General features: G+C 54.9%; 15 protein-coding genes and 3 long non-coding RNA genes across 51 annotated transcripts; 8 read left to right on the top strand and 10 right to left on the bottom strand.

Moving 5' to 3' along the window:
* Positions 1–4,817: 4,817 nt before the first annotated feature.
* On the bottom strand, positions 4,818–10,944 carry LOC135972592 (uncharacterized). The gene is made up of 2 exons (XR_010589083.1): positions 6,602–10,944; positions 4,818–6,177 (listed from the first exon to the last, which is right to left on the bottom strand). It is a non-coding gene; the product is annotated as an uncharacterized LOC135972592 (long non-coding RNA).
* Positions 10,945–14,205: 3,261 nt separating this feature from the next.
* On the bottom strand, positions 14,206–30,391 carry LOC101942784 (atypical kinase COQ8A, mitochondrial-like). 3 transcript variants are annotated; one of them, XM_065551135.1, is made up of 16 exons: positions 30,230–30,359; positions 28,534–28,596; positions 24,643–24,788; positions 23,226–23,510; positions 22,649–22,715; positions 22,068–22,145; positions 20,728–20,850; positions 20,355–20,440; positions 20,065–20,205; positions 19,492–19,573; positions 19,019–19,112; positions 18,523–18,664; positions 18,095–18,202; positions 17,046–17,111; positions 16,769–16,855; positions 14,206–16,238 (listed from the first exon to the last, which is right to left on the bottom strand). In XM_065551135.1, the coding sequence occupies exons 3-16, from the start codon at positions 24,778–24,780 to the stop codon at positions 15,960–15,962; spliced, it is 1,776 nt and encodes a 591-aa protein (XP_065407207.1). In that variant the 5' UTR covers positions 24,781–24,788; positions 28,534–28,596; positions 30,230–30,359; the 3' UTR covers positions 14,206–15,959. The 3 variants fall into 3 exon arrangements, with proteins under 3 accessions (XP_065407207.1, XP_065407206.1, XP_065407209.1); XM_065551134.1 differs by lacking the exon at positions 28,534–28,596 and having other exon boundaries at positions 30,230–30,391; XM_065551137.1 differs by lacking the exons at positions 16,769–16,855; positions 28,534–28,596 and having other exon boundaries at positions 30,230–30,370.
* A 7,303-nt stretch (positions 30,392–37,694) lies between these two features.
* LOC101942324 (inositol-trisphosphate 3-kinase B-like) lies at positions 37,695–48,826 on the top strand. Of its 2 annotated transcripts, XM_005307911.4 has the most exons (8): positions 37,695–37,823; positions 40,816–41,403; positions 44,674–44,758; positions 45,337–45,550; positions 45,828–46,032; positions 46,459–46,560; positions 46,907–46,978; positions 47,293–48,826. In XM_005307911.4, the coding sequence occupies exons 2-8, from the start codon at positions 40,963–40,965 to the stop codon at positions 47,530–47,532; spliced, it is 1,359 nt and encodes a 452-aa protein (XP_005307968.2). In that variant the 5' UTR covers positions 37,695–37,823; positions 40,816–40,962; the 3' UTR covers positions 47,533–48,826. The 2 variants fall into 2 exon arrangements, with proteins under 2 accessions (XP_005307968.2, XP_005307969.2); XM_005307912.4 differs by lacking the exon at positions 46,459–46,560.
* Positions 48,827–52,136: 3,310 nt separating this feature from the next.
* ATG2A (autophagy related 2A) lies at positions 52,137–94,405 on the bottom strand. Of its 5 annotated transcripts, none has more exons than XR_010589081.1 (42): positions 94,074–94,388; positions 87,587–87,749; positions 86,437–86,580; positions 85,293–85,395; positions 84,727–84,889; positions 84,230–84,376; positions 83,888–83,984; positions 82,532–82,696; positions 81,837–81,979; positions 81,529–81,613; positions 80,312–80,549; positions 79,544–79,703; positions 77,435–77,533; positions 76,213–76,386; positions 75,803–76,055; positions 74,980–75,082; positions 74,497–74,656; positions 73,906–74,048; positions 73,076–73,236; positions 72,572–72,729; positions 71,837–71,987; positions 70,783–70,976; positions 70,211–70,291; positions 65,220–65,326; positions 64,474–64,566; positions 63,558–63,628; positions 62,974–63,050; positions 62,418–62,588; positions 61,080–61,206; positions 60,485–60,708; positions 59,973–60,202; positions 59,749–59,884; positions 59,296–59,490; positions 58,664–58,765; positions 56,862–56,946; positions 56,287–56,473; positions 55,715–55,824; positions 54,585–54,667; positions 54,182–54,303; positions 53,653–53,807; positions 52,971–53,123; positions 52,137–52,753 (listed from the first exon to the last, which is right to left on the bottom strand). XR_010589081.1 is itself a non-coding variant. In XM_005307909.5 (42 exons), exons 1-42 carry the CDS (start codon positions 94,242–94,244, stop codon positions 52,517–52,519), a joined length of 6,084 nt encoding a protein of 2,027 aa, XP_005307966.2. In that variant the 5' UTR covers positions 94,245–94,405; the 3' UTR covers positions 52,137–52,516. The 5 variants fall into 5 exon arrangements, 3 of the variants coding, with proteins under 3 accessions (XP_005307966.2, XP_023956054.2, XP_042705616.2); XR_010589082.1 differs by having other exon boundaries at positions 60,485–60,654; XM_005307909.5 differs by having other exon boundaries at positions 55,715–55,787; positions 94,074–94,405.
* A 5,573-nt stretch (positions 94,406–99,978) lies between these two features.
* On the bottom strand, positions 99,979–108,474 carry LOC101938606 (solute carrier family 22 member 6-B-like). Of its 2 annotated transcripts, XM_005307995.4 has the most exons (10): positions 107,989–108,474; positions 104,901–105,004; positions 104,429–104,583; positions 103,824–103,992; positions 103,375–103,498; positions 103,032–103,150; positions 102,037–102,254; positions 101,454–101,562; positions 100,640–100,843; positions 99,979–100,232 (listed from the first exon to the last, which is right to left on the bottom strand). In XM_005307995.4, the coding sequence occupies exons 1-10, from the start codon at positions 108,355–108,357 to the stop codon at positions 100,160–100,162; spliced, it is 1,644 nt and encodes a 547-aa protein (XP_005308052.1). In that variant the 5' UTR covers positions 108,358–108,474; the 3' UTR covers positions 99,979–100,159. The 2 variants fall into 2 exon arrangements, with proteins under 2 accessions (XP_005308052.1, XP_065407205.1); XM_065551133.1 differs by lacking the exons at positions 103,824–103,992; positions 104,429–104,583 and having other exon boundaries at positions 107,989–108,473.
* Positions 108,475–109,687: 1,213 nt separating this feature from the next.
* Positions 109,688–122,987, bottom strand: LOC101938346 (solute carrier family 22 member 6-like). Its single transcript, XM_024100305.3, has 10 exons — positions 122,460–122,987; positions 122,007–122,110; positions 119,254–119,408; positions 118,485–118,653; positions 118,035–118,158; positions 114,967–115,076; positions 113,912–114,126; positions 113,336–113,444; positions 112,996–113,199; positions 109,688–112,883 (listed from the first exon to the last, which is right to left on the bottom strand). The coding sequence occupies exons 1-10, from the start codon at positions 122,829–122,831 to the stop codon at positions 112,811–112,813; spliced, it is 1,635 nt and encodes a 544-aa protein (XP_023956073.1). The 5' UTR covers positions 122,832–122,987; the 3' UTR covers positions 109,688–112,810.
* Positions 122,988–129,422: 6,435 nt separating this feature from the next.
* On the top strand, positions 129,423–148,909 carry PPP2R5B (protein phosphatase 2 regulatory subunit B'beta). Of its 2 annotated transcripts, none has more exons than XM_024100276.3 (14): positions 129,423–130,281; positions 131,149–131,846; positions 138,391–138,587; positions 138,969–139,070; positions 139,424–139,516; positions 140,193–140,323; positions 141,122–141,181; positions 141,549–141,657; positions 143,356–143,409; positions 143,493–143,543; positions 143,917–144,036; positions 144,460–144,587; positions 144,973–145,074; positions 145,613–148,909. In XM_024100276.3, exons 2-14 carry the CDS (start codon positions 131,648–131,650, stop codon positions 145,758–145,760), a joined length of 1,494 nt encoding a protein of 497 aa, XP_023956044.1. In that variant the 5' UTR covers positions 129,423–130,281; positions 131,149–131,647; the 3' UTR covers positions 145,761–148,909. The 2 variants fall into 2 exon arrangements, with proteins under 2 accessions (XP_023956044.1, XP_065407203.1); XM_065551131.1 differs by having other exon boundaries at positions 129,423–130,299.
* A 2,954-nt stretch (positions 148,910–151,863) lies between these two features.
* Positions 151,864–157,755, bottom strand: GPHA2 (glycoprotein hormone subunit alpha 2). Its single transcript, XM_005307993.4, has 4 exons — positions 157,565–157,755; positions 155,992–156,103; positions 155,286–155,470; positions 151,864–153,152 (listed from the first exon to the last, which is right to left on the bottom strand). Exons 1-4 carry the CDS (start codon positions 157,703–157,705, stop codon positions 153,051–153,053), a joined length of 540 nt encoding a protein of 179 aa, XP_005308050.3. The 5' UTR covers positions 157,706–157,755; the 3' UTR covers positions 151,864–153,050.
* Positions 157,756–181,538: 23,783 nt separating this feature from the next.
* On the bottom strand, positions 181,539–189,126 carry BATF2 (basic leucine zipper ATF-like transcription factor 2). The gene is made up of 3 exons (XM_005307907.5): positions 188,442–189,126; positions 186,245–186,346; positions 181,539–182,642 (listed from the first exon to the last, which is right to left on the bottom strand). Exons 1-3 carry the CDS (start codon positions 188,550–188,552, stop codon positions 182,448–182,450), a joined length of 408 nt encoding a protein of 135 aa, XP_005307964.1. The 5' UTR covers positions 188,553–189,126; the 3' UTR covers positions 181,539–182,447.
* Positions 189,127–197,084: 7,958 nt separating this feature from the next.
* LOC135972590 (uncharacterized) lies at positions 197,085–198,987 on the bottom strand. Its single transcript, XR_010589080.1, has 2 exons — positions 198,190–198,987; positions 197,085–197,683 (listed from the first exon to the last, which is right to left on the bottom strand). It is a non-coding gene; the product is annotated as an uncharacterized LOC135972590 (long non-coding RNA).
* A 4,956-nt stretch (positions 198,988–203,943) lies between these two features.
* Positions 203,944–216,351, top strand: LOC101940869 (RNA-binding protein 4-like). Of its 16 annotated transcripts, XR_010589075.1 has the most exons (7): positions 205,922–206,105; positions 209,020–210,035; positions 211,408–211,539; positions 212,091–212,339; positions 213,053–213,283; positions 214,549–214,685; positions 215,203–216,351. XR_010589075.1 is itself a non-coding variant. In XM_024100253.3 (3 exons), the coding sequence occupies exon 2, from the start codon at positions 209,078–209,080 to the stop codon at positions 210,014–210,016; it is 939 nt and encodes a 312-aa protein (XP_023956021.1). In that variant the 5' UTR covers positions 203,944–204,066; positions 209,020–209,077; the 3' UTR covers positions 210,017–210,035; positions 211,408–216,351. The 16 variants fall into 16 exon arrangements, 3 of the variants coding, with proteins under 3 accessions (XP_023956021.1, XP_023956020.1, XP_065407202.1); XR_010589078.1 differs by lacking the exons at positions 212,091–212,339; positions 213,053–213,283; XR_010589073.1 differs by having other exon boundaries at positions 213,053–216,351.
* Positions 216,352–219,833: 3,482 nt separating this feature from the next.
* ARL2 (ADP ribosylation factor like GTPase 2) lies at positions 219,834–223,337 on the top strand. Its single transcript, XM_005307903.4, has 5 exons — positions 219,834–220,003; positions 220,707–220,817; positions 221,576–221,738; positions 222,237–222,317; positions 222,688–223,337. The coding sequence occupies exons 1-5, from the start codon at positions 219,834–219,836 to the stop codon at positions 222,820–222,822; spliced, it is 660 nt and encodes a 219-aa protein (XP_005307960.2). The 3' UTR covers positions 222,823–223,337.
* Positions 223,338–225,051: 1,714 nt separating this feature from the next.
* On the top strand, positions 225,052–234,098 carry SNX15 (sorting nexin 15). Of its 7 annotated transcripts, none has more exons than XM_005307902.4 (8): positions 225,052–225,276; positions 226,752–226,787; positions 227,283–227,403; positions 227,788–227,903; positions 228,422–228,680; positions 230,933–231,076; positions 231,365–231,643; positions 233,719–234,098. In XM_005307902.4, the coding sequence occupies exons 1-8, from the start codon at positions 225,178–225,180 to the stop codon at positions 233,817–233,819; spliced, it is 1,155 nt and encodes a 384-aa protein (XP_005307959.2). In that variant the 5' UTR covers positions 225,052–225,177; the 3' UTR covers positions 233,820–234,098. The 7 variants fall into 7 exon arrangements, with proteins under 7 accessions (XP_005307959.2, XP_023956083.2, XP_023956081.2 ...); XM_024100313.3 differs by having other exon boundaries at positions 225,165–225,486; XM_024100314.3 differs by having other exon boundaries at positions 225,166–225,276; positions 227,283–227,299.
* A 1,850-nt stretch (positions 234,099–235,948) lies between these two features.
* Positions 235,949–241,294, top strand: SAC3D1 (SAC3 domain containing 1). 2 transcript variants are annotated; one of them, XM_024100335.3, is made up of 3 exons: positions 235,949–236,967; positions 237,315–237,881; positions 238,631–241,294. In XM_024100335.3, exons 1-3 carry the CDS (start codon positions 236,769–236,771, stop codon positions 239,092–239,094), a joined length of 1,230 nt encoding a protein of 409 aa, XP_023956103.2. In that variant the 5' UTR covers positions 235,949–236,768; the 3' UTR covers positions 239,095–241,294. The 2 variants fall into 2 exon arrangements, with proteins under 2 accessions (XP_023956103.2, XP_005308049.3); XM_005307992.4 differs by having other exon boundaries at positions 236,847–237,881.
* On the top strand, positions 239,116–250,973 carry LOC101937511 (prospero homeobox protein 1-like). Of its 3 annotated transcripts, none has more exons than XM_024100333.3 (5): positions 239,116–241,418; positions 245,853–246,864; positions 248,855–248,956; positions 249,461–249,655; positions 249,948–250,973. In XM_024100333.3, the coding sequence occupies exons 1-5, from the start codon at positions 241,405–241,407 to the stop codon at positions 250,131–250,133; spliced, it is 1,509 nt and encodes a 502-aa protein (XP_023956101.2). In that variant the 5' UTR covers positions 239,116–241,404; the 3' UTR covers positions 250,134–250,973. The 3 variants fall into 3 exon arrangements, with proteins under 3 accessions (XP_023956101.2, XP_023956100.2, XP_023956102.2); XM_024100332.3 differs by having other exon boundaries at positions 248,849–248,956; XM_024100334.3 differs by lacking the exon at positions 239,116–241,418 and adding an exon at positions 243,880–244,022 and having other exon boundaries at positions 248,849–248,956.
* A 712-nt stretch (positions 250,974–251,685) lies between these two features.
* On the top strand, positions 251,686–255,029 carry LOC135972589 (uncharacterized). Its single transcript, XR_010589079.1, has 3 exons — positions 251,686–251,946; positions 253,141–253,270; positions 253,872–255,029. It is a non-coding gene; the product is annotated as an uncharacterized LOC135972589 (long non-coding RNA).
* Positions 255,030–255,705: 676 nt separating this feature from the next.
* Positions 255,706–268,364, bottom strand: NAALADL1 (N-acetylated alpha-linked acidic dipeptidase like 1). Its single transcript, XM_024100304.3, has 19 exons — positions 268,003–268,364; positions 267,438–267,610; positions 266,872–266,990; positions 265,651–265,773; positions 264,818–265,007; positions 264,024–264,117; positions 262,437–262,541; positions 261,576–261,661; positions 261,030–261,149; positions 260,754–260,839; positions 260,417–260,480; positions 259,825–259,892; positions 259,644–259,735; positions 259,088–259,178; positions 258,598–258,679; positions 258,320–258,496; positions 257,132–257,222; positions 256,590–256,682; positions 255,706–256,157 (listed from the first exon to the last, which is right to left on the bottom strand). Exons 1-19 carry the CDS (start codon positions 268,224–268,226, stop codon positions 255,989–255,991), a joined length of 2,247 nt encoding a protein of 748 aa, XP_023956072.2. The 5' UTR covers positions 268,227–268,364; the 3' UTR covers positions 255,706–255,988.
* Positions 268,365–269,373: 1,009 nt separating this feature from the next.
* On the bottom strand, positions 269,374–274,552 carry LOC122173692 (tight junction-associated protein 1-like). Its single transcript, XM_042850237.2, has 4 exons — positions 273,263–274,552; positions 272,178–272,244; positions 271,407–271,514; positions 269,374–270,595 (listed from the first exon to the last, which is right to left on the bottom strand). Exons 1-4 carry the CDS (start codon positions 273,571–273,573, stop codon positions 269,675–269,677), a joined length of 1,407 nt encoding a protein of 468 aa, XP_042706171.1. The 5' UTR covers positions 273,574–274,552; the 3' UTR covers positions 269,374–269,674.
* Positions 274,553–274,884: the final 332 nt, after the last annotated feature.

The raw sequence follows: 274,884 nt of genomic DNA, 5'->3' as shown, positions 1-274,884 counted from the left end.
CCTGTGCTGGGGCTCCCCACTCCACTGCCCACCCTGGGGTTACATTTATTACTGTCCCTTGGAATGGAAAGAGAATTGACCTGACTGTTGGCCCATGGGGCCAGCTGCTCCATGCTTGTGCATTAGAGAGTTTTCTTGCACCTTCCCTCAAAGCATCTGATGTGGCTAATGTTGGAGACAGGCTACTGGGGAGGGGGGGTGGGCCCATGGGTTTGATCCAGCCCAGCCTTATCCATGTCTCTAACCGCATTAAAGGGCTAGCTTTGCAAGCAATGCTCTTTGCCATGCCCTACTCCAAAGTGCTCTCATTGCACCAGCCTTTGTCCAGCCGGCTGTGGGAATGGGGGATGCCATTGGGCTGCTTGGGGATTAAATACCGATGGCTAAAAATGCCTCTGAGAACCCAAGCCAAGAAACCAGAACAAAATCAGGCCAGTTGTCCTCCCAAATAAGGGAGAACAGGAGGAGAGAGGCTGCGGATTCCCCTTAAGGGGCCAGCGCCTCATTTTTTCCGCTCTTAAAAGTTTGCTGTCTGGGCTCCCAAGCAAAGGAAAACTGTAGCTCATGGCAGAGCTGGGGAAGGAGGGGAGACGCAGGCAATAAAAAGCAAGGACTCGCAGGGAGAGGATCATGGCATTGATTCCTCAAACCCTGCCCAGCCATGCACCCTCCTGGCTCACATTCCAACCAGCCAAAGAATTCAGGCTTGACCACTCCCTGTTTGTGCTTCTCGCCGACTCCTCAGGGATTGCAAAAGGCTTTTGCAGTTCTCATGCCCTGTCATTCCCCTCTCCCGCCCCCTGAAGGATCCAGCTGAACTTTGTTGGAGGCTGAGATACACCCACCTCTGGCATGGGGCATTGTTTATAAAGGGATCCCAGCCGTGGGGGTGGGGCACTGTGGCTATACAGGGATTCCCTCACCCAGTGAGAGGATGCAGCCACCTTTGGGGTGGGATGTGGGGGCTGTTTACACAGGGGCCCCTCACCTAATGCTGAGATGCAGCAGCCTGTGGGGTGGGGGACAGGGGGCTGCTGCATGCAGCATCAGTTTGAGACGGGAAGTGAAGGATGACCCTGTGCCCAACTGAAGGGAGGCAGCATGGAACTGTGTTAGGATTTGGCTTCGACTTTGGGGTTAACGTCCCCACCTGTGGGGGAAAGTACCAGCTCAGGGGAGACGGAAGACTCCATCTAATTAGAAAATGGCAATGGAGTGAGATTCAGACAATAGGGTCTTAGGCAGAGTCCCGACCCCTACAACATCTGCTCAGAAGCTAGGCTGCTGTAGGCCATATGCACTCAGTAGGGGGTGAGCAGTGTTCTTCCCGACCTGGGACTAGAACTCAGGAGTCCTGACGCTTCCCCCTCCCAGAGCTGAGGGCAGAACTCAGGAATCTAGACTCCCTAACAAGCTCTGAAAACCAGGAAACTTCCCTGCCCGAACAGCAAATGTTCCCCTGATCATGTAACATGCTAATATGCTTCCTCTCTGGGAACGGGGGGGACCCAGCCCTAACCCTCAACGTGATGCTGGCAGAGCCCCAAACTCACAGCTCCTCTCGGAGTTAAATAATCCAGATCCCAGAGAAAGAGGGTGGGGGCTGCAAAGAAAGAAGCTCTTGCATGCCCTCCTCCCCCAGCATGGAGTGCTGTAGCTCCAGAGAAGGGGGCTCTTGCGCCGCAGCAGATGGAGAAAGTGGAGAGCATTGATATGCGAGCAGAGGGACACTACAGTGCATGCAGAGGGGTCTGAGGGGGGTATTAGCACAGAGCAAGGTGCAAGAGCCTTCTCCATTGCAGCACCCATCTCTTCTCAGCTGTTTCACTGGCTCTGCTCCTGCTTCTACTGCCCCCTCTCCCCAGCTGTTGAAATAGCCCATCTGGCTGGTTACACCTTGTAAACAAGGCTGGGAAGTTTGCCCAGCAGAATGGCTGCTTCCTCCATAAAATCCTGGCTCCGGATGATCTCTCAGGACAGCTTTCATCCCATGGTCAGCACCGGCAGAGGACAGTAGCCCTATGCCCAGGCTATTAAAGGATGACCTTGTGGTTATAGTGTTTGACGGGGAGTTAAACAAGCTGGGTTCTAGTCTCACCTCTGTCAAAAACTACCTGTGTGACCTTGGGTCAGACACTGTGCCTCCATTTCCCCAGAGGTAAAATGGGGTGGAATAATCCTGCCTTTGTCTGCTTAGACTGTGAGCTCTTCATGGCAGAGATTGTGTTTCTGGACAGTGCTGGCACAATTGGGGCCCCAATCTTGGTCAGGGCCTCTAGATCAGGGGTCATCAACCTTTCAGAAGTGGTGGGCCGAGTCTTCATTTATTCACTCTGATTTAAGGTTTCGTGTGCCAGTAATACATTTTAACGTTTTTAGAAGGTCTCGTTCTATGAGTCTGTAATATATAACTAAACTATTGTTGTATGTAAAGCAAATAAGGTTTTTAAAATGTTTAAGAAGCTTCATTTAAAATTAAATTAAAATGCAGAGCCCCCTGGACCGGTGGCCAGGACCTGGGCAGTGTGAGTGCCACTGAAAATCAGCTCGCGTGCCGCCTTTGGAACACGGCCATAGGTTGCCTACCCCTGCTCTAGATACTACCATATGTTCTGCTAAATCAAATCTGCCCTGGTCCTGCAAACACTTACACAAATATCTTTACTCACCCCCAGTTCGTCTCGTGGTCATACTCACATGAGCCTAGCAAGAGAACCCTGGAGTCCTGACTAGAGTTGCCAATTTTGATTGGACGTATTCCTGGAGGTTTCATCACATGACATAATCTTTAATTCCTGGAGAGTTGGCAATCCTAGTTTCTAACTCACAGTCTTCCCCCCTCCCCAAACTATTAGACTACACTCCTCCACCAGAGCTGAGGACAGAACCCAGGAGCTCTGACTCTCAGCCCCCCGGCCCTAACCATTAGACCACACTCCTCTTCCAGAGCTGGCAATAGAACCCAAGAGTCCTGACTACCTGCTCTAATCCAGTGATTCTCAACCAGGGGTATGTATACCCCTGGGGTACACAGAGGTCTTCTAGGGAGTACATCAGCTCAGCTAGATCTTTGCCTAGTTTTACAACAGGCTACACAAAAAGCACTAGTGAAGTCAGTGCAAACTAACATTTCATACAGACAATGACTTGTTTATACTGCTCTATATACTACACACTGAAAGGTTAGTACAATATTTATATTCCAATGGATTTATTTTAGAATGATATGGTACAAATGAGAGTGAGCAATTTCTCAGTAACAGCGTGCTGGGACACTTTTGTATTTCGTCTGGGTTTGTAAGCAAGTAGTTTTTAAGTCAGGTGAAACTTGGGGTACGCAAGAGAAATCAGACTCCCAAAAGGGGTACAGTCGTCTGGAAAGGTTGAGAGCCACAGCTCTATCCCACTAGGCCCCACTCCCTAGCATGGCTGGAGTCCAAAGGAGGAAGCCATGTGTATTAGCCTCTGAGCAGCTGCAGCCCCAGCCCCAGCCCCTTCCTCCCATCATATGAAACCCCTCGCCACTCCCATCCCCGGAGCCGTGGCCTGTCATAGCCCAGTGCTGAGCTCACTGCAAAGCAGCTGGCAGAAGAGAGCAGCCAACACCCCATGAGCTCATATCCTTCTCCCCGTGCCTAGCCCAGACAGCCTCCGCTGACCATGGGGAGGGGTGCTGGCCAGGGAACCCTCCCATCCCAGGAAGCACCAGCCACGCCTGGGGGGGCAGCTAAACTCCAGCCTGGGCGGGGGCCACATGTCCCCTTTGTGTCACCTGGGAGGGAGCCTTCCCCACTGCTTACAGCAGGATTCCTGGGTTCTATTCCCAGCTCTGTGAGGGGAGTGGGGTCTAGTGAGTCAGAGCGGGAGAAGGGGCACCTGAGAGTCAGGACTCCTGGCCTGGGTTCTAACCTCAGCTCTTTGTCCAAAAGCGGGTTTAGCGCGCCTCCTGGTGGATACAGTTGGTTACTGCAGGGAGGGCTTTGTGTACTCTATTCACTAGCAGAGGGAACCGGATTATCATGACTGGGGGGGGGGGGGACTGGAAACCCTCCAAGCAGCAGCCTGGCCGGAGGCATAGCTAGCACACACACCCAGCCCGGCCTGACCCAGACCTCCTGGAACACACCCCCTTCCAGCCTGTTCTGACCCAGACCGCATGGCCTGACCCAGACTTCCTGGCACACATCCCCTCCCAGCCTGGCCTGACTCAAAACTCCTGGCACACCCCCCACCCCAGGCCTGGCCTGATCCAGACCTCCTGGCGCACGCACACATACGCCTTGCCTGACCCAGACCTCCTGGCACACACCTCCTTCCAGCCTGGTCTGACCCAGACCGCATGGCCTGACCCAGACCTCCTGGCACCCCCCGCCTCCCAGCCTGGCCTGTCTCAAAACCCCTGGCACACCCCCCACCCCAGGCCTGGCCTGACCCAGACCTCCTGGCACACACCCCTCCCAGGCTTGGCTTCGCCTGTACTTCCTAGCACACACTCCCACCAAGCCTGGCCTGACCCATAGCTCCTGGCACACCCCTCAGCCTGGCACCAGCCCTCAGGATGGAGGGGTTCCAGGCTGGGGCAGGTAGCTGTGGTCCTGGGATGGGTGTTGATGCTTATGTTCCAATATGAGCTCCCCCAGGGGCTCAGAGCTTGGCGCCCGCTCCCCATCCCCCAGAGTGTGCAGCTAATGAGGTAGGGGTCTGGTATCAGGGACTCCTGCTATACCATTAACCTTGTGGTGCCCGGAAGATGCTGGTGAAAAGCTCCTGCCAGCCTCCGCAACCGATTGTAGAGCCAATAAGGAGCCTCACACGTCTTTGCTGGGAATCCAGTTTATTTCCCCTCCTCAGGTCTTCTCCGTCCACCCCATCATCCCCCATCCTTCCCACCCCAGCCTCACGTAACCCCTCGCATCCTGGCACACCCGCCCGTCGCCATGCCGAGGTCATGGAGGTGAACATACCTGTGCCCTACAGAACTGACAGCCAGGGCGCGGCAGAAGGACTGGCTGTCAATTCATAGGTCATAGTCCTGTGCACTGGGTCTTGGGGGGCTGCTCCCTATCTGCCCTTCCCCCATCCGGTCTTAAAGCCACTGTGTCCCAGAGCCGCCTTCCAGCCCTGCTGCAGGTGGGAAACCCGCTCCCTAGCCCCCCTCCTGTCTTTGCTCACCCACCGCCCCACTGGCTAGAACAACACACAAAGGAGAGCTGGCCAGAGCCCTCTGAATCTCCAACTTGACTCCCAGCATGGGACTGGCTGTTGTCAGCCGGTGTTAAGTGTATAACTGAGATTGGGCCTCATTAAAGCTTGTGCATTATTAGCAGTATTACAGTACCATTTGGAGGGGGAACAAAATTATGTCATGCCCACTATTAGTAATATTATGGTAGCTCCTAGAGGCCCCAACTGCGATCGGGGCCCCATTAGGGGGTGCACATTAGTAGTAGTATAAAAGTTGTATCTAGAGGGCCCAATGCCATTGTGAGGTGCACATTATTAGCAGTATTACGGTAACAGCAGGAGGTCCTAACCCACATCAGGGTTCTTCTGGAGTGTACATTATTAGTGGTAGAATGGTAGCATCTAGAGGCCCTGATTGAGATTGGGGCTCTATTATGTGTGCATTATTAATAGTATTATGGTAGCACCCAGAGGCCCCAACTGAGCTCAGGATCCCCATTATGGTGTGTGCATTATTCTGAGTATTACAGTAATACCTAGAGGCTCTAGCTGGTATACATCCTCTGGGGGTGGGGGTGGGGCTTGACCCAGCATCTCCTACCCCCCCCACAAGCACTCTCTAGCTGAAGTTCCCCCCTCCTGCCCCCTGCTCCATGCGACGCTCCTGACAGCCTATCAAAAATAACAGCAGCCCCACTGGAAAAGGGATGAAACCTTCCACATGGAGTTGCTGTTACATCCAATAGGCATCACCTTCCAGCAGGGGGCAGTCTCCCACTAGGCGGTGTGTGTTGCAGGGTCTGTCACTTCCAGCCCCAGGGGATCATGTGCAATGGGGGCTTCCTGCACTCCGGGATCCGAGTTCGAGGGGAAGCATTTCTCCAGGTGATGCTTGACAAGTCCATCGCTGGCAGGAGGTGATAGCTGTGTGCCAGACTCAGGTGGGGATGGAGATAGTCACCTGCCAGGGACAGGGGATCCTGAATTGGGCACCTGAAGGAATAAGGAAACCAGTACCAATTATGAGCATTATTTATTGATTTATCTTCATGTTTATCATGGAAGTGCTTTGGGACCAGCCAGGAATTGCCCCTGACATGCGAGGTGCCATACAAACACAGGAGCAGATACGGCTTTGTCTTTTCTCCTTTCCTGAGTTGTTTCTCCCTCCTTCTGATATTAGCCTAATAATAAATCATACTAATATTTCTAGGGCATCCCAAAGCATACCAGAGCGTGCTCCTCAGCACTGAGATGCAGCCATCTCTGGGCTAAATTACTAGGAGTAAATTAAATCAAGACATTGTGACTTGCTAGTGAGATACACAGCCACAAGCCTTGATCATGTCTGCACTACATATGTACCTACACAGTACTCCAGAATCCTGTCCCAGCAAGCACTGGACTCAATACAAACCCAGGGACTGGTTCACAGTAGGACAGTCTTTTCTTTGGTGGTTTCAAACTTCTGGTCAGAAATCTGGAAGTTGTAACACCAGCTAAATGGAAATTGTTTATTCAGGGAGCCCTTGTACGGTGCTGAGATGTAGCTGTCTGCAGTGGGATGCAAAGGCTGATTACACTGGGATCCCTCACCCGGCGCTGAGATGCAGCTGCACAAACATTTAGGACAGGAAGAGAAGTAGATTTGCTGAAAAATGAATAAAGGATGCAGAATGGAGTTACCCAAATTACAATGTGCCCAGACTGTGTTAAATCAGCACTGACTGTGAGGGGAGAGTGCCCCCTAATGGCCCTCCAACCCATTCACTGCAGCACAGCCACCCCTAGTATGGCATTGGGACATTGAGGGCAGCACTGGCTGCAAGGGGAGAGCGCTCCCTCTGAGCCCCCCACCCTGTTCACTGCCGCAAAGAGCCCCCTAGTGCTGCACTGGGGCATTGGCAGGGAGAGGAGAGATCTCCCCACTGAGCCACCCGGAAACTGGCACAGAGTCACAAGTTCACCATCCATGGGATCGTTAGCCCAGCTCCCCGGCAATAAGGAAGCTGGGGCGATAAGGCATGTGGGGCAATAAAGCAATGAAGCCTGCTTGCTTTATGATCTGCACTGCCTGCAGCACCCAGGCCGGGAGCTGAACTTCGCCCCTTGGCATCTGGGGTGCCAAGTGCTGTTAAAGGCAACTCCTTGATAAGGAGCCATAATAAAAGGACTCTGATCCAGTGGGACCCAAGATCTCTGACAGATTGTGGGCTGGATGCCTAAAGGTCCAGGGTTTCAAGGAAATGTACAGGGGGGGAGGGACTCTGAAAAAGATTTAAGGATTTTATTAATTGCACCAGACCCCAAATGACCTAACTGGATCTCAGCAGGGAGCAAGATAGAAAAAGTTCCTGGTGCTGCAGGGAGCAGGGTGGGGGCACTTTCCCACACAGCCAGTGCCCCAGTGCGGCACTAGGGGGCGCTGTGCTGTAGGGAGTGGTGTGGGGGGCTTCCATACCCAGTTAATCTCTAGGGAGGAGTTCCCAGTGGGTGGGTGGTTTAGCCTTGTTCCCCATGAACCAATAACTCCCGGGCCAGAAGTGTGGAAAGGAGCAAAGAAATAAACCAGACCTTTCTCCTTCATAAACTGTGCCTGGATCCCACACCCTTGGGCGATGGTCGGGACAGGACCCAGCGCCAGGGAGGGGACACAGGGGCACACAGGAACATGGGCCAGGCTGGGTAGGGAAATAGAGGAAGAAACACAGAGATTCTGATAAGACAAATTAATTCACATGGGGGCAGCAGAGAGGGGGCAGCAAATCTCAGGATTCCTGACATTCAACAGCCCCCCCCTGCCGTTCCCCTCAGATTCCCCTCCCAGGGCTGGGATAGAGCCCAGGAGTCCTGACTCCCAGCCTGCCTGCTCTGACCACAAGACCCCACTCCCCTCCCAGAGCTAGGGCTAGAACCAAGGAGTCTTGATGCCCAACAGCCCCTTGACCCCTCTTCTCTCAAATTCAGGGACAGAACCCAGGAGTCCTGACTCCCAGAATGGCAGACTGAAAAGCCATATCTACTTCCTGTTCAGACACCTAGGAGAGTCCTGACTCCAGCTTGGGGCTCTGTCCCTCCCTATTGCTGTGCCACTGGGGGGTTGCAATGACATCACAAGGCCAAGCGGTCCGAAGCCTGTGCAGCTTGTTGAGATCCCAAGCTACTTTGCACTAGGACTTCGTGATGGACACATCCCAGCTGGGCTGATTCCATCCGGCCTTCCTCTATCCCCTATGCCATGTCAATGAGAGACCAGATTCCCCTTCGCTGCCCGTCCCAAACTGTTGTGTGTTGCTGTGTGCTGTTAAACAGCAGCTGTACGCCACCCTAGAGGTGGCTGCATCTCAGCGCCAGGCAAGGGATCCTTGTATGAGCAGCCCCCGCACACTCCGCAGAGGCAGGTGCATCTCACTGCTGAGTAAGGGGCCCCCTGTAGTAAACAGACCTTGCGCCCCAGCCCATAGGTGCCTGCATCTCCCTGCCAGGTAAAGCATTCAGGGACACCTTCCAGGGTGCCACGGAGATGGCCCCTGAGTCCCTCCAAGGGGGTTGGGGAAAAGACATGGCAGGTGAGACTCCTGCCCTGCAGGCACATCAGCCTGTCTGGAGACAAAGGGGTTAAAAGATCAATGCTGGGTTCAGAGAAATGGAGGAGGGTACCAGGTGGATTGAAAAAAAAAAAACCTGGGAAAGGGTCTTACCTCGGCATTTCCCTAGGGTCAGTCTGTCTGTCTGTCTCCCCTTCGCTGTGCTCCCGCCAGCCCGTACCATGCCAGGGCTGGAGGGACTGATGGGCCAGGCGGGGCTGGGCTATCTTTTCACCAAGAGGCCAGGCCCATAAAGCACCAGTAGGTTAATGATTAGTCTGGCTGTAAATATTTGATAAGCACCTCGGGATTCAAAGTACAGCCAGCCACAACCCAGCCCTCCTCCCACACAGCAAGGAGGGGCTGCCCCAACAGCCCCCCCTGGAGGAGTCAAAGGCCAAATTTGGCCTGCCCTGGAAGGACCCCGTCTGGGGGCTAAATGTCAATAGATTAGCTCAGTCCGTGACCTCTTGGTTCTAACCCCAGGCCCCACTCCCCTCTCAGAGCTGGTGCGAGAACCCAGGTGACCTGACTCCCAGCCAATCCCCCTCCAGTTCCCACTCCCCTCTCAGAGCTGGGGTGAGAACCCAGGTGACCTGACTGCCAGCCCCCCTCACTTTCACCTACTAGATCCCCCCTTCCCTCCCAGAGCTGGGGATAGAGCAGGGGTTCTCAAACTGGGGGTCAGGACCCCTCAGGGGGTCACGAGGTTATTACATGGGGGGGTCACGAGCTGTCAGCCTCCATCCCAAACCCCACTTTGCCGCCAGCATTTATAATGGTGTTAAATATATAAAAAAAGTGGTTTTAATTTATAAGGGGGGGGGGGTCGCACTCAGAGACTTGCTGTGTGAAAGTGGTCACCAGGACAAAAGTTTGAGAACCACCAGGATAGAGCCCAGGAGTCCTGGCTCCCAGCGCCCCCAGCTCTAACCCACCCAGCCCCACTCCTGCATTGGCTTTGACCCCTGTAAAACTCCAGGATTACTCGTTATATCCCCATTCCCATCAACCCTCTTATCTGGGGGGTGGGTCAGAGACCCGGGCAAAGGAAGCAAGCTCTGCTCCCTCCCCCACCCATGCTTAGAGGGGCAATTAAGCTCGGAGATAGTGCTTGGCAAAGGTTAAAGATAAACACTCCTGTGCCGGGAGTGGTGAGGGGGGAAGGGACACACCCCAGAAGGAACTAGGACTCCTGGGTTTTATCCCCAGCTCTGGGAAGGGAGTGGGGTCTAGTGATTTGGACAGGTGGGTGGGAGCTGGGAGTCATTCTGAGAATAACATCTGGACCCAAATCCCACCACCCAGAATCATGATTGAAAAGCCCCTCCCCAAGCCCAGGCTGCGTGCAAACCTACTCCCCCTAGAAGGGCTCACACACCCCTGCTGTACACCAGCCTGCAGTGGGCACTACACAGATACTGACTTTTGGCTCCCCTGCCCTGGCACCTGCAGCTCTGACCCTACGCAGGGGAGGTTGGGTCCCCCACCCCATGTCTCTGGAATGTGCCCCAGATAGTGGGGAGGCCCAGGCTGTGAATCCTTCCCCCACCTTATCTCCAGAAAGCAGCCAGGCAGTTCCCTGGCCTGCAGGGCGGGTCCCAGGGGCGCTGGGGAGAGAACTTTCGGTTTGGGTGGCGTGTCAGGGCCAAGGGCAGCGTGGAGGGTGTGTGCGTGTGTGTGTGCATGTGAGCTCCCCACTTCCTGGAGATACAATGGGGCAGGGCGGGGGAAGTGCGTGATGAGCCCATCCCAAAGGGAATCAGTTTCCAGGAATCCCGGCCTATGCCACAAACCTCAGCCCTGCACTGAGAGTCAGGGCATGTTGGAAAGAACCTTGTCCCAGTCAGAGAGAGAGAGAGGGGAGGGCGGAAATGGCTGGCTGTAGGGTATGTGTCTGGCCAGCTGGTGTGGATACAGACCGATAGGTAGATGAGTGGGGGGATGGGTGGAGAGGGAAGTGGACAGCAATGGATGTATGGATGTATAGATGCGCTGGCTTTCCATGTGTCCTCCTTTCCAAATGGTCAGTCACATTCGTCGCTCAGCACTTTGCTCTTAAATGCAGGTCGCTGGAGTGGGCGCAGCTTGGCCTAAGAGAGGGGTATCTCTGCTAGACAAAGGGTTTCTTCCCAATGCCTCCCTAGAAAGAGGAGACCCTCACAGCCAGAGCCCTGGGGATCAGAGCCCTTGGCTGTAGTGGGAGCTATACAGTCCTTTAACCCTCCAGGGCCCTGCCTCAAAGTGAAATTCAGCTCCTGGCCACCTCTTATCATCAATGATCTTGTATGTCATGTGTCCAAAGCAAATGCTAATTCAGGGACACTCCATGCTCCCTCCCTAAATGCCCCCTGCCATTTCAGTGAGATACAGGATTCTTCTGCACTAAGCTATTGGGCAGCATTGTTAAACAATTCCCCACCCCATCCCAGAGGTGGCCGCATCTCAGCCCCAGGGCCAGGGAGAGGTCCTGGTATAAACAGCCCCTGTACTCCATCCCAAAGGCGGTGGCATCTCAGCACTGGGCGAATCAGCCCGAGGGATGAGGGCGCCACTTAGTGGTCAGTTGGCAGAAGTGCAGCTTCTTAACCTTCTCCCCCTTGGAGCCCTGTCCTTGATCTTCCCCATGTGGCTGAGGGGAGGGATTGGGAGTTTATTCCTTGTACCCCAGTGCTCCATCCCCTTCTCCTGCCACCCGGAACAAAGGTGCATGAATGGAAGGGGCTGAGACACTCTCCCCCCACAGGCTAACTGCAAGTAGCGCAACATACAGACATAGCCCCTCAGCTCCATACCCTAGCCCAGCGGTTCTGGCAACAAAATTACTACATGACCCTGGGGGAGGGGGCGGAGACAGAGCCCCACAACTCTGGGTGCGGGTAGAGCTCAGGCTTCAGCTCCATGTCCCCAGCAAGTCTAATGCTGGCCAGGCCCTGGTGACCCTATTAAAATGGGATTGCAACCCTCTTTGGGGTCCCAACCCACAGTTTGACAACTGCTGAGGCCTAACCCATCTTGCCCTCAGGATAGATCCACTGCCCACCTTTGGGGCACAAGTCTGATTCCTCTCCCCTATGCTTGGAATTTACTCCCTTCTGCTATTCATCTTTGGCCAGCAGGGGTCACTCCATCTATAGCTCAGCCCATGCAGCAATTGGTAGCAGAGTAGAAAAGCCTGACCGACCTGCATCTCCCAGACTTGGCTATCAGAAAAGGCCCTGTAATAGCCAAAGCGCATCCTTGAATCCACAGGTCTAATTTCCCCTCCCCATTTCGCAGGGGGAGACATGCCTTTAACCAGTTCAGGGAGCCACTCACACTGGGCTGATGGGCAGGAGCTTTTCTTGACACCACTGTAAAGTCCCATTCATTGCCCCACCCCACCAAAGGCTTTGCCACACACACACACACCAGTTCAGCATTTCATTCTTTTTATTGGGGATACGTTGGTTGCTGCATTTGGATTACAATCCTCAGAGTTGCCTCTTTGGGAAGACGCCAAGACTGCAATGCACAGTGCTGCATTACCTAGAGTTACACCTAGGGGGAGACACACACTGCAATGTGCCTGGACTACAATGCCTGGCTCTGCCCCGAGGGGGAGACATACACACAGTGCAATGTATATGGGCTGCAGTGCCTGGCTCTCCCACTAGGGGGAGATAGCTGTACAGCAATGTACATGGGCTGCAACGTCTGTCTCAGCCCTTACTTGGAAATGCACATGTAACCCCTGTTTGTGTTTTTTTCTGGGGAGCCTTGGAATTTCAGGGTCTTGCGTTGCTCCTTCCCCAAGCCCTGTTGGTGTTTCCCTGAAGCTTCCTAATGGTCTGCTGCAATCTCTGAGATACCCTTGCATGATCTGTCTTGTTTTGGCAGTCCAAGGCACAGTGACCATCTCTTCCACAGTTATAACAGAAACCTTCTTGCTGGCTATCACCCTTCCTGCTACTCTCCCCTCTTGAGGATGGCACAGTATGTCCCTGAGCCTTCATCATGACCACTTCTCGGGTCAAATCTCTCAGTGCTGCTGCCACTGACGGGGCATCTTCCATCTCTCCAAGCACTGTGGTGGTGCGACTCCCTGCCATCTTCGGCTGCACCATTGCATCCACTTGCAACAATCGCTCCTCCTCTTCACGTATCTCTCGAATGAGCTTGTGGAATGGGAGTGGGTTTTGGGCCCGCTCCCTCAGCTGCAGGCGCCACATCAACCTATCTTGTCGGGTGCCCCAAAGGATTTGGTCCAACCTAGCAGAATCAATGCGCTTGGTGGGGATGCCCTCCTTCCGCACTACCTGCTGTAGCAAATCCTCTAGTCTCCTGATGAAATCCAACAATCGTTCGTGGGGCTCCTGATAGGTATGGCAGAAACGATAATACAGGTCTTCACTGCTATCAGTAGTACTGTAGACATTCTCAAGAGCGGTTAAATAGTCTTGCACTGTGGCAGCTGGTTGTGAGTCTTTCAGGGCTCAGATAATTCACATGGCAGGTCCCCTCAGACTCTCAAGCACACGTTTCCGCTTCTCAGCATCAGAGCATTCCCACTCTTGGACAAGTGGCACTGTAAAATCCCTCCAGATCTCGTAATCCTCCTCTCCTGGGGGTACAGGTGACACCCCCGAGAATGAACGTAACCGCTCGTATGGAGCACTTTCATATACCGGCTTCAATGCATTTTTGAGAGCGTTTCCCAGCTCTTTGGCCCATCCCACCAGGCTGGGTGCTGCAGGTGTTGGAGCCCCTCCTAATGCCAAAATTAATTATTCTCTTGTCCGCTTCTCACCCACCATCAGAGCTTGCAATTTCTGCGCTAAAGAATCCACCTCAAGTGACACAGGCACACTAGGAGGGGACTGCTCTGCCCCCAGAATTGTCCAGGGAATACCTTCTACTTGCATCTCTTTGGGCACTTTATCAAGATCTGCTTCCTTGGAGTGAGTACATAGTGCTACCATGCTCTTCACTTTGCGGTTGTAAATATGGGTGTGGACCTTTACCCTCCCCAATATTTCAGCTGCATCTAGGCTCTCCTCAATTTCATTTGGTTCCATCTCTTCTGGGAATCCCGCCACCAGCACAGCTTTGGTTACTGGGATTCGTACCCCTCGGCACAGGTCTTCTAGTAATCCTCTCTCCATTTTTTTTTTTTTAAACTGAGATGAAAGTCACTCAGGAGTTTCTTTGCTCTGTGAAGAAGAGCCCAGGGTGCAAAACGTAGGTGTGTGTGTGTGTGTGTGTGTGTACTGCAAAGTCCCCATACGGGCCACCAAGTGTAACTTTAGCGCCCTCATGGCCAAGATGGAGTCTGCTCTGCAGGCAGCTCTGGCCAAGAGAAGGCGCGCGCAGGAATGCAGCAGGAGAAATCCCTTCCACCCCAGGGAACCTGTTCCAAACCCCGCAGAGTGAACACACACACCCACAGGAAAAGTACAGTGGATACAACAAGGGAAATATTTATTTACAGAGGGATGAGAGGAGAAAAACAACAAGGGGAAATATAAGGGAGAGTAAAACAGGATTGCATCCAAACCAAGGCCCCACAGGCCCAGTGGTAGCACAGTCTGGAAGGACAGACACTGACCAATGTGTCTGCACACAGAGTTCAGGAGTCCTGAGCAAAGTTCCAGTCCAATGGTGAGTCTTGGGTGCTCCTGGTCGTCTTCGGCGCCAGTGAACTTTCCCCAACAAACCCCTCCAGTGCCCTCTTCTGCTGCTCTCTGCAAAGCCACACAGAGTGACCACCTCCCCACTTAACTAGCTAGCAACCTCCCTCCTTGTTCCCAATGCAGAGTCACAAGCCCCAGTACTCACAGCCCCATGCAGCTCTAGGCAGCAGTGAATGTGATACTGGGTCCGGCCTGTCCTTCTCGGGCAATTCTTCCCTGGCACAGTGCTCCTCCTGGCTCCTGTCCTGGGCTGTCCCCGATCCACCCTGTCCGTCTCAGGCCTCGGGAAGGTTCTCTGCTGCTTCACTTTTCCAGGGCCTGCAGGCTGCCTCCACCTCTCCTTGGAGCTCCAGCCCCCGGAGGTTCCCTCCTTTTTTTCTTACTCTTCCCCTCCCCCCAGGAAAAAGATTTAAAGGGGCCATGCTCTCCAAACCCTAAAGGGGTTACACACACATGCACAAACACCCAGCCTGGTGCTGTCCCTAGACAGAGGAAGATATCCATACAGTAAAGTGCATGGACTGTAATGCCTGGCTCAGGTTCTGGGTGAGGACACGCGCGCACACCCTGTAGTGTTCATGGGCTGTAATGCCTGGTGCTGCCCCTAGGGGAAGACAGGCATACACCACAATGCACATGGACTACATTGGCTAGGGAGATACGTGCAGACTGGGAGACAGATGGGGTCGCTCCCCTGCTGTGGGAGGGTCATGACATCAACTCCTTTGCTCTGCCTCTGATGCCAGCTTGAAGTGGAGGGTTCCCCATGGAGCCGCAGGGCCTGTTTCTGGGTGGGGGATCCCAGTTGGGTGCAGAGATGGATGGAGGGCAAGCTCATGGCGGCGGGAGGGGTTACAGTTGGCGACAGGCCTTGGGCTCCCCTGTGTAAAATTCACCAGCATGACCAGGGTGGGAAAGGGGAAGCCCCCCAGCTTTCCTCAAGTCCATGACAATTACCCAATCACCCCCTCCCCGGCTCCCTCTGCTTGGTGTTCACTTTCTTAATGGTTTCCTCAAAAATCTTATCATCCTGTAAGAGCTCCCTCGAAACTCACATAAGACTTCCTAATAAGGGTCCCTTGAAACTCCCACATCCCTGAGGGCTCCCTTGAAACTCCTCTCATTTTATGAGGGCTCCTTCAAAACGCCTCTCATTCTATGAGGGCTCCCTCAAAACTCACCTGAAACCTACCTATAAGGGTCCCTTGAAACTCCCAGTCCCACCCTTCTATGAGGGCCCCTTTGAAATTCTCCAGTCTCTCAGAGCCCCCTTGAAACTGTCACGAACCTGAGGGCTCCGTTGAAATTCCTATCATTCCATGAAGTCTCCGTAAAAAATCCCTTTAGTCCAGCCCAGAAAGGTTCCTTGAAACTCCAATCATTCAAAGGTGCGGGGCTCCCAATGTACTCTCCATGATGGCATCCGTAAGCCCCCAGGATCCCCCTGTGGGTGCCACACCCCGAAATGTCTGCTGGGCCCCCCACCCTACCAGGACACCACCCACATTCTGCAATCTCAGCCCTCCCGGCCCCAGTAGCGGGCATAGGCCTGGCGGAAGATGGGCCGGCAGGGGATGCGGGCACCAAGCCGGGCACAGATGAGGAAGGAGCCGGCCATCTTGCGGTGGAGGGAGTAGGTCTCCTCAGGGGGCGGTGTCAGGCGGTGTTGCAGCATGATGGGCAGGAGGGTGTGGATGCGGTGCGTCGTGTTCTGGGCCCCAAAGTCAAAGGGGCTGTCGGCAGCAAAGGCCTCACCCAGAATCATCACAGCGTCTACGTGGGCATCCTTCATTGCCTGGGGGAGAGGAGCATAGGATAGGCCCAGGGCAGGACGCCTGGGGGCAGGTGGGGCATGGGGGGGTAGGCTGGGAGCTTGGGGGACATGAGGGGTCAGGGTGGTGTGAGAGCACCTGAGGGGCACAGAGAGGGCTGAGTGGGTGGGCAGGGATTGGAGGGAAACATGGTGGACGGGACCGAAGCGGGCATGGAGGGGGTTAGAGTACAGGGTGGGGGGCATAGAGGGGACTGAGGCAGTGAGCAGGGCCTGGGAGACATAGGGTGGGGTCAGGTAGCAGGGGAGACAGAGGGAGCTGAGGGTGCAGAGGTATGGGGAGGTGGGCAGGACCCGGGAGCACAGAGGTTACCGAGGGGAGCACACAGGCAGACAGGAGTAGGTGCAGGGAACTGGCTAGGAGAGCCAGCGAAGTTGGGCAGAGGTTGGAGGCATGGAGATGGCTGGGGGGAGCAGGGTTCTGCCCCCCATCATCTGGGCACTGGTCCCCCCAATCCCCATGCTGTGGCCAGGGAGGGGCCCAAGGGTCTCACCTGAGTCTCATAGCCCGTGAGGAACCGAAGCGCAATGGATCCCTGCAGCACCCCAGCCCGGTCGCCCTCAGCCGCAGCCTTAATGATCTGGAACCATTAGCAGAGCAGCCCAGAGGCCTTGTGAGATGGGCACAGGGCTCAAAACACTCCTGCCCCACTCCCTATAGTACCTTCTGCTGGGAGAGGCCAGGGCTGGAGTAGCCAGGGGCTCCCCCCAACAGCCAGAGCTCCTGCCTTCCTCCCTGCAGCACCCCCTGCTGGACAGCAGTAGTCTCACCTCAATGTACTGATCCGTAAAGGCCTTGTCAAAGCTGCGGGTGGCTCCGAAATCCAGCAGCGCCACCTGATGTCCAACACAGGGAAGAGTGGGTCAGAATCAGCTGAGAAACCCTGGTCTGGGATGGGCTGTGGGGGCTGGGGAGGGATCAGCCCACCCTCCCCCAAAAATCACACTGTTAAGTGCTGGCCGGGGGAGGAGTTGGGCTGCCTGGACCCAAACTGAGTGACACTACTGGGGGAGGGGAGTGCAGCTGCCCGTGGTCAGGGGGAGGCCCCCAAGCTGTGCCCTAGGGACAGTACCGTTGGACGTGTTACATTTGTGGGGCAGGTTGGCACTGAGCATCCAGACCATATCTCCCACATGATTGGAATGGGGTACATGGGCTAGGCACGTGGCGGGGTGGTAGGACATGGTTGAGGGGTTCATAGTGAGGAGTGCAGCTGGGGGAGGGGGAGCTGATGGGAGGGAGGGAGTGGGGGTCTCAGCCATGCAGGGTGGGCCTCAGCCCATTCAGGCACAGTTGGCAGGCTGTGGCATGGGGGGCAGGGGCATAGTGTGGGGACATGTGGGGTGGGGGTAGTAGATCACTGCTTGTAGAAGGGAGACAGGATGCAGGGGAGAATCCCCCCATATTGGGAGGGGGCATGGCTGGCAGACTGTGACATGGAAAGACAGAGGCGCAGTGGGGAGGGGGCAGATGTGTGGGGTGGTGGGTCTCTTTCTATGCTGGGAAGAGGACTGCAGCAACACAGGGGGCAGTAGGGGGCTCCCCCATTCAGGGAAGGGTAGGGTGACCAGACAGCAAGTGTGAAAAATTGTGACGGGGGTGGGGGAGTAATAGGAGCCCCTTTAAAAAAAACTCCAAATAGGGGGGGTCATGGCTGGCTGGTTCTGACATGGGGGGGCTGTAGGGGTTTCCCCATTCAGAGAAGTGGGTCGTGGCTGGCTGGCTCTGACATGGGGGGACTGTAGAGGGTCTCCCCCTTCAGGGAAAGGGCTCGCTGCTGGCTGGCTCTGATATGGAGGGCAACGGGAGGTGTCCGTACCTTGCCGCTGTGTGGATCATAGAAGAAGTTGGACCAGTTGGGGTCGGTCTGCATGTAGCGGAAGTGGAAGAGCTCCCGCACGCACAGATCCAGGATACTGGAGCAGATCTGTGGGGACGAGAGAGAGCCCAGCACTGAACACAATGGCCCCCAGCCCTGCTCTCCCCCTCCCCATGACAGGCCCCCTCCCTCGCTAGGATCAGGCTGGGAACTGCCCCCCTCCGATAGCAGCAGCACTGGCTCCACGTCCCAGAGTTAAGGTGAAAAGGGTCAGGCATGGAACGGGGTCTGCGGGTGCAGGATCCTGAGGCAGGCGTGAGCAGAGGGCATCCAAGAGGGAGATCCCAAGAGGGGGTGAGAGAGAGACTAGGAGTGTGTCCCAGCACGTGGGATCCTGTGTGCATGCAAGTGTCTTTCCCCCCCCTCACCATGTTGCGTGTCTCCTGGTCCAGCCCCTGGGCCTGGTCGAGGGGGAAGCCGGGCACCAACTCCGTGGTCAGTACCCGCTGGGTGCTCAGCTCACTGATCACCGACGGCACATAGAACACCGGGTCACCCTGCAACAGCTGCCTGTGGGGGCAACGTAACAGGAGAGGCTTTGTCAGTGTGGGCTCTGTACCAGCCTAACCCCCCCAACACACACACACACACACTGGGGGACTGTGCCTGGGTGGTCGCCTGTACCATCTCCATGGTGACTGTGCCAGAGCGGCTGCCTGTACCATCCCTTTACCAGGCGGTTGGGCCAGTGTGTACCATCTCCCGGGCAACTGTGCCGGAGTGGCCAACTGTACCACTCTTCCAGGTGATTGTGCCAGTGTGGCTGACAACACCAGCCCCCAGGCAAGTGTGCCAGAATGGCTGACTGTACCATCTCCTGGGCGACTGGGCCAGTGTGGATGTGACACTGACATGGGCACTTACTGAAATCTCGTGGCACAGGCAGCCTCCCGCTTGTAGTCGCACTCCAAGGCCAGCTCACGGCTCATTACCTCGATGGCATGTTCAGGGAAAAGCCCTGCGGGGAAGCGAGCAAGGAAGGAACATCAGTGCCAGCACTCAGCTCAGCCCAGCACGTAGGAGCCCAGAGTGAGTCACACCCTCTGTCACTATCCCCATTCCAGAGACAGGGAAACTGAGGCTCCCAGAGGGGAGGGGACTTGCCCAAAGCCACATATGGTCAAGCTTGAAACCCAGGAGTCCTGGCTCCCAGCCCCGTCCCCACACACACCACGCTCGCAGAATGTCATTAGAAGAGTTGGGATTTGGCCAGGACACCAGGGTCCCAACTCTTGGGGGAAGGCTTAGGAGGGCTTGGGCTCTCTTGGGACCAGGAGGGGGCAAGGCGTGGTAGCACCCAGGGGGGAATGTGGGCCCTTGGGCTTGGGACCTGGTACCTTCAGGCAGCGCGTTGCTCAGACTCAGTAGGGAGATGAGGTTCCGGACATCACTGTTGATGCTCTGGGCAATGCCTGGGTACTGGGGGAAAGGGAAACGGAGTCAGACCCAGGGGCCACAGGGCCTGCCCATGGCACAGATGTCATGAACCAAAGGAGGCACATGGGGGTATCGAGGTCCTCAAAGGAGCCAGAGTGGGAAGTTAAATGTAGCCACTGGCAGGTGGGTGAGGGAAGCTCCTTCAGTCCAAAGCCAAGACCTTTCCCATCAGCCCCTTGGGCAAACAGGCATCAGCCACAGAGGGCCAGACTGGGACATGGCGGCCAATTGGATGGGGTGAAATCACTGCCACCCAGTGCCCCGGGAAACCAGCTTCCAACATGGCCACCAGTGCACCAGGGGAACTGGCCTCCAACATGGCCACCTTTGCCCAGTGCTCCAGGGGAAGCAGCCTCTAACATGGCTGCCACCAGCGACCCAGGAAGACCAGCCTCCACATGGCCGCTGCTCTGCTTGCTGGGAGTTCGGGCTGCCTGCAGGGGGATCTGGGCTCGCCTGAGCCCTGCTGATACCTGGATTTTCATGGCCACATTGCGCCCATCCAGCAGCTGTGCCAGATGCACCTGCCCAATGGAAGCAGCAGCGAAGGGGCGCTCCTCGAACCAGGCCAGCCGCCTGCGCCAGTCTGGGCCCAGTTCGCTGTGCAGCACCCCCTGCATGGAGAAGGGAGAATAGCAGGGTCAGTGCCAACCACCCCCACCTCTTGCCCCCGCACATCTCAGGTTTGCCCCCCCACCTTCCCATGGGCCCCCCCCCCAGTCCTCCCACCTTCCGAGTCTGTCCCCTCCCACACCCCACTCACCATCATTTGCTTAGTGGGCATGAAGTCGGCGCTGTGCCTGACCCTCTCAAAGATCTTCTGGAGCGCAGGGTTAATAAGAGCGTCATCTGGGGGGTACAAAGCAGGGGGGAGCATCAGAGGCTGCGCTGGGGGGGATGTGACATTGGGGATGCCACTCCTCATGACACCAGGCTGCAGGGAAGGAGCAGTGGGGTGACACTGGGCAGAGCGAAGGGGGGTCTGGCTGGGGAACTGTCCCTGCAGCAAGCCCCACACTTGGGGGACGCAGTGGAGTTCAGTGCTAGGGAGCCCTGGCAAATAGGCTGTAGGGAATGATCCTGCCCTGGATTTGGGGGTGTTGGCTGCCCCCCTCCCAATCCTCCCACCTCCTCACCTTGGATGCTCAGCATCTGGCCGAGTTTCAGGGCCGCACCCCGCACCTTGCACAGGGTCCTGACGATCCGCTCTGCATTGGCTTCAGACAGGAGGGCACCTGAGCTCGAGGGTGACGGCTCACCTGGGGGTTGGGGGAGAGCAAAGGAGTGGTCAGGTCAGAGCTAACCCCCCATAACCTCTGGGGAGACCCCCACCAACAGCATGGATCCCTGCCTGTCAACCACAGCATCACAGATCTGGCAGCCAAGTACCCCCTTCCGGGGGGGAGGGAGGGATGTTGTTCACTGGGTGACCCTTTTCACCCCACCTGTTACTTCACTGACAAACGGCAATTCCATGACCCCCAAACCTCTCCCAAAGGCCTGTGGATTTGCCACTTTTTTCGTTTAAAGACATTTTTCAAACCTTCAGCACAATTCAGGAGAAATCACAGGGGCCGGCTGGGCCAGCGCTGAAACAAAATGTTGCAATTTTGCAACTTGAAGCGACTTTTTGATCTAACACGTCCTTCCATTTCCAGTGACAAATCGTTCCCAGAGGCTCTGAAGCCCAAACAAAACGATTTGTTCACCCTCCCCCCCTGCAATGAATACTTTCCAACCAGCCAGCACTAGTACTGCCCCTGCCCCCCACATCACTGGAAAAATCCTGCTGGCAAGGGGCCCAGCCCTGCCTGGTGGCCACATCCAAATCCCCTGCTCCCTCTGGCGCTAGAATCACACCAGCCATTTGGCCCAGCTGGCGCCCTGCCCTCCAGCCCACGCCACGGGTTCAAGCCCTTGGGTTGTGACCTGCTGTTCTCCCCCAATCCACACAGGAGACAATGAGGTCACAGGAAAGATGTGCCCCACTCCCATTGCGCACACACAGGGCAGGGGTCTCCAGGCAGCCTCAGTGCACCATGGAGATGGGTGTCCAATAGTGCAAGACATTGAGCGTGCATGTGAGCCAGGGAGTGTGAGATTCTACGTATGCAGGTGCCCAAGCGTGATTACTTGTGCATTGAGCCCCTCCCCCCAAAGCAGCTTCCAACACTGCTACTGTTAGTGTAAAAGGGCCCCAGGTGTATTCACAAGAGCACATGTGTGTCCACATGTGTACATGTGAATGAGCGTGCAAGGGGGGTTCCAATTGTGTCTGTACCTGACCACAGGAGTGTCTGAGTGTGCGAGAGGGATTTCAGTTATCTCTGTACTTGACCAGGACCATATCTGAATGTGTGAGAAGGATTCTGATTGTGTCCATACCCGACCACCAGTGTGTCTGAGCGTGCAAGGGAGATTCTGATTGTGCCTGTCCAAGTGTGTGAGTGGGCTGCCACCAGTGTCCTTCACTCACCTTTCACAACTGTTTCTGCCCGGAAGGATTTCTTGGCAGCTTCCACCAGGACCCCGATCCCGACACTCACGGCTAAGCCTAGGGGACAGAGTGGAGGAATAACACACCAGGCCAACCAGCCCTACTTCACTGCTCCACTGGGGGAGGGGAGTACCAAGCCACCCGCACACTGACCTCCAGAGCCACCCGCCCCACAAAGCATCCAACAAGTCACCCCTTAAACCCCATGGAGCTGCTGACACGGCCCCTGGGAACACTTTCCTTCCTGATCTACTGTCTCCTGTTCCCCTGGAGACTAGCTTGCCAGCCTCTGTGTGTGTCTGTCCAGACCGGGTGCAGCAGGGCTCGTGCTATACACAACACAGCACCCCGTGCTGAGCTGCCTCTCCTGACCCCACAGGGACCCATCCCCCGCCAACTCAGCCTCCATGACCTGTTCAACGCTGGGCCCCTCTGACAATGAAGATTGAAGCTGGGACCCCCTAGAGGAGAAATGCCCCATGTCCCGTCCCCTGGGTCAGCTGGGGCCCTTGTGCAGGGAAGATTTTCCTTTATCAGGGCATGTGCTGAATGCTTCTTACCCCCAAAGTTGGCCAGCCTGCCGAGCCGAGTTGCAGGGACCTTCCGCTCACAAGATTTGTCACTGAGCTGCAAAACAGAGCAGAGGTGACTCTCCCAGACAGCGCCTGTCTCCCCCCATGGCAGCATGGGAGCAGAAAGCCCTGTGTACTCCTACCCACTGCCTGGTCTCAGACAGAAATAAAACCCAGGAGTCCTGTCTCCCAGCCCCCTTGCTCTAACTCACTAGACCCCACTCTTGGGGGAGGGATAGCTCAATGGTTTGAGCATTGGCCTGCTAAACCCAGGGTTGTGAGTTCAATCCTTGAGGGGGCCACTTGGGGATCTGGGGCAAAACCAGTACTTGGTCCTGCTAGTGAAGGCAGGGGGCTGGACTCGATGACCTTTCAAGGTCCCTTACAGTTCTAGGAGATGGGATATCTCCATTAATTTAAAATTTGTCCCATAGCTGAGGATAGAACCCAGGAGTCCTGACTCCCTGCTCTAACCACTACATTCCTCCCCTCCCTGAATTGAGAATAGAGCCCAGGTACCCTGATTCCCAGACCCCTGCCCTAACCACTAGACCCACCCCCTTACCATATGTCTGTAGGGCCGGATGGGTGGCACCTTGGTGTCTCTGGCCTTTTGCACGTCTTCAGCTGTCAGCCTGCCCACTGCAGGAGAGTTCTGATGGTACAAACGCCAGGGGCCCATGGAGCGGACCAGGAAGAGAGACAGGACATGGTCCAGCTGTGGTGTCCAGAGCAGAGAGCCAGCCCCTTGCCCCAGCACAGAAGACCAGCACCCTGGGCGAGCAGGTCTGGGACTGGCAAAGGATTTTGGGATAACCCCAGGCGTAATGGTCCAGTCAGAGCTGCAAGTCTGGGAAAGGGGAGAAACATCACCCCTTTATGGGTGGGGGCTGGGATACTGTCTGGTACCCCTTGTCCCAGTCTCCTCCCCCCACAAGCCAGCCTGCCCTCCCACCCTATAGCCAGATCAGCAACAGTGTCCCCTAGAGAGGAAAGGCCCCAGGCACCATTCCTAGCCCCCTTGGGTCATCCAGTCCTCCCATCCTGGGACCAGATTGGAGCTGGCATCCCCTAGAGGGGAAAGGCCCCGTATCCCATTCCCAATACACACACTCCCGTCAGAGAATCGGACATGATAACAGACTTCAAATATGTAAAGGGCTGTTATAAAGAGTACGGGGATCAATTGTTCTCTGTGTCCACTGGAGACAGGACACGAAGTAATGGGCTCAGGGCCGGCTCCAGGCACCAGCTGAGCAAGCGGGTGCTTGGGGCGGATTGAACGAGGCGGCATTCCGCCCAATCCTAGGGCAGCCAGGCCGTTTTTTTTTTCTTTTTTTTGTTTCCGCTCCGGCCGCCCTGTAGGGGGCGGCGGCGTGGAGGACGGGAGCGCCCTGCAGCAAGCCAGGCAGGGCAGTCCTCGTCCTTCCCTCCCCGCCGACCGGAGCGGAGCCCTCCCGGCAGGCGGCACGCGGCGCGGCGGGACGGGTCGCGTGGCAGCGCCCTGCTGTAGCCCTGGCCGCCCCCCTTCTCTCTCTCTCCCGCCCGCTCCCTTCCCCCCCACACTAGCCGGTCCCCCTGCACCCGTGCTCCGGCGCACAGATCACTGGTGTTTTTTTGTTTTTTTTTTTGCTTTGCTGTTCTGGCCGCCCCATTTTTTGTTTGTTTTTTTTTTTTGCTTGGGGCTGCCAAAAAGCCAGAGCCGGCCCTGAATGGGCTTAATCTGCAGCAAGGGAGATTTAGTTTAGATATTAAGAAAAACTTTCTAAGGGTAGTTAAGCTCTGGAACAGGCTGCCAGGGGAGGCTGTGGAATCCCAGTCATGGGAGGGTTTTAAGAATAGGTTGGACAAACACCTGTCAGGGATGCTCTGGGTTTACTTGGCCCTGCCTCAGCGCAGGGGGCTGGACTTAATGACCCCTCAAGACTCCTTCCGGCCCTACATTGCTATGATTCTAATCTTCTGGCCAGACCCATTTGTACCTTGTCTCCTCTCCTGAAGCGGTCCAGTTTCCTCTGGCGTCCCCCAGATGCTGACACAAAGCGAAGAGGGGATATTGGGAACTCCCCCAGGGTCCGGCCAGCCAGGGGGAGCCCCTTCTTCATCATGATCTCAGCCATGGAGGGCTCTGCAGAGAGGGAACCACTAAGAGCTCAGGGCAGGGAGCTTGCAGCACAGAGACACACACAGCCCTGGCCGGGGACATGTCCTGAACCCACCAATGGAACACAGACACCCAGCATGTGAAGGAACGACCTGGGGTGGTCCCAGAGTGTACAGGCAGGGTGGGCTAGTGGTTATAGCAGGGGCGCTGGGCATCAGGATTCCGGGGTTCTGTTAATAAATATTACAAAATCTAATATTAAATTATCCAGGATTATTTACAAATCTTCACTGGGTCACCAGCCTAATACACTTTGCCTCAGAGCCACCAAAAGAATCAAGGAGTCCTGACTCCCACTCCCTGCCCAGAACTGGGCATTGAACCCAGGAGTCCTGAATCCCAGCTCCCCCACTCTAATCACTACAGCCCCTCTGAAGTAGCAGGGGTGCAGGAGAGGCCCCTCACCAACTGATCTTGTGTAGCGCTTAAAAGGCTGGACAGTGAGGCTGGCATCCTGCCTCCAGATACCCCACCCCACTCCACCCTGCCCTACAGCCCTCCTCCCACAGACAGCTCTGGGGTTAACCCTGCTGCTAATCCCCTGGGGACCTGCAGAGGAGGCAGCATGGACAGCTGCCAGCCGCTCTTAGCCATTGCGCCCCAGGCTACAGACACTGCTAATCCATTAGCATAAGGCTACGTGTAGGGCGGCCAGTGTACCCCAGCAAAGAGGCCTAGCCCATCTGGGTGCCCCTGGCTGGCTGGCCACTGCCCTGGAAGCAAGCCATGTTAACCCTTAGCCCGCTGACTCCCCTAGTTGACCAACCCCTCCATATGAAGCATTCACGCTGCCGTCCCAGAGCCAGGGCCAGAACTCAGGAATCCTGACACCCAGCTCTGATCACAGGAGACCCCTCTCCTCTCATAGCTGAGGAGAGAACCAGGAGACCTACTCCCAGGCCCTCCCCCCTGTTCTAACCACTAAACAACACCCCCTTCCAGGGCCAGAACCCAAGACTCCTGGCTTCCAGCTCCCCTTACTCTAATCCACTAGCCCCTCTCTCACATAAAAACCCAGGAGTCCTGACTCCCAGTTTCCCTGTGTTTTAACCACTAGACCCCATTTCCCTCCCAGAGTTTGCAACAGAATCCAGGAGCCTAACTCCCAGCTCTAACCACTAGTCCCCACTCCCCTTTCAGAGAATGGGAGTGGAACCCAGAAGTTCTGCCTCTCAGTCCCCCTTGCTCTAACCACTATCTTTTTTCTAGAGCCAGGAGTAGAACCCAGGAGTCCTGGTTCCCAGTCTCCCATGGCCTCACCATTTCTCTTCAACAGAGGCTAAGGACTAACAGGCCAGAGATCGAGTTCCCTTCTACCACCAGAGGGGTTACACCAGAGATCCATTGCTACAGGTAGCATGGTGGCTTTGTGGGGAGGGGCGGCTCTCTCTGCTGCAGCCCCCCGACTCAGAGCACCCCCAGACAGAGCATGTCCCCAGAGGCTGCTAAGTCAGCACCTTTCCTCGGCATTGGAAGACGCAGCTGTGGTCAGGAAAAAGGCGGTGCTGCTCCTCTGAGTCATCCAGTCCCATCAAGCAGGAGCACGTTTGAAACGTGCTGGGGGCCAGGGAATTTGAGATGCACATGCACACCCTGTCTCACCCTGTGACCCTCCACTCATTTGTTCCCTCAGCTCGGGGACACCCACAGAGCACAAGGCATGGAGCAGAGAGGAGGAACAGGCAATGGATGAAGCCAGGAGTCCGGAGTCAGGAATACAACCCAGAAGCAAAGTACAGGGCATCCGGGGTTCCATTCCCCACCGCCCCCACATCCAGTTTTGGAGAAGTCACACAAGCTTGCTATTGAATTTTTCTCCAGGGCATATAGGCAGGAGGCAGGTAACTACTGATCAGAGCAAGGGGGGACTAGAAGTCAGGACTCCTGTGTTCTATTCCTAGCTCTGGGAATGGTGTGGGGTCTAATAGATAGAGAAGGGGTGGCTGGGAGCCAGGACTCTTGAGTTCATCTATTCTCAGCTCAGTCACTGGCATGCTGGGTAACTTTGGGCAAGTCATTTACCTCCCTGTACCTCAGTTTCCCCATCTTCAAAATACAACTAATGATACTGACCTCCTTTGTAAAGTGCTTTGAGAACTAAAGATGAAAAGTGCTATATAAGAGCTAGGTATTATTAACCGCGATGTTGCACAGGGATTGCTCACTTGGCACTGAAATGCGGCCACCTCTGGGGTGGGGCACAGGGGCTATTTAAACAGGGATCTCTCGCCCATTGCTCAGACGCAGCCATCTGTGGGCTGGGATCGCGTCAGCTATTTATACAGGGATCCCCCACCCAGTGCTGAAATGCAGCCACCTCTGGGATGGAACATGGCATGTGTTTAATGGTGCACAACAATACTATACAAAACAGTTTAGGATTTTGTCCATTCTGATTTTATAGCATTTGCTGTAAAGTCAAATTTGGCTCTACACAAAACCTGAGACTAACTGAAAGGGGTTGGGAATTTTTAAAATTCCAGTGGGGATCATTTTTATTTCAAACCAAAGCAAAGCAAAATCTGTTCCCGGCCTTGAGGTATTTGTAATCAAACATTGCAGCACTGAGCTGGGACATGAGACCCCGAGGGAGAAATGGACTAGAAACTGACTCCATAATCAGAAGTGGAAACTGACAGATAGATTTTCAGCGTCTGCGCTAAGAGGAAGGAAAGGTGCCACCTGGCCTTAAAATCTATCAATCTAGGGAAAACACACAGAGCTCCATGTAAATTTGATTTGTAAAATTCTTTCCATTTAAACAATTTTTGAGGTTATCAAGGGAAATTGGGGTGGGGAGGAGGTTCATACAGTCTATTTCCCACCTCACCCCATCCCAGAAGCCTTTAATACTCCAGCACTGGGGCTCCACGGCTAGATTGGAAGCTCTTTGGGGCAGGGACATCTTTTTGTTTCTACAGTGTCTAGCACAAGAAAGCTTCCCTAGCTTACCACCCAAGAAAGAGATCTTGGAGCCACCGTGGATAGTCGTCTGAAAACTTCTGCTCAATGTGCAGCAGCAGTCAAAAAGACTAACAGTATACTAGGAACTATTAGGAAATAAGAAAGAAAATATGATAATGCCATTCTATGGTGCACCCGCACCTTGAATACCCTGTCCGGTTCTGGTTGCCCCATCTCAGAAAGGATACTGTGGAACTGGAAAAGGTTCAGAGAAGGCAACAAAGATGATCAAGGGTACGGAGCAGCTTCATGCCAGGAGAGATTAAAAAGATTAGGGCTGTTCAGCTTAGAAAAGAGATGACTAAGGTCTATAAAATAATGAATGGTGTGGAAAAAGTGACTAGCGAAGTGTTATTGACCCTTTCACACAATACAAAAAAAACAGGGGTCACCCAATTAAATTAATAGGCAGCAAGTTTAATGCAAGCAAGAGGAAGTACTTTTTCAGACAACACACAACTAACCTGTGGAAACTCATTGCCATGGTATGTTGTGATGACCAAAAGTATAATGGGGTTCAAAAAAGAACTGGCTACATTCATGGTCAGCCAATGATTAACCAAGATGGTGAGAGATGTAAACCCATGCTCAGGGAGACCCTAAACCTCTGACTAACAGAAGCCTGGAGTGGAAGACAGGGGTGAATCACACTATAATTGGCCTGTTCTGTACACCCCAACCCCTGAAGCTCTGGTATGGGCCACTGCTGGAGACAGGATACTGAGAAGATGGAGCATGGTCTCACCTAGTATAGCAGCTCTTATGTTCTTACAGTGGGGCTCTGGTCCATGACTGGGGCTCCTAGGGGCTACCACAAATAAACATCTTTGTGAGGCTAGTTACAGGGTTGAGATCTTGCTGTTATGAGATATTTGTTGATTGCTGGTCTAATTAGTCTGGGCATTTGAACGGGTGGCCTAGATCAGTGGTTTTCAAGCTGTGGTCCCCAGGGATCCGTGAACTAAGATTTCCAAAGGGGTCCGCACCTCCATTTGAAATTTGTTAGGGGTCCTCAAGTGAAAAAAGGTTGAGAACCACCAGCTTAGAGGGCAAAGGCCCAGTCAGGGGCTGGATCTGCTGGTGCCTCCTGCAAGGAAAGGCCCTGCATCCCAATGTCATAAATATATGTTATCGCTTATTTCCCTTGCAGTTTACAATAAGCTAAAACTGACACCCTCCTAGCCAGCAATCAGAGGTCACTGCTGCTGCCCCTCACTCCCTAGCCATGGGGTTAGGAGACTTACCAGGCTATGGACATAGGGGTCAGGGCAGTTTAGTCTGGCAGTTTAGTCCCAGGGAACTAGCTTAATTTGGATGCAGCACAGAATTTGGGCACTGGGCTGGATCCCAGAGCTATTGGTTCGGATTCCTTCCCCTCTGTCTTTCCCGCCTCCCTCAGACCCCACTGCTGGGGATCTGTGCATCACAGCGTCGTCCCCCCCCCGCCCTTCCCAGTGCTGCAGCCAACAAGCCCGCTCACTCCCACTAGTCCAGCCCAGCCCAGGCGTTGCAACAGCACAAGCCCGGGGCTTGTGTGCAGGAATGCACGTAGGTTCGCATGGGCAACCACCACGTCCCCTGGCACCCAGCGCCAGCCCCACCAGCGGGGGGAGGAGGGGCGGGGCCATGCCTTAGGAGCATCCCCTGCAAACCCCGCCCCCATCTCAGCCCGGGCGCCCCCGCCGCCAACCCCGATCCTCTCATCCCAGCCGGGGCAACCCCGGCACCGCTCTTCCACCCCCACCCGAGCATCCCCCCTCCAGCCGCGTTCCCCCATCCCCGCCTGAGCATCCCCCCTCCAGCCCCGATCCTCTCACCTCAGCCGGAGCACACACACCCCGCCAGACCAGCTCCCCCCAACCTAGCCTGGGCATCCCCCTCCACCTCCTGCGAGCCCCGCTCCCACCAACCCGCCAGGGCAGCTCCCCTCCAGCCCCGCTCCCCCCATTCCGGACTGGGCATCCCCCTTCAGCCCCGCTCCCCCATCCCTGCCCGGGCATCCCCCCCTCCAGCCCCATCACCGCCCGGGCATCCCCCCTCCAGCCCCATCACCGCCCGGGCATCCCCCCTCCAGCCCCGATCCTCTCACCCCAGCCAGTCCAGAACACACACCTCGCCAGATTCGCTCCCGCCAACCTAACCTGGGCATCCCCCTCCAGTCCCCCGAGAGCCCTGCTCCCCGCTGGAGCATCCCCCCTCCAGCCCCCGTCAGCCCCGATCCTCGCACCCCAACCAGAACACCCCCCGCCAGATTCGCTCCCCCCAACCTAGCCTGCGCATCCCCTTCACTTTCTGCGAGCCTCGCTCCCGCCAACCCGCCCGGGCATCCCCCCTCCAGCCCCGCTCCCCCCATTCCCGCCCGGGCATCCCCCCTCCAGCCCCCCGCGAGCCCCACTCCCCCCATTCCCGCCCCTGTCCGCACCCAGAGGTTGCTTCCTTACCTCCGTGGTCCCCAGAGGGGCGGGGGGGTCTCAGTCTGTCGGATCCTGGGGCGGGAGGAGCTGTACCCGCTGCCCCGGAGTCTGGCCCGGCTGCTGCTCCCCGAGCGCTTTTGTTCCCAGCCTATCTCTGTCCGCCCGCATCGCTCCCCAAGCCCGTGCAATGACGTCTCCGTAGAGCCTGGCCAATGGGAGCTAAGTAGGCGTGTCCCTCACCTAGCGTCCCCCCCCCCCCCATCCCCCTTGCATCCCAGCGTTCCGGCTTGCCCTATGGCACGGGGCTGGCATGGTGCCCACAGAGCGCCCCGAAGCCAGCCACTCGCTGTCCATCATCAACCCTCCGCTGGGTTATTGGTTTGTGTGTGTGTGTGTGTGGGGGGGGGGTAACAGTGTCACCCAAAGGCTCATTGCTCACAAGGAGGGGCCGGCTGGGTCGGCAACCTGTGACTCAAGGTGGCAACAAGCTCCTTGTAGGGGACTCGCTTGCTCCTGAGCCAGAGGGGAGCCTGCAGTGGGATGTCCAGGGGGACATTAGGTTAAATGTCCCCCCAGGGTGCCCAGCTAGCCTCCGTAGTGCAAGTGCGGTGTGTGTGGGGGGGGATGCTGGATGTGCAGGGTGCATGGGGGTTGGAGAAGTTCCTAGCAAGAGAAATAAAAAGCATCAAAAATTGAATCAAAACACAAGACCTGCTTCCTTTTTATTATGGGTATTGTGGTAGCACCTAGGAGCCCCACTCATGGCCCCGGCCCCCATCGTGCTAAGCGCTGTACAGAACGAAAGATGCCCCCGAGAGCTTCCAGAATAAGACAAGAGACAAGAGCCAGACAGGGACAGAGGAGGAAGCCCAAGGAAACAATGAGGCATTATTAGTCAGCATGATAGACAGTGGTTTCTGCACACCAGCAGCCTAACTGTTAAGGTTTTTGTAGGCATCATGACAAAGGAGAGTTTGAAAGAGGGATGAAGATTGTGTGTGTGGAACACAGATTGTGTGTGTGTGAGAGAGAGGCATACTCTGTGTGTGTGTGCATGACACAGGGTATGTGTGAGCGAAAGAGGTTTTGTGTGCATGTATGACAGATAGTACATGTGTTAAAAGATAGTGTGTGTACACAAGAATGTGCATGACAGAATGTGTGTGTGAGATTGTGTGTGTGTATATTAGACAGACTATGTCTGAGAGACACAGTGTGTATGGGACTGTGTTTGAGAGGTGAGTGCATGTGTGTGTGTGAAACAGACTGTGAGAAATACAAAGAGAAATACAAATGTGTGAGTGAGTGATTGTGTATTAGTCACTTTGTGTGTGTAAGAGATTGAATGCTTGTGCAAGACTGGGTGTGTGTGACATACAGTCAGCGACCATGGGCATGTTTACACTACAGAATTGTCAAGCTAATTTATGTCGGCATACAGCCACTGCAGTAATTACACCACTTGTGCATGTCTACACTTTGCTCCTTGTGACATGTCCTTGCCAGGAGCACTTGTACCAATTGAACTCTCAGTGTGGGACATTGTGGGATGGCTTCTGAAAGGCAGCAACAGCAGATGTGAGCACCACAGTGTCTACACCGACACTGCGTCAATCTAACTACATCAACATTGACTCTACACCTCTTGTGGAACTGGAGTTATTAATGCAGCGGAGTGGTCAAGTGATGTTGATGGGAACAACATTTTAGTGTAGACACTTACAGAGTTAGGTCAACGTAAGCTGTTTTATGTCGACCTAACTCTTTAGTTTTCAGAGTGGTAGCCGTGTTAATCTGTATCAGAAAAAAATAACGAGGAATCCTTGTGGCACCTTAGAGACTAACAAATGTATTTGGGCATAAGCTTTCGTGGGCTAAAACCCACTTCATCAGATGCATGGAGTGAAAAATACAGTAAGCAGAGTATATATAACACATGAAAAGATGGGAGTTGCCTTATCAAGTGGGGGGTCAGTGCTAACGAGCTAATACAATTAAGGTTGACAAGTTGACAAGAAGGTGTGAGTATTAGCAGAGGGAAAATTACTTTTTGTAGTGACCCATCCACTCCCGGTCTTTATTCAGGCCTAATTTGATGTGTGTCCACACCTTCTTGTCAACTGTTTTAAATGGGCCACCTTGATTGCATTGGCTGCATTAGCACTATGAAAGTAATTTCCCCTCTCTTGGTATTTTCCCTTTCTTCTTAACTGTTGAGAATAAGTCACTTCCACCTTAATTTAATTCGCTCGTTAGCATTGACCCCCCCACTTGATAAGGCAACTCCCATCTTTTCATGTGCTATAATATATATTCTGCTTACTGTATTTTTCACTCCAAACATCTGATGAAGTGGGTTTTAGCCTATGAAAGCTTATGCCCAAATAAATGTGTTATGCTCCAAGGTGCCACAAGGACTCCTCGTTGTTTTAACTCTTTAGTATATATCACACACACACACACACACACACACACACACACCCACCCACCCACCCACCCCCTCTCCCTCCTGCTGTCTGGAATGTCAAATTCCGGGTGACATTAAACAAGAGAGTATGGGGTAGACCAGAAGATTAACAGTACTTTAGAGAACCGAACTGAGATCAGGCCTCCATTGTGCCAGGTGAGGCGCAGATGCACAGTGAGAGGCGGCCCCTGCCCTGAAGAGCTCCCAGTCTAGATGGATAAAGGAGGGATTATTCTCCCTGTTTGATGGATGGGGAAACTGAGGAGCAGAGGGATTTAATTGTTTGCCCAAGGTCAGGGGTGCTTGTGGCAGAATCCAGACCCCCTGACTCCCAGTCTGGTGCCTTCCCCCCAAGCCACTCTAGCTGAGAGGTCCCCAAGTGGTGAGGACACAATGGGATATGGCTGTGAGGTCGTGGCGGGTTCCGGAGCAGCCCATGTGCCAGGCTGTGGCAACTCTCTGGGGATCGGGCCATGGCTGCCCAGGTGTGGTCTCTGCCCTTCCTGCTGCACTGGGCTGTCCTGAGTGGGACCCTGACCCTTGGCTGGGCCGAGGGGCCCTGTGAGAAGCAATTCCGCATCAGGCAAGAGGGGCCTGGGGCCGAGGGCCGAGCAGGGAGCCCAGTGCAGGTGGTGATGGTGTGTGGGGTGGCTGTGGCTGTGCTGTATGGCCTCATCAAGGCCGTGGCATCGGATCCCGACTGCGAGGAAGAGGAGGAGGCCGAGGAAGCACAGAGTGAGGTGAGGGTGCAGGGATGCCAGCCTGGCAAAGGAGGTGGGGACACCAATCTGACAAAGAGGGCAGAACCCTAGCCAGGAATAGGGGCAGGCACACCAGTTTGGCAAAGGAGGTGGAGCCCCTGGCCTAGCACAGGGTGGGGACAGGGCAACTGGCCTGGCAAAGGGGAGAGGGGGCAGGACCACCAGTCCAGCAAAGGGGATGAGAGCCTACATCAGTCTGCCAAAGAGGACAGGACTAAAGCCTGGAGTACATGTCCCTCGGCTAACAGCTTCTGACATGTGGCTCCAGGCCAGTGCATCACACACCCTCCCATGGTCCCTGTATCCTGGGCTGGGATCCTGCTGACACAGGTGATGGACTCCCTTGGACATCCCAGGCCCAGGCCCTTGCCTTCTGTCTCTGAGATACACTGCTGGCCAGGCATGCAGAGAAACCGCCCCTAGGGTCATCACAGCCGGAGACAGACTGGGGTGAGGAGAGTGGGGGGCACACAACATGAGGCAGCCATACTGCCCTTGGGCTGCCAGGGAGGGTTTGCCATGGGGTCCTTGGAGGAGCCAGGGAGACAGCTACAAACGGCAGGGTGGGGGAGGATGGTGGAATGTGCGGGGCCACTATGTACTTCTATCCATCCATCTTCATACATACCCCTCCATCTATCCATCCCCCCACACCCCTCCATCTCCCATACCTGTTCTTTCATCTATCCCCCCCATGCTCCCCTCCCATCCCCGCATCTAGCCCTATACATACTAATCTATGTATTTATCCACCCGTCAAACCATCCTCATACACATCCCCCTCTATCTATCCATACATCCATCCCTGGTGGTGGGGACTCCCCCAGGGGAGATAAAGTTGGAACTGCCCTGGCCCTGACCCCAACTCTCTCCCCTCGGCCAGGCCAGTGAGGGCTGCAGCACGGTAGGCAGTGAGGTGGGCAGCAAGGCAATGGCTGCGCCCCCACGCCCTGCATGCACACCGAGGAAGGCCAAGGAGAGACACCTACAAAGGCTGAGCCAGATGGAGAGGGCGCTGCAGGGCTTCCTGAATGAGCTGCGGAGGCGCAGGGAGGCGCTGGAAACTCGGGGGCTGCAGGGGACTTGGGGGGCCCAGGGAGAGGAGATTTGCCGGACAGAGTGGAACCTGGACAAGCTGCACGTCACTGTCTATGAGATCTCAGAGGACTCTGACTAAAGGGATAATAAAGGACTGGAAAGCCTGGTCTGTCTGGTGCTGTTGCATTGCGGGGAGATGGCTGGGGAATGGGATGTGGGACTGTGGGAGACACGGGGCAAGAGGATAGGGGGGAATAAGTGGGGAGAGGCAAGGGGCAAGTGATGGGGGATTGGGATGGAGGGTCAATGATGCAGGAATGGGGGAAGAGGGTGGAAGGGGACTGGAGAATCACTGAGGAGTGGATGGGGAAGGTGGAGGGAAGAGTGTATGAAGGAATCTAAGCTTTGAGATACTTCGAGAAGAAATTATGTAAAAAGGGATAGAGAAAAACTGAGATAGTGGGGGGGGGGCATGGAGGGGTCTGAAGTTTATACATCCAGAGAGAGAGAGAGAATGAATAAAAGAAGAAATTAATTAGATAGATTGATAGATGGGTGTGTGGATGCATATAGGGACAGCAGGATGGATATGGAGGTGGAGGGGTGGATGAAGGAGCTTGTATGCGGATGGATGGATGGATGGATGGGTGGAAAGATGGATATGGGGATTGATGGGTGGTGAATGGGGATGGGTAGATGGATGAGTGGCTATGGGGATGGATGGATGAATGTGTGTGTAGGTCTTTATGGGGCTAGCTGGATGGATGTGTATGTGTGGAGATGGGTGGATGGGTATGGAAATGGATGAGTGAGTGTATATGAGGATGCGGGTATGGTCGGATGGATGGGAGTATATGGAGATAGATGGGTGGGTTTATATGGGATGGGTGGATGGACAGATGGATACGGGAATGGATGGATGGATGTATATGGGGCTGGGTGGATGTGTGATGGGTATGGTCGGATGGATGGGAGTATATGGAGATAGATGGGTGGGTTTATATGGGATGGGTGGATGGACAGATGGATACGGGAATGGATGGATGGATGTATATGGGGCTGGGTGGATGTGTGATGGGTTTTGGAAACCCCCTTGGGACCACTACCTGGTGTGCTGAGACTACCTCTGAGCCCGTTTTCCCTGGCAGATTGGGACTTCAATACCCTGTCTTGTTGAGCCAGACGCTAGCCTGCTGCAAACACAGACTCAGGTCTAAACCACGTCCCCCCAAAACTGCAGACTAACTAAAAACAGGTTAAGAAAGTATACCTGTCTCTAGCATCCAGACACCCAGTTCCCAATGGGATCCAAATCCCAAATAAATCTGTTTTACTCTGTATAAAGCTTATGCAGGATAAACTCATAAATTGTTCGCCCTCTATAACACAGATAGAGAGATATGCACAGCTGTTTTCTCCCCCAGGAATTACTTACTTACTCTGGGTTAATTTATAAGCAAAAAGTGATTTTATTAAATATAAAAAGTATGATTGAAGTGGTTCCAAGTAATAACAGACAGAACAAAGTAAATTACCAAGCAAAATAAAACAAAAACACGCAAGTCTAAACCTAATATAGTAAGAAACTGAATACAGATGAAACTTCACCCTCAGAAAGCTTCTTTCACAGACTAGACTCCTTTCTAGCCTGGGCCCAATCCTTTCCTCTTGTACAGTCCTTGTTCCAGCTCAGGTGGTAGCTAGGGGATTTCTCATGCCTGCAGCCCCCTTTGTTCTGTTCCACCCCCTTATATATCTTTGGCACAAAGTGGGAATCCTTTGTCCCCCTCTAGGTTCCCACCCCTCCTTCTAAATGGAAAAGCACCAGGTTAAAGATGGATTCCAGTTCAGGTGACATGATCACATGTCACTGTAAGACTTCATTACCCATTTGTCAGCACACACGTATTCAGGAAGACTTACATGTAAACAGAGCCATTTACAACCAATTGTCCTGGTTAATGGGAACCATCAAGATTCCAAACCACCATTAATGGCCCACACTTTGCATAACTACAATAGGACCTCAAAGTTATATTTTATATTCCTACTTTCAGAAACAAGAATGATACATTCATACAAATAGGATGAACACACTCAGTAGATCATAACCTTTGCAAAGATGTTACATGGCATATCTAACATAAAACATATTCCAGGTATGTCATATTTACATTCATAAGCATATTTCTATAAAGCATTATGGGGTGCAACATCACAGGATGGATGGGTGTATATGGGATGGATGGATGGACAGATGGATATGGGAATGGATGGGTGGGTGTATATGGGATAGGTGGATGGACAGATGGATATGGGAATGGATGGGTGGGTGTATATGGGATAGGTGGATAGCTGGATGGATGGGTGGATATGGAGATAGATAGATGGGTATGGGAATGGATGGGTGGGGGTACATGGGCTGGGTGGATGGACAGATGGATATGGGAATGGATGGGTGGGGGTACATGGGATGGGCGGATCGACAGATGGACATGGGAATGGATGGATGGGTGTATTTGGGGCTGGGTTGATGAATAGGTTTATATGCGGATGGTTGGGTGAATAGATGGATTGATGGGGGGGGGGGTGTTGATGTGTGGCTCTGGGGATGGGTGGGTGTATATGTGGATGGGTGGGTAGATGGATCTATGCCTAGGGTTTGGTGTTCAGCTATAGCAGAATTAAGAAGATAAGAATAGCCCTACTGGATCAGACCAAAGGTCCATCTAGCCCAGTATCCTGTATTCCGATAGTGGCCAGTGCCAGGTGCTTCAGAGAGAATGAACAGAACAGGAAATCATCAAGTGATCCATCCCCTGTTGCCTATTCACAGCTTCTGGCAAACAGAGGTTACAGACACCATCCCTGTCCATCCTAGCTAATAGCCATTGATGGACCCATCCTCCATGAATTTATCTAGTTCTTTTCTGAACCCTGTTATGGTCTTGGCCTTCACAACATCCTCTGGCAAAGAGTTCCACAGGTTGACTGTGCGTTGTTACACTTGAAGCTGGTTCTGGACTTGCTCAGCTCTGATCCATGCCCCGTTGTGGTTTCCTCCCGCGTCTGGACCCCGCCCCCATACACTCCCCCCCCACACACACACACATCACAGCCACCCTCCAGCGCTTCCTCCAAGCGCAGCGTCCCCCACCCCTGCAGCTCCCCCGGGCCTGGACGGAGTCAGTCCCTCGGCTGAGCAGCAGAGGGCAGCGCAGGATTAATTTTATGGGGGCAATTTGTCAGCCATTCTCCCTCCCCCGCCCCCGCCATCCCCGCCCTCTCCCTGCCGCGGCCAGGCTCGCGGCGCGGGGATGCCTGTGTCACACTAGCCCGGACCCCGGCTTGGAAGGTAGGGGACATCGCGCAGCGTGGGTGGGAGGGTCCTCGGGGTGGGGACAGCTGAAATCGGGGGAGGGGAGATGCCCCGTCTGCTCTGCAGCAGGACGCCCCCCCCCCCCTCGGAGCCGGGATGGGGCATGGACGCCGCTCCCCCCCCCCATCCACGCCCACCCTTGACCCGCGGGAATGCCCTGGGGTGAGGGTCACTGCAGCACTTCCTGGTCCACACGGCGGAAAGGACCCCAACCCCTACCCCGGGAACGGGAGGGGAGTGGGGTCTAATCGGTTAGGCTGGAGGGGGGGCTGGGAGCCAGGACTCCTGGATTCTAGTCCCCACATCCGATCATCCTCCTCCTCTCCCCCAAACCCATAGCGTCCCCTTGGGACAATGAACCCCCCGATGGCTGCAGCTGCCCATGGGATTTTCCATGCACACGAATCATTGTGGAAGGGCAGCAGGACACCCCCTCTCCTCATCCCTTTGTGCATCTCTGGGGCAGGGAGAGCTCCCCCCAGCCCCCTTTCTGCACACATACACTCCGCACACACACAGCATCCCCTAACAATATGCCATTCTCTGCCCCACAATGGAGTCTAGTGGGTAGAGCAGGGGGCGCACAGTCTCATGGCTCATAGTGAGCGATCCCAGCCTCCCACCCCCTCCTGTGTCCCCCTTCCTGCCTCCCAGCTATTGCCCTATGGCTACAGGCCAGCAGGCTCCCGTCCCCTGGGCTGGGATTCAGTTTGTTCATCTCTTTCCCAACCCCCTTCTGAAAAGCCTCAGGAGACTCTGCCAGGGAGAGTGCTGGGCCTGGAGCCAGGCTGGAAAACCCTGTTGAGAGGCAGGGCGTGGGGTGATGGTGGTGTTTAACCCACCTTTCCCTGACTTCCCCCACTCTCCAGCATGGCTACTTGTCCCCCTTCTTGGACCCAGGCCAGTGTTGGTCCCTGTGGTCCATTACCCAGGGATCTGTGCGGATCTAGTTTTCAATTAACAAAGAGCTAAGGATCGAAGGCCTTCCCCCAGGTGGACTGTCCCAGTAGATCCCAGTGTGCCACAACAGATCTCGTTCTATCACAACCCATATTGGTAGAGCTCCATAGATCGCAGCAGATCCCAACACATACGAGCAGGTCTCCATAGATCAAAATGGGTCACATCAGAAGATCAGATCATAATAGTTCCCATAAGGGCGTAAGATATCTCTAGCTCATCCAGTCTGCCCTACTGTGTATCAGAGGCCATTAAACTTCTGCCAGGTACCTCTCTGTTAAGCTCAATGACTGAGTTAGACTGAAGCATTTCAGTCCTCACAAGACCAAACTGTTGAGCCCCAGGCAGAGAACAGGACAGAGCCAGGAGTCATCGGTGTCTAAGGCCCCTGTGGTGGCAGGGAATTGGCGAGGTGAGATATAGCCGGATAATCCCAGCAGACACCCCAAAGACACCCCTGCCAATCTGACCTCTGGGGAAATTCCTTCCCAACCCCAAATCTGGCGATCAGTTACACCCTGAGCATGGGAGCAAGACCTGCCAGCCAAGGAGCTAAGAGGAGTCTCTGGACCATCTCAGACTAACTGTCCACCCCATACAGTGTCCCCTCTCCATCTGTGGCTGATCTCTGATGCTCCAGAGGAAGGTGACTCCTTCTGCCCCCGCCCTGAATCCCTCTGTTCGGTTGTGAATTGTGGGGGGGAAATTCCTTCCTGACCCCAGCAGGTAACCCGGCTGAAGCCCTTAAGATGAGGTTGCAACACATCTCATCAGATCTCACTAGATCATAGAAGACCACAATGAGATTACAGCAGATAAAAACAGATCCCGCAGATCTCAGTAAACCCCAGAGCAGAGCACAACCCATCTCAGCTGATCTGTGGGGACATTTCAGCAGGTCACAGTATATGACAGTAATTCTCAATAGATACCAGCAAATCACAATACATGACAACGCATCTCAACAGGTTTCAGAGTGTCAGTGAACTCACAGCACATTTAAGTAGATCACAATCTCATTGGCTCTCAGCAGTTCACAAAGTCCACACCACATAGTAGTGCTTCACAGCAGATCTGAATGGATCACAGGAAAGCTCAGTGGCTATCAGCCAATCAAAATTGTTTCCCACAGGTCCTAACAGAACAAAAGAGTAGATGACAATCAATCCCTATAGAGCTGACCCGACCACAGCAGATCACAGTACAGCCGGAGAGACCAGGCTAGATCCTGAAGTAGATCACACACTGGCTGAACGTTGACTGACATAGATCACAATTGATCATGACAAATCATACTAGATGTACTAGATTACGGATCACAATTGTAGTGGATCACAAGCAATCACACTAGATCATAGTGAATCAAAAGCGACCACCTGAAATTAGGAGTCAGGACTCCTGGGTTCTTTCCCCAGCTCTGGGAGGAGAATGGAGTCTAGTGGGTTAAAGTGGAGAGGAGGCTGGGAGCAGGACTCGAGTTCTGCATCATGGAGACATACCCCCTCACTCTGCTCTGTGCCTCAGTTTCTCTCGTGGCCAAATGGGGAAACGTAGCTTGGTCTGTAACACTGCATCTCCTGGAGAAGGGGGATCTTGGCATCCCCAAGATTAGAGTGACCAAATAGCAAATGTGAAAAATCGGGATGGGGGTAACAGGGCCCGGGGGGGGGGAGGGGCGGTAACAGACAAAAGCCCCTAATATTGGGACGGTTCTGATAATATCAGGATATCTGTTCACCCTACCCAAGATGGGCTGGGCCTCTGGGGGTGCAGAGCTGGTTAGGAAAATTCCCTCACAGCTCTTTTCTGTTCCCTCTCTTCCCCTTTCAGGCTCGTTGTGAAATCACTTTTCTCTGGGCCCCGGGGTGCATGCCAGGCAGAGATCACGGGCCTGGAGCTGGGCTGGCTGGGGGAGTGTAGGGGGAAGGTGCTCCTAAGGGCTGCCACCAAGCATCCCCGCCCAGCATATCAGATTAACCCTCCCATCTCTGTGCTATTTTCTCCGCAGGGCAGACCCCACCCTTTTCCAGCGATGCAGCGCCCCAACCCGCTCTCTGTCGGGCTCCCCAGGGCAAGGAGATGCCACCCGCAGTCAGTCTGAGCTGAACCCCGAATCGGAGTGCCCTGGGGAGACAATCTAGGAACGGGATCAGCCATGGAGGGGCTTAATGGCCTCAAGGCCTGTCAAAAAGGCATCTCCCAGGCCCTGGCTCAGGGAGGGCAGGGCTGCCCTGCTCCCTGTGTGGCAAAGGAGGGTGCCCCAGGGGATCCCGAGTGGAGAGGGGAGCTGGTCCAGGGCCCAGGGCTCCCCACGGATGTGGGGGGAAAGGGGCCGGCCCTGGATGGGGCAAAGGCATCTCCTGAGGATGGCTCTCCAAAAGGCATCCAGGCCCCATCTCTTCATGGGGCCAAGGGGAATGAAGGTCCCCCAGAAGCTCCCAAGCTCCAGCACCTTGCCATGAGGGGGCTTAGCGGTGGCCACGACCGCTCTGTCTCCAGCTCCTCCACCTGCTCCTCCTTCGAGTCCTCGCAGGAGTCCGACGAGGTCTTCAGTGAGGAAGAGGGGAAGCCTGGGCGGAGGAAGATGCTGAGGAAGGTGAGACAAAGGGTGGGGAGGTGAAGCTAAATGCTGCCTTTGGTGTGTGATGGTCTGACCAGGGAACTGGGCTGGTATAGTACGGGGCTACAGATTGGGATTGAGGGGCACCGGCAGAGCTGGTGGGGGAGCCCAGAGCTGGGATAGCAGGGGGCTGCAGGTCGGGATTGAGGGGTACCAGCTTTTGTAGCACCCTTAGGTGACTCTCAGACTCCCTCCCCCCAACACCTCAGGCCTGGCTGGAGCTGGAGAGGCGGGTGGGAAGAGCGGCCCCTTTCCGTTCCCCCCGCATCTCTGCTGCCTCCCACGCCTTCCTGCCCACGGCCATGAGGTTGGCCCTGCTGCAGGCGTGGGCGGGAGGAGGTCCCTGGGCGCATTAGCTTCACCCTGCCTGTGCAATGACACTCCCCTACACACACAGCCATTCCCATGGGGATAGGCCTGTGCAGGTTACTGCAGAGATGTTGTGTGGTGCTGTGTTGTGCATGCTGCACAGAGGAGCTATTGCAGAGGCTGTGTTGGGTAGGGGTTGTGTGGTGTTGTGATTGCGCTGCAGAGGGGTTATATTGTGTTCGGGTTGTGTTGTGCATGCTGCACAGAGGGGCTGTGTTGGATGGGGTTGTGCTGTGCATGCAGGTTGTGTTGTGTGCAGGAGAGGGGCGTGGTGCAGGCCTTTATTGTGTTATGCAGGGGTTGCCTGTCTCTCCCTGCTCAGTCTCTCAGTATCTGCAGGAGGATTCCCCTCTGGGCTCTGACATCACTTCCCTTCCCCGTATGTGGTTTCCTCAGCCCTGGCTGAGCAAATGGCCCCCCCTCCCGTGAGTCAAGAGAGCAGGAAACTGTTGGGGGGAGGGCTGGCTGGCTCAGCAGCTGGAAATAGGGCATCCCCCTGGTAGCTGGATCAGTGCCTGGGTCCTGCCTCCTGGTGCCATGGAGGCGGAGGCCAAGCAGTGATTAAGGGGGGGGGGGAGTGCTGGCTGCCCTTAAAGGCCCCCGGGGTCCCCTGTAGCCAGCACCGAGGCCAAGGGCTTTGTTCCCTGCCCATCCCCCTGGACTCATGCCAGTCCCCGTCTTTGAGCACCGGTGCCAGCTGCCTGCTGGGGGGAGGGGCAGGGAACCTCCCTCCCCAGCCCTCTACTCCCTTCCCATCCTGAGCAGGCACTTGGAAAGTCAATACCTCCCTTGCATCTGCTACCACACCCCCCCATTGCCCTGGCCTGGGGGGGGTGGGGAATGGGAATGGGGAAGAGCAGGGGTCTCTAGGCTCCATCCTCCCCCCCCCGGCACGGGGGTAGGGGAGGGATATGAGGGTGCATCCTGGCTCTAGCCTTTCTCTTAGCATGTCAGGGAAGAAAGTGGGGGGTGGGTGTAGAGGGGGATCCACGTCCCCTCCCTACACCTCTCCCCCACCAGCACCCAGCTCAGCCCCACCCACACTGGACACTCAGATTTGGACAGATGAATTCCCCAGGGATCTGCTGGGGGAGGACAGGATTGGAAAGTTCTCCCCCACTCATCCCCGCTGGGATTACCTCTGCTCCCCATGTCTCATGCCTCCCACCTCACCTGCCCCTAGGAACCTTCCCTGCTCCCCGCCTGGCCTGTGCTCTCCAGGACACCTGCCTCCTCTGCTCCCAGAATCTACCCCCCCCCCCCCTTCCCAGCTTCCCCCACCCGCTGAAGGGTTAATCTGACTCCTGACAGAACCAGGGGCTGGCTGGAGCCGACTGTTGTGGAAAAAGTGAGCTCTTTTGGGTGGGTGCCAGGCCTTGGGTTTCCTCTGCAGCCTGCAAACCGGTTGGGAGCGGGTGCTGCTTGGAGCAGGGCCAGCGCCCTGCCTGGAGGGCACAGGGCACCCACATGATTGCATAAGTGTGCCTAGTGCAAGCTCTCCCCACAGGGCACTGCAGCCAAGCTTCAAGGCTGGGATCAGTGCATGGCACTTGCAAAGTGTGTGTGTGAGAGAGCAGCAATGCATTGCGCTTGATTCTGTGCCTCTGCAAAGGGTGTGTGTGTGTGTGTCAATGCATTGCCCCTGGCTCTGCAAAGCATGTATTCATATGCAGCATTGCTCCATACCTAGCTCAGGGGCTTTCTAGGGGTTCGTTTGCATCCAGTGTGCATGTTTGCATCACTGCAGGGGGCCTTGGCTCCAGGGCTTTGTAGTGTGTGCACAGCATGCCTGTGTGAGCAACAGGGCATGATGCCCAGCTCAGCCCTCCTGCAGTTTGTGTGTGTGTGTAGCAGTGCTTCACACCAGGTGCAATGCATGAACACACCAGACCCACTCGACCTGCAGTGTGTGTAGTTGCGTGCATGCGTGCGAGGCAGCTGGGAGCTCCCTTCCTGTGGGCCTAGGGCCGCCAAGGTTGCTGAGCTGAGATTGGAGTCGCTCAAGCATGTTTGTGAACACACACACATCCAGGAAACAGCCCCTCCACCTCCTTGGCAGAGCTGCACTTTCCCCTTTGAAACCCAACCAGCCCTTCACCCCCTAGCACTATGGGAGACTGCCCAGCCCTCTATGGGAGATGGGAGCACACCTGCTCCCCCAAGCGTGCACCATCCCTCATGCAAGCACCAGCCCCTCCCTGACCCCCAGGCGCATTTTAGTAAGGCAGCTGCAGCCGGCTCCGGTGGCAGGAAGGACGGTTGAGCCCCAGCACCAGAGTGACTCAGCGCCAGGCAGCTCACACAACAATGAGTCTGAGGCAGGGACTGCCTCGCCTGGGGACACCGCAAGCTGGAGATGCAGACGCCTCTCGGATGGCGCACAAGGGCTATTTATACAAGGCTCCCTCGCCCACTGCCGAGATGCAGCCACCTCTGAGGTGGGGCGCGGGGACTTAGGGCTGATCTACACTGGCAATTAACAGCGCTGCAACTTTCTCGCTCAGGGGTGTGAAAAAACACTCCCCTGAGCGCAGCAAGTTTCAGCGCTGTAAAGCCCCAGTGTAGACAGTGCACCAGTGGTGGGAGCTACGCCCCTTGTGGGGGTGGTTTTCTTAGAGCGCTGGGAGACAGCTCTCCCAGCGCTGCGCCGCGACCACACAAGCCACATTAAAGCACTGCTGCTGTAGATTAGCTCTTATACAGTGATCCTTCCCCTGGCACTGAGATGTAGCTACCTCTGGGATGTGGCTCAGGGGCTGTTTATGTGTTAGGAGGCTTAGGCCAGTGCTAGGATGAGAGTTTCACTTTCACAGGGGGAGGGAAATAGACTGGGGGGACAATCCCTTGCCAGGCTGACAATTGCTTTCTTCCTTTTAGACCAAGTCATGGAAGACATTTTTCACCATGGTGCACTGGTCCCTGCGGCGTCACAGCTCCTGGGTGCAGCTGGCAGGGCATGAAGGTGAGAAGAGGTTTCAGGGGGCCCTCCAGGCCAGCTCCCTACTGCAGAATGAGAATTACCGGGTTCTTAGCCCATTTTATGGTGGCTTGGATGTCCAGGTGCCTGGGGACAGTGGTGGCCTGGGGAACTCCTTGCCACTGTCTCTCAGTGGGTACGTCCAGACTACCTGCTGAATCGGCGGGTAGTAATCGATCTATCAGGGATCGATATATCGCGTCTTGTCTAGACACGATATATCGATCCCCGAACGCGCTCCCGTCGACTCCGGAACTCCACCAGGGCGAGCGGCAGTAGCGGAGTCGACGGGGGAGCCGCGGCCGGCCGTTGATCCCGCGCCATGAGGACCCGAGGTAAGTCAAAATAAGATACATCGACTTCAGCTATGCTATTCCCATAGCTGAAGTTGCGTATCTTACATCGACACCTCCTCCCCCCGAGTAGACCAGCCCAGTGTGGCAGCATGATTGGCTAGGGGAATTCCCTGCCACCAGGTATTGCCCCACACCCATTTGCTCCCAACTAGCCCCAGGCTGCCAGGGTTCCTGCCTGGCCCTCATTACCCCCACCCTTTTCCTTAGGTAACTTCAAACCTAGTGAGGGGGGCCAGATCCTGAAGAAGTTCAGCACCGTGGAGAACACCTGCCTGGAGGCGCTGATGGGTGACACACTGCGGCCCTACGTGCCTGCCTACCACGGTGTGGTGGTGAAGGACGGCGAGCACTACATCCAGATGGACGATCTGCTGCGTGGCCTTGATGCACCCAGCATCATGGACTGCAAGATGGGGGTGAGGTCAGTGCAGTGGGTGGGGGGACATATGCCTGTGGAACCCCCTGCCAGTGGAGAGTGGAACCAATGCCCCCTAGAGGAGAAAGGGCCTCTGTGCCATTCCCCACCTGAGCCAGCTGGAACGCCACTCTGGAGCCACATTGGAGTCGGTTCCCCCTAGAGGCAAAAGGCCCCATGTCCCTTTCCTGCCCCCCTGCCGTGGGACCAAATTGAAGCTGGCACCCGCTAGAAGCAAAAGGCCCCCACATCCCATTCCCCACTCCTCTGCCTTTGCCCATAGGACATACCTGGAGGAAGAGCTGACCAAGGCTCTGCTGAAGCCGACCCCCCGCAAGGATATGTACCAGAAGATGGTGAAGGTGGATCCAAGTGCTGCTACGGCCGAGGAGCACAGCCAGAAGGCGGTCACCAAGCCCCGCTACATGCAATGGCGCGAGCACATCAGCTCCACCGCCTCCCTGGGCTTCCGCATTGAGGGCGTGACAGTGAGTGAGAGGGAAATAGGGGCTCCCAGCCCTACAGGGTCTGCTCCAGGCTGCAGCTCCCTGTATAAACAGCCCCCATGTCCCACCCTAGAGGCAGCTGCATCTCAGCGGCAGGCGAGGGATCCCTGTATAAACAGCCCCCGTGCCCCACCCCAGAGGAAGCTGCATCTCAGCACTGGGCAAGAGATCCATGCATCAATAGCCCCTGTGCCCCACCTCAGAGGTGGCTGCATCTCAGCACCAGGCGAGGGGGCCCTGCATAAACAGCCCCTGCGCCCCACTCTAGAGGTGGCTGCATCTCCGCACCAGGCGAGGGGGTCCTGTATCAACTCCTAAGGCAGTTGCATATTCTCACTCGATGGCTGCTGTACGGGGAAGTCTCCCCTGGGCTGCCTGTCTGCCTGAACCCTGCCGTGTGTCTCACAGATAGAGGGGGGAGCTGTGCAGAAGGATTTCAAACAGACCCGGACCCAGGAGCAGATTATCGACACCTTCCTGATTTTCACCAAGAGACAGGGGAGCATCTTGGTAAGGGATGGGCACCAGGTCCCATGGGGTCACTGCCTGGGCCCCTGTCACTCACTGCATGGCACTGCGGGAGCGGGGAGGCTAGGGAAGGGCAGTGGGTGATACAAGGCTGGTTGGTGGTATTTGGAGAGCAATAGGGGAATTTCAGCTGAGTCTTGGGGCTAGCTCACAGAGGGCTGGGGCTAAAGCATGGGGCAGTGTGGTCATGCTATGCTGGACTTGCCCTCAGGTGCGGAGAGGCAGCTTGGTTGTTTGCCCTGCTCCATGCCCCTCTGCCCCACAGAGCAGAGACACCTCCTCTCTCTTGGGTACCCTCTGACCACTTCCCCCCACCTTTACCTTGCAGAGAGCCTACCAGAGCCGCCTGGAGAGCATGCGGAGCGCACTGCTCGAATCAGCCTTCTTCCGCACCCATGAGGTGAGTCTAGGGGAACCCAGGCATCCAGGACTTCCCCCTCCCCCCAGCACAGTCTGAGAGGACCCACAGCACCAGGTGCAGGGCGAAGGAAGAGGTTCGGCAAAGAGAGAGAGGAGGGAAAAGCAGCCCCCTCATAGAGCAGAGGGGTGTGAGGCCAAACCCACCCCCCCTAATAAGGTGACAACGCCCCCGAGCTATGAGCCTGCATCTCCAAGAGGGGAAAGGGATCCCCCACGTCAGCCAGCGTCCTGGCCCTGGGGCTGGATTGAAGCTGACGCTCCCTAGCTACAAATGCTCCCGATCTCTCCCCACAGGTCATTGGGAGCTCGCTGCTCTTCGTCCATGACCGCCAGGGCCGGGCCAACGTGTGGATGATTGACTTTGGCAAGACGCTGCCAGCGCCTCCCCAGCTGGCCCTGCGCCATGATGTGCCATGGACCCGCGGCAGCCACGAGGACGGCTACCTGATAGGCCTGCACCACCTCACCCACACCCTGCAGGCTGCACAGCGTAGGCTGGGGCCAGAGGAGATGCCAGCCCCCAGCGCGCCCTGAGGACTGGGCAGCCAAGCCCCAGAACTGCTCTCACCCTGAGCCTTACGTTGTGGGACCCTGTGAGACCTCATCTGGACATGACTCACCCGCCTCTTCTCTAGGGCCGTTGTGGGGGAGCTGTGTGGAGCTCTCCAGGACCCCAGTGCATCTCCGCTGGCATTGATGGAGCCTCACCCGGTGGTGTAGGGCTCAATGGATCTTTCCTCCATCGGACACCCCAGGAGATCACACTCTCACCACACTCAGGATGCAGTAGGTCCGTCAGCCCAGCCTCTGAAATCTGGGACCCGGCTCTCAGGCAGAAGGGTTCCACAGCCCGGACTCATGCTGCTAACTCCTACCAGTCAGCACCAGGAGGGGATGGGCGGTGGGGTCAGGGCCCGGATTGGCCCTGCTTCTACCAGTAGCCACAGCCCGGGGTCCCCTTTAGTAGCAATTGCCAACAAGCACCAGACAGTGTTGGCTGTGGATCTGGTTACCCAAATTGGGGGAGGGGGAGGGAGTCTAAAACCTCCTTGGGCACCTGGAATGGGAAGGAGATTCTCTGCTGTGAAGTCGCTGCCCCAGGCAGCCCTGAGGCTATGCCGCTCTGAGCAGCCTTTACTAGCCCCCTGTGCTGAAACTTGAACTGGATACAAAAAAACATGTTATGCAGTGTGCAGATAAACAGCTCCCGTGCCCCACCCCACCCCAGAGGTGGCTACCTCTCAGCACCAGGCAAGGGGTCCCTGTACAAACAGTCTGCATGCCCCACCACAGGTGGCTGCTCCTCATGCTGGGAACGGGAGAGGGGAGGTGGACAAACAAAAAGGAGTGGAGGTGGAATTTGACCAAGAAAAACTGAAACAATTAAAGCCCCAGCCAGTTAGCTGTGAGGATCCGGTGCTGCTCCAGTTTCAGGGGATCAGAAATTAGGGCAGGGTTTAAATTTAAGCCCAAATTCTGTGATTCTAGAATGGGGGGAGGGATGCTAGTTTTCCCCATGTTGCTTCTTCAGCCGCAACAGGAGGGGTCACCCCCCATGGAGGGAAATTAATGAGGTGTCAGTCCAGCCAAGCAGGTGCCGATCACCTTACCCAAGGGGCTAGACTTGATGCACCCACAGAAAGTGCCAGGAGCCCTTGGGAGCAGGACTGGCACATCCCCACACCTGAGGTGCTGTGATGCAGGATCATGGCAACCAGGGAGGAGATGGTGGCACGGGGGGAGGTGGCCCCATCTATGGAGGTTACATCCCTCAAGCCCAGCTCGCCGCATCATCCCCTTAATAAAACCTTAGTGTATCTTAACCCAGCAACAGTCTTTCAGCCCCTGCTTTCCCCTCCCTGCGTAGAGGCACCTGAGGCCCCTGGCTGAGGGGGAATGGTGGGGTGACATTTAATGAACAGGTGGTAAATCTGAGCCCAGCTGTTCTGGGGGAGGTGTGTGTGTGTGCACTTGTGCAAGGAGAAGAGGTAGGGTCCAGGGGTTAGTACACAAGGGGGGTGGGAGTCAGGACTCCTGGGTTCTAACGTTGGCAACAGCTGTGAGCAGAGTGGAGGGATACACAATCACTTTCCCTATCCTCTCGTTTGCACAGGCATGCTTGTGCACGCACACACACAGAGTCACACCACAAATTGCACTTCAACAGACTCAACTCCACTTGCTCTCCGTTGTCAGCCACCCAGCTCCCCACCGCAGCCGCATATCTCAATCTTATCAGCCCCATGTGCTGTCCCTCAGCCACACCTAGCAAGTGTCTATCATCTCTCACCCCCCAGGACACACAGTTCCGTGTCTCTCACACCCACAGAGATTGAACGGGTGCACAGGTCTGCATGCACTAGCCCGTCATATGCAAGGGGTGGGTGCTGGGGGGCCCCTAGCACAGTGCAGCAGGAGAGTCATTGTGGGAAGATGGGGCTTGGGCCCCTTTGTGGAGCAGTGTGTGAGGATTCCCCCGAAGTGCTTCTCTGTGCGTGCATGTGGGGTTCCCTGCAGGCATGTTGTGTGGTCAGGGCTGGCTAACATTCCAGAGGGTTCCCCACCCCGTCACCATGGATACCAAGGCCCAAACAAACCCAGACCCAGGGCTGTGCCAGCAGCTGCCCAAGGGCAGCCGGGAAGGTGGGGGAAGCAGCCAAGGGCTCCCTCCCTGCAGGTGCTGGGGAACCAGGACTCCTGCGTTCTATGCCTGCCAGGGGTCTAGTGGTTAGAGCAGCAGAGCCAGGATTCCTGGCTTCTAGCCCCACCTCTGCTTCCTTAACCAAGAGCCATCCTCTCCCCCAGGCTGCAGGGGGCCCCTGCTCTCAGCGCTGGCTGTTCTCATGCCTGCCCCTGTTGGAGACACGGCCCCAGAGCCGGCCCCCCTACCTTTAGAGCTGCATGGGGGAGGGCTGCAATCACAGGCTGTGTTGCCATGGAGACTGTTGCTGCCAAGGTTACAGGTTAGGGAGAGAAAAAAACCCAGGGAAACGAGCTCATTCCAGAGCTGTGTATACAGGTGCCTGGAGCCATCAACCCGCCCTTGCACGGCTGGCACAGGCCAGGGAGACACAGCTCCCCCCGGGCATAGTGTGGGCACACTCCACCTGCCGTGCCACCCCCCCCCCCATCTACCCAAACCATCTAAGCTCCCAGTGCTAAAAACTTCTTGCCCCCTTCAGGCTCAAACCTGCTTTTCCCAGCCCAGGGCCATTTTCCTCAGGCTGCCTCCTGGCTTAAAGGTCCCTGCCTGGAAAAGGGAGTCGCTTCCACTGGACAAAGACCCCAGAGAAAGGAACACAAGGATTTCTGGGACCAGAAAGGACCCTGCTGGACATCTTGTCTGAGGCTCCTGGCTAACACCAACCAGAGACCCTATCCACCCTCCCCCCACTCCCTGGAGTATCTGGGCCCCTCGCCATCTTTCCAGGATTTATCCTCAGCCCTCCGGCAGTGCTGGTGGGCACTATAGGCGGAGAGACCGACAGGCACTTCCCAAGCTCCTATGTCAGAGCAGGGGTTCACCCCCAGGGTGCCCACCTCCCAGCCCCAGGTATGTTGTTGACCATGATGCAGTTATCCCTTCACAGTCTCTTCCCTAAACTGACCATGACACAGGGCTGACCCTTCCCACCCTTGATTCATCGAACAGGACACTCAGTACTTCCACACCCGTGGCATGGGAATGTGTGTTACACACCATGAAACCCGGCGACCAGGAGAGGGGAATCACCCTTAACCAAGGGCAGGTCAGAGGCTAGGACACAGCTGCAGTTTCTTACCACCACTGTAGGGAGCAGGAATGGGGCCTGGGAGCTGAAGCACCCACACAGGGCAGACCCGGATTTCTAAAGTGGGGGTGTTGGTTTCTCCACTCCTGGGTGCTGAACTGGGGCCTGGGCTTGCAAGATTCTTGCTGCTGACAGCAGTCGAGCCAGGAAAGATGCTAGAGAGTGCATCCTTACCTGCTCCCACCATGTCCAACTCCCCCAGCACCAACCCAGGGTAGCAGCCACCTCCACCGTGCCAGTCTGCCACCTGCTGAGAGTGGGGGGGGTATCCAGCCCCAAAGCCACCATCCAGCCAAGGCCCACAGCACAGAACACTGCTGCTCCCCCTGGCGGCTGAAGCTCAGTATTACACAGATGGGGGAGAAGAGGGTTCTGGTGTTGGACTGTTCAGCTGGGTGAAAGGGAAGGTGCAGGGCCCTCCAATCTCCCTCAGTCACCTTCATGCACTGACAGAACTATGGGACACCCCCCTTCCGTTTGCCCCTAGCTTCCCCAGGAAGCTGACTCTGTCCCAAAGCATAGGCCCTGCCCCTGAATGCAGAGTTCCCCAATGCCTGAGGCAAAGGCAAGATGGGACCCAGTTCAGCCTGGGCAAGGTGCAAATGTGGCCTTTAGGGGATAATAGCCTATTACCACTGCCAGCTGACAGAGAAGCTCCTTTAACTCAATTGGTACAAGCCTGTTGTAGGAGGTGGGGGGTGCCAGATTTGATTCCTACTTGCACCCCCTTAGGGATAAAATAAGCCAGGCACTAGTTTCCACGGGCTGGCGGGTCTGTAGGGACCTTTCTGCAGCGCTCCAGGGAGGGATACAAATGGGAGAGGGGGCAGGGAAACGGTGCCAGGACAGTTTGAGGGCCAGAACACCTGCCTTGCAGTGACAGACTCAGGCTATTTGGTATCAGCCCAAGAGGGCGAAGGGGGTGACTCTTTCAAAGCAGCGCAGTGGCACCAGCCAGTGCCACGTGCCAGCGGCTGCACAGCCAGCTCCACAACACAACACAGCGACAACGGGGCTGGCACGGGTAGGAGTAAGCAGGGCATTACTAAAGTTGGGGGGGGGGGGGGGGGAAGAGAACATAGCTCCTCATGTGGGCACTGCCAGCAGCAGGACAGGCATCTGGGCCCCCCACCCCTGAACAGGGCCACCATCCCCCACCCGAGGCCAGGTGAGGCACATGGTTTCAGCCAAGGATCTTGTTACCCCCCAATGCCAGTGGCTGGGGACTGAGGCAAGAGGGGGACTAAGGTCCTTATTCCCTGTGATCTGATGTCCAGCCCCACGCAAAGGCTGCCCGGCCCTTGGTGAGGGACATGGGGCTGGAAAAAGCTGGGCCAAGGGACCAAGTGAAAACCACTCACTTCCTTTAATACTCAGTCTCCTCATTTGGTTTTGGGGGAAGGGGGCTGCAGGGATCATGCAGGGGAGGACTCAAGGGGCTGATCAGTATAAAAGCAAGTCCCCAGCGACCACGAGGGGGGGGGGGGGGTTAAATTAGCCCCCCCCCCCCTTGTCTCAAGTTGACAACATGCCCCCTTCGCACTACGGCTCCTTGGTTTGAATTGCAGTCCCTGCCGCACTGTGTCCTTGGCATGGCCTGGTCGGAGGGGCCAGCAGCTCCTGGAAGGGGGTGGGAGTTGGCCCCCCCCCCCCAAGAAGAGGAGGAGGGGATGGCTGGCCATCGCAACGTCTGGGGGGCTGGGCTCTGTGGCACAGTCTGTACCCCGTCAGTCCTGGCTCTCCTCCAGCCGCCACTTGAGAGACTCTTCTTTGCGGGCGTCTGGCTTGATCTGGTTGCGCATCCCCCCCAGCAGGTTCGAGGTGGCCTCCGAGGCCACGATAAGGGGCTTGACCACGGTGGGAGGGATCTGGCGCAGGACTCCGCCCACCGCCCCTGTGATGCCCTTCTGCTCATGGCCCCGGGCAGCCACGTCGCAGATGGTCTGGGCTGTGTCAATCACGCCCTGCAAGGGAGCAAAGGGGAGCAGTTAGTGGGGGGTCAGGGTTAGTCTGTGGAAGTACCTGACACCGTCTCTAACTGGAATCCGAATGGTAAGACTCCCAACCCTAATGCTTCTGGGCCCATCACCCGGCAGGGTTAGGAGGGAATCTCCAGCGGCAGGAGTAGCCTTGGCCCCCTGCATGGAAGGGGATGGACCTTAGCGCAGGGAGGGACCATACCTCTCGGAAGGTATCATAGGCCTTGGCCACGCCCTCACGGAGGTCAGCTGGCTGCTGGCCCCGGCGCAGTTTCCGGGCGTGCTTCTTATGCAGCAGGGTCCGTGTCACAGGGGAGGTTGGAGACAGGATGTCATAGACTGTCTCAGCTGTGGCCTGGGGGGTGGGTAGGTACATTAAGAGATAAAGAGACCCCAACAGTACACCCCATTGAGACCCCCCCACATCCCATACACACAGACCCCTTCCCCCCAGAGATACCCATAGTCCCCACTCCACTACACACACACTCTCCAAGTCGCCCCCCCACTGATCTGGCCTATGAGTCAGAACTGACTCAGGGCAAGAAGAAAGCATCCTGGAAGGGGAGTAGGGGCTAGCTGGTTAGAGGAGAGTGGGGGACTGGGAACCAGGACTCCTGGGTTCTGTTCCCAGCTTTACCACTAACTTTGGGCAAGTGCCTTCCCCTCTCAGTTTCCCTCATGACAAGGGGATGGGGGGCTTAGTACCTGAAAAGCCCTTTCCGATGCTATTGCAGACCCCTGCTCCTTTCCCCACCCCCGCCTTCGACGCTGGCTGGATAGTGCCATGCTGCAGCCCCGCCCCAAAGTGCCGGGGTGGGGAGTGACCTGTCCCAAGCTGTGGATGGATGGATGGATGGATGGATGGGAGGGAGGGTTCTCACCTGTATGGCCTGCACCAGGCGGTTGCTGAGCTCCAGGGCGGCCGAGGCTGTGGAGGTCCCAAAGGAGGCAGCCCCGCGTTGCAGCCCCCGGATGATGCGCCCGTCCTTGCGGTACTGCTCGATGGGCAGCCAGAACAGGTCACGCAGTCCGTGGACTGGGGAAGGAAAAGAGGCCAGCTTAGCCGGAAGTGGGGGAACCCCAAGGGCAGAGATCACAGGAGAACAGCCCCCCCAGGGCACAGCACCCTTTCAACCCTCCCGCTCTAGACACCATCGTGTCCCTCCCACCTCCATCACCCCCACCACACTGGGCCCCACCCCCCATGCCCATCACCCACTCCACACTCGCTCCAGGCCTCCATCTCCCTTACCTCCCACCTCTCCACGCTCACCCCATCTCCCTTCCTCCTGCCCCATGCCTTCCACCCCTGACCTAGAGTGAGGTGGTTCTCCCCGCACAGGGGCTTGGCACAAAGCTGGGGGGACCTGTGCAAGGAGGGGGTAGGGGGGGGCTGTGCCAGGAACTCACAGAGCTGGACGACGGAGTGCATGGGCCCCACACCACCCAGGATGCCTGGCAGCTGGTTCTTGCGGATGTCCGTCAGCCACTCAGTGAGGGCGTAGCTGATCACCTTGTCCACACCTAGGAGCCTGGTGGGGAACAGACAGAGGGTATTGTGGGAAAGAATGAGGCGCCCCCACCATGTCATCTTAGAGAGGATTAAGCCCTGGAGCTATGCTACAGACTGAACCCCACCCCCTCCCCAGCATCTAGCAGGTCCCAGCAGTGCCAGTCAGGGTAAGAGAGCGGCGCAGAAACAAACAGCTCAATCCCACAGTCTGAGCCCTGCACGGGCACAGACCACACCCTCTGCCTGCATTGACTCCGCCTCCCTCTGCCCCCCAAGCACATCCCAGGCCCCCCAGTTCACCCATGTCTGCAGCAGAGGCGCTTGAGCTTGAGCTCAGAGCAGTTGAGCTGGGCCAAGCCGATGAGGATCCCGGCAAAGGTGCCCTGAAGAGGGGGAGAGAAAGGGTTAAAGCACTGCTGATGCACGGCCCACACCCCTCCCTACAGCCCACCCCTGCATCCCCCCTCCCCAACACTCCCTATCCCACACCTCCATCCAGCTCCCCCATATATGCACAGCCCCCCCAACGCCACTCCCCTCTTATCATGTGTACCCTGCATTCCCCTGCTCCCATCTATGTATGACTCCCACGCCCCTGCACTGCCCTACCCCACAGTGCCACACACCCACCCACAACATCCTCCCCCCAACAGCAGTGCTGCTAGCTAGGCACTCCTCTGTTCTAAACCTGGTTCCCACACTCAGCCCTCCTTGCCTCAGTTTCTCCAGTTGTAGAATGGGGATTACACCTTCTATGAACCGCCACCTCCCCCCCAAAAGCAGGCATGTCTCCACCCCCACCCTCCAGATATCCCCCGGTGACAAGAGAGGTTAGCTCTGTCCCCACAGCCCAGGCAACCAGGGTCAGTTTTGATGGAGTCTCCCTAGGCCAGTCTGATCTCAACTGACATCACCTTAACTTGTTCCACACCAGTTAACTTCACCCTGACCCCAGCAGGATTCAAACTAGTGACCTAAGGGTCAAAGGCATCACAGAGGGTTCCACTGCCCCCTCTAGTGCCAGCTCCTGGGGTTACATTAAGGCCCACCTGACAATAAGCCAAAGGAGCGGATTCTGCACCCCCAGACCCAGCAGAGAGGGAGCAGCAGCCCCACCCCCAAACTCTAGAGCCTGCCCCACTCCAACCCCCACCAGTACCAGAGCCCCCCACCCCACCCTGGGCCAGATCCACCCCTCCCCCAGAGCCAGATGCCATCCCACTACCAACCCCCACCCCCAAGCCCACTCCTACCCAGGGCCAGATCCTGCACTCAAGCCACAGAGCTCATCCAACACTATCCCTCTCCACCACCAGTCCTTCCAGCAGGAGGCTTTGGCTAGTTGTGGAAGGAGCAGGGGTCTGGGATTACCTGCCACCTCTGCCCCACCCAGAGGTTCACTGGCATCTCCCTGCCCCAGCCCCACTTACCACCTGGTCCATGGTCATGTGCTTTCCATGATAGTCCAGCCAGATGGGCACTTCTGACGTGAACCGGAACTCCCTGGGGATCAACCAATCGGGACAGAGAGCTAGAGAGACTGGCAGACGAGGGGGCAGGACTTACAGCCGGGCCACCTCATGGGCACAGATCTTATGCTAAGCAGGGCCCGAGCCTGGATGGAGACCACCAAAATCTTGGAGCTGCAGGCAGCGGGGTGGGGACTCAGCAGGGGGCGCTCTCCCCCTGCAGGGAGTGCTGACCCCAGCGTGGTGCTAGGGGGCGCTGTGCTACAGGGAGCAGAGATCAATATGAAGCACTCTGCCAGACAAAATGTGTAACTAAGGTCCTGCTGCTGCGTGGTCATTGATGGTCCCCCCGGTACCTCCTCTACGGATCAGGCGGTGGGAAACTCCATGATCCAGGCCGTAATTCTACCTTCCATCATTTCTGTTCTGCCTCCTTAACCCCTCGTGTTCCCCCACCCACCGCTTCAATTTGAAATAAGATTCCCCTTTGCAGCACCCCCTGCGCCCACCCCAGAGGCAGCAGCATCTCATACCTGAAGTAGATGGGTTGGTCCGTGGAGGACGAGGCATTGGAGGAGGAGCTGTTTTCGCTCAGTGTGGTCTCCACAGAAGCTGTCATTTCTACTCCCACCAACCCTGGCCCCCGGCTCCCTTCCTGCTCCTTCCCCAGGGATTCGGACTCGGTGGCTGGGCTGGCTCGGACCCCTGGATCTGAGCGGGCTATTGGGGGGAGGGGAGAGAAAAAAAGGTGGTCAAGGAGCAGGGGCTTCACCTCCCTTCCCCCCCACCCATCTCAGGTTCCTCCTCTAACTCAGCAGGTTGTACATGCTCTTGGCAGCTCAGGCCTTAGCAACACCCCCATCTTGTGGTGACAGGTGGTAGTGTAGCGGGCAAAGCCCATGAAAAGCTGTCAGGAGCCCAGGTTATAGTCACTGTAACACTTGGTGTGGCCAGATGCTCACGTGGCCCGAGAGTCTGTCCCCCTGCCTCAGTTTCCCCAGCACGAGGAAAGTTTATGCCGGGGCTACAAAGATCCAGAAGATCCTCAGAAGAGGAAGCTTTATCCCTCCCGAGCCAGCCAGCACCTCTGGGCTACTCTTCAACTTACCTTCTGTCCCAGCCTCCATGGGCAACACAGGGTTAATGCTGACAGCCAGGCTGGTGAAGAAATCCTTCAGGAAAAACAAGGCATCCTGGTGGGGGGGGAGAGGCAGCAACAGGCAGTGTTATACCGGAAGGTGGACAGCCCTCAGTCACAGACCTGGCTGCACTAATTACCCTTCTTTCAGGCTAAATGGAAGGAGAAGTTAAGCCCCTTTATGAGGGAAAGAGCTGGAAACAATAGAAGCCACTGCCCAAGGCCGCAGGCCTGAGCCCTGTGGGGTTTCCAGACCGCCTGCAAATATAGGGGCTGGGGGATTGCTTGGCAAGCTGGGTGTGTGTGCGAGGCAGAGAGCCAGGAGACAGCAAGAGAAGCGGAGGTGAGTGTGGCCCTGGAAGACAGGAGGGGGACAGAGCTCCTTGGACATGGGGCTAGCTGGAGAGACAGACTTGGAAATTGTGAGCTGTTGGTTCCTGCTGTGATCAGGGACACAGGACTGTGGGCAGGGGTGAAAGTGGGCCTGTACGGCACACCGGTAAGAAGCCGGTACCATCCCGTATACAGCACATGTTAAAGCGCTGCTGCGGCAGTGTTTTAACGTCGCTACCCCTTCCCTGTGGGCAGCTCTGCCGGTAGGAATCCTACCAGCAGAGCCGCCGATGGGGGAGGCAAAAGGGGCAGCTGCCCCGGGGCCAGCGATTTAATAGGGCCCGGGACTCCCAGCCATAGGTGCTGACTCCATGGGTGCTCCGGGGCTGGAGCACCCACAGGGAAAAATTGGTGGGTGCTCAGTACCCACCAGCAACTCCCCGCCCAGCTCCGCTCCGCCTCCTCCCCTGAGCGCACCGCCTGCCCACTTCTTCCCCCTCCTTCCCAGTGCTTGCGCCACGAAACAGCTGTTTTGCACAGCTGGGAGGGAGGGGGGAGGAGGGGGAACGCGGTGCGCTCGGGAAGAGGTGGCGCCAGGGCAGGGATTTGGGGAAGGGATCCAATAGGGCAGGGAGGGGGCGGACTTAGGGTGGGGACTTTGGGGAAGGGGTTGTAATGGGGGCAAGGCAGGGGTGGGGAAAGGGTGGAGTGGGGGGCAGGGCCAGGGGGGCGCAAGCTCCCACCGGCGCCGGGGAAAGTTGGCGCCTATGCTCCCAGCCACCGCTGCAGCAGCACTGGAGCCCCAGACCCTTTTAAATTGCTGCCGGAGCCCCTGATCCCCCAGCCCACCCCTTCTGCCTGAGGCCCTGCCCCTTCCGGGGGCTGGAGCTGGCCCCCGTACCGGTAAGAATTTAATATTACTTTCACCCCTGACTGTGGGGACGTTCTTTGTAAACGGACAGGATTGCAACAGAGAACTTGCCCCCCCCCTCGCATCATCCATTTCTCCTCCTCTTGGAGATGATAACTCGGAAAGACACCAGATGCTGGAAAATCGCTCAGGCCAAGGGAGCGCCAGGCAGAGTCAGAGCCCATCATTCGGAAAGGAGTGGGTGGGAGGTGGGGGAATCCTTGAATGGGGAGGGACAATTCTGAAGCCCAGGAAGTTGGAGCTCTAGGAGAGAAAGCTGATCCATTCATACCTGTAGACACAGGCCTTTCTGCTCTAGGGGGCACCAGCTCTGATCCAGCCCCACAGCAGGGAACTGGCATACAAGGCCTTTCCCCTCGAGGGGGTGCTGGTCTGAATTCAGAACCAGGTCATTAGGGACCGGGGGGGGGGGGAAGGAATGTATCTGGATCAGGGCTCCCCCAGGGTGTGGGGCCAGGGCAGGGAGTCTCTAGGCAGGGCCCATGGAGCTATCTGCAGCCCCCCTCACCTGGTCGATGTTGAGGCGCAGCGGCAAGAGGGAGACACGCAGGCAGCACTCGGGGCCGCCCAGCCCGGCCTCAGGGCAGACATGAAGGGCCTTGATGGTAAGCTGTGAGGGGAGATGTCCGTCACTCACAGGGGGGAGGAAGGGAGGTGTACGGTCCACTGACCTCCCTCAGCAGGGATGGAGCAAGCACCGCAGCCCTCCCCCAGTTCAGATCTCACACCCAGCCCCAGCACCCATCCCACACCAAAACGCTGCCCCCAGAGCCCTCCCCCTGCCCAGATCCCACCCCTCCCCCCAGAGCCCTGCCCCTGCCCCTGCCCAGATCCCACCCCTCCCCCCAGAGCCCACCCCTATACAGAGCTCACTGCCCCCCTCCCGACCCCAGTGCCCACCCCACACCAACCCCCTCTCTTCATGCCCACCCCAAATACCTTCCCCATCCCCCAGCTGCAGTGGCTGCCCCACATCAACAGCCCTCAGAACTCCCCCTAACCCAGGCCTGGATCCTACCCCACAACCTCTCCTTAAGCCCCAGCACTCACCTCATGCAACTCCCTAGTATCTGCCCTCATCCCACCCCAGCCCCCACCCCTTGCCCCTTACCCATCCCTCTGTCAGCCCCCTGGCAGTACCATGTTGGAGTGGGCCCGGCGTGGCATCTTCTCGCTGGTGTACAGGTAGAGGAACTTGTTGATCTGGGAGGAGGCCAGCCGGTCCCGGATCTCCAACTCCTGCACGATGAACACCTGCCGCGACACTGGCTGCTCCTCCAGCTCCGTGGGCAGCTTCTCTGCCCCACTGGGATAGGTCTCATGCTGGAAGCTCACCTGGAGGGAGGGGAAGAGGCTAAGGCTTGATGATAGCGTGTGTGGGGGGGTCCCTGCCAAGCCAGACACCCCCGCGCAGAAGGGCTGGGAGCAGAACGCGGCTCTATAGCGTCGGGGGAGTTGAACATCATGTCTATGACAAGGAGGTCAGACCAATGGGCCTACCCAGCCGCTATCCTGTGGCAGGGAGATCCTCAGAAGAGCCTTTGTGGGATGGACGTAAGCCCCACCCACTCACACACACACCCCCGCCCTCACCTTGGTGAGCTGTATCTCCATGAGCAGGTCATGGAGGCGCCCGGTCCCGCCCTGTGTGCGCCAGGTGTTCTGGGGCCGGTTGGCCATGGAGGAGCGGGAAGGGGAGCTGCGGGCGCTCGACAGGCCGGGCCTCATCCTGCAGGGTAGGGGAGAGAGAGGGTCAGAGCTGCTCAGCCCAGCCCAGCCCCAGGGCAGGCCGTGCCTGCCAGGTAGCGAGGTCTCACCTGGGTGAGTGGGCATGTCCTGGGGGGGCACGCCCGACCCCAAAATCCCGCCCTCCATAAAGGTGCCAGACCACTGAGATCTCACGCAGCATGACCCGGCTCTCGGGCAATGGGAAGTGTGCCGGGGCCTTCAGCAGGTCTGTGCTGCCCAGCGGGCGCGAGAAGTAGCCGTCCTTGATGGGCACTGGCCCTTCCAGCAGCTTTGTCACAACTGGCTCTCCGTCCTTTGGCTGAGGGTGGGTGAGACACACACAGAGGCAGGCCTCAGAGCAATCAGTGGACCCAGGTGTCCAAGCCCCGCCCCCAATATCCCACTACTTAATCCTTCCTAAAAAAAAATCCAGGCATTTGGACCCGGCCCAGCCCTGCCCCACCCCCAACCTCTCCCTCCCAGCTCCCCATGGACCCCAAAGCCCCACCCCATATCAGTCATAGCCCCCCAGGCCTCACAGCTTCCCCTCGGTCTCCCATCCCCATTGCCCTCGGCCCCCACAGGCTCTGCCTCCCCTTACTGGGATGCCCATGCCGGGCGCGTCCAGGATGCAGAAGTCGTCATTGTCGGTGGCCTCGCTCTCCTCCTCGCTGCCCTCCGAGGAGCAGAAATCTAGCCCCACTTCCATGGGGGCCGGGGGCAGGGCTGCAGGGGGTGGGTGGCAGGGCTTGCCCCCAGCACTGTTCTCCCCTGGGAAGAGATACACTGAAACGGGGGAGGTTTGGTGCAACTGCCCGGCCTCTCCTGGGAGGGGAGAGGGACATGGGTGAGATCGACCCCAATGAGATACTCCTGCCATCCCACCCGACATCCACCCTGCCCTGGATTAGGCCAACAGGTTCCTCCCGCCCCACATTTCCCTCCCGAGCCCCGGATCAGGCCAATAGGCCCCTCCAGCCCCAGATTAGCCCATTCAGCCAGCTGACGATTTGGGAGCTAGGGGTGACACTCATTTCTCTAGCTCTGCAGCAGGAGTGATGCAGCCACATGCCACCCAGTCTCCAACCCTTCCCCTCTGCCCCCCACCGTGCCCAGTGGCCCCCAAGGAGTTGAAGAGGCAGCGAGGGGACAGCATGGTCCCCTCAGCTCCCCAGGCTCTCACTGGCAGCCCTTACCAGACTCTAATGTCAGGTCCCTCAGGCTGCGGTCGGTGTCGATGAGGGCGTCAGTCAGGTCCCGCTGGTTAATGGTGGCCGTCTCGGCGGGCAGGCAGGAGGGCAGCGAGGCCGGGCTCTCTGACAGCTGGGGGCCAACAAGAACCAGGGGGTGTTATGTACCGAGTGATGGGTACCCATGGATCAGCACTGCCAAGGGAGAGTAGCCCCACCCTGCTCCCTGGGGCACAGCACACACTAGCACTGTGCGGGGGCACTCGGGTCAGTGCTGACGGCCAGGGGAGACACCCTCTACTGCGCTAAGTTCTCTCTAAGCTGCGCAGCCACCTATTAAGCCGCACCGGCCCCAGCATTGACCTGCCTCGGCTGGGGGGAGAGGAGCCCCTCCCTCAGCCCAGCCCAGCTGGAGCTGCCGCAGCTGGGGAGAGAGCTGGTGGGAGTCCTGTCTCCTCACTAAAGCCCTGGGGCAGCCTGCACTCCAAACCCCTCATCCCTGGCCCCACCCCAGAGCCTGCACTCCCCCCGCACTCCAACCCTCTGCCCCAGCCCTGAGCCCTCTCCTGCACCCCAAACTCATCCCCAGCCCCATCTGAGCCCTCATCCCAACCCTCTGTCCCAGCCCTGAGCCCCCTCCCACACTCTGAACCCCTCGGTCCCACCCCCACCACATGAATTTTGTTATAAAATTCGCTCCACACGTGGACGTAAAAAAATTAGAGGAAACACTGCCTGGGCCCTCCTGTCCTGAAGAACAGTGCCCCCTAGCGCCGCAAGAGTCTGCTCTGATTGCTAGGGCAGAGCACCACCTACTGAACTCCCCCCGTCCCTCCAGCATATGCCTTTCCTTCACAGCTTTTAAGGTCCGACCATCAGATCATCCTGTCCAAGCTCCCGCAAAATGCAAGCCAGAGAACTTCCCCATGAGATCACTGCATCCAGCCCAGATCTGATGGTTGAGCTAGAGTGTAGCTCAGAGACAAACACAGAGTCTTGATTTAAAGACCCTCAAAGGCTGGAGCCCACCCCGCATAAGTTGCTGCAATGGTGAATCTCTCCCTGCTAAAAAAGAAAAAAAAAAAAGTGTGCCTTATTTCTCCTCTGATTGGTGCAGCTTCAGGTATTGGATCTCAGTCCTCCAGCCATGCCCCAAACTGGCTCAACCCCACCTACCTAAACTACGAAAGATCCCTGAGCATGCCCCCCATTCAGGCACTGAACTGGCATGACCCTGCTTAGCTAGAGCTTTGGAAGATCCCCATGCAGGTCCCCCATCCAGGCACCAAGCCAGCCTGACCTTCTCAGCCAGGGATGACACCAGTCCAGCCTTCCTCTCCCTACCTGCACCTTCTGGCCAGCGATCTCCGTTGGGCTGTCCTGCCGGGGTGGCGGGTGGAGGTCCCCGTGGTTGACCACGTACTGGATAAGGTTGGCCAGCATGGCGCAGGAGTCGGCACAGGTATGGAGATGCACCACGTTGTTGGAGCAGCGCAGCTCGAACAGCGGCTGGGTCTGGGGTGGAACAAAGCGAATGAGAGACAGCACGTGTCATATTGGGGTGGGGAGCTAGAGCAATGGGATCCCAGATCCTTGGGAAAGGTCAGCACAGGGCTCCTGAGGGGAGGTGGGGCAGCTTAGGTCCCACAGGCTCAAAACGCAGCAAGGCTGCTTTGAAAACACCAGAAGCTACACTGGAGAAGACTCTCACACCGCAAGGCTACAGCGACGGACAAGAAGGGCTGGGAAGTCACCCGCCTACTGCATTCGGCCACATGGAGTATCCTCCCCACCCTGCGCAGTCACCTCTTAAGGGGGGGAGGGGGTTCTCTCCTGGGATTTCCATTGCAGTTACCAGGCCTGCCCCCACCCCACCCTTTCTGGCTGGGCTGAGCCTCACCAGCTTCCCGTCGGCGCTCCCCTTCCACGTGGTGATGACCAGCTCAAGTAGATCCACGTCCAGGACACACACGTAATCTGAGGCCAAGGGAGAGCAGAGATTCAGCCTGACTGGATCCCTGGGTCTATCCTGGGCTCTGGGAAGGGAGTGGGGGGCCTGGTGGGTTGGAGCAGCGGGGGCTGGGAGTCGGGACTCCTGGGTTCTGCTCCACGTTCTCTCTCTAATTTGGGCATTAGTTTCCCTGCAGCAATTAACACACCCAGGATGGGGGACGGTTAAATCCATTCAAACATTTGGGAAGCCCCTTGAAATCCACAGATGGAAAATTGTTAAGCAATACGTTGTGTCTTCTACAGAGCCGCCTGCCACCATGCTGGGCTATGAGCACCAGCTCCCTCATCCAAATACTGACCAGGCGCAAGCTTGCTTATCTTGAAAGACCTGCCGAGAGCCCAGCCTGAGGGGCTATGGGGGCATGATGCTTGAGGGACACCTGCTGCTCCCCAGCAGCCTTTCAAATTGCTGCTGTTTTCAGTGCCCAGAGCACAGCAGAAGGACGGACATGCGGCCCATCCAGCTCTTACCCTTCCGCAGATCGACCGGCTCCACGTCGCATTTGTCAGACAGGTAGATGGCAGAGTCATCCAGAATAAACCTGGGGGAAGGGGAGAGTGACTTAAACCCTGCCGCCCCTCCAGTAGGCACATGCCAGCCAGATCGAATACAATCAAGATCTTGTCCATCACTGTACAGTAACTATGAACCCAAGGGCCCCACACAGTGCAATAAGTATTAGCAGGGCCTTCTGGCCCTGTTACACGGACCCTGACTCCCACCCTGGGCCAAGGGAGTAAGCGCCGGGGAGTGGTGGCTCAAGGAATAGGACATGGGTCCCTTCCCCTCTAGAGGGCATTGGTGCCAATCCAGCCCAGTGTGGGAAGACAGGGAATGGCACAGGGGCCTTTCCTCTCTAGGGGCGCTGGCTCTGATCTGGCCCCAGAACAGTGGGATTGGCTGGCTCGAGAGGATGGACAACTGGATATAGGGCCTTCTAGCGGTGCCGGCTCTGCCTGGCCCGAGGGTGGGGAGACTGGCTGGCTCAGGGGGGCAGGGAATGGAATACAGGGTGCCAGCTGGTGTGAAGAGACTGTGCATGCTGGGGTGAGACTCCTGCAATAAGCGCACCCGGCCCAGCAGTTCACGGCTACACCCCAGGTAACTGGAGTAGACATCGGCAGAGAAATCACTCAGGATTCCATCATACTGGGCTCCTTCTACTGCGCCCACCACCATGGCATCCAGGCACCCGTACGATGGCAGCTCCAGAGCTGCTGACCCCAACTTCTTCCACACAAGCCAGCACTTGGTTATTGTGAGCAGCCCAGGCTCGGCCCAGAGAGAACAGGTCTCAAGCCCCCTGATCTCACCAGCCCAGGGAGAGACAGGCCCTCCCTGGAGAGGGCAGCTCTCTTGGGTTGTCCCCAGCTGAAGGACGCCTACCTGAGCAGGAAGATCGAAGTATCCACAATGATGTTGCTGGACAAGGTGAAGGTCTCGGCCGTGATGAGCACGCGAACGGGGAGGTACAGGGGCCTGAGGGGCGAGATGGTAGTGACAGAACCAGTGTGGGGGTGGGGTGTGATAGGAGGGCTAAAGGAGCCAGGAAGAGTCCCCGCACGGCAGGGTTATTCCTCAGCCCCCCCGCCAAGATGGGATCGCAGCCTTCACAGGAGACAGATGATCCACGGCTGCGCTTTGCTGGGTCCTTACTCCTTGCTCTGAAGCATGCGGTACTGGCCACAGCCGGAGACAGGATACTGAACCAGATGGAGCTCGGTTCTGATCCTCTCTGGCCGGGCCAGTGTTCCTGTCCCACCTGAGACTATCTCAAGGTGACAGAGGCTCCCACCAGTGCATCCAGTCTCCAAGATGCCAAGATAAGAAGTAGAGCAGACTGCAGAGATCAGGCCAGGTTTTGCTTTAACAAAGACCCCACTCTCCTCCCAGAACTGGGGATAGAACCCTGGAGTCCTGGTTCCCGGACCCCCCTGCTCTAACCCACTAGACTCCACTTGCCTCTCCAAGCTGGGACAGAACCTGGGAGTCTGGATTCCCTCAAACCAGATCTGCCAATCTAACTTCTCTGTCTCACCTCTGTTCCTCCTGTACAAACAGCCAAGGGCCTCTCCTATTTTACAGCCACCCTTTTCTCCATGCGGCCCACTCGCCTCTGCTCCCCTCAGTACCTGTAGTCAACCGCACAGCAGAAGAGGTGGGTGTGCAGCACCGTAATGACCGTTGGGGGGACAAAGCCCAGAATCGGATCGTCCAGTACGTCCAGGAAGTCAATCAGCTGAAAGAGGGGCAAACAGAATGGGGGATTACCGTATCCGAGGTAGAAACAAAGCTCGAACGCCTTAATGGGGCTAAGTCGGGAGGACCGGACGATCTTCATCCGAGAATATTGAAGGAATTGGCGCGAGAAATAGCAGGCCCGTTAGCGATAATATTTAATGAATCTGTAAGCTCGGGGGTTGTTCCGTTAGACTGGAGAATAGCTAATGTGGTTCCTATTTTTAAGAAAGGGGAAAAAAGTGATCCGGGTAACTATAGGCCTGTTAGTTTAACATCTGTAGTGTGCAAGGTGCTGGAGAAAATTCTGAAAGAGAAACTAGTTGAGGACCTTGAGGTTAATGGCAAGTGCGATAATTTACAACATGGTTTTACGAAGGGCAGATCGTGCCAAACGAATCTGATCTCCTTCTTCGAGAAAGTAACGGACTTATTAGATAAGGGAAATGCGGTGGACCTAATATACCTGGATTTCAGTAAAGCATTTGATACTGTACCCCATGAGGAATTATTGGTTAAGCTGGAAAAGATGGGGATCGATATGAAAATCCAGAGGTGGATAAGGAATTGGTTAATGGGCAGAATGCAGCGGGTCGTATTGAAGGGTGAACTGTCAGGTTGGAGGGAGGTTACCAGTGGAGTTCCTCAGGGTTCGGTTTTGGGACCCATTTTTTTTAATCTATTTATAACTGACCTCGGAATCGATTGCAGGAGTGGACTGATAAAGTTTGCGGATGATACGAAGGTGGGAGGCGTTGCCAATTCGGAGGAGGATAGGGATATTCTGCAGGGAGACTTGAATGAGCTTGTGAATTGGAGTATCAGAAATAGGATGAAATTTAATAGTGAAAAGTGTAAGGTGATGCATTTAGGGATGACTAACAACAATTTTAGTTACAAGCTGGGGACGCATTGGTTAGAGGTAACGGAAGAGGAGAAGGACCTAGGGGTTCTTGTAGACCGAAGGATGACTATGAGTAGACAATGTGACGTGGCGGTGAAAAAAGCCAATGCGGTCTTGGGATGCATTAGGCGAGGTATATCTAGTAGGGATAAGGAGGTGCTGCTTCCGTTGTACAAGGCGCTGGTGAGACCTCATTTGGAGTACTGTGTGCAGTTCTGGTCTCCCATGTTTAAAAAAGATGAACTCAAATTGGAACGGGTGCAGAGAAGGGCCACTAGGATGATCAGAGGAATGGAAAACCTGTCGTATAAAAGGAGACTAGAGGAGCTCGGGCTGTTTAGTCTGACAAAACGAAGGCTGAGGGGGGATATGATTGCTCTCTTTAAATATATCAGAGGGATAAATACCAGGGAGGGAGAGGAATTATTCCAGTTTAGTACTAATGTGGACACGAGAACGAATGGATATAAATTGGCCGTGGGGAAGTTTAGGCTTGAAATTAGACGAAGGTTTCTGACCGTCAGAGGGGTGAAATATTCATAGATTATAGGACTGGAAGGGACCTCGAGAGGTCATCGAGTCCAGTCCCCTGCCCGCATGGCAGGACCAAATACTGTCTAGACCATCCCTGATAGACATTTATCTAACCTACTCTTAAATATCTCCAGAGACGGAGATTCCACAACCTCCCTAGGCAATTTGTTCCAGTGTTTAACCACCCTGACAGTTAGGAACTTTTTCCTAATGTCCAACCTAGACCTCCCTTGCTGCAGTTTAAACCCATTGTTTCTGGTTCTATCCTTAGAGGCTAAGGTGAACAAGTTCTCTCCCTCCTCCTTATGACACCCTTTTAGATACCTGAAAACTGCTATCATGTCCCCTCTCAGTCTTCTCTTTTCCAAACTAAACAAACCCAATTCTTTCAGCCTTCCTTCATAGGTCATGTTCTCAAGACCTTTAATCATTCTTGTTGCTCTTCTTTGGACCCTTTCCAATTTCTCCACATCTTTTTTAAAATGCGGCGCCCAGAACTGGACACAATACTCCAGCTGAGGCCTAACCAGAGCAGAGTAGAGCGGAAGAATGACTTCTCGTGTCTTGCTCACAACACACCTGTTAATACATCCCAGAATCATGTTTGCTTTTTTTTGCAACAGCATCACACTGTTGACTCATATTTAGCTTGTGGTCCACTATAACCCCTAGATCCCTTTCTGCCGTACTCCTTCCTAGACAGTCTTTTCCCATTCTGTATGTGTGAAATTGATTTTTCCTTCCTAAGTAGAGCACTTTGCATTTGTCTTTGTTAAACTTCATCCTGTTTAACTCAGACCATTTCTCCAATTTGTCCAGATCATTTTGAATTATGACCCTGTCCTCCAAAGTAGTTGCAATCCCTCCCAGTTTGGTATCATCCGCAAACTTAATAAGTGTACTTTCTATGCCAATATCTAAGTTGTTGATGAAGATATTGAACAGAGCCGGTCCCAAAACAGACCCCTGTGGTACCCCACTCGTTACGCCTTTCCAGCAGGATTGGGAACCATTAATAACAACTCTCTGAGTACGGTTATCCAGCCAGTTATGCACCCACCTTATAGTAGCCCCATCTAAGTTGTATTTGCCTAGTTTATCGATAAGAAGATCATGCGAGACCGTATCAAATGCCTTACTAAAGTCTAGGTATACCACATCCACCGCTTCACCCTTATCCACAAGGCTCGTTATCCTATCAAAGAAAGCTATCAGATTGGTTTGACATGATTTGTTCTTCACAAATCCATGCTGGCTGTTCCCTATCACCTTACCACCTTCCAAGTGTTTGCAGATGATTTCCTTAATTACTTGCTCCATTATCTTCCCTGGCACAGAAGTTAAACTAACTGGTCTGTAGTTTCCTGGGTTGTTTTTATTTCCCTTTTTATAGATGGGCACTATATTTGCCCTTTTCCAGTCTTCTGGAATCTCTCCCGTCTCCCATGACTTTCCAAAGATAATAGCTAGAGGCTCAGATACCTCCTCTATTAGCTCCTTGAGTATTCTAGGATGCATTTCATCAGGCCCGGGTGACTTGCAGGCATCTAACTTTTCTAAGTGATTTTTAACTTGTTCTTTTTTTATTTTATCCGCTAAACCTACCCCCTTCCCATTAGCATTCACTATGTTAGGCATTCCATCAGACTTCTCAGTGAAGACCGAAATAAAGAAGTCATTAAGCATCTCTGCCATTTCCAAGTTTCCTGTTACTGTTTCTCCCTCTTCACTAAGCAGTGGGCCTACCCTGTCTTTGGTCTTCCTCTTGCTTCTAATGTATTGATAAAAAGTCTTCTTGTTTCCTTTTATTCCCGTAGCTAGTTTGAGCTCATTTTGTGCTTTTGCCTTTCTAATCTTGCCCCGTTCTAATATTGGAACGGCCTTCCGAGGGAAACGGTGGGGGCGAGGGACCTGTCTGGTTTTAAGATTAAATTAGATAAGTTTATGGAGGGAATGGTTTAATGGTAAAACATAATTGGTGGGGAATACCGAGCAATAGCAGGTAAACAGTATAATGGGTAACAAGGGTCAGGCTGGAGACTCTTGCCTACATGCTCGGGGTCTTACTGATCGCCATATTTGGGGTCGGGAAGGAATTTTCCTCCAGGGTAGATTGGCTGAGGCTCTGGAGGTTTTTCGCCTTCCTCCGCAGCATGGGGCAGGGATCTCTAGCAGAGGGTTCTCTGAAAATTGAAGTCACTAAGATACAGGATTTGGGGACTTCATCAGCAGAGTCAAGGAAAGGGTAGGGATGGTTTTGTGGCCTGCAGCATGCAGGGGGTCAGACCAGATGATCATAATGGTCCCTTCTGACCTTAAAGTCTATGAGTCTATGAGTCTATGAAAGAGCGAGAGTGTGAGCGTGCGCACCCCAGACAGCAGGTCTTCATGGGGGCAGAAAGGCCAGTGCCGATTCCCTGAGCTGGAGGACACCTCCCCCGCTCCCCGATCCCTGCATTCAGCCCCAGTCCCCTGTGGTTGAACTAGGAGGATTCTCTTTAGACCAGGGGTATCGGACATACAGATCTAGCCTGGCCAATGCATTTGTGTTGGCCAGAATCTCAGCTTTCATGAAAAAAGGAGTCAGTTTTTAGGCCTCACAGCCTCCTCCATGTGCCTAGAGTATAACCAATTTCATAGCAACTGCCGGAGTCTGCCAAGAGCCTGAGCCAATGGCTGAGAGATGCGGGAGCTGCACTGAGTGAAAGTGACACAGCGACCTGCTAGTCTCAGAGCTGACCTTTCCACTTGACACTCTCTCATCTGGCCCCAATCCGTACCAGATTTATCCTCACAAACACCCCTTGGAGGCAGGGCAGGGTTCTTATCCCCATGGCAGATTGGGAAACTGAGGCACGGAGAGGCAAAATGACTTGCCCACGGTCACAGCAGGCCAGTGGCAGAGCTGGAAATAGAATCCAGGTCTCCCGGGTCCCAGTCCAGTGCTCTAGCCATTCAGACACCCAGCCTCACTCCATCACCACTTTATAAGTAGGGAAAAAGAGGCCCAAAGACTTGCCCAAGGTCACACAGGCAGCCTATGGCAGAGCCAGAAATTGAGCCCAGGCCTCAAGTCCCTGGCGAACGCCCTAACCACTGGACCAGAGGGGGCATTGCCCAGATCAGCTATTCCACTGTTGATCATGGCAGCGGAAGGAACCGGGTGGGGGCTTACGCCTGCAAGGGGCAAGAATTGCCACAATTAAACAGAGATTTGGGCCCTGCCCAATGAATGAGTTTGACTCCCCTTAGCTGGACACCAGGGCGCGAGTCCAAGCCATGGAGCATCCAATCTGTCCCCTGGGAAAGTTCCACACCTTATAGCCATGCTGGTGTTGGCCCAGCTTCCACTCCTGGCCCCAAGTCTCCCTCAGCCCCGTGGCTGCTACACTGCAGAGCTCTCTCTGCTATTCACTCCAGGACGTGTACTTCCAGCTCAGGACGTACCTGTGTGTACCAGCTCTGATTGGTCAGTGCCATGTGATGTCGCATGGTGGCCCCTTCGAGCCTCAAGGTGACCAGGAACTCCTGGATTCGGGTTGCAAAAGGGGAGATTGGGGAAGCAAAGTTAAAAAGCAGGGAGACCCCCCCAAATGGGGAAAGGCTCTGTAAGGGGCAGGATGGGGGGAATCCATTTATGAACACCTTTAGGACATCTCCCCCCAAACCCACCATACCAGCAGGCTTCTAGCACCCCCACATGCCAATCCACCCCAGCTGGGCCCCCCCATCCAGACCCATGGCCGTTCATGCCACAGGGGGCAGTGCACAGGGAGACAGGACCGTCCCAGTGGCTCTCCGAGGTGTGGAAGGAACAGAGGAAATCCTACAGGGAAATAGCCTCTAGGAACAGACAAGTCAGATGAAAGCTGGTGCTGAGATGTTTTAAGTTAAACAATACATGCAGCATCCCAGGGAGAAGTTGCTTTGGCTCTTAGCCTGTTTGGAGAAGGGGGAGCAGAGGGAGCCCGCCCAGCTGATTCCCCTCCTCCACAGCCCCGAGAGTGGAGACAAGATACCTTGATGTTTTTCTTCAAGTCCAGGTTGATGCGGATGGCAGCCGAGAGCATCTTGAGGGGCCTGTCCTTCCTGCCACCCGCCAGCCCGCTCAGCACCCCCTCCTCCGAGGAGTAGATTGTGGGGTGCAGCCTGTCAGGGGGGGTGAAGCTGGGGATTTCCAAACGACTGGCCAGGAAATAGTCCTCTACCACAGCTGAGGGGACAGAGAGAATTTGGCCCGCTGGCTGGCCAGCCATCCTTCCCACCAACCCTCTCCCAGTGCCCTGTGGGACAGAGCGCTAGCCTGGGACTCAGGAGAGCTAGGCTATGTTCCCAGCTCTGCCACTGGCCTGCTGGGTGACGCCAGGTAGAGTCACTGCCCCTCTCTCCCTAAGTAAAATGGGGGGTAATGATCCTGACCTCCTTCGTAACCCACTCCGACAGCTACTGATATGACCTCGGTATTAACTCTTGCAGCTGCATCCCCACCCTCTCCAGCATTGCTCTGTCTCTTTAAGACCCACCTCCACCCTAGATGTCCCCCCTCCCCACTCTGAGCGTCCGCTGGGTGCAAGAGCCTCATCCTTTGCAATCCCCACTGCAGGGAACTGCCTCCTGGCAGGCCTTAGCCCAGCTGCCTCTTTGGCCCATTGGCTGCTCCCACCGGAGGTCACCACGAGGTTGGGCACAAAGGGCAGCACAGGCCTGACCTGCTGCCCTTTGGACTGGATGGGCCAAGTGAAACCCCAGCTCCACAGCACTTCATGAGATCCCTACAGCGCCCCCCGGAGGGCTCTGAAGAAGGCAGATGGGTCCCAGTGTGCCAGGGAACAGGGCTGTGACTCGGCAGCCCTGGGATCTATTCTGTAACCTTGGGCCCCTGCCACTACATGGGGATAGGTATGAATCCATGGCTCAGTGGGAGAGTCCTGGCTCCCAGCCCCCACTGCATCAGCTCATCACACACAGGACCAGAACCCCCACTCTAACTGACGAGACCCCCCTCAGGACAGAACCCACGAGTCCTGACTCCCAGCTCCCCCCCACCCCCCCACCCCACAGTTTGAACCGTACCTTTATGATAAAGGGTGACTCTCTCAGACTCTATACAGAGGTAGCCAAGCTCCTCCTGGCCCTTGTACTGGGACACGCTGAAGATGGTGCAGTTGTCCACATCCAGCACGATCTCTCCATGGGAGTCATCCAGCTTCTTCCCCGCCTCACCCTGGGGGCAGAGGGGAAGGAGGACAAGAGTCAGACGCCCCAGTGCAGACCATTGTCCTTCCATCCCAAAGGGTCAAATGGCAACAGTCACCCAGCACTGAGGAGCAGCAGCATCTGGGGTTGGATGTGAGGCTATTTATATAGAGATCCCTCACCTGGGGCTCAGATGCAGCCAACTCTGAGGAGGGGTGCAAGGCTTATTTAAACAGCACACAGCAACAGCACACAGCAGCATGGTACAGTAGGGAAGGACCCAGTACCTAACTGGAATTCCAGAGGGAGTTGAAGGGTGACAGGTGGGCATTTGGAGAGGCAGAGGAGAATGACCCAGGTTTGAATTTGTCCTGGACACTAGAAGGAGTAGCTCAGTTCTAGGGAAAAGCAGTAGCCCCCATCCTGGTCTCTGCAGCACAGCGCCACCTAGTGCCACACTGGGACCCCCACTGGCTCAGAGGGAAGGGCTCCGCTCCCCTGCTCCCTGCAGCACCCAGAGATCTCCCATCCAAACAGTGCCCAGGCCAGGCCCTGTCTAGCTGGAGCTCAGAGGAGATGGCCTGGCAGTTGGTCCCTGGGGGTTGCCCTCACCTTGGCCTCGCACAGAGCCGTCACCCTGCCCTTCAGGATAGAGACCACGGCTGAGAAACGGCTCTGCTGGCGTAGGCTCAGCTGCTCTCCCTTCCTCCGCTGAGCCACCGCCTCGTCCACTGAATAGAAGTGAGAGTCCTCATCCTCAGAGTCCGAGTCTGACGGGGACAGGGAAGAGGAGGGTTAATGGCAGCTCTCGCTGCATGGGGAAACTGAGGCACAGAGGAGCAGCTCTTGCCAAAGGTCACGTCAGGGCTGGGTATAGAACCCAGGAGTCCCGACTCCCAGCCCCGCTGCTCTAACCACTAGACCTCTGCTACCTTCACAGAGCTGGGGACTGGCCCACAAGCCCCTTTCCTTATCCTGCATCCATCACAAAGCAAGCAACCGTGATGCTATTCCCCACCTAGAATCCTTCACTCCCCATTTCCATTAAGGCTTCACAGGTCAGTGCGGGTGATAGGAACCTCTCTCTAGGTTTGGGGGAGAGGCTTGGCTCCTTACCCAGTTTAAAGGCAGACTTGCACATCTTGAAGTTGTCCTGCCAATACTTGGGAGGGGGTGGGTGGCTGGAGAAGAAAGTCCCGGATGCAGCGCCCCCCGCAGGCCCGGAGGAGCAAAGGAATGGGCTGGCTGGCTCCCACATCAGCAAGTCATTATTTATCCTGGGGAAGGAAAGGAAAGATGCTTCACACCCACAACTGCCTTTGTCTCCCCTAGCCCAGGAGCCCCTCAAAGCACCCCCAATCCTTCCCCAGGCCCAGCGGTGTTTGTTATAGACCTGGCCTGCCTGGTTCTGACACAGAAGGAGACGGCCCCTGCCTTAGAGAGCTTACCAACGAGTATTCTCACAGGGTGTCTCTAGGGTGCTGCAGGGAACAAGATGGGCCACTCAATAGGCGCCATCTCCCATTTTGCAGGTGGGGAGACAGGCACAGAAAGCAATTTGCTCAAGATCACCTGGCAAGTTGGCAGCAGAGGTGGGGATGGAACCCAAGAGCCCTGACTGCCAGCCCTGCCCTGCTCCAACCATTAGAAGCCAAGCCCATTGCAAAGCTGGGACCAGAACCCAGGAGCCTTGGGCCACCTGGGATCCATCTGCTCAGGCCTGGCCCGCCCCAGCCGACAGCTCTTCCAACCCCAAGCACAGGCAGGGCCGGGTCCACGTGAGCTGGGCACTGCCAGTGCCCCGCTCTGCAGATGGAAGGTCAAGAGTCCAGGGGGCAGGCAGGGAAGATTCAGGGTCTGATCCCTAGAGGCTGCCTGGCCCTGTGGCTGCTCCTTGCCAGCCAGGATACACAGCTAGCTGTCCCCTCCCATCCCTCCCCCGATACCTGTTATAGATGCTCTCATAGATCTCCTTGCTAGGCAGGAAGATGTGGACACTTGGCAGGGTCACTTCTAGGGCATATTGCGAGGCAGCCACTGTCTTGGCCTGGAAATCTGCCATCTCCTCAGGGTCTCCAGGGATCACCATCTTGGGGGGAGGCCAGCACAGGTGGGGTTAAAGACTTAAAGGAACAGGCACCTGCTTTGGCCAACCGACTACTAAACAGGAGGGTTCTCAACATGGAGGCTGTGACCCCCATGTAAAGGGTCATGACCTCCCCCTGTCCTTTCCTTACTGGTTAATGGGAGGAGAGAGCCCAAGCTAGATGGAAAGGGGGTTGAGATATGGTTCCTGATATGGAAGGGGGTTGAGAACCCCAATTGGCTCCTCCCTCAGGATCATTCAGCCCATACCCTAGGTCCTCCCTGCTGCATTCCTTGTATCCTGGTTGGCTAACCAAGCCACCTGCCCCAAAGAGACCACTCACGCCTTTCCTGGCGGGATCAGACCCTCTGGCAGGCAGGGGGCATTCCATGCTCCCACCCTCAGCACTATCGCCTCCCCACTGAGCGCCAGGGAGGGCCACCCCCCTTACCTCCTCAGTTTCATACATGGTCCTTTTGGAAGAGAAGGGGGAGGGCTCGGGCCGCCGCAATTCACAGGGACTCTCCACCATTGACAGTTCCATCTCCTCCTTGTCCATCGCCAAGTCCCAGTGGGACAGGCTGTGCTGGGGGGTCAGGGTCACCATGATCCTGCGCAGGGCCGGTGGGAGGGAAAGTCAGAGGGCACAGGGTGAACCATGTAGACCCCCACCCCATACGGGGCTACCTGCCCCCGTCTCAGATGCTGCAATGAAATGTTGCCCCCAACACATCTGAGCTCCCCACCCCCTGCCAACCCTGTGCACCACCACAGGGGGCGCTCCATGAAACCAGAGGATGTATGATCGGATGACAATCAGCCGAGATGTAGATGAGGGAAGGAGCTGGTGGGATGGGAGGGGCTCTGGCGGAGGGAGCTGCTCCTACCAGGGTGCACATGGGGTGGGGAGATCAGCCCCCCAAAGCAGACTCACTTTGGGAAGAGGTATTTCTTGCCCGGTCCTTTGGCTGCAGGGTCAAGGGCTTTGCTCACCCGGATGCAGGGTACAGAGAGCCTCTCACCGTCTTCGTATAGACCTGCAAGGAGAGTGGCTTGACTCAATGCCCAGACACACCCCCACCCCCTCCCAAACACTGCCCTTCTACCCTACACCTGGGAGGGCTTTGTAAGGGGGCTGGGGGAGAAGTAAAGATGCAGGACTCCTGGCTATCCCATCTCCAGCTGTGGGAGCAGAGTGGGGAGGGGCACAGGAATCAGGATTCCTGGGTTCTGTTCTGGGGTCTAATGGTTAAAGCAAATGGAGATGGGAGTGGAAACCAGGACTCCTGGGTTCTATTCCTGGATCTGGCAGACTGGGAGGGCAGTCTACTGGTTAGAATAAAGAACGGTGTCAGGATGGCTCTGGTTAGAGCATTCAAGTTTTTGTAGGGTCTACAAAACCAAGAGGGATCCATTTAGAAACATCCCCTTCCTATTTTACAGCAGGAGACATGGGGCCCCATGTTCCCCCCCAACTCAACCTGAACAGAGGGGGTCCCTGTGGGCCTCGTGCCTCGTCCCTGCAGCCTGGGTTTGCCCTCCAGCCCCTTAGGGGAACAAGACACCCCAGGGAGGGTCGTTGGCAGCAGGGACCCAATCCTGGACCTATGGATCTTAGAGCCAGAGCAGCCACTGTCCAAGTCTACTAGCCCAGAGGCTACAGCAGCCTCCTAACCTCCATAAGGAACAGTGAGCACCACTCAGGTCAGCGACAGACTTCCCAGAAGGCCTTGCAGCTCAGCCCTTCCCATGCTCACCATGCAGGTCGCTTAAGGTCACCTCCAGCCGGGTGGGCTCCCCATGACACCCTGGCCCTGCCCGCAGCTCCGTCTGGAACACTACATCAGTCAGCTCCAGTCGCAGGTTCTCTTTGCGCACAGCTTTCTCCATCCAGGGCTGACGCTCTGGCTCGGGCCGCAGGTCCGGCACTGGGAACTGCAAGCGCAGGGTGGCCTTGGGTGCTGCCAGCCGCACGGTTGTGTGCCTCTCGGGGGCATGGAGAGACTCTGCCTGGCACCCAGCCACAAGAGGGGGAGAGAGGAAAGGATTAACAGGGGCCTGGTCTCCCTCCAGGTCCCCCACCCATTGCAGGCATAAGCACCTCCTCCTCTGCAGCCATCTGGGAACGACGCCCCCTCCTGGCAGATGTTCCATCCCCCACACTCACCACATGCATGTCCGCATGGAGGCCAGGGGCTTGATCTTGCATGGACGCCGATGCTGCCAGATGGAGGAGGGACCCAAGCCGGTCTAGGACACCCAGGTCCACATCAGAGTGGAACTCTGCCAGCTCCGCCAACAGCTCCGAGCTTCGCCTAGCCCCAGCCTTCTTGAGATTGCTCTGCAGGGAGAGGTAGAGCCATCGGAGCCCTGGGAACGCCTCCCCAGCCAGGGGAGATGCTGCTCTATGTGGGGGTGGGGGTTCGTTCTACAGAGCACCGGAGTGAGGGGGAAGCTCGGGTGCTGGCCCCGGTCGTCTGGGACTGTACAGACTGTTGTATTATTGTAGGGTCTCTTGCGATTGCCAATGTGTTATTCTAGGGTCACCCAGGGAGGCTGGGGCTTCCTTCTGTCTCTGCCTGCTTGGCTTCCTCTGCTGCTGATGCAGCCCCACCCAATCTGGCTGTGTAAGATTACGTGTCCCTGCAGGTCCCAGCGCGTGGAACTGAGATCTACTGGCACTTAGCCACATGTCAGGTCAAGCCGACTGACCACAGGACAGCTCCTGCCACAGTCAGGCCAGGCCAATGGAGTACCAACCTCAGGAGAGCTCCTGCCATCCGCAGGCCAAGCCAACAGAGCACCAACCTCCTCTCCCCCCACCCATTCAGGCACATTGTTGAAGGGTGGGCATGTGGTTAAGGGACTGGATTGGACTCTGGACACTTTGGTCCAAGGTCACACAATGGAATAGTACCAGTCACTTCTCCACTTGCTGCCTCAGTTTCCCCATCTGTAAAATGAGAATAACCCTTCCTTTGTCTAAACAGACTGAGCTCTTCGGGCAGGGACCATCTCACTGCGACTGTGCAGTGCCCAGCACAATGGGGCTTTCCCTCCTCCTCCACATCTCAGCTGGGGACTCCAAGTGTTACTGGAATGTAATTTAATAGTAGCCAGGCAGAACCAACAAAGCTCTGACCTCATGAGAACTTCCACTCCCAGGCAGAGGGACAGGACCAATGCTCCCAGGAGTGCTCCCATCACAGCAAAACCAATAACCCAGGGCAGCCAGCATCCCCCCACCTCCCTGCTGCGAGGACCCAGTGCAATGCCATCAAGTGGCAGCCTGCGATGGCTCTGGTCCCTGTGAGTGGGGCAAAGGGGGAGAAAAATACGCCAATTGCACTGAATCTCAAGACACCCTCCGGCTTCAGGCTGCTGCTCACTTTGGATGGCAGCTTCTCAGACTGCTTGTAGTGGATCTGGGCGCAGGGCCGGGCCGAGGAGTTATAGGTGAAGGCACTGGGGTTCTTGAAGGTCATTAGCTGTAGAGAGAAGGGGTGGGGTGAAGGCTTGTGCAGCGGGTCCAAACATGAGATGCTTGGTAAGTTTCCCAAGAACGGATTCAAGCTGCCCCACACCCACCCACCCTTCTCTGGGGAGGGGTTTCATCCCATCAGGTGCTGGCACAGTGGCTGTCATGGACAGAAGGCTCAGGTGGCCTGGTCCGCTCCTAACAATGGACAGAGTCATCAGGTCTCGTCTCCTTTAGCCCACACATGGTCTGTTCTCCAAGCCAGTCCAGGGTACCATGCAACAGGGATCTCGCTGTAACCACTAAGGGAATAAGTCTACGTAGACTGATGAATTCCATTTGCTGTTTGTGATTGGAACAGTCCATGTGGATTAGACCTTCCGGTCTGTGGCAGAAAACAGACCATGTCTGAGAAGCCGAAACAGGGCCATCAACTTTCAATAGACAGTTTCTGGCGAGGCAGTGCGCCCCCTGCTGGGCACACCAGGCTACTATGTTTGGACCCGTGGGCTTTAAGCTCCCCTTGGTCTGTGCAGGCTTCAGTCACCATCCCTGTTCTTGGCTTCTCTGGTGCACTTCCTGGGCACAGACTGTCAGATACCCCTCCATTGAAGTGGGACCTTGCAGCCCAGCTTCCCTAGGCCCATAGTCTCCTTGTCCTCCCTCCCCCAAGACACCCCAACAGCTTACACCGGCCCTTTCCCAGAACTCCACCTGTGGGCAGGGCACTCTGGTTTATAGCTTAACCCTTTGGGACACGTGATAGTGGAAGGCAGCAGACACAGACTTGCAGAACAATTTCTGCAACCATCACTGTTCAGACAGCACAAGAGATCTACGGATCCAGGTAGATCCAATGCCTACTCGGCATTCCCTGCTTCCGTTTCCTCACCAGTGGGGAATTCTTTGTCATGGATGTTTAACAACCCTTGTGCCCAGCAGTGCCAGAGCATGGAAAAGCCCAGAGTGAGAAGAGAGGCAGGAAGCGGTGTCAGAAGTGGCTTTCCAAAGAGAAATGCTTTAGCCAAGGGACCAGGCCGTTGCAGAACCAGGAAGCGGAGCAGGAGGGCCCTGGCCTCCCTGAATGACACTGACCAGAACCCAAAAGACTCTCAGGAGTGGGCAGGGCTCGGAGAGAGGGATTGCGTTCAGGTGTTGTGTGTTCGTCCACAGATCCGAACTCTCTTGTGCTGTCCAAGAGCAGAGTGTGCATTGGGGGTGGAGAGGGGGGTTTAAGGAGTCCCTTTCCGAAGTCTGGGTCCCTTGCTTTAACTGCAACATAGTCCCAAAGGGTTGAACTATCTATAAACCGGAGAGCTCACGAAGGTAGAGCCCTGGGAGCAGCATGCATAAGCTACTGGGGAGATGTGGGACAAGCGTCAGCACTGGTTTGGGGGCCCACGGCACTGGGCAGCAGCACCCCACCTCTCAAGGAGAAGGGCCAGAAAGGGAGTCTGCACCTCCGGAATGTGTCAGCAAGGCCAGGACCGAGACAGCAACTGGACGCTGCTCAGGCCCAGTGAGCTTGAAAACATGTGGGATCCAAAGGTTGGATCCATGCACCAGCCTGGTGACTGGGTGTTCACTGGGGATGACTCTGCCAGGGCTCTAACACTTCACCCCTGCCCTTTACCCTCTGGATTAGGATACCACCAGCTTAGCCCTGCCTGGGTATCAACTGGCCCAGCTTCCCCCTGCCCACAACAATAATTCCCCTCCATCCTTGGGGTTCACACCCTTCTGATCCTTGCCTTGCACGTGCTCTTCTGCTCCTCTCAGGCAGAGCCCATGGAGCACAGATAGCAGGAGCACTCCCCCACTCCCAGGCAAAACAGATCCTCCCCACCAGAGCCAGCCCTGACCCTGGGCTCAGCACACCATGACTGCAGGCTGAGGTCTCATCCCCCTAGACACCTCCAAGCAACAGCCATGGTCAGGTCAGAAGTGAGGAGAGCTGGAAAGCCATGACCCCAGTGCTCAGCCCTGGGTGTGGCTCTGCCATCCGCTCACCACCCATTACCTCGGTGTACTCCGGCTTCTGCTGCCTGCGCTCCGGGCTGGCACTGGCCCACAGGCACTCCAGAATCTCCAGCATGCCGAAGCTCACCTCCGAACTGAGCACATGCAGGGAGCCAGCTGCTCTCTGTTGGCAGGTGACCTGTAGGGCTGCTCCAGTAAGCCTGGGGGCGGGAAGGCGGAGTCAGCCTACAGGGGGTGAAGGGGGGGGGGGGGGGTTGACAGCCCCAGTGCTGTGGCCCAGGCAGATGTTACAAGCTAAGCAGGCACAGGGACAGTGAGCACATGGATGGGAGACTTCAAGGATTGAGGGGGGGGCGACACTGTCCCCTCACAGTCAGTGCTTACCCCAGTGCCTCAGGAGCGATACTAGGGGGCACTGTGCTGCACAGAATGGAACGGGGGTGCTCTCCTTTTCCCCCAGCTCAGCACTAGAGGGCACTGTGCCACAAGGAGGGGATGCTCTCCTTTTTCAGTCAGTGCCAACCCCATGCGGTGCTAGGGGGCACTGTGCTGCAGGAAGTGGGATGGAGGGGCACTTTCCCCTCACAATCAGTGCTGGCCCCAATACCCCAGCATGGCACTAGGGGTGCCGTGCCCTCCCCTCACAATCCCTGCTGGCCCCACCTCCCAATGCCCCAGTCCCCTGGAGATCATACATCTAAAACATCCTCTGGTACCTGCCTCCGCACCACTCCCCAGACTGGGGTAGGGAGCAGCCAGGGTGTATCGTGTGTCCCCCACGAGGGGCAGGGAGCTGCACCCAGCCTACCTGAGGTTACTGCAAGGACAGGCCTTCTCAAAGCACTGGCGCAGATGCCCAAAGTCCCGCCCACCGAAGGCTGAGTCTTTGAAGAAGGCCAACTCGGCAAAGAAACGCTGGGCCAGCTGGGGTGGGGCAGGCGGGCCGGGGCACTGATGCGGGACCGTCAGGGTGAGGCCGCCCACCGTAACTCTGAGCAGCGTCTCCGGCCGCAGGCTCTCCAGGGAGGGCAGCTGGGGGGCCTTGCCTGCAACAGATCAGGCACCTCGGATCAGACAGTCCCGGCAGTGAGAGCGCCCCACCCTCCAGGCTAGTCCCAACACTCCTGGGCTAGTCTGGCTAGCAAAGGGACTACAACTGGCCATCCTCCCCACTGCAGGGCTCACACCAGGTCTCCCACACTAGGTAAAACTGGTGCATTACAACCAACCCCTAGAGGATTCTGGGAAACCTGCTAGGGCACTCTTCCCTCCAAGCAGGGGATGCCCCACAGCAGAAGGGGCTGCAGGTTGGGATTACCAGGCAATGGCAGAGTTGTGGTGGGGGGCAGGAGGGGCTGGTGGGAGCCCAATGATGGGAATAGAACCCAGGAGCCCTGGACCCCAGAGCTTCGCAGGGAGAAAGAGGGGTTAGGCCAATGGAGGTATGGTCTTCCAAAGGGGAAGGGTCAGGGTGGAGGGGGAAACTGAGGCCCTTCTTGCTTGTTGATCCCCTGCAGGGGTGAGGCACTAACCTAGCTGCCCCAGTCAAATTCCAGTTGGGGGTTATTGCCTTCTACCTCGCTCAAACTCACCTGGCTGTGGCAGCCCCCATGCCCCAACCTAGAGGGAGCTGCATCTCAGTGTCAGGTGAGGGATCCCTGTATAAACAGCGCCCACGCTCCACCCCAGAGGTGTGTACACTTACCCCTAGATGGCTGAGTCAGATTTCAGCCATGAGTGAAGGAAGCCTTCTACAGTCAGCGAGCTTCAGGGATGGACTCTAAGCCTGCAGCCCCCCAAGCAGGGAATAGAACCCAGAAGCAGTGACTCCCAGGCCTCCACCCGCTCTAACTCACTAGAGCCCCTTACCATCCCAGACCTGGGAGAGAACCCAGGAGTCCGGGCTGCCAGCCCCTGCTGCTCTACCCGGCCAAACCCCAACCCCGCTGCCTTCCCAGCACTGGGTGGAACCCCACGCTCCCCACTGAAGCGCAGCACGAACCCAGTAGGACGGGCCCCACTCACCTGGCAGTTTGCTCAGGCCCTGCAGGCCCGGGAGCGTAGCAGCAAAGGGGGAGCGGCTGTAGCGCCTGGGGCTGCTCAGGATCAGCTGCAGAGAGAAGCGGAGGTTAGGGATGCGGAGCCAGACCAGGAGGGCAGATGAGGTTTGGTGGCAGCAAGGTGCTCCCGGGACGGAGCAGAGCAGGCACAGACAGCTTCAGAGGGCTCTGCCTGGTTCTAGACACGGGAAAGGGGGGGGAGCCGAGGGGGGAACAGTGCCAGATGCTGCCAGCTATGCCCTCCCACTCTGCCCCCCACCAGCGAGTTCTCACCCCCGGTGCGAAGGAAGGCGGCTGCAGGGGGCAGGCACTGTAGTCGCTGTGCACAGAAGAGTCGAGCTCGATATCGGAGAGATCACTGACTGAGCGCATGGAGGTCACGCTGCTCGTCATGGCAGCCATGGAGAAGAACATCTCTGGAAGGCAAAGGGGGAGAAGCAGGGTCATGGGAGGGAGGCGGAGCCCCAGCAGAGGGACAGGCAACCTGTTGTACTGGGAAACCGTGCAGCATGTGGGCAGGCACACCAGAAAGTGCTGCCCTCATATAAGGGTTCACACAGTAAGGGGGCTGAGAGGCACCAGCAGAGCTGGGGCAAAAGGGGAGCAGGGCTGGGATAACACACAGACGGTGGGTTGGGACTGAGGGGCACCAGAAGAGCTCAGTGAGAGTCCTGGGCTGCACAACTACATGCTCTGGTTTTGTAGTACACCAGTGTGTAATCTCCATCGCCCTGCAGCGGCAGGGCCACACAAAGGATAAGAGACCTGCTGTTGCTGCCAGCTGAGGGAAATCCTCCCTTAGCTCAAGTGGGAGTGGCCTATGCTGCTTCTGGAGCCAAAGAGCCAAGGCTCCTCATCCTGGCTTCCCAGGCAGGGTGGGGGTTTGTCTGCAGCACACAGGCCACGATGTAGTGCAGAGTCTAGCACTGACACCCCTCCTCCCGCAGTGCACCTCGCCCAGACGTCACCTCTGTTCTCCAGGCCCACGAAGCTCTCCAACTCCTCCTCAAGCCGGCCCGGCCCCAAGCCCTGGCCCCCGTGCAGCTGTTGGCTCAGATCCTGTTCTATCAGCTTCAGGTCCTCAGAGTCCAGTGGGCGGCTCTTGCTTAGCTTCTCCTGTAGGCCATTGGCTTCTTGGGTTGGGGAGAGGAGGAGCCGTGGGGGTTAGGGAGGTGCTGAGAGAAGATAGCCCCTGGGGACCAGCTGGGGTACTGGTGGGGAAAGAGGGGCTTGGGCTGGATCCCACTGGCACGTGGGTTGCCAGGCAGAGACAGCTGAGCCCCGCTAAGCGAGGATCTCCCCACCCCAAGGGCAGTACTGATCTCAGGAAGTTGGCAAAGGTCAGTCCCCCAAGAGTCACGAGACGTTTGAAAAGATGACGGCTTTGGTCTGTCTCTGGACTTGCCCTGCCCATTCCATGCATGAGGGAGAGCACTGCCCATACCCCCTGATTAGGTAAGGTGACGTAGGGCAGGGGGTGAGAGCTCCTGCAGCAGAGGCCGCTCCTGCTCCTCCCCTGCCCAGCACTTAATTCTGCCTCCCCAGAGTCCAAATCAAACCTGTTCCCCCAGCCCCATCTGCTGTGGCCTCACTTCAGCTCCTTCTGGGGTTCTCCTCCCACCCCCTTTTCCCAGGCTGGGCATTGCAAGGAGGGAGAGGGGAGGAGAAGAGCTATCTTGAGGTGCTGGGCTCTCTCTGCTCCCTCCTCCCCTCAGCTCACCCAAGCCTTTCTCACGGGGCGAGCCCTCAGGACCACTCTTCTCCACTCCACCTCCCCTCCTGGGGGAATGGTTCAGGTTGCTTCCTTCAGCAGCTCTGACTGGTTGCTCTGCCCCAGGAGGTGGGCAAGTGGGTCAGGCAGCCAATCAGAAGAAGCTTCCCTCAACCGCCTGCAGGGGTCAAACTCGGGTAAAGGGCTGAAGCTTCTGGCACTCACCCCAGACAGGGCTGCAGCCCAGCCAGCACCTGTCACTGGCAGAGCATCCAGAGAGCTGGCAAGGGGCATATGGTGCCCAGACAGACAGCCAAACCCCAAAAGCAGGGGCACAGGGATACTAGGCATGGATAGCTGAGCCCAGATCACAGCAGCAGCTCCTCAGAGATTCTCACAATGGAAGGAGCATCAAGCCAGCAAATCAGGTGGTGATCCCCAGATTCCTCTCCCCAGGCGTCCTGACTCCCAGCCTCCTCCAGTTCTAACCCACTGGACCCCCTTCCCCTTCCAGAGCTGGGGACAAAACCCAGGAGCCTCTCTAGGTGTTACCAAGAGCTGTGTTTAGCCGGGGTGGAGGAAAGGGTGGAATGACCTTCCAGCGATGGCTCACCTGAGACGCTCAGTGCTGTCAGCAGGTCATGCAGGTAGAAAATCTGCTGGGGGGAGACTAAGAGGTGCAGGGATCCCAGCTTCCCATCCAGCTCCAGCTGGGGAGAGGAGACAAGCAGAATTCACTAGGCAGGTTCCTCCTCCTTCTTCCCCCCTGCTCCCACTGAACAGACCAATGGGCCCATCCAGTCTGGCTCCCCTCCCAGCCACAGGATGTTCTTGAGGCAGTGAGTTCCACAGGTGAATACCAGTAGGTGGTGCACTGTGCCACATCTCCATGAGACCCCCTTTCAGCTGGGAAAAAGGAGGGGGGATGGGATCCCCCCCACCCAATGTTTCTCACCCTGGGCCCGGGAAAGGCCTCGTTCTGCTTGAGTTTGATCCTCATCTCCATGTAGCCGGAACAGCTGCCAATTTGCAGGGGAGGGTCAGGACACTCGGGCGCCTCTCCACTGGCTGAGGACAACGACTCGCTCATCTGGGGTTGGGGCTGGGCAGATGGAAAGGAGAAGAGTTTGGTTGCTACAAATGGATGAGGCTGGTTTGGGACCAGCAGCCCCTCCCATCCCAAAATGATTCAGTGGGCTCTCCCCGCATGGTAGCCAGGCAATACCGAGCTGCCAACGCACACAGCTGGGGAGAGAACCCAGAAGCTCTGACTTACAATCCCATGCCTTGTGTTCAGATCAGGATTCCTGGGTTCCTTCCCAAGCCCTGGAAAGGGAGTGGGGTCTAGTGGTTTGAGCAGGGGGCTGGGAGCCACAACTCCTATACATTAGACACACTCCCCTCCCGCAAGCAGGCCCACGTGTCCCCTCCCATGGCTGTGCCTGGAGGTACCTGGGGGCCCGGCACAGGCGAGGCTGCGCTTTCGGGGAACTCCTCGTAGTACAGCTGCATGCCACTCAGCTGCAGGATCTTGTGCACGAAGGCCGGGGGTTGGTGGATGTCGACTGGGAGCACCTGGTTGGGGTCCTTCACTGCCTCATCGCAGTAATCCAGCCTGGGGGAGAGAGTCACAGGGGACGGGGTTAGACACAGCCACATGGGTACCAGAGCTGGGCCAAAGGTGGCCTCAGACAGCTGAGTACTTAGAGCAGTGAGGGGGGCTGGGAGACAGGATTCCTAGTTCTATCCCCAGTTCTGGGGGGGGAGTGGGGCCTGGTGGTTAGAGCAAGGGATGCTGAGAATCAGGAAGGCACTGAAAGAGGGAAGAGCACCCCTCACTGAAGCCCTAACATGGCTCCCTGTACCACCCCATTCCTCCTGGGATGTCTCCCATCCAGGTACCGGCCTGGCTTAACTCAGTTTAGCTCAAATTCTGACAGGATCCCCAGGGGAACAGTCTTCTTCTCCACACTTCATCGGATACCCCCCTCCACACTCAGGATCAGAACCCCCATTACCTTTTAATATGCACCTCCAGGGCCACCCCAGTCTGAGAACTGCTGGGTACATGCTCCATCCGAACAATGGTGTCCAGGAATGTCACCTTGATCCTCCGCAGCACTGGGAAGGGGATGCCAGAGAGAACCAGAGACGTTAAGGGACCATCTTGCAGTAATTACCTCTGTTTCCATCTGTAGCTCTCAATGTGCTTTACAGAGGAGGGCAGTATTGTTATCCCCATTTTACAGATGGGGAAATGGAGGCACAGATATTTGCCCAAGGTCACAGTGGCGGACCTGGGAATAAAATCCAAGTCTCCCAAGTTCCTACTGCAGTGCTCTACTCACTAGGTCACACTATCTCCCACCCCAGGGATCTCTGCACTAAACCTCTCTCCTTGTCCCATATTGGTTCTTATGGAGGGCGGGTTATCTGGCTTTCAGCCACACAACTGACATCTGCCACAATCTCTCTCCAACCACTCCCTTTGGGGAGGTTGGGGGTGCAGTAGAGTGGTATGTTTTGGGAGCATTTTATCTATCTTCTACCCCAGTGGTCTCCAAACTTTTTTGATTGCACACCCCTATCAGTAAAAAATTTTTGAGCACGCACCCCCTGCCGCACCGGCTCTACCATTTTTGCCGAAGCAAAAAAAATAAAATAATAATAAATAAAAAAAAAAAAGCCGCTCGGAATCCGCCCAAACTGACGAAGCAAAAAAATAAAATAAAATAAAAAGCGCGCCTCCTGCCGCTCACCCCCAAGGATCTCTTGCTCACCTCCTGGGGTGCACACACCCCACTTTGGAGACCACTGTTCTACCCCTCTGTACATGTTACCTTGAGTTTATACCAGACAAGGAAAGTTGCTTACCCCTGAGATTAGTGGTTAGACTGGGAGCCAGGACTCCTGGGCTCTATTACCTGCTCTGGAACAGGAGTGGGGTCGGTGTGGGTTAGAGCACGGGAGGCTGGGAAACAGAACCCCAGAGCCCAATCTCCAACTCTGGGAGTGGACTGGGTTCCAACAGGTTAGAGCAGGGGTGGAACTAGGAGTCAGGATTCCCGAGTTCCATTCCTGGGTCTCCACCTGCCCCTTGGTTCCCAGCAGCAATCAGATTCCCCCTGGCTCCCGCCCTACAAGATCCCGGGAGAGACTCACCCGTCTCGATGGTCTGGGCGAACATCTCGAGGCCCTCAAGAGGCTGTGGGGGCTCCTCAGCCTGGTCCTTCAAGCACTCCTGGGCCAGCTGCATGCTCGTGGTCATGCATGATGACCAGCTCTGAGACTCTGTTCCCGGGGTGGCTGCGGGAACGGAGGGGCACTTCGTTACTGAGGGGCAGTGAACCCTGAAGGCACTGCCAGCCCCATCCATCAAAGGCAGGCCAGGCACACACTCACCATCCACTTCAGAGCGCAAAACAAAGGCACAGAACAGGAAAGGGACTCAGGCAGAAACAGGATCCAAGCCCCAGGCTACCCTAGCCACTAGGCCTTGGTTTCCATACCTAAAATTGGGGATAATCCTTCCTCTGTCTCGAGCAGGGACTGTCTCTCACTAGGTCTGTGCAGTACCCGGCCCCAGGGGGCCTGGTCTCAGGCCTGGATGGGTCTGTGCAGCACCTGGTAATGATGGGGGCGGGGCTCATACTCTCACCCTGGGTAGGGGGAGGGGAGAGATGTCTGTAGGAGCAATTTTAAGAGCCCCTATTAATTATTTCTGCTGGCATCCAAGCAGCCCCCAGCTCTGAAAGGGCTAACGACCCTCCAGAAGCAGCCACCCGCTCCCGGAACCCCAGTTAGTGAGGTCAGTCCCCACCCCGGAGCCCTCACGTCGGGTGAAGCCCATCTCCACGTGCTGCGCTAGCAGAGACCCTGGCTGGGACAGGGGCAGGATCCCCAAGAAGTTTGTTAAAAACACCTCTCCTGCAGGTAGCAGGGCAAAACTCACATGGGGGGGACCCCACTTCACACAGTTGGCCGGCTGTGACCTTTGACCATCACCAGGGCTTATGGGAAATGCGGAAGTGGGGCGAGAGATGCTGAGCACCTCTGCATTGCAGGGAGGAACAGCAGCAAATTAAGGCACCAGCCATCAGTGCCAGCTACCAGCACTCCCTGGGCCAGGCCTGTCCCTGGGACCACACACTCAGAGAACTCAGGCCTCCGCAGCTGGAGCTAAAGGAGCAACACACCTAATGGGCATGGGGAGCAGGCACTAGCCAGAGTGCAGGCTGCTGTGGTCATGTCCCTACACCAGGGGGAGGTTGGGAGCAGCCCCACCCCTCGGCCCCGCAGACCCAGCTCTCACCACTGCGGTACTTGGGCCGGCACGTGATCTGCAGCCCTGTCACCTCCACGGTGCAGTTCTCCGTCACCAGCGCCGACCAGGGGATGGTGACCGCGATGCTGTTGATGAAGCCATCCACAATCTCCAGTGGGGCGCTCACTGACTCCAAGAGCTCGTTCACCGACTGCAGGGAGAACAGAGGAGCATTCAGACAGAGACCACTCACCTGGGACAGAGATGCAGCTACCTCTGGGGTGGGGCGAGGGGGCTGTTTATACCAGCATCCCTTGCCCAGCGCTGATACAGCTACCTCTGGGGTGGGGTGCAGAAGCCAGCAGATATTCCCTTCACTGTCGCACAGGGTTATTTGACCAAAGACAGCAGAGAAAGTAGATGTCAGTTTTCAGAGCTGCCCTCAGCAGAGAGTTTCATGGAGTTCAAATTTATTTAACCTCCAGGCCCCAAAGTGATTTTGTCAGGATTCAAACTGGTGGCATCTCTGAGCCAAGGGATTTCCAACTTGTTACTAAGACCACTAAGCTCCTGCACTCCCATGGGCTCCTACCCCTTCAAACCTTCCCTAATGAAGAACTGACGGGTTAAGCATCACACCAAGTATTAAAGGTAACTTTACTACCTACAAAAGGAACAGGAATATTTGTGGCACCTTGGAGACTAACAAATTTATTTGAGCATAAGCTTTCGTGGGCTACAGCCCACTTCTTCGGACACAGAGAATGGAACATATAGTGAGGAGATATATATACATACAGAGAACATGAAAAGGTGGGAGTTGCCCAACCCACTCTAAAGGCTAATTAATTAAAATGAACTGTTGTCAGCTGGAGAAAAAAAAAAACGTTTGTAGTGATAATCAAGATAGCCCATTTAAGACAGTTTGACAAGAAGCTGTGAGGATACTTAACAGGGGGGAAATAGATTCAATGTGTGTAATGGCTCAGCCATTCCCAGTCTCTATTTAAGCCTAAATTGATAGTATCTAATTTGCATATCAATTCAAGTTCAGCAGTTTCTCTTTGGAGTCTGTTTTTGAAGCTTTTCTGTTGCAAAATTGCCACCTTTAAATCTGTTACTGAATGGCCAGAGAGGTTGAAGTGTTCTCCTACTGGTTTTTGAATGTTATGATTCCTGTCAGATTTGTGTCCATTTATTCTTTTGCATAGAGACTGTCCGGTTTGGCCAATGTACATGGCAGAGGGGCATTGCTGTCACATGATGGCATATATCACATTGGTAGATATGCAGGTGAACGAGCCCCTGATGGCATGGCTGATGTGATTAGGTCCTATGATGGTGTCACTTGAATAGATATATGAACAGAGTTGGCATCGGGCTTTGTTGCAAGGATAGGTTCCTGGGTTAGTGTTTTTGTTCTGTGATGTGTGGTTGCTGATGAGTATTTGCTTCAGGTTGGGGGGCTGTCTGTAAGCGAGGACAGGTCTGTCTCCCAAGATCTGTGAGAGTGAGGGATCATCTTTCAGGATAGGTTGTAGATCTCTGATGAAACGCTGGAGAGGTTTTAGTTGGGGGCTGAAGGTAATGGCTAGTGGCGTTCTGTTATCTTCTTTGTTGGGCCTGTCTTGTAGTAGGTGACTTCTGGGTACTCTTCTGGCTCTGTCAATCTGTTTTTTTCACTTTAGCAGGTGGGTATTGTAGTTTTAAGAATGCTTGATAGAGATCTTGTAGGTGTTTGTCTCTGTCTGAGGGATTGCAGCAAATGTGATTGTATCTTAGAGCTTGGCAGTAGACAATGGATCGTGTGATGTGTCCTGGATGAAAGCTGGAGGCATGTAGGTAAGTATAGCGGTCAGTAGGTTTCCAGTATAGGGTGGTGTTTATGTGACCATCACTTATTAGCACAGTAGTGTCAAGGAAATGGAGCGCTTGTGTGGATTGGTCTAGGCTGAGGTTGATGGTGGGATGGAAATTGTTGAAATCATGGTGGAATTCCTCAAGGGCTTCTTTTCCATGGGTCCAGATGATGAAGGTGTCATCAATGTAGTGCAAGTAGAGTAGGGGCATTAGGGGACGAGAGCTACCTACCATTCTCTGAAGAGGTAAACTGAGGCAGGGAGTCTGGGGTCACCCAGCAAGCCAGGGCAGAGCTAGGAATAAAACCCAGGAGTCCTGACTCCCAGCAGCCACCCCTGCTTGAGCCACTAGACTCTCCTCCCAGAGCCAGGGATAGGGCCCAGGAGTCCTGGCTTGCAGTTTGCTACCTTTTGGGGAACAGGGAGCTGACTCAGAACTGTATTCCCCACTCCTCCAAGCAGAGGCAGCTCACAACTTCCCAGTGCCTGGAACAGCCAGATTCCACTTCAGGGCTCATCGTTAACCTCAATGGTGAGTGGCTAAGTGTGTGAATCCAACTGGCCTGTCCACATTCCAGCAGGGTACAAATACCCTGGGCACTTCAAGCTGCACTTCCTGTCCTAGGCTAACATGCCCTGTAGTGCCCCACTCCAGAGCCGGCTGCATGTCACCAGCAGCCAGCTGATTCTTGCATGCTGCACTCTTATCTGGGAATCCTCCCTCTGATGCCAGATGACATGGATTGTTGTTCTAAAATCTACTCTGGTGACAAGGGCTGGGGAGGTCAGGTGACTTGGTTGCAAAACCATTTCAGCAGAGGAAGTAGCAGGCTGTCTGCACAGGGTTTCCAGCTAGTTAATTGTAGGCCTCATAGAAATGCTAAGTATTAAGGCTACTGGATTATTCTGACAATAACGCTTGGGATCCCATGGCACCTTTAAGACTAACAGAAGTATTGGGAGCATAAGCTTTCGTGGGTAAGAACCTCACTTCTTCAGATGCAAGGCACTTCTTGCATCTGAAGAAGTGAGGTTCTTACCCACGAAAGCTTATGCTCCCAATACTTCTGTTAGTCTTAAAGGTGCCACAGGACCCTCTGTTGCTTTTTACAGATTCAGACTAACACGGCTACCCCTCTGATGCTTGGGATCCCGACTCTGATCGGAGACCCTCCTCATCAGGCCAGAGGCTGCACAGCCCTGCCCTTCCCCCCCCCCCCCCCCCCCCAAGATCAAGGCCCCTATGGGGCCAAACATTGCACAAAACAAGATCAGGGTCCCCCGTCATACCAGGCACCGCACAGACCAAGATCAGGGTCCCCCAGCACTGCAGACCCCCCCCAACCCAAATCAGAGGCCCCCATTGGGCTGGGAGCCACACAGACCCCCAGACCAAGATCAGGATCCCCCAATCACACCAGCCCCCACACGGACAGTGATGGCCAGTCCCTGACCTGATGAGCTTCCAATCGAAACAAAGGATGTGAGTGGAAACTGAGGCACAGAGAGACAGTGGCAGAGCTGGGACTAGAACCCAAACGTCCTGCCTCCCAGCCCAGTGCCCCAGCCACTAGACCATACTGCCACCATGTGTCACACACAGCTCAACAGGAGCAGAACGAGGCAGCCAGTCCAGAGGCAGCCAGCTGAGGCTGCATTGTGCCTCGTGGAACAGCTTCCTGGAAAGCCAAGAATAGGGAGGGTGATTGAGACATGGCAGGGAGGGGAGGGCACGTAAGGAGGGACAGTGGGACACAGTAGTGGTGGTGGGGACACACAGAAGGCTAGTCCCAACATGCCAGGGAAACATCATTCTAACAGGTGTACAGTGACCGCAGCTGCTAATTATAACCCACTCATGAAGGGCAGAAGCCCCGTTCCCCAGCAGGTAGGACAACAACCACCTCGGTGCAAGGGGCGGTACTCACTGGCACTAGGATTATGGGCTGGCTGGCCAGCCCAAAATGGCAACATCCCCCACCGCCACCCCCCGACCTGGCAAGGAAACTAAGGCAGGGCTGGGCTAGTGCAGAGAACAAGAGGGAGCAGATTTCCTGAGGGGATCTACTGGGTTAGAGCAAGGGGCTGAGAGCCAGGACTCCTGGGTTCTATCCCAGCTCTCCTGCTAACTCACTGTGTGCCCTTAGGAGGTACAGCCCCTGTGCCTCAGTTTCCCATTCAGAGACAATGCCTCCCCTATCCACCCCTCTTCCTCTCCCCACAGGGAAGCTCTGTGTTTGTTTTGAAGCCAGGCATGAGTCAGGAAACCCTGAGTCACAGAGCAGATTAATGAGCAGCTCCGGGGCTGGCGTGAGCCCAGGGCATTCATCAGCCCTGGGGTCTGATCGCTCACCTACCCACACTCTCGCCTCCCCCCTTTGGCATTTTCTGTATTCATGGTACACCATCAATACATACATGCAGAGCAGCCTCTCCTGCGGTGCAAGGCTAACCCCAGCAACCAGCTAGGCACAACCAAGAGTAACTGGCATTACCAAGCCACTCGCAATATAGCGCCTCCATCTGAGGGCCTCCCAGCACCAGCGAGCACAAGCAGGGAAATCAAGGCACACAGAGGGGAAGGGCAAAGGTCACAGAGGGCACCACTTCAGAGCCAGGCGTTCTAGCTCCCAGCCCTCCCCTGTTGTAGCTTGTGCTTCAGAAAGTGGGGTGGGGACTCAGCAGGGGGTGCTCTCCCCTCTGCAAGAGTTCAAAGGTGAGTCACAGCACTGGTGTCCCTCCCACATGCCTGCAAGCAGCTAAACCAGGGGTTCTCAAACTGGGGGGTCAGGACCCCTCCGGGGGTCATGAGGTTATTACCTGGGGGGGTCACAAGCTGTCAGCCTCCACCCCAAACTCCGCTTTGCCTCCAGCATTTATAATGGTGTTAAATATACTAAAAAGTGTTTTTAATTTATTAGGGTGGGTCACACACAGAGGCTTGCTGTGTGAAAGGGGTCACCAGGACAAAAGTGTGAGAACCACTGAGCTAAACCCATCCCTCAGCCCCCTAGGCTCTTCTCTCCCCCCGATTCTGTTGATGTCCCTCAGTTCCAAGCTATAGCCTCACTGAGTGGCTCCACTCTGATTCTCCCTCCCGACCTCCCCAAGAGCAACACACCCCGGGCCCCATGCAGCTTCCTTGTCCTCTCATTCCCTTCACTGTGGGGCACTGGAAGCCGGGCCCTGACACTCACCACAACACAATGCTGGGCTATTATTTGGGACCTGGTGACATGACCCACGACTCAGGGACATACCCCACTTCCCCAAGACACTACACCTGGGGTGACAGCAAGGTTATTAACCCAGCAGCTACAGCAGCCCCTCCCCCAACCCAAGGGGGGCAGAAGACAAGGAAGGGTGGCCCAGCTCCAAGGGAGGTGGAGAAACTGAGGCACAGCACTGCTGCTAATATAAACCAGGGGAAGAAATGTCAGGGTGGGCTAAGTGGGTGAATGGCTCAAATACAAGCACATACCCCACATGGGGTAACACTACAGAGTTGGGCTCCCCCGCAGTGGGGGTGAAACTTCTAGCATTAGCTCCATACCAGCCTAGATAGGGGTAGGAGACAGAGCACTGGACTAGGAGAGGGTGGATGGCTGTCTGTCCAGCCCTTTCCTGGTTGTCTCATATCAGCGAGGAGACTGGCCAGATAGGCTCAATGGAACGTCACCTCCAGAAAATGAAATCCACAAGGAACAGGCCATGGAAATATACCAGCATCAGCAACCCATGGACTGGACCGTCCTAGCACACAGGGTGGGAGTTTAAGGATTAACCAGGTATTTCCCGGTCTCAACCCCGCCATGAGGCCACTTCCCAAGTGGTCCATCCCCCCTCCTCCCAAAAACACACAGTGCAGTTACTGCTCTATAAACTGGGCATTTCAGAGACACGACCCTGAGCATAGAGTACTGCCTGGACAGGTGGGAGGCAGTGAAACACACAAGGGGTGGCAACCCATCCTGAAGCTAGTTCTTCCTGGTGGGATCAGTCACTGTCACTAATCGCACCCACCCTCTCTTCCCAGTCACCAGTCTACTCTCTGGCCCTGCATACACCTGGTTCCTACCCCATCCCCTTCTTACCCACAGAGCCACGCTGCCCTGTGTTCCTCACCTACATATCCAGGCAGATGCCTCTCAAGGTCCTTGCTCCTCCTCCCTGAGCCCCATCCCAGGCCCTCAACCCCTATGGATCAGGGGATATGACCTCCATCTGGGCTTCCCACATCACCTGGTTCTCCCCCTCTTCCTCTCCCAGCTACAGATCTAGGCCCATGCCAGCTCCAGTGCCTCAGCACAGATTCCAGCCCCACCACAACCAACCTTGTCCCCCACCTCCACCTCAGCATCCTGTTTCCGCCTTGGGCTCACACTGTCCTTCTCCAAGATCCCACAGTGTCCTGGACCCCAGATACGGACCCTTCCAGCAGTTCCCAGCCCCTCACCCATATATTGAGGTCGATATTCCCCAGCCCCCGGTACCAATCCCAGCCACACCCATCCAGCGCCCTAGTCCCAACCAGCCCCCTCACCCATGTCGAGGTGGATGTCGTGCAGCTCAACCCCTCCCCTCCAGCTCCCCCGGCCTCCCAGCTCCCCAACCCCCACGTCGAGGTGGATGTCCCGCAGCGCCTCCACTCCTGATCCCTGCCCCCGGCCCCTCACCCAGATGTCGAGGTGAATGTCCCGCAGCGCCCCGGCGCCCTGGTACAGGTCCAGGCTGAGCTGCTCCAGGCTCAGCCGCTCCTCCAGGTAGTGGCCCAGGTAGTGCTGCAGCAGGTAGCGGCAGGCCCGCTTCTTGATGGAGCTGGACCAGGGGAAGAACCAGCGGGACATGGCTGGGTGAGGGACGGGGGCGGCTCTACCCGACCCGGGGTGCGCCCTCCCCGCCTCAACTTCACTCTGCCCCCCCGGCTCCGCGGCCGGCTTGTTTTCCCCCAGCACTGGCCCGCTGGCAGGGCAGGCCCCGCACTGGTTGGCTGGCAGAATGTAGCTCGTCACCTCTGGCTCTGTTCTGATTGGCTCCGCGGGGAAGCGCCACAAAGCGACCCAGGAAGGAATGAAATAGAGTCCAGAGACCGAGACTGCGTGTGCGCACGTTTATGCCGCTGTAAAGGGACTCGGACCGAGCATGCGTCCCACTGACCAGAGCAACAAATGGACTCTCCGGACGCTAAATAGATCCCGACGCCTCCTTACTGCGCATGGGCGCAGTGGGCTGAGCTAGAAAATGACGCCCCTAGTGCCAGATAGGTGCCACCCACCCGTCCCCACAACGCATGCGGGAAGTGGCCAATACCAGGAAGTGGAGTGAAATAATTCCTAAGGCCCCATTTTACAGACAGGGAACTAAGGCAGAGGCTAAGTGACTTGCCCAAGGTCACATGGAAATAAATAGCAGAGACTAGACTTGATCATGGGTTTTTTGAGTCCTAAGAATGCAGCCTAGCCACTGGACCATCAGCCAAGAGCCCCAGATAATACCATGCCTGGAAGGGGACATGGTGAGGGATGGGAAAGGTTCAATTAAACATTGGCCAGGACTTAACAGGATGCAATAACGTTGTGATGTCCTCTCAGTGGAATGTGATGTCATCATTCTGTGTGGTGATGTCATTGTGCTCCTTTGTGGTGTCATTTCACCTCCCTGTGATGCTATAATAAAATGGGGCCCAGCCAGGGCCATGCCTGTAGAACATAACAGTTCAGTCTCCTAAGGACTGAAATGCTTTAGCTGTGATGTTAACTAAAATATTTGAGCTTAATATATGGGTAGCTGGGTGAAATCTCTGGCTTGTGATTCAGACTAGAGATGATCTAATGGTCTCTTCTAGCCTTAAACTCAGTGAAACTATTAAACCAACCAGAGACTCCAGCTGGGAGGAACAAAAGCAGCCAAAACAAGGACCTTTGGACAGCCAGAGAACTGCCCACAGTTTTGGTTGGACTTTCTCTGCCATATGCTGATTGGCTGTTTACTCTAACCCTCTACCTCCCTCACACTCTCTTCATCCTGCTTCACTCTACACCTGTCTCTCTTACCATCTCCTCCCCTGCCCTGTCCCCCCATCATCCTTTTCTACACCTTTCTTCCCATTTAGCCTCTCCACTCCGAAATAAAACCTCCCCATCCTCCCAAAATCATTAAACTAACATGCTATTTGCTGCCATCACATAGATTGCTCTGCCTGTGTAGGATACCCCTTCCCCCGTGCTGTGTCTGTCTGATCTATTGAGATTGTAAAATCTTAGAGGCAGAATCTGCCTGCTACTCTGTTTGTGCAGGGCTTAGCACAATGGGGTGCCATTCTTGGCTGGTCCTTAGGCACTACCATACTAAACTTGATGAACAACAACAATAATAGTGCTGCATTGTAACATGACTGTGTTACATTGTGATATCATAGCACTGTATTTTGATGTCATAGTGCAGCATTATGATGTCATTGCATTGCCTTGCAATGTCCTAGCACTATATTATGATTTCACTGTGTGAGATTGTGATACCATCATGCTAGCTGTATTGTGATGTTAGTGTGCTTCCTCATGATGTCACAGTGCTGTATTGTGATGTCACTATGTCACATTCTGATATCACATTGTGATTAGCTGTGTTGTGATGTCATAGTGCTGCATCGTGTTGTTACAATGCCGTTGCACCCCAGGAAAATGTCAATAATTGGCATGGATAAAAGCCAGTGAGGCATTGTCAAAACATCACCCAATTGCACTAGAATGTCTTCCCGGTGGTAGTGCAGAAATGTCACCCTGGCAGCACATGCAAAGTGCCCTCGCTGTGGCACAGCACCATAAGCTGGTGTCCATACGCTGCTGCAGCATCGAGCACAACAACATCATGACAACCCAGGCAGCAGCATGGCACATGGAGGGGATGCTGTGGCATCTTATGGTCTCCCCAAATTCTCCTGGCAGTTGCCAAATCCCCACAAACGGAATCTTCCACAAGGAAAGCAGGAAGATTGTGGAGAATTCACGATGGGCAGCAGCTTCAGCTGTGGTTAGACAATTCCTTTGCTATACTTGTTCTGTGTTTGTACAGCTCCTAGCACAATTGGGGCCTGGTCCATGATTGCAACTCCTAGCACTACTTCAATACAGAGAACAAATAACAATAGTGTGACATTCTATACTTTGGGGGAGCGTACTGTAACCCCCATATTCCTCATTTTCATATAATCGTGATCTTACATATAAAGCATGCCTTGTAAGGTATCAGGTGAAAGGTTATGATCTGCTGAAAGTCATTTCTCTATCCATATATGCGCATCATTATTGTATATGAAGTTATGAGAATTGTGTTGTATGATGGTCACTAAAACATGCTGTAAATTGTGGAATCAGCCAGATATTAGCTCCCCAGAGGCAACAGGCGGGGTGTCAAACAACCCATCAAGAGCCATCGTCCAGCAAGGGAGCTACAATACAATGACTCACCTGCATGAGGCCACACCAGGGAATTGCTCAACCTTGCTTGGGGAGACTCAGCAATGCCCCCCTGACATGCCTGGACATGTGCTCCCCAAACACATGGACTGAGTGTATAAAACAGATGGAGTGGACACATACTGGGCCCTTCTCCGGCCCCCACCTTCGCTGCAAGCAACTTAGACACTGAGAAGAAGACAAGACTCCAACAGAGGAGATTGGCCCAGGTTTAAGGAACAAACTGTATATTAAGGACTGCAATATCCAATGGGGTGAGAAAAACTGCTTAATTTAGATGTTGCCCAGTCTAATAGGGTTGAGAGTTTAGACTGCGTCCTTATCTTTTATTTTCTTTTGGTAACTACTCTGACTTTTTGCCTTCATATCACTTAAAATCTATCTTTGTAGTTAATAAATTTGTTTGTTTATTCTACCTGAAGCAGTGCGTTTGGTTTGAAGTGTGTCAGAGGCTCCCCTTGGGATAACAAGCCTGGTACATATCAATTTCTTTGTTAAATTCATGAACTCATATAAGATTGCGGCGTCCAGAGGGCATAACTGGACACTGCAAGACGGAGGTTCCTAGGGTTGTGTCTGGGACCGGAGATATTGGCTAGTGTCATTCGGTTGCACAATCCAAGGAGCAGCTTACATGCCAGAGGCTGTGTGTGAACAGCCCAGGAGTGGTGGATTAGGCTGGCAGGGTAAGGCTGGCTCCCAGAGTCAAGGATTGGAGTGACGTAGCAGATCACCAGTCCGGATAACACCAGAGGGGAACGTCACAGTCATCTTATTTTCTAACCATAATAATCTTATTTTCCATCTGCCTCCAACAGGCAACTCCACAGGCTCCTCAGCAATCACAAAATCAGTGGCCAGAAGGGAACAATCAATTCCAACATTTCAGGGACTGTTCTAGATCTCAATGGGCAGTACCCTCTGGATTATGGGGAAATTCAGAAAGCCGGAAGAGCCCAGTTTCCACTACAATAAGGCCAATTTGGTGCAGCAAGTAGAGGAAGCTCTGTGGAGCCACCTGCTGCTGCTTAGGAAAGTCACAGGCAGTAACATGATGCTGTGCTTTCTCATCAGATGTACAGCCTGGCCTCCACCAGCAACGAAATAATAATGTACAGCACCTAGCACAATGGAGCCCTGTCCCGTGAGTGGGGCTCCTAGGCACAGCTGAAATGCAAATCCCAAATACCAATGCAAGCTTCTGAACACCCACACCCGCTGTGAGAGTTTGTGAGCTGTGACGGAGTGATCACAGGGCATCAGCACTGAATGGCTGTCTCCTGGGGAAACAATCGGGTAGCTACCAGCAATGCCAAAGGGAATTGCTCTTCCCAGAAGCCTGAACACATGGCTCCACCTGATCCACAGGGGCAGAGACTGTGGTTCTCCCAGCCAGAGGGTGGCATTTCCATGGCCACAGACACAAGGCCCAGAAGGAACGCTTGCCTCCACAAAGGGCTGGGACCAAACCCAGGGCCTTGTAAAGGGGGCTGAGGTTAGAGAGAGGGGATGGGGTGCAGGAGTTTGCTGTTTCCCATAGACCTGTAACTCTCCAATGCTTTCAGAGAGAGTGTGTATGTGTGTGTTTGCGTGTGTGTGCGTGTGTCCCTGCTGCCCCCGGCTGGAGGGAATGAGCCCTGCTTTGTGTGCAAGCTCACACGCATGCATAAGAAATTCCTTTGCTAAGTCTGTGCATTTCCTTCCTTTGCTGCTGAGTTATCCCTGAATGGTGTAACTAGGAAAACCGGGGTTCCTACAGCCAGGTAGACGCCAGGGGAGAAATATATAAGCAACTTGGGGACTCAGGAGGACTGGGGCACTGTTTCCAGGGTCTAGGCAGCTGAAGTCCCACTGCTCAAGAAGGGTGTCAGAAATGGGGTATAACCCTGGGAGACCCTGCGCAGGGACAGGGATCAGACCCAGACAGGGGGCTGAGCAGCATGTGGGATCCAGCAGTTGGAGTCCATCACAACAAACCAGTGCCCATTTGGAAACCAGGATTGGACCAGTTTGTGACCCCAGGGTGTTAGCAGGTGGCTCTCCCACCTGGCTACTTAACATAGGAAACACACGCTGCATACAGTCCATACAAACCCCAGTCTTGGACCATTGCAGTCAGTACTACTTCAGGAGGAAGAGCATCCCATTGATTCCTCAGCATGGCTTCTGGTCAGCTGATATTGCTATGGCAGGGGGAGTGTCACCAGATGGCGCTGTCACACATAGCCTTACAAGTTATTTTCCCCAGCATTGAGTCTTTGAAGCCACACTGTATCATTGTGGGTTTTGTGATGTACTTATTTTCTTTCCAGATATGCTGCTGTTGCAAGCAGCAAGAGAATTTGCTCTTTGCTTTAATCTTTTTAAACCGCATCAGTTCTGGGGGGCAGAGCAGCTCCCAGGGAACTGGGCATGGGTGTTTGGGTGGAGTTTACAGAAAGAAGGGATTGTCTGCAGTGCTGTTTGTGTCCACCTCTGTTCCAGGACTGGTGCATATAGCGCAGGGGATAAACAAGCTACACTAAGAAAATATCCACTGATTCTGTCTCACTTACTTCTCCTCTGATAGGAAACCAATGGGCTGAGGGGCAGCAATATTAAATAGGTGCATTTCAACAGAGGTCACACAAAAGGCTTTCCATGTCAAAACCCTTCCTAGCAAAGGGGATTTTCTATGCAGCTAGTGGATATGGAGAAAGGTTAAGTATACAGAATAAAACACTGTCACGTTAATATGTGCTAAGCAAATTGATTCAAAGTCCAATCTACCAATTCTGCTCCAGCATTTGCCATGTGATGAGCCATGTGTAAATCAATTGTGAAAAGCACTGCAAGCAGGTCAGTTCCACGGTAGTATTGGATACGTGCCGGAAAGAGTTAACTACGCCAGCTCTCTAAGGGTTTACAGTCAGCCTAGGGGGAAGAAATGTCTCCCCTCTTCATCCTGTGGCAAATGAACACCAAAAAACTAAAAATCCAAGCTGGAGAATCCTAGATAAAAAGGACCCTTTCAAGATTTTGCTTCTGTGATAAAAAGCTGGTTGTCTGGTTCTATATCTATCTAGTTCGGTAGTGGGGCCTATCATGCTAGTATCTGAGCCTCCCACACATTAATAGATTTATTCCCATAACCCCCATGGGGCAGGGAAGCATCATTAGCCCCACTTTACAGATGGGGAAATTGAGAACCAAGCAATGAAGTGACACGCCCCAAATCACACAGGGAGCCAGGATTTGAAGTCAGGTCTCCAGCGTCCCAGTCCAGTGCCTGACACAAGAGCCTGTATTTAGAATTTGGTTTCCTTGGTTCCCCTGGCTTCTTTCCTCAGTTCCTCTTTCTTGCTCCTTTTCTTTCTTGCTCTGAAAACAAAAGGAGAAGAGACGAACAAAAGCACCAAACAGCTGGATCATTAAAAATAACAATTAATCATTAATGACTCTTTGTCCTTTCATCCAAGACTTGTGTAAAGTATTTAAGATCTGTCCTTCTATCCATCCCCATATACACCTCCTAGATAGCAAGCTATCCATCCATCGCCATGCACACACACACACACCCCTAGTCATCCCAAACACTCCAGCTATCTATCCAGCCGTCCCCATACACACCACCCCTCTATCCATCCACACACACTGCATCCATCTATCTATCATACATTCACACACCTGTGTCCATGCACACACACTCTCATGTTCGCGCACATACACTCATGCTCAGACACACACAATCCTGCCCCCAGCCCTCACACAGTGCCCATCATACCCACCTGTCCTCCACCTGCTTCATCGTGTTGGCTAATGGGACCCCCAAGGTCTCTGGTAAGCAATTGACCAGGATGCCAGCTGTGATGGGCACTGCCCCAAACAGGAGCAGGGGCAGGAAGGAGACAAAGGCCTGGGTCATCTGTATCATGGGGGCTGCCACCGCTCCCAGCCGGGCCACCATGTTGGTGACCCCCAGCCCTGTCTGCCTGGGGACAAGGGGAAGCCACAGAGAATTGAGCAATCCTATTAAGGCTGGATACTTTATACAAATGAGCAGATGATCTAATTTGCATATTTTATGAATAAGCGACTGTTTATTTGCATAACCCTCTGGCAGTCAAATCTATTCATTCCCACTCCAAACCCATCAGTTCTCAGCTCCACCTCCCCTCCCTCCATCAAGATCTGCCCCAGGCACAGTTCCAGGGCTCCCCCAATGGGACACTGAAGCAGCCGCTTGAGACCCCAGGTGGGGGAAGCTGAAATCAGGAGTGTCCCAGCCAAATGGGGAGGCTCAGCAGGATCTGCCCCAGCAGGACCAGAGGGCACAGACAAGCGGAGACACCCACAGAGCTCAGCAATGTCCCAGCTGAGGAGGGACTGGAACAGCTAGCTGAATGAGGGGGGAACCCCAGGGAGGGACATCTTGGACCTGAGCAATGGGACCCTTAGGCTGGGCCTCAGGGCATCATTCCTCACCATGCAGGGGTATTAGATTGAACATCCCAAGTCACTAGACTCCCAGCCCTGCTCCCTGCGCTTCAATCAATGCTGCCTCCATTGATGCTGTCCAGCAGAGGGCGTCGCCCCACTCACCTGATGACAGTGGGGTAGAGCTCAATGGTGTACAGGTAGGAGCAGCTGGTGGAGGAGGAGAAGAGCCCTTTTCCCAGGACAGTCAGGGTAATCAGCAACACCTCCATGTCTAGGGGGAGAGAGGGGAAGAGGACTCAAAATGCATCAGGCTGAGAAGAGCCCCTACCCCAATGCGCTGTATCCCCTTTTGCTCTGGGGGTGCCTGTCGCTAACTCAGAGACCCAGCATTGGGTGATGGGCAGCCCAGGACCAAACCCACCACGCTGGGGCTGCATGGCGCCATAGCTGGGCTGGGGTACTGGTCACTTACCAGTCCTCTGGGCCACCTGTAGGGCTACTATCTCGGCCACTGGCCAAACCTCCTTCACACCACCAAAGCCACCCCAGCTTCCACCGCACCATCACCGGCTCAGTTTCCTGCACAGCAGGGAGGACGGGATACCAGGCTGGATGGACCCATTGGTCTGATCTGAGATGGCAGGGAGTGGGGGCTACTGGGTCTGATCTAGGCTGGGCTGCATGCTGGTGAAGCCCAGGGCAGCGGGGAATGCTATGCCGACTTGGCCGAATGCCCTGGTCTCACCATGCGGCACGGGGATGCTGGCCAGGATGAAGAGTCCCCCCAGGACCAGGCAGGCAGACTGCGTGAGCCGGCGCCCCAGGCGGTTGACGACCACGGCCACCAGCATGCGGAAGGGAATGTCCACAGCGCCAAAGATCAGCTGCACCAGGTAGATGTTGATGCCCCTGAAGCGCTGTAGGTCCAGGGCCAGGTGGTAGAAAGAGAAGCTGTTGGAGAAACTGCCGTATGGGGCGGGGAGAACTGGGGTGAGGGGGGCTCAAATGGGGAGAGAGTCTGGCTGTCTCCCAGCCCCATTCCCGTCTGTTTGTCTCTCCCTCCCTCTTCCGTCTGTCTCCCCTTCATGTCTGTCTCTCCCCGTCCTCTGGTCTGTCTGGTTCTCCCTCCCCATTTCTGTCTGTCTTTGTCTCCAGATGCTCTGGGGTGGGGGGAGACTTTCCTGTTCACATGGGGGAATCCCCACAGGGTTTTGGTGACACCCACATTTACTTCCAGGGGGTTCCCCCACTGGAGAAACTCCCTGCCTAATTACAAACCCAAACACTGGGGGGCCAAAGCAAAGTTGAGCCTCCCGCATGCCTCCTCTTAGCTTAAGTCAGTGCTGTGGGGATAAACACTCTGCTCCCATCCTGGCCATGGAATCCTCTGGGGGGCTAAGCAGCATGGGGTCTAGAACTCAGATCCTCCAGCCAGCAGTACAGGTGCTCTGACACACAGCTGCCCCTAAGTCTCACCCCCTGCCATCTGATCCCGAGGGGAATCCCCCTCCTCTGCTCCTAAGTCTCACCTCGTGCCATCTAAGCCCTGGGGAATCCCCCTCCTTGGCCAGCAGTATAGGGGCTCTGACACATAGCTCCCCAAAGCCTTGCCCCCTGCCATCTAAGCCCATGGGAATCCCACTCAACAGGAGACAATGGTGCAACCACACTCCCCAGTCAGTTCATCGCACTAGTATTGTTAGCCTGGGGGTACTGATGGGGGCAAGGGGAGCCCCTTACCAGGCCAGCATGAGGCAGCCGGTGACTCCACGCATGGGCGCTGTCCGGAACAGCTCCAGGGCAGAGCACTGGGAGGGCCTTGAGCTCTCTTCCTCCTGCTGCATCTCCAGCCGCAGTGTCTGGAGAGGGAGAGAAGGTTGGAGAAATCACACCTCTTCTCCAGAGGGGGAGATGGGCAGATCCAGGGAGAGAGAACCCTGGGGCTTGACACCCAGCCCTCCCCACCTCTAACCACTAGACCCCACTCCCCTCCCAGAGTCAGGCATAAAACCCAAGAGTTCTGACTCCCAGCCCCACCCCATCTCTAACCACTAGACCCCACAGGGTACCCTGTGCCCCTCACCTCCAGGGAGATGCCCTCCCCCTCCAGCTTCTCGCCGTTGATCCGGGCCACCCGTCGCAGGTTCCTCAGTGCCATCTCAGGCCTGTGGTTGACGAGTAGCCAGTGCACGGACTCTGGAATCCACCTGGGGGTGGGGGGGGTTGGACCGGGGCTCAGAGAGAGAGAGAGGAGGGCATGGTGCCTGCTGAAGACCAGGCACCCATGTCCCCAGGGCTCTGGGCAACAGATCTGGGATTTTGTGCTTCCCTGGCAGTTGGTCTATCAGGGGAACAGGGCTGCAGGGTCTCCATTTGGACCAGGTGACAGGCTACCGTGGGTGTGGCATGGGGTGTGGGCCCCCTCTGGGCTCCCAGACACAGAGTCCTACGGCTCCTGAGCCCATAGTGCCATCCCTGCCTGGAGCCGTGGCTCCCTGTAGATGTGTGCCCCTCAGCCCCAAGGGCACCTACCAGCTGTAGAGGAAGAAGAGGAAGAAGGGCACCGAGGATGCCAGCTGCAGCTGGCGCCAGTCACGGATGGCGTATGCCAGTCCAGCCAGGAGCAGCTGGCCCAGCGTCAGGCTGCAGGCGAGGATGGTGGACACCATGGCCCGGAACCGGGATGGGATCCACTCCAGGGCTGGGGGTGATGGGTAGGGTGAGACGCGGCACCCTCCAACCTCACCCTGCCTGCCCAACCTTGGGGAGCAGGTCTCAACCCCGCACCCCTCTGCTCTGGGTGGGCCCAGGGTGGGGCAGAGGGGGGAGAGTTGTCCCCCATGCACCCACACATAGAGCCCGCCCCCAGGACACCCTACACACTTCCCTCCCCTCCCCAAACAACCTCCCTCACATTTCCCTCTGCCACACAGCCCCCCAAAATCCCACACAATCCCTCCCACACAAAGCCCCCCATCATAGCTCCCCCACAGCCCACACCACCAGCCCCCCACAAACATCTCCCCTTACATGTCCCCCACTCTTCACACACCCCCAATCCCCCAGGTCCTCCACCCCCAACCTCACACTCAGCCCCCTCATGCCAGCTCCCCATCCCCAGGCCCTCCCCCACTCACTCAGGCTGCTGCCGTTGAGGACGGAGCCCGAGGTACCCATGCCGTTGAAGAAGCGGAAGGCACAGTAGGCTGCCAGGTTGGGAGCGAAGGCAGCACCAGTGCCCATCACACCCATCTGCAGCAGGGACCAGAGCAGCAGTGCCCGGCGCCCTAGTCTGCAGCAGGGGAGACAACACCATGGGAGAAAGGGGGGATACGGGCTGGATGGGTCCATGGGGCTGATCTGGGGGGGCAGGTGGGGGGATACTAGGCTGGATGGGCCATGGGGCTGATGTGTGAGGGGGTCCCAGCTGGATTGGCCCATGGGGCTGATGTGGGAGGAAGATAACAGGCTGGATGGGTCCATGGGGCTGATGTGGGAGGGAGATAACAGGCTGGATGGGTCCATGGGGCTGATGGAGCGGAATACCAGGCTGGATGGGACCATGGGGTGATCCAAGGAGGCAAGGAGGGGGGATACAGTTTTACTCACCTATCCGCCAGGCCCCCGTAGACCAGTGCTCCCACCAGCACCCCCGCCATGTAGATGGACTGGGCAAAATCCTTGAGAGCGCGCTGGCCACAGACCAGGTGCCACTGGGGAGGAGTGTGGAGAGGGGTGTGAATCCAGGGGTGCCCCATGGCACTCTGCGCTGCTGGGCAAAGGGCTGACTGCATAGTCAGATGGGCTTCAGGGACACAGCTGGCACAAAGGGCCAGGAACCACACCTATGTCTCCTCTGCCCACCTGAGCTACCTGAGCCCTGGCTAGTAGCTGTACCCTGGCAGCACCTAGAGGCCAGGGCCCTGCTGTGCCAGGCATATGTCCAGCTGAGCCTCCCACATCAGTCTGTGCCCAGCTGTGCCACCCACACACACTTGTGCTGCCCATGCCTGTCTATGACAGGAATCCCCAACTGTGCCATCCATGCCCACCTGAGCCCACCTCCGTCCTCTGAGCTCCCCCCATTCCACCTAAGCCTCATCTGAGCCCAACTCTGGTCTCCAAACCCCAGCACCTTCCTGTGCCATCCAAAGCCACTGATGGCTTCTGAGTGCCCCTTTGTGCCCCTTCCCCATTTGCCACTGGGCCATCTGAGCTCACCTGCACCCACCTGGACCCACTTGGTCAGAGCCCTGCTTGGCCATCCCAGCTGTTCCTTCTGTCCATCCCCACCAGTGCCAGCCCAGCTGCCCCTGATGCCCATCCCCACCAGTGCCACCCCTGCTGTTCCTGCTGTCCACGTCCACCTGTGCCACCCCTGCTGTCCCTGCTGTCCACCCCACCTGTGCCATCCCAGCTGCCCATGCTGTCCATGCCCATCTGTACCACCCAAAACCTCCCTTGCATGCCCACCTGTAGCTCCCATGCCCACCTGAGCCCTGTGACCCTCACACCTTGTGCCCAAGCCTGCCAGCACCCATGCCCTTTAAATGCCCTCTGTCCCTTTTATGCCCTGCTGATTCCACCACACTCCCGTGTACCACTCATTGCTGCCAACAAAACCCTTATCCCTGCCTTGGCCTGGCGCTGTCCACGCAGCCAGGATTGGAGTTGAGATTCCACAGCCCCGCACAAGGGCTGGGGGGACAGGACAGTGTCCCTCCTCCCCTGCCAAATCTGGGGTCTGGAATGATGGGTGGGGCCGGGACCAGGGGCTCATGTGTTGTTCCAAGCGGGTTACTGTGTAACCCAGCTGGGCATGGGGCAGCTGGCAGCATGACATGTCACGGGTGCGCTAAGAACAGGAGAAGGGATTGGCACAGGATCAGCGCCAAGGAAAACACCAGGACTGTCATCCATTATCCCGGCTCTCAGAGGGGTGACTCAGGCTGAATTTCTGCCACAGCGGGCCCCTGTGGGCTGGCAGGAGGGGCACAGAGGCACAGGCCCTTGGGTAGCGCCAGGAGGGGTGATGCCAAGGCAGAGGTGCCATCTTTTGGGGAGGGATATTAAGCTTCCCGCTCCTTGTGCGGTTAGATTAATAGATTCATAGATTCTAGGACTGGAAGGGACCTCGAGAGATCATCGAGTCCAGTCCCCTGCCCGCATGGCAGGACCAAATACTGTCTAGACCATCCCTGATAGACATTTATCTAGCCTACTCTTAAATATCTCCAGAGATGGAGATTCCACAACCTCCCTAGGCAATTTATTCCAGTGTTTAACCACCCTGACAGTTAGGAACTTTTTCCTAATGTCCAACCTAGACCTCCCTTGCTGCAGTTTAAGCCAATTGCTTCTTGTTCTATCCTTAGAGGCTAAGGTGAACAAGTTTTTTCCCTCCTCATGACCCCCTTTTAGTGGTGACTGGCCAGTGCCCACCCTGTAGAGCAGAACTGAGCCCGGGTGCTGCTCCTTGGCACACCAGCCCCTGCTGAGCCCCGCCCCCCCCCATTCCCTGCAGCACAGCACCCCCTAGCACTGTGCTGGGGTACTGGAGTCAGCACGGCCTGCGAGGAGGCAGTGCCCCCTACTAGGTCCCCCCACCCGGCTCCCTGAAGCACAGAGCCTCTTGGTGCCACGCTGAGGCCAGCACCAATTCAGAGGGGAGAGTGCCCCCTGCTGAGCCACCCAGCTGGCTCCTTGTGGCACGGCGTCCCCTACTGCTGGGGTCAGCACTAAGAGCACCCCCTGGGGAGCCACCCCCCTTCTCCCTGCAGCAGCACAATCAGTGCAGACTCCACAGGAATAGCAGCCCCTAGTGAGCCCCCAGCCTGGCTCCCCAGAGAAGCTGGGCACTCCGTCAAGGTCTCCAATCCAACTACTGAACTAGCTGGGCCTTGCTTAGGTGATGAAACCTCTGAGGGGGCATCTCAGGATCTCACTGAGTCATCATGGAGCTTGGCCAACCAGGCAGCCTCCAGGCTAGCTCCTCCCACCTCCAGCTGTCTCAGAAGCCCCGCCCTGTGTCACCTCCTGGCTGGCATTGACTGCGCAGTCAATGCAAGGGCTCCCTCTAGTGAGTTAGGGCAGCAGGGGGTCCCTGCACCACAAGGCTGTGAGCACCCACCCTTTGCTCCAGGCCCTGCCATGGCACAGCCTTGGTCCTGGTCTACAAAGGCATTCATGGATCAGATTATAGCTACAGTGAAGACATCTCCTCCATTTAGGGCCGGCCAAGGCAGGGAGCTCCTGCAGGGTCACGGCGACCACAAAGCCCAGGCTAGCTGCCACAGAGGTAAGGCATGGCCAGCCAAGTGGTTCAGGCCCAGGGGAGAACTTCCAGAGGACATGAAGCTAAGCCACAGCCCGATAGCCCCACTGCTTGTTAGATAACGCTTTGCCACCAAACTGATCCAACAGCCCCCTACATCAAGCACAGTCTGTATGCCCCCAAGAGGAAGGGGAGCCAGAGATGCCATGTAGTCCAGTAGGCACCTTGCTATGCCAGTCTAATGCATGAGACAGGCTCAGATACTATGGGTGAGAGCACAAAACCGAGGGGGAGGGATGGATGGATGAATAGGTGGTTGGATGGGGACATAGATAGATTGGTCGGTGAATGGATAGGTGGATGGATAGATAACCAGCCAGGTCCCCGCTCCCCTAGAATGATCCCTCACACTCCCCTCTGTACCTCCGTGATGATGGTGGAATTGAAGACACTCCTGTCGTACGCCCACCCATCCAGGCAGGGCTCAGTGGCATTGGTGCTGGTGCCATTGGGGGCCAGAAGCTGCCACTGTGGGGTGCTGAACCGCAGGCACCTGTCTGGCTCCTGGTTGCCATCCATAGGAATGTAGATCTTCAGCAGGTCTCCAGTCACCTCTGTGGTGTCATTGTCTCCCGCCGGAATGTAGCACCAATGCCTGGGGACAGCAGCTGTGAAGTTCTGCAGGAAATTATGGGAGGCCACCATGAGGAGAGGGAGGAAGACCAGGACGACAAGGATGGTTTGGAAGAAGCCCATACGTTGCTCCTTCTCCAATTGGACACCAGGGGCCATGGAGGCTGTGAGGAAACTTCTTCCTGACTGCCTGGTTGCTCTTCTTCTCCAGCGCCCCTGACTCGTATAGCAGTCAATCTATGTTCTCTAGCCCAGCCTTTGGCTCTGGTAAATCTTTGACCAGCATCAAGGGCAGAGTCAGGTGGGAGGCTGAGAATGTGGAGGAAGTGGGAAAGGGAACAAGGTCCAGCAGAGGACATACTTCTCAGAAGCATTACTCATCTACTAAGGTGCTGGGGGGATGGGGCAAGTAGCCGGGTCACGAAATGGCAAATGGGACACAGACCCTTTACTCTCTAGGGGGTGCTCGCAGCAATCCAGTCCCAGGGCGGGGTGCTGGCTTGGTAGGGGCGGTGGGAAATGGGATACTGGGGCATTTCCCTCTAGGGCTTGGGTTCTGATTTGCCCCTGTGACTGATAGTCATTCCCAGGTGATGGCTCACATGATCAGAAGCTGTGGAATCCACTGAGTCCCGCTCCAGTTCCCCCATGTCACGGACGCTTCTGAGAGCATGCAGCATTAATGAGCCACAGAGACCCAATGGGCAACAGACAGGAGCGTTGTGTTTGGTGGGAGAGGATTTTACCAGAATGGGAGCAGACCCCCATCGCAGCCTTCCCCCTGCCTGGCACTGAACTTTGTGGGTGGGTAGAGCCTAGAGACCTGGATTGAGAATGAGCGAGGTCCTGTACCAGGCGTGGCACAGACCCGAGCCGAGATCAGGGCCCCATTGTGCCAGGTCCTCCACACACCCCAACCCAGATCAGGGCCCCATTGTGCCAGGTCCATCACAGACCACAACCGAGATCAGGGCCCCCATCATGTTGCATGGACACACAGTGAAAGATAGTCCCGGTCTAGAAGACCTGACTATCCAAACAGATTATTCTCCCTGTGACGGGTTGGACCCCCCGTCCAGGATGCCACCTGATGAGCTGGGGTTCCACTGAGCCCGCCCGTTCCACCAGCCTGGGCTTCCTCAACCTGTCCTTGCTGTGCCAGGCCCTCAAGTCTTCTCCAGCACACACACAGGTGAGGCCACACCCAGCTGCAGACACAGACTGAAATCAGCTCTGTGGGAGGATTCAGCTCAGGACTTTATCCAGCACTCACGTGCACACCTCCTTTGGGGTGTAAACCCAAAATCACATTGTCTTTCATTGTATAGAGAGATCTGTACAGCCTAAGCTCATAAATTTGCCCCCTCCCTCAATGTGGAGGGAGATATGCACAGCTTCCCTCCCCCCGATATGAATTGCACAAACTGGGTTTTGAAATAAACAAGAAATAAGTTTATTAACTACAAAAGGTAAATTTTAAGTGATAATAAGGGATAGCAAACAGAACAAAGCAGATTACTTTAGTAAATAAACAAAAACACAAACTGAGCTTAACACACTAGATGGGTAGGATATAAATTAGCAAATTCTTACCCTGAGTGATAAATAGGCTGGCAAATTCTTTAGGCACAAGTTGCTTTGGCTTTCCCAGGCTTTCATACACAGTCTAAAAATCCTTCTAGCCTGTGACCATCACTTCCCACAGTTCAGTCTTTGTTCCTCAGGTGTTTCCAGGTGTGTTGTTGTAGAGAGAGTGAGGTCTCCTCATAATGTCATTTTCCCCCTTTTATATCTTCTCCCCACTTGCTGGAAAGCTCCTTTGCTGTGACCTGGGTCAAACAGTTCCCATTGTGTAGTGCTATCTCTGAGAGGTTTCTATTGTACGCAGTTCCTGGGGTAAGCCTTGTGCTTGTGTGTATTTTCTCAATAAGCCATTAACATTGTTTGGCCTTTTTACTATTGTACCTGAAAGGCTGCTTGTGGGTGTTCTCAACCTCAGGATATGTTTCAGTAACACATACATAGCCAAGCTTCAGAACTTCACATATGACGATAGAACATACAATCCAACGAGATATTACTGTCTAGCGGATCAAGACTTTTAGAACGATACCTCACACGGCATACTTGTACAAGACATATCCTAATTACATGACAGTGGTGAATACTGGAGTGCCAGGGTGTCACTCTGGGCACCCCACATCAGTGGCCCCTTTTGTTCAAGGCGTTGCCCTATCAGCCAGCCCACATGCTGCTGAACAGCTGGGGCTCTGTTCCTGTGTGGTAGGCCATCGCCACTTCGCTTCTGTCAGGGCTCTGCTCTGCTTTGCATCCACAGCACTCAGCTGGCCGTGTCATCTCTCCAGCTGGCAACCCTGGGGGTGGGCAGTGTGGTATCTCTGTGGGCAGGGGCACCTCCTACACCCCCAGGAGGGATCGGGGCCAGGAATGCCCCTGCAGGCACCAGCCCAAGGAGATCTTCCAGTCCAGGGCCAGCCCCATAGCAAACTTGGGAGATCATCTAAAATCACCCTGGATAAGACCCACATGCACTTCTCACCTCCCCCTGCAGCCTAAACTGTGGGTCTGTTGATCTATCACTGCACATCCCTCTTCTCTGCCCCACCCCAGCCATTGGGGCACCCATCTCTGCCCCTCCAACCACCCTTCCCTGGGGTGCCCCCAATCTACCCCTCCCTAGCCCTACACCTGTCCACCACCTCTCGGCAGCCCTGCCACCCCACATAGATTGGTGATTACTGCCTGGGATAATCAGAACAGGAGACTCACCTGGTATCCAGGGCTAGATTGTCCCCTCCAGTCATCCCCCTAGGGGATCTCGTCTCCTACCACAGCACAGGGGTAACACGGGGGTGCTTATATCACCAGACACCCCTCCCCCTTCTGCTAGTAGCCAGCACTTGATGCAGCTTCTTTAGGGTGTGGAAACTGCTATGTATATGGTTCCCAGCACCCCTGCAGGAGCCTGCCTGCCTCTGACCCCCATCACCCCCATGTGGGGAGATTGTGGTGCATCATGGGAAAATGCAGTCTATCCTGGGAGCCAAGGTGCATTGGGTGCATGAGGCACCCAAACTACATCACCCATGATGCACCAGTCAGGGATTCCCAAGATGCATTCCCTTCCCATCTACAAGAGGGGAGACCATGGTGCATCATGGGAGATGTAGTCTGGCCAGGGCACCCATCTCACAGAGAAGACAGGAGCAGGAGGCTGCCAAACTACATCTCCCATGAGGCACTGCAGTGGCATTTCAGAGTCAAAATACTTAGATTTTTGCCGAAAATATCAACACTTTCTGGAGGGAGAAACATGCCCCCACCCCTGTTTCCAGAGGAGCTCCAGCCCTGACTCCATGGGGTGGTTGGTGTGCAGGGATCAGGGACATGGAGCAAGGCGAATTTCTTAGTGTGGCTGAGTACATTTCTTAGTACATTTACAAAATGTACAGAAGGCCACAGGAACGAGTGCAGGAAATCTCACCTAGGCACCCCCCCACACACACATTCTGTCCCTGCTGCCTGGGGGCTGGTACCCCACATAGAGGGGTCACTCCAAACTCCAGCCCCATTGGTGAATGTTACAGTTTGGATCCAGCCGCCACACCTCCTGTACAGCCTCGCTGAGCTGCCTAGCTGCCCCCCAGTCCCTTGCACCTAATGGGGAGCCCTCGACACCTTCAGAGCCCCCAGGCCCTTCTCCCCACTCTGCTCAATTTGCCCCAAAAGGGGTCAGAGCATCAGTTCGGCCGCAGGATCCAATCCAAGCCCAGCTTGGTAGTGGCTCATCAGCAGCTATGAAATCTGTTGGCTGGGTCTCAGCTCGCAGTAGGACAGAAACCTGCATCGCATGAACCATCATTGCTGGCTGGACGGGCCACAGACGCTGAGCTCCCCTCCCCCAGTAGGGAGGGTCACTTTAGAGGGGTGGGTGTCAGGCCAATACACACAACCAGAGGGAGCCAGTTCACAGTCCTGCCAGGCCAGAGGGACGGGCGGGTGTCAGGCCAATATACATCACCAGAAGGAGCCAGTTCACAGCCCCACAAGGCCAGAGGAGGGGTAGGTGTCAGGCCAATACACACCACCCGCGGGAGACAGTTTAAAGCCCCACCTGGCTGGAGGGAGGGGCGGGTGTCAGGCCAATATTCACCACCAGAGGGAGCCAGTTCATAGCCCCACCAGGCCGAAGGAAGGAGCGAGTTTTAGGCCAATACATACCACTGGGAGGAGCCAGTTGACAGCCCTGCCAGGCCGGAGGGAGGGGCGGGCGTCAGGCTAATATACACCAGCAAGGGGAGCCGGTACAGTCACACCTGGCAAAGTTGTTCAGGGAGGTGTCTCCCTGCTCTGTCCATGCCCCACAGGCTGCCTGCATGTGTGGTGTAGGGTCCCCCGCTAGGGGGCAGCTCAGTGGCACAACTCAGACTCCCCCGCCCCCCCCATTTGCCCTGTCTCTTTAAGGGGGCTGATTCCTAAGTTGGAAAGGGAGCAGCAGGTGGCTCCTCCCTTCACGTGGGCCTTTTGATGCAGCCTCCACCTGTGCATTTGGGGGGCCAGGACTGGGGGCTTTGGGGGCAGGGAAGGCTGCTCAGATCCTGGTTGAGTGGACAATGTGAGCCATGGTCTCCCCGGCGATCGCCTCCTCGCCTTTCCTCCTGGCTCTGGAACAAAAGAGGGAGGGAGTGAAAAGGATGGAAAGGGCAGGTGGGAAGGGATTGACGGGGAAGGAAAAGAGGTTTGCAGGGGGAAAGGGCAGCAGCCCGTGACTCACACCTGTCCTCCACCTCTTCTATGGTGTCCAGCAGGGGGACGTTGTGCATCTCTGGCAGGAAGCAGGCGGCGATGCCGGACACGATGGGAGCCACCCCGAATATCACCAGCGGCAAGAAGGGAAATTGCTGCCCGGCCACCAGCACCACCGGGGCCACCATGCCGCCCAGACGAGCCATCACGGTGGTGAAGCCAGTGCCTGTCTGCCTGCCAGACACAGTGCGCTGTGAGAGACTCGTAACAATAACAGCATGCCCCGCACAGAGATGCAGCCGCACCTGGGGAGAGGCGCAGGGGCTGTTTATACGATCACAGAGATGGGGAATCCCAGTCCTGATTTTACCTGACAGCAGTTGGGAAGAGCTCTCCCCCATACAGGTAGGAGCAGACAGAGGAGGCAGCCAGGCATCCTTTTCCCAGCACTACCAGAGCCAGTCGCACCATCAGCATCTCTGGAGAGGGGAGAGATGGGGATGTGGAACTGGCCTTCCCGGAGATCACAAAGCCTAGTGCACGTTTCAGTCACTGCAGTCCCACGGCACAGCTGCCACATGAGCCATGCAAATAATCACGACAGCATTTCACAGTGGGGAAACTGAGGCATGGGTAAAGTGGCTTGTCCGAGGCAGAGCCATGAATAAAATCCAGGAGAGCTGACTCCCAGCTGCCCACCCCATTCCAATCATCAGACCCCACTCCCCTTCCAGGACTGGGGATAGAACACAGGAATCCTGACTCACAGCCCCACCCTCCCACTCTAACCCCCGAGCCATCTCTCCTGAAGATCACGGGACAGGAGACTCTTGGGAGAGCCATGTCACAAGGGCTTCCCCCACTTCCCAGCTCAGTGGGACCAACCTGGCTCCCGTCACTGCTGGAGGTTGAGTGGGCTGAGAACCTGGGGTTCGGGGCTCCTTACCTCTGGGCACAGGGATGTTCCCCAGGAGAAAGATGCCGGCCAGGATGAGGGAACTGGCCTGGATGGCTCGGCGTCCAAAGTAGCTCAGGGCCAGGGCACAGGCCATCTTGGCCAGGATGTCAATGGCCCCGAAGAACGTCTGCACCAGGAAGATGTCCAGGCCAAAGGCTGACAGGTCCATGGAGAGCCCAAAGTAGGCCAGGTTGGTGGAGAAGCTGCAGAGCAAAGCGGAGATGGGTCAGAGGGCAGGACTCACAGGTGACATGGAGAGCTCAGCGAGGTTGTGACAGAAGGGGTATACACAACCCATCCATCCTCCTAGATACATCTGTGTCCATCCCTCCCCTGTCCATCCCCCTAGATACATCTGTGTCCATCCCTCCCGCCATCCATCCCCCTAGATACATCTGTGTCCACCCCTCCCCTGTCCATCCCCCTAGATACATCTGTGCCCATCCCTCCCCCCGTCCATCCCGTAGATACATCTGTGTCCATCCCTCCCCCGTCCATCCTCCTAGATACATCTGTGTCCATCCCTCCCCCGTCCATCCCCCTAGATACATCTGTGTCCATCCCTCCCCCGTCCATCCCCCTAGATACATCTGTGTCCATCCCTCCCCCGTCCATCCTCACAAATGTGTCCCTCTGTCCATCCTTCCACCCTTGCTCAGAGATTTAGCTATGTCCATCCATCCATCCATCCACCCATCCTTGCAGAGGTACCTGAGTCCCTCAGACCCTCCATCCCCTACTTAGATCCCGGAAGATGTATCTGTGTCCATCCATCCTCATTACTAAATCCTAGATGTTGGACTATCTGTCCATCCTTCCCTCTCCCCATGGATCCTCTTCTCCTTTTCTGTCTATCACCATAGCTGACCTTCTATCCAGTTCCAACTCTACCCCTCCACCCAGCACCATCTAGCCATGCCCCGATAGATACCCTTATCCTGTGGTGGATGTATGGCTCTGTCCATCCCCTCCGGGAAGCGGGAGGTTCACTCCCTGGTGCTGGAGGCTCTGAGCCGCAGGCTGGCCAGGCAGAGGGCCCTTACCTGACACTCATGAGGCAGCAGGAGATGCGTCTCATGGCCGGCGTGCGGAAGAGGCCCAGACAGGAGCAGGTGCTTTTCCCAGTGGGGCTGCCCCCCACCTTCTCCAACATCTAGGAGAGAGAAGGTGGCTCAGCAATGCCCTGACCGCTCAGGGCCCCAGGCGAGGAGGAGGCTGGACACGGACTTGCCCCTTCCCTTGGCCCCACTGGCCCAGCCCAGGACCTAGCCAGCTCCAGAGCCCCACCCCCCCCCCCTTGCCCTAACTGGGAGCCTCGCAGGGCTGAGGCTGGGGAGCAGGAGCTCAGCATGAGACCCTGACCATGGCCTCTGGCCTTGGTGTCTGCCCAGGGAGCCTGGCCACTGGGAGAAGGTAACAGGGGGAGGGCAAATCCCAGCCCTGAATGTTGGGAGAGGGCCAGCCCCAGAGCAACAGATTGAGGGATGGAGGGACGGACGGCTGTGTGTGGGGAGGGCGAGATGGACGCGTGTGGGGGGAGGAGGGAGGGACGGACGGCTGTGTGTGGGGAGGGAGGGACGGACGGCTGTGTGTGGGGAGGGAGAGATAGACAGGTGTGTGTGGGGAGGGAGGGACAGACGGCTGTGTGTGGGGAGGGAGGGATGGATGGCTGTGTGTGGGGAGGGAGGGATGGACGTGTGGGGGGAGGAGGGAGGGACGGACGGCTGTGTGTGGGGAGGGAGGGATGGACGTGTGGGGGGAGGAGGGAGGGACGGACGGCTGTGTGTGGGGAGGGCGGGATGGACAGGTGTGTGTGGGGAGGGAGGGATGGATGGCTGTGTGTGGGGGGAGGAGGGAGGGACGGACGGCTGTGTGTGGGGAGGGCGGGATGGACAGGTGTGTGTGGGGAGGGAGTGATGGACAGGTGTGTGTGGGGAGGGAGGGACGGACGGCTGTGTGTGGGGAGGGAGGGACAGACGGCTGTGTGTGGGGAGGGAGGAATGGACAGGTGTGTGTGGGGAGGGAGGAATGGACAGCTGTGTGTGGGGAGGGAGGTATGGATGTGGTCGGGGGAGGGAGGGACGGACGGCTGTGTGTGGGGAGGGAGAGATGGACGGCTGTGTGTGGGGAGGGCGGGATGGACAGGTGTGTGTGGTGAGGGAGGGACGGACGGCTGTGTGTGCGGAGGGAGTGATGGAAGGACGGACGGGGCGGAGGGAGGGAGGCATAGGCACCAACTTTTTCCAGCACCGGTGGGTGCTCAACCCCTCCCCGCCCCTGGCCCCGCCCCGAATCCACCCCATGCCCCACCCCCATTCCAACCCCTTCCCCAAAAATCCCCGCCCCAACTCCGCCCCCTCCCTGCCCCATGGGACTCCTTCCCCAAATCCCCGCCTCAGCCCTGCCTCTTTCCCCAAGAGCGCCGCGTTCCCACTCCTCCCCTCTCCCTCCCAGCGCTTGCCACCGTGAAACAGCTGTTTCGTGGCGGCGAGCACTGGGAGCTAGAGGGAGAAGCAGAGCTGTGGTGCACTCAGGGGAGGAGGCGGAGGTGAGCTGGGGCGGGGCAGGGAGCTGCTGGTGGGTGCAGAGCACCCACCAATTTTTCACCGTGGGTGCTCCAGCCCGGGAGCACCCACGGAGTTGGCGCCTATGGAGGGAGGGACATATGTGTGTGGGGAGGGAGAGAGGGATGGATGAGTGTGTGTGGGGGGAGGGAGGTATGGATGTGTGTGTGTGATGGAGGGATGGATGGGTGTGTGTGAGAGGGAGAGATGGATGGGTGTGTGTGGGGAGGGAGGGAGGGACAGAGGGATGGACGAGTGTGTGTGGGGGGAGGGAGGTATGGACGTGTGTGTGTGATGGAGGGATGGATGGGTGTGTGTGGGAGGGAGAGATGGACGGTGTGTAGGGAGAGATCGAAGGGTGTGCGTGGGAATGAAAGAATGGATGGGGGTGTGTGGGGAGGGAGAGCTGAACGGGTGTGTATGGGGAGGGACGGACAGAGGGATGGCCAAGTGTGTGTAGGTGGAGGGAGGTATGGACGTGTCTGTGTGAGGGAGAGATGGATGGGTGTGCGCAGGGAGGGAAGGATGGATGGGTGTGTGTGGGAGGGAGAGAGGGACGGTGTGTAGGGAGGGATGGGCCGGTGTGTGTAGGAGGCAGAGATGGATGGGTGTATGTGGGAATGAAAGAATGGATGGGTGTGTGTGGGGTGGGAGGGATGGATGGGTGTGCATGGAGAGGGAGGGACAGAGGGATGGATGGGTGTGTGTGTGGGAGAGAGGGATGGAAGCATGGATGGGTGTGTGGGGGAGGAAGGGACGGATGGGTGTGCATGGGGAGGGAGGGACAGAGGAATGGACGGATGTGTCTGGGGAGGGAGGGAGGGAGAGATGGATGGGTGTGTGTGGAGGGACAGATGACGGTGTGTGTGGGTAAGGAGGGATGGACGGATGTGTGTGCGGAGGGAGGGGTAGACGGGTGTGTATGAGGAGGGAGGGGTGGACGTTGTGTGGGGAGGGAGGGATGGACGGATATGGTTGGGGAGGGATGGAGGACGGGTGTGTGTGGATAAGGAGGGATGGATGGGTGTGTGTGGGGAGGGAGGGAGGGATGGATGTGTGTGGGCAGGGATGGAGGACAGGTGTGTGTGGGGAAGGAAGGATGGACAGATATGGTTGGGGAGGGACGGAGGATGTGTGTGTGTGGATAAGGAGGGATGGACGGATGTGTGTGGGAAGGGAGGGACAGACGTGTGTGCGCAGAACTAGATGGTTGGAGAGATTAAGTCCTTTCAACCCTAGTTTGGATCAGGGCCCTCGCCCTGCGTGATGTGCGCCTCTTGCCCTCATGCCTTTGCCCCCCCAGCTCCATGCCCCACAAAGGAACTTCCACTCCCTTCGCTGCCCCACTGTGTTTGTGGGGGGCGGGCTCCTCTCTGGACAAGACCCTGCCCCCTTTCGGCTTTCCCAGCTCCTGGTGCCATGCAGGTAAGGAGATGGGCCAGGTGCTGACCCCACTGGGGCATCCCCAAGGACCTCCCATCCCGCTCCAGCTGGGTATCAGGGCTGGGACATGCTGTGACCCCGGGAGTCAAAGGGCATTGTCTCACCTCCAGGGAGATGCTCTCTCCACCCAGCTGCTTCCGGTTGATCCGGGCCACCCGTTGCAGGTTGCTCAGCGCCATCGCATGCCTGTGGTTAATGATGAGCCAGCGTGCGGACTCTGGGATCCACCTGGGGAGGGGAGGAGCCAGGACGCCACTCAGATGGGGCTGATCCCGGGGGATCTCAAAGCACTTTTCTGTCATTTCTTCAGCCCCCTGTTTTATGGAGGGGGAAACTGCGACATGGGGGGGATGTAATTTGCCCCCACCAAGGTCACAGAGTTAAGCAGTGGCCAGGCTGGGAATAGAACACAGTCTTCTCTCCTGCTCTCACCACTGGACCCCACTCCCCTCCCAAAGCAGAGAGTAGGACCCAGGAGTCCTGGCTCCCAGCCCCCTGCTCTCATTACTGGACCCCACTCCTCTCCAAGCCCCTTCTGGGGATGGGGGACTCACCAGGCGCAGAGGAAGAAGATGAAGAAGGGGGTGGAAATGGCCAGCTGCAGCCAGCGCCAGTCCCGGATGCCGTAGGCCAGGCCAGCCAGCACCACTTGGCCTGCCGTGCTGCAGTAACTCAGCCATGTCACCACCAGGGCACGGGACTTGGTGGGGACCCATTCCAGACCTGGGCAGGGGCAGAGAGATGAAACATCTGAGCTGGGGGGTGACTCCTGAGCTCCTTTCTCAGCCCAAGCCCCTCCCCACACCCATCACTCATGGGCCTCAGCCCAGGCCAGCCTTGGGGATGGGGAGGCTCATTTTTGTGGTCCTTTCAGCCTCCCCACTTGAGCCTCCCACAATTAGTGCCAGCCGAGATATTCCTGCTAGGAACTGGGCTGAGATACAGCAAAGTCATTGCATGCTATGCAATGGGACACTGGATGGGCAAGGTACCTGGGCATCATTAACCTGGATTGGAGTTGGTGCCCCCTATGGTGAAGGGCCCCATACCCCATTCCTCACCCTCTTAGGCCAGCCAGTCCCTCCGCTTTGGGGCTGGATTGGAGCCAGGGTCCATTGGTGAGGAAAGGCCTCATATCCATCCCCCAAAGCCAGCCAGCTCCCACTCTAGGGCCAGATTGGAGACAGAGTCCAGTGGAGCAGAAAGCTCCATATCTTATCCCCCACAAGCCAGTTGGTCTCCCTGCCCTGGGGCTGGATTGTAGCTGGTGCACCCTAGAGGGGAAAGGCCCTGTCCCATTCCCCCTGCCCTGGGGATACTCACTGAGGCAGATGTAGTTGAGGAGGAAGCCAGACAGACCAACCCCACTCAGCAGGCGGAAGGCGCAGTAGGTGAGGAAGTCTGAGGACAAGGCAGCCCCAGTTCCCATGACAGCCATCAACAGCAGAGAACACAGCAGGATGACCCGTCGCCCAAACCTGCATCACAAGGGGGAGCATCCAGGGTAAGACCCCAGAGGAAGCCTCACAGCTCTCACATGTCAGACCGTTCACCTGCGGTACTCACTGCCACAGGAAACTGCAGCACTCTGTCAGGCATCTCTGATTGTTTAGAGTCAGTAACTGACAGATGATAATCACTGATCAACAGTAACTGCCCCAGCTCACTGATCATTACCGGTAAATAACTGATCATCAAAACAAGTGATCAGCACTTGATCATTGTTCATTGATAGCCGGTAACTTGTAACTGACGGAGCTTGGCCGTACACCCAATTCCCTGGCATTTCTCATTCTGTCTGCAACATGATAACCTTTGAGTGCTGTGACTGATCCAGCCCAGAATTTCAGGAAACGTTCCAGGCACCAATTGCTAAAACCAGGGGTGGGCAAACTACGGCTCCAGGGCTGCATCCGGCCCTTCAGACGTTTTAATCTAGCCCTCAAGCTCCTGCCAGGAAGCAGGGTCCAAGGCTTGCCCTGCTCCACGCGTGCCATAGCTCCACCTGGCTCCCAGAAGTAGCGGCATGTCCCCCCTACGGCTCCTACGCATAGGGGCAGCCAGGGGCTCCGCACGCTGCCCACGTCCCAAGCACAGCCCCTGCAGCTCCCGTTGGCCGGGAACCGCGGCCAATGGGAGCTGCAGGGGCAGTGCCTGCAGACAGGGCAACACTCAGAGAAGCCTGCCCGCGCCTCCACGTAGGAGACGGAGCGGGGACATGCCGCTGCTTCCGGAAGTTGCTTGAGGTAAGCACTGCCTGGAGCCGGCCCCCAGGGCTGGCTCCAGGCACCAGCCCACCAAGCTTGTGCTTGGGGCGGCACCTGGAGGGGGGCGGTGCAGTGCGGTGCTCCAGCTCCGGCCGCCGGGGAGAGCGGAGCCGCAGTGGGCTCGCCGCCCTCCCCCGGCGCTCTGGCCGCCGGGGAGAGCAGAGCCCCGGCCGGGCTCTCCGCCCTCCTCCTGGTGCTCTGGCCGCCAGGGAGAGCGGAGCCCCGGCCGGCTCGCCACCCTCCCCTGGGCGCTCTGGCCGCCGGGGAGAGAGGAGCTCCAGCCGGGCTCTCCGCCCTACTCCCGGTGCTCTGGACGCCGGGGAAAGCGGAGCCCCGGCCGGCTCGCCGCCCTCCCCTGGGCGCTCTGGCCGCCGGGGAGAGCAGAGCCCCGGCCAGGCTCTCTGCCCTCCTCCCAGAGCTCCGTCCGCCAGCGGAACCACAGCAGGCTCGGCGCCCTCCCCTGCCGCGCTCCGGGCTCTGCCTGGGGCAAAAAAGCCAGAGCCGGCCCTGCCTGCCCCCCCGCCCCTCTCCCGGGCCCCAATCCCCTGCCCCAGCCTTGATCACTCTCCTGCTCTCGGTCCTAGCCTGGAGTACCCTCCTGCACCCCCAACCCCTCATTCCCAGCCCCACTCCAGAGCCCGTACCCCCAACCAGAGCCCTCACCTCCCCCCCCAGCCTTCTGCCCCAGCCTGGAGCTCCCTCCCGCACCCTGAACTCCTCATTTCTGGCCCCACCCCAGAGTCTGCACCCCCACCAGAGCCCTCACCCTCTCCCACACCCCAACCCCCAATTTCGTGAGCATTCATGGCCCGCCATACAATTTCTATTCCCAGATGTGGCCCTTGGGGCAAATTGCCCATCCCTGGCTAAAACCCTATGGGGAATTTGGGCACAACTGGAAGAGGGAAATGGATGGTATCCGGAGCCCCAGCAGCATTTTAGCAGAGCCACAGCGTCAAGCACCCGAGATCAAAAAACTGGCTGAGGCCACCAATGAATGCACTAGCAGCATGACAACACTCCATCTCGGCTCTGCCCATCCTCCCAACAGAGTGTAAGGGGGGGAGAAATGACATCTCCCAGACAAATAACAGTGAGGGGAGGGTAAATAAAGGAACATGGGGGGGGGAGAGGGTATGCCCACAGCCCCTGGCACTGGGGGACAATGGGTGACCCTGGCATGAGGGAGGCAGTAGGGGGCTTGCAGCGAGTCCCTGAACTAGAGGGGGCTGGATGCAGCAGAGGGAGCTGTGCAGGGGGATGGAGGGATGCACAGTGTGTACAAGTGCTGGGCCAACAGAAGCAGCAAAGCGTGGGACCCCCTTGTTAATAACCAGCCCTTGCTAACGCCTGTTGGCTGAGTGCCGAGCGCCGATCAGCGACGGACGTGTCTTCGCTGACAGCCGGGGTTGTCACCCACAACCCATGGTTAACAGGCAGTGGTGGAGAGCTGAGCATCACTAACCAGCCAGCGACAAGTGAGGAGTAAACCACTCGCAAGCGTAGGGTGCATCTCAACCCAGGGAGTGTTTCCATGCGTCATGGAATGACCGAGCATTGGACCATGCGTCTGAGCCAGGATGGCAGGGGCGGGGGGGGACACTGGGCTGGATGGGTCCATTGGTCTGATCTGGGGTGGGGGGAGTGGGTAGAGGGGATACCAGGCTGGATGGGCCCATTGGTCTGATCCGGGGCGTGGGGGAATATTGAGCTGGATGGGCCCATTGGTCTGAGCCAGGGCAGCAGGAAGAGGGGATCTGAGCCAGGGTGGGGGACATTAGTTTCAGGGGGACACCCCCCGTCACCCACCTGTCCGAGAAGACTCCAAAAAGGAGGGCTCCAAGCAGCACCCCTGCCATGAACAGCGTCTGCGCCAGCGCCGGGAGGGGGCCCAGATCACACACCAGATCCCACTGGCAGACAGACGGACAGTCAGTGCCCACAGAGACGGGGTATGGCGCCCCCAGGGGGCCCCCTCCCAATCAGTGGCTTGACCTGAGGGACTGGAACTCCATAGCCATGTAACCCCCAGCACCCAACCTTCTCCCACACCCTTCTCTGGCCCCCTCCCCAACTCTCCCCATCCTCTCTCTCCCCTACCGTCCTCCCAGTTCCCGCCCCTCTTCATCTCCCACCTCCCCTCCCCCTCTCTCCCCACAATCCCCACTCTATCCCATCCCCCTACGTGGGTCCCCCCTCCCTGCCCCCATCCCATGGCTCTGCCTTGGGGCAGCAGGGAAGAAGGGGGGCTATCAGCCATACCTCAGTGACGATGGTGGAGGAGAAGGTGCTGCGGTCGTAGTACCATCCGTCCCGGCAGGGTTCTGTCTCGCCTGCCCTGCCCAGCGAACTGTTGGATCTTGGATGCTGCCCATGGGTGCCCACCAAGCAACAGCACCGTTCTGGGCTCGGGACCAGGGAGAGCCCCCCACGAGCTGCAGTGGTGTTGCCCACCCAGCTGGCATTGGTGCCCGGTGGCGGAGGGCGGCACTGGTGCTCAGGGGAGGCGGCACTGAAGTTCTGCACCAGGTTGTGGCTGGCAATGAGAAGGGCAGGCGCGGTGAGCAGCAGAACACAGAGGAGCTGGAAGGGACCTGCACTGCCCACCTTCTCCAGGAGGTCTCCAAAGGCCATGGCTGGGGGGCGGCAGAGAACACCAGATGATGCGGGATATGGGCACAAGCCCCTCTTGGGGTGACTGCAGGGAGAGACGGGTGCCTCAAGGGAGAGACAGACACGGGCACCTGCAGGGAGAGATGGGCACAGGTTCCCTTAAGGAGCAGCTCTTCCCAGCTCCTGGCTGCCTTATATACTGAGCAGAGGGGAAGGTGGGGAGGGGGGGTTAACGATTGACTCCTGTCATGTTATGCTGCTAACCCAGAGTGCCCTCCCCTCTTCTCCCCACAATTAGAGGCAGCTGTTAACAAGGAGGAAGCAGGCATGGAGGGAGGGGGAAGTGGGCACTGGAGACTGGGAACTGGGACCCAGGGCTGGGATTGAAGAGAGAAGGCTGGCACCAGACTGGGCACAGTCACTGTGGACCAGGCACTGCCTCTGCCCTGGCACTGGGGACCGGGCACTGCCTCTGGCCCAGGCACTGGAGAGCAGACACTGGCACTGCCCCAGCACTGGCTCTTCCCCCAGCAAGCTGGCACTAGTCACAGACCCAGTCAAGAGTGTTGCTAATGATGCAGAGTGAGACAATTCTGGGGTGACCTGCCCATCTCTGCTCCCCCGACCCATCTCTCCTGGGTGGGGTGGGGGATCCTTTGCCAATGTGCCTTGCATGTGCAACAAGCTGTGTCAAGTCTCAGCCCCTGCCAGAAGCCCTGGCTTTGCCCTCATTTACCTTTCTATGTCTCTGCCCCTTTAACCTTCTAAACCCTTAACTCTCTTCTACCTCCTCCACACCCCCTTCACCTCACATCCTCCCTTTAAAGACACATCCATCCAGCAAACAACTTTCCTTCCCCCAGCCCACATCTTGATCCAAGGGGATTGGGTCTGGCCACCTCCCCACAGGCGTGCCCCCGTTCTTACGTCAGAGCAGCACATTTAGGGTTAATCATTACCCTCCTACCGGATTCACACACCAGCCCATTTCCTGTGGGAACCAAGATAACCCCCCTGACCCCTAATTTGGTGCCTTCAGTTCTGCTACTCAGTCACCTATTACTGAAGTTTGGTCTCCACAGTCTGGTCCGTGCATTCACTTCTCATCTGGCCACACCCTCTCATGTTGCAATGGGAGGGAGAGAAGTTCACCTACAAGGGGGGTCCCCCTCAAAATCAGCCCCCGAATGTCACAATGTTAATGGTGCTAAGCAAGGGGCCAAAGGGCTGGCCCCACAGGGGGTAGAGAGAGGGGGGCAGATGGATTGAGACCAGGCAGACTCATCACCCACTGAACGGGGCGGTCCCCAGCAAGAATCCAGCTCCAGGGAGAGAGGCTGAGAGCTGCCATCGACTCATCATATGCTAGGACAGGACTGGCCCACAAATCCTCTGGCAAGAGCTGGTCTATCTCATTCCACCCACACACCCAGCCTCACCCCTGAGCCTCTCCATGGCATGTGCCCAGGGCTTACCTGTCTGCCCCCCGGCATTACACCCTGCAATACCCTCTCCCTGTCCCTCTGAGCTAGGCCCAGGGCAGGGCTGGGTTGCCAGCACCTTGCAGTCCCCATGTATCCCAGAGGACACCCTCTCCACCCACTTAACCACCCCACTGTGGCAACAATTCCCACCAGTACCAGCTGCCCTCTGGTAGGCACAGCAGCATGGATGTGGGAGTTCCCATGTGCGTGCACACACATGTATGTCTGAGTGTGTGCACATGTGTGTGCATTTGAAGCAGTCACTAGGGGCACAAAGCGATGCTCTCACCGTGGGGGCTGGAGATTGGAGGAATGGGGGAGGCCTCCCGTAGCAACAGCGAGGGAGGGACAGCAAGGATAGGGTGAGGTGGGGGTGTCTGGGACAGAAGTGACCTTGCCGTCAGAGTCTCAGCAGGGGGCTGCTCTAGCCCAGGGGATGGGGAGTTTGGAGGAGCACAGCACTTGCCCCCCTCCCTGCAGCCCCCCTGCACTTCCCCACTGCCCTGCCCTATGGGGCCCAGCCGTCCCCCCCCAGCCCATGTGCCGTCTCTGTCCTCTGGACTGACCACTCTCCCTTCATCTCCCTCAGTCATTAGCCTTAAGACGCTTAGGAGCCCCAAATCCCTGCTCAGCTTAGCCCACAGCGCCTCCCTCCCTGCTGGAGACAAGTTCAGCCACACATGAAGCCATGGCATGGTGGCAGCCAGGGCTGGCTCTGTGTGGGGGACCTGCCCTAACCCCACAGCCCAGCCCAGGGCTGGGGCCCCAAGGCAAGGGGGAGCTGGTCTGATAGCCCTAGAAACTGGGATTCAATGTGTATCCCCAGGCAGTGGTACATCAGACCCACAGGCCCCCAACCCCATATCTACTTCCCTGCCATCCCTAGTCCCCCCATGGGCCCCTCCAGTCAGGTATCCCCCCCTTGCTGCTACCCCTGGTCATACCCATGGGCCCCTTCAGTCACGTATCCCCCATCCCTACCGCCCTGGTTACACCCATGGGCACCTCCAGTCAGGTACCGCCACTCGTTGCCACCACTGGTTTCACCCACAGCCCCTCAAGTCAGGTATCCTAATGCAATTCTACTCCATGTGACCTACTCCAACGCATTGCAACATGGTGCAATTAAATGTGACAGCCTTCATCTCAATTCAGGGGCTCCACTACTTACCCTGTCCCTCTAGTGCAGTGCAGCCCCTTGCATTTCAAGGAGATGCTGCTCACTGCATGCAACTGTAGCCAGTGAAATGAAATGCAGCAGAGTGCTTTCTGCTTCAACACAATTGCATCATAACACAGAGCCAAAATGCTCTTCTCATTTAGGGCTTGAGCCTTTGGGGAGCTGAGTAGTTGAGGGTGCCTGGTAGCTCGCAGGTTCAAAGCTATACATCGATGCTGTCCCATAGCAGCCCCTTGTGGCCTAGGACAGCCCTCCAGGCACCCTGTCTCAGTTTCCCTATATGTACTGAGAATAATCCAGTTATACCCAGAGTCTTTAAGAACAATATTCCCCCTTTCTTGGGGCTAATTAATTCAAATTAACCAGCTACCCTCTTTAAGTTCAGGGCTTCCCAGCCCTCCTTCTTGAGACTGGGGGATTTCAGTCCTGGTCTGCCTGGCCTGCTCTCAGAGTCAGGGGTTTCACAAGCCCTCCCCTCTAGGGCTGTGTCCCAGCTGAGCTCTTCCTCTCCATCTGAGCAGCTCCCCCGTTTCCTGGGCTTGGAGCTTCCTCTCGAGTCATCTGGCCAGTCACTGTTCAGTTTCTTGATCCTCCCCAGGTGGGTCTAAACTCCAAACCTTGTCTGTGCTGGATGGGAGAGGGTGGAATTTTGCTGTGTCCACTCTTCAAAGCTCCTGGTCTTAGGCCCTTCAAGGAGTAATGGTTTGGGATGGTCCAATACCTTCCCCCTTTGTGGCACTCTGTACCCCAAAACAATACCCTGGTACCCCCATATTTACCATGGTGATATGATTATTATATGTTTTGTACAAAGTATGCCTTGTAAGGTATCATTCTAAAAGACTTGACCTGTTGAACATTAATATCTTCTTGGTTTGTATGTGTTATCGTTGTATGGGAAGTTATGAAGTTTTGCTATGTGTGTGTTACTGAAATATGTTGTGAAGTTGGAAACACCCCCAAGCAGCCCTTCAGATACAACAGTGGAGAAGCCAGACAGCATTGATGACATATTAAGGGGAGTCCACACTCCCAAGGACTATCCCAGGAACTGTATACAATGGAGACCTCTCAGAGAGAGTTCGTAGACAATGGACTTGACTCACTTCATAGCAAAGGGTCTTTCCAGCAAGTTGGAAGAAACTATAAAAAAGGGGAAGTGACATCATCACTTGGCCTCACTTCCCCTACAATGCAACACCTAGAAACGTGTCTGGAGAACAAAAACTGAACTGGGGAGGGTGGTTCCAGGCTGGAAAGGAGAACCCCAGCTTGTGTATTAAGGAACTATCCCATCAGGGTGAGACACTGCTTGATTCAAATCCTGTCTAGTTTATAGAGCTCAGATTGTGATTTTACTTTTATTTCTTAAGTAACCAACTTTGATCTCTACGCTTACTACTTATAATCACGTAAAATCTATCTTTTTGTAGTTAATCAATCTGGTTTATATTTTACCTTAAACAGTGTGTTTTGGTTGAAGTGCTTGGGAAATCCGCTCAGTGAACAAAAGCTGGTGCATGTCCTCTCCACACTGAGGGACGGGTGGACTGGGTAATAAACTTACACTGGTCAGGCTTCTGACCAGAGCAAGACAGTACAGCCCTGGGGTCCTAGGCTGGAGGAATTGACTGGAGCCTCTCAATTGTTAGTTTATAAGTGGCTAGGAGAAGTATTCATATAACTCAGCTGGGTGTGTCCTTGTCTGTGGATGGCTGTGTAAGTGCAGTACCTGGAGAGGTTTTTGCTAGTCACAGCATCACAGTGTGAGAGGGAGCCTAGGTTGGTATGCCAGGGTACCCCAGATCCAGGTTGCACCTGGGGAACCTGTCACACCCTCCCAGACACTAACTGCTCCCCTGGACCAATTTCCTCTTTCCTAATGGTCACTTCCATTATTTTTCCAGCCTTCATCTGCTGTCCCCAGACACATGGAATCAGGGTATATGGCCTCCCAAACTATCCCCTCTGGTCTTAAAGGCCAGTACATTGTTACAAAAAGCTTCCATGGAACGGATTCAGTGACACCACTGAGATTGTACAGAGTCATCCAGAGGAGAATTTGGCCCTGTGTGAATTCCAGTGAAATTAACTGCACTCCAGATTGAGACACTGCAGTGCAATTCAGCTGAATGCAACACAGTTCTGTGCTGTCACGCCAGCTTTAATGCAGTTCTCTTTGGTGTGTTGCACAGCAGTGCAATGTAATTCAGTGCAACACATCCTCCAAGTCTGGCACAGCTCATGACTCCCATTTGAGGTCCAGGGCAATCCTCCCCAGTGCAAGGCAGCAGCCACCTGCATGGCAACAGCTGTGCAGAACTGCATTTTCCATTCTCTGCTAGAGAGGGACCCATCTCTAAACCTTCCTAGGCCCCTTTAAGAGCAGGCCTGGCCCACCCATTACATCACTAGAGGCAGCCATTACAGATCCAGGAGGTTAGGGCTGGGTTGCAGAGTAAGAAGGAGAAGCAGCAGGATAGGCTAGAGTCCCTGTCATGCACCCTCTGCCTACAACTCCCATGCTGCAAAGGGGCAGGATGCTGATTTAACCAGTTAGTGTGGCATGCTCCTGCAAGCAGCAATAACATAGCCCCTGACAATCAGGTGGCTTATTTTGAAAGGGATTTGGGCTGAACCCCAAAGTTCTGTGGTTGTAATATTTATGCAAATAAATACGGGGAAGGGAGGCATTGTTAGCCATGGTTCCACTAATAACTGTTCCTGAACACCCATCGTGTATCATAACCACTACAAAGGAATAGAGTACATAGCACTCTGCCAGAGCTAGGTGCTCTCCGATGAGGACCTCAAAGCACACAATGAAAATTCATTAGTAAAGGTTTGCCAGCCTCCTGCAAGTGCTATTATCCTCCTTCTACAGAGGGGAGAAACTGAGGCAGTGGCAAAGCCAGGAATATTGAACACCTCTGATCCTACTGTTTGAGACCCTGCTCCACTCCCACAACAATCAACTCGCACTCCTTGCTCTAGCCCACTAGACCGTTCTCCCCTCCCAGTGCCAGGACTAGAACCCCTAGGTCCTCCTGCTCTAACCCACTAAAAAATCCCACTTGCTCCCTCCTGCATTTGAGGTGCAATTTTATCCTGGATGATTTCGAGTTTGTTCTAAAGATGGTAGTGTAGGAGTTCTTGGGGTTGGTGGGTGGACCCCCCCATGAGATGCAGTTGTCCAGCCTCACCAGCTGGGACTGAGACCCCTTTATTCCATCTCTAGTGTCCAGTCTCCCTTGTCATTTATTTTGAAAGCCCCTGTCTGAGTAGCACAGAGGAAATCAGGTTGTAATCATGTCACAGTCAAATGATTAATGCTAATATTCCCAGTGCTGGGGATGGGCGCTCTCCGACTGCAAGGCCAAAACCTCCTTACATGCCTGACTTGAAGCTATCAGAAACTTTGCACACACTCTGTTTGGGGAATGTCCCCATGCAATAGTGTGAGCGGCCTGCGGTGCAAGTGACGCTACAACTATGTGAGGAGCTCTGCCGGCACGTGTGCACAATTCCTCCTGCAACAGGGCAAGCAATTCCTGGAACAACTGAGCGACTCCTAGTGCAAACATGTGAGCAGTTCCCAGTGCAGCTGCACAGCGCCTGGTGCCTCCTGTGCAAATGGGCCCCAGTGGCAGCTGCAGTCATGTCACTTGAGCAACACCCTGGTGCACCAATGTGGGCAATTCCTCGTGGAGGTGCAAAAGGTGTGAGCCGTAGGAGCAACCCCTAGTGCAACTGAGCACTACCTGCTGAGCTCCTCCCAGTCCATCCGGGAGCGCCCTGTGCCTTTAAAACTGGGCCGAGTCCTGCTCTCAGCCCAGCCAATGGCCGCTAGGGGTGACATCATCCTACAGCAATGACGCAGGTTCTATTTTTAAGGGACCAATGGGTTGGCCGGAAGGGCGTCACGTGGCCCTGAGAGGTTACTTAATGTCAGCCTAATGAACGGTGCAGCATCAAAGAGAGGCAGGGGAGGCTGCTGGCTGGGGAGGGGGGGCCTTGCGGGACCAGGGGGTTGGCGCTGCCTGGGCCGGGATCTCATGCACCGAGCTGGGGAGCTGCTGCATCCAAGCCCCTGACCTCGGCCCCAAGCCATCGGCTGCTCCCTGGATCCGCACAGGCCGAGCTGCAGAGAGGCGGGGGAGCTGGTCCATGAGGCTGCAGGCATCCCCGGTGGGGCAGCCCCCAGGAAGAGGAGACGAGCCGCGCGCCTCACCTTAGCTTCCCCACTGCGTTGCGGGGCGGGGGCCTCGGGTTGTTTTTGCAAGCCCCGGTTGAACTTGGTTCTGGGGAGGGTGGGAGGGGGACAAGAAGGGAGGAGGCCTCGGTCTCTGCATTGCAACAAGGGCTTCGCAACGGGGGCTGTTATTTATTTAATTTGCTTGACTGTTTACGAGCTTCCCAGGAGGGCAGAGTGTTGAGGGAGTCATGGTAAGATGAGTCCAGCGTCTCTCCAGAGCCCTGACCCTGCCACCTGAGGAAGGCAGCAGGGAGGGGAGCAGGTGTGGGAGTGACCCCCAGTCTTCCCCCCTACACAGAGATCTCTTGCTTTCAGTGCAACTGGCTGTAGGCTGGGGGATGCAACTTGGTGCAGAATGATCCATCCGCTGCATCGGTGGCTATCTCCCCCCTGTGCTCCCCAAACCTATCGCAGGTGACCCTGTTGGCGATGATTATATGACTGGCGACCCTCCTTTTTCCCCTCCCAGGACACAAATTTCCTCCTTCCTTTCCGACCCTCGGATCCTAGCCACGTCAGAGAGAGACCGGAATCTCCTTCCAGTTTTTTATAGTAGGGTTACATTTTTGGGTGTGTGTGAAATCCTAGATCTGTTACATTTTGGCTTAAATATTGTGGCTTGCCTCTCTCTCCAAAGGGACAGAAGCTGCCTAGATAAAGGGCAGAGGGGATTGAGCTACTTACAGCATCCTTAAGCCATAAGCTTTGCCAGTGAATGGAAGATAGTGTGTGTGTGTGTGTGTGTGTGTGTGTATTATTTATTTGGTGCATGGGTTTGATTTTTTTTTAAAGGGTAAAGTCTTCCATTTAGTTCCCAAAACAAGCTGGGTAGCTGTGGGCACAGTGCTGTAAAAAGCATTTAAATTTCTCTTCCCCATAGTGACAGCAGGGTGGGGAACTGCAGTCTGTGTCATTTTAGCAACTTCCCCCTTTGTAAAGTTTTTGCTGCTTGGATGGGGGTGGCAGGTCAGATTGGTGTGTGCAATTTACTACCTTGCTGCTAAATTCAGGGGTTGGTGTTGCATCATTGCTTTGGCTTGAGGGTGGAGGAAACTGAAAGCAAATGAACTTAGGGAAGTGTCTAGTTTTGGAAGAGATGGTTTACAAATGTGTCTTTTAAAATTCAGTCTTAAATCAGAGAGAGCACAGTCCGGTTGGCATTGAATGCACTAATACTTAGGGGTTTGCAAAAAGGGATAGGGGTTTTGCTGCTAGAATTGCCCCCTAAAATTTATCCTACAGTCACCAAAGTTTGAAGGGAGCTGGTTTCAAATCCTTGTTGGCTTCTGATTCGTCAGGGTCACTACTGGGGGGAGAGGTGTCTGAACTAGGCTGCCTGATTCATTCCCCCTTGGAGACACGTGGGGAAGAGAAACTTGGGATTCAGAGTAAAAACTCTTTGCTTTCCAAATGCACCAGGAACTTACCTTAATCCACGCTTGAGGAACTGCCTGGATTTCAGCCGAACTCGTCCTCTGCATCGGGCTGCCCCTGGAATAAATAGGCGATCCCCCACCCCTACCATTGTAGCCAAGTGGGGGACAGGTGTTTTTGTGGGAGAATACCTCCTGCAATGATTCATGCCAAAGCAGGTGTCTCGTCGGGTCTGAAACTTTGAATGTACCTGTGGACCTAAAGTAAGGCTCCAGGCCTGGAATCCTCTTGGAAATTGGATACTGGACGATCACCCACACCCCGTCCCGGGGTGCGAAGGGAAGCTGTGTTGGATACGTGCTGCCCTCTTGCCATGGGGCGTATGCTGAGGATGCGAGTAGCTTATATTCCTGCCATGTTGGACACCTCTCCAGAGTGCTAACGGGCACTGCTTTACCCAGCATCCTCTTGGCTTAGCCAGAGTGGCCCTGTCTATTGGAGGAGAGGAGCCAAGTAGCTCTGATAGCTGCCCCCACCTGCGAACATGGAGACCAAGCTGCCCCCCGCTGGCACCCCCACCAGCCCCTCATCCCCAGGGATGTCGCCCGTCCCCCCGCCTGATAAAGTGGACGGTTTCTCCCGGCGCTCCCTGCGCCGCTCCCGTCAGCGCCGCTCTCACAGCTCGTCCCAATTCCGGTACCAGAGCAACCAACAGGAGCTGACACCCCTGCCCTTGCTGAAAGGTGAGTGTCACACAAAACTGGTGGGGCTGGGAGTGGGACTCCTGGGTTCTGTCCCAGCTCTGGGAGGGGAGTGGGGTCTAGTTGTTGGAGCAGGGGGTTGGGAGTCCGGAGTCCTGGATTCTCTTAGCTCTGGACAAGTGCCTCCCGTGCCTCAGTTTCCCCATCTCTGAGAGGTGGGGTTTTCTGCCCTATCTGCTTGAGGGACAACACTGATATTTGCACAGGGTTTGTCCCATTCAGCAGGTCAGGGAATGTTCAGTGTGAGCTGAGACTGTCCTTTCCTGTCAGCCCTGCTTAGCCCTGTGTTCCCTTGTCACCCCCACCCTGTCATCCACAGCCAGACATGGGCTTTGAGTGCCTTAGTGTTATCCTGCCCTTGGTGATTCCAAACAGCACCCCATCCCCAGTGTCACCCTGTACAGGGGTCACCTGGGTGCTCTGGAGCTAACTGATCTTGGGCGTTGTTAATGTAGGGTTTTCTTGTATGGTACAGTCTTCTTGGGAGCATCAAGCCTGGCTTTGTTATTGTAGGGTTGTCTGTGAGTGCTGGGCTTTGTAATTGTAGGGTCTCCTGGGAATCCGGGGGCTGCTGCTAACTGTGCTGTAGGTCCTTTAGTGGAGCTAGGCCAGGTTTGTTGGAGGGTCACATGGGAGCTCTGGGCCTGGTTTGTTGTAGGGCTGTGTGGTAGTTCTGGGCTTGTGTTGGTGGCGTTACTTGTCAACGCTGGTTGCAGTTCTCCCCTCCCAGGCTGGTCTGAGCTTGGCTCTGCTGTGATGTGTTCCCGGCCCGCTCCTGCAAAGAGGGAAGTGGCTGGAACCCCTTAGTCACCACACCCCTCCCTCTTGCCTTAGCCCTTCTTGGCCCAGTGACTCAGCCACCCTGCATGGCCCAACAGGCCCCTGGGAAATGAGGCAGCCCCATGAGGACTGGCTTAGAACCAACCACAGGGCGGGGGACTGGTTGCTTAGGGGGCGGGGAATGGGATGTTGGCACCAGTTCCCATCCAGGCCGAGTTACTGGACATCACTGACCTCTGATGCCCATTTGGTTGCCCACAGCATGAGATGAATTTTGCCAGGTCCTAGCCAGGCTCCAAGCAGGACATGTGGCTGCACTGCACAGCCAGTGCAGTTGGAACACAGAGCAGGGCTGAGCTGGGCTGGCCCTATCCTGTTAGTTTCCAGTCTGCAATGGCAGGGGTGTGATGCTGATGCCTTGCTAATGCCTCCCCTAACAGCACTGGCAGCTCCTTGTGCCCTCCATGCCCTTAGTTCAAACCTTCCCGTTCCTTACTTCTTTGGGAGTCTCCAGGCCCTGGCCTGCTAGACAGTCCCAATCACCTTCACATCCCATAGGGGATTCAGACTTGGGAGGAGCCCTGGTATGGAAGCTAGGGATGGAGAGAGGATCTTTTGGGGTCTCGCACCATCGTTCAAGCCCTTAGTGGTGGGCAGGCCCATCTTGGGCAGGGAGGTGTCCCGTAGGGGCAACTGCTCCCTGGTTGTCTAGTGCTTGTTGTGTACAAGCTGTCATGCTGCATCAGACCCATGGGCCCATCTAGTCTGGTCTAGTATCTAGACTTCACTTCCTGAGCTGGGGATAGAACTCTAGAGTCCTAACTTCCAACCCCCCCGCCTCCCCCCCCCCACTCTAACCACGGGACCCCACTCCCCTCTCAGAGCTGGGAATAGAAGCCTGACTCTCAGCTCCCAACCCCCACCCCGCTAGATCCCCTCCCCCCTCAGTACAATGCTGGGTGTTTGCTTGGTTTCTCTAAGTGCCTTTTGGAGCCAGCAGCCAAATTGATGCTGAGTGTCTCCCTGGGAACCTTCCCAGATACCCACTGGCTCTCTCAGTGGCTGGGGGGTGGGGTTATGTGTGTGGGAGCTCAGGGCTGTAATAGAAGGGGGGTTGCAAGTCAGAATGAAGAACGATTTGCAGCTGACATCAGACACCAGTCTGGTATAACTGACCTGGCCATGCGTGTACCTGGGTTTGATTTGCCATGACACTCCTGGGCCCTTCTGAGCCAACTTCAAGCAGGCCGGGGTCAGTGTGCAGCCGGCCTTCGCACCTGGGGCCAGCGAGAGGATCCCCCACGCTGTGGCCAAAGACTCAGTGTCACAACTCGCTGGCGATAGCCCGCTCACCAGATTGGGTGGTGGGCTGAGGGCTTTGCTGCAGATTGGCTTGGCAAGCTCCACATCTGCTAAGAAGCACTGGGCTGGGGTAGCAGGTGGGCTGTGGGTCGGGATAGAGGGACCCCAGCAGAGCTCCAGGCATGTGCGAGCTCAGCTCTGCAATAGCAAGAAGCTCTTTAAGCTGCAGAGATTTAAAAACACAGTGTGGGATTTGGCTTCCCACATGTCTGCCGCCCGAGTTGGGGGATCCCTTGGGTCTTCCACAGATCGTGTCCTCGCCCCCACACTGTGGTCCCTGCCCTGTAAGCTTCTCTCTGTTCAGAGTTGCCTGGAGGCTGGTGCTGCTAGCTGCATAGGGCTGTCACTGGGGGCTTAGGTGAGACCCGGAAGGGAGTGGGACTGAATGGCCTTCCCCTCTAGGGGGCCCTGGTTCAGGTCTGGCCCCAGGGTAGGGGAACTGGCTGGCTCAGGGGTGGGGAATGGGACATGAGGCCTTTCCCCTCCAGGGGCCACCAGCTCTGCTGCAGACTGCTTGGTGGCCTCTGCCTGGAGTGAATTTGTCAAGTCTCAGTCTGGTTCCAAGCTGGGAGGGGAGGCACCCATCCGTCTGCACCTTCAGTGGCTGAGGCCTTGGTGGTGAATTCAGCCTGCCTTCCCTTAGAAACCCCCAGCTCCAGTGTTCAGCATCCCCCAGTGTCTGACTTAAAGATCTCGCCTGTCAATCCCTACCCCCCCCATACCAGCTGTGCCCCTGGTATCTTCCAGGGGTGGGGACAGAGCTCGAGGGCAAGGAGGCACTGGTGGCAGAATTTGGAGGTAAGGGGAGATGTGCTCCATCTGTGTCCAGCCTGGAGGTGCAGGTGAATTTCTGTAGGCCTGTTTTATTGGGTCTCCTGTTTCTCTCCCTGCCCAGAATGGAACATGAGGCACCAGAGCTGCCTGGCAGGGAGGGAGGTGAATGCTGGGGAGGGACAGGACGCTGCCTTGCTTGTTTCTGGGGGAGCAGGAGCTTTCTGCTGAGGCTAGATCATGGGTCCTGGGGAGCCAGGTTCTCTCTTGGCTTCAGGGGACCTTGTCCCAGCTGCGTCTCTGGCTGGGGCTGCCTCCTGTGCTGCTGTCTCCACCTGGAGGCAGGAAATTGCCTGCCTTGGGAGACAGCCCTGGGAGGAATATGGGCATCCTCTCTCCTCCTCCCGCACATCTGGCCTTCTGCTCCTCCCCCCTCCCCTCCCCCACCCCGCTTCCCTGGGCTCTGAATGCTGTTGCTTTCTCTCAGATCTCTGCTGCTGTGGCGACGGGTCCTGTGGGGCTTGCTACCCGCTGGCCTCCCTGAGGAGAGCACCAGGAGTGGGCTTGCTGAGCCAACTCACTGCTGCTCCTCAGTCCTGACCCACGGGCACCCCTGGCTCTGCTGCTGATGCGTCTCAGTCTCAACCTGCAGCACCCTCTACTGTGTCAAACTCAGTGTTCGTCTTTCCTGCCTCAGATGCACCTCCCCTGGCCCAGTGCTTGTCATGAGTGGCCAGTGTCTATATTCACACCCAGGTCCATGGAGGCAAAAGGCCAGTCTTGCAGCAGTGCCTCCCAGTATCCCACCTGCCTAACCAGGACCCCACCCCCCCAGGTCTCCCCACTCTTATCCCAGCCTCATGTGCCCTAGCTGTGCTTCCACGTGTTGCTGGAATACTGAGGGCATCACAGGCAGGGGCTGTGCCAGTCCCAGCTCGGTGGCCACTCGCTGGGGTGGGGGATGCCTGTTCTTGCTGATCAAAGCTGGCGCCAGTGCCATCTCCCCAGAGAGCTGTCAGGGCTGAGTAGCGTCTTGAGTTCAGAGTGGAACCTAGATATGGGGCTGGGGAGGGGCTCTGACATATGGAGAACAAGGGGTGTGGAATCCAAGACCATCGGTTCAGAATTTACTGGGGCTCTGCTAGATTCCCCACCCCATGTCTGCCCCACTATTTTTAGGGAGACTCTATGCTGCGCCAGTGGCTGGGAGGGCTGTAATCTGAGCATTGAGGGAGGTGCACTGGGACGACTTTCCCTGCTGGCCCCAAATGACGATCCATGGGGGTACATTAAGAAAACCAGAGACAGCCCTGGCAGTTTTATTGCAGGGTCCCTGGCTGTCTTGGTGCTCCCTGCTGCACACCAGGTCTGGGTGGCTGTCGGGGCAGGTTGAGTGGGGTCTAGTGGTTAGAGCGCTAGGACTCCAGGGTTCTATTTCTGGCTGTGCCACTGACCACAAGCAAGTCTCTTCCCCTCTCTGTGCCTCAGTTTCTCCCTCCCATCCTGTACTTTTTGAGTGAGATCTTCAGGGCAGGGACTGTCTTTTGAAAGTGTCTGTTCAGTGCCCAGCATGACAGGCCCCTGATCTTGGAGGGGTTGGGGTTCTCTGCAGTGCTATCGTCATACCCATAATTATTCTGGTTCTTGGTCCGTTGGATTATCTGATTCCCTAATGAGGATGCCACACAAAATACTGGACTGGCACTCAGGACACTTGGGTTCTATTCCTGGCTTTACCACTGGCCTCCTGGGTGACTTTGGATGAGTCCCTTCCCTGCTCTGTGCCTCAGTCTCCCCATCTGTAAAATGGAGATAATGATGCTGACCTCCTTTGTAAAGTGCTTTGAGATCTATGGGTGAAAAGTGCTAGATAAGAGCTGGGGATTATTACCCTGTCTCCCTCAGCAGGAATCTGAACTGGTTTGCTTTTCAAGGCCCTTTGAGCATCTAAGGAGTCGTCCCTGGTTTAATCTGTGGGTTCACACAGGTATAAATCCCAGCTCAAGTAGACATACACGGGCTAGTTCTGCTTGAGCAAGAGCCTAAAAATAGCAGCATGGCTGCAGTGGCTTGGGCTTGCTGCCCTAGTACATGGAGGGCAGTATTGTAGCATGTCAGGGAGTTGGGCAGCATTGTACTCGCTTGGCTAGTCCAGGCTGCCACCGCGGTCGCACTGATATCTTGCTAGCTCAAGCTCTGTCTACCTGAGCTGGGGAGCTGCTGGATAGATGTGCCCTGTGTCACAGCTCCTCCAAGAAAGTCACTAATGGTGTCTAGAAATGGAGTCTGCGTCCCATCCTGAGGTGACGTGTTCCCAGTCAGTATGGGGATAGTTGAAACCCCTCCCCCCCATTATTATTGGGTTTTCTATTTTTGTTTGCCTCTTTAATCTGCCTGAGAATTTCACCATCACGGTCACCATTCTGGTCAGTGGGGTCGGCAGTATATTCCTACTGCTATACTCTTATTATTCAGCATGGAAATTTTATCCCTAGAGATTCTGTGGGACAGTTTGATTAATTTAAGTTTTGTACTATACGTCTATCACCTATAGTGCCACTCCTCCACCAGCACAACCTACTGACATTCCTGTATATTTCCCGGTTCCTACCGTGTCCCGTTGATTATCACCAGTTCACAAAGTTTCTGTGATGCCTATTGTATCAATATCGTCATTCAATACAAGGCACTCAAGTTCATCCCTTCTGGCCTTAGAATCTGTGACTCTGAATCACCACAAAACCCAGTGTGGAACTTCTTCACTGGCATTAAACAGGGCTTGGATTGTTAATTATTTGCATCGTAGTAGCGCCTAGGAACCCTAGTCATGGACTATGACCCCATTGCATTGAGTGCTGTACAGACACAGAGCAAAGACTGTCCCTGGTGTAACGTAACATCGGAAGGGATCAGCTTGATGTGAATGGACCTTTCATGCCAAAGGGATTTGCTGACAGGGAGACACCCCTGGGGAGAGCTCCCTAGAGCAGGGACTGTGGGGATTCTCTGCATCCCCCCCAGCACAGTGAATTGGCTTGGGGTTTATCGTCTCTTTGGCTGTTCTCCCAGGGTTAGGGCTTGGGGCTAAGCCCCCTCACCCATCCACCTAGGATTGAACCACTTCATGCTGGGGGCTGATGTTTGCTCAGTGCTGACTCCCCTTTCCCTAGATGTGGCAGTGCTGAACCCCCCCCCCCCGTGGGAAATTGTACCACTTCATGCTGGTGGCATGCTCAGTGTTGCACCCCAACCATGTGGGAATGTACCATTTTATGCTGGGGAGGATGCAGTCCATGTGGGATTGTACCCCTTTACACTAAGGGTGCATGCTTGGTTCTGAACCCCCAGCCCACAGTGGATTGTACCACTGTCTGGCGAGGTGATGTGGTGTTGGGGCCAAGCCACCAGACCCACATGGGATTGTACCACTTTGTGTGTGTGTGTGTGTGGGGGGGGGGGGGGGTCAGTGTCAGGCTGAGTGGAAGTCCATGTGGGATTGTACCATTTTCCCATGGGGGGGATTCATCGTCAGGGCTAAACCTCCAATCCATGTGTGGGTTTGTACCACTTTGCGGCGGGGGGTATCCTTGGTGCTGATGCCCCCTTTCCCCAGATGTGGCGGTGGCGGAGCTGCATGAGCTGCTGTGCAAGAAGCTCCAGCAGTGCTGTGTGCTCTTCGACTTTCTGGACTGCGTGGCCGACCTCAAGGGCAAGGAGATCAAGCGGGCGGCGCTCAACGAGCTGGTGGAGTGCGTGGCCACCAACCGCGGCGTCCTCATCGAGCCCGTCTACCCCGAGATCATCAAGATGGTGAGGGAGCAGGGCAGGGTGCCAGGAGGGAAATGGGGTCTGATGGGGTAGAGTGGGGCCTAGGAGCCAGGAGTCCTGGCTCCAGAACCCAGCTCTAGGGTCGGGGTCTAGTGGGTTAGAGCAGGGATGGGGTTGGGAGCCAGGATTCCTGGGTTCTGTTCCCAGCTTTGGGAGGGTAGAGGGGTCTAGTGGGTTAGAGTAGGGGCAGGACTGGGAGCCAGAATTCCTGGGTTCTGTGCCTTTTTCCATTGCCTCTGAGTATTCTGGGTGGATTCTGACTCCAGTGGAGAATGGGGGCTGGATTGGGGTGTGAGGGCTGGGGATAGTGGTATGGGGGGTTCCCCAGGCCCAACTGACACCCCCCCCTTCTAATCATGCCAGATCTCAGTCAACATCTTCCGGACTCTCCCACCCACTGAGAACCCTGAGTTTGACCCTGAAGAGGACGAGCCCAACCTGGAGCCCTCCTGGCCCCATCTCCAGGTGAGACACCCTCAGGGAGTGTGTGGTGGGAGGGCAGGGGTCCAGTGCCACTGGGGGCTGTGGGATTCGATCCCGCTGCCCAGAGAGGCAGCAGGATATAGTCACAGTTGGGACCCCCGCCCAGAGTTGGCAGCACTCCCATCCAGTTGGCTGCAGGGCAAGGGTTGCGGGAGGGATATGATTTCTAGTTCTGCTCCTGGGCGGGACTCCCTGCCATTCTTAAGGAGGGTGCGTATTTCTGGGCAATGGAGCAGGGCTATGCCACAGAGTTGGGTGGCAAAGTGCTAGGATGAAAATACTGTCTGGTGGGGAGCCACCATGCATCCAGCAGTGGTCTCAATTCTCTCACTCAGCTGGTCTACGAGTTCTTCCTTCGCTTCCTGGAAAGCCCTGACTTCCAGCCCTCTGTGGCCAAGCGCTACGTCGACCAGAAATTCGTGCTGCTGGTGAGTGGTGCCTGGGAAAGTAGCTGAATGGGGGGAGGGGGGGGCTGAGGAATATTCGGGGAGTGGATGAGGGGCTGCTACTGTTGGGGTCTGTTGCAGCATGAGGAGTCAGTGGGGTTGGGGTAATGGCTGCTTTGATTCCCCTCCCTTGATCTACATTCAATGGGGCTCTTGGCCTGGGTGGTGGGAGCCTGGTTCCTAGCTGGAGTGCAGCAAGTTTGCTGGCTCTTGGCCTGACTGGGCCCCAAACCTCCACGATAGGGTGCGTTGGCTGGCAGCAGAGAAACCCTCCAGGACTGGACAGGTCCACTGGGAGCAGTACACCCTGAGGTGGGTGCCTGGGGTGACAGGGGCTTCACCCATTGCAGCCAATCCTGGGCTGGGGAAGCAGGCAGGAGTCCCAGAGCATGGGTGGGTGGACATGCTTAGAGCAGTTCTGGGATCTGGGTCGGACCCGCACCTGCTGGGGACAAACTAGTCATTGCACCTAGTGTCTGGGGTGGGGGAGGATGGGTCATTTGTGGGATACCAGGGTTGGGGGTGTGCGGGGGGGGATGAGAGCTATCTCCCTCAAGGGATATTCAGGCTGGATCGTAGTACTGGGTGTTGGGATGAAGGTTGGCAGTGGGGGGCAGGTTTCAAGATCATCTGTGTGACCCTCTCTGCTGCCCCCCAGCTGCTGGAGCTGTTTGACAGTGAGGACCCGCGGGAGCGGGAGTACCTCAAGACCATCCTGCACCGGGTCTATGGCAAGTTCTTGGGGCTGCGTGCCTACATCCGCAAGCAGTGCAACAACATCTTCCTCCGGTGAGCCCCCCAGGCAGCGTGGAGCCTGCTATGGGGCAGAGGTCCCCTTCAAGCCAGTCTCAAACCAGGCGCCCTGACCTAACCAAGGAGCATGGGCTGCCATGGCTCTCCAGGAAGTCCCTCCTGGAGGGCGTGGGACTTCCTGGGGATGATTATTTGTGGTCAGGGTTGGGATTCCCTGGGCATCACGCCTCCTTGGGGGGCAGGAGGGTGGGACTTCCTGGAAGTATGTCCGCAAAGCAGAAAGCCCCCCCAATCCCCTTCTGGTTGGCAGGTGCTTGAGTTGTGTCCTCTGGTCTCAGAGATGGGGCAGGGCCCTGAATTCCACCAGTTACCCAGGTCTCCCCCTGCCCTATGGGGGATGATGTGCCCTGAAGGGGCTCTGCCCCATATGCCCAGTATGTGGGGTGAGGCTGGGGAAATTCCCCCCCCCCTAAATTTGACCATGGGGTTGGGGTGACCAGTAGAGGGTTACTGTGACTTGGAGTGCCCATCAGGGAGCAGTGTACTGCCCAGGCTTCCTGGGAGTGTTCTCCAGTTGCTCTGGGCTGAAGCTGGTGCTGAAGCCATGGGGGAAGCATTAGCCTACCCACAGCAGCCACCCCTAGACCCCCCCCCATTCCCTCCAGAATTCACAGCACCTGTTTCCTCCCCACCACGCTGCTGGACAGGGCTGGCTCCCTCCTCACCACGTATGAGGACCCAAGGGGAGCATGCTCCAGTGGGGAGTTGGGGGTTAGTAAAGAGGCATTGGAGGCATTTTCATCTCTTACCTCTCTCCTCTCCCCTCCCCCCCAGGTTTATCTACGAGACAGAGCATTTCAATGGTGTGGCCGAGCTACTGGAAATCCTGGGCAGGTAATGGTTGCACATGGGGACAGGTATGCGCGGGGGGTAGAACGACATCCAGCCTTACAGGCCCATGGTCTGTTTTCTGGGATTCAGTAGAGGGTGCCCCATAAGGATTCAGCCCTCCCCAGGGGGCATCCCCCACCAGTAACCATAGAGTAGCCACCAGGGCACCTTGTACCCTGCCCCCCGGAGGCTGCTGAGATCTAGAGCTCCCTGGCCCCCATCCTACCACACCCCACAGCTTATCCCATCCCACTCCCAGATGGAGCCAGCACAGCTCCAGCCTCTGGTCAGTTGCCGGATCCTGATTTCCGTCCTCCCAGTTGTGTGTATGTTTGTGTCACTACCTGTCCCTCCTCCCTTTAACGTGCAGCATCATCAATGGCTTCGCCCTGCCCCTGAAGACGGAGCACAAGCACTTCCTGGTGCGGGTGCTGATCCCGCTGCACTCGGTCAAATCCCTCTCCATCTTCCATGCCCAGGTAAGTGCCACCCCCCTTCTGGGAGTGGCCCTGAACTCTGACCTTTTACCTCCAGGGCAGATAAGGGGTCACCTCCGGGCTGTGAGCTGCAGGAGCCTGCTCCTGAAATTGTGCAAGGAATAAGTGATCCCCAGGGAAGGGGCTGGTTCAAGGGGACTGGGAATGGGATACAGGGCCTTTCCCCTGTTAGAGGGTCTGGCTCTCATCTGGGAGATTGAAGAGTGGCCTAGCGCAGCAGCAATGTGGAGGACCCCTGTGCCGTTCTGCCCAGGTCAGCGCTGCTTTTAGCCCCTCTGAGATTTGATTTCCCCTGCCCACTCTACACCCCCTGCAGTTCGAGGCATTGGAAGTTGCCTCACTACTTCCCCCTTGTGGCTGCCTTATGTCATAGCAGCACTGTGGGCCAAAGCTGGGACAGTGTCAGTTATGGATAGGGCCCTACCAAAATCATGGTCAATTTCACACTCATAGGATTTAAAAAACCATAAATTTCCTGATTTCATCGATTTAAATCTGAAATTTCAGTGTTGTCATTGTAGGGGTCCTGACACAAAAAGGAGTTGGGGGGAGGGGAGGTCGCAAGGTTATTGGGGACGGGGCGGGGGAAGGTTGTGGTACTGCTACCCTTACTTCTGTGCTGCTGCTGGCGGTGGTGCTGCCTTCAGAGTGGGCAGCTGGAGAAAGGTGGCTGCTGGCTGAGTTCCCAGCTCTGATCAGCAGTACAGAAGTAGGGATGCCAGGTATGGTATTAAGTATCGGAGGGGCAGCCGTGTTAGTCTGAATCTGTAAAAAGCAACAGAGGGTCCTGTGGCACCTTAGAGACTAACAGAAGTACTGGGAGCATAAGCTTTCGTGGGTAAGAACCTCACTTCTTCAGATGCATCTGAAGAAGTGAGGTTCTTACCCACGAAAGCTTATGCTCCCAGTACTTCTGTTAGTCTCTAAGGTGCCACAGGACCCTCTGTTGCTTTTTACAGGTATGGTATTGCCATCCTTACCTCTGCGCTGCTGCCTGCAGAGCTGGGCCCTCTGTCAGCAGCCGCCACTCTCTGGCCACCCAACTCTGAAGGCAGCAGCACAGAAATAAGGGTGGCATGGTATGGTATTGCCACCCTTACTTCTGCACTGCTGCTGGCGGGGCACTGCCTTCAGAGCTGGGCGCCTGGCCAACAGCCATTGCTCTCTGGCCACCCAGCTCTGAAGGCAGTGGAGAAGTAAGGGTGGCAATACCATGACACCCCCCTTAAATAATTTTGCAACTCCGCCCCTGCCCCCGCAAACCCCTTTTGGGTCAGGACCCCCAATTTGAGAAACACTGGTCTCCCCCATGAAATCTGTATAGTACAGGGTAAAAGCACACACAAGATCAGATTTCATGGTCCGTGATGTGTTTTTCATGGCTGTGAATTTGGAAGGGCCTTAGTCATGGACCCTGCTGATGGGAATCTGACCTCTTGGGGGAGGGGGTGGGGGAAATCTGCAGGTTGGGAGGGATCTCTGCGTCTGGTGCTGCACATGGGATGGGCATGGGGAGCAGACCCCCTGGGTTCTGGGGAGGTATCTAGGTGGTGGGGGCGTCTCAGATGCTTCTGCTGCCTGCTGATGGGATCTGAGCTCAATGGGCTAGGGAGGAATCTAGGGGGTGGGGACCAGTGCAGGGGATCCCTGTCTCTGATGCTGCCCCACTTCCCCTTGCAGCTGGCGTACTGTGTGGTGCAATTCCTGGAGAAAGATGCCACCCTGACAGAGCATGTAAGTGCAGCCCCATGGTGGGGGATGGGATCCAGGGCCCAATGGCTCTCCCCTCTAATCCTTCCATGTCCCTCTTCCCTCAGGTGATCCGGGGACTGCTGAAATACTGGCCGAAGACCTGCACTCAGAAAGAGGTGGGGCTGGGGTTGGGCGGGGGGCCTGCTAGCTGGGCAACAGGCTGACATCGGGACCTGGAGGCTAGGGTTGTGGGGAGGGGCATTGGTGCGGGGCATCTGTGCACTGCATAGGGGCCTAGAGGGATGCGGGGAGTGAAAGACTTGATAGCACTGGATGGGGTAAAGAATGGGTATTGGGGGATTTGGGGGCAAGCACAGGAGGAGGGCATTGTTTTGGGGACACTTGTTGGGTGTGGGGAGACATGGTATGTGGGGATCAGGGAGCACTGGGGAGCACACAGGCTGGGGTGTGACCTGGGTGGGGAATCGAGGGTGCCTCTCCTAGCCCTGTAGCTCACAAGGGGAGCTCTGCCTCTCCCCACCTCCGCAGGTGATGTTCCTGGGGGAGATTGAGGAGATCCTGGATGTGATTGAGCCCTCACAGTTTGTCAAGGTGCAGGAGCCGCTCTTCAAACAAATTGCACGCTGCATCTCCAGCCCCCACTTCCAGGTGTGTGCAGTCTGGGGGGGTGGGGCCTAGACTCCTCATGAGTCTGGGGCTTCCCCCATCAGGGCTCTAGGGCACCAAGGGTCACTGCCCCAAATTAGGGGCTGGGGAGGGGGGTCCCATTCCCCCTTCAAGGGGGTCCAGACTCAGCCAAGCTGGGGTTCCTTGAGTCTGGGCTGGTCCTGAATCTTGGGTCCCCCACCCCAGTTTGGGGGCTGAGGGGGTCAGGGCTCCCTCCTCCAGGTTGTTGGTGCTGAGGCATCCTTTCCTCAGGCCTGGAGTGTAGTCAAGACCCCTGCGGATGGGAATCAGACTCCCAAAGGGCAGCCACCAGCACTGACCTCAGGTGGTGGGGGAGATGAGTGGGGGTGGCAGGGTGCAGGGCTGGGCAGCCCCCAGCACTCACCCTGTCTCCCTTGTACCCAGGTGGCAGAGCGGGCTCTGTACTTCTGGAACAACGAATATATCCTGAGTCTGATTGAGGACAATTGCCATACGGTGCTGCCTGCCATCTTCGGCACCCTCTATCGAGTCTCCAAGGAGCACTGGAACCAGTGAGTGTGTATGAGGGACGTGTCTCATCTGCCTGCCCCCTTTAGCCCCTGCAGGGCTCCAGGCACTGGGGATCCCTCCCCTAGGGTCTTGCTATTCCCCACAACCCCTCCCCTGCTGTGTAAGGAGCACAGGGTGCTTGCGGGGTGTGTGTGTGTGAAGTGCATTGGGGAACTGGGGTGAGGAGCCTGGGCAGGGGGCTGTGGGGTGGGCATGTTGGCAAACCCCATGATGCTTTGCAGGGCTATGGGGGGTGAGCATTGTGGCAAGCGCCAGGATGCCTTATGGGCAGAGGTGGGTGGGTTCCCTGGGGCAGGGAATCCAACATAGGGCTGGCAGCTGAAGCCAGTCAGGGTCTCACCTCTCCTCCCTCCCCTGTGCCTACAGGACAATAGTCTCCCTGGTCTACAACGTGCTCAAGACCTTCATGGAGATGAATGGGAAACTCTTTGATGAACTCACAGCCTCCTACAAGGTGGAGAAGCAGCAGTGAGTGGGGGGTCAGGTGTTGGAGGGAATGTGGGGCATCCAGATGTTGGAGTGGGGGCCAGTCTCCTCCCCCCATGTCCTTAGGGCCATGCAGGAGTCCCTGGAGGATTCTCGGAGAGGTGGGCACTGCTGCCCAGTCATGTGACCTGCGGCCTGGCATTCCATAGGCCATACCTGTCTCTTAGCCCTTGCACAGGGTTGGGCTGGGAGCTGGGGAGTGAGGAGCCCCTGGCTAGTTTGGAGTAAGCGCCCCCAGCAGTGTGCAGAAGTGGGAGGCCAGAGGATGCTGCCGAGCTATTGTCCCCGCACAATGCCCTTGGGTGGTGCTCACCTCATCTTGGCCTGGGTTTCCTGGGGGCATGCCCCATCCCCCACAATGCCCTGGGGCAGCTCTGAGGTCATCTTGGCCTGGGTTTCCCAATGGCTTCTCCAGAGCCCCTGTGAGGGCGTTTGACTGCAGGTACTGCCTTGGGTTATTGGCGAGGGGCCAAGTTGCGTGCCGCCTTCCCCCCCTCACTCTGCTACCCCGTCTCTGCAGGGAGCTGAAGAAGGAAAAAGAGCGCCAGGAGCTCTGGAAGCAGCTGGACGAGCTGCAGCTGAAGAAGCTGCAGGGTCTGGAGGAGGCGCAAATGAACCGGCTCAATCTCCAGCACAGCCTGGGCTTGCAGAGTGGCAACAAGAGTTAGAGAGGTGCCCAGCCGGCCGCCAGCCCCTCCCCTGCCCAGCCTGTGCCAAACCAGAGCCGGCCCCTCCGTGCTGCAGGAGCCCACGGCCCTCCAGCCATCGCCATCCCCATCCCACCAGGGACACGGATCCAAAACAGGACTGGAGGGGGGCACCCCTGCCTCAGCAATTGCACCCCTCTTGGGCTGGCACTTCTCCCCATCGCATCTCCATGGTGTACACTTAACACATCACCCCACGTGACCTCTGTGGGTCCTAGCTGGCACAGGGGCATGTTTTTTGGGGTAGCCCCAGTGCCCCCCATTCCCTGGGGGTGCAGGGTCCAGCCTCAGCCCCATGCCAAAGGGGCAGGGCCAGGCTACGTCTTGGGGTAGGAGCAGGATAGGGATGCAATAGGCTGCAGGGGCGCAGGACCTCTAGTGAAGGGGTCCCCAGGGCTGCTGGGGGCAGGGTGAGTTGCTGGTGATTCCTGCCTTGGCAATCAGCCTGTCTCAGCTGTTCTGGTCCAGGGAGCCACCTCTATTTGACATATGGGATAGAACAAGGGGTTAGATGGGGGACCCAGCTTAGCTCTCCCCAGTGCAAACTGAACCCCCTGCCACACTGCAGTGGGTTGTGGCTGGCTCTGCTGTAGGGGCCGGATAGGGGGGCCCCTGTGTTTCTTAAAGCAATAGACCCTCTTGTTTCAACCTAGGGCTCCTAATGTAAGAGGGGAGGGAGTAGAGCCCCTTATGAGAGGCCGGGAGTTCAGTTCCTGCCCCCCTCCCCCTCTGTGGGATGGGTGTTATGCTAGTACGAATGGGCAGGGTCTGCTCATGAGCCTGGAGGTGGTGAGACTGAGCTGCTGTGATGGGAAGGACTCTGAAAAAGAGATCAGCTGAGCCTTGCATTGATCCTCCTCCATCTGTCCCCTTGGCTCATTACTGCAGCCCCTGGGGCACATCCATCCCTCAGCCCTGGAGCCTGCTCCCCAAAACTTGGCAATTAGCTTGGTGGGGCACTCTCTGAGCTCCCCCTATTCATCAGTGCACCCCACTTCACTCCCCTACAGAAACAGCTTGGGGGAGATCTCCCACATACATTGGGGCACCCCACAATCCTGATCCCATACATCAGTGCACCCCACAATCCTTCCCCTATCTCCACCCCCATCTCAGTCTCCTGCACAAACAGCATGGGGAAGATCCCCCCTCTCCTATATATCTGTGCACAATCCTGACTCCCCTGCACAAACATACTTTGGGGAGACTCCCCTGTTGTACCCCCACACACACCCCAGTGGAATCCAGGCTTCTATGGGATCCTGTTTTCTCCCCCCACCCTCCATTGCTGCTCCAACAGTCAAATGTATCTCCCCTAACATGAATGCCCCGATAGCAGAGATGTTCAAGGGGGCTGTGTAGTGCCCTCAGGTACAGGACCAGCAGCCATGGATGTGACAGCTCAGAGAACAGAAGGGATTGTTAGTGGGGAGGCAGGAGTGGAGGGCCTGTCGTCAGCCACTAATTTTTTTTGGACACTGCTAAGGGACAGAGAGGGAAGCAGCTGGGGAACTGGACCTGGGGTCCATGGGTATGTGTGGGGGGAGTCCCCCTCCCTGGAGATGGGTGGTGGTGCAGAAAGGCAAGGAAGAGAACAGCTTTATAGCCCTGCAAGGTTAATACCAATCTCCCCTGCCTCTTCCCCGCAATCCTCTTGGTTCAGCTCTTGGGGTACATTCCTTCTTGCCATGACCCCTCCTCCCAGCAGTTGTCAGCTGCTACTGTCACTTTAAAAGTTTGCTTCCTCCCTTTTCCATTTCTGTTGGAAACAGTGGGTCAGTCTATTCAAAACAGTCTCTCTCTCTCTCTTCCTCCCCCCCCCCCCCCGATGGTGCACTCTATCCTGCAACATTCCCCCAGATGGTAGAGTCCGTATACCCCCTCCCTGTTTAGATGGTATGGTCCATTCTGCTTCTTCCCCTTAGGGAATGATCAAGTTGAACCATTTTCCAGCTTGGAGCCTTAATAGACTGTACCATCTGGGGAAATAAAGAGACGAGGCTGAAGATTACTATTTGATGTGGTCTTTGAGTGGATTGTACCATCTGGAATTAATTGTTGCATATTTGGGGCTAAAGAGGGAGGGGTCTGCATAGGTACCGCCATACGGAAGGGGGAGAAGGGTGTTGAATAGTCTGTACCATTTAGAAGGGCTGAATAGGCTGTGTTATCTCAGGAGATGGGGGAGGGATTTAGAACTGTTCCATTCTGGGAGCAGGGGGAATTGTATAGACTAGCATTGCTGGGTTGGGGAAGTTAAACTTGACTGTTCCAACTCTAGCAATCGGGAGGAGGGGGTGGGAAATAGACTGTATGGTCACAGGGCGAGGGAGGTTGGACTTGGCATTCCAGCTCTGGGAAAGGGATGAGTGCATAGTTTCTATTATATTAAAGGGGGTGAGCTGGATGGAACCTGCCATTGCTGGAGGGGGGGGGGGCAGTTGACTGCCATTTGGCTGGGTGCATGGCAATGTATCTCATGGGTGGGAAGGAAGGGCCTGAATAGACCATGCCATTTGAAGGGGGTGTTGAATAGACTTACCATCTTGGGGCATGGGGGTTGAAAAATGCTCCATTTCTAGTTGCGCTGAGCCCATGCTCTTGCATCTCCACTGTCTTCATTTTCTTCCCATCTTCGAGTGCCGGCGCTGGCCAAAAGGCATCCCGGGTATCACATCGTGCCCTCAATACTAGGCATGACTTAAAATATTTTACAGTTCCCTGGGGGTTTTGTTATTTTTTTAATTACTATTTTATTGGTGGGAGTAGTGGGATATTTTTAATTTAAACCTTAATTTATTTGTAGCAACTCACGCCATACGGTGACTGTAGTAACCGGGTGCACAATTGTTGTCTCTTAGATACAGCGGCGACGTAGTTACCGTTAGAGGAATTGGGGTTGGGGATGGACACCAGGGGTTATTTTTGAGGGAGGAGGAATTTGGGGGAAGGGGTTGAGTAAAAAAACAATAAATTAAATGACTATATTTAAAATAATTTGGTTTAAAGCTGCCCTCCCTCTTCCTCTCTCTCTCTTCTCTCCCCCCCCCCCCCCCTTATTTTCGTTTGCTGGATAAGTCTGTATTCAATAAAGAGATACTTTCATGTCACTGGGTTGTGCAGATTCCATTCACAAAGTGTTAGGCTGTGAAGGTGGGAGAAAGGGCATGTAGATGCGGGCTGCGAGTCAGAACACCTGGGTTCTTTTCACAGTCACTGATTTGTTCTGTGACTTTGGGCAGGTTGCAGATTACTGGGTTGTTCTATTGGTATGTAAAATGCACTCACCACAGCTGGTGGCAGAGTTAAGTGCTGGACTGCAGTAGATGAGGGCAAAGTATTAACTCATTGGGCAAAGAGAGAGATACAAGAGTTGAAAAGCAGGGTGGGAAGAGTACTAGGCTTTCCCCACCCAAAATTGGCCATAGAACTCTGGACTCCTGGTATCCAGCCCCCCCCCCCCCCCCCCCCCCCCCCCCCCAGCCTTAAAAATTGGTGACTGGGCTGTGACTGGGGGGAAATCCGTATATTAGCAGGATATGGAGTTTGATGGGTAGAGGATGCTAGTGGTTCCCTCTCTTGGGGGGAGGGGCAGACCTATGGAGTTCAGAGATTGCTCTAAATCCTTCTGCAGGGGATGGAAGCAAGAAGGCCAACTATGCTCGCTGTGCCCTGGGGCTGAGTGCTGGCCTGTTACCTCCTGCCAACAAGCAGAGCAAAGAGGGATACCAGTGTCCTAGTGGTAAGCACCCAGTAATGAATAGGTGCCAGCTCTCCCCCAGCAAGAATAAAAACCAGCACTATTTGCTCCCTACAGCCTAGGAAGGGCTGGCATTGTGGGTACAGCTCTGTGGTGAGACCCTGGAGCCCTGCTTTCAAATCCTAGTTGTGTGTGTGGTGTTTCCCCATCTCTAAGAGGGGGATTATAGCGTTTTTAGCAGGGTATAATCCCAATCACACTTGGATGGGTCAGATACTCTAGGGGGTTGCAAGGACTCTAATGCCTGAGCCAATAGTGATCTCCATTTGCTGTTCCCCTAGCAGGGCTGTTATCCTGCCCCACTAGGCTGTGCTCTAGTCACATTCCAGAGCACAGCTCTGACTCTTTCCAGAAGAGGGCAGCTGCAATCACCCCACTGAAGAGCCTGTATCTCAGCAGTTCCCAAACAGTCATGCAATCAGCAGATGGGGTTGGGGCAGTCTCTAGTAGGCAAAGGATGCCATTTAGCTCTGCACAGTGTGACCCATGTGTGAGAGGTCATGATGCATGGATGATGCCGTTTTGCTCTACAGCCTGGTATCCTCCACACAGTGTGACCTTGCATGCTCCATATGGATGAGATCACACTGCAGAGTCTGCCATTTTTGTAGAGAAAAATGGCTGCCTCTATTCAGCGTGACCTTGCATGTACAAGGGGTGCATGGTCTTGGTCACTGTGCAGATAATACCCTTTTGCTCTTCAAAATGGTGCCCTCCATGCAGGCTGGGGTCCCGGCAGGAAATACTTTGTTAAAATACACTTGTGCCAGCAACACTTTGGGAAGTGCTGGTCTATATGGTTTGCTTCTAACTCGGTCCTTTTTGCTTCTCTTGTCTCTCCCCTCCTCCCCCCAAATCCAAGGGCAGGGATTCTTGTATTAAATACATCATTCCCCATGTCACAGGCAGTTGTATGTTGGAGGAGGCTGAAGAACCCCATCCTTTGGCTGCCCCACAGGGAACCCTCTCACCAGCTCTGCACCTCCAGCCCCTACTGGAACATCTACCCCAGCATAACCCATTCCATGTCTTCCTGCAGGCACTGATGCTGGGGGTGGGGGGGCATTTTCACCCGTGTGCCACGAGGGGAAGGGGAATTGGTGAACTGAACCCTCAGCCAGTGTCTTGGCTCAGGGGTGATACCAGTAGGAGGCCCCCTCTAGGAAGATGCTGGGGAAGCAGAGGTGGGGCACCTGTGGGACTCTGTCCCTGGAGGATGCTGGGAAAATGGAGGCATGGCATTGAGATTCAAGCCACAAATACATCTTCAGCAGGCAGACCCCTTCCAATTGGCCAGCAGGCTTCCAGAGGGGGTGTTACCTTCCCCATTAGGCAGCCAATGAGTTGCCCCTGCAAGTGTGTCTATTTACCAGTCAGCAGGAGCACCTGCCCCCTATCGACCAGTGAGGCAGTGGGTCCCCTACCATGGACGAGCACTGAAGGCTTTGAATCCTTCATAGCCTGGGTGCCCCAGCAGGGCAGCAGCTGCCAGCCACTCACTGGCCTGCAGGGACCTCCATCGATCATGCCCCCTGTGGCTTGTTGCTGCCTCTGCAGGAGTGGCCTGGACTGATAGCAGCCAGGTGTGGGTGGGTGTGACAGAGCCTTTGGGGGGGCAGGTCTCCTTGTATCCTCCCACCAGTGTACTCTAATCAGAATAAAGTTTTCTATTGGGAGTCTGCTTCCTTGACACACAAATCAGCCCCACAGTGGTCTCTGCCCCCTGCCCCTGCTCCCATGTTTACTTCCCCTCTGCCACACCCCCACCATCTGTGCAGAGAGGAGTTTGCCGTGAAGGCCAAGTGGTTCCTGGCTTGGGAACACAATGGCTTGAGCCCATTGGGAGTGGGGTGGGGGCTACAGATCAGACTTCTGAGCCATCGACCTGGCTGGGAGATGAGGCCCTTTACACAACCAGACTGTGGGTCCAGGACATCAGCTCAGCAAGAGGCTATAAACAGGAGAAGACCAAGTGGCTACCCCAGCCCAGAGTCCCCTTCCCTCCTTTGATGGTGTTAGCCTTTCCACCAGTGCAGTGAAGGTTGCTATCCCTGTTTGAAAGAGTGGGAAACTGAGACACGGAGTGACAGCAGTCATATGTTGAGAATATAATAGAACTCATGTTCTGGCTCCCCTCTTCACTTGCTCTAACCCACTAGACCCCACTCCTCTCCCAGAACCAGGGATGGAACCATCTAAGGATTTAATGCCTATGAAGTGAGAACTAAGAGGAGATGCTGTTTCTTGCAGCCAGCAGAACTCCTGGCCACCAGGACTGTAGGGGATCCAAGATGACTGGGATTTTTTTAAAGTGCTGCTTAATTTTAGCAGCTGGGACTGACACCTTTAAGCAGCCCAGCTGGAAAGGTTTGTTTGGCACAAAAACTGCTGGGCAAGCTAAAGTTTCTTCAACAAGATCATTTATTTTAATAGCTCACATACTGTAGCACTCAGCGAGAGAGTGGGAGCACAGGTAGCCTTAGCCCCAATATAGCATTATTATTCATATTAGCGTCACAGCTAGAGACCTTGACCAAGATCCGGGCCCCCATCAGGTCATGTAGTGCACAGACATAGTGAAAGAGAGTTCTTGCCTTAAGAGCTCACAATCTAAATAGGCAAATGATGGGAGAAGAAACCGAAGCACAGTAAGAAGAAAGAACGTGCGCATGATCACACAGCAAGTCAGAACAACTAAATCCCATATCGCCTGCGTATCAAACACAGCCCTCTGGCTACCCCACTACACCCTCTGGTAGCTATACCAGCTCCAACTGGCCTTTTCCCAGGTGTGGGTGAGGTGAGATGTGTGCAGGGTGGAGCGATGTCTCTAGCTCTGCCTCTGGCACTCCCATATAAAAATGAGCAACGGGGACCTATTTTCCTTCCATAGACTCCCTAGGAGGCCTAGGTTCAGGTTCAGTACTAGGATGCTCTGCTTGGTAAATAAAGGGACCTTAAAGGGTTCTGTTTGTTATGGGGTCAGGAATCAGGCATGTCCTTGCCGGGATCTTTCCTGAGAGTGACAATCAACTCTCAGGGTCCAAGGCATGAGCTGATCTTTTCTCTAGGGGTCAGGAAGGAACATATTTTATGCTCTAGCCAGGTACATTAACCTGAGATCAGGTATTAGCTTCTTGGCAGCACAGCAGAGGGGAAAGGAGCCCATGAATTTTTCTGACTAGGCCCAGCATACAGGCAGCACCCATTTACAGCCCTGCTTGTGTTGGGGAGCCTGGCTCTATGGTTTGTCCAGCTGGGGGCTGTCTGCTGATGGTATCTGTTTGCAAAGACAAACCTACAGCAGCAGCAAGCTGGCAAATTGAAGCTTTTGGTAAAGCTGGGAGCAGATGTGGTGCCCCCTGGTGGTGGCAAAGCAAGCTTGGTATGGACTGCAGTAGCCCCTGCTGACACATGTTAATATGCACAGTTCTAGACAAGCCCAGCCTGTGGGTTCCTGGGTGTCGCAGAAGAGGGCTTCCCTGGCCCAGTCAGTATCGTGAGAGACGGCACATGTCGCACTGGCAGCTCGTGGCGGTGAAGATCTCTATCTCTTCATGGCGGATGGCCCCGCAATGGAGGCGGACTTTGATCTGTGGTGGGGGGATGGGAGGGTGAGAGAGGGACTGGCGCCAACCCCCTATGCCCTCCTTGAATTCCAGGCCCTTGTGCAAGTTAGAGCAGGTGCCACTTCCCATGATTCCTTGGGGGCAGAGAATAGCCAGAGAATGGTGCATTCTGGCTGGCAGGGATGGATTCTGAAAGGGCCACAGAGTAGCCCTGAGATTCCAGCCAGCGCTGAAGATCCCCTCTCGTGAGTGCTGTGCCGGACCAGGGTGTGCTGCACCTGTGCCAGTCACATCACTCACGTGGCTGTAGTGTGCACCAAATCCTCAATGTAGCTGAGAATCGGCCCTGCTGTGTCCATCCAGCTTTCCCCTATGTGCTTCGATCCCAGCTGCTGTCTCTGAGACCTGATGAATCATTGGGGACAGGGCCGGCTCTAGGCACCAGCAAAGCAAGCAGTTGCTTGGGGCGGCAAATTTGCAGGGGCGCAAGAATCCAGCCTGGGAGCTCAGAACCAACATGGGGCCCTGGGAGCTGTAGTTCCTTGGTTAGCTCCCTGACTATAGAACCAGCCCTGGAGCAGGGAAAGAACTACATTTCCCAGCATTCCCTTGGCCGCAATTAACAGGAAAGGGAGGGGGAAGGAGTGTGGAACTGAAACCTCATACTGCAGCTTGCTGTGAATGGTAGGGACAAAGCCAGCTCTAGGTTTTTTGTTGTCCCCACCCCAGCTCTGGCTCCCCCCGCACCCCCGGGTTGCCCCAGCCCTGGACTCTCCCCTGCCCACAACCCCTGCTGCCCCAGCTCTGGCCCCCACCCACACCCCCTGCCGCCCCAGTCCTGGGCTCTCCCCCCACCCACACCCCCTGTCGCCCAAGCCCTGGGCTCTTCCCCCCCCCCCCACCTGCACCTCCTGCCACCCCAGCCCTGGGCTCTTCTCCCCCCCCCCCACCCGCACCTCCTGCTGCCCCAGCCCTGGGCTCTCCCCCCACCTGCATCTCCTGCCACCCCAGCCTTGGGCTCTTCTCCCCCCCTTGCACCCGCACTCCCTGCTGCCCCAGCTCTGGCCCCCATCTGCACCTCCTGATGCCCCAGCCCTGAGCTCTCCTCCAAAGAAAGAATTGGGTGGACTAAATGGACAGTGCCCCTCTCTATCTGAAGCCTAGCAAGGGAGATCCCACTAGAATTTAAAATGAAAAGTAAGGGAGGGGAGGCTCTACTAGACTGGGCAGCTTTAGATACAGTACCAGGCACGAAGGAGGATTTACACTTCTGAGCCATGGAAGCAGAAATTAACTTTTCCTTTCCAGATTTAGCTAATATTCAGAAAGGGAATCCAGCACCTGCCTTCCAGATTTGAACACCTCAAAATTCAGGCTTGCTCAAGCTCAGTTTGGGCAGCTGTTACTTCATTTCTCCCAAAGCAAATATACTGATCCACTGTAACCTGCTGTAGAAAAAGTAGAATAAATTGAGCAAGAAATGCTTCCCAGAGGTTAGTAGGACTGGAATTGCTATTTTCAACAGCCATTGCCTTTTTATTATTATTATTATTATTATTAAGTTTTAGTTTTATTTGTTTAAAAGGAAGACAGTGATATTGCACTGGGAAATTCCCCATAGAAACAAAGAGTGGAACAAAAGAATAATAAAGGCACCTCAACTTTTCCTCATTTATGGAGGACAGACTTATAATATGCATCCAGATATCCTCCAATCACACAAGCTGAAAATTGTTCCACTTTACTGCAGTTCTGTAACCATGCGGGAACCAATCCTGTCTGTGTTCTGTGCACATCCAAAATTCCTGCTGAATGACCCGCCCTGGGAGCGAGTTACCAGTGACCCAGGGCTGGGGCGGCAGGAGGGTGCAGGTGTGTGGGGGGAGAGAGAGAGCCCAGGGCTGGCGGGGGGGAGCCAAACATTTTTTTGCTTGGGGCAGCAAAAAACCTAGAGCCGGACCTGATTGGGGAGCTACTGGATTCCCCAATATCTGTGTGTCTGCTAAAGGATCCCCCTCTTTCTTGCTTCTATCTATCATCCCATGCACCCGGGAGTCCCGTGTGTCCCGGTCTGGCTGAGTTTGTGGGAAGACTCATACCAGGCCTGGGCCCACATTGTGGAGCAGGATCTATGGCATATCCCCCAGCCCCGCTCACCTTCTGCATCTTGCTGATGGTGCAGCACTGGGACACAGAGGTGACGTTGTGTTTGAAGCTGCTGGCCAGCAGGACGGAGTACTTGGAGGGGAAGGCGCTGGATTCGCAGTAGCCCACACAGGCCTGGACCACATGGGTCCCACGGCAGGTCCCACGGCGGTCGCTCTTGATGGTTACATCAAATGCTGTGGGGAGAAGGGGAGTTCAGTCTTCATGGCCCAGCCAGCCCTCAACCTCTGTGCTGATGAGCTAGGGGCTGGGCTGAGAGCCAACTAACTCATTCCACACCAGGGCCACAGAGCAGGAAGGACCCTACTTGCTTGGGATTTGAACTGGCAACTTTAGGATCCAAAAGACCCACCCCCTGCACTGAACACTCAAGTGGATTTACAGCCATGAGCATCCCTGTAAAGTACAGATGTGCAAAAGTCAACTGTGGGGGCCAGGGAGCTATAGTGGGTAGAGCAGAGGGGCTAGGAGCCGAGACTCCTGGGCTCTTTTCCTGGTTCTGTCACAGACTATGCTTGACCTCAGGGCCAAGTCACCTCCCCTTGCTGTGCGTCAGTTTCCCAGATTGTAAAATGCAGCAATTTCATGAGTCTCCGGGGAGGGGGTCAGCATCAGACCCAGAGTTAGGGAGACCCTGACTCCCCAGGGACATGTTCAGCCCTGGCACTGCTCCATTTCCCCCCTCCTCTGTCCTTACGGTGCAGATGGCAGCCAGGCCTGATGGCCTTGTAGCTCCAGCGTGGGGAAGCCGTCAGGATTAGCAGCAGGGAGATGATGGCAGCGTGGCAGGATGGCATGGTGCATGGGCTCTGCAACGGGAATGGCACAGGCTCAGGGTACAGAGTCAGGGCAGCAGGAGGTGGGGAGCGAAGGGGCTGCTCTGATTAGAATAGTGCATGCGCTGCATGCATGTGTGCACAGCCACCCTCTGCTGGCTGGAATCTGAGCCTCTGAGCTGTGTGTCCTAGCTCCTATACTGCTAATGGGGATTCTTCTTGAGTGGAAGGGCTCTAGTCTTTGGGAACAGAAGAGACTGGGATGTGCTGAGACAAAGGCCATAGACCAAGCTTCAGAGTCTGGGCTGTCCCTAGCCCCCCACCCCATACACTTAGGTTCAGAGATTCCAAGGCTAGAAGGGACCATTGTGATCATCTGTCCTGACCCCCTGTACAGCACAGGCCAGAGAACTTCCCCAGAATCATTCCTAGAGAAGATCTTTTAGAAAAACATCCGACCTTGATTTAAAATGGTCCATGATGGAAAATCCACCACTGCCCTGGAGAAGTTGTGCCAATAGTTAATTATCCTCACTGATGAAAATGTGTGCCTTATTTTCAGTCTTTCTCTGCTAGACTTAGGAGCCCATTATTCGATATTTGTTCCCTATGTCGGTACTGCTAGACTGTGATCAAGTCCCCCTTTCACCTTCTCTTTGATAAGCTAGATAGATTGAGCTCCTGGAGTCTCTCACTGTCACCCAGGTTTTCTAACCCTTTAATCCTTCTTGTGGCTCTTCTCTAAATCCTCTGCACTTTATCCACATCCTTCGTGAACTGTGGACGCCAGAAAGGGACAGGATGTTCTGGCCACGCTAGTGCCAACTAGAGAGACAAAATAACCTCTCCACTTCTATTCAAGATTCCCCGCTCGATGAATCCAAGTAGCACATTAGCCCTTTTGGCCATAGCATCACACTGGGAGCTCTCATTCAGCTGATTCTCCACCCCCCAAATCTTTTTCAGAGCCGCAGCTTCCCAGTGTAGAGTCCCTCCTCAAGTAATCTGTTAGTCCTTTTAAAGCACATATTGTTTGCTTGTGCCCACTTCCTGGAATTTTAGCCTTGTACAGGTCTACCTGGCGTAAAACTGGAACTGCAAATACAGTAAAATAGATTTTCGTTTTTGCTATAGCAAGCTCTTTCAACTCAACTTCTCTTGTGAATCAAAAGAGCAGTGATCAAAGGGGCATTGATTAGTATGCAGGGACTGGGAGTCAGGACTCCCAGGTTCTACCACTAACTCTGGGAGAGGGGTTTAGTGGTTAGAGCGGTGGGCTGGGCATCCTGGGTTCTAGTCCCAGCTCTGGGAGGCACGTTGGCTAGCGCAAGCGTGTGAGCCTGGGATTATTCCCTCTAACGATTCTCTCTTCACCTACAAACTCCTCCTGCCTCAAGGACTGAAAGAACCTGGGAACCTGCTCTGCCTTCAGTGCAGCTCAGAACCCAGCTGTTCTGCCCCCTTCAATTCCCCCCAGCCAGGAGTGTATCCTACCATCTGTATGCGGCTGGCAGGAAGTCCGCAGCAGAGGGTGTTAGCCGCTCTCTCGCACCGGGGTCCTGTTGGGCAGCTCCCGAGTCCTGGTATCCTGCTGCAAGCCCTCCCAGGTGCTATATCTAGCTCAGGTATTTGCATCTCCACACCTCAGCCTGCCCCTTCGGGTCTCTTACTTTTCCCATCTCCACCCTCTGCCCCGCCCCCACCAGCCCTCCCAGCTAAGACAAATAAATTGCTCTCTGGATTTCCAGAGCCACTTGCTTTTTCAGAGATCCCACCCCATCAACTTCCATCAGCTTCTTAGGCCAAGCCCTTCTTACTGCCGGCTTAAAAGGGGCTTTGGAGCTGGGTAAAAATAGACCACTCGTGGTTACAATAAACTCCCTTCCCCTTAGAACCATCAATTCGGGGGCAGCGCAACAAATCGTTTGTTAGCGTAGAGAATGCGTGTGCATGTGCATGACAGAGAGTGCCACTGCCCTCTGCTGGATAGAATTGAAAAGACTCAAACGTGTGTCATAAGCCCCATATTGCTAACAGCCAATGGGGATTATCTGTGAACTCCAGGCCTGCCCTTGTAGAAGGAAAGGCCTGGAGCTCTAGCCAGCACGGCTGTGCATGCTGTCTAGAGACAACAGGGGTGTTGCTAGATTTGTACATCTTGTTTTGATCCTCCTGAAATGACATGTTTGAAATGGATTTAGCGGCATTGTCTATGCAGTGCCCAAAGTCAGACCCCTCTATGTCCCCAGAGGCAGGGCTACAATGTGCTTTATTGCTTCATGTTTTGGTATTCAATATCACACAATTGTAGCAGCTGATGGATCTTATATTTGACAGCATCTTCCATTCTGACAGATCTCCGAGCACAGTGCAAACTGTGTATACACCCCATTTTACCTCCCAACGAGATGCATCTGCTTCTAGGAGGGGGTGAGACTTATACACCCACCAGTGAGCTGCAGCAGCTATTTAACAGCTCTGAGCCAGGGGACTTTTAATGAGTGTTGAGGACGTGGGTCTTGCATCTCATCTGATGTACCAGATGCTGCGATCCAAAGAACTAATGAATGGCAAGCGCCCCCTCAGACCAAGCAAACTGTGCTTCTGCAATGATGTCTTCCTGCAGGCAGCCTTCCAGCTCAGGAGCACAATAAGTCCCCTGCCAGACGCCCCGGCGTGTATCCGACTACCGGTGCATTAGGGAGATAATTGCGTTGCCTTTGCAAAATGTGCCCATTTCTTGCTAATAACAATTTCTCCAGACTGGTGCAGGGTCACTCCAGGTCACAGCTCTGGCTCCACTGGCAGCCCAGCGAAGAACAATGGCTTGTCCTCGTCCAGTGGCTCGTCTCGGAGTGCCTGGGTGTATTAATTAATCACTGGCTCCTAGAACCCAGCTCTGCGATAGACTCCCTGGGTGACCTCGGGTGGGTCACCACCCCTCTTTGGGCCTCAGTTTCCCCATCTGTGATTAAAGGGATAATTATAAACTAAATAAATAAGATAAAAGACGAATTATCATCCTCATGTTCCAGGTGGGGAAACTGAGGCCCAGAGAGATTCAGGGTCACCCAGGGAGTCTATGGCAGAGCCAGAACCTAGATCTCCTGAGCCCCAGCCCCATACCTTAAACCTCAAAATCCTTGCTCTTCTCCATCCGTCACTGAGCTGTCTCTGGCTTGATATGGGATGGTGCCAGCTCTGCAGAGACTCCGGCACCTTCCAGGAAAAGCATGGGCAAGAAGACAGTGTTGTACAATGGCTAGTATGCTGGGCTGGAACTCGGGCCACCTGGGTTTAGTCCTGGCTCTGCTGCAGCCCTTGGGTGACGTCACTTCCTCCTTTAGTACCCTAGAAACAAGAATTAACCTTTCTGGCTCTGCTCTGGGGTGGGTCACATTAATGATGGGGAAACTGAGGCACGAAGCTGGGGAAGTGACTAGCCTGAGGTGAAATGGTGAGTCAGTTCTCAGAGCAATGGATTCCAACCGACGAAGGTGTAACAAGATCAAGTGGCTGGAAGATAAAACTAGGCAAATTCAGACTGGAAGCAGGGCACAAATGTTTAACAGTGAGGGGGAATTCACCACCTCCCAAAGGAAGAGCTGTGGATTCTCTATCACAGGGGTAGGCAACCTATGGCACAGGTGCCGAAGGTGGCACGCGAGCTGATTTTTAGTGGAACTCACACTGCCCAGGTCCTGGCCACCAGTCCGGGGAGCTCTGCATTTTAATTTAATTTTAAATGAAGCTTGTTAAACATTTTGAAACCTTATTTACTTTCCATACAACAATAGTTTAATTATATATTATAGACTTATAGAAAGAGACCTTCTAAAAACGTTAAAATGTATGACTGGCACGCGAAACCTTAAATGAGGGTGACTAAATGAAGACTCGGCCCACCACTTCTGAAAGGTTGCCGACCCCTGCTCTATCACATCCAATCTTGATTTAAAAATTGTCGGTATTTCTAGCAGGTCTGCTCTGATTCACACAGGAGGTAATGCAGGGATATCTTGTGGCCTGTGCAGTACAGGAGGTCAGACCAGATGATCCCAGTGGTCCCTTCTGGCCTTATCAACTAGGAAAACGGCTGCCTTCGCCTAATCTTTACTGACAGGTTTGATCTTGCTTCTGAAAGCTGAACGAAAATCTGCCACCCGGGTGGGGAGAGGGTGGCGGGATCCTTCCCAAAAGAACAAAGCTGCTACTATAGAACAAAGGGATCCCCGAGTCTCCTCTGGAGGAGGTTAAATCCAGCTGTGGGGGTGACAGGCAGTTGAACCCAGGCTGGAAATGGCTGAAGTTGACCAATGGGGGAGGGGGAGATCTCGGGAAGAGGGGATTTGTTTTAAAGATTCTTTTTCAAACCAAAACAACAACTTGGGTGGTTTTGTTTGGGGTTTTTTATTTGCTGTGCATGGTAGGGCAAGATGGTTAGAGGCCCTGGCCAGGATCAGGACCTCTACTTGGGCCAGACACTGCACAGACCCTGACCGAGACTGGGGGGGGGCCCATTTTGCTGGGCACCATACACACCCCTGCCCAAGATCGGGCCTTCCCTTGTGCCAGGCCGTCCCTGCCCCAAAGAGGTCACAGTCTACATAGATAAAAGAAGGCGAATTAGCCTTGCTTTTTAGGTGAAAACTGAGGCATAGAGCGGGGAAGTGACTTGCCCAAGGCTACCTAAGGAGTCAGTGGTGGAGACAAGAATCAAACCCAGCTCTCCTGTGGCTTAGTCCAGCCCCTTAGCTACCAGACCATCCTTCCTGCCGTAAGAATAGCACTGGCCTGTCTTTATCTAGGGGTTTATGGATTTAGGATCCTGACTTTTAAAATCTTAAAGATCAAATTTTCCAAACTGCCTATGCCCCATTTTCAAAAGTGACTTGGGCTCTGAGGAGTCATTTTGAAAATGGGGCATAAGCGTCTTTGGAGAATGTGATTCCCCCTGGCCTCTATATTGGTGGGGTCACTAAACCAGACACTAACTCGATTAGCAGAGCTCTGCACAGCCCTAAAGCACTGAGAGCTCTTAACACCTCTCCCTCCAAGCCAATTAAATCTTTAATTCCAGGAGAGTTGAATTAAACTAAAGGGGGTTGTGACTTAACATGTTGGAAGAGAGCAGGGAGAAAGCTCCAGTTCTTTACCAGCAACTATTTATATCACCCAGACATATTTTAGGCATCGGATTAAGTTCAATATATAAACCTGCCATTGTTGGATTGAGTCTTGGGGCCAAGCTTTTTCTAAATGGAGGGTTGGCTCAGAAAGCTTAATGCTGCGTAAAGAAAGTGGAATTTGGCCAGAAGGGCTGAGATGTCAGACTTCCCTGGATAAAGAGGGCTTTGAAAAGCTGGCGTGACTGAGTTGGGATCTTTGTGAGGCGATCATTGGCTAGCGGCATGTCTGATTGTGCATTTCAGCTCAATCCATCCATCTCTGGGGTAGAGCAGGGCAGCTGTTTGACAGGCAAGAGTTTAGGGGAGGAAATTAAGGATTTTGAAACAACGAAGGGTTAGTTAAGGAGGCAAAACGCTGGGCTGGGATGCCAAGGTTCATGCCCTGGCTGGGGGAAGTGCCATGGGATCTCTGAAGCCCACAAGGGCCATGGCTTCATGTTGAATTTCAGATGAGACAACTCTGAGACCACAGTCCTGCCTTGCGATTCTGGCCTGTAAACAGCTCCTCACTTTGAGCTGTTCCTTGCTTATGTTTCCCAAGGGCTCAGGACCCCCAATTGGGCCTGATTTCCAGATTTTGCTTTGCTACAAGCCCAGTTGTGGATACTGAGACCTCAGAAACCTTGCCCTGGGCTCTTTGGAAAAATCTCACCCTTGCCAGCTGGTTTGCAGAGCAGTAAGCAGATCGTCCATCAGCTATTTCCAAGTGCAGCATGGGTCACATCTGGCACTGGCCAGCTTCTACTCTGGCAGAGATCAGGATTTGGCCCTTGGTCCCAGGGAAGAAAGCGCAAGATCACTGCAGAAAAGTAACTGTATCCTGTATCAAGCCATCTTTAGCATCCCTGAGCTTACAATTCATTCTGTAAGCAAAGCCATAGATGCGTGCATGTGCATGTACCGGTCCCAGGGCCTCGTCAAACTTATGGGAAATGATCATGCAAAAAGAGTCATTATAATACATATTTAATGGGGCTATTTCTGTATTACTCTCAGCCTGTGGAAATACCAACTGCCCGCTCATCTTTAGTGCATTCAAGGAGCCAAGAACATGTCAATATCCCTCTGCTTTTTTTTTCTCTCCTATGTACTCATTGGCACGCTCCCCCAATCACTGTAGTGTCTAGGCACCGCCTGGTCTTGAATGGATTTATCCCCATACACCCCCTGTGAGGCAGAGCACTAGAGAGGGTGAAACTGAGGCACAGAGGCTAGTTTACCCAAGATCACACAGGGAACCGGAGACAGAACAGGGAATTGAACCCTGGTCTACCCATGACCCAGGTGAGGGGCCCTAACAACTGACCCATCCTTGCTCTCTGGTTGGTTAATTGCTCTATGTTGCATCTGTGGGGTGTGTTTTTTAAAGGGGAGGTCTTGGGAAGTTTGTAACAAGAGAAGTGGATTGTGGTTTGCATGAAAGAAAGGTCCAAGTAGCCAAGTTCTGTTCTGGATTGGAACACCCCAGAGTCCAGGGAAGGAGTGAGGGAGTTTGAATCGAGCCTTTTATTTGCTGGGTAAACAGCAGAATAGGTTAATACCAAGGCAGAATCTGCTCTGCCTCCACTGAAGCCAATGAGGGTGACTATGAATCTACATAGTGTAACTGAGATCAGAATCAGGCCCTGACCCCAATGCATTTGGGGGTTACTCCAAATTGACCTTGGAGGAGCTGAGATCAGAATCCTGCCCTGACCCCACTGGGTGATTCTGCATGATCCTGGAAGAGCTGAGATCAGAATCGAGCACATCTGATGTTATATGGTGGGGCCAGCTGTGCTGCTGGGGTGGTCCCATGTGGAAGTGCCCTACTGCTGACCCTCTAAGAGCAGGGAGGAGTTGGCGGAGGGGGGACATGAGCAGGCAGGCAGCTGCCTAGCCTGAATTACAGTCTGAAGGAAGCTGACATTAGCTCAGTAGCTGGCTGTGTTGAAAGACAAAGGCCCTTCGAGCTAGGTCTTGTTCCTGCAAGTATCTGTCTGTACACGTAGGGGGAAGGAAAATGTGTTAACTGAGAAATGTTGAGCAGGGGGCTTAGATTAAAGAATCAGTGAGGGGCTGGTCAGAGTTTGGGGCTGGCTTTATTTTTCCATCATAAAAGCTGTAGCTAGGGTGACTTGTCTCCAAATAGCTGCCGGGCTAGAGTCTGATCTCATTGAGAGCAGTGTAACTGGGGGGGGGGGGGACAACAAGGGGGTGTCTAGTGGCTAGAGAAGGGAGCAGGGGTAGGGGCAGGCAGCCAGGACTCCTGGTTCTGTTCCTGTTTCTGGAAAGGGGATGTGGTTTAGTGGCTAAAGCAGGGGGAAGTGGGAGGGAGTCAGGACTCCTGGGTTCTATTCCTAACCTTGCCCCTGACTCACTGCTAAGTACAGAGGCTGGTGGATGCTGCCATGCCCTACCAGGCCCAGTTCTCCTCTCACCTGGTGGGACTCAGGAGCAAGTCAATAGAGTCAAGCTCTGATGCGCTGGAGAGATGTCGGGTGCTCTGGAAATACAACCCCCTACCCTCAATATGAAAAGTACTTTGGGCCTAAGGTCAGAGAGGACCTCACGTAAGGCTGGTCTCAAGGCACTGGCTGGGAGGTTGTAGCTCAAATGCCTTAGGACCCCAGAAAGCCTGTGCAGTGGCCCCTTGGCTCCTCCACACACCAGGAGTGGGGCTCTATCTATGGTGCTGACAAGTCACAGGCCCCTGCCCTGCCTGTTAGGGGGCTTATTCCTTCACCCTCTCACTTCCCTGGTCCTTCTCGCATAAACAGAGAGCAACAATGTCCGAAGGTGCAAACAATTCGATGTTTATTGGGGTGAACTTCCAGCAAGCATGATTCCAGTTTCCTTCCTTAGTGGCCCCCTTCCCAGCTTTGACACCACAGAGCCTTGCCTGTGTCCCTGTTCCCATTCCCCCCCTTAGCAAAACATGAGTCCAATTCCCCCACTCCCCCCTTACTTCCTGATTGACTGCAGACTATATAGTAAAACTTGGGTTCTGCTTAGCTATACTTTAACCAATCATTTTACTGAAATTTAACTAACTAATCCTAACATATGTAACATGGTTATTTAACCAAGTATATCCCACCACCTTAATTGGTTTACACCCAACAAAATTAATAATACAGCAGACAGCAGGGGCGGCTCTATGTATTTTGCTGCCCCAAGCATGGCAGTCAGGCAGCTTTCGGCGGCGCACCTGCGGGAGGTCTGCTGGTCCTGCAGCTTCGGCGTACTCGCTGCCGAATTGCCGCCGAAACCGCAGGACCGGCGGACCTCCCACAGGCATGCCGCTGAAGGCTCCCTGACTGCCGCCCCCACAGCGACCAGCAGGCCGCCCTCCGTGGCTTGCCGCCCCAGGCACGCGATTGCTGCGCTGCTGCCTGGAGCCACCCCTGGCAGACAGAAACAATCACAGAACCAGACAGAGATTACACAGACAAACAATAGGGAAGTGAAGACTACAATGATAGAACAATACAGAAATTAGGATTTCACATCCCAGCTATTGATAAGTGAGTTCTTGACAGACAGGATGCTATCAAACTAAGTTTCCTTTGACATCTTCTAGGCTCTTCCCTTTCTCTGGAGGTGATAGGAATACAATCCTGTCCTGATATTCCTAACAGCCCAATAGCACCTTATTTCAATGTGACTAGTTTGGAATGTGAGGATGTGACCGTTCACTTCCCAGCTTATGGCTGGCCTCTGCTGCTTAGCCGAAGGCCTTAGCCTAAGAACCAGGCCTCAGACTGTCACAGTAAGAGAAGGCCCTTACACCGGCAGACAGTGATTTTAATTCTTTCTTTTATACCTCTATAACTAGCTAAATGATAAGAATACACCTAAATTCTTAAAGTATAGGCCTTTGCAGACAGGCCTGAATATTTATATCCTAACACTCCACCCTTTTTTTCCCTCTTTTTCTTTTGGGATTCTCCTGCCCAGGTATCCCTGGAAAAGCATAGGACATATGGCGACACATTTCCTGATAGGGCCAGGCATCAAGGTGGAAGGTGTCGATATTCCATTTGTCCCACTACCCCTTGTGTAGTATAGTGCCCTGCACCTTCTCTCGTACGGGCATACCACACCTATTTCAATTAGTGTTCCAGACTTCCTATTATAGTGGGCTCAAGAAGGTTGGATCCGGGTTGTCTAGTACACTGCGGCAGGGGGAGGGCTTACTACATTACTTATAGGTTATTTCCATATGCAACGTAACACAAGTACAGTTAACAATACACAATTCACAGCAACACCGAGTCCTGACCACTGCAGTATGGTCCAATATCCGAGCCACCAACAAAACACTGCCTCTCCTCCTTCAACAGGGTTAAAATCTTAATGTGGCCAGTTGCTGGCAGTTGCAACAAGCTGCCCTTGCAGGTTTTGCATGGTTTTGTCCACATCATAAGTCCATTGAATTCCACAGAGAAATGGGTTATTGTCCAAACCAACTTAACCACTTGGTATGGAATCAGGCAGTATGCCCCGGTTTGATTATTCACAGCAATAACATTTACAGATCCATTTGTGTACCAAAGTCCAGATAGCAGCGTATAGATGTGTGTAGTCTGGTTAGGAGCTGGTGTAATTGTGCCCCCTAGTAATATGTACATTTCCAGCAAAACACCTTATGCACAGTACACCCAATTGTCCACCCCTTTCCATAGGCCATTGATCCTGCTCCTCCATAGTCATAGGAGAGGGGCACATCCAAACATCTTCTTTGATTTACACCATATTACACACCCCTCCATTGATTCCCAGTGAGCTCCTCCCCTTCTCATTATTTCCATAGGGCTTGTGGGGCCCACCTAGTTGCCATTCCATTTCCAGGTACCATGGTAGCTATTACACAGGTGCTGGCCTCCTAGTTGAGTATTTTGCATTCCCATACACATCTCCCCCCAGGTCAGTCTTTTGAAGCCATCCCCCACCCATGTTATGCTAGCAACAAGACAAGCACCACAGACAAACACAAAACATAGATCCATGGTATTCTGGGTTATTTTTCCGCTGGCACCAGCAAGTTTGTAGAGTGTCTGAAAAACAAAAGAAACAATTTCCACCCCCCTGGTGGGGACAGATTATTGCTTAATAATAATAATACCAATTCCTTTTACAAATTGCGCACACACACTACCTCTTAGGGTTAACCTGTTTAAAAGGAAGTCAAACGTTTTTTCTCCATGGTTGCCCATGGATCTTTTACTCCAAAAGTTCCAGTGGAATACAGCAGACCTCCATCATACTTTGTCCCAAACAAAACAAAACTAAAACACTTCACATAAGTATCCAAAGTACCCACCATTAAAACTTCAGAAAAATAAAAGTGTGGAAAGGCGGGGGGAGCGGAGGGGGAAGAGGTGGAAAGAAACCAATTAAGCCTTTCAGGTCAGTTTAAAGTATAGGCCGCCAGCTTCAAATTAAGTAAACTGAGAAAAAGAAGAAGGAAAAGAAGAAAAGGATATACTGTAGTTAGCTCTGAACCAAGAGTAGGCTCCCCAGGTTGAAACAGTTGGGAACCCTTACCCCCAGGTTCTCATCCTGGCTCTGGGAGAAGAGTGGGGGTTGTTACCTGCTCCTGCAAACCCTGCCCTTTTTTACTTTGAAACCTTTTCTTTTTTCCTCCACTCCCCCAGAACCAAGTCCTGTCTCTAAAACTGGTCTGTTAACTCTGCTTTTGACTCTAAACCCTGTTGTGCCAAATCATCTTTAACCATCCCTAACTAATTTACAACCCTTTAGCAGCCCTTGCTGAAACAGCACCAAACTTGAAAGATTACTGGCAGTTTCCCATAATGCTGCCCTTACTTCAAACCTCTCACAAGTGGGCTGAAGTGCCTCCTTTCCCTGGAAGGCATTTAATCCCAATGGGCAGGGATCTTCTTTCACTACCCATATACCAAAGGAGGGTGGGCTCCTCAGCTACGCCCCATCCCTTTGGGTCCCCTAACACTTCCTCCATTTCCTTTTTAATCTCATCCCAGGCTGACCCCTGCACCTGGTATGGGCCCTGGTTCTTCCTTATTCATTTATCCAAAAAATCCTTTACCCTGGCTTGCCAGAACCTGCAACTACCATCACGAGAGTTCATATACCCCCTCCAAACAGCTGCGCGGACTGTTGGGGAGGGGGACTTACAGGCTGCCACTCACCTATCTAGGGTGACCAGATTAGTAGTATAAAATATCAGGACGGGGGCAGACCAAAAAAAGCGGGGGGGCGGAGCAAAAAAAAAAAGTTTTAAAGGGGCCTGGGGCATTAGCAGGCCCCAGCCCCGCGTGCTGCCCTCCCAGCGGAGCCTCCCGCCCCCCGGCCCGCCACGGGCATATGCGGCGTGCGGTGGGTCCGGGCTGGGGCAGTGCGGAGCAGGCAGGAGCCGGGTGGGCGGCAGGGGCCGAATCCCCGCTGCTGCCAGGGAGCCCCGCGCCTCTCCCTCCCGCTCGTGGCTGTGGCTCCTTCCCGGCAGGACGCGCCTCCCGCTGCCCCAGGCACATGCGGCGCGCGTCCCCCGCGCCTAGTCTCCGTCCCACCGGGAAGGAGCAGCTGGACGCACGCCGCATGTGCGCGGGGCAAGCCGGGGGGCGCGTCCCGCCGGGAATGAGCCGCAGCCGCGAGCGGGAGGGAGAGGCGCGGGGCTCCCTGGCAGCAGCAGGGATTCGGCCCATGCCCCCGCGCCGCCCACCGTGCCCCTGCCCGCTCCCTGCTGCCCCCGCCTGGACCCACCACGCTGCCCCGCGGGCTGCAGGGCTGGAGCAGCCTCCAGGCTGCGGTCCCGGCCCCGGGTGCAGCAGCCCGGGCAGAAGCCCTCTGGCGCAGCGGGGGGGGGGTTCACAGCTGAGCCTGCCATCTCCCTCCCTTGCCAGCCCTCCTTTGCCCGCCCGGTGCCCGGGTGCCGGAGCTGACTCACCAGCTCCAGGATCCAGGCACCGCCGCCACCCCTTCCCTCCAGGCTTGCACCGCCATGCTGCAAGCCTGGGAGGGAGGAGGAATGCTGTGTGGTTGGGGAAGAGGCGGGGCCAGCGCAGGGATTTGGGGAGGGAGCCAATGGGGGAAGGAGGGGGCGGAGCCGGGGCGGGGGGAGGGGGCGCGAGCGCCAGATCAGAGGCAAAATTTCTTTTTTGTCCAGTGTCCCGACCAAACATTGGTCGGGACGCGGGACAAAGAAGCAAATATCGGGACGTCTGGTCACCCTACACCTATCCAATGTGATGCATCCGAGTCACAGCACCAAGATCTTAGGGGGCTTATTCCTTCACCCTCTCACTTCCCTGGTCCTTCTTGCATGAACAGAGAGCAACAATACCCAAGTCCAAAGGTGCAAACAATTTGATGTTTATTGGGGTGAATTTCCAGCAAACATGATTCCAATTTCCTTCCTCAGTGTCCCCCTTCCCAGCTCCGACACCACAGAGCCTTGCCTGTGTCCCTGTTCCCATTCCTCCCCCCCTTAGTAAAACGTTATTCCAATTCCCCCACCCCCACTCCCCCTTACTTCCTGATTGACTGCAGACTATATAGTAAAACTTGGGTTCTGCTTAGCTATACCTTAACCAATCATTTTACTGAAATTTAACTAACCAATCCGAATATATTGTTACATGGTTATTTAACCAAGTATATCCCACCACCTTAATTGGTTTACACCCAACAAAATTAATAATACAGCAGACAGAAACAATCACAGAACCAGACAGAGATTATACAGACAAACAATAGGGAAGTGAAGACTACAGTGATGGAACAATACAGAAATAAGGATTTCACATCCCAGCTATTAATAAATGAGTTCTTGACAGACAGGATGCTATCAGACTAAGTTTCCTTTGACATCTTCTAGGCTCTTCCCTTTCTCTGGAGGTAACAAAAATATCAGAACAAAATTGTATTTCTAACAGCCCAATAGCACCTTATTTAAATGTAACTAGTTTAAAATGTAAGAATGTAACCATGCACTTCCCAGTTTATGGCTGGCCTCTGCTGCTTAGCGAAAGGCCTTAGCCTAAAAACTAGGCCTCAGACTGTCACAGTAAAAAAAGGCCCTTACACTGGCAAACAGTGATTTTGATTCTTTCTTTTATACCTCTATAACTAGTTAAGTGATAAAAATACACCTAAATTCTTAAAGTGTAGGCCTTTGCAAACAGGCCTAAATATTTATATCCTAACACTGCCCAGCTAGCATTAAGTGCTAGTGAATTCTCTAGGGTCTGGGACAGATTCTGCTTCTGGTGTCAATCTGGAGTGGCTTCGCCCAATGCAAATGCTGAGACCATTGGAAATTACAGCAGGATTTAGCCTTGACTAGGCTGAGGAGGAGTGAAAGCATCGTTCGTGATGGCTCAGCCCTGCCCTGGAGTCACCCCCATCTGAGATCCCCTCGCCTCATTAGTTTGTGGCCGGCCCCAGTAAGACTCCAAATGAGAGATTTAGTTGTGATGGCCCCTGGGGTATGGCTCCCAGTCCCACCTGCTCTAACCAGTATAGAACTCTGCTTCCCAGAGCTGAGAAGGGAACCCAGGAGTTTGGGCACCCTGTCTAGCTGCTGTAACCCCTAACGGGCACTGACCACCCAGAGCTTGGGGGAGGGGACAGGCAGGGCTGGGAACCAGGATTCTATTTCCTAGCTGTGGAAAGGACGGTAGATAGTACAGAGGTGTGGGAGTCAGGACCCCTGGGTTCTAGTCCCAGCTCTGGGAGAAGAGTGGGGTCTAGTGGGTAGTGCAGAGCTGGCTGGGAGGCAGGACTGCTGGGTTCGAGTCCCACCTCTGGGAAGATGTACACTCTAGAGGTTAGTGCACCTCCCTAGGTTGATATCTTATCTTTGTACTGGCCCTTGGCTCTAAATGAAGAGTGAGAGTGGGGTGGGGAGACTATACTTCTGGAACCCTTTATTCCTGCAGCGTTCTCAGCCCGTGTGGATCCAGGCTCTGCCTAGTCGGAGCACTCCGCCACTTCATAGATCACCACCTCTCTCTTGCCAGGGTAGCCGTCCCAGAGCTTCTTCCCATGTCTCTCCTCTGGGAGCCAGCCCAGGGCATCTCTGCACTTCCACAGCTCAACCAGCAGCTTCACCAAGTCCTGCTCTGCTTGATCCAGGCATTTCAGAGACAAGTCAAGGGAGAAGCCCCGGTGGGGAGGGTTACAGTAGCCTGGAGAGCCCTGCAGTGAAACAGGCAGCATTAGTGTGAGCCCAGGAGCTCCCTCTACTGGTGAGAAAGTTACATTGCAGGGATGCCAATGGCTGCAATTTTACTCTTAAAAGATTTCCTGTTTTTCCCTCAAGCCCCAGTGTGTGTGCAGCTGAGAATTGCAGCTTTCGTTTGGTTTTTTTTAAAGAGCCAGTTTCTAGCTGTCATCACTGCAGAGCAAACCCATAACACATGAAACTAGTAAACCAAGAAGGCAAATAAAAAATCCCCAATTCTTCTTTTTCAGTGTGGCCTTGTGGCGTGAGCACTGGTCTGGGACATGGGAGAACTGGATTCTATTCCTGGCTTAACATCTGGCCTGCTGGGTGATCCCATGCAAGTCACTGCCCCCTGTCTCAGTTTCCCCATCAGTACAATGGGGATAGTGATACTGACCTCCTTTGATGAAAAGCACTATAGAAGAGCTAGGAATTATTATTAAATCTGATGACTTTTGGAAACACTGATGTTTCAGATAAGGCTTAAAAGGGGGAAGATTATCAAGGATTGGGCTCAATACAGAGGTAACTGGGTGAAATTCTCTGGCCTGTGATATACAGGAGATCAGACTAGATCCAATGGTCCCTTCTAGCCTTAAAATCTAGTCTTTTACCTCCTACCTTGTGAGACATGGATTATGCCTTAAAGCAGGGGGCTCCAACCCCTTTTAAACCCTTATTTTATTGTATTCAGTTCTCACTGTTATAACTCAGTACATTGGCCTTATCCCTATAAGTATTCGATACTTTTTAGGAACTCTGAAACTGCCTCAACAGTATCTTGCGGCAATGAGTTCCACAGGGTAATAGTGCAATATAGGTGGGAAGATATTTCCTTAGTATCTATTATTCCCATTACTACTTCTTGTATGTGTTGTTGTATTGCCTAGGAGCCCAGCCAGGCCCCCACAGTACAAGGCCCCAAAGGACTTACAATCTAAGACAAGAGGTGAAGTAATACTACTAATAATATACATATCATAACAGGGCAAGATAGTGGCTGGGGTCCCCAGGCTGTGCCATAGTATTACTAATAATGTGCACACCATAATGGGGCCAGATCTCTGATGGAGCCTCTAGACATGCCGATGCTGGATGGGACTGAGCTAAGCCTGCCTGTTGGGCCCTCACCTCATTCTTCTGCTTGTCAGGAAAGTCGTCCAGCAGGCTGGTCAGGCCATACAGCCCCACAGTGCTCACCAGCCACAGCACAGCCCTCTGCCCCAGTGCCACGGCCTGGTCCTGCAGACTGGGCCTAGGCTGTGTCCTCCCATAGCCCAGAGCCTCAGCTACGGGCTCCCTCTGCCCCCCAGGGGTGGCCCGCCCTGCCACACAGCATAGGAAGAGCCATAGGAGCCAGCTGCTGTGGGCCATGTTCAGCTCAGGCCTGCCCACATGCTGCCAGAGTGCCGCAGAGTGCCCTGGCAGGGGGCTCAGCCATCCCAGGGGGGCAATGACATCACAAACCCGCCTTGCGTGGGGCTTGGTTACATAGGGTCCAGGCCTAGTACAGCCCCTGCCCTGTGGGTCAATGCACTTTGGCCTGGATCAGCATGTCGGGGCTGGACCCAGTGCTGCCTAGGCAGAGGGACAAGGAGAGAGGGTTCTTTCCCTTCCCCCCCCCCAGCTCCATGCTGGGGCTCTGGAGCAGGGAGAGGCACATGCTGGGGGCCGGCCAGGGTCATGCCCCAGATCAACACTGCCTGCTCCCAGCATCCCCCTGCTCTGGGACCAGGCAGAGGGAGCTGCCCCACCTTCCACTCATGGACCTGAGAATGGGGGACTCTCTCCTCCTCTGGTGTCCCATCCCCAGCCCAGCAGCCATTGTGGGATGTGTGTTGCCACAGTCAGGACCAATTCCCTTTGCCCCTCACTGTCCTCCATGATACATAAGGGCAGATTTCCATGGGCCTGTGTACCACTCCTGCAACTGGGCAAGATGCCAGCCACCTCCTGGGCTCACAGAGACAGGCTTCACACCTGAGCTCTGGGCCCCTGCTGGCACTTGGGGCAGGGGGCATGCATTCAGCACCAGGGTGGATTAATACAATGGGTGGATCCCAGCTGAGTCTCTGTCCCTCCCTTCCCTTCAGGCCATAAGTTTCAGGGTCTCCTTATATCAAAGGGTTTCCTGCCCTCTGTTCTAACCAGCTGCTCTCCCCAGTGGCTGCTTCTCCAGCCTCACATGGCTTATGGCTGCATCACAGCTGTTGTTCCCTGCAGATCTAGCGTTAGTCTCCAGCCCCAGTAACTTATTAGCTGGGCTTAGGTGCCATCCTGAAAACATTTGGCCTCCCCCTCCCTTATCCTGGGCCAAGCAAAGCCCTCCCTCCCTTGCTCTGGATGGTAATCAGGCATTTGATACTGATCTCAGGAGGCTGATGAATAGTGGTCAGCAGCATCTTCCTTGCAGCAGGAGGAATTCTAAGGGCAAAAAAGATCCAGACTTGTGGGCTGTTTTGATTCCTGTCTTTGGTGCAAATGAACCCTGCCTGGTCCTGTCTGAGTCCGAGAAGTGACCTGTTCCTGGCTGCAAGACAGTAGAACCTGGCATTCTGATACGGGGGTGGTAAGTGGCCAGTACAGGTAGCCCTCCTGTGTCATCTGATATTATAATATGTGTATTATTTGACTCAGATTGGGGGCCTCCCACAGTGCCAGGCACTGCACAGACACAGTGAGAAACAGCCCGACCTGATGAGTTCACACTCTAATAGGCAAAGAAAGATGGTTCTCCTCATTTTATTGGAAGGGATCCATAGGCCATAAAGATGAAAGTGACTTGCCCACAAGTCAAACAGGGCAAGAGATGGGAATTAAACCCATATCTCCTGGCTCAGTGCATTAACCACCCTTCTTCCTCTGAACCCAGCCTTGCTCAGGGTCTCCTGCCAAGCTGCCGTGTTCCTCACAAATAGGGTGACCAGACAGCAAATGTGAAAAATCAGGAGAGGGGTTGGGGGGTAATAGGCGCCTATATTAAAAAAAAAAAAAGACCCAAAAATCAGGACTGTCCCTATAAAAATCAGGACATTGGGTCACCCTACTCACAAACCCTCTCAAGATGTCTCCAGATTCCAAGATTGCTAGAAAGGGGCGAGAGAGGAGGTGGGGGCCACGTTGCCAGATTTCCTGTTGCCAGGGCCTTGTTTCCTGTTAGCACGATGTTGGCTGCAGCCTCTGGATGCTTTGATTTCTCTGTTCAAGGTAAAAATGTGGGCCAGGAGGTGCTGTGGATACCACACAGCTCTCCTGTCTGTCCGACATTTAGCTCCCTCTGCAGAATGTTTGACAGCAGAGGTCTCTTGCCACTGTCCCCACTCTGAAATCCCTAGACTGATTAGTTACAGGCCAGAAAATAAAGCAGAGGCACTCAAATTCCTGGTGCTTCTTGGCTTATGCAGCTTGAGAAATAGGAATAGCCCTAGCAGATTAATGACCAAGGTTGTGGATCTTCCTCCGGAGTCAATTCAGGCAGAACTAGGGCTAGAACTCTGGAGTTAAGGGGATGGCCATACCTCAGCTGGGCTCAAGCCTCCTAGACCAAGTAGGTACAGCCACCCTAGTGCACTAAAACCAGCAGCATGGATGTTGTGGCACAGGCTACCAACCCAAGTTCAGACACAGGAGTCAAGTGGGTTTGTACTCAAACAGAGCTAGCATGTGTCTATTTACCCAGGCTAGGAGACATGCCCCTAGCTGTACATACCTTAATATGGCAGATCCTAGTCTCATCCAATTGGTCACACTTCCTTTCAGAATGGATGTGCCAAATTAGGTGTTAGGCTATGTGCAACTGCTGCTCAACCCACCAGACCCAGCTCCCCTCCCAAAGCTGGGGTTAAACTCCTAACTTACCTCCTGCTCAAACCATCAGATTCCCCCCCTCCCTTTCCTGGAGCTGGGAATGGAACTCTAATATGACAGACCCTAGTGACATTCTGGGGTTCAAACCAGACCAGGGAGGGGTTTTGTCACTGCCAGCCCTGCAACTCTGAGTGCCTTAAATGCTATGCTGCTGTGGCTCACAAGCCAGACCCCAACATCCAGCCTTACAAGCGTCTAGGTCACACCCTAGCTTCCACCGCCCAGTTACTGTTTGTAGAGTGGCCCCAACATCCACACACCTAGACCCGAATTTCCCCTAAACTGTCTCCCTCCAGCCCTCTCCTGGAACACTCACAGAACTTATTTATGTTGCTCCTTTAATGAGCTGCAGGCTGTTGTCTCTTTAATATAACGGGGGTTTGACAAATGCTCATTTCAATCCAACACCCAATTGATTTATAGTAAAATTAAAACAAGGTTTTTAAACAAAGTCACAGGTTTAAGTGATACCAGGTATCAGGATTGATCACAGAAATGGTTACAAACAAAAGTACAAATACACTTCTAAGACTAAAACTTAACTTCAGCAAGGTTCAGTTTTTGCCTAAGCAGGTTTCTCACCTATACTCAGTTTCCAGAGACTTCCACCCCCCTGATTGAAGGATCCAATGTTCTGTGATTTCAAGAACTCTGGCCCCTTGTCCATTATTTGAAGGATTCAACTCAAATGTCTTTTTGTGGCCCTCAATATCCTCCCAAAGTTCATTGTCTGGGTTTCAAGAGCCAGAAGGTTTCTTGCTGTTCTTCCCCTTCTGTGGGTTTCCCATCCCCTTGCTGATTTGTATGTAAATGGGGCTCCTATTGTTTGGGTTCCACACTGCTTCCTTTATATGGGGAAGAGTAAATTGCTGCCTTCCCTTCTGTCTGGCACAGAACCTGTTTCTCCCTGTGTTTGGTCACAGATTTTAAAGTGTAATATCAGTGACCATCCGTAATTCCTCAGAATGTTAATGCAGAATGACATTAATCACCAGTGTTTCACAGGCTTTCATAAAAGACCTTACTCTGTTGGAAGCAAAGGCATATTTAGGCCCAACAAAAGCCTGCTGTGAATTTGAAGTTTGTGTTAATGTTTAACAGAGTAAGCATAAGTAGAATTATGTATGTGTCACAAAGTGTAAAGTAATTATGTTTAGTGGTGCACTCGTGTTTTAAAAAATGCAAAGCAATCATGTTTGTCAAAACAAAAAAGGTAAATAAAAAGTTAGAAAAAATGTTTAAACCAACAATTTAAACCAGGGGAGGAAAGTTAATCTAAAAATAAACTAATACATATGTATAAAAAATAACCAAGTTATAAATAAGTTTGTGTAACAAAGGGAGGTTGAAGCTGTATTGTCAGGTGCTAAAGGCAACTGTAATAAGATTGTCCTGATAAGCTTCCCACTTGTGTGTAATTGATCACTGCTTGCCGGGTGTTTTGCCTTAATAAATATTTGTTAAACCCATCTGCTAAGTAAGTAAATCACAATCCAACATACTCAATACACTTTTATAATACAGTAATTTTATAAAAATCAGTTGATTCAATTGCTTAGCACTTGAAGTTCAGACCCCCTGTCTTTACAGCCCAGTAAACCGTTGAAATGTATTCTCAGATAAAGTTCCTTTCCTCCTGCACTCTGGGAAGACTTCATTCTGGTTCCTCCCCTGTTGGTGAGAGATGAGTTGGTACCTCCTTCTCCTGTTAGCTTGAAGGCTTTGTTTACTGCTTATGTAAATACATCTTCACTGTCTCTGCCTGACGATCAGGCTTTATCAGACAAGCAAATACACATCCCATTGTCCAAGGCAGACTGGGCTTATGCGGTGCTTGCCAAACACATTTTAAGAACATAATTCTAGCACATATCCATAACTCCTTGTACGCACCCTGTACATACATCACACAAGAATATTAATGATCAAGGAGTGTAGTGAGGCAGAGTGGCCTCCCTCCAGCACGGAGGGTGTTAATGTTTTCTGGTGGGTGTTGCCAACCTTGCCATGCCCACCTCCCTTGCAGGAAGTGTGGGGGTGGACAGGAACTATAAGAATAGGGCCCTGCACTAGCTCAGTTATGGCTGGATCAGGGAAAAAGGCATATGTCCCTCCTAGGGAGCAGAGCCCTCAGTTGAGCCTGTGGCTGGCAGCCTGGAAGAAAAGGCAACCCATGGCGCCAGGAGATGGAAGACCCTGGGGAGAGCCTGGTGGAAGGGCCGCCTGACTGCGAGACAGAGCCAGGTCCCAATGGTCACAGAGCAGCAACAGCAGGAACTAGTTGGAAGTAGCCCCAGGAAACAAGACTTTGGTCTGGTTGTGCTGCTGGGATGCAAGGCAGCGAGTGTTTCCCCACTGACCCAGTGGCAGGATCGCCTGCCACTGGTAAGGCCCAGGGCTGGGTCCCCTTAACTCCAGGGCTGGGTCCCCTTAACCCCAGCCCCCTACTCAGGGCTGGCCGCACACTAACCTTTAGGCCCAAAGGCCAGCGCTGGACAGTTTAGTTGTTACTATTTGCCCCCTGCTAGGAGGCAGAGGGCTGTAGACAATTGCAGTGCTTCACCCACAGGACCAGAGCCCTAGACTCTGCCGTGTACCCTAGCCAGGAGGCTGGGGCTACCAGCTGATGAGTCCATTCCTCCTTTTTGGAGACCTGAACTGGTATCTGGGTGATTGTCCGTCAGCTATTCTACCTGGCAGCTGCATATACCAACTCCCTAATGCCACCAAGAGGGGACACCATGACCCTGACAGGGAGGACGGTTACAGGGAGTTATGAGTGTTCCAGTTATATATTACATGCCACCTTTTGGGTCTACATCATAACAACTTTATGCTGGGTGTAGTGTGTATGTCAGGCCTGACAAGTTGCTGACAGAGTAATGAACCACCAATAGGCCCCTCTGTCACATCTAGTTTCATCCATTTAACTTTACTTGCCCTTCAGGATATATGGTCCCAAATCTCGGTGATCCCCTACTAGGATAAATCCATCAGGCCAGCTAAGAACCTAGGGAGACCTCAGCCCCACAGAAACTCAACAAACATCAGGTGGAAATTTCTCTCTGTTTAAGCAAACTGGTCGCGTGGGAAGCAGCAATTGAAATCAAATCTGGGTGGTGAATGGACAGGGTACAATGATGGCTTTCTGTGGTGTACAGTCTCCCAGCAGCAGGTAAGTATGGGAGGGGTATAGGGTTGGCAGAGATCTCATCCTAGGGTGGTTTGAAGGTAGTGGATGAAACAAAAGGCAGCATTTCAGGCACAAAGGAGTTGGTATTGATAGAAGTTAGTGGGCTGTGTGAGAATTTCCCCTTGGCATTTCAGTATGTGAGAGTAAATTTTGGAGTTGGTTGAAAATTTTTCAACTAAACAGTTTTCCATTTTTGAAGAAAAATTGTCAAAACCAGAAAGTTTTGTTTAAACATTGAAACAAAGTGAGAAATTTCCATCAGTGTCATAAGTGTTTTATTTTTACTTTTTTTTATTCATTTTCTTTAGACTTTATGTTAAAATATTAAATAGAACATACATATGGTATGTTACAAATAGAACATATAGAATTATAACCAATAGTAAAGTGAATTTTACTGTTATATAAAAGTTTCAACGAAACACTTGTCGTTGTTGAAATGACCCAGTTTTGCCTTGTTGAAACAAAATGACTCAAAATGTGTTGGAATCTTTTGTTTCTCAGGAAACTTCCAAAATTCAGCTTTTAGATTCAGAATGAAACATCTGCAATGTCAGAACCTTCCTCAGAAGGGGGATTCTGGATTCTAACTAGCTCTAGTTAATTTCCCTCGGGAAGCTCCATCCAGACAGGGCACTCCTGGATTTGCTCTTTAGCTGGTGCTGGACACACTGCAGGAGGTACAGACCTGTTGGCCCATCTAGCCTAGTATCTTATCTCTGACACTGGCCGGCACTAGCTGCTTCCCAGGAAGATGCAAGGAACCCTGCATTTAGGGGATAACCTGCCCTCAGGGACAATGACCTCCTGACCCCCATTAGTAGAGGTGAGTTTATGCTCTGAAGCAGATTGGGCTCAATAGATGTTACTGTAATTGGTCTAATTAGTCTCTGGTGCCACAAGTACTCCTGGTTCTTTTTGCTGATACAGACTAACACCAGAAACGTGTAATACTACTACTACTAATGCACATATTATCCTGGGTCCTGATCTTGGCTGGGGCTCCTAAGTGTTACCCTAATACTAATAATGCACACACCATAATGGGGACCCCGATCTCTATCTGAGCCCAACTAATGTACAAATCCTAGTTGGGCCCTGATCTTTCCTACATGCTACCGTGCTACTAACTAGTAGCTAAAAGCCCATGCTGTTGTACATGTGGCATTTTCCCTTAGTGTTCTCCTTCCTTTAGCCTCTCTGTGGCTAGTGAGAGTAGCTTTCTTTTGTGGCATTGTGTGTGTGACCAAAGCTTAGAGTGGCATGGGTAACGGTGCCACCCTATACCAGTAAGTATGGGCACTGTGCCCAATTCTGTAGGGCTTGGAATCAGATTATTTCAGTACCTGTGGCAGGTTTTCCCCAGTATGCCTGTCTACTAGTTCACTGAACATCGCAGCAGCAAACATGTTAATGCAGCACAAAGTGGCATGTATTTATGAACAGGAAATAGAGAGCAGCAGCAGTAAAGCCACGTAGGGAAGTAGTATTTTTGGGGCCCTTGGTTTCTATCCACTGTGTTGTAGTGAGCAATGTTGCTGTTTGTTCATGTTCTCCAAAGTTTATGTACGGAGCTGCCCCCTGGCTGGATGCATAACCCCATTTGTTGTCCCCATCTTCTCTGATCAGCTGCCACACTTCAACTGCCACAGAACCTTTGGGTTCCAGCATCCCATCCAGTTCTCCCATGGCCGAGGGATGATTGAACATGGTGATATGCTAAGCAAAAAACACTCTCAGCCAGGCTTGGAGCTGCTTTGCTGTGTACTGACTCAACAGACGTTCTAGGTTTCACAGTGGCAGTCCTGGAAGGATTGTGTTCAGGGCAGGTGTAACCACTAGGCAAACTAGGCGGCGGCCTAGGGTGCCAAGATTTGGAGGTGGCAAAAAGCGGTGCCCAAAAATTTTGTTTTACACTGTTGCTGGAAAACGAATGAATGAAGAAAAGAGAAACGTTGAACTTGCATTTTAACTCGTCGTTCTTCTCTCATACGTTATAGCTATACCCTTCGCCAGCTCTGCGTTGCGGGCACAAGCGTACTGCTTCACTACGGTACAAAGTGGCAATGACGTCGTTTTTCTCCTCACGCGCAGCCCTTACCCGTTCTGACAGGCTGTTTATAATGCTACGTTTACTAGTTTTCGGGGATTGTCGACTGAGGCTAACTCTTTTTGTTGAGTTGTTTCAGATCTAAGACTCTGGCAATTGCTGCTGCATCATTTCGCTAATACTCTGTGTCAATTGTGTGTGCATGTTAAGTATTTGAGTGTATATGTTGTGCGAATATGCGTGTGTAGGTTGTTGAAATTTGTCATATTGATATTGTCAGTTGTTGTATGATGGAATATCCGCCATTCTAATTTTATACATTTTATTAATAACAATAATTGGATATTCTAAAGGTAGAATAAAATGTAGTAGATTTTGATATGAAAGAATGAAGGAAGGAAGAATACATGACTAAAAAGGGTGTATTTCCGATTACAGTCAACATTGCTTAATTTTAAGGAAAAGTCATCTTGATCTCTTAATCAATGTTTACGTCAAACAGTTGACGAAATTCAAATAGTGACTCATAGTTAGTAAGTGACATGTATTCTCTATCCTTTACTTTTAATAGTGAACAAGAAAAAGAACTGATAGGAATAAAATTTCATTTTTTTTTTCAGTTGATGCAGCTGGGGGGGGCGCAAGGTGGAAGTTTTACTGAGGGCGCAAAATATTCTTGCACCAGCCCTGCTTGTCTTGGTGTGTCAGTGGTGAGTGAAGCATATGTGCTGGGGCTGTGTGCGTGGGGCTGCGGTGGGGGTAGTTTTGAAGAATTGTTGTGGATGAACCAAGTAATCCAGCATCTGTAAAGTCTCACTCATACAACCAATGAAAATTGTTGATGCAGCATAGCTGTAGAGTAAGGATGGTGATCTCGGAAGTAACTCGACCAATGGTCTAGGACTCCTGCCATGGCATAGATACGTGCCTTACTGTAGCTGTTCATCTGTGATGAAGTGGGAATGTTCTTAATGTTTTCTGAATACTGTGTGGGTGCCTCAGTTTCCCCTATGTATTTCTTAAGTATCTAGGTGGTGGGATAAGGGTGTGTTATTGTTGCAGAGCCCTAGAGAGCCAGTGTGATGCCGTCTGCACAGAGAATGGCCAACACTCTGTCTCCTGGCAACTGATGACCTGGGCCCCTCCCCTGCAAGGTGCCAACTGAAGGTGTTGAAGAACAAAGAAAACAGGTGACCTCCTTGCCCAGGGAAAGAGACAAAGGCCAGAGAAGGGGCTGGAGGGAGTTTCAATTTGGAGCTGGCTGGCGAGACAGGGGAGGCCCAGAACCTGGGTCTGGGCTCCCCACCCCCCAAGATGGACGTGACTGAGGGGTCCTGTTTTCTGTATCTACAAACTCTGTTTTAGACTGTGTTCCTGTCATCCAATAAGCCTTCTGTTTTACTGTCCGGCTGAGAGTCACGGTGAATCGCAGGAAGTCGGGGGGTGCAGGGCCCTGACTCCTCCACATTCTGTGACAGCATCACAAGGGGGCACTTGTTAAAAACTGGATGGTACCACGTGGCAAAGCCCATCATGACTCAACCTGGTGCCATGCTGAACAAAAAGAGCCCTCAACCCTGCTTGTAGCTGTTTCCATTGCTTCACACACATTCTACAGCTATCATAGTCTTCAGAAAGTCTGGGGAGGTTTTGCCTTCCTCTGCAGTCCAGGGCATGTGTCAGGCAGGTTTAAGCTAGTGTAAAAGGTGGAGTCTCTGTACCTTGAAGTCTTTAAATCATGATTTGAGGACTTCAGTAACTCAGCCAGAGGTTATGGGTCTATCACAGGAGTAGGTGGGGGAGGGTCTGTGGCCTGCACTGTGCCTGAGGTCAGACTAGATAATCAGCGTGGTCCCTTCTGTGAGAGTGACATTCCTGGAATCTGATTATATGGCTAATGTGTACACCATAATTGGGGCCTGGCTCGTAATATACCAATCTAATGAGTGAGCCTCTGCCTCAAAAACTGAACTCCCTCATACAAGAGAATAAACCCAGTTTAATGTAAGGTTCACACCTCTGCAGACACAAACTCCAAGCCAATAGACTCTCCTGCAGAAACAGTGTCTCTGTTGCATAGAACAGACATTTACAAAAATGTCAGAAGTTCATCGTCTCATTAAACATGGCACCCAGTTAGCAAAGAACCCAGGAAAATAACAATCCATTTCAGTACAAACTGCTGCCCAGACAGCAGCTTGGTAATGGCTCCTTAGGGTGAAATTCACACTGTGCTTAAGGCTAGGGAAAAAGCCTGGACGCCATAATGCACCAGGGCTGCACTAAGGGCTAAATGGATAGGGCCTAGCACTAGCCCCTCTGAGTTGCACCTTTTAGGGAATCCTAGCTGATTGGTGTCCCCAGTTCTGTGTAGTAGGGTGGGGAGACCAGGCTGGATAGAGCAAGGTCAAGTGTTGGCTGGAGGTTGGGAGTGTGAATTTTATTAGTCTCCTCACATGCCACCAGTCTGTTTTGGCTTTAGTGTTAGACAGCATCCGGCAAGGTCTTCTGCTCCCTGTATTGTGCTGGGTTCTGTCTGTGCATGATCCCATTCTGGGTTACCTCATGGATTGGTTAGGAATTCCCCCTCTAACCATGATCTGAGGAAGACCGTTTGATTGTTGTGGAGAGATCTGCTGCCTGGAAGGAAGCAAAGCTGCATCCACTCACCAGCCCACCTCCCAGATTACATTTGGTGCTGTCCTTTCAAGCATCTGCTTCTGGCTGATGTCAAAGATGGAACTACATGGGCTGTGAGCCTGAGCCAGGGCAGTAGGGAGGGAGAGATACCGGGCTGGATGGGTCTATGGGTCTGATCCAATGCAGCAGCTCTTCTCTCACAGTTTAACAGCCCTCCTTAGCTTAGGACTCCCAAGGGGTAGCCAGGGTCACTGTATCCCCCGGTTCAGCCCCTCAGCCAGCCAGTGCAGAAGAGGGGCCTGTGTTGGCAAGGAGGGAGTCAGCATGCCCGGGCAGGTGGATTCATGGTCCTTGAGCATTTGATTCCAGTAGTTCAGCTCCTCCTTCAGGGCCTCAATCTCCTTCTTCAGGGCTGTGTTATTTTGCTCCAGCTGCTCGTGTTGCTGGGGTGAAGGGAGCAAAGAAAGAAGGGGTTAGACTAAAATTCAGGCCACCTTGGAGAATGGATCTCTAGGGGGCCAGGTTCAGTAGGGCAAGGGAGTGGAGTCTAATGGGTTAGAGGTGGGGGGGTGCTGGGAGTCAGGACTCCTGGGTTATATTCTCAGTTCTCATTCTTACTACTTGATTATTAGAAAGGTTAAGATTTTGTCACAGTTATTTTTAGTACAAGTCAGGGGCAGGTCACAGGCAAGTCAGGGACAGGTCATGGGCAATAAACAAAAATTCACACAAGCCTGTGACCTGTCCCTGACTTGTACTAAAAATAACTGTGATAAAATAGGGCTGATGGGGGGAGGACTGAAGCCCGAGCGGGGTGGGGAAGAGAGCCTGATCCCTGCTGCAGAAGAGTGGAGGGGTCCAGCATACACCGCTGCCGTAGCTTGGAGTGCTGGGGGCTGCCCGTGACAGCTGGGAGCTCCAGGGACACCCCCCCCCCCCCCATGGCTGAGAGCTCTGGGACCGGAGCTCTGGGTCCCCATGCCAGCTCAGAGCTCTAGGGCCCCTGCTGGCTGACAGCTCCAGCCCATCCCCTCAGTGCTGAAGTGGAAAATGTCACAGAGGTCTCTGAAAATTATGGAATCTGTGACCTCTCTGACGTAATCTTTTCCTTAATGATTAGGAAGATCAGCTCTATTAATTATTTCTAGCCATTTCTGTGCAGAACACCAGTGACCCCTAGTGGTTGATGTGGTGACAGGCACAGTCACAGAATAGCAAACAGCAACAATGGATACACTGCTGACTCCAAACAATGGGGCACAGGCTCTGCTGGTGCTTTCACATCAGTGCCCATACAGCAGGACGTGGGTGCTGGGTTAACAGGCTGGTCATTGCCTCTCATGAGCCAAATTCTGCCCCTAGTTATCCCCATATCTGCTTCTATAGGGTCATGCAGAGGGACAGAATTGGGCCCTAAGAATTGTACATAATCCATGGCCAATAACATAATCGTGCAAGGATAGAGCCCTGATTTCCCCCACCCTCCACCTGCTATTGGCTATGCTGGATCTAGGACACCTGGCTGAACAGTTCCGATTCTATCAGCAGGGGACACTGCTGTGCCTGCACATGCTTCACAGTATGTGCCCGGCAGCTGCGTTAGCATTGCCCTCAGCACTGCCATTCACTTCCCTGGCCTTTAAATCCACAGCCTTCCCCTTGCATGGATGGTGCTTGAGGATTTCTAGGCACCTTGATCACATTGAAGGTGCGGTGTGGGGGTTGATGAGGGGCCAAAAAGGCACTGGGGTGAAGAAGAAGAATAAGGAAAAATTTCTAGTGCTGTTCTGTACGCCAATGGTGCGGCCTCCTCTGGAATACTGGATAGCAGAGGAAGGTGGGCCTAGTGGTCAGAGTCAGTCGGGCGACCCAGGTTCAATTCTCTGCTCTGCCACAGATTTCCTCTATGGCCTTAGGCAAGTCCCTTAGTCTCTGCCTCACTTTCCCCATCTATACAATGAGGGTAATAGCACTGCCCTGCCTCACCAGGGTGCGGAGAATAAAAATGCAGTAAGGCCAGTGAGATGCTCAGTGACTAGGGTAATGGGGTGCAGACAGGTACCTGAGCTAGGTTCTGTGTGCACTACTGGTCACCCCATCTCCAAAAGGGTATTGCAGAATGAGCATGGGGGGTCAGAGGCCTGGAAACACTCTCTGAAAAGACTGGGAAGGATTTCAAGGAGACAAAAGAGAGGGGACATGATCAAAGTCTCTAAAATACTGTCTGGTCTAGAGAAGGGAGAGGAGAGCTTATGTTTTCCTTGTCTCGTACCATGAGAACAAGGGGCCGTTCGATGAAATTGAAAGAGGGGAAATTCACAACTAATCAAAGGAGAATCTCACTCATACAACATAGCATTAGCCTGTGGAACTCTCTGCCACAGCAAGTCACTGAGGCCAAGAGATTAGCAAGACTCAGAAAAAGGAGTGTGGAGACATATATGAGAACAGGAATAGCTGGAGTTAATGTTGGTAAAAATTGTGGAAGAGATATTAAACTTTGGGCTTCAGCAAAGCTCTGACTAGTAGAGACCAGGATGAGGCCTAATGTGGGGAGCAGAGTAGTGCACATCTGCTTTTATGGGTCTCTTACACCTTTCTTTGCTGGGCACTGTCAGAGACAGGCTACTGGGCCAGTCTGCAACATCCTATGTTTCTGCTCTATGCAAGGTCTCCTGTCTCTCACTGGCTCCCTACCAAAGTCCAGACCACTGAGCGCTTTTGCTATCACTTTCCCTCTGACAGGTCAGCTGGGCATAGCCTTGTGTCCTTGCTAGACACAGCTTCTCCTTAACCAACTGCATGCAAAGGGAATGGTTTGGAAGGCCCCCTGTGTACCTTGCTATGGGGATGTAATAGAGAATGGAGGGCTAGAAATTCTGCAGCTCACAAATGCGATGGAACAGACTAGTGAGAGACAGTGGGAGTCTAATGGGTATGCATGGTCTGAGAGTCAGGATACCTGGGTTCATAGATTTTAAGGCCACAAGGGACCATCATGATCTAGTCTGACCTCCTGCATAGCACAAACCAGAGAAGGTTATTCCTAGCTTGATCCCAGCTCTGCCACTGACCTGCTGGGTGAGCCTGGGTAAGTCCCTTCCCCACTTTATGCCTCTTTCCCCTCCCACCTTTGTCTATCTAAACTGTCAGCTCTTCAGGGCAGAGACCGCCTCTCACTGAGTGTCTGTGCAGCACCTGGCACAATGGGGGGTTACAGTCTATGGATGCTGCCGTAATACAGATAACGTACGGAATAGGCATACAGTGACGTAAGGACTAACATGGAGGACTGGGAGCCAGGAGTCCTGGATTCTAGCCCCAGCTCTGGGAGAGGAGCGGGAGGGCTCAGAATCATTTCCATGAAGGTGACAGTTGAGCCCAGGAGGCATGAGTCCCAGTGTTCCCCCGCCTCTAGCCACTAAAGCGCATTCCCCTCCCAGAGCAGAGAACAGAACCCAGGAGTCCTGACTCCTGCTGTGATCATGGGCCTGCACTGACTTCACACAAACGCACTAGACACCACACCAGCAAACTGAGAGGGGCCCAGGGGCCACACTTAATGCATGTGGCTATTTTTGGTTCACAAAACCCCAACTTTCTGGTGCTGCAGGAAGTCATCTTGCAGAGCCCCTGCTCCTCATCCTGCTTCCAACCCTTGGCTTCGGACAGCCAGGATGGTACCTCACCCCATCATCCCATGTTTGGGTCTTAAAGAGCCAGTGATTGCTCCGGGGCTAGAGAGAGAGATCTTCCTTCCTCCGAGGCTGTGGTTCCAGCATGTCTCACTAAGGGATCCCACCTCAGGCCTTGCCACTTGTGCTGATGAAGAATCCCTGCTCACCGGTAGGCCTTAGGACACATGTAGTTATGCAGTTTTGATCACCTCCACCAGAAGGCAGTGGTCCTCGCACCTATGACCTCCTTGACTCCCACCATCAGTTCTTGTTAAGTTGCTAACAGGGGAGCCTTCCCTTTGTGGGGTCCCGCACCAGCGCCCCTATATTTCATCCTGTCTTGTCCCTCTTAGCCCCCCTCCACTGACCTGATGGAGCTCGTCCGCCTTCTCCGTGTGCTTTTGTCGGCTCCTCTGGGCAGCTGCACGATTCTTTTGACGTCTTTTCAGCTTCTTTTCTTCCAAAGAATTCTGGGAGACAAATCAACCAGTGAGGCATGAGATGAGTTGGCTGGGCTTCAGTTGAGGGGGCTCCCCAGCACAGAGGGCACTAGCTGATCCCCAACCCACACCCTTAGCAGTGAAGCCGAGGGCTGGATGGGCCATTGGGGCTGACCCCCTTCTACCCTCCTAGTAGTGGGGTGAAGTGAAGCCAATCAGCGGGAAGAGCAAGGGGAGAAGGGAGGATGCTTGCCCCGCTGCTACCCACACTGTGCCTGCGCTGGGGCTAGAAACAGAGGGCTTTGCACTCCAGGGTTGTGGGATCCTGTGGGTTAGAAGAGGAGACTGTGTCAGGGCTCCTGGGTTCTATTCTTGGTTCAGGGAGAGGAGGGGAGTAGAGTCTAGTGGTTAGAGCCGGGGAGGGAGATCAGGACTTTTGGGTGTCTCTGCTCTTCTCTTTATCATCCCAAGTGAACCCAAGCTAACAACAAAGTACCGGGGTTCTGGGGCAATAGAACACACAGGACTATGGGTGTTGGGCACTGGCTGTTTTGAACCCACACCAGTCATGGCTCAATGGTGAATCGGATCAGGGCTGCCTTATGGCAGCCATGGGCACACTTCTTCATGCACACAAGGGGATTTAGGAGCACAAGCCCAGTGACTGTCTGTGGGTTGGGGCTCCTAGGTGACCTAGGCACAGTGGAGAGTCCCACCCAGGCTGGCAGTCAGTCTCCCAGCAGGTCTCAGAGCCCTATTGTGATCCCAACTACCTGAGGGGAATCTGGAGTCAATGCTGGGGATGAAAGGATTATTCTAGGGTGACGGACAGCTACAGCTGACCCTCTGCCTGTCTCCCCACATCTTTTACACACACACACAATCTGGCACAGACACAGTCTTTGTCATATACACAGTCACACAATCTCCCTTTCACACAGGCAGACACACACACACAAACTCTTACACACACACACACACAAAATATCTGTCAAATGTTCAGACACACACAATCTCTCTCTGCGATATACAAAAACACCACACTCCTACCCATACAGTTGTCTCTGTCACACAAACACTTTCTTTCACATGCTCTTGCACACATGCACAGCTCTCTCGCTCTCGCTCTCTCTCTCTCACACACACACACACACATACACACACACTGTCAAACACACACATACTATTTTCTTTCATGCATACAGGTCTCTGTCTCACACTGTTCTCTCTCTCTCTCTCTCTCTCTCTCTCTCACACACACACACACACACACTGACACACACAATTATCTCACACACTCAAACACACATACAGGTCTCTCTCTCTCTCTCTCACACACACACACAGTTATTTCTGTCACACACACAGAGATCTCTGTCTCATACACACACAGTCACACAACACACAGTTCTCTATCACACACACTGTCACACATACATGCACATACAGTTCTCTCACACATGCTCTTGCACACATGCACAGTTCTCTCTCTCTCTCACACACACACACACACACACTGTTAAATACACACATTGTCACACACAGTTTTCTCACACACACAGGTCTCTGTCTCACACAGGTCTCTCTGTCTCTCACACACTCTATTCTCTGTCACTCAAACACATACAGATCTCTGTCACACACACAGTTCTTTCTGTCACACAGATCTGAAACAGATCTTTCTGTCTCTCTTACACACACACACACACACTCACACAACACACAGCTCTGTGTCTGACACACAGTGTCACACATACACTCACATACATATACACGTCTCTGTCACACACACAAAAGCACAGTTCTTTCTGTCACACACTTTCTCACACACATGCAGTTCTCTCACACATGCAGTCATACACACAGTTCTCTCACACACACAGCTCTCTCTCTCACACACACACACACACACACACACTTCTGTCTCTTACACATACTGTCCCATATACACAATCACGCACACAGAGAGTTCTCTGCCACACACATGCTGTCACACACACACAGCATTCTCTCTGTCTCACATACTACACAATGTCACACACTCACAGTTCTGTCACACTCACACAGGTCTCTCTGTCACAACACTCACACAATCTCTCTCTCACACAGCTCTTTCTGTACTTACCACCGCTCCAACCATTAGGATATTCCCATCCTGTGAGTCTTCAGAGAGGCAGCTAGTGCTGCTCTGGGACAGAGGGTTAGTCCCAAACCGCTCCATGCCATGGACATGCATGGGGTCAGCTCTTGAGGTGACAGACCCCCAAGGAAAAGTGTGTACTCCGGCCGAGGGGCACTTAGCAGCTTGGGACCATCCCGACAGAAGCTGTGCTTCACTGGCCTGGCCAAGCTCTCCCTCACAGGCTGCCAGTCATCTCCTAAGAGCTCAGTGCATTCGTGACTTTATAAACACAGCTCAGTTTCGATTTATCCTAAACCAGCCCTTTGCTCAGAAAAGTCTGGCTCGGCTGGAAGACACGTGTTTGGAATTTCCTGCTTTGTGGGCAAGCCCAAGAGCTTCCTCCCATCTAGTCGGAGACAGAGCACACTGCGTCCCCTGGCCAGTTCCCTAAGTACTTTCACTTTTCTGCAGGGAGTTGGTTCCTCATTCCTGCCCAGGATTGCCCCTGTCCCCAGGTCTGTTCAGAGCTTCCTCACCACCCTGCTGGCCTGCAGCCAGTCCCAGGTCTCAGGGCCACACTAGGGGAGAAGCGGGGAGGAATCATATCCTGTGGTAAGGAAGGCAGGGTGAAATCCCAGCACAGACCAGGTGGCTTGGAGTTTTCACATGGGTTTATCCAGTCGAGATAGATGCTAAACTGCACCCTGCTAGAGAGAGAGAGAGTGTGTGTGTGTGCGCACGCGCAGGGCCGGCTCCAGGCACCAGCGTAGCAAGCAGGTGCCTGGGGCGGCCAATGAAGAGGAGGGCGGCACGTCCAGTCGTTCGGCGGCGGGGCCGTCACTCCCTCTGGGAGCAAAGGACCTGCCGCCGAATTGCCGCCGATCACAATTGCGGCTCTGTGTGTGTGTGTGTGTGCGCACGCACGCGCTTGGGGCGACAAAAATGCTAGAGCCGGCCCTGTGTGCGCGTGCAAGAAAACTCCCCCTGCCTTGTCCACACTAGGATTTTCCCACAGAAGAGCATAGGCCTGCTAAAATCCCCACCTTTTTCCCTAAAGAAGACAAGTCCTCAAGCTTTAAATATCCTTCTGGGGCATATCCTCAGATGGACGGATCTGCACTGATTTGCACTAAGCCAAAGGCTCATGCGGGATTTGCACCAGTGAGGATCTGTCCCATGGCAGACACTTTCCCTTCAAGATATATTGTTACTATTTAGCAGTAAAAAGTGACAGTGAGGTCTAGTTGATTAAACACAGATCTGGGAGGCAGGACGCCTGGGTTCCTTTGCTGGCTCTAGAGTATGTGGTGGGGGGGGGGACGGACAGTTTAGCAGTTAGAACAGTGGGCATAGACAGCGTAGGATTACCATACGTCCGGATTTTCCCGGACATGTCCGGCTTTTGGGGGCTCAAATCCCCGTCCGGGGGGAAATCCCCAAAAGCCGGGCATGTCCGGGAAAATCGGGAGGGAGGGAGGGCTCGGCCGGGGCCTCTTTGGCCGGGGCCGGTGCGGGGCCGGGCCGGGGTCGCGGGGCCGGGGGCATGGTGCCGGGCCGGGCGCGGTGCCGGGCGGGGAGCCGGGGGCGCGGTGCCGGGCCGGGGTCCGGGCCGGGCCCGCAGGGGGGGTGCGCTGGGCCGCGGGGCCGGGAGCCGGTCCGGGCCGCCGGGGGGTGGGCTGGGCCGCGGGGCCGGGAGCCGGTCCGGGGTAGCGGGGGGTGCGCTGGGCCGCGGGGCCGGGAACCGGTCCGGGCCGCCGGGGGGTGCGCTGGGCCGCGGGGCTGGGAGCCGGTCCGGGGTAGCGGGGGGTGCGCGGGGCCGCGGGGCCGGGAGCCGGTCCGGGCCACCGGGGGGTGCGCTGGGCCGCGGGGCCGCGGGGCCAGGAGCCGGTCCGGGGTAGCGGGAGGGTGCGCGGGGCCAGTCCGGGGTCGCGGGGCCATGGTCGCGGGGCCGGGCCGCTGGGGGGTGCGCTGGGCCGCCGGGGGCCGGCAGTGCTGGGCGGGCCGGGGGTGGTCGGCCGGGGGCCGGGGCCGGCACCCCAGGGCCCGAGCCGACCCAGGCTGGAGCCGCCAGGGGGCCAGCCTGGGCCGCGCCTCCTCCCCCCACACTCCCCCTTACCTGCTTCAGGCTTCCCGCGAATTAAATGTTCGCGGGAAGCAGGGGAGGGGGCGGAGACTTTGGGGAGGGGGCGGAGTTGGGGAGGGGGCGGGGGCGGGGCCGGGGCCCCGTGGAGTGTCCTCCATTTGGAGGCACAAAATATGGTAACCCTAAGACAGCGGGTATAATAGGCCAGGCCGCCGCTGCCCCACCGCCGGACGCCTGGGCTGTGGTGGGCCTGCCTCTGCTCTACAGCAAGTGCTGGGCGAGGGGGCCTTGCAGGGGAGAGGGGTGGAAGCAAGGAGGGATACGGTGAGGGTTGGGGGGTCCTCGCGGGGGGAGGAGAGGAGGGGTGTGGAGAGTGCGAGCAGCAGGGGCCTCGGGGGAAGGGGGTGTGTGGATGAGAGGAGGGACGCAGGGACCGGCTGGTGGTGGGGGCCTCATGGAGGAGGAATATGGTGAGAGGTGTGTGTGGGGGGGTGAGCAGGAAGGGGGAGGTGGTGGGGCGGAGCTGGGGTGGAGTGTGGGCGTGGTCCTGGGCGGAAGAAGTGGGGCCATGGGTGGAAGAGGCGGAGCAAGGAGCTAGCCTCCTCCAGGGGAAGTTTCACCCACCGCCCATGGCAGTGGGGACTGGGAAGCAGAACTCCCTGGCAATCCTAGACAGCGGCCAGCACTCCACGAAGGAGTCCAAGATCTCAGCAGATGCTGCCCAGAGGAACTCTGCCCAGAGAAGTGAGGCAACAAGAGAACGGAAATAGGTCGTCTGCAATATCTTTGAGGACCATTTTGTGTTAAGTCTATGATTGATTGTGCTGTACTCTGTGGGGGTGGGTTACAGCCCCTACAGGAACTACAAACAGTGGGGGGTGATTAAGGTGAATCACTGAGGGCAGGTCTACACTTAAAACGCTGCAGCTGCACTGCCGTAATGCTCCAGTGAAGACGTTACTTAGGCTGAGAGGAGGGATTCTACCATCAGCGTAGGAAATCCACCTCCCCAAGAGGCAGTAGCTATGCTGATGGGAGAATTCTCCTGTTGACTTAGCGCTGTCTACACCAGAGGTTAGGTCGGTTGAACTGCGTCGCTCAGGGGTGTGGATTTTTCACACCCAGGAGTGACGTAGTTATACCGACCTGATTTCCAGGTATAGACCTGGCCTAAGGATAAACAACTCAAGAGAGGTATGACCCCCTGGAGGGGTTTCCATATACTGGCTCAATCTGGGCTTTCCAGAGACTGGGGTACAAAGAAAAGGGCTTTGGGTATGAAAGGATGACCTGGAACTGACACTAGGCCTTCTTTCTGATCCAGCGATTGGACAGGACCTTATGTCCCAGGGGCCTCAACTCCGGAGGAGGGATTGGAAAGACTTTGGCCTACTAGAGTGAGACTGATGGGTGATTCCTGGTGTGTTCAGCATGTGTTTAAATCTGTTTATCGGTTTTATATGTTTTCTCTGTAACGCTTTTACCTTAAGAATAAATGTGCCTGCTTAGAAAGAGCTATGTGGTTATTTGTAACTGCTGGCAATAGACTGTTCATAACCCTCAGAGAGACAGAGCAAAGCCCAAGGACTGGGCTTTCGGCAGACTGGCTTGCTGGGGATATCACAGTGTGAGGCAGGGACCAGTGCAGCTGTAAAAAAAAAAAAAAAGTCAGAAGGGAGAGAGAGAAGCGGGTCTCTGCTCAACAGAGGCGATGGCTGGGAGCTGGAAAACTTAAGTGGGTGACCTTGAGAAACCATGGAGAGGGAATACAGATCCAGTTACCCTGTAACTGTAACAGGCCCTACAGTCAAGCTCCTTCTCCTGGGTTGTAGAGGGGCATCTTGGCCAGTGCCAGGCAGAGAAGAAGCTGTTGTGAGTGGGATCCTGAGAGGAAGCAGAAAGGCAGGGCTTCTTGGGCACAGAGCCCACTGGAGGGGCAGACTTGGGGATTTCAAAGCAAGGTAACTACCAGCTGTTGTTAGTGTCTACTGCATTCAGGGAAACAGGACTTTGTATGCATTCTTTGTGAATAGATGAGATTACACCTAGGAATAGACCTACCTCATCTCACTGATTTCTCCTACTAATGGAAGCAGCTCTGCAAGACCCCAGGTAGTAGCTAATTGCTTGGGCCAGAGGGGCAATGCTACACTCAAGATTGTGAAGTACTCAGATACCATGGTAATGGGGAGCATCTAATTACCTAAGATAGGTATTGCCCTGGGTAAACATTAACCCTTGGCTCTAGGGTGAGAGAGGTAATAGGAGTGGCACCCACACTGCAACTGACTATAACCAGCCAATAGTGGAGGAGAGTTAAACACCTGTGGGTTTATGAGCTTATCTTACATGCCACTTTCAAGCTGTTCCTATCTGCCCACAGGCACCTAACTTTTGCTGATATCCTTATCAGATTTTTATTGGCCTTTCCAGTAAAGGGATGCAACAGGCCCTAATCACTACCAGGAACTGAGGCAGATTTAGTTAATCATTGATTGGCACCAGCCGTGTCTAGGGAGCTCTTCTCCCTCTCACGGCCGGCCGGCTCCAGCTTTTGTGCCACCCCAAGCAGCGAAGCAGGAAAAAAAAAAGGTAAAGCCAATCGGCGTCACTTCGGTGGCAGCTCAATCGCGCCACTTCATTCTTTGGTGGCAATTCGGTGGCGAGTCCTTCGCTCCCTCTCTTCCTCTTTGGCAGCACTTCACCAGCAGCTCAAAGAGGAAGAGAGGGACTGAGGGACCCGCTGCCGAATTTCGCCAAAGACCCGGACATTTCGCCCCTTTCCATTGGCCGCCCCACGCACCTGCTTCCTTTGCTGGTGCCTGGAGCCGGCCCTGCTTCCTCTACACCTTATCTCTGGTAATCTCAGCCACAAATTCAACTGCCTTATCTCCACAGATACATACTGCTCTGCTCCAGACCTGGCTCCTTCTATCCAAACTGAAATCTTGCCCTGTCTCTCTGACATCTCTTCATTGATGTCTAGCTGTCAGCTCAACTACAACATGACTAAAACAGAGTTCTTAATCTTCCTCCCCCCGCCCTCCCCGCTACCTTCTTTCTTGAGCACTGTGGACAATACCACCAGCCTGCCTGTCATTTAGTCCTGTAACTTGGGCATCATCTTCAACTTGGACTACTTTCTAAGGCCTCATAACCAGTCTATGGCTAAATCTTGCAGACTCTTTCTGCAAAACATCTCTTAGATACAGCCTTTCTAAACCTCTCATCCAGGCTCTCATCCCATGTCTTAATTATTGCAATATCCATCTCTCTCGCACTGACATATGCAATCTTGCCCCACTCATATCCATTCAGAATACTGCAGCTGCAAAGATCATTTTTCTAGCTCATCACATTGGTCAAGCCTCTCCTCTCTTTGCATCCCTTCATTGGCTTCCTGTTCTCTATCTTATCAAACATAAGCTGGTTGCCGTCACTTTGAAGCCCTTCCTGACCTAACCCCACTTTACCTATCATCTCTCATTCAGTAGTACTGAAAGGTTGACTCCCACCTCTGATTGGCCCAGGATGCAGCCTCCATCACCCACTTGTTAAATTTTCAAATAAGCACCTTCATACTTTCTCCAGTGCTGCCCCTCAGGGTTGGGAGGAACTTTTGGTGAACACCCTCAGAGCTACCTCATTATCTGTCATGCTCCTGTACCAGATATGGACTGGTCTCAGCCCCTGCTTATACACACCAGATGTGTTCATCATAAGATCCTTGAATGTTCTGCCAGGTATAGCTAAGGGTACGTCTACAGTATGAAATAAATTCAAACTTATTCTATTCGAATTTTCTGAAGCGATTTTATACATTCAGTGCTGTGTGTCCCCACTAAAGTGTGTGAATTCGGCGGAGTGCATCCACAGTACCGAGGCTAGCATCGAATGTCGGAGCAGTACACTGTGGGAAGCTATCCCACAGTTCCCGCAGTCCCCACCGCCCATTAGAATTCTGAGTTAAGCTCCCAGTGCATGATGGGGCAAAAACATTGTCGCGGGTGTTTCTGGGTGTGTGCTGTCACTCGCTCCTCCCTCCGTGAAAGCTACGGCAGATGCCATACTTCCAGCAGACGGTGCAGTACGGTGCACCGCCTGTCTCCTGGTACTATGACTCCACCTCGCATGTCCTCTCGTCTTTCTATCTACTCTTTTATCTAACCATTTCCCGCCTTTTTTCCGCTACCGTGAACCGAGCAGCACAGCTTCCGACGCAAACTCTGCTCTCCCACTCTTGCATCATTAGCTAATTTTTCAATGTTGTCGGACCTGGGTCCTGTGGAATCTACAGAAGGCAACAATTCCCCACTGTTTTTCGGCCATCGTGAACTGAGCCGCACAGCTTCCGCCAGGGCCGGCTCTAGCTTTTTTGCTGCCCCAAGCAGCAAAAAAAAGCGCCGCCCCCCGAGCCCCCCAGCCGAGGGCCGCCAGAACCCCCCCCCAGAGCGCCGCCCCCCCCGCCGAGCACCGCCGGAACCCCCCTCCAGCGCCGTGCCCGCGCCGCCCCCCCGACGAGCGCCGCATGCCGGAGCCTGCCCCCCATGCCGAGCGCCGCCAGAACCCCCCCCAGCCCCGCGCTGCCCCCCCCCCGCCGAGCGCCGCGCAGCGCAGCGCCGCTGGAGCCCGCCCCCCGCCGAGAGCCGCCGGAACGCCCCCCAGCGCCACCGGAGCCCGCCCCCACCCCCCGCTGAGACCCGCCGGAACGCCCCCCCGCACCGCCAGAGCCCGTTCCCCGCCGAGAGCCGCCGGAACGCCCCCCAGTGCCGCCGGAGCCCGCCCCCGCCCCCCGCCGAAAGCCGCCGGAACGCCCCCCCGCACACCGGAGCCCGCCCCCCGCCGAGAGCTCCCGGAACGCCCCCCAGAGCCGCCGGAGCCCGCCCCCGCCCCCCGCCGAGAGCCGCCGGAACGCCCCCCCCCTCCCCGGGAATGCTGCGCCGCGCTCCCCCCGCTGCCCCTTACCAGGTGCCGCCCAAAGCATGTGCTTGGGTGCCTGGTGCCTGGAGCCAGCCCTGGCTTCCGCCGCAAATTCTGCTCTCGCTTCTGCCGCAAACTCTGCTCTCCTGCTCTTGCAGCTCTAGCGAGCTTCCCGCCTCCGTGAAAGCCACAGAAGACAACCATTTACCGCCTTTTTTTGGCCATCTTGAACTGAACAGCTCTCCTACGTTTCGCACCATTTTTCCAGGATTACCCATGCAGGCGCCATAGCATGGCAAGCTTGGAGCCCGCTCAGATCTCCGCTGCAGTTTTGACCATTGTAAATACCTCGCGCATTATCCAGCAGTATGTGCAGTACCTGCAAAACTGGGCAAGGAAGTGACGACAGCGCGATTACTATACTGATGAGGACATGGACACAGACGTTCCTAGAAGCACGGCCTGTGGTGATTGGGAGATCATGGTGGCATTGGGCCAGGTTCATGCCATGGAACACCAATTCTGGGCCTGGGAAACAAGCACAGACTGGTGGGACCGCATAGTGTTGCAGGTCTGGGATGATTCCCAGTGGCTGTGAAACTTTCGTTTGCGTACGGCCACTTTCATGGAACTTTGTGACTTGCTGTCCCCTGCCCTGAAGCGCAAAGACACCAAAATGAGAGCAGCCCTCACAGTTGAGAAGCGAGTGGCCATAGCACTGTGGAAGCTTGCAACGCCCAATAGCTACTGGTCAGTCGGGAATCAGTTTGGAGTGGGCAAATCTACTGTAGGGGCTGCTGTGCTGCAAGTAGCCAACGCAATCATTGACCAGCTGCTATCAAGGGTAGTGACTTTGGGAAATGTGCAGACCATTGTGGATGGCTTTAATGCGCTGGGGTTTCCTAACTGTGGTGGGGCGATAGACGGAACGCATATCCCTATCTTGGCCCCGGCACACCAGGGCGGCCAGTACATAAACCGCAAGAGGTACTTTTCCATGGTGCTGCAAGCACTTGTGGATCACAAAGGACGTTTCACCGACATCAACGCGGGATGGCCAGGAAAGGTTCATGACACGTGCATCTTCAGGAACTCTGGTCTATTTGAACAGCTGCAGGAAGGGACTTACTTCCCAGACCAGAAAATTACTGTTGGGGATGTTGAAATGCCTATAGTTATCCTCTGGGACCCAGCCTACCCCTTAATGCCATGGCTCATGAAGCCGTACACAGGCACCCTGGACAGTAGTAAGGAGCAGTTCAACTATAGGCTGAGCAAGTGCAGAATGGTGGTAGAATGTGCTTTTGGACGTTTGAATGCGTGCTGGCGAAGTTTACTGACTCGGTTAGATCTCAGCACACCAATATTCCAATTGTAATTGATGCTTGTTGTGTGCTCTACAATATCTGTGAGAGTAAGGGGGAGACGTTTATGGCGGGGTGGGAGGTTGAGGCAACTCGCCTGGCGGCCAATTTCGCACAGCCAGACAACAGGGCGATTAGAAGAGCACAGCAGGGCGCGCTGCACATCAGAGAAGCTTTGAAAGCCAGTTTCATGACTGGCCAGGGTACGGTGTGACAGTTGTGTTTGTTGCTCTTGAAATTACCCGCCCCCTATATATATGAAAGGAAATAAAGTCAAAATTGTTTAAAAACTGTTCTTTATTATTTGTTGCACAACACATTGAGAGAAATCAGAAGGTAGACAGGGGGAGGGGAGGGTATTGGGCTAGGGGGGTGGAGGAGGAGGGAAGGACAAGTCCAGAAACCAAATCAGAAGTTAGCATATGCCAGCTTTCTGCTGCTTGGACAATCCTCAAGGGTTGAGTGTGTGGGTCCCCGTAGCCTTCCCCCTCGTGTTCTTGGGCGTCTGGGTGAGGAGGCTATGGAACTTGGGGAGGAGGGAGGGCGGTTATACAGGGGCTGCAGTGGCAGTCTGTGGTCTTGCTGCCTTTCCCGCATTAGATCCACCATACAGTGGGGCATGTCAGTTTGCTCCCCCATGAGCTTGACCACAGCATCCTGCCTGCTCTCATCGCGCGCGTCCCTTCTCTCTTTGTGTTCCTGTAATGCTTTACGGGACTCCGCAATTGTTTGCCTCCACGTATTCAGCTGGGCCCCATCAGTGTGGGAGGACTGCATGAGCTCGGCGAACATGTTGTCCCGAGTTCGTTTTTTCCGCCTTCTAATCTGGACCAGCCTCTGGGATGGAGTAGATAGGGGCCACGTTGAAACATTTGCACCTGTGGGAGGAGAAAAAGGGAGGGTAGTATTTTAAAAGATACATTTCAGAGAACAAAGGGGACACTCCTTCTCAGTGAAACAGGCAATTCATAGTACACAGCACATGTTCTTTCTGTACAAGTTAGCATTTTGCCTCTTATACTGAAGTGCCTGCCACTTTGGAGCAAGTAAGCCATCACACACGGCCGGCAACAGAATTCAGCTTGCTTGCAGCCTAGGGGCACGCGGGGTTCTGCTTCTTCTACATTCATTTCAATGCTTTCAAACTGCTGGGCCCCCTTTCCCTTAGCAAGCAATGCCTGGTGGGTTTGCCATATAAATGGAGGGCCTGCAGGCTCTCTGGGATGATCGCTTCACACAACACCACCCCCACCCCCACCCCCACTGTGTGGCTCCGATGAGGCTCTGAGCAGGGATGAGCCCTTTAAACTAAACGCGAACAGCCCAGTGCGGCTGGGTTCTCCCCTGCCCCCCATCACGTGGCTCCAATCAGGCTTTCACTCACCAGAAGTACCTTCTCCAGGGTCATGGTCCAGGAGCCAGCGCCTTGGGAGTGGGGGGAGGCTATTGGCTCCAGCATTAAGAATAGTTCCTGGCTAGGGGGGGGAAACGGATTCCCCACTTGCCGCCTGTGCACGGTCCTCCTCCTCCTTCTCCTCCTCCTCTTCATCCTCCAATGACTCTTCCTCCTCGCTCCGTACAACTTCCCCCTTGCAGGTGTCCACGGACAGTGGTGGGGTAGTGGTGGCATCACCCCCCCCATAATTGCATGCAGCTCACAGTAGAAGCGGAATGCATGGGGCTGTGACCCAGAGCGCCCGTTCACCTCCCTGGTTTTTTGGTACACTTGCCTGAGCTCCTTGATTTTTGTATGACACTGCTCTGTGTCCCTGGAGTAGCCTCTTTCCGTCATGGCCCTGGAGACTTTAGCGTACGTATTTGCATTCCTTTTTTTGGAACGTAGTTCTGCCATAACAGATTCGTCTCCCCAACATGCAATGAGATCCAGTACCTCCCGTTCGGACCATGCTGGAGCTCGTCTGCGAATCCAGGACTCCGTGATCTCTTGTGATGGTGGACTCTGTATGGTCGCCTGTGATGGTGGACTGTGCTGATGGTCACCTGTGCTGATGGTGACCAAACAGGAAATCGGGTTTCAGAGTAGCAGCCGTGTTAGTCTGTATCCGCAAAAAGAATATGAGTACTTGTGGCACCTTAGAGATTAACAAATTTATTTGAGCATAAGCTTTCGTGGGCTACAGCCCACTTCTTTGGATGCATAGAATGCATGTTCCATTCTATCCATCCGAAGAAGTGGGCTGTAGCCCACGAAAGCTTATGCTCAAACAAACAGGAAATAAAATTCAAAAGTTCCCGGGACTTTTCCTGCCCACCTGGCTAGTGCATCAGAGTTGAGAGTGTTGTCCAGAGCGGTCACAAGGGAGCATTCTGGGATAGCTCCCGGAGGCCAATAATGTCAAATTGTGTCCACAATACCTTTAACCCGGGATTGCGATCTCGATTTAAGCGCTACTCCACTTGCCGAGGTGGAGTACAGAAATCAGATTAAAGAGCCCTTTAAATAGAAAAAAACGGTTTGGTCGTGTGGACGGAATCTTTTTTTTTTTTTGGAATTAACTCGGCTAATTCCGAAATAACAGACTAGTGTAGACCAGGCCTAAGTTTTAGCTTTAAATAAGGTATTTTACATTCAGTGCCACCTAGTGGGAGAACTAAAGTTCCACTTTCCTACATTTACAGTATTTACACTATCACATTGTCTTTGAAATTCAGTATGTATCAGTCTGTTAAGTGTCTCTCAATCATACTGGTTTACACAACCTGAATATATAACAACTTGGTCTTCTGGCTGTCCATTAGCTGCAACAACTGACTGTGGCTAGTTTGGAATCCTTGGGTCGTCTTCTTGTTGTTGTTCTGCATCTGCCATCTGTAGAGTTTGCTTTGTTGATTGTTCATTCTGAGGAACAAACTGTAGATGTTGATGGTTTCTGTTGCATTCTCCACTGTCAGGCTTGATTACATATGATCTGGACACTGAATTTTTTTTCTTTACAACACCTGGAGTTGTCCTTCCTTTTTCTCCATCCAATTTGACATGAACATGGTCACCAGGTTATAGACCTGGCAGTTCTCTAAATGAGTGACATCTGTTGTAAAAGTGTTCATAAGTGCTTTAAGCATTTGCATCCGATTTGGCTACTCTCTTCATGTCTGGTCACTTTGGAGATAGTAGTTCTGAATTGTCTTCCCATCAGGAATTGTGCTGGACTATATCCAGTGGCTGCTATTGGTGTTGATCTGTAACTCAGAAGAGTGAGGACTAGATCTTCCTGCTGTAGGATTTTCTTGGCTGTCTGTACAACTGTCATAGCCTCTCCATTCACTTGTGGGTAATGTGAGCTGCAAGTAATATGAGCTGCAAGTATATTATTTCTATGTACCTGGAAAAATAGTCCACTATGGCCAGGAAATAATTAATTCTAAATTTGCATAAATCTGCAGCTTATCTCTTCCATGGTCTCTCTGTTAGGGATGCTTGTACACTGTATGGTTGAGAATTGTTTCTTAAGTTGATTTGTACTGGATCTCCTTTCAAATGTCCAATATCATCAAGTCCTCCATCAAGTTCTTCTACCTTTCTCACTAGGCCCACTATGGCTGCCACACTGCGGCTGAAAAAGTTGTTGGTCTTTGATCCTTTGATCCACATGCACTCTGCATATTTTTTGTCTTAGTAAGTTGTTTTATGTGGTGAACTGGCCCAATGCAGTCCAAAATACCTCCAGGGCTAGTCAGAGCTGTGTCAGAGTTAAGCTCTGGGAGGGGTTGAAGGTGATTGTAAGTCACTTCCGAGATGACTATAAAATTGACTCAGGAGCTGAAGTCATAGTCAATAGACTTTCCGTGAATAGTCAAAAAGAACAGGAGTACTTGTGGCACCTTAGAGACTAACAAATTTATTTGAGCATAAGCATTTGTGGGCTACAGCCCACTTCTTCGGATGCATAGAATGGAACACACAGCAAGAAGATATTTATACATACAGAGAACATGAAAAGGTGGAAGTAGTCATGCCAACTGTAAGAGGCCAATCAATTGAGATGAGCTATCATCAGCAGGAGAAAAAAAACGTTTGAAGTGATAATCGAGATGACCCATAGAAGGTGTGAGGAGAACTTAACATGGGGAAATAGATTCAATTAGTGTAATGATCCAACCATTCCCAGTCTCTGTTTAAACCTAAGTTAATTGTATCTAATTTGCATATTAATTCAATTTCAGCAGTCTCTCTTTGGAGTCTTTGGAAACTGAATAGTCAGTTTCACTCTCCAGATGGGTTCTGTTTCATCACAAGTGATGGATCCCAGAAACAATGGCTCTTGGTTGTCTGTAATATGGATCTGCTTTGGTGCGGCTAAACAGCTGCAAAATGTCCATATTTTATACATGTATTAAACCAGTGGTTCTCAAACTTTTGTACTGGTGACCCCTTTCACATAGAAAGCCTCTGCATGTGACCCCCCCCTCAATAAATTAAAAACACTTTTTTATATATTTAACACCATTATCAATGCTGGAGGCAAAGCGGAACTTGGGGTGGAGGCTGACAGTTCGTGACCCCCCCCAGGTATAACCTCGTGACCTCCTGAGGGGTCCAGACCCCCAGTTTGAGAACCCCTGTATTACACCATGTGCCTCTGGCTGGACATATATAAACTCTTTCGATATGACTTTTACCGCACCTTATGCACGTAGGCTGGAATTTGTCCCTCTTAGACTATGGTGCAGCTGTGCTGCTGTAGAGCTTAAGTCAATGGGAGAGAGCTCTTCTATTGACTTAATTACTTCAGCCCCCACGAGCGGTGATAGCTATGTCAGTGGGAGAAGCTATCTCACTGACATAGCACTGTCCACACCAGTGCTTAGGTTGGTGTAACATACGTCGCTCGGGGGGGGAGGGGGTGGCTTATTCACACCCCTGAGTGACATAATTTATACTGATGTAAGCTGTAGTGTGTACATAGCCTTAGCCTGGGAATTTTCTCTCCTCGCCTCAGGGGTTTTATGATACTAACTTTTAATGCCCAAGTGTCTGTTTACAGTTGCTAAGCTAGTTTCAGGTTTTTCAGGTATGTCAAGTTGCTCTAGGTTTTGCTGTTTCACCAGTTCAGACTGTTTTGCAATTTGAATAGCTGTGTGTAGGGTTAGATCTATTTTAATTGGAACTGCTGTAAAGGTTTTTGCCTGTTAACCCAATAGCGAGCCTGCCTCTAATATTTTCATGTTTCACGTTCCCAAAATCACAATTTTCAGCTACTGTATGCAGAGCTCTTATAAACGATTCAACATTTTCCTCTGGTTCTTGAATTCTCTGATGGAAACATGCTCTTTCTTAAACCAAATCTGAAAAGGATTTAAAGATATGCTCCGCTTGCTTTCGTATAGCATAAAATATAGATGATACCTGTACATCTCCAGTTTCTTTCTGCACCTTGGTAGCAATGCAAAATCTTGTTTCCAGTCTGTCCATTCTTAATGTTTGTCAAAGTTGAAGTTCTCCGGGGGCATTGAAGAGTGGCATGCTGATGAGATCCTACAACCTTCGTTGCTTTGTCCCTTCTGTTTGCAACCTTTGTTGCTGTTTTCCTTCTGTTTCTGTTCTCCGTTTACTTCTGACACCATGTCATGTTTTTCTGTACCAGATATGGACTGGTCACAGAGCTTGTTTATACACACCGGATGTGTTCATCATGAGATCCTTTAATGGTCTGGCAGGTATGCCTAAGGTTTGCTTTAAATCAGGTGTTTATGCACAGTGCCCCCTAGTGGCAGAACAGTACAATACAGTTTAGCATTCCATTCCATTATCCTATTTTTTAAAACCTTCCTTAAAACTCTCTTCGCTGTGAGTCCTACAGAAAACTTGGCAATGGTTAGGCTGCTGGTGTGCTGAGACCACAGCCTATCATGCTGACTGATATTGTCTCATTGTTTCCTTGTACTCCCATCTGTCTGTCTGTATCCACCTGTTATACTCCCCTGTATGTCTCCATCTTGTAGTCTCTTGAATTAGATAAGTTCACAGAGGATAGGTCCATCAATGGCCATTAGCCAAAATGATCAAGGATGCAACCCCATGCTCTGGGTGTCCTAAGCCTCCAACTGCCAGAAGGTGGGAGTGGATGACAGGGGATGGATCACTCTGTAATTGCCCTGTTCTGTTCATTCACTCTGAAGTGGCATTGGCCACTGTCAGAAGACAGGATACTGGTCAAATGGATCATTGGTCTGACTCAGTATGGCTGTTCTTATGTTCTTGTTTTATATTGAGGTTGTCAGCTCTCTGAAGCAGGAACTGTCTCTTAGTTCTGTGTTTTTATAGCGCCTAGCACAGGTCCTGCTGAGGTCCTGGTCCATGATTGGGCCTCCTTGGTGCTACAATACTACTACTAGTAGTAGTAATAATAATAATTAATAGGCAGAGATGCCTTAGCCTTGATTCAGCAGGACTGTGGTGTAACTGGGTGCACAGCTACATCTTTAGCTTCTGGGAGTGGCGACGATGTGTGGGTGATTTGCAGTGAAGGATTTGTGTGATGGGGACACCTGTCCTGCAGGGAACTGGGTTGAGGCCCAGCAACTCGTTGTGGTGCTGTAATGTATTTCACACCCGTTGCCATGGATCGGTGACTCAGCTCAGGCTGCTGTTGAGTGGTGACATATTTCACACCACCCTGACTCTGTGTGGTGACATATTTCACATGGGGCACAGAGAAGAGGTGACATTCAAACTCCTGGTTTCCCCAGCTTTCCCCATATTTTGCACTGTAGGGCTATGAGCCAATGACTTATTTCATGTCATGTGGGCAACACGTGCTGATATATTTCATACTGTGGTGCTATAGGTCAGTGACTTATTTTACACACCCCGATGCTGTGTGGTGACATATTTCATGCTGTGGTGCCATGGGCCAGTGGTTTATTTTACACCATGTTGATGCTGCAAGGCACATACATAGTCTGTGTTGCTTGCAGGTCTGTGTGTCGGTGACTTATTTCATCCCAGGTGGGCACCATGCCAACAGGATGTTATGACATATTTCGCTCCACATTATCCCCAACAGCTCCCCCTCCGCCCTAAAACTCCATTGTGTAGAGACGGGGAGGGAGACTTAAAATGTGTGTTCGTGTGTGAGAGAGAGAAAATTGGCCTCTGATCACATGACCCAGATAACATGGCGCTACCCTGGGAGGGCTCAGGCACCAGTGGTGAGCCAAACTTCCGGCATGGAGCGGAAGTAGCTGGTGGGGGCGTGTTGTGAGGAGGAGGCGAGACGCCGGTTCCGGGGCTTCCCCGGTGAGTGAGGGAGAGGCGGCCCCTCCCTCCCCCTTGCTCAGGTGGGGGAGGGGGAGAGTGCCCCCCGGGGCAGGAGAGGAGAACGGGGCTGTGGTGCTGGCAGGAGGCTGGGGAGCAGCGAGGCGGCAGTCAGCAGATGCATTTTGGGGGAGTGGTGTCGATCTAGCAGAGGGCAAAGGGGGAATGAGAGGAGAGGGCTCGCGAAGGCTGGGGCCTGGCTCTGAGCCTGTAGCCCCACGTTGCGGTTCACTTGACACCGGAGGGGAGGGGTGGTGAGGCGACAAATCTCCCACCCTTTGCAAAGGTCCCCAGGCCGTGCTAACAGCTCCGCAGTGCTATCCATTGGCAGAGTAGTGACTGGGTGAACCCCGGGGAATCAGCTGGGCAGTTTACGAACCTTTGGAGCCAGGGAAAACTTCCCCCACCCCCGGCCAAAGCTCTTAAGGCTGAATCTTGTTTTTCTGTTTTTTCCCCCCTTTTACCATATGGGCTGGAACCTTTCTCAACCAATCGCGTTGCTTCTCTTTGCCCTGCCTCTATTTTTAAAAAACGATAATACTAGGCACATATCAACACTTAAAGGGCTTTACTAACACTAATTCTTCATTATACACAACCCAGGCCCTGGTTTTCAGGAGTGAGTGCTGTTGTGAAGGAAGCTGAGAGAGGCTAGTTATTTTTTTTAGAGTCACGGGTTAACTCCAGACCTGTGGTTACTTGAAAGATCATATGTTCGGATATAGGCATCTGTTAAGTGGGGGCTGCCATATTTGGGACACATGATAACGTGGATACTGAAGTTGTCTCTGTGTCCCACCACCAGGAGGCAGCTTTCCTCGCTTTGCTCCTTGGCCCTTGAACTGAGACTCCTAATAAAAGTGGTGGTGTTTTTGTGGCTGCCTATCCAGTGGGAGTGGGGCTGAGAATTACATTGTATCTTGTGGGGCCACTGAATGGAAAACAGTTTGACACTGGCCACTGCCAGAGACAGGATACTGGACTAGATGGAGCTTGGATCTGGTCCAGTCTAGCAGTAACTGTATTCCTATATTCAGCCACTCCTGACCTAGGTCATATTTGAAATCAGTGTGCTAAAGGTGGAATAATCTGAGACAGTTTGTCTCTCTCCCCCTGCCTCCACCCCTCACTCCTAGAGCCAGACTGGAGGTTGTAAGCTAAAGGTGAAAGGCTTCATACCCCATTCCTGCTCTTCAGAGCCATCCTTGCTCCACCACTCTATTGTGTTTCTTATGTTGGAAACCATCCCTGTTGTATACCAGCATCTGCAACCAGACAGTGGTATCTCCCTTGCTTCTAGCAATGCAGTCTGATCTGCCCTCTTCCTGGAGTAGAGAGAGGCTAAACAACCCCTCATCCTTGCTTGTTTGTGCTGTTTCTCACTGTAAGAATTGCATCCTCAAGCACGTCCTGAGCCTAGTCTGCTACTGGCCAACGAGCAAGGAGATGTGCTGTGACCCGTCCACCCACAGGGCATGTTATGCCTTGGTAACTTTTCCTAACACCTGAAGCCACTTGCCTTGCCAAACTCTTCAGCAACTGTGTCTAGGCTGGAGGCAGTGAGCTGGGTGGAGTAGGGAGGCTAGTCCCAGCAGCTGAGCCAGGTCTCCTTGGGGCAGGGCATCTGCCTGGCACAAAACGTGGCCCCAAACTCTGTCCTAGTCTTGGAGGGGGACGGACTCTCTCTTGCTGCTTCTTGATCATATGAGGCAAAGATGGCGCCACCATGCGGCTTCAGCAGGAATGGGTGGGGGGACCCCGATCAAATGATTGCACGATGGTCCCGCTGTCACTGGAGCAGTATTTTTCCCTCCTCCATCCCTTAGTTTTCTGCAAGAGTGATGGCTATCACGTGTCCCAAATATGGCGGCGCCCGAATCGCTTCTACCCCTGGACCTGGACTTCCGGGGGTGGTCGGAAGTGAGCGCCGCCATCTTGTTTCTGTGGTTTTGGAGGAACAGTTGGCCTCCATCGGGAGCTGCGCTGTTTTGGTCCTCCTGGCCCTTCCGCCCTCCTCCGCGGTGAGTCCCAGGCCAACGGGGCGGAAAGGAGCCGGAGGGATCATGGTCCCGCCGCAGCTCGCGCGTGCCGAATGGGTGGGCTGGTTTGTGCTCAGTGCGCATGCGGGGATGGTATCATCGGGAAACACGGGGGGCGAGAGCGCTGAGATGGGCGGTACCATTGGGTGATGTTGGGGAGCACGGTGGACTGAGGAGAGGCAGAGGCCCTTGGCCCTGCGGGGACCAGGAGGGGCTTGGTCACAAGGCTAAAGGTTTCTTGCCTGTCCCTCAAGATCACAGCCCCCTGTTTCGAGCCACGCCCCCTTCCCTGCCCAGGGCACCAGGCTCCTCCGCTATAGCCCCGTTCCTGTCCCATTGGAGGTGTTGAGTTCAGTCTGAGATCCTGCCTGTCTTGTCCATTTCTCTAGCACCCATCGCAGTGCTGAGTTTTCCCCAGTGGAGGAGGTGCAGATTGTGAGTCTGGGCTGCAGGCTGCCAAAGCTAAGCAGCTACGGGTTTACTACGGGTTTCACTCTAGTTCCTAGCCCACATAGACCATCCACTTCCATACGCAACTGTGAAAATAGCCGCAGGATTCCCAGTCCAGCTTTGTTCTGTCAACCCTTGGAGAGCTTGGTATTAGGGCTATCGAGCAATTCAAAACATTAATTGTGACTAATTGCACGATTAATCATGCTGTTAAACAATAGAATACCATTTATTTTAAATATTTTGGATGTTTACTTCATTTTCAAATATATTTCAATTATAACACAGAATACAAGGTGTACAGTGCTCACTTTATATTTGTATTACAAATATTTGCACTGTAAAAAACAAAAAAACATTGTATTTTTCAATTCACCTCATATAAGTATTGTAGTGCAATCTCTTTATCATGAAAGTTGAACTTATAAATATAGAATTATGTAAAAAACTACACTCTAAAACAAAACAGTGTAAAACTTTAGATCCCATAAGTCCAATCAGTCCTATTTCTTTTGTTCAGCCAATCACTCAGACAAACAAGGTTGGTTACAATTTGCAGGAGATAATGCTGCCTGCTTCTTATTTACAGTGTCACCTGAAAGTGAGACCAGGCATTCGCATGGCGCTGTTGTAGCTGGCGTTACAAAATATTTACGTGCCTGATGCGCTAAAGATTCATATGTCCCTTCATGCTTCAACCAACATTGCAGAGGACATGCTTCCATGCTGATGATGGGTTCTGCTTGATAACAATCCGAAGCAGTGCGGACTGATGCTTGTTCATTTTCATCATCTGAGTCAGATGCCACCAGCAGAAGGTTTATTTTTTTTTTTTTTTTGGTGGTTTGGTTCTGTAGTTTCCACATCAGTGTGTTGCCCTTTTAAGACTGCTAAAAGCATGCTCCACACCTCATCCCTCTCAGATTTTGGATGGCATTTCAGATTCTTAAACCTTGGGTCGAGTGCTGTAGCTATTTTTAGAAATCTCACTTCGATACCTTCTTTGCATTTTGTCAAATCTGCTGTACAAGTGTTCTTAATACGAACACATGCTGGGTCATCATCTGAGACTGCTATAACATGAAATATATGCAGAATGCAGGTAAAACAGAGCAAGAGACATACAATTCTCCCCCCAAGGAGTACAGTCACAAACTTAATTAATTCATTATTTTTTTAAAGAGCATGGAAGCATGTCCTCTGGAATGGTGTCTGAAGCATGGAAGGGGCATACCTTGCAATGCCGGCTACAAAAGTGCCATGCGAACGCCTGTTCTCGCTTTCAGGTGACATTGTAAATAAGAAGCAGGCAGCAGTATCTCCCGTCAGTGTAAACAAACTTGTTTGTCTTAGCGATTGGCAGAAAAAGAAGTAGGATTGAGTGGACTTGTAGGCTCTAAAGTTTTACACAGTTTTGTTTTAGAGAGCGGTTATGTAACCAAAAAAAATCTGCATTGGTAAATTACACTTTCACGATAAAGAGATTATAGACTCATAGACTCTAAGGTCAGAAGGGACCATTATGATCATCTAGTCTGATCTCACGCATGATGCGGGCCACAGAAGCTGACCCACCCACTCCTGGAAGAATTCTCTCCCTTGACTCAGCTGTTGAAGTCCCCAAATCATGATGTAAAGACTTCAAATCGCTGAGAATCCTCCAGCAAGCGACCCCTGCCCCATGCTGCTGAGGAAGGCGAAAAACCTCCAGGGCCTCTGCCAATCTACCCTGGAGGAAAATTCCTTCCCGATCCCAAATATGGCGATCAGCTGAACCCCGAGCATGCGGGCAAGATTCTCTAGCCAGACCCTCTGGAAAAAGTTCTCTGTAGTAACTTTTAATATCCCATCATTGACCATTGTTACTAATTACCAGCGATGGCACGTTATTGACCTATTGACTAAAATGACTTTATCCCATCAAACCATCCCCTCCATAAACTTATCAAGCTTAATCTTAAAGCCAGAGAGGTCTTTCGCCCCCACTGTTTCCCTCGGAAGGCTGTTCCAAAACTTCATCCCTCTGATGGTTAGAAACCTTCATCTAATTTCAAGCCTAAACTTCCCGACGGCCAGTTTATATCCATTTGTTCTCATGTCCACATTAGTACAAGATTGCACTTCAGTACTTGTATGAGGTAAATTGAAAAATACTATTTCTTTTATAATTTTTACAGTGCATATATTTGTAATCAAAAACACTATAAAGTGAGCACTGTGCACTTTGTATTCTGTGTTGTAATTGAAATCAATATTGAAAATGTAGAAAAATCCAAAAATATTTAATAAATTTAAATTGGTATTCTATTGGTATAAGTGTAATTAATCGCAATTAATTTTTTTTGAGTTAATCGCGCAAGTTAACTGCGATTGACAGCCCTACTTGGTATCACTATGATAGCTTGAACGTAAGGCGGAAGTAACTCTTCTCCCCTCTGTCTCTCAGTTGAGTTTGCGTGGGTGATTCCTGAGAGCATTGCAGGCTGGAAGTGCAACCTCCTGCCATGGTGAAGATCTTCGTGGGAGGAGTCTCCCCTTCTGTCACAGTGGATGAGCTGAAGAAGCTCTTCGAGCAGTATGGACAGGTGAACGAGTGCGACATCCTGAAGAACTTCGCCTTTGTGCACATGGAGAAGGAGGACGAGGCCCACAAGGCCATCAGCGAGCTGCACAAGCAGGAGTTCTACGGGGCCCACCTGACGGTAGAGTACGCCACCTCCAAGATCCGTAACGCCACCAAGATCTATGTGGGCAATGTCTCCAGCAAGGCCACCACAGCCCAGATCAAGGAGCTCTTTGAGAAGTTTGGCAAGGTGGTGGAGTGTGACATTGTCAAGAACTACGCCTTTGTCCACATGGCCAAGGAGAGGGAAGCCATGGACGCCATCTTGAACCTCAATGACATGCCTCTGGAGGACCAGAAGATCTTTGTAACACTGTCCAAGAGCAACAACTCGCTCAAGACAACCAAGGGGACCTCTGTGCCACCTCCACCACCTGCACTGCCCAGTTACTACTTCCCCAGGGGGCGCATCCCCCCGCCACCGCCTCCATACACCCCGTATGCACCCCGATCTTGGTATGACCGGGAATATTATGACCGCTATGCTTATGAGCTCTACGACCGGGCGATGACTGCGAGGACAGCATACGAGAGGGCCCTGCCACCTCCGCCCTCTACCCCCACCGCCTACAGAGAGAGGAGCCCTGTGGGCAGGCGGACGACTGCTGCGGTGGCCCAGTATACTGATCCCTATGCTGCCGCGGCTGCTGCCCAGACATACAGTCAAGTGTACAACCAAACGGGTTATGCAGCAGTGGCGGCTGCAGCCGCAGCAGCAGCTACCTACTCCCAGTACAGCATGGGTGCCACCTACAGTGCAGGGGAGTACTATGAGAAATACAGCAACGGCTATGCCACTCAGTATGCCCAGACGTACTAATCTTACTGTGCTCATAGTAGTAAGTGACCAGAGATCTTAGCTTCGGTGGGAGGCGGAGGCATGGGGTGGAGAGTAACTAGCCCTAGAACTCCTTATTGGCACAGTTTTTTATGGGGTAAGGGAGTGCCACTCCTCCCTAAAGTAGCTCTCTGATGCCATCCACAGTGGATGGAGGTTACCATGCCTCCTGAAAGGCAGTAAATAGGCTCCTATGAACTAGACAACCTTTTATGTGTGTGTGTTTGTATATATATATACATAAAAATATATATAAAGATAGCCTAGATTTCCTTTGAAGGTCAAGTAGCGCTGGCGAGAAGTGAGTTTGCCTCCCTCCCTCCCCGTTAAGAAATTTAACCTGCTTTCTTTTTCCTTCAGTCGTCTCATGCTCCCACTTTCCAAGGTTTGTTAGGTTGCATCTTTTCTCTACCTTCCCCCTTCATCCCGTTTCCCTCCTGGTTTCCTTTCCTTACGTTCTGTTTTGGTTTGGTTCAGTCGCTAAGAAAATAATCCCAGTTTGGAAGATCAGTCGCCCGACGAACTGGCCCCCTGCAAGCCTGCACTGACAGCCAAGGCGATTCTGCTCGTAATTCAGAGCTGATCCTTTCTTGATTCCCCTCCCCTCTCATCAGTTTTAACCGTTGTAACTTGCAGTGCTCTTTTTTTCTTTTTTGCTGGCTAATTCCTTGGTGCGGTCTTCCCGTGCTGTGCATGCGGAGCGGCGTTTTGAAATGTGTGTCTCTAGAGCCGTAGCTAGGACCAGATGGGGGGGGAGGGGTGCCTTGTTCTGTTTCTGTACCTCAGTATTATAAAAGGAAGTGGATTTTTTGGTGCATCCAAAGTCCATCCGTGTCACGGCTTCTTTTTCCCTTTTTGTTTTTTACATTGATGATTAAACATCTTGTACAGAACTTCCCGGCGTCTCGTCGTCAAATCAGCTGCTGCGTCGCTTTAACTGTGCCCAAACCTCCGTGCGGCTCTTCTTTCTCTGCCTCTCTCCTCTGTGCCTAGCGAACGGCAAAACTGACACCCCGATTTCGCTTGACCGTATCGCGCTGCCTGTTCCGCCGCGGTTGCCTCAGTTAACGGAGCGACCCTCTTCCCTTCCCATCTCCCTGTGCCCTCCCCACGGCGAGCACCTTGTTAGCAACCCCACAGGCTGCCTGGGTTTCCCTCCTGCCTTCTGGCCACAGCATTCCTCTGCTCTAACTCAGCCAGGGCATCTGTAACTCTGACCTGTTGCAAGCCCCTTATCTGCTATTCCTGTTGTTGAGGCCAACTTCCCCCCTCCCTCCCCCACCCCCATACACATTTGTTTAGACCTCACTTGTCAGGTATCTAACATTTTAACCCTTTCTCCCCCCCCATTGATTTTTTTTCTCCATACACAGCCCGGTGCTCGGAGGCGTAAGGGGGAAAGGGATCTCGGCTGCAAAGGTGCAGGCAGAGCTGATTCAAGACAGCGCAGTGCCTTTAACCACCACCCTGCTGAAGGAAGCGTGAAGCCTCCACTACAAGCTTGAGTGAATATACCACTCCCCTTGTCCCCGACCTGCGCTTCTTCCTCTTCTGGTGCTCTCGGGTTAGCTATTTGGCAGTCCAGAGGGCACCCTCTGGTGAGAGCGCAAGGCTAGCAGGACTCATGGGTTCTATTCCCAGCAACTCCCTTCCCCTCCCTGTGCCTCGGTTTCCCCACAGCAGAGATTGCTTTGAAATCTTTGGGTAAGCACTGTATGTGCAAAGAGATCTTGGTTTCTTGCTGGGGATGCTGCCTCCACCCATCTAAAGCGCTCCATCTCCCCCCCCTCCCCTCCCCTTTATGATGTCCTCTGGCTAGCTCATGTTCCTGCCCTTACTGGGTTTGAAGATCTAGGGACAGACCCACTCCTTAGCACATGCATGTCTCAGCCTGGGGATCGCTTTGGTCGTTCCAGATCCCCCTGCATGCATCCGCTTAGGGCTAGCACACCCTGCCTCCATTTGCTTTTTAGTAGCTGTCTTCAGTTGCCAGAGACGATGGCATAGGAATCCATTGCACTGCTGAATAGTCAGCTTGAGCTGCTTTCTCTCCTAGGAGCAGACTCGGGGCAGAACGTGGTCACCCGCTGGGGCCAGGAATTGCACCCCCATTGGTACAGCATTGGGTAATGCCTTCCCTCGATGTGGGATACAGAACTAGGTGGACCACTGGTGTGTGAGAGAAGTGATAGAGAGACCCTTTCATTCCCCCAGCAGCACGTCTGGGAGGTGAAGGGGGAGCATCAGAAAAAAACAGCCGACAGGGTAACCGTCTCCCTCTGGCATCTGTCCATGGCAGATTGAGGTAAGGCAGAAAGACCTCCCCGATGAGTGTTTGAGCCTGTGTTTGTTGGAGACGATGCTGCGAGCAGGGGAGTGGGGTACTGGGGGGAATGGTGTAGTGGTTAGAGCAGGGAGAGTCTACCCCTATGAGTTTGTAGACAGATCACTTCCCCTGCCTGCTTCAGTTTCCCCATGTGTGACTGAGGGAGCATTTCAGTGCCTGGAGAGCCTCTAATGGAAAGGGCTGTAGAAGCACCATTGCCATTCAGCCCGGGCTCAAAGGTCAGACTCCTTCCATCCCCTAACCATGGGAGTGCGGCGTCATGTGCCCCAAGAACAGAATTTGGAAGAGCCCAGCAGCTCAGGGGAAGCCGCTCTGAGCGTCCAATCAGAACGGTCTGGATCTGGCCATGGGAGAGCATTAGGGAGCAAGTCTTAGTTCCATAAGCATCCAAAGAGGGGGCGCGGTATCTGCTTTCAGCACAGTTCATGGACAGACATTTGTCAGCCTGACTTCTGAGCCATCCTGTTGGGACTATCAAGTCTGCTGACTCAACAGAGTCCTTGGAGCTGGCACCTCTGAGTTTAAATCTGTTCATTTTACGCTGAAGGCCACCTGTTACCCAAGCTCCTCCAGGCCAAGGGGAAACCAAAGAGCAGGATGCAAAGACCCTAGATCCTTTTAGAAACTCAGGCAGGAGGGGCTAGTGAATCTAACTCGCCCATCTATTCTAGATTGACCCTATCCCAAAGAGACCTTACATTAAGGTAACCCCCAGACCAGGAACTCTGTTGGCCTCAGCTGACATGTCAGGGGAAGAGCAGGATTTCTGGAGGACCCACCAAGCATCCTGCTAGCAGAGGTGAAAGATGACTTGAGGGATTCCCCGAAGATCTCCCAGTCTCTTCTCTCTAACTGTGAGCCTTAAACACCCAGGGGGAATCCAACCTGAGATGAAGCAGGAGGTAAGCGCTTTTGTCCCCCCTTCCCTTTCACTCGCACTCCAAGAGGAAGGAACAGTGGTGTGCTTCTGTCACAGACAGCACAAGATCTAGGTTCTGTTCCCTGGTTCTGGCACTGACCTCAGGGCAAGTCTGTGGATCTCATCTATAAAAGGGGCAAAGGTTGATTCATGTTTGGTTAAGATCTCCACTGGCTGGTGCTGAGTCAAGTAGTATTAGAAATCCCTGCCACAGAGAGGTTGTGTTCTGAAAGCACATGCCTCCTGCCTTACTGGGGTAATCTAGTTTAGGTCTTTATATGGTTCCCATAGTGATTTGATCACTGTCTGCAGCTGGGGTGGAGATTTGAGAGTAGAGCAGTCTTTAATCTCACAGACAAAGGCAGAACAAGAGCCAATCGGTGGACGTTGAAGCAAGCCAAATTCAGACTGGAAATAAGGCAAATTTTTAACCCCAAGAGGAATTAGCCAGTGGACCTAGGGACATTGTGGATTCTCCATCGCTTGGAGTCTTTAAGTCAAGACTGGCTGTCTTTCCTAAACCTGCGCTGTAGCTCACACAAATTACAGGCGTGATGCAGGAAAAGGGATTCTCTGACCTGTAGTATGCAGGAGGTGAGCATAGATGATCAGAATGGGCCCTTTTGGTCTTAAAAGCAGTGAATCATTTCCGCAGTATGTGAGTGCCTCGGTTTTGAATAGATTTAACTTCCCAATACCTCTGTGAGGCAGGGCAGCACTGTTCTCCCCATTTTACAGATGGGGAAACTGAGGCACAAAGCAACTAAGTGACTTGGCCAAGTTCACACAGGCAGACTGGCAGAGCAGGGACTCAAACCCAGGTCTCCTGACTCCTGGTCCAGCACTTGAGCCTTAAGATCATTCTTCATCTTCTAAGTTATGTAACATTAGGGTTGCCTGCCTGAAGAAATACAGGCCCTTGGCTCTGGTTAGGTGGCCCTACTAGTGCCAGGAGCCCAGGCTGAATACAGGGTGAATGTGCTCTAAGGTGAACATACAGATCTAGGGCAGCCGACAGTTCCCAGCTTCAATTCCTTGGCGCTACTGCATCAAAATGTGTGCGCTCTCCTCTTCCTCATCAACCCGAACAGGAAGGGGCAGACTGAGGTAAACCCAGCCCTTTGGCACAACAGCCCACCCACAAAGTGAGCCGTGTGTGGAGTGGCCTGGTTGCGACGAGGACTGAAAGGAAGCCTGGAGCTGGGGAGCCTCCAGCTGAAATTCTCTTCTCTTCTTACTCTCTCCTAGAGCAGAGCGGATTGGGCCTTCTCTCTGTCTCTCTCTCTCTCCCTCCCAGCCCAACTCCACCATCCCTTGTTCTGCGAAAGCAGCGAGCTCCGTCCCCGCCACAGTGCTCTGGATGCTGTCGGAAGGCTCCCTGCTCGGTGAGATTCTCCACACCTCCTGGCTGCTGGGTAACGGGCGACAGGGAAGCAAACGGCCTTGGCCCCGCTCTGCCCTCTGGCTGGGGAGAGCTGCATGGAGCTAGGAGCTGGGAGAGGTCTTTCCCTGCGATCATGATTGGTGCTTGGGGTGGGATTGATCTTTCAAGGTGTTGAGAACTCATCCCCTGGTGGGCGGGATGCCGGCTTGTAGGGCTGGCTTGGTTTGCATCATGGGCAGCTTTCTCCATCTAGGGGTGTTGGGACAGGAGGGAATTCTCTGGTGTAAAGACCCAGGTTGTCCCCATTTCCTCCTGGGTGATATGATTCGTCCTGCAGCCTTTGGTTTGGGTGTGACTGGTGAGGGCAGCTTTGCATCTTCGCTCTGTACCAAGGCAATGCAGATTTGGCTGGGCCTCTTCTCTGCCTCAGAAAGATCTCTGAACCGCTGCTTCTGGGTGGGAGTCACCTTGCTTCCTTGTCTAACCCGGGGCCTTGACCGACACCACACCTTCCACAGCTTCCCTCCTTGATCCCTGCCCCCTGACGTGGGGGGTCCCGCAACAGAGATGGGGCCAGCAGAGCTCGTATGTGGGATGAGAACGGAGGCATCTGTACCACCGGGTACCTCCAGCAATAGTCTCGACTCCCTGTTAATTGCAATTGGCTCCAGCAGAGAAGGATGGAGTGCGGGGACTGCAGGCTCCTCTGCATTGGATGAGCATGGTGAAGCTGCTCCTGAGGTTGGTAGGTGTGTGTGTGAGGCCAAGGGCAGGGGTAGAAGCCTAGGGCTCGGTGCTTTGTGGGTTGGAACAGTGGAATACATTACTTTCCTAGGGGGCTCTGAGCAGCAGTAACTATAAGCCGCTCTCATTCAGAGATCTGGGTTAAACTTGACCACAGGAGCTACATGAGATGGGTTGTGTTTGTTTTGCGGCTCCCCAGTGGACTAAACCACCCCACAAGCGGGCTAGATTGGCAGTGTCAGCTCAGGAGAAGCCCAGGAATGAACTAGTGGAGGTGGAGGGTGTTGCTAGAGGACATAATTGGGGGCCATTGGCTGCTGTGTGTGAGAGGAGTCTGGGGGTGGCGTAGCAGGGGTGGGTATTGAGGAGGATCAGCAGAGTTGGAAGAGGAAGCCAGGGGACTGTGGGTCAGGATTGAGAGGGACCTTGACAGAACTGTGTAGTGGGGGAGTTGGGTTGGGATAGCTGGACAGCTGTGGGTTGGGATTAAGGAACATTGGCAGAGCTGGGGGGTGGGGGTGGAGGGTGTGAAGCAGAGCCCAGCCTGGGATAGTATGAGGGCTGCGGGCCAGGATTGAGGGGAATCAGCAGAGCTGTGTGTGGACCCAGAACTGGATTGCCTGCTAATTCTGTGCAGCTGGTGCTAAGTTGCCGTGACATTTTGCATTGGAACTCTTGTCAGCACTAGGGGCAGCCCCCTCTGCAGAACCCTAGCATCTCTGAGAGCAGTTGGCTTCTGCTGTATCAGTGACCATTGGTTACCTGGCTCCAGCCCTTATCCGAGGTCCAAACTGCGCTTGAGTGAAATGTGCTGCCCTGGCATAGGGCTCTGGGATTGATGGGTGGCACCTAGTACAGCATCACAAGGGTAGGGGCTGTAGAGGCAAGGTTTGGGACTAATAAACATCCTTGTTTAAGCAGCATTTGGGCTGGCGGCTGATTATTTTGTGTCTGCCTCGGTCTGTGGTTCCCTTCCTGTCACTGAAGAGGGCCTACTGGCTTTGCTAATGGGCTCCTCTTTGAGCAGTCACAGACCCTGAAATCTTCCTCCCAGCTGATTTCATGCTGCAGGAGGTGCCATCCCTCACCTCCCTCTCTTCTCTGTCCACAGAGCTGCTTCTGTGGTGTGACAATGGCCCAGTGGTGAGGGTGCTTGGGAGACCTGGGTTTAATTCCCAGCTCTACCACAGACTTCTGGCGTGACCTTGGGCAGGCCACTCAGTCTCGGTTTTCACCTTCTGTACAATGGGGATAATAGCTCGGCACTGCCTCATGATGGGGAGGGAGAAAAAGAGTTGAGGCTTCAAGGCGCCCAGATGATGGCAATCCTTGTCTCTTACCAGCAGATCTCAGAGCACTTTACAAATCAGGTCAGAATCGTGACCCCCATTCAGGGGGACTCTGAAACACAGAGGGGAAATGTGACTTGCCCAAGGTCACCCAGCAGGTCAGTGGCAGAGCCTCACTCTCCTGAGTCTTAGTCCAGTGCATGATCCCCTAGGCCACACAGGCTCTCTTAATGAGGACCAGATAAGTACCTTAGATGGTCAGAAGTACAGAACAGCTGGTGTTACAGGGCCACCTACCCCGGAGCAAGGAGAAGGGGAATCCTATGTAATGGGAAAGGCTACTTCTATAGCTAGACTGCCTCTGCCTTCCACTTCTTCCAGTAGCCTTTGCTTCCTTCCCCTGGAAACATGGAGCACATCCCAGGCTATGGGCATGGTCGTAGGATGGGGATCTTCCTCTAATTACCTTCCCTACTCCTCATTTTGTCTTCAGTGGACCTCCAGCTCCTTAATAGAGCCCGGCAGCAGGACACCTTCCCAGCACTGAGCTGAGACGTATGTACTGTTTAGGGGAGAAGACAGGATAGCCCTGGTGGAATAAAACCAGTCCGGGGAAGAGGTGTTCTCACATCAAACTGCTACAGCCAGATTCTCACACCATGGCTCCTTTGCCCCCATCTAGTAATGGAACCATGTAGTGGGTGTAAATTACACCGCTAAAGCAGGGTAAAAAGGGGCCTTAGGCCCAGATCCTCAAAGGTATTTCAGCTCCTAACTTGCATTGAAAGTAAGGGAAGGAAGCTAAATACCTGGGAGGATTGGGCCTTGGACAGGGTCTAGCCTGAAACTCTGAGTACACCTCAGACTCTCAGAGTGGGGAGATCTGACTTAGGGGTGGCATATCTGTGACCTGTTGCTTTGCAAAGAGTTGTAACTCTTCAGTGCTTGTTTGCGTGTGTCTGTGGCTAAGAACTCCCTTTGCTAAATCGGTGTTCCTTTCATGTTGCCCTTTAAACTAGAAGCCAGAGGCCCCTGCAGCCAGGTGGAGTGTGGGGGGGGTGTAAGCAGCTGGGTGGTTTGGGATAGCTGCGGCACTGTTTTGGGGGCCTAGGGTGGCCGGGGTGCAGTGCCCCACAACCTACCAAAGGGCTCAGACAAGAGGTCTGCACCTGGGCGACCACCCTACAGACCCAGATACAGGGACTAGAACCCAGGGAGGTTAGAAGCTTGTGGGACCCAGGATTGGGTCGGCTTCCAATAAACTGGAGAAAAGAGGACTGGGCTTGGTCTAGTTAAAGCAGTACAACACCCCACCCCTCCGGCTGGACATCGTGATCAGGATATGAAGGTGCTGAGCTATTCCCCTACAGGAAGGGGAATAAGCTATTGCAGTCTAAGTCACCTTTCTACCACTATAACTGCCCACAGTAGGGCTTGTCGTATATCTGTCCATTAACCTCCCCCAGCTGACAGTTGTACTGGAACCAACTCTGAAGCCAACAAAGAAAAGGCACTGCCGAGCTGACTAAAGAGAAAAAGCTTCTCCCAAATGATTAATAGTGATTAATAAAGTCAGTGCCCTCCTAGGTACTATTTCCTAGAACATTGTTTAATCTACTTAAAGTGTCTTTTTTTTTTTTTAAACTTTCCATTGACTGGCATTCCGTCTCTCAATCCTATATCCGTGCCAGTGGTGCTGAGAACCTCCAGCTCCTGTACTTCATACAAGTGGGGGGCTGCTCTGCACTTGTGAAAAACAGGTCACTTCCCCTCTCTGGCTACTCGCTCCTGTGGAGGGTTGAAGGGCTGGTTCGTCTCTAACTCCTGAGAGTTGGACCCCATGTAGGTACAGGGGAGGACGTTTGCTCTTTTGCTGAGGTAGAGGGGACTTCACTCTTCAGAGCTCGTACTCCACTATCACGTGCCAGTATGAAATTCCGTCACAGAATGGAGAGGGCACCAATTTTCACACTGATCAAATAGCTCAATTAGTTTCTCCAGCCTGGCTCCTGTGGATGAGGGAGGCTCGGAGGTGGCAGCCATAACCACTGAAGTGAAGAACGGCTGCAAATTTCCCTGCTACACGTCATTTGTGATGCTGCTGTGTTTCTCTATGCTCACCACCTTGAATAGCTGCCTGGTTGTGCTGCAGCACCTCCTTCCAGCCCTGGGATGCAGAGGCATTTGTACTCATTGCATAGCACCAGCTAGGTGCTCTGCGGCTGTTGCAGCACCCTCTCCTTTCAGTACAGGTAGACAGTGAGATGTGTAAACATAGTACATCATCCACTAGCTATGCAAGAAAGGGGTGCTTTGCAGAATAAGCACCCCCACAAGGGTCCTTGCCCCCAATCTAATGCACATAGAAGCTCTGAGCTGTTGAGGAAGGGTGATCCCCAGTGTCTTGGGAGGAGTTAATAGCAGTGAAAGCAGAGGTGCCATTACCCTCTCAAGGGATCTGGTGCTCTGGCCTTGATAAGGATGGCCTATTTGCTCTTAGCGCTATCCCTAGCAGCAGAAGAAGATTCAGAGACCTGTGATGACACAAACTAGGCTCAGACATGGACACCAGTGCAACTTCCCTTCTGCACTGGGATTCGTGCCACCAGCAGGGATGGCAGGAGTCTAGCTGGTGGGGTCAGGGCCAGTAGTAGCCAGCTTGGCTGTTGGAATGCACTGCTGCTGGGCGAATCCCCCTACCCCATCTAGGGTGGGGCCAGTGACTCTTTGCCCCCACGGTGGCTAATTTTCCCCTGGCTTGTGGGGGCAGCTTGCTTTCCCTTGGGCTTGGCTGGTCACCTGGCTTAGATGGGGTCCCACCCAGCTGTCCCATTTCGGGTTTGGCTAGTCTTCTCCATCTAACTTGTAAATTAATCTCTTTGAGGGGCTGTAATACCAGTCTCCATCCCCAGGTGACGCTGTGGGTTCCTTTTAAGGATTCTTCTAGCCGACGGCGTTCCCCCTCTGTGATTCCTGGGTGTGGGATCTGTAATTTCACCCCTGTCGCCTAGGTGGCGATGTGGGAAAATCTAGCGCTGTGAGGGATTTCTCCTGGCGGTAGGATCCGTCCTCTTTGGTTTTCGGTAAGGGGGTGGACCTTGTAGTGAGTGCACCCAATGGAGATCAACGCTCTGATGATTGGCGGCGACGGGACCCAATGGGCGCTGGTCCGTGGGAAGCTGGTACCGGGCGGGGCTGAAGAGGCGGCTGGACTGCTGGTGATGGGGCTGTTGACTATTCTGAAGAAGATGCGACAGAAGGAGCGGGAGCTGCGGCTTCTTATGCTGTATCCTTTTGCAGGGGGAGAGGATGGGCGGTACCAAGTATCGCGTGATAAAGGGGCTTCTATCTTTTATATGCGGGAGCTGACGGCAGTACCAAGGATTTTGGGGGGGGGGGGGGATGTATCCTGTGTGTCTGGGGTTTGGGCTGTACCAACAGTTCTGGGGGGTATCCTGTGGGTCTGGGCTGTACCGGGGTGCTGGGGGGAGGTGTATCCTGTGGGTCTGGGCTGTACCGGGGTGCTGGGGGGAGGGGGTGTATCCTGTGGGTCTGGGCTGTACCGGGGTGCTGGGGGGAGGGGGTGTATCCTGTGGGTCTCAGCTGTACCAACAGTTCTGGGGGGAGGGGGTGTATCCTGTGGGTTTGGGCTGTACCAGGGGGTTTGGGGGAAGGGATGTATCTTGTGGGTATGAGATCTGGGCTCTACCAAGTGTCCTGGAGGAGTGCTATATTATGGGGGTGAGGGGGACCAACTGTCCTGGGGGGCTGTATCCAGTGAATAGAGGGGTAAATAGGGTTGCACCAAGCGCTGTGAGTGGCTGATGGAAGAGGAAGGGGCTGCGCTGGTCCCAACTGGGAGTTTCCTTTTTATGGGCTGATCCACCATCCAGCTGTGACACCAACATCTCCCCCCCCACACACACACACTCTCTCTCATGTGGCTTTCCATGTTCTGAGCTGCCATCTCCTTGACCTGCCTCCCACAGTGGCCTAGACAATGCTGGCAAAACCACCATCCTGAAGAAGTTCAACGGGGAGGATATCGACACCATCTCGCCCACACTGGGCTTCAACATCAAAACCCTGGAGCACCGGGGGTGAGCGCCCAGCGGAGTGTCTGATCTATCCACAGGCCCCAAAACCTGCCCAGCCCATACATCCCCTGGAGAGGATTGTCCCTCCAAAGTCTGATTTCCCCCCCCACACCGCGCCCCAGGGCAGGATTATCCACCCCTCCCCACACTGCAAATCCTCAGCCTCTGCTCAGCCCTGGTTTCAAACCCCCTTAGCCATAGGTGGTAGCTCTGTGGGAAAGGATCTTGGGGTTTCAGTGGCTCACAAATTGAATATCATGGTCTAGGTTTGCTTGGTCCTGCCACAGTTCAGTGGAATGGACTTGATGACTTCTCAAGGTCTTTTCCAGCCCTATATTTCTGTGATTCTATAGTGTGCCCTTGGAGAGCTGATTCCCCTGCCTAATAGATCTCAGTAACCCTGATTCTTTACTCCAAGTTCTGTACAGATCCCTCACCTCATTCCCCTAACAGTTCCTGCTCCCCCTTGAGCTTAACCCCCTTCAGATCATGGGGGTGGTTCTTCCGCCCTCCCAGGTGTCACTTAGCCAAAGCAAGATGAGGCTTTATTGACAGATCCCCTGCCCCCCACCCTCAGCTCAGCGCCTTGCTCACTTTATGTCACTCTTAAGGGATTTGGAGCCAAGAAGGTTTGGTCTCCCCAGAGCCAGATGCAGTGGGATCATCCCCTCCTTGCTCCAGGATGCCTGTTTCCCAGTGCATGCTGGGATCTTGCCTGACTGCCCCTTTACCTCCACACTGTGTCTTTTTCTACTGCTCAGGTTCAAGCTGAACATTTGGGACGTGGGCGGACAGACATCCCTGCGCTCCTACTGGCGCAACTACTTTGAGAGCACGGATGGTCTCATCTGGGTGGTGGACAGCGCTGACCAGCAGCGCCTGCAGGTCTGCAAACAGGAGTTGCAGAGCCTCCTGGTGGAAGAGGTGTGAACTTCATCTATCTGGGGGGCAGGGAGGGTCTATATCGGGGGTGGGGGGGGAGCTGTACCAATTCTTTTGGAGGGTGGGGGGGCTGTGTATCCTGTATTCTGCCAGGAAAAGTGATATGTATGGGATGGGTTGTATCAAATGTCTTGGGAGAGGCAGTGTATCTTTTGGGCATGGGGGAGTGGGCTGTATACTGTGAGTAGGTGGGACAACTTCTGGCTGAACTAGGCTGGAGGTAGCTGGAATTTGGGTTGGGATCCCTGAGGGGCCTAGTTTGGTGTTGACCTGCTGGAGGCAGCACCTGCCTCTGCTGCAGAGAGGACCCAAACCCCCTTGCTGCCAGGTCCCCCAGGACTGAGAAACAGACCCCTGTCTGGGACAGAGGAGGAGGAGGAGGTAGGCCTGGCTGGGTGGGAGGGTGCTTGAAGGGCTAATGGGCATGGGGGACCAAGACAACAGGGTCATGCAACTCACCTTGTGCTTCATTCCCCACAGCGCCTGGCCGGAGCTACCCTGCTCATCTTCGCCAACAAACAGGACCTGCCGGGAGCGCTGTCCTCCAATGCCATCCGGGAGGTGAGAGCCACTGGCCTGAAGCAAACCAGGGATATTGACTGAGGGGAGTGGGGTCTGTTGGTTGGAGGACGGGGGGCAGGGACTGGGAGTCAGCTCTTCTGTTCCCAGCTCTGGAAGGGGATGGGAGTAGAAGATTTACACCAGATGAATGGCAGCCAGGACTCCTGACTTGTCTCCAGTTTATCACTGACTCACTGTATGATCTTTCCCCTCTCTGTACCTCAGTTTTACCAGGTTGAGAGTAAGGGGCTAATCCTTCCCTCCCCAGGGCAGGGACAGGAGGGTGTGCTAGTGCTGGGAGATGTGGGCTGAGGACAGGTTTGGTCTTAGCACACTCAGGTAACTCAGCATCGTCTTCCCTTCCCTTCAGGCCTTGGAACTAGACAGCATCAAAAGCCACCATTGGTGCATCCAGGCCTGTAGTGCCTTCACTGGGGAGAACCTGCTGACAGGGATCGACTGGCTCCTGGATGATATTTCCAGCCGGATCTTCACCGCGGACTGACCATGCCCCAGATGTGGCCCCCTCCTTTGTGGGGGGCTGCAGGAGTGGGGCTGCATCCAAGCTTTGAACAGAGTTCCCAGGACCATGTGGCTGTTGTTTCCATGGACTCTCCCATCATGCTTTCCTCCAACAGTCAGTTACCGGGACAGCAACTCCCCTTGGATGCAGCCTAGATCCCAGCTGCCCCCTGGAATGACGCATGGCTTAGTGCCCCTGGCCCAGGTCTCGTGCATGCGTTTCAAGATTTGAGCCTCTAATGCTGGCAATCAATTGGACCCAAATGATGGGGGAAGCTGGGGAAGCAGAGGGACCAGGTCATTTATAGTCACGGGGGTGGGGGCTGAGGCCCCATCACTGGAGCATAAGGCCTGTTGAACTGTGTGTATGAGTGGAACTGGTAGAGAGGAATGCGCCCCCCCCCCCAAAAAAAAACCGCCAATCAAACAACCCCACCTCTGTATCAAACATTCACTCACATTTTTCATCTCCTGTGCTAATAAAATCAGTGGCCTATGTCCCTGGCTGTGCCTGGATTCCTTGACCCTGCGTGGATTTGCCTTGTGGTTTTGGCTTATCGTGCCAGCTTCCCCTGAGAGATGGACTACCCCTAGGGTGGCTCTAGATGCCCAGTTACAGTATCTGTTTCTCACATGGGCTTAGTGATGCCCGTATATTTTTTTTCCTGTCTCAGCTGAGTTGCAGATGGGGGCAGGGACACTCAAGAGGCTGGGAAGGGTGGTGTTCTGCAAGGATCTCCCTCACCCTCCCACTCTATCCTGAACCTGCTGTGGTTTTAAGCAGAGAGAGATTCACTTCCTGTTCTTAACTGTTACTATGAGCTATTAAACAGCCCCCTCTGTCCCAGTCAGTGGTGGCTGCATCTCCGAGCCAAGCAAGGGATCATTGAGTAAAAAGTCCCTGCTCCCCACCTCAGAGGGGGCTACATCTCAACACTGGGTGAGGGATCCCTGTAGAAACAGCTCTTGTGCCCCACCCCAGAGGCAGATGCATTTTAGTGATTGAGAAAGTTAATCTCTGTCAAATACAGTTTAATAATTCACCTCTCCAGTGCATTTAATCTCAATTTGCTCTGCAAACTCTCCATTCACCCTCATTGTGCTGCAGCAACCTCTGGGATGGAGAAGGGATAGCAGAGCCATGAGAGGTGCTGTTTTGGCCAAGATCCCTGAGGCAGTGGGAACCCCTGGGCTGCTGCAGACATGCCCTCTGGTCAGCTGTGTCCATACAGTGATGGCAAGACCTCGACTTTAAGGATGTACCTCAAAGATGCCCCCCAACGTTGAACTGCGAGGGCTGGAGCAGCCTGGCTGGGGTTGGAATGGGACATGGGGATTGAGGTTCCAGGAGCATCAGAATTTCAAACCTTATTCCTAGCTCTTTGCCCTGCTTGTAAAAGCCCATCAGCATTAGAAGGGTGACACCATTTTTCTCTCCATTCTCTATTTACCTCCCTTATCAAATAGCCTCCCCTGGCCCTGCCCCTTTACCTTCCACCTTCTATCGGATAACATTGGACCCTTTATACCTTACCCTGTAACCCAGTGGCTCTCAACCTTTCCAGACAACTTTGCCCCTTTTAGGAGTCTGATTTGTCTTGTGTACCCCAAGTTTCACTTCACTTAACTACTTGCCTACAAAATCAGACAAAAGTACAAGTGTCCCAGCACAGTTACTGAGAAATTGATCACTCTCATTTGTACCATATAATTCCAAAATAAATCAATTGGAATATAAATATTGTCGTTACATTTCAGTGTATACTATATAGAGCAGTATAAACAAGTCATTGTATGAAATTTTGGTTTGTGCTGACTTTGCTAGTGCTTTTTGTGTAGCCTGTTGTAAAACTAGGCAAATAACTAGATGAGTTGATGTACCTGGTGGAAGACCTCGGCATACTCCCAGGGCTATTCATACCCCTGGTTAAGAACCACTGCTGTAACCTGCTTCCTTTACCCCAGCTCTGTCCCAATTACCCCTTTGTCCCTGCCAGTTTTCCCCTCTGTACTCCTTTCCCCATTCCAAGCTCAACTCCCCGCTTACCCTGCCTCAAACATGTGGGCACATTCCAGAGGAGCCCTTGACTCTTCAGCTCGCCTGCAGCCTTGCACTTGACACACGCTCCCTGGGCTGGGGCGGGGAAAGGAGGTCCGGCCCGTGTGCGTAGTAAATGTATGGGTGGGGAGGCGGCTACATTGCTTGCGCATGCGTAGTGGCTGTTCGACAAATCCACGCTCCCAGGCGGCAGTCGCTGCTGCTGGGGGGCGGGCTGCTGATGTGGGGGAGGGCGGGCTCAGGATTTAAAGGGGCCGCAGCCCCAATGGGAGGAGGGTGATGGCCTGCAGGGTGAAGGATGAGTACCAGCGGCATTACACGGTCACAGAGCCGAGGAGCCACCCCAAGGGCCACACCGAGTATAAAGTGACAGCCAAGGTGAGGGACAGCTCCTGGGACCCTCCCCAGGGTGCTGCGCGTGGCTTCTTTAAGGCGAAGGGCCCTTCCTGCTGGACAGCAGGGGCTGCTGATACCCCCATGAGAGGGGGGGCACCTCGCTTGGCCTCCTTAAGGAGGGAGCACCACGGGGCGAGACTTGGCCCTGGTACTTTTCAGGGGGAAGGACACTGTACGTAGCCGCTTTAAGAGGTAGGGAGCTGCGTGTGGACCCCGGTGGGTCTCCGTTTTGGGGTGTCGTGGGTGTGGCCCCTTTAAGATGGAAGCTTCCTGCAGGGAGAGCCTTGTGTTTGTGGGTCCCGTGAGACCCGCACGTGGGACGTGGCTAGCACCTGCCACAACTCTCCACGCCCCAGGCAGGGGTGGCAGGTTTGTATAATTTTTGGTGGTGCCCAGAACAGGTCTAAGTCTTCCCGCCCCACCTAGTAAGCCAATATTTTTTTTAAAATGTAAAAAATGTGAGGGCTCTGGGGGTGGGGGCTCAGGGCTAGGGCAGAGGGTTGGGGTGTGGGGTGAGGGCTGTGGATGAGGGGTTCATGATGCAGGAGGGGGCTCAGGGCTGGGGCAGAAGGTTGGGGTGCAGGGGGGAGAGGACTCTGGCTGGGGGTGCAGGCTCTGGTGTGGGGCAGGGTTGGGGATGAGTTTGGGGTGTGGGCTGCCCCAGGGCTGGGGCCAGAGAGGAGGACTCCCCCCAGCACTCTCCCCACCTGCAGCAGTGAGCTCTGGGGGAGGGGGCCCCCCTCTGCTTCCCCAGCAGCACACTCACCTCGCACTACTGTCACTGAACGTGCTCCTAGGGCCTCTCTCAGGTCCAGGAAGCCCCCTTGCCTCCCCTGTAGTGGGTGCTGGGGGGGCTGCCATCACATGTGTGCCTCCTCCCCTGCTGCTGCCCCTCGCTAGGGGTGGAGCTGCCCCTTGCCCAGTGTGGGGCAGGAGCGGTGACTGTGGGCGGAGGGCCTGTGCTGGTGGAGGGTCCCGCTGGAAAAGGGAAGGGTCTGAGGCAGAAGGGCAGGGTCAGCCTGCCCTGGCACTATTGGATGGGGGGCGTTAGGACTCTGCGGCCACAGTTGATGCCGGGAGCCAGCAGAGCAGAGGCAGCGGGGAGCTGCAGGAGAGAGACCCAGCCCCAAACATTGCTGGAGCCTGGGCACCACGGGCCCATATAACTTGCCGCCCCTGGTCCCCTGCCATAAGCCCTAGGCACTGCAGATATCGTAGGTCAAAGACATGTCCCACATTGCCCATGCCCCAGGGATGTCCCAGGTTAAAGGTACCTCCCATGCCCTGGGGATGTCCCAGGGGGGTGACCCCTGACACACCACACCCCGTGGCTGTCACATTTCCCACATCCTAGGCTGATGCGCCCCTAGGCTGCTGGTCCCTTCATTAGCCCTGAACCTCCCCATCTCCACCTCCCGGCTCGGAAGTTACTGACTCCTTGTCTCTTCCCTCCATAGTTTGTTTCGAAGACGAACCCAGAGGATGTCAAGCAGGTGACTCTTTTAAACCCATCTGCTCGTGCAGGGGAGGGGTGCGAAGAAAGGGTGGGAAGGAATCCATATCCATCCGTCCGTATTCTCAGAGAGAGAGCAAAGAATTTGGGGCGGGGGGGAGTGTCTCCACTCCAGGCTTGCCCACATGCACGGCTGCTCAGCAATGATGGGCAAAGTCCCAAAATTTGAGGTCTGGTGGAGCTGAGTTTTGGGGACGGTTTTGTCTTGGGGCTTTGAGTCCTATGGCAAAGGTTGCGGGTTAGGGGCAGAGTGACCAAGGTCTGGGGGTAAAAAGCAGGGGGACAGAAATCCAGGAGTTTGACATCAAAGTTCAGCCTGGAAGGAGTTGGGCCCATAGATTTGTATTTGAGGGTTTGAGTTGAAGGGTTGCAGTTTTGGGAATAAGGGAAGGGTCCCTGGGACTGTGGGAGCTGCGGAGTTAGTGCACATCTGTGGCTAGTTAACTGGGGCACCTGGGGGGCTTGTGTCCTTCAGATCACGGTCTGGAAACGGTACAGTGACTTCAAGAAGCTGCATGGGGACCTGTCCTACATCCACCGCAACCTCTTCCGGCGCATGGAGGAGTTCCCCACCTTCCCCAAAGCCCAGGTCTTTGGTAAGGGGTTGGGTGGGGGAAGGGGAAACAGCCCCTGGAGCCTGATTCATCTGGGTTGCCCCCAGAGCAGTGGCAGAGAGAACTCCCCCCACACATACAGACGCACTCCGCTCCCCCCATCCCTCCACCTTTCCCCCCGCACAGCTCCCTCTCCCATGCCCAGCTCCCCCCATCCCCACAGCACAACCCCCTAATCCTCCCACACAGCTTCTTCCTTCCCACAGTGCTCCACAACAATGTGAAGTGAATTGAGGTGGGATGCCCACCAGACAGTGGCAGGGGTGGGTGGGCTAGAATGTACCACAGCGCTTAGAGGTGAAGTGGATGGTCTGTCTAGGGAGGGGGTTGTGCTGGAGGATCTATCCTAATAGCTCTGTCTTGCAGGCCGCTTTGAGCCCGAGGTGATCGAGGAGCGCAGGAAAGCGGCTGAGGCCATGCTGAAGTTCACGGTGCATATTCCTGCGCTGAACAACAGCCCCCAGCTCAAGGAGTTTTTCAGGGTACGTGGGGTAGGGCTGGGCTGGGCTGAGGGACCCCGGGGTGGTTAGTCCATTGCTGATGCATCAGGCTGCTCACACACATGGCAGTACCAACGGCCCACGCAGTTGCTCTACACTCCCTTGAAAAGCTTGGGCTGAGGAGAGTCTCCCCCTCCCAGTGTACAGCAGAGACTCCTCTGAAAGATGATAGTCAGGACTGATTGGGTCTAGTGGGTTAGAACAGTGGGAGCTGGGAGTCAGGATTCCCAGGTTCTATTCCCAGCTCTGGGAGGGATGTGGGTTATGGGGGGAGCTGGTATCTGGACGCCTGGGTTCCCTTCCCAGTTCTGCCACTGACCTGCTATGTGGTTCTGGGCAGGTCACTTCCCCCATTTGTGCCCATCTTCCCCACTGTGCATGTCAAAACATGTCTGCTGCCAGTGGAGAAGCGCGAAGCTAATACCCCATCCCTGCCCCCATGGCCACACTAGCACCCCAGTCCCCAGCTCCTCCTTTACCATGCTGCTTCCTTCCTCCAGGGAGGGGAGGTAAAGAGGCCCCTGGAGGCCTGTGACCTACGCATCCTGCCGCCCCCTCTGATCCCAGTACCACAGGAGGGCACAGATGCCGGGGACGATGCTCAGGGATCTGTGGCAGAGCTGGGACTGCAGAGCCTGGAGCCTGAGCGGGAGCTGGAGCCGCACCCACACCGAAGGGAGCAGGCGGAACCGCAGAGCCCAGTGCCCCTGGGAGCTGTGGGGGTAGCGGGGGAGGAGCATAACGGGGGAGAGGAGACAGGTACAAGATTCCTGCTATTGATTTTGTGGGTTACAGCAGGGCGACCGGGAGTCAAGATTCCTGGGTTCTATCCCCAGCTCTGGGAGGGCAGTGGGATCAGGTGGTTTAGAGCAGGGGGGCTGGGAGTCAGGACTCCTGGGTTCTATCCCCAGCTCTGGGAGGGGGGAGTCTGACTGAGTGACAAGAGCTGGGTTTTCTGGGTTCAGTTCCATGCCCTGTCACAGACTCCCAGTGTTACCTTGGACAAATTGCTTCCCCTGTCTGTGCTGCTCTTCCTCAGTCTACAAAATGGGGATAATTGTACTGACCAGCCTCTTAGCAGGGCTGTGAAGCGTTAATTAAATTGCTATGGGCAAAGCCTTTGACTTCCTCAGAGGAAAGGCACAAAAGAGAGGCAAAAATATTATTGCGCCGTTAAATGTTATGGTGTTGATCTGTGACGTTCAGGAACCTTTTCCCCATTTTTATCATTTAAACCTGACCCTGGCTACCCAAACAGACCAACCTTGTGCTTACGGCAGGGGGAGCAGGAAGGGAAATTTGCCAGCTGAGTTTCAGAGCAGAGATTTGAGCAACTCTTATTTATATTGTGGGAGCATGAAGGGACCCCATTATGGGGTGCACCTTAGCTGGAGTATTAAGGTTGTACCTGGAGGACCCCTCTGTATTAGAGCCTCACTATGGTGTCCACATTATCACCAGTATTGTGGTGGCACCTACAGGCCTCAGCTGAGCTCAGGGCTCATTGTGTTACATGGTCTCCGTCCAGAAAAGCTCACACTCTAAATAGACAAAGGGTGGGAAACAGAGGCACAAAGAGGTGAAGGGACTTGTCAAAGGTCACCCAGCAGGTCAGTGGCAGAGCTGGGAATAGAACCCAGAAGTCCTGAGGCCCAGCCTTGTATCCTAGCTATTGGACCATGCTGCATCTCAGTATATGTGAAACTGACCAGCCCGGTGATCAGCTCTCTAAAGTGGCATCGCTAAGAGCCACTCCCTAGTAGGGAGGATTGGAGGCTGCGATTGGGAATTAGGTCCCCAACTCCCAGAGGATTTTGACATTTAACACCTTTTACAAATCCCAGCCATGATCTCCATGAAGGACGTTGCCCTTGCCAAGGGTTTGGTTTCCAAAGGCACTGACTGACCGTGGCTCTGATTGGGGCAGCAGGCGCTTCAGAATCCCAGGCCTCCTCTTCTCTGCAGGCTGGGGAGCAGGATTAGGGGACAATGCACCATGAGCACATGACATTCAGCTGATTCAGGGGGAGACAGGGGATGATGCATCATGTGGTTTGTAGGTGGGGGAATGAGGGAGGATTCTGCTGCTACAGCAGGCGAGTCAGGAGTCGGGAAACAAAGAGCTGTAGTCACAGCCCAGCACCAGGGAGGGACTGGACAAGAGGCAGCTCAGGGGCCTGAGCCTATAATGAAAGGCCTCACTTTCAGCGTTCGCCAGTGAAGATTGTCAGATCCCAGGCTCTATCCTGCCTCCGGCAGAGGCTCTTCAGCTGGCCCAGCCTAGATGCACTTAGCAGCACTAATCATATGGTGGTGGTACCTAGAGGCTCCTAGAGGTGCTGTATTACACCATAGAGTACAGTATGCACAGGCCCTGACCAAGATTGGGATCCCTCTATGAGGTACACAGTAGTAGTAAAATAGCATCTAGAGACCTCAGCTGTGATCTGCGCCCCATTACGGGTGTGCATTATTAGTAATATTATGGTAACATCTACAGGCCCCATCCAATATTGGGGGGGCCTTAATTGTAGTGTGTAGTAGTATGGTCACAGCCAGATGCCCCAGCTGAGATCAGGGCCTCATTATTGTGTGTATTATTAGTAGCATTACAGTAGCACCTAGAAACCAGCTGAGATTTGCACCCCGTTATAGCATGCACATTATTAGTAGTAATATCGTAGTGCCCACAGGCCCCATTATGGTTTGTGCTTGATTATTAATCATACAGTAGCATCTAGAGGCCACAAATGCACCCATTTTGGTGGGTGCATTAGTAGTAGTATTACATTAGCGCCTACAAACCCAGCGAGAGACCATCTCTGCCCCAAAGAGCTCACAGACAAACAGTGACTCTCCCGGTTGTATAGATGGGGAAACTAAGGCCTTGAGCGCCAGACCCTCAGCTGATAGTGGGGCTGCTCCCTGGGCAGGTAGGCAGGCTGGCTCCTCAGGGTGGGGTTCAGTTCAGACACCCACACTTTCTCCTGTGCTTTGTGCCTGGCTCACAGGGGACCCTGCACTGGCTGCTAAATCCGAGGAGGATCTGGATCTGCTCTTTGCCTCGGTGGGGGAGGAGAAGGAGAGCGGGTCACCTCTCCACGGCCCCCTGTCTAACCAGGACCTGGCCCTCTTTGACCCCTTCATCAAGGAAGGTAGGAGGGGGTTAGATGGGTCTGGGTCATCTCTAGGGGACGCCAGCTCTGATCCAGTCCCAGGGTGGGAGCACTGGCTGGCTCAGGGGAGTGGGAGATGGAGGCTTTCTCCTCTAGGAGCTGGGCAGGCTCAGGCCATTTGGAGGGTGCAGGGGTGGGAATCTTGCCTGGTGCTCACCATAGTGGGAGAGGGGAATGGAGGGTTTCAGTCTCATGAAGCCGGCATGGGGTCCCTGCTCCCTTCTAACGTGCCTCCCCCCCACACACACACATACTTTGTGCTTTCAGAGCAATGCTCAGCCAGCCCTTCCCAGGGGGCCATGTTGGCCGTGGGATCAGAGCTGCTCCCCGGCCAGGACATTGAGCTGGCGGCTGATGCCCTGTGGGACCTGCAGATCTCTCAGCCTGCGGAGCAGGAGGCAATACAGGGACTGGACCCAGGAGGGTACCTGGCAGTGGCCACTGAGGAGATCACACTGGCCTTGAAGAGAGAAGCAGCCAAAGACTACGCAGGGGCCCTCTGTGGCTACCGCAATGGGGTGGACATCCTGCTGAAGGGGGTGCAAGGTACTTGGAGGGGTGGGGGAACCTCTTGGTCTGACCTCATTGATAAACCAGTACCCTCCATAGCATAGAGGGGAAAGTGAGGCACAGAGAAGGTTAGTGACGTCCCCCACAAGGCATGGCATGAAGTCTGCAGCACAGCCAGAGCAGAATGCAGGAGTCCTGGCCCTCAGCCCCCTGTTTTAACCACTGGACTTCACTCCCATCCCAGAGCTTGGCATCGAACCCAGGAGTCCTGACTCCCAGCTCTCTCCCCTGCTCTCCCAGAGATGTTTGTGTGTCATGGCAGCTGTTAGCCCCCTGCCCATTAGTGTCTGCATTCAGAACCCTCCCTCCCATCAGCGGTGTCTTACCTCCATTGATTTTCCCTTCCCCCCCCCCCCCCCATAGAGCGGAGTCACAGGCCTTGATTCCATCAGGCTGCACTTGGCCCCCTCTCTAAAGGTGTGTGTGTCCCCTAAATCACCCTAAGCAGGGACTTGGGGCAGCTCTCACAAGCTGCAGTGGAACAACCCTCCCCATGTCACAGCCAACCCGCTCGCTTGCAGGGATGTGAGAGGGGATTGGCCTGGGCCAGCGCTGTTATTACCAGAGCATTGCACCCTTCATGGCATAGGTAGGCCAAACTGTATAGCCAGTAGCCCCTCCCCATTGCTGGCTAGCCCCTCATTTGCCCCCACTGTGTCCAGCCCCCTGCCCAGACAGGGCCTTTGACCATTACCACCCCTCACACCCACCCAGCCCCTCCTCCCCCAGCTGGACCCCTCACCTCGATCCTCCATTAGCACATAAGAAGTTGGATAACACAGAGCTTGGCCTGCATGAGCAGTGAAGTGTATGGCCCTCTGGTGAGCTGCTGCCTGTGATGTGTGTAGGTGGCAGCAGAGGGCACCAGAGAGCCTCTGCCTGCCGCACCAAGTGGACTGCTTTCTAGTGAAAATCAGGGTTTGCTTGTCCCCAGTTCAGCAGGGTGCTGGTGCCTTGACCATTCCCAGCGATTCTGGGAAGTGGTCAGTTTTCATAAGTTCCCACATTCCAGCCAGACAAAGAGAGGCCCCGAAGTTCAGCGTGGTCCTCCCTTCTCCTGACCCGTAACCACTAATGAGGCTGCATCTGGTCGCCCCAGTCCTGGAGCAGGACCCCAGTGTGCTAGGTATTGCACAACCACGGAACAGGCAGTCCCTACCCCAAAGAGCTCCCCAGCTGCAGCTGGGTGTTGCCAATGAGCCAGCCACCCTCAGCCTGCTGTCAGGCGGGAGGAAGATCCAATATTAAGGTTACCCAGGGTGTGAGATTGATCCTGTCCCTTTGCCAGGGCTGCCACTTCCTCTTTGGCTTAAGCACAGATTTTGCTGTGGCTTTTTGGCCATCTTTTCCCTTCCCTGATCCTTGAGGGCCTTTTGTTTCCCCAGGTGGTTGCAAATTAACTCAGGCTACCTAACAGCAGTGTGGATCCTTCCACATTTAGTCTGGGCTGTTGTGGCCAAACAGTTCGGCGTAAAGAACAAACCCACAGCTGCTTTCTCGAGATGTCACTGAGTTTGGAGGTCTGAGTCTTGGTCCTGAAATCCCTGGTCCTCAGCCCAGACATGCACCAGTCCTTTGGGACCAGCTGGCAGCATGCTGAGACAATGTCTCCTGGCCACCGTTCTCCAAGAGCAGGTCTTCCCTGCGGAGTTAACTCTGTGATTGCATGCGAATTGTTAGCCTCACCTCAGTTGATGCGTCTGCCTCGCTCTTGGGAGGTGCTAAGATTTCAGGGAGGCATCCTATAGTCCTTATTACCACAGCAAGCTGAGTGGCTGTGATCCTTTTCTAGTGAATTGGGGGAGAACCTGTCTGTCCTTTACAGGCACCTGGACGAGGAAGAATTGGGGAAAGGCACTGAAGGATTAGCTGCCCTCAAGCAGCACTAGCAGTCACCCTGCCCTGTTGTGCTAGCAGCTGGAGAGACAAGGCCTCAGTGTCATACGTTTCACTGCAGGGAGGAGTCGGCTAGCACCATAGCTCAGTGCAGGGAGCCAGCTCATTGCTTACAGTCATGGGCACATCTGTTCATTTCTCCTCTCCCTACCCAGGAGACCCCGATCCTGCCCGCCGGGAAGCAGTGAAGAAGAAGACAGCCGAGTATCTACATCGGGCCGAAGAGCTGGTCCAGCTGACCCATCTCCAGCCATGAGCCAGGATCTAAGTCCCCTCCCTGCCCCCAGGGCATGGGGCTGAGTTGAGCTCTGAACCCCAAACTGCCTTTCCAAAGGGATCTAGGGCCAACACATTCACATACCAGTGATTTAGCTAAAGCCTTTCCCTCATGTCCTCACTGGGCTCAGAAGCAGGACTACAGGCCCCGGCTAGAAACACACCACTCACAGCGCCTCCATGGTTTGCTTTAACACAGGGCTGTATGGTGAAGGGGGGCAATCTCTCCGCACTACTAAAGATATTTGTGTCTATAGCACCTCTCCAGACAGTGGGTGATTCTTCTTCTGGCCCTTTGGCTTGTGCTTTGAATAGTCATCAGTCAGGAAGCTTCAGCTCTTTGCAAAGGTGAATGAGCCCTGGAGCCCCCACACCCAAAGAGGGAGAGGTCAACACCCCCACTTTGCAGAAACTGAGGCACAGAGAGCTATGACTTGCCCAAAGTCATAGGAAACTGGTGGCAAAGCTGGAAATCGAATCCAGCAGTCCTAGCTTCCTCTTGTTCTAGTTCTCTAGACCTCACTCCCCTCCCAGAGCATAGAGTAGAAGCCAGGTGTCCTGACTCCCAGTTCCCCCTCCCCTCTCAGAGCTGAGCATAGACCACAGGAGTCCTGGGACTTGAACATGAGAATGTAATGGTCAAAGGGCTGGGCTTCTCCCCTATGAACTGAGTAAGGCTCTTCCTTCAGACAGCAGCAGGTTTTTTACCCTCTGTGTTACAGGCACTAGTGGGTGACAAGGCCAACACACTAGAGGGGTGGAGGAACCTATAGTAGGAAAGGAGGAGAGGGGAATGGATACAGAAGAACTCCCGTGGCCCTGCTTTCCTGCTGCGTATGGAAACCACCTGTCCTCCCCCTTCACTCAGCAGCATGAGGTGAAAGCTGCTGACTCATTCTCCCAGCAGCACTGGAGCCCCCAGGGGACTATTGGCAGAGACTAGCATGTGGCCAGGGCTCCATCCTTAGTAGGGGGCCCTGCATCAATCCTGTGGGGCTTAGACCCTCTCATCTTCCCCATGAAAGCAGGGTCAGGATTTAACCCTCAAGCTTTCTCCTAGAGGCACAATTAGTCAGGGCAGTGCTTGCAAGAGACCCTACAATAACAATCCAGCATCTATAATCACAAGGCTTGCAGGCCATTCTGTAGCAGGCTTCCGCCGATAACAAACCAGCGTGGACATGAGGCTGCTTGGGTAACAGGAACTAGTGGAGAGGGGCTCACGTTGTGTAGCTTGTGTCAGCCAACAGGGTGAATTATTTACCCCAGGGGGCATTTTTAATTTGTAATCTTAACTGCTGGGGGAATCCTTAGGGTTTTCTGTCTCACAGCCTTGCTTGGGTAACGCCCAGGTTCTCTGTGTTTTACCTGGTCCACACAATGGGTGAGAGCTTATTACTGCTTGGCATTTCTCTTGTGGCTTATCTGGTAGCGGCCTGTTCTGCTTTCATTGAAGGGCCTGAGTTCAGTCCCCCTCCTGATGACTCTCAACTGTGACTACCATAGAGAAGGATTAATCATTAGATGGAGCCTTTCCATGAGGTCTTGTGGTTAAGGCCCCAGGACTGGGACTTCAGAGACCTGGATTGGATTCCTGGTGCTGTCACAGACGTGGGGTCTGACCTTGGGCAAGTCACTTCCCATCTCTGTGCCTCAGTTTCAGAGTACTGTCAGGGTACATCCTTTAATGGTTCTGAAGCTTGTAACTACTCTGATGGGCTCCTCAGAGCCAGGGAGAGCTGACAGTTCTGGAGAGCTGCTGTCTGTTGGATTCTCTTAAAATGGAATAAAAAGCTCAGGAGTCCTGTCTCCCCTCCCCCCCCACCCCATCCCTGCTCCCAGAGCTTGGAATAAAACCCAAGAGACCTGATTCTCTGGCTTCTTCCCAATCCATTAGATCCCACTCTATTCCCAAACCTGACTCCCAGCCCCCTTTAGACCACACTCTGCTCCCAAAGCTGGAACTAGAACCCAGGGTTCAGTCCCCTCCCACAGCCAGGAATAGAACTGAGGAGTCTTGATTCTTGGTGTTAAATGTATTTTACCTGTAAATCTCCCATCCCTCATGTGTCTGAGAAAATTGGGCTGTGGGTCAATAGAGAGAAACCTCCCTGGTTCTTCAGTGTCCTGGTGTGTGGCTGCAACCTGGATTTATGGCTTTCTTGGGGGCTGAAATTGTGGGTGAATTCTGGTCAGAGAGTGAGGGAGTGTGAGTCTGATCGTATAATGTCTCCACACTGTTAACCTGTGGGACTCATTGCCACAAGGTCTCATTGAAGCCAAGTTAGAGGGATTCAGACTAGAATTGGATGTTCATCTGAATAACGAGAACATCCAGAGCAAAGATTAAAATGTCATCTAAGCTTTGGGAAAGAGCAGAAACCCTCATGCTTCAGGGCAAGAGCTCATTCCTGACTAATGGGGGTCAGGAGGAATCTGCCCTTGTGATCCACTTATGTCATTAGTGAAGGGCTCCTTCACCTGCCTTTCAAGCAGCTGGGCCCTGGGCTGCTCTGGAAGATAGGATACCAGGCTAAATGGTCTCCCTGGCATAGTACTTCCTAGGTTCCTCTTCTAGAGGGGATGTGGTCCCCTTGCCCTGATGGCTGGGGCAGGAGATCCAGGAGTTCCCTTCCCTGCTCACAATTGCAAAGCACTTTGCAAGCAGCAAGGAAACAAAGCACACAGCTGCCAACTTGGGTGGGAACAACTGAGGCACAAAGAGGGCAAAAGAACTCCCTCCCAGTGCCAAGGGGAGAGCTGGGACTAGAACCCAGGAGTCCTGGCTCACAGCCACCCTGGTCTAAGCCACTAGACCCCTCCGAGAGCCAGGGATAGAACCCAGGCGTCCTGACTGCGCGCCCGCCTCCCCTTCTAACGGACTAGACAGCAGCATTCCCCGCCCCGAGCCCTACACAGCTGGGATTGGATGATGAGATCACATGATGATGACGGGCTGTTTGCTTGTGCAAGGAGGAAGCAGCCTCTGGCGCAGTGCACTGTGGGGGAATTGCAAGGGGGGGTGTTCGAGACCGTAGGGCATTGTGGGACCCAGGGAAGGCTCCCCGGTTGGGGGGAGGGGCGACTGGGCTCTAGTCTCAGCGCGGGGAGGAGAGTGGGGTCTAGTGGTGAGAGCAGGGGGGGCTGAGGGGTCAGGAGTCCTGGAGTTTATCCCTAGCATTGGGCAGGTCTGTGGGGGGAGGAGGATATAATTTGGGGGGGCTGCTGGGATTGGTCAAGTTCTCCCACCGGGACAGCCCTGACCCCATGTCTCCTCCTAGGACCCAGCAGAGGCGTAGTTCAGATCACCCATCTACCAGGCCCCACAAGGAGGGGCCCTTACCTCAGACCTGCCCCTCCTCAGAGTCCCCACAGGGAGGACCTGATTCTCCTCATCTCACCCCACACACTACTGGAACCCCCGACCTCCCCTCCCCCCACGCCCAGATCCTCTCACTCTCTGTCTCTGCTGCAGGTGCCTGGCCAATGGGGGGTGCAGATGAGTTCCCAGTGGGCACATGCCCTGGGATGTGCCCGCTGGGTGAGCTGGCACAGCGGGAGCGCCAGGGCCGCCTGCACCGGCTGGAGCTGCGGGAGGGGACGCGGCAGGGTGACCCTGCCCGCGTGGTGAAGGAGTATTCCCGTCCAGCTGCTGGCAAGGAGCTGCCCCGGCCCCAGGAGCTGCGCCCTGCCCCAGTGCTGCTGGCCACTGTGCGCTACCTGCTGGGCCAGGTGGCGCCTCAAGCCGACCTGCCCCCAGCTGAGGTCCATGCTTTCATCTCCGACCGGTTGCGTGCTGTGCGCCAGGATGCCACGCTGCAGCGGCTGCAAGGGGCTCCATGCGTGGCCCTGCTGGAGCGATCACTGGGCTACCTGCTCCATGCCGGCTACCAGCTGTGCCAGGAAACTCCTGCCCGCTTCGACCCCCACCTCCATCGCACCCAGCTCCAGGAGTGCTTCAGCTGGCTGCGGCGCTGCTACCAGGACAGCTGTCATCACGGGGAGCCGGCCTTCCAGGCCCTTTTCCTCCTCTACAACCTGGGTGAGCAGCACTAGGGGGTGCTGTGCTGCAGGAAGCAGGAGGGGGAGTCAGTAGAGGTCGCTGTGCTGCAGGCAGAATTGGGGGGAGGTGTGTGGTGTGCTGCAGGGAGTAGGAGGGGGTCAGTAGGGGGCGTTGTGCTGCATAGGGCAGGGTGAGTTGCTCAGTAGGGCACACTGTGCTGCATGCATTGCTCAGTAGGAGGGACTGTGCTGCAGAGAGTGGGCCGTGTTGCTCAGCAGGGGGTACTGTGATGCAGGGAATAGCGTGGTGGCTCAGTAGAGGGCACTGTGCCACAGAGACCAGGGTCAGGGGCTCAATAGGGGGCACTCTCCCCTGGCAGTCAGTGCTGACCCCAGTGCGGTGCTAGGAGGGAGCAATGTGGGTAGATCAGTGGGTGACGCTGGGCTGCAGAGAGGGAGCAGGGGCTCAGTAGGGGGTGCTGTGCTGCAGGGAGAAGTGCGGGCTCAGAAGAGGGCATTGTGCTGCATGGGATGGCACAGAGGGCTCAGTAGGGGGTGCTGGACTGCAGAGAATGGTGCAAGGGGCTCAGAGGGAGCCAGATGACAGGGAGAGAGGCATGTAGTCAGGGAGGGGCACTGTGCTGCAGGGAGCAGGATGGGGGATCTCAGTAGGGGCCCTGTGCTGCAGGGAGTGGGGGGGGAGCTCAGCAGGGGGTGCTGTGCTGCAAGGAGCAGCCGTGGGGGGCTCAGCAAGGGGCGCTGCTCTGATTTGCCCCTTTTCCACCCTAGGCTTCCCGGAAGCTCTGCGCCAGGTCCTGCAGCTCCCAGACCCTGTCCGGGCCTCCCCTGAACTCCGCACAGCGCTGGCTGTCAACTGGGCTTACCTGGAGCGCAACTGGGCACGGTTTTTCCGCCTGGTGCAGGCCTTGCCCTACCTGCCAATTTGCGCCCTCCATCGGCACCTGGGCCCCGCCCGGCGCTTGGCACTGCTCACCTTTAGCCACGGCTTTAGTGCCAGGAACTGTCGCTGCCCTCTGACCTGGCTCGCCCGGCTGCTGGCAGTGGACAGCCCTGAGGAGATGGCAGAGCTGTGCCGCCATCATGGGCTCACGGTGCTGGATGGAGCTGTGGTCTTCCAGAAAGCAGCTTTCAGGGACCCAGGCATGCTGGTCCACGGCCCCTCGCAGCTGCTAGTGGACAGTAAACGAGGGGAGGCCCCCCTGCTGGAGGTCATCGAAGATACCTGTAGCTAATGGTCTGGAGAGACTTGGGGGGTGAGGATGGGAGCCAGGACTCCTGAGTTCCTGTCCCTGCCTCTGGGAGGGGAGTGAGGTCTAGTTGGCTGGACTGGGAGTCAGGATTTATGGGTTTTATTGCTGGCTCTAGGAAAGGCTGAGAGGGAGGGCTCCTGGCTTCTGCTCCTTGCAGTGAAAGAGGAATCAGGTTTAGAGTAAGAGACTGAGAGCCAGGACTCCTGGGTTCTCTTAGTGGCTCGGTCACTGATTCTCTGTGTGTCACCTCCGCCAAGCCACTCCCTTTGCCTCATTTTCCCCCTGCATAAAAGGGGGCTAAAGGGAGTAACTTACCTGTGCTTAGTGCAACTGGATGGCTCTGGGCGATCCTTCTGTGTTGATTGGCTCGGCTTCCTGCATTTGACCCCTTGTGCTGGATAATTTGCCTCCCCCCCACCCCCCCCATCTCGTGGGTTTGTGATTCAGGAAGCTGGCTCAGATCTTGGGGTTTGTGGGAGTTGGTTTGGGTCTGAGCTTTGGTGTGATGGTTTGGGGTCCCCGATCCACATGGCAGGGAGCTGTATGGAATGGCAGCCAGTGTCCCCTGCCCCAGGCGGGAGATAGGGGGAGATGTAGGATACAGGCCAAAGTGCCCCTGGAATTTTGGGGTGTCTGGAGGGAGTAGAAGTCAGTTTTACAATAAATGTTGACTTGTAAGAGGTTGTGGGTCTGTGCAGTGGTGGATTAGCCAATGGGCCCATGTGCCCCGGCCAATTGGGGAGTCCCACCCCCAGCAGACAAACACCAGGGCGTGGTGAGGGAGTCTCTGTGTCCCAATCCCGCTTTCCGGCAGCAGCGCTGGGCAGGGCAGGGGAAGACCCAGCTTCCTGACCCCGGCTGCAGCCCCAGGACTGGAGGAGCTCTTGCTCCCTGCTGGGGCCTCAGGGCTGGGGGTAGAGTAGAGTAGAGTAGGGACTAATGGTTTAGAGGCGGGGGGAGCCAGGACTCCTGGGTTCTATCCCCAGCTCTGGGAGGAGGGTGGGAATCCCAAGTCTTGGGAGGGTTTAAAGAGACCCAGATTTTTGAGACTGAAGCCCGAAACCTGCTTGTGTGGGGGCAGTGCGCCCTGCCAGGATGCCCACCAGAAGCATGTTTAGATGCCAGGAAAGAGAGCCACGCGCCTAGGCTGTTGGTTGGGATAGAATGTTTTCCTTTGTTCCTGTGGTTCAGTAATCGATACCTGGGTTTGACAAAGGCTCTCAGGGGTGGCTGTAACCCACTAGTCACAGGCTCCCAGAGGGAAGATCTGCCGGTGCCTGAACCCAGCAGGCCCAGCTGTAACCCAGCACCCAGGCCAAGAGTAGGAGAATCACAAGATTCCTCCCCGAGAGAGGCAAAGGCTGAAGGCCAGAGACATGAGGAGGGTGTGCTTAGACAGAAAAGGGGTTTCCCACTGTTTCCTGTTTCCCACTCCCTGCCCCCTGGAGCCCGCTGGGCTCCCTGGCCTGGGGCCAGATCAGAGCCGGTTCCCTTTGGAGAGGAAAGGCCCTTTGTCCCATTCCCCGCCCCCATGAGCCAGCGAGTTCCCCTGCCCTGGGGCTGGATCAGAGCCACCGCCCCATAATGAGGATGGGGAAAGGCTTGTGTCCCATTCCTCACCCCCCTGAACCAGCCAGTCTATCTGCTGTAAGGCAGATCTGAGCTAGGGCCTCCTATAGGGGAAAGGCCCCATATCCTATCCCCAAGCCCCCCTGAGCTAGCCAGGCCTCCTGTCCTGGGACTGGATTGGAGCTGGTGCCCCTTAGAGGGGAAAGGCCCCATGTTCTATTTCCTGCCCTGTGGCTGGATCCTAGCTGACATCCCCTTAAGAGAAAAGGACCCATATCCCATTCCCTACCCCTCTGAGCTAGCCAGTCCCCCTCACCTGGGGCTGGATGGGAGCCAGCGCCCCCTAGAGGTGAAAGGTGCTTTATCCTATTCCCAGGCCTCCTGAGCCAGCCAGTTTCCCACTCTGGGGCCAGACTGGAGCTAGCTAGCACCATCTAGATAGGAAAAACCTCATGTCCCATTCCCAGGCACCCTTGTGTATCCCCAGGATGGGTGGGGGGTGTCTATAACTCAGAATCCGACAGCCTGAGAATCTGGGCTGTGTTTATTTCCCTCCAAGGCGCCTCTCCCTCCCTCCCCTTTATGGTGTCCAATTAAATCTTAAAACAACTCAGGCAAACACGCAGCAGCCTCTCAAGAGGAACTGGAGGCCCACGTTCTCACGGGGCCCAGCTGGGACTGATAAGCTGGGACCTTCCAGCCCCTGGGAAACTCCTGCCCGTGATGTGTGTGATGGGGTAAGTGACAGATCCTCAGGTAATGGATGAGGGGCCTGTCTCTCCCAGGAGATTTATGCATCTGCTTATCTGGAGCTTTTATTAGTCTGGGGAATTTTGCCATCATCAGAGCAGGTGACTGTGTTCCGCAATGATCCAGATGGGTCACGTCTGCCCTTTAAGGTGGTGCTCCAGGGGCTAGGCTGCTGGCCTGGGACTCAGGACAGCGGGGTTCAATTCCTGGCTCTGCTGCAAATTCCATGGGTGGGTCATCCACTCGGTGACTCAGGTTGCCTGTCTGACAAATGGGAAGAATAATCCTGCCTTTGTCCATGACTGCAAACTCTTCAGGGCAGGAGATGTCACAACTCCCACCTTTTCATGCTCTCTGTATGTGTATATATAGCTCCTCAATATATGTTCCATTCTATGCATCCGATGAAGTGGGTTGTAGCCCACGAAAGCTTATGCTCAAATAAATTCGTTCTAAGTTGCCACAAGTACTCCTGTTCTTCTCTCACTCTGTGTCTGTGCAGTGCCTGGCCCAAAGGAGACCCCTGTCCCAGCTGGGGATTGTGCAGCACTCAGAACGACAGGGGCCCCAGTCTCAGTCATGGGTCTGCAGCACTCAGCATGACAAGAGTTCTGATCCCCATTGTGGGTCTGTACAGTGCCTGGCTCAATGGGTACTGTGTGTTCACACATGAAAGGAGCTGGCAGGTCTCTGGTCCCATGGGCCATCTATGGCACTGGTCACAGAACCAGGAGGATCTGTATACCAGTGTGCAAGGGAGTTTGCCACCCTGTGCCCGTTCCAGAATTGCCCCAGGCAGGGAGCAGATATAGGGTGGGTGTGTGGGTGGGGAGAATAGATGCTTAAAGACCTTATGGGCAGGAAAGTGGAGTTTAGTGATTACGGCGGGGCTGCTGGGAGTCAGGACTTCTATTCCCAGATCCAGGGGAGGAGAGGGACTGGGAAGAGCCAAGACTTTCCTCTCTTGCTCCCAGGGGAACAACTCCCTCCACTGGGGCATGCAACTCTGTGCAAAGACCCTGTGGGTCCCTGGAACTCTGGCTGTGTCAAAGGGGCATGAAAACAGGCCCTGATAATGCCAGCAAGCAGAAAACAAGAGGCGCGGGGTGGGGGCTGGAGATTAAAGGCTGAATGGAGGCAGTGAATGGGCCAGGCGGCGCGGGGGGGCACAAATCCTTTGGACGCATCGAGACGTGAATATAGGAGCAGACACAGCACTTGTGCCTAAGCCCTGGCCTGCCACCCACCGTATGGGGCTGGGTGGCTATTGTGGCGGCCACAGGCCCAGACTAATCCCACCCGCATTCCTGATGGGTTGGCTAAAGGCTTCTCCCAGGGTTAGCTCATTACACCAGCCCTGGGGTGAGGGGGGGAGAGACCCTTAAAGACCCTGGGGGCAGGGGAGCAGGGTGGAGCATTGAGGGTTGGGAATATGGGAGTCACGACTCCTGGGTTCTGTCCCCACCACAGGGATGGGAGTGATGTCTTATAGTTGGAACAGCAGGGCTTGGGAGGCAGGAAGCCTGGGTTCTGTCCCCATTCAAGGTGGGGAGCGGGGGCAGCTGGATAGCGGGCCCTATGTGAGGGGGTGTGGGTACACCTGGCTGTGAGCACTGGGTGTGGTTGTGCACGAGGAGGGTGTCTGAATGTGAGTGGATACATGTGTTTAGGGGAGGGGGTTGTCTGTTTGAACAGCTGTCCCATAAATGTCAGTTTTAGGTTGCAATTCTCCCTGTCCCCTTCCCTCCTCCTGGGACTCCACAGATCCCAACCATCTAGGACCCCCCAGACCCTGTTGATTCCCTCTCCCCCACCCCACCTGGGTCTCATTGATCCTGACCCCTTACCCCCCCCCCCACACACACACACACACACTCTCACTCTGTGTCCCCTTGGATTCTGGCAGGTCCCTTCCTGCTCCGAGGCTGCCCCAGCTGCCAGCTGCCCCAGGGGAAGTACCGTTGTATTTATGGTGTGATTTACAGCACCCCAGAGTGGCAGCTGGGAGGCGAGGGTTGTAGCCACCTGACTTAGCCAAGGGTTTGGGGACGGGGGCAGCTGGGACTCAGGATTCTTGGGTTCTATCCGAGCTCTGGAAGTGCAGTGGGTTCTGGTGGGACAGGGTCAGGGGTGGGAGCTTGGAGTTAGGACTCTGGGTTCTCCCTCCAGCTCTAGGAAGGGAGTGGGGTGTAATGGGTTAGAACAGGGGGGCTGGGAGTCAGGACTCCTGAGTTCTCTCCTCAGTTCTGGGAGGGGAGTGGGTTCCTGTGTTCACTTATTTCCTAGCATTTCCTTCTCCCTTTCTGGTCTCCAGGACTTGGCTCTTCCTTTTGGCATCTGGGTCCAGCTTGTCCCTCCTCCCACTCTGGCCCAGGATTGACAAGGGGATAACCCTCTGCCCAATCATGGTTCAGCTCCTCCCCTGCTACTGGCATTCCCCTCCCCCCACGTGGGGCTGTGTCCCCGTGGTGTGATGTCACCAGAGGAATGACCCAGGTCCTTCCAGGCTCTGTCAATCAGTGTGGCAGAGACTAGCTGGCATCAGGGATCGGGGCTCAGGGGCTCTCCTCAGGGTGGGCACCTGCCAAGCGGTGAGTCAGAATATCATCTGCCCCTGGCACCTGCCTTCAGGTGCCAGCATGGGCAAAAGGGGCAGAGTCAACTGGGGACTTTCAGGGCACCCCAGAGATGCTGGGGAGGGGAGGAACAGAGGGCATGGGGGTTCAGGAGCAGGGTGGGGGAGTTGAGGGGAGGCAGGGTATGGGTGAGGAGAAGCTGGAATTGGAATATAAAGGTTGGCATGCAGGGAGCAGGGGAAGGCTGGGAGTTGGGTGCAGAGTCTGGGTCAGGTGATGCTCAGGGTTTGGGGCCAGGGAAGGTCTGGGGGTGGGGTGCAGGGGATGAAGCAGGGTTGCAGAGGGGCTGGGGGATTGGGGTGATTAGGGGAGTCAGAGGGGATGGAGGACTGGGGGGTAGGAAGCTCTGGGTGGAGGTCTGTAGGGGGCTGGATGGGGGGTGCAGGAAGAGGCTTGGAGGCAGGGGGTTAGGGGAAATCTGGGGTGGGAAATACAAGGGAGCAGGGAAGGTCTGGGTGGAGGATGTAGGAGGGCTGAAAGGAAGCAGGGTCTGGGTGGGAGGATGCAGGGGCTGGCTTGGGGGAGACAGCTGGAGGATGCTGGGGGAGGCAGGGCCTGGTTTGGGGGAGGCACAGGTGGCAGAAGGGAGGCAGAGGGTTTGTCTGTTTACCATAAAGTTTAGCCAGAGTGAGAGCCACAGATCCCAGAATCCTGGTGCTGCCCCCCTCCAGCCAACACTGTGGGGGTTGTTAGGTGCCCGTTGCCCCAGCCTCCTGCTTTCTACCCATGACACAGCCTATTCCTAGTAGTTGTTCCAAGGGTTTTGGGAGCGGGCAGCAAGGAGGGGTGGTTGCACTCTTGTGTCAGGTTAACAAAATGGGGAGCAGCATCCTGGCCATGTAGGAGTCGGGGAGGGGGGCCTGAGGCGAGAGCTGCCTAGCCCAGGCCTGGGGGATCACTGGGGAACAGGGATCTCAACCGGAGGGGTTGGAGGGGGTCAAGGTGGGGCTGTCATAGCCCAGGCATGGGGGGCAGGGATCTCAGCAGGGAGGCCTGCCACAGCCTAGGGCAGTGAGGGGATCTCAGCAGAGGTAAGGCTGGAGGGGGGCTGCTGGAAGGGGGACAGGGCCCTCTCAGAGTGGGAACTGGGAGGTCTGCCATGGCTCAGGCCTGGGTGGATGTGGGGACAGGGATCTCAGCAGGGGATGTGGGAGTTGTGGAGGGTTGGGGGCACTGTGTGTGGTGCAGAACAGGGAGCTGTTAGGTTTGCATCAGGCCTACACGCGTCTCCCAGCTGCCTTCTCAGGGAGCAGCCAGGGATCTGTTTGTTTTGGCCAGGGACCATGGGGGGAGGAGGGGGCGAGTTTGCTGTGGGGGGGGAAGGGAACCTTTGCCCCACTGGCACCTCTGCCTACAGCCCTTAAATGGCCCTGTACCCTCCCCCAACCTGCCAGCCCAAGGTCCACCAGCTGGGATCTCTGCACAAGCCAGCTGTATTAACCCCTTCCCTGCTTCTGCCCCATGCTTAGGTTGGGGTTGAGACAGACCTCCCCCTCCTCCCCCCACGCAGAGTGGGATCCACTGAGAAAAGCCAAAGAAGGAGCAGGTTGGGGAGTCAGTAGGGGGCGCTCTCCCCTCACCATCAGTGGTGATCCCAATGCCCTAGTGTGGTGCTAGGGGGCGCTGTGCTGCAGGGAGTGGGGCAGGTTCTCAGTAGGGGGGCTCTCCCCTTGTATTCAATGTTGACCCTAATGCCCCAGAGCAGTACTGGGGGCGCTGTGCTGCAGGAGGGAGCACGGTGCACGGCAGGCTCCCCAACTCCCATGCGTCCAATCTTTTTTGCAGACTCCCAACAACGATGTCCTTCTCCGGAACCAATCTCAAGCTGGAGCGGCTAGAGGAGCAGCAGCTGGAGGGCCCCGCCTACCAGCTAAGCCTCCAGAACCAACCTAGGGGCTGTGGTGACATGGCAGGCCCTTACCCTGACAGTGATCTCATTTCCCAATGGCTGCGCAGGAGTGTGAAGGCCAAGCTGGCAGAGGCCTGTGACTCGGGCGAGTCTTCCCAGGGGGACAGGGAGGTCCCGGCGAAGAGGGGTCTGGATCCAGAAGGTGCCAAGGACTTTGCCTGGGCCAAGCGGGCCCGGGTAGAGAACATTGTGTGCAGCATCAGCAGCTCGTACCGTGATGGGGGCCTGGAAGAAGGGGGCACCAGGTACGGCCGCTCCCGCCGGGCCCAGGAACGGAGCCAGCTCAAGCAGCAGCTGGAGAAGATGCGTGAGCAAGTGTTCCAGCTGCAGGAGAAACTGTGCCAGATCTACAGCGGGGTGGCCCAAGAGGAAGGAAGCAACGTGGGGGCAGCCTGGTCCCAGGAGCCAGGAAGAGTTGGAGCCAGCACCCAGCGTCCTGGGGGAGGGAGTAGGCACCCTGGCACCCTGGCCGAGGCCTTGAAGGAGGAGCTTGGAGCAGCCATGACCCAGGTGGTGGACACGGTCGTGCAGGTGTTTGCCCGCCAGCAACCCCCACCGGAGGAGCCCCCCTGCAGTTACCCAAGTGACCAGACAGAGGCACTTCCTCTAGTGGTGAGGAAGAGCCTGCCCCGTGCCACCCCTGAGCTGGTGGCCGGCACCTTCCCCCAGCCCATGGCTGTTCCACCATACGTGGCAGCCTTCAAGGACAGAGCAGCGGGAGAGGCCTACTGGGAGGGTGTGAGCCTGCGCACCAAGCTGTCCTCACGCCACCTGCTGCGGCCACACTGTGCCCTCTTCCAGCTGGCAGGGCCAACTGAGCGCCAGCTCCCCAAGAGCCAGGCCACAGAGACGCACCATGGCCTGGAGCCAGCCCTCTACAAGCCCTCAATATCCTTTAGTAGCCAGCCAGGACTTGGGGTAGAGTGGGGAGAGGGTCTGATCCCTTCCCCCCATACACATCCTGCCCCCAACTAACCCACACACCTCACACACACACACACACACACACACATCCTGTCCCCCACTGACCCATGCACACACCCTGCCCACAACTAACCCACACACGTTCACCCCCCTCATACGTGCCCAGCCCCCCACACTCTGCCCCAAACTAACCCACACACATTCACCCCCATGCACATCCTGACCCACTCACACAGTCTGACCCCCTCTGACCCCCACACTGTGCTCTGAACTAACCCACACACATTCACTCCTCATGCACACACACACACACCATGCCCCCCAACCCACACATACACACTGCCTCCCCAAACCCTGCTCCCAACTAACCCACACATTTTCACCCCACACACAACCTATCCTCCACTGACCCACCCCCCCCACACACCCTTCCCCAAACCAACCTACACACATTCACCGTCCATACACACACTGTTTCCCATAGACCCACACACTGGCCCCTGCCTCATATACACGTACTGACCCGGACATCCCCGCACAGCCTCTTCCTTCTCCCTCCCCTGGCCCATATGCTGCATACACACACACCCCATACACACACTCCTGTCCCCCCACCTCCCGCACACCCCATACACTGACAGCCCTGCCATCAGCTCAGCCAGCCCCCCCACCCCCTCCGGCCCTGCCCCGCTCCGCTCCGCTCCACTCCACACCTGCTCACATCTTGCTGCCACCTGTGAGGCGTTGGCAGGGCAGGTGTTAGCATCACCTGTTCCCCCCACACCACCCACCCACCGCTAGTCCCCTGAGGCCTGGGGTAGGTTTAATGGTTAACCAGGCTGAGGCGGACCCTAAGCTGATTGCATCAGCTCAGAAACAGCTTCCTCCTGAAACGCGCTAGGCACCTGCTGGGAATAATCCTCAGGATTAGTGGGGGTGGACTGTCAAAGACACTCCCGCTGCCCCCTCCCCCGGCTGCCTCCCACCCTACACTCTGCCCCCTCCCCCTGCTGTCCCCTGCTCTACACGCTGCCCCCTCCCCCTGCTGCCCCGTGGTCTACACAGTGCCCCCTCCCCCGACTGCCTCCCATTCTACACGCTGTCCCCTCCCTCCGCAGTACCCCATCCTACACACTGTCCCCTCCCACCGCTGTACCCCATCCTACACACTGCCGCCTCCCCCAACTGCCTCCTGCCCTACACACTGCCCCCTCCCTCAACTTCGTCCCTCCCTACACACTGCCCCCTTCCTCAACTTCCTCCCTCCCTACACACTGCCCCCTCCCCTGACTGCCCTCCAGCATACACACTGCCCCCCGCCCTACACGCAGCCCCCTCTCCTGACTGCCTCCCGCCCAGGGCCGGCTCCAGTATTTCTGCCGCCCCAAGCAAAAAAAAAAAAAAAAATCGGCGGCAGCAGTTCAGCGGCAGGTCCTTCGCTCCTAGAGGGAGTGAGGGACCTGCCGCCCCGAATTGCCGCTGGTGCCGTCCCTCTCCCTTGGCCACCCCAAGCACCTGCTTGTTAAGCTGGTGCCTGGAGCCGGCCCTGCTCCCGCCCTACATGCTGCCCCCTCCCTCAACTAGCCCCCGCCCTACACACTGCCCCCCCGACTGCCTCCCCCATGCTGCCCCCTCCCCTGAAAGCCCCCATACACACTGCTCCACACATATTCACCCCACACACACAACCTGTCCTCCACTGACGCCCCCTCTCCCTTGACTGCCTGAGCCGAGCTGCGGGGGCAGGGATAAGAGATTGAGAGGTGAGATTTGTGGGGTACAATGGGGAGGAGGGGCTGGGAGTCAGGACTCTCCTGGGTTCTATTCTCAGCTCGTGGGCAGCGGTCACTGCTTTCTTGGGGCGGGGGGGGGGTCTGCTCTCTGGAGGGCCTTCAACTGAGGTGCCCCCATTATAGCCCTTCCCCTGGTTGCTCCTTAACCCCGTCATTCCCAGGAGGGCCTCACCCCTGGGCACTTGAAGAAGGCCAAGCTGATGTTCTTCTACACTCGCTATCCCAGCTCCGGGACGCTCAAGACCTATTTCTCCGACGTCAAGGTGGGTCCCTCAGAACCTCCCCAACTCTGGGACAGTTTGACCATGGACCCTCCCCATGGATCCAGGCCCCCTTCTATATGGCCCATGCAGGTCCTCTAGCAGCATCCATCCGTGGAGGGAGGGTCCCTTGCCCCTTCCCCGCCACTGACCCTGTTGCCAGAAACAGACACTTAGGTAGATCATGTGACGAGAGATGCGGGGGGATCACAACCCGTCCTTGCCAGGGAATGGGCAGAACAGGAATCAGCCTCCTCTTTTCCCAGAGTCATAGGGGACAGCACGGGGGGATTAGACTTCCCTTTTCCCAGAGAGTTGGAGGGCAGGAAGGGGGATTGGACCCCTGTTTGCAGGGAATTGGGGGGCAGGGAGGGGCGATCGGACCCCCCTTTTCCCAGGGAGTTGGGGCAGAGAAGGTGGGTCACTCCTCTGTTTTCAGTGTACTGGGGGACTGAGGCCCAGGGCTGTGTTGATGGCAATGTCTCTCTCCTCTTGCCGTCCCCCTAGTTCAATCGCTGCATCACGTCCCAGCTCATCAAGTGGTTCAGCAACTTCCGGGAGTTCTTCTACATCCAGATGGAGAAGTTCTCACGCCAGGCATTGAGCGATGGGGTGCTCAGCGCCGAGACGCTGACTGTCACCCGGGACTCAGAGCTGGCACGTGTCCTCAACCAGCACTACAACAAAGCCAATGACTACGAGGTGGGCAGGGGACCCGGCAGCAGGGAGGCAGGCAACGTGGGATGCACAGACCGGGTGGAGATTTGGGAGGGGCCCCGTCAGTGGGGCAAGTGGATGGGAAGGGGAGCACAGGGGAGGGATCCCGGCTGAGGTGAGGAGTGCAGGCCTGGGGTGATCTTGGCAGCATGGGAGCAATTGACAAGAGGAAACTGACCTTGGGGGAGGAATAAAAGAGCCCCGCTAAAACCCCTCCTGAGCCAGGCTTCACCAGTCCTAATGGGGTGATGCCCTTGTGTTTTTTCCCCCCACCCAGATCCCCAGCAAGTTCCTGGAGGTCTCCCAGATCACCCTGCGTGAGTTCTTTAGTGCCATCTCCCGGGGCTGTGATGCTGACCCCTCCTGGAAGAAATCCATCTACAAGGTTATCTGCAAACTGGAGTGCGACATCCCCGATGCCTTCAAATCCCCCCACAGCCTGCCGGACACTGTGCATGAGTGACTGGGGGAGGGGTGCTGCAGAGTTGGGGTCCTTGGCGGGGGACAAGGGAGGAGGGCTCTGGTAATTTATTGCTGATGTGATCCACTATGTCGCTAAGTTGCTGGCTGAGGTAGGGGTGGCCTTGACACCACCCACTTTTCAAAATTATCCTCCCCACACATATCAGAGGAGGTTTCATTGGGAGAGTGTGGGGAGTGCAGGCCAGGGAGGGATCCCAGCAGTGGGGGAGGCAGATGACACGGAGAGTGCAGGCCAGGGTTGGGGATGCGGTAGGGATCCCAGCAGTGGGGGAGGCAGGCAGTGTGGGGAGCACAGGAAATGATGGGGATGGGGGAGGGATCCCAGCAGTAGGGGAGGGAGGCGGCAGCATGGGAGGTACAGGATGGTGGAGGCAGGGTTGTGGGAGCACAGGCGGGGGATGGGGATGGAGGAGGGATCCCAGCAATTTAGGGGGGGGGAGGTGGTGTGGGGAGCACAGGCTACGGGTGGGGCTGGCAGAGAGATCTCAGCAGTGTGGGGTGGGGGCAGGTGAGGTGGGGAGTGGAGCCAGGGGAGGGATCCCAGCAGTGAGGGTGGCAGGTGGCATCGGGAGCACAGACCAGGTGCGGGTGAAAGTTTCTTCTTGGGGTGGGATCTACAGCTAGGAACAGTACCCACATGGGCCCATCCACAGCCTAAGCAGTTTGTGTTAGTGGCTGCCCTTGCCCATATCCATGGGTCTGAGGCCTCTGGGAGGAGGGAGAGGGGTGGGATGCGTGGGGAGAGGGGCTTGTGCTTCCCAGTGTATGTATTGCTGAGACTTCACGCTCCCTCTGGACCCTGCCAATAAAGACACATTGAAAAGCTGCTGTGTCTGTCTCCTGGGGCTGGGCTGGGACTGGGGTTAAATTCCAGTGAGTGCATGTGCCGGATCAACCTCCCCGGAGGCCTGTGTGTGAGCCCAGAACATCAGCGATTCATACTCCCCTGGTGTGGGGTTCTAGCTCTGGAGGAATTTGGAGGCAGTGTTGTCCAGTGGTTAGGGCACTACCTTGGGAGTCAGGACACCTGGCTCTGCCAGACTTCGTGTGACCTCGGGCATATCACGGAACCTTTCCATGCCTTGGCTTCCCCATCAAATGGGGGAAATTATCCTACCCCTTGTCTGCTTAGATTCTTTGGGGCAGGGACTGTCTCTTGCTGTGTGTTTGTGCAATGCTGGGTAAAATTGCCCCCTGATCTCAGTTGGGGTCTGTGCAGCGCCTGGCATGACAGGGGCCCCAGTCTGAGTTATGGGTCTGTGCAGTGCCTGGCACGCTGGAGCCCTGATCTCTGGCGGGTCTCTGAACACTATTGTACCCAAACAGTACCAGGCCTGAGACTGGAGTCAGGCCTCAGGTGATCTGGTACTGCCTTTGAGGGGGGCCAGTGGGACGATGATTTGCTGATGCCCCTGAGGATGAGACACTGCCAACTTGTGGGGGTTAGGAAGTGTGGAGAAAGAGAGAGAGCCAGAGTGCGTGCGGAGGACAATTCCCCGCCCCCGTCTGGATCCCCATTAATTAAATGGCTGCCCTGCTCAGGTGGCTGAACAGCTGGTGGTGCATTTTAAAATCACAAATCTCCCCGCCTGGCCCAGCTGCAAATGGCCAGATTAATATCCCCGATTAACCGTAGGGGGAGGGAGGGATGTTGTTAGCATGATGGCCTCAAAGCCCAAGGTGCTGCAAACCTCTCTCTGTGCTGGCAGCCCCACAAGCCCGGAGCCGCCTCCATGCTGTGGAATCCTGTCCCCTAGCCCCTGTGGGGGAGGATTTCTCAGCAGAAGTTAAAGGTGACCTCGACCTGCACAATCATTGCAGGATTTTTCCAAAGCTTTCTGCTTAAAGATACCGGGTGGAACTAGGGGACATAAAGAGCTTTCGGGGAGGGGCTAGTTTGAATTAGATGGGGTGGAGGAGTGACCTGAGGGATGGGGTCTGTGCCCCAGAGGGGCTCAGGGTCCAGGAGTCTCCTGCTTTGATTCTGAGGGGGGAATTTGAGAAGGACTCTTAAAATGCAGTAACTGGTGGCCACCGCGCAGGGAGGGTGGAATGAGATATTGGGTCTATCAGCTCTGGGTACCAATCTCTATCCAGCCTCAGGTCAGAGGGGGTTGGGGGAATGGGCGATGGCTGCTCCTTATACAGGGATCCCTCGGGTAGCACCAAGATGCGGCCACTATTTATACAGGGATCCTTCGCCTGGCACTGAGATGTAGCTGCTGCTGGGATGGGCACAGCAGCGTTTATACATGCCTCCCTCCCTCATCAGTGCTGAGATGCAGCCGCCTCTGGGGCGGGGCGTGGGAACTGTTTATACAGAGCTCTCTTGCTCAATGCTGAGAGGCAGCCACCTCTGGGGAGGGGTGTGGGAGCCATTTACACAGGGATTTCTTGCCCGGTGCTGAGATGCAGTTGTTTCTGGGGCAGGGAAAGCACAGAAATGCTACCCAACAGATGGGACAGCAGAAGAAGTACACTCCTGTAACCAGCTAGTACAGTAGGAGGTAACATTGAATTGGCCATGTTGGAATTTGGCCAGATAGTGGGGGCTCTTGGGAAAAGTGCAAGGCAGGTTTAGTGACCAGGAGGTGTCAGTGAGCCTCATTTTGAAATCTCATGTTAAGGTCAGCAGCACAGCACCCCTTAGCTGAGGCACTGGGGTCAGCACTGATTGTGATGGGAGAGTGCCCCCTACTGAGCCCCTGTCCCGCTCCCTGCACAGCATTGACTCAGCCTGCCCCTGCTTAGCAGCGCTTAGCTAGAGAATTAATTCTACCCCCCACCCTTAGCCACTGGCCACAGGGGTGAGAGGGAGGATGGCAACCCACAGCTGCTGTGCTGCAGTGAGCAGGAGGAGCTGGGGCCAGCAATCTGGGGTGGAGCGGAGCAGAGAAGAGGCTGCCTGCCCAAATCCAGGGGTTGTCTATAGATGGGTCCCATTTCAAAGTGGCTGGAACTAACTTGTCTTCCTTTGGCTATCCCAGCCCCGATCCCTGCAGGAAAGAGTGGGAGACACCTAGGACCCACAAGCTGGGAGCTGCCATCGCTGCGAGGCTGCTGCTACTCCATCAGGGCTAGGAGCTGCCCCCGTAGTCTCGGGACAGAGACCACAGGGTAAGTGAGAGCTGTTGGTTTGGTACAGAGCCCTCATTATGTGCGACTGCTCTTTCAGCCAGCATGTGGGGTTTGCTGGGCTGGAGGGTCTCCCCCTCCCCATTGGCACTCCTGCCTGTAGCTGTGTCTGGCACCTTAAAGCCAAGGGCCAGAGGCTTCCTTGCAAATTGAGCCTTGTGAAAGCCATGCAGGCCAAGATGGCCACTGTGCCATGGTAGCTGGGCCCGACAAGTATGTCCTAAGATGGCTGCTGCGCCATGGTACAGGGCCTGACCCGTGTGGCCCAAGATGGCCGCCGTGCCATGGTAGCAGGACCCAGTCCATGTGGTCCAAGATGGCTGCCGTGCCATAGTAGCCAGTGATGGCCACCTGTCCAGGTTTTCCCCAGATTGTCCCTGCCCTGGGATGTCTATCCAGGTGCTCAGTACACACTGCAAGCTGTCTGATTTTATGGGCTCAGGATCATCCTGGTGTGACAGGCTGACAATTTCCTGCAGTGTCCTGACTGAATGTTATTGAATTAAGCTCAAACATATTTAATTTGTTTTAACAGCTTTGCACTCCATGTATTGAAAATGCGATGGTATCTGTGTTACTGCAGAATTGCATGTATTTCCATGGGATGGGTCAATAGGAGAACAACAGGAGGTGGTTAAGGAAATTCACCCAGGCAGTTTGTAACATCTCGAGAGGAGACACCCTTTGGAGAGCTGCGCGTATACAAGATCAAACTGGATTCTCTAGGACCCAACAGACAAAGAAAGGGTTCTTGGATAAATAGCCTGGTTTTAACCTGATTCAAGGCCTTCTTCCTGATCCAGAAAACAGACAGGACCCTAGTGCACGGAGGGCCCCAATCCTTAGAGTAGGGTTGGAAGGACGGGGCCTACTGAGGGCTTGTTCTGAGCTAAAGCTGTGATGAACTTGTAACCACAAGGAGACTCCTTGGGTGGGGCAGAGGTGGAAGATGGTTCCTGCCAGAATCGTGTTAGGTTTGGGGTTCCTGGTAAGCATATTAGCATGTGAGTGGATTCTTGTATTGTTTTGAATATGTTTTATCTGTAGTGCTTTTTACCTTAAGACTAATGCAGGCCTACCTAGGAAGTGCTGGGGGGTACCTTATAACTGCAGCAAGCAATGATAGGTGTTAACCATCTCTAAAGGAAAGCAAGCAGGTTTGGCTTGGGCAAGGTGCCTCTGCTGCAGAGAACATGATGCAGGCAGGGACCTGTGCAGCTTACAAATCTCCCGGTCAGAAGGGAGAGAGATGTGGGTCTCCAACAGGAGAGTAAAGAGCTGGGGAGTGGAAAACTTGTGGGTAGGGACACTTGCTGGGCCACTGAGGGGAAATATAGGCGCAGTTGCCCTGGACTGTGACATCTGGACGTCCTGATTTTTGTATCTCAGAGGTAGCAGCTCTAGTAGTGGGGCCCACATGGTCCAGCATGGCTGCCATGCCACAGTAGCAGGGCCTGTGCTGAGAGGTGGGGGTACATTGTTATTGCTGTTTTGGAGGCAAGGAAAATGAGATGCGGAGAGGGAATGGGACCTGGATTTGAGGCAGTGGCTGAGATGGAGACAGAGCCCAGGAGCCCTGACTCCAAGCACCCCACACTGGGCTAATTACAAGACCCCATGCCCCTCCCAGAGATGGAGATAGAACCCAGAAATCCTGACCCACTCCCCTCCCCCTCCATGATGTGGTTGTGGGGCCTTTAATGGCCCCAATGCTGTGGTAGCAGGGCCCACTGGGCCCGGGATGATCACCCTGTGCCATGAACAGTGTTCCCAACTCACAATATTGTTGTGAGTGACAGGATGAATTTCTGGAGCCCAGAAGGGAGGGGTGAAGAGCCCCTGGAGTTGCCTCTCCCCGCCTGGAAGAGGGAGGGGCACCACACTACAGCCCCTACGCCTGGGAGACGGGGCTGAAGAACCCCAGGAGGAGCAGAGTTCAGGCTGAACTGAGGGAGGGGCTGGGGGGCAAGGGATAGGTAGATGTTGGGGTGAGAGCTCAGGCAGCAGGGGCCAAAATCACCAGACCCATTAAATTTGGTAGAGTGGGTGACACCACTTGTCCCCCCAACCCCACTGGGGATGGACCGGAGGAGTTTCAATATCGAGACAGGCTGAAAACTACAATCTAGTCTTTTAAAACAACAAAACCCCCTTGGTGTGTGGGCCAGCCCCATGATGGTTGGGGTCAGAGTCGTGAGTTTTGATCTCGTGGGGTGGGCAATACTCTGGGTGCGAGGCCCAGGGGCTCCACCATGGCTGCCCTACCCATGGTGGCAGCAGTGCCTGTGGGTCCAAGATGGCCACTGCACTGTGGAAACAGAGCTTCTGCGGGCCAAGATGGCCTCCCTGCACCATTATGAGCTTCACCTTCCACTCTTCCCACCAACCACATGAACAAACAGAAGCACCTACTGCCGTCATCTGTTGCTTTAATAGTCCAGGCTGGGTTAGGGAATGGGGTGCAGGCTAATGAGTCAGGGGTCCCAGGGAGAGCAGGTTACCCCAGTTCACTGGGATTTGGGGATGTCATGCTTTTCCCCCCAATGCCCACACTAGGGGATGCCATCAGCTCAGCACAGGGCACGGAGGGGGCGTTTGGCATTGATGGGGTGCCAGGACTACCCCCTGGGTAGAATAGTTGAGCTCTGTAGGCTGCTGGGTTTTGAGTGACAGGGTGGGACTGGGGTGGACCCCAAGATTTTAGGCCACGGCTTCCAGGGTGGAGGCAGCGCTCTCCACAGCCTGCACAACGATGGTGAGATGCTTCCGGACTTGGTCCCAGTCCCCTGTCTCCAGGGCATTGGTGTAGGCATCAGCCAGTCCTGGGAAGGTAGCCTGGTCAGAGGATTTGGACGCCCAGATCACATGGCTAAGGGGTTGGAAAGAGAATGGGAGAGGTCAGTATCATGTTAGCACTGTGATACACATGGGGAAACTGAGGCATGGAGAGGTGGAGTGGCTCCCCCAGGGTTATGCAGGGAATCAACGGCAGAGCTGGGAATAGATCCCAGGTGTCCCGAATATCAGCCCCCCCATGCTTGAATCACTCGACACCACTCCCCTTCCAGAGTTGGGGATAAAACCCAGGAGTCCCAACTCCTAGCCCCTTGGCTGTAAGCCCTAATCCCCACTCCAGACCCCTCTTCTCTAACTACTACACCCCGCGCCCCTCCTACACTTCATTTTCTTGCTGATGCCCTTTCACCCAGCACATTTCAATCAGGATCCACCAGGGATTGGTGAGGATGGGCGCTTGGGAATGGAACCCAGGTGTCCTCCCCAGCCCCCCAGATGGCATTACCTGTAATAGTACTTGTTGGGGAAGGCCTGGGGGTTGAGGAAGGCCCTTTCCAGCAGCATTATTTGGTCATTCACCATCCGGATCTGCAGAGGACTGGGGTGGGTGGGAAGGAGAGACCAGAGTAGGATTAGGGACCCCCTTACATCAGATGCCCTGTGGGGGGCGCTATCATCTCATCAAGCCTTGCCTACTGCTCTCCAGGCCTGTGACTTTGTCCCTACCTTTCCCTCTCTAGAGGACTGGAAGAGACCCCCCATCCAAGTTCCATTCCCAGAGGGGTCTCCACTAAGGACAACAGCCCCCTTCTTCCCTGGGTCCAAGGATCACGTGCCCTTTGTAGATAGGGGAGACTCCCCAACCCCCACAGGTGGCATGTTTGCACAAGCTTGGCCATGCATGTGTATGTGAACATGCTAATACGTGTGACCACTCCCTGCAGGACCGTGCCTCCAGGCTGTGCACCCGTGCAGTTGTATGGAGGCAGGCAGGCAGCATGGACACCCACCAGTGCAATTGCACATGCAGTCAGGGACAGGTCTCACCTCGGAGACTCCTCCTTCTTCAGCTTCGTTATCCGCTGGTTGAAGTCAGCAGCCACCGATTTGAACCGATCAATCGCAGCCTTCAAAGGGTCTGAAAGGCAGGCAGGACCAAGTGTAAGGGAGCAGGTCTGCAGCCCCTCCTTCCTATGGTCCCCATCAGCACCTTCCCCACACTAATCTGGGCTCTCCAGAGAAGCCAGGCTATGGGCCCCCTAGGGCAGGGGTTAGCATTGTTGAGCCCACCTTCTTGCAGCACAGCGCCCGCTAGCACCATGGTGGGGTAAGCAGTGCCGGCGAGGAGTACAGCTGCTACTGAGCAGCACTGCACTTGGCCACTGGAGCTGGCACTGACCGAGAGGGGAGAGTGCCCCCTACTGAGCCCCCACCACGCAGCACAGTGACAGAGAGATTGTTGGGGATAGCACCCAGGAGTCCCGCCCACCCGCACCGGGAGAGAGATTGTTGGGGATAGCACCCAGGAGTCCCGCCCACCCGCACCGAGAGAGATTGTTGGGGATAGCACCCAGGAGTCCCGCCCACCTGCACCGAGAGAGAGATTGTTGGGGATAGCACCCAGGAGTCCCGCGTGCCTGCACCGAAAGGGAGATTGTTGGGGCTAGCACCCAGGAGTCCCGCCCACCCGCACCAAGAGAGATTGTTGGGGATAGCACCCAGGAATCCCGCCTGCCCGCATTGAGAGAGAGATTGTTGGGGATAGCACGCAGGAGTCCCACCCGCCCGCTTTGAGAGAGAGATTGTTGGGGATAGCTCCCAGGAATCCTGCCCGCCTGCACCGAGAGAGAGATTGTTGGGGATAGCACCCAGGAGTCCCGCCCGCCCACACCGAGAGAGAGATTGTTGGGGATAGCACCCAGGAGTCCCGCCCGCCCACACTGAGAGAGAGATTGTTGGGGATAGCACCCAGGAGTCCCACCCGCCCGCACCGAGAGAGAGATTGTTGGGGATAGCACCCAGGAGTCCCGCCCGCACCGAGAGAGATTGTTGGGGATAGCACCAAGGAGTCCCACCCGCCCGCACCGAGAGAGAGATTGTTGGGGATAGCACCAAGGAGTCCCGCCCGCCCGCACCGAGAGAGAGATTGTTGGGGATAGCACCAAGGAGTCCCGCCCGCCTGCACCGAGAGAGAGATTGTTGGGGATAGCACCAAGGAGTCCCACCCGCCCGTACCGAGAGAGAGATTGTTGGCATTGAGTTTGTCCAGGAAGTCCCCCTGGGTGGCTGCGCTGTATAGCTCATCCAGCTTCTCTCCGTAGTCGCTCACATTAAGGGGGAGGACGAGGCTGTCGGCCAGCCGCAGCAGCACATTGCCAGCCGTCCGGGCCACAGCCTGATGGCTGGTGAACCCTGTGGCCAAATGGGGATAAAGGGATTAGATGCATCCTAAACCTCCCCTCGCAATACCTCGGCCCCCATGCCTGCCCAGGGTGAATGCCACGCCCCTTTACCTGGGTCGATGAACCTGTCAGCATAGTCGAAGGTATCGAAGGCCGTGTGGTAGGCAGGGTAGATCCGAGCAGATGTCTTGTTCTAAGGCAGGGAAGGGGCAAAGCAGCTGAAAGCAGATCCCAAGGCCCCCTCTTTCCCCTAGTGAGCTGAGATCCCCCAGCAAACCCTCCCCTTGACTCACCTGCCCTGCTCCCTAGCCTCACATTGGGGTCAGCACTGTGAGGGACAGCGCCCCCTACTGAGCCCCCCCACTCTACTCCCTGCAATACAGTGCCCCCCAGACACAGCACAGGGGTCAGCACTGACTGAGGGGAGAGCGCCCCCTACTGAGCATAGGGTAGCAGCAAGATAGCCCAGTGCTGCATTCCCCCTGCCTCTTTTCCAGCGCCCAATAAATGCCCCGTGTGGGCAGGGATCTGGGACTGAGGCCGTGTCTGTCGGGAGGGGGTGGCTCAGGCAGGCTCATCCCAGAGCGGCAGGTGTCCTTACCCTGTCATAGGTGTAGGCGATGTCCATGGAGGTGATACCCAGGTAATGGATGAAGGAGGCATAGTCGCTCCCGGCACCCAGGGACCCTAAGCTGTACGGGGGATGGAGAGGGGTGAGTGACTCAGGGCCAGGCAGGGGGGAGGGGCGGGAATGGGAAACATCCCTGGGTGGAGAGCAGAGTTTGCCATCTCCTGCTGTGCTGATGTGGCCCCTGCCTACGGGGGCAGATCCCCAAGCCCATGTTCTTTGGTTTGTTCTGTGGCTGGGGTCATGGTTCAGAGTTGCCCAGGCTCCTGGTATTCTCCCTCTCTGCCACCCCAGATCAGACCAATGGGCCTGTTTAGCCCCGTATCCCCGCTGTGGATCAGAACAGGGGGCCCATCCAGCCCAGTGTCCCCTCCACATCTGCTACTCCCCCAACAATGAAGCTTTCTCTTCAATCTGAGCCACAGAAGGAGGTGGGGAGGAGAAGATCTTGGCCCCTTTCCTGTCCCTCCCACTCCCTATAATCCACCCTTGGAGTGGGGGGGCGGCTCCCACTGACTTGGGGACTCACTTGGGGATGACGCCGTAGCTGGGGCTGATGCGGTTGAAGTGGTTTCTCCAGTTGTCATAGACGGACACGGAGGAACTGGCTGGGGTTTGGACCTAGAAGAGGCGCACATGAGTCAGACTCCCCTGCAGTGGGAGAGGGGATGGACACACGCACCTCCCCCACCACACATCCACCCCGGTACCTGCTTGGCAGCTGCAAAGATGACGCTCTGGGCAGGCGGCGTCCCCTGGGCTCTCAGGGTGGCGTTGGCTGTGGAAAGCACGGGGGAGGCAATGTTAGGGACTATGCCGGATCATACAGGGCGACCCACCGCTCCCCAGGGCTCTGGGGCACCAGCTGACCTGCAGCACAGCCAGACGGGCATCCCCTGCACTCTCGGCCACCCGCTGACGTTTGGGGGGAGAGTGCCCTCTTGTGAGCACCTTTGCACACTTGCACTAGTGCGTGCTCCTAGCTCTCGTTTGTTTATGCTGGCACCGACTGATTGCATGCTCTTGCGCACATGCTCTCCCTTTGATGGCTGTTCAGTTGCACCCTCTAGCAAGTGTACTCTTGCACACCCTCTCGGACACGTATTCAGTTGCATGCAGGCTCTTGCACTTGTGCCCGTCTGATTGCACATGCACTCTCGCACGCACGCTCCCTTTCATTCCTTCCTCCCCACAAACACCCAAGCCCGCCTGAGCCTAGTGTCGCGGCCCTTCTACACAAAGCAGAGATGGGGATGGTGCAGCAAGAGCGGAGGAGGGCAGGCAGGACAAACGGACGCTCACCAAAGACGGAGATGTCCACGTTGATATAGGCCACACTCCGCTCCTGCAGTTTGCTGTAGAATTCCTGGGCAAGGGAGAGGCCCAGTGGTTAGTGCAATGGGATCGGGTGAGCTGCATGGGTCTGATCCGGGCTGGCTGGGCCCATGGGTCTGGTGCAGAGAGGAGGGTTCCCAAGAGTGACAGTCCCATTGTAACTATCCCGATCAGCTACAGTACATTCAGCACATACCTGGGTGTTTGGATGGAGCAGGGGGCAGCAGCCATGTCCACCCACCCTCCCATCTTATTCCCTCCAAAGGGGAGCCGCCGTCAATCCCCCTCTCTCTTGGGTTTTTACCTCCGTGTACTCGGTGGAGCCGATCAGACCGAACTCCTCAGCCCCCCAGCTGCCAAAGATAATGGACCTTCTGGGGCGCCACTTCCCTGTGGAGAAACACACACCCTGGAGATTCAGACGTAGTGGTTAGAGCAGGGCGGTTCTGAGAGTCAGGACTCCTGGGTTCTGCCACTGATGTGCTGGCTGACCTCAAGGGCAAGTCCACTATGTGCCTCAGTTTCTCTAGCTGTGCACTGGGGATAGTTGCACCCCGGTGCATCCCCCAAACCCTCATACCTTCTTTCAGCATCTTGCCCAGCACGCGGGTGATCTCCAGCATGACAGCTGTCCCACTGCTCGGGTCGATGGCTCCATGCACCCAGCTGTCCCGGTGATTGCCATAGAGGACGTACCTGTCTGGGGGGGGCGAGGAGAGAGACGGAGCTCTGCTGCTGATCGGGGTGTGGGAGGGAGTGCACGGGGGTGGGGAGGTCTGCTTGGGATGGAGTGTGGTGGGGGGAGCTTGCTGCCCGTGAGCCCAGATGGTAAAGGAGCAGTGTTGGAATGGGGTGGGGAGCTCAATAAGGTGGGGCTGAGGGTCACTGGGGAGCACTCTTGGGCATGGGGGGAAGAGGAGCCCACTGAGGGGTGCTCCAGGGCATGGAGAGGGGGAGAGAATGAGAGGTTGGGGGAATGGGCGTGGAGAGAGGTGGATCCCAGTATGGTGAATGGGGCAGGGTGGGGGACACTCCTGGCTTGTGGGGTGGGGGAGAGGGGGCTGGGGGAATGGGAGTAGTGGTAGGTGTGGGGGTGCTTGGTGGTTGTTCTGGGGGGGACACTCACCAGGTTCCTCGCTGCCCCGGATGAACCCCATCACATTGGAGGAGTTCTTGATGACTCGCTGGTTGTGGACGTTTACCTGGACGTCGCTGTGGGGAGAGCAGGAGGAGCTGGGGTCAGCCTAGTGGGGGTTGGGATGTGTGTGTCAGGGTCATTGCAGTTGGGGGTTGACATGATGGGGGCTGGAGAGGAGAACAGGGGATGGGGGAATTGGGGCCAGCATGGGAGGAGCCTAGGGAAGGTTGGGGGGTCAGGGTCATTGCAGTGGGGGTCAGGGAGGGGAAACGTATTAATGCAGTGGGGTCTGGGGCGAGTTGGTGCAGTTGGAGGGGGTCTGAAGAAGGGAGCTGGTGCAGGAGGAAGTTGGGGTCAGTGTAAGGGGCGTGGAGAAGAGGGGATTTGAGGTCAGCTAGGGTCTTGATGTGGTGTCTTGAAACCTGTTCAGATTGTGATCACTTTAAATTCATAGGGATTTTTCTCGTCCTGCTTGCAGGCAGGGGCTCAGTAGTGAAGCGTGGATCTGGGCCTAGCAGCAGTCAGTCTGCAGAAAGCCAGCATGAAGTAAGGTGGGTGAACTGTGCCTCTGGGCTTTAGGAGCAGCCTGCTTTGTCTCTCTCTGAGTTTGGGTTCTTGTTCTGACTCCTGAGACCTAAAATAGTGTTGCCTCCCAGCAAGAGGACCGTATGGTTTGATCTAACTTCTCTGTGTCTGCTGGGAAGACACCACTAGGGAGTGCAGGGTCCAGGGGGCTGGATCAGCACAGGGAGTGTTGGAGAAGGAGGGGGAAGTCAAAATTCCCAGGTGACTTTTGGTGGGAGCTGTGGGGGTGGGATGCAATCCTGGACCAGATGTATCTATCCATACCTGGTGTTGGGAAACTGCCCCCCCGTGCGGAATCCTGGCCCCACATGGTAGGAGCAGCCCAGAGAGCCCTGCCAGGATGCGGGTGCCTTAGGGCCAGACAGGTTACTGAAAACATAGAGCCAGAGATATATGGGGTTATTAGAGTCTCTGCCCCTCCCCAAACCTCTTTTGCTGTCCCCACAAAACCACCAAGCCTCCTCTGTCAGTCTCCTCAGCAGCTCTGCCCTGGCCACGAAGGCTGCATTCCCACTCCTGTTAATAACATTCCTGTGTTTACTCTGCTGCATCTTTCCCCTGGGACACTCCAAGTGCTTTACACCCATGAACAGCTCAAACACTGGGGACCCCCACACTCCCCAGGAGGTGCATGGTGGGTGCCTTTATTTTATAGATGGAGAAATCGAGGCACAAGGTGGAGAAATTAGTGGTCCACGGGGCATGCAGGGAGTCAGACCTGGGAAAAGAACCCAGGAATCCTGACTCCCAGCCCCCTCTCCCCCAACGCACTGGGCCCTATGCCCCTCCCAGATCTGGGGACAGACCCAGGAATCCTTACTCCCAGCCTATCCTCCACCACAGTCTAACCGTGGCTCTCAGGTCTGCTGTTCTGACCCCTACTAGACCCCCACTCTCCCCCAGAGCTGGAAAGAGAACCCAGAGTGCTGACTTCCAGATCCTCCTGCTCTCCCCATTGAACCTCACCCTCTTCATATATACATTCCATTCTAAACCTAACTGTGTTGTATGAAATATGTGCTATTAGGCTGGTCAATCCACTTCTCATAAAATCTACATGGCCCTCTATGGAGCGGCCATGGCATGTACAATACAGTGGGTGTACAATGGTGTAGTCGGACTGTGAGAGAACGAGGCATTTCCCGTTGCTTTGGGGGTTAGGTATGATCTTACTGTGGTAGTGCCCAGACGCCCCAGGTATACAGGGATTCTGTCCCACTACTGAGATGCAGCCGCCTCTGGGTTGGGGTCCTTGCCCCAAATTGCTGATGATCGAAGTAATTCAGTTCCGGTGAATTTCCTGACCTCAGTGGTGTATCAATGCCAGAATCGGACGGGGAGAGGCGGTGGTCTGGCTGCATTTAATTTTTTTGAGCTCTTTCCCTCCATTTAATAATGATTGGGTTTTTAACAATTTGACTTGGGGCCTGAGCTGTTGTCGCCACCTAGTGGCTAAAGGTGATGGTGCACATGTGTATCCCCCTTTCAAACTATTCCATGATTAGTTAGTAATATTCCCTAGCTCTTATCTAGTGCTTTTCAGTCAATGCCATTATCTCTATTCTAGAGATGGGGAAACTGAGGCACAAAGAGGGGGAAGTGTCTTGTCCAAGGTCACCCAGAAAGCTGGTGGCTGAGCCGGGAATAGAACCCAAGGGTCTTGAGTCCCAGTCCAGTGCACCAGCCAGCAGCCATTCTCACCAGCTATGTCCTGCTACAGGACAATGCCAGGGCCAAGGGATATGATTGTGAGTCTAATGGGTAGTAGGGCACTGAAATGCATTGTGGGGTGGGTTCAGCCCCCAGATTTCACAGCTCCTTTGCCCTAGCTCCATTGAATTAGTCACCCACCAGATTAGCGTCTGGGCGTCTTCAAAACCAATTGGCTGGGTTGGGATCGGCGGGATCCCCTGGATCTCTGACTCCTTGATTCTGTAGGTGAATTCTATGGGGGAGAGGCAGGTGAATCAGAAGGGGGCTCATTTTCCCCCTCCCCCCAGTGCCCTGTTTGGGATGGGGGGGTCATTTGCTGCAAAGATGGTGGGCAATCCAGACTTGGATCTGGGGAACATACCCCAGATGATGATTCCACACAAGGAGAACCAGAGGGCTTGGGGAGTCAGGACTCCTGGGTTCTATCCCAGCTCTGAGAGAGGAATGGAGTCTAGTGGTTAGAGCAGAGGGGGCTGGGAGTCAGTACTCCAGGGTTCTATTCCTGGCGCTGGAAGGGGAGTGGTGTCTCGTGGTTAGAGCCACAGAACTAGGAGACAAGACTTTCGGGTTCTGTGCAGATGGTGGGGAAAGGAGAGGATTTCAGGTGAATGGTGTGGAGGAGGCCAGGTGGGCTCCTAGAGGCCAGGTGGGCTCCTATAGTCCAGGGAATAGGGGGCACTCCAGGGCAGCAATTCCCCACATGGATTTGGTTAATCTGCAGAACTCCCCGCTACAGGATATAGCGGGGGGCAGAGGATGGGGTGTCATCTGGATGAATGAGAGCAGGGGTGGGGGGATGAATTCAAGGAGGCTCTTGGCCTCATCAGCAGGGGGTTGGGACAGATGCCCCTCTTCTTCGTGGAAGGGAACAGCAAGAGGCATTGTGGGTCAAAGCCAGTCCCGCCCTGCCCTGCCCTGCCCAGGCATGTTACCTTTGGCAGGATAGTAGGGCGTGAGTAGGTCCCCGAAGTACCCGTTGTAAGAGCCCCGCTCCACACCGGAGGGGGGCATGTACCAGGAGTTGGGGTAGGTCTCCTCCTCGGATGCCCGCCTATCATTGATATCCGCAGGGTCTGTATACACCACCACACCAGCCACACCAAACTCTGCCCCGTTCACTGCCTAGAGAGTTAGGGTCAGTCAGATTATCCACTCCACCGTCACCACCATTGCAAGGGAGAGCGGGAAGGGCAGCCAAAATGTCCCCCACATACACTGTGTCCCAGTGGAATATGTGTGGTGAGCAGTTCTCTTATTCCTGCCTCTGTTCCCCCTCTTCTAGCTGGCCTTCCCCTGCCCCCACCCTCCTGGGGTGCAGCAATGGCATTCCATGACTGTTCCATCCAGCCCCCCACCTTGAGGTGGGCCACTCTTCTGCCATCCCCCACCCCTGGATCTGTGCAGTGCCCCGTCTGCGGCTGACCAGGCTTTGGGGGGACAGGCCTTGGGCAGGAAATGCATGGGCTGATGGAACTGGGGGAGTGGGAACGGGTGATTGGACTTGGGGGGAAGGGGCCTTCGGTCAGATGTTGGGGGGAAAGGGATTGGAGGAATGGGGAGGGGATGATGGGATGGGGGGCAGGGAGAGAGGTGATGGATGAGAAACAAGGGACAAAGGATGGGGGGTGATTAGGATGGGGGGGCAGAGAGGGAGCAACTGGATGAGGGGGAAGGGATGGGGAAAGGAGCCCAGAGGCCCCCTCTCCAGTGCCACATGAGGGGGAAGCCTGGTGTCTGGGGCCAGTAGGCCCTGAGTACCCCTCACCTTGTCGGCACGGCCGGTCCCCCCGTAGCGGGTGATGGCGATGGTGCCATTCAGGTTGATGCCCATGTTGAACAGCTCCTGGTAATCACTGCGCTTGCCCTGGTTGGCATATATCAGCCTCCCCTGAGGGGAGAAGAAAGGGGTCAACCCCAGGGCGCTGGGGGAGAGAGGATCAGAGGGGCTGCTGGGACGGGATGGGGAGATAAAGTTGCCATGGGGACAGGGCCCACTTGGATCCTTGATGTGAGAGCAGCCATTTGTCTCCATGGGTACATGGCTGTCAGCTTGGTGATGGGGGCCAAGGGGAGGCTGTTTGTCTCCAGGAATATGTATCTGTTGGCACAGCAATGTGTTAGGGGTGTTTATCCCTCAGGATATGTGGTTGTTGGCATGACGAGATGTGGGGGTGGCTATTTATCTCTGGGGGTACATGGCTGTTGGCAAGATGATGTGTGGTGCTTGCTGTTTGTCTCTGGGAATACGTGGCTGTCTTGTGGTGACATTTGGGGTGACTGTCTCTTTGGACACATGGCTGTTGGCAAGGGGACCTGTCTGGGTGGCTGTTTGTCTGTAGATATGTGTCTGTTGCCAGAATGACATGTGGTGCTTGCTGTTTATCTCTGGGATTGCGTGGCTGTTGGCATGGCAATATGTCTTCCTGGCTCCGTGGCCATGTGGTCATCAGCATGGGGATGTGGGGGGTAGCTGTCTGTCTTGGGATACACGGCTGTTGCCACCACAGCCTGAGGGCAGCCATTCAGGATACCCCACCTGTTGGAGTGACAACCTGTGTGATGCTTGCTGTTTGTCTCGGAATACGTGGCTGTCTTGTGGTGACATTTGGGGTGACTATCTCCATGGACATGTGGCTATTGGCAAGGCGACATGTCTGGGTGGCTGTTTGTCTGGAGAGATGTGGAGTGACAACCTGTGTGGCTGGCTTTGGATAAGTGGCTGTTGGCTCGGTGACAGCTGTTTGTGGATACATGAGGACCTGGGCAGGGCGGGGGATTGTCTGTCTCCATAGATACACAGTGGTTGGCATGTCACCCTGGGGACAGAGATCCCTGAGCAGCCTTGATGGGCTCATAAAAGAAGGGACATGGTCCTGACTGGGAGAGGAGATAAGATAACTCGTTGACAGCCCCTGGGTGCAGGGGGAGGGTCTGAATTGAGGCCACAAGGCGGTCACGAGGGATTATACCCAGCCCTGCTCCATACCCTGGGGTTCCCAGGGGGTGCGTAGGCAGCGTACGGCTGAACCACATCTGCATGGGCCTGGTCTGCTGTCACGTTCTTCTCGCTGCGCCGGGTTGTGAAGATCTGGCTGCTGTTCTCCACTGGGGGTGGAGGCAGATCTCGTCAGCTGTGGGGTGCCTGCTGTGGGACATCCCATTCTGACCTTTGCCCCCATCTGCCTCATCTCTCCCTGCTCCCCTCTGCCCTTGTCTGTTCCCAATCCCGTCCCTCCAGCTCCCTGTCCTCAGCTGCCTTAATTCCACCCCCTGGCCTGTCCCCTGCCCCATTCTCCCCCTTAGACCTGCCCCAGTTCCTGCTGCCTGTCCGTTCTCTAGCCCCAGCTGTCTCAGGGCCTATCTAGCACCCCACAAGCCTCTGTGCCCAGCTGCCCCAGTGTCCCCCTCGCCCCTGCACCCATTTGCCCTATCTCCCAGTTCCCCCTGCCCTCCTTCCACCACCCCTTCCAGCCCCCCCTCCAGTACCCTGATCCCCCACTACAGCCCTGTGCCCTGCACACGCAGACCCAGCCCTCACTTGCCCACACACACCCACGGCCACGCTGTTGGGTCTCTGTGGGTCAGGGAAGGACAGGAACGCGCCGTACACATCCTCGCTGGTGCTGTCCAGACCGATCTGTGGGTCCTGCCAGCGCCTCAGCAGCAGCTTTACGAGCTCCTCATCCCCCTTAGTTGTAGCCATGTGGGGCTGGGAGGCCAGGGCTCTGGTGAGGGGTACAGGGGAGTGCCTGAGATCACAGCTCCCTGAGGACTGCAGGTTCTGGTGGGGGATAGAACCCAGGAGTCCTGGCTTCCAACTCCTCCTCCCACTCCCGTTGTAACCACTAAACACCACTCCTCTCCCAGAACTGGGGCTACAAGCTAGGGATACAGGTCCTCTCCCTTGATAGGGGCACTGGTTCCAATCTGGCCACAGGTTGAGAGGAGGCTATCCTGTCCCCGGGGGCAGGGGGGATGGATTGTAGGGGATGATCCTGTATCCCTGGGGGGGAATAGGCTCTAAGGGATGATCCTGCCTTGCACAGCCCAGGAGTCCTGGATCTCCTGAATGTGGGTGAATTCAATGGGGCTTTTCCATCTCTCCTCCCCTCCTTACTTCAGATTCTCCCGGATCTTCTCGCTCTCCACCTGATCCATGAAGCTCTGCAGCAGGGATTCATTCAGATCCCGGCCCACGGTCTGCACCCAGCTGGGCGCTCCCGAGCCATTCCCCCCTTTGGGGATGGCAAAGTGGCCCAACAGAATTCCGACCGTCAGCAGCAGGGCCCCCACAATCACGGCCCCTAGGATCTTCAGCCAGCTCATCCCACAGCCTGCCATGGGCTCCAGCCTCTTCCTGGGGGTGAGGTGGGTGTAGTGGGCCCTTTATAGCAGCAGATGGGGCACTCTGGATCAGCTAACGCCTCTGATCCTGTCACCAGGGTTCATGGGGTTACTCATTAGCTCCCAGATCCACCTAGCCGCCTTATCTCCCTCCCCATGCAATACCCCCAATTCATGGCACTAAGGGATGCCCTTTGGACACCAGGAACAGGGCCATAAAACCGATGTCCCATAAAGGGGAATCAGGAAACAGATGGAAGGGTGGTTGGTGGTTCCATTCCCCACCCCCATTAGGAAGGGCATTGGTGGGGTGAGAGCTTCCCAAGAGAAGACAGGACTCCTGGGTTCTAGACTCAGCTCTGAGAAGGGTGTGGGGTCTTGTGGGTTCAGGTTGGGGGTGTGTGCTGGGAGTCAGGACTCTGGGTCCTATATGTGGCCCTGGGGAAGAAGTGGATTATATTGGCTAGAGCAGGGAGTTGGAGCAGGACTCCTGAGTTCTGTCCCTGGCTCTGGGAAGAGAGACATTTGATGGTTAGAGCAGGGAGACTGGCAGATAGATAGATCTCCTCTTTCAGATGGACAAATGGAACCCAGGCATCCTGGCTCCCAGCCTCCCACCCTAACCCACTAGACTCCACACCCTTCCCAGAGCTGGGGATAGAACCTGCATCTCAGCAGTAGTTGAGGGAATCTTTCTATAAACAGCCCCGTGTCCCACCCCGAAGACGGCTTCATCTCAGCGCCGGGTGACTCTTCCGCATGTGCTGGCCCAGCTCCGCAGGCTGAAATCAAACACCCGTTGGCCTGAGGAGTTTATTCCTTTAACGTCGATGTCTGAAATTTTAATTAAAAGGGGTCAGGTCATGCTGGCGACTCAGTCCAGGCGCCTGTGTACAGGGGTTTGGGGAGGTGGGGGCGGATCAGATCACAGTTAGCAAGGTAAATGCAAATGTATACAGGTGGGGCTGGTGGGGAGAGCAGCAGGGTGGGGTGGAGCTAGAGGGGTCAGCCCAGGATTGATGCTTCTGGCCCCCCTACTGTGGGATCCCCCCTACTTTCCTCTGTCTGTGTCCCCCTCCTTTCTATTTGGGTCTATCCCCATCCCCTTCCCCCACCATTTCTGGTTCTGTCTGTCCATCCCCCAACCCATCCCTCTGGGTATCTATCTCTAGCTGTTTCCTCTCATTTCTCTGGCCTGTCTGTCTGTCCTCTCCCCACAGATCTCTCTGGGTCAACGTGTCCCCCCCACCCCCTCTCTGGTTCTGTCTGTCCCCCAGGCAGTCTGTAGCAAACCCAGACTACAGTTCCCTATGCTCAGTGGGGCACCCCTGATCCCCTGGGCTCCTTGCCGTGGTGAGGGGGTAGACAGTGAAGTGGTAGGGGGCAGCAGGAGGTAGACAGTGAAGTGGCTGTGGGGCAGGGGTCTCATCTGCCTATGGGTCCCCTTACAGCAGTGTGGAGTCCATCACCCCATCCCCACACTCCTGCTCCCTTTGCAACACCTTCTCGCCCTTGGCCCGGGGAAGGGACCCCCCTCCATGCTGGGGCTGGTGCAGCAGGGGCTGCTCCTTGCCCGGACTCTGGAAGTCCCAGTAGTAGCGAATCCGGCGCTGGTGCCCCTTGGCCTGGCCCATCTCGCTCCTGTCCTGATAGCCCCCTCCACTCGCCTTCGCCGGCTCCTTCTCCAGGTGTTGGTGCTGCCTCAGCAGGCTGTCCAGGATCTTCTGAGCTGACTGGTAATCCAGAGACACCCCTGGTTCCTTCTCCCCTAGGCCCTGGCTCCAGGCCTCATCCCCATCGGAGCTGTCGGTGCTGCTGAGCTCCGGCACTGGCACTAGCTCCAGCCGCCCACCGAGCAGCAGGCCCTGCGGGGACGGAGGGCGCAGGGCATCAGTGGGCGGCACGGTGGGCACTGAGGGAGCCACCAGCGCCTCCTGCCTCAGGTAGAGGAAGTGTGGCATGGGGAGGGCATGGACCTGGGCCCCTTCCTCCGCACTGCACTCACTTTCTGTCGAGTTGACGTGCTCCAGCAGCTCTCCAGGGCACTGCTGCTTCCACGGCGTGAAGGCCGTGGTTCTCCCGTGGCTTTCCAGCTGCCCCGGGGATGGGAGGCTGTGGTAGTTGGGCACCGGAGTCCTGTCTCCGTTGGGCATGGCTGTGTCTGACTCAGAGCTGCAGTCCGGCTTGTTGGCCTCTGTGGCCGAGTCAGACTGGCTGGGGGTGGTGGTGTGGGCATCGGAGGCACTGTCCATGAAGGCGGGAGGGGGCGCCACGTCAGAGATGTGCAGGGAGTAGAGGCTGTCGGCGGAACTGGCCTTCTCCATGTGACGGTGCTTCCCCGCTGATTCTGACAGCAGCATCGAGATCTGCAGGGACGGGGGAGGGGATGTCACTCACACCAGCCCAGTGTGGCCGGGACCAGCGGTGGTTTAAAGCCCAATATCTCCTTAACCGCGAGTGCTATATCTGAACGGTTTGTACCCTCAGCTTTTCAGTGGTGTCAGGCATTTGTTTCGAGCTCTACGAATTGGATTTATCAATCCCGTCAGTCTGATTACCCTCTGGAACTCTGGTGTTAGTTTAGCAGCCTCAAAAACTGCTAACGCTTGCAGCCATCGCTGTTTAAGGTGCAGTATCTCCTCAAGTCTTCAAGCTAATAATGCAAGACTTGCCCTGATGGAAAGCTGGGATTTTCAGCTTTCCAGCAGCATAGGGCCTTTATGTGTAGCCCTGAGGGTTGTCAAGCTATTGGACCCCCCAGTCATATGATTCTGATTACCTTTGAGCTTATTTCCCTGAGGCCAGAGCCGTTTGAAAGGGTCGCAAAGTGCTGGGGCAGATTGAGGCTCCGTATCTCTGACATCGTGGGGGTTAGACCTGGTCTCTCTGCGCTGTTAGAAAGCTGGGGCCCAGCTTTCCAGGGATACACGGCACTAATTCCTCACCTGTTTGGCTCTAAAAATGTGAGGCTGCCACTGGCTCCGGAATCTAGCAACATTTCCTTGGTACTGGATTTTTGACTCCACAGATGGAAGCATTTCCCACTCCTTCCCAGCACCACTTCTGCCTGCCCCCTCCCCCCATAGCCCACACGCCACCCCCACTGCCAGGAACCCTCCCCGTGCTCCCCCAGTCTGTGCTCCCCAGGCCGCCCGCCTCCCCCACCCCTGAGCTCACGTTGAGTCTCTCCAGCGTGCAGATGGTGTTCTGGGCACTAATAAGCCTCTCGAGCAGCTCAGTAATGTGCTGGTTCAGGGTTTGTTTCTCAGCTGCCATGCTCTGAGCCTGCGGGGGGAGGGAGACAGCAAAGGGCTCAGGACAGCAAGACTAGATGGTCAGGGGAAGAATGGCCTAGTGCTTGGAGGCTGGGAATCAGGACTCCTGGTCCCCCAGCGCTGAGATGCAGCCACCTCTGGGGTGGGATATGGGGGCTGTTTAACATCTGCACAACAATGTTGGACAGCATTTGAAGATATGACATGTGGGATGATCCTGTGTCTGATTGAAACTGCCAGGCAGGGAGCAATTTAGGCCCATGAAGTGGTTTGGGATTTGGCTGGGATACCCTGGTTAATATCCAAATCTCTGTGCAAATTGTCAGGGCAGCTGAATACCCTGGTGGGGGGCGGGGGAGAGAGATTTGGCTTCATGTCTCATCAGAACTATGGGAGAGATTGTGGGATGGAAAAATCAGACCCCCACGTCCCTCGGGAGTGTAGCTACATGGTGCACTTAATATATGGATAGAGCAGCTGTTAGAGGCTCAAATACCACGGTGATGGGCCCAGTGTAAGAGCCTACATTGAATGAGGTAATGGGTTGTTCCCTGTCTGGGCAGCTGAGTCTCCAGGGCTCATGGATCTGACCATGGGGTTGCTCCCTTTCAATGTGGGGGTCTGTAAGCCCAAATCTGGGACTGCTCCCTGCCAGCAATGAAGCTGCCCTTACAATGAGGTGAAGTTTCTCCTCCAGCAGCTGGTTGGTGCGTTGGGTGTTGGAATAGTCCTCCTGCAGCCTGGGGGGGAAACAGACAAGAGATTGAGACTGTCTTGAAAACCTCCCTACAGATGCAGGGATCTTTCACCTGGTGCTGAGATGGCGTGTGGGGGCTGTTCATACAGGGATCCCTCGTCCGGTGCTAAGATGCAGCCGCCTCTGGGGGGGAGGGCATGGGAGCTGTTTATATAATGATCTCTTGCCCAGCATTGGGTGGCACTGTGCTGGGGTATGGGGTCAGTGCTGATTGTGAGGGGAAAGCACCCTATACTGAGTCTCCACCGCATCCTTTGCAGGACTGTGAATTTTCTTTGGAGGTTTCCCGTCCAAGTATTAGTGAGACATAATTCTGCTTAGCTTGCAAGATCGATCTCGGGACCCTGTTTTGCCGAGTGCCCGACAGACAAGCATACAAACTAAGAACCCATGTGACTTAGTGTGTGATTGATGGAGGCAGTGGGATACATTCCCAATCTCTACCTTCTCTCAGTATAGACATAATTATTGTTAATGGGGGCTGGTCTCTTACAGGCTCCTGTGTTGCTGGCAGTGTAGCGGAGGCCAAGGGGAGCCATGCCACGTGGGTTGGACAGTGCCCAGAAGGGCCTAGGGTGACAAGAAACTTGAACCTCAGGGAGAAGCGAGGGAGGGACTCAGAGCTGTGCAATGGCAGGAGGTGCTACTGGTAACCCAGCTCCACCAATCAGAGCTCTTTGTACCTACAGTGGGGAGTCCCACAGGTTAGTTGTGCATGTGGGGAAGGGTCCTGTCTCCAAGGAGGTAGTGTTGTGAGAATAGACTTGATGCCTCCAAGAGGGGTGGGGCTATAACAGACTCAACCACCAAGCGAGTGAACTGGAGAGCAGGCTCTGCCCCCAAGGGGCGAAGGGCTATACTAGACTCTGCCTCCTGGTGGGTGTGGCTATGAGAGCAGACTCAACCCACAAGGGGGTAGGGCTGTAATAGACTCCACCTCCTGGGGGAGTGGCTGTGAGGAGGCCCCACCCACCCAAAGGCCAGGCTTCTGCATCCCTTACCTGCTGAACTTCTCCTTCAGCAACTCCAGCTCTTCCCAGGTCTGCTGCAGATCCTGCTGCCCAGCAGGGCCAGACTTGGCCCCTGCACCTGCTCCTTCCGCCTGCTCCACGCCATGGTCTCTGGGCAACCTGGGGTCACAGAGAGCACTGGCAGTGGGGAATCTGAGCCCCAGATGTCTTGTCATGCCAGAGCCCTGGACCTGGCTGGAGTGACTGGAGCTAGGACCAGGATCCATCTGGGCCAGAACTGCTGGCCTGCTCCCCTGTTGGATCTTTGAGCTGCATGCCCCCCTCTGCCTACAGCCCTCCATCGGCGCTCCCCCTGCAGAGCCACTCCAAGGATGCAGGGGGCTCTTAGAGCACACCCATCCCCATGTATTCAAGCGCAGTCCCCCTCACACCTCTGGGGTACTAAGGCCCCTTTGTACTCTGTGGGGTTGTTGACGTCATTAAGCCTCACCCTAGGTAACTCGGGAGGGTGGAAGGCCACTAAGTGTCAATGAAGCCTTCCTGCACTAGGCCTAAGTGAACCAAACTCTATCCTTCCATGTTTAAACTCTAATCAACCTCAAAAGCCAGGTGCAATTGGAATATGTAAGCAACCAGTTATCTGTGTGCAAGCCCCTGCTCAAGCAGTAATAATGAGGTCTGCATGTTTCTGGCTGAAGGGAAAAAGGACAAGATAACGGTTTAAAGAAGTTACTAACAAGCTAGGCTTATAGCTGCCAAGAATGACTTAACTATTACCAGGGACGGGAGGGGTAGAGGGAGGAATGGGGGGGAGAAAGGGAGGGCTAGAGCGGAAAGGGCGGGGGGGGGGGTGAGGCTTAACTGCAAAATGTATAAAAGAAGAAAAACTGTTCCTGTTAATGTGCTTGATTTGAGACGTGCCTGTCTCCTTGCACCGCTTTGGGATCCCAAATAAACTTTGTTTGCTTCTCCCCCTGGTGTGTTTATTGACGCGAAGCACACCGGGCAACGAACCCACTGTTGCTGTCCTCGAGCACACCTGTGCTGGCAACAGTTTTGGCGCCCAACGTGGGGCTCGAGGCTGAAATTTAGCCTTGCCCGGACCCCTCTCGGAGGTCGACAGATTGCGGCGACGACCGACGCCCAGCGCGCACCGGTGACTTTACCGGGGGCCTCGGCGGAGACGTGGTTTGGTCGACCCCAGAGGGCACAACGGTGCAACGCGCTCGAGTAGTGGAGAAGCAGCTGCGGGCGACGGTGGGGAACCGGTCCCATGGATAGGGCGACGGTGCAGAACCGGACCCTTGGATAAGGTAGGAACAGTCCAGTGGGGACTTTATCTGTCTTGACCTGGGGACGCCTAGTGTCTACCTGTTATGACCTGGGGACGCCCAGTGTCTCCCTACGGGGCAGGGACAGAGTATGGCAGGCAGGGCAAGGTGTACACCCTTGGAATGCATTCTGGTGAATTGGAAAGTGTTTGGATCGGATCCGTTGATTAAAAGTAAACTGAAAAGGTTCTGTACAGTAGACTGGCCTCAATATCAGCTAGAGGACCAGGAAAGGTGGCCACCGGAAGGATCACTTAATTATAACACGATCCTTCAATTACTTCTGTTTTGTCAGCAAACGGGTAAATGGAATGAACATAT

Source organism: Chrysemys picta, chromosome 7, assembly GCF_011386835.1.
Source record: "Chrysemys picta bellii isolate R12L10 chromosome 7, ASM1138683v2, whole genome shotgun sequence".
Lineage (NCBI taxonomy): Eukaryota > Metazoa > Chordata > Testudines > Emydidae > Chrysemys > Chrysemys picta.
This window is presented reverse-complemented; position numbering and strand designations above follow the sequence as displayed.

Coding starts and splice junctions, on each gene's coding strand:
- LOC101942324 (XM_005307911.4), top strand. CDS start 40,963: ATGGAGGGGCTTAATGGCCTCAAGGCCTGTCAAAAAGGCATCTCCCAG. Junction 41,404..44,673: donor GGAGGAAGATGCTGAGGAAG/GTGAGACAAAGG, acceptor TCTTCCTTTTAG/ACCAAGTCATGGAAGACATT. Junction 46,979..47,292: donor CCTTCTTCCGCACCCATGAG/GTGAGTCTAGGG, acceptor CTCTCCCCACAG/GTCATTGGGAGCTCGCTGCT.
- LOC101938606 (XM_005307995.4), bottom strand. CDS start 108,357: ATGGCCCCTGGTGTCCAATTGGAGAAGGAGCAACGTATGGGCTTCTTC. Junction 104,584..104,900: donor TACGGGGGCCTGGCGGATAG/GTGAGTAAAACT, acceptor CCCCTGCTGCAG/ACTAGGGCGCCGGGCACTGC. Junction 101,563..102,036: donor CAGCATCCCCGTGCCGCATG/GTGAGACCAGGG, acceptor CTCTCCCCCTAG/ACATGGAGGTGTTGCTGATT.
- LOC101937511 (XM_024100332.3), top strand. Junction 246,865..248,848: donor CAGCCCTCTACAAGCCCTCA/ATATCCTTTAGT, acceptor TAACCCCGTCAT/TCCCAGGAGGGCCTCACCCC. Junction 249,656..249,947: donor ACAAAGCCAATGACTACGAG/GTGGGCAGGGGA, acceptor CCCCCCACCCAG/ATCCCCAGCAAGTTCCTGGA.
- ATG2A (XM_005307909.5), bottom strand. CDS start 94,244: ATGTCCCGCTGGTTCTTCCCCTGGTCCAGCTCCATCAAGAAGCGGGCC. Junction 63,051..63,557: donor GCCGGTCGATCTGCGGAAGG/GTAAGAGCTGGA, acceptor CCTTGGCCTCAG/ATTACGTGTGTGTCCTGGAC. Junction 59,491..59,748: donor TGGAGATACAGCTCACCAAG/GTGAGGGCGGGG, acceptor CCCTCCCTCCAG/GTGAGCTTCCAGCATGAGAC.
- SAC3D1 (XM_005307992.4), top strand. CDS start 237,107: ATGTCTCCTCCTAGGACCCAGCAGAGGCGTAGTTCAGATCACCCATCT. Junction 237,882..238,630: donor TTTCCTCCTCTACAACCTGG/GTGAGCAGCACT, acceptor TTTCCACCCTAG/GCTTCCCGGAAGCTCTGCGC.
- LOC101942784 (XM_065551134.1), bottom strand. CDS start 24,780: ATGGCTGAGATCATGATGAAGAAGGGGCTCCCCCTGGCTGGCCGGACC. Junction 19,574..20,064: donor ATGTGGCCATGAAAATCCAG/GTATCAGCAGGG, acceptor CCTTTCCCCCAG/TACCCAGGCATTGCCCAGAG. Junction 18,203..18,522: donor ACCAGGAGACACGCAACATG/GTGAGGGGGGGG, acceptor TCGTCCCCACAG/ATCTGCTCCAGTATCCTGGA.
- NAALADL1 (XM_024100304.3), bottom strand. CDS start 268,226: ATGGCAGGCTGTGGGATGAGCTGGCTGAAGATCCTAGGGGCCGTGATT. Junction 266,991..267,437: donor ACCCAACAGCGTGGCCGTGG/GTGTGTGTGGGC, acceptor CTCCACCCCCAG/TGGAGAACAGCAGCCAGATC. Junction 262,542..264,023: donor GACGCCCAGACGCTAATCTG/GTGGGTGACTAA, acceptor CTATGTTTTCAG/TAACCTGTCTGGCCCTAAGG.
- SNX15 (XM_005307902.4), top strand. CDS start 225,178: ATGGCCTGCAGGGTGAAGGATGAGTACCAGCGGCATTACACGGTCACA. Junction 227,904..228,421: donor AGCTCAAGGAGTTTTTCAGG/GTACGTGGGGTA, acceptor TCCTTCCTCCAG/GGAGGGGAGGTAAAGAGGCC. Junction 228,681..230,932: donor TAACGGGGGAGAGGAGACAG/GTACAAGATTCC, acceptor CCTGGCTCACAG/GGGACCCTGCACTGGCTGCT.
- LOC101940869 (XM_024100253.3), top strand. CDS start 209,078: ATGGTGAAGATCTTCGTGGGAGGAGTCTCCCCTTCTGTCACAGTGGAT.
- PPP2R5B (XM_024100276.3), top strand. CDS start 131,648: ATGGAGACCAAGCTGCCCCCCGCTGGCACCCCCACCAGCCCCTCATCC. Junction 141,182..141,548: donor CTACTGGAAATCCTGGGCAG/GTAATGGTTGCA, acceptor TTTAACGTGCAG/CATCATCAATGGCTTCGCCC. Junction 145,075..145,612: donor TACAAGGTGGAGAAGCAGCA/GTGAGTGGGGGG, acceptor CCGTCTCTGCAG/GGAGCTGAAGAAGGAAAAAG.
- BATF2 (XM_005307907.5), bottom strand. CDS start 188,552: ATGCATGTCCATGGCATGGAGCGGTTTGGGACTAACCCTCTGTCCCAG. Junction 186,347..188,441: donor TCCTAATGGTTGGAGCGGTG/GTAAGTACAGAA, acceptor TTTGTCTCCCAG/AATTCTTTGGAAGAAAAGAA. Junction 182,643..186,244: donor AGGCGGACGAGCTCCATCAG/GTCAGTGGAGGG, acceptor CCTTCACCCCAG/CAACACGAGCAGCTGGAGCA.
- ARL2 (XM_005307903.4), top strand. CDS start 219,834: ATGGAGATCAACGCTCTGATGATTGGCGGCGACGGGACCCAATGGGCG. Junction 221,739..222,236: donor AGAGCCTCCTGGTGGAAGAG/GTGTGAACTTCA, acceptor CATTCCCCACAG/CGCCTGGCCGGAGCTACCCT. Junction 222,318..222,687: donor CCTCCAATGCCATCCGGGAG/GTGAGAGCCACT, acceptor CCTTCCCTTCAG/GCCTTGGAACTAGACAGCAT.
- LOC101938346 (XM_024100305.3), bottom strand. CDS start 122,831: ATGGCCTTTGGAGACCTCCTGGAGAAGGTGGGCAGTGCAGGTCCCTTC. Junction 118,654..119,253: donor CCTCAACTACATCTGCCTCA/GTGAGTATCCCC, acceptor GCCCCTGCCCAG/GTCTGGAATGGGTCCCCACC. Junction 115,077..118,034: donor GAGAGAGCATCTCCCTGGAG/GTGAGACAATGC, acceptor TCTCTCTCCTAG/ATGTTGGAGAAGGTGGGGGG.
- GPHA2 (XM_005307993.4), bottom strand. CDS start 157,705: ATGCAAATACCTGAGCTAGATATAGCACCTGGGAGGGCTTGCAGCAGG. Junction 156,104..157,564: donor CTGCCAGCCGCATACAGATG/GTAGGATACACT, acceptor TTCCCGTTGCAG/AGCCCATGCACCATGCCATC. Junction 153,153..155,285: donor CCATCAGCAAGATGCAGAAG/GTGAGCGGGGCT, acceptor CCCCCACCACAG/ATCAAAGTCCGCCTCCATTG.
- LOC122173692 (XM_042850237.2), bottom strand. CDS start 273,573: ATGGAGGGCTGTAGGCAGAGGGGGGCATGCAGCTCAAAGATCCAACAG. Junction 271,515..272,177: donor AGGAGAAACTTCACCTCATT/GTAAGGGCAGCT, acceptor CTCCCCCCGCAG/GCTCAGAGCATGGCAGCTGA. Junction 270,596..271,406: donor GCACGCTGGAGAGACTCAAC/GTGAGCTCAGGG, acceptor CCGTCCCTGCAG/ATCTCGATGCTGCTGTCAGA.